This window comes from Leucoraja erinacea, chromosome 4 (genome assembly GCF_028641065.1).
Source record: "Leucoraja erinacea ecotype New England chromosome 4, Leri_hhj_1, whole genome shotgun sequence".
Lineage (NCBI taxonomy): Eukaryota > Metazoa > Chordata > Chondrichthyes > Rajiformes > Rajidae > Leucoraja > Leucoraja erinaceus.
The window spans coordinates 93,336,001-93,624,358 of record NC_073380.1 but is presented as its reverse complement, the minus strand read 5'-3'; the positions used below and the strand labels follow the sequence as shown (position 1 = coordinate 93,624,358).

The 288,358-nt window shown below is 43.9% G+C and overlaps 4 protein-coding genes across 5 annotated transcripts in view; 2 read left to right on the top strand and 2 right to left on the bottom strand.

The window, feature by feature from the left end:
* Positions 1-59,084, top strand: part of LOC129696066 (transient receptor potential cation channel subfamily A member 1-like) — a 135,326-nt gene extending 76,242 nt beyond the window's left edge. Inside the window, exons 11-21 of the mRNA XM_055633474.1 lie at positions 6,756-6,864; positions 8,671-8,841; positions 17,650-17,717; positions 20,522-20,692; positions 20,848-20,966; positions 23,963-24,167; positions 37,378-37,585; positions 39,846-39,964; positions 47,908-48,068; positions 50,370-50,442; positions 59,057-59,084. Of these exons, the coding sequence (XP_055489449.1) occupies positions 6,756-6,864; positions 8,671-8,841; positions 17,650-17,717; positions 20,522-20,692; positions 20,848-20,966; positions 23,963-24,167; positions 37,378-37,585; positions 39,846-39,964; positions 47,908-48,068; positions 50,370-50,442; positions 59,057-59,084 (1,432 nt within the window). The remainder of the gene's footprint in view (positions 1-6,755; positions 6,865-8,670; positions 8,842-17,649; positions 17,718-20,521; positions 20,693-20,847; positions 20,967-23,962; positions 24,168-37,377; positions 37,586-39,845; positions 39,965-47,907; positions 48,069-50,369; positions 50,443-59,056) is intronic.
* Positions 59,085-62,919: 3,835 nt separating this feature from the next.
* Positions 62,920-90,217, bottom strand: LOC129696691 (uncharacterized). Of its 2 annotated transcripts, XM_055634810.1 has the most exons (8): positions 90,018-90,217; positions 85,433-85,487; positions 83,995-84,068; positions 77,063-77,170; positions 74,596-74,691; positions 67,346-67,416; positions 65,981-66,049; positions 62,920-63,709 (listed from the first exon to the last, which is right to left on the bottom strand). In XM_055634810.1, the coding sequence occupies exons 1-8, from the start codon at positions 90,198-90,200 to the stop codon at positions 63,676-63,678; spliced, it is 690 nt and encodes a 229-aa protein (XP_055490785.1). In that variant the 5' UTR covers positions 90,201-90,217; the 3' UTR covers positions 62,920-63,675. The 2 variants fall into 2 exon arrangements, with proteins under 2 accessions (XP_055490785.1, XP_055490786.1); XM_055634811.1 differs by lacking the exon at positions 67,346-67,416.
* A 4,755-nt stretch (positions 90,218-94,972) lies between these two features.
* Positions 94,973-156,694, bottom strand: LOC129696065 (uncharacterized). The gene is made up of 16 exons (XM_055633473.1): positions 155,600-156,694; positions 152,108-152,193; positions 141,195-141,397; positions 137,519-137,654; positions 132,549-132,628; positions 125,483-125,692; positions 119,393-120,202; positions 115,944-116,222; positions 114,225-114,347; positions 111,449-111,598; positions 107,238-107,357; positions 105,661-105,732; positions 104,346-104,450; positions 102,648-102,718; positions 100,844-100,915; positions 94,973-95,234 (listed from the first exon to the last, which is right to left on the bottom strand). The coding sequence occupies exons 1-16, from the start codon at positions 155,638-155,640 to the stop codon at positions 94,973-94,975; spliced, it is 2,820 nt and encodes a 939-aa protein (XP_055489448.1). The 5' UTR covers positions 155,641-156,694.
* Positions 156,695-157,659: 965 nt separating this feature from the next.
* On the top strand, positions 157,660-202,608 carry riok1 (RIO kinase 1 (yeast)). The gene is given in 18 exon segments (XM_055634809.1): positions 157,660-157,814; positions 167,934-168,111; positions 171,440-171,527; positions 173,511-173,580; positions 174,373-174,415; positions 178,795-178,887; positions 180,174-180,286; positions 181,047-181,127; positions 182,703-182,789; positions 184,714-184,851; positions 186,768-186,871; positions 188,972-189,078; positions 196,038-196,103; positions 197,027-197,143; positions 200,843-200,896; positions 201,342-201,485; positions 202,350-202,385; positions 202,388-202,608. Coding segments are annotated over 18 exon segments (1,668 nt in total). The 5' UTR covers positions 157,660-157,743; the 3' UTR covers positions 202,466-202,608.
* Positions 202,609-288,358: the final 85,750 nt, after the last annotated feature.

Sequence of the window (288,358 nt, the reverse complement as noted above, 5' to 3'; positions counted from 1 at the left end):
CAGATTATTATATAAATGGCGTCAAGTTGGGAAAATAAAGTACAACGGGATCTGGGGGTCCTTGTACATCAGTCCATGAAAGTAAGCATGCAGGTATAACAGGCAGTGAAGAAAGCGAATGGCATGTTGGCCTTTATAACAAGAGGAATCGAATATAGGAGAAAATAGGTCCTTCTGCAGTTGTACAGAGCCCTACTGAGACCACACCTGGAGTATTGTGTGTAGTTTTGGTCCCCTAATTTGAGGAAGGACATTCTTGCTATTGAGGGAGTGCGGCGTAGGTTTACAAGGTTAATTCCCGCGATGGCGGGACTGTCATATGCTGAGAGAATGGAGCAGCTGGGCTTGTACACTGGAGTTTAGAAGGATGAGAGGGTATCTCATTGAAATTTATAAGATTATAAGGGGCTTGGACACGCTAGAGGCAGGAAACATGTTCCCGATGTTGGGGGAGTCCAGAACCAGGGGCCAAAGTTTAAGAATAAGGAGTAAGCCATTTAGAACAGAGACGAGGAAACACTTTTTCTCACGGAGATTGGTGAGTCTGTGGAATTCTCTGCCTCAGAGGGCGGTGGAGACAGGTTCTCTGAATGCTTTCAAGAGAGAGCTAGATATGGCTCTTAAAAATAGTGGAGTCAGGGGATATGGGGAGAAGGCAGGAACGGGGTACTGATTGGGAATGATCAGCCATGATCACATTGAATGGCAGTGCTGGCTCGAAGGGCCAAATGGCCTACTCCTGCATCTATTGTCTATAGTCTATTGTCTAATTTTTCGACTTAATCACCCTTCAATCGCGCGCTCAACTTTCTTATCAGTTCAATCACAATCACCTTATTCAACTTTCAGCTTGGAAACAAAGAATCTCCAGTCTCCCAAACTAAAGCTCTTAATATTTAAATCTTAGCAGCATTCTGTCCCACTCAGAACACTATAAGTTCACAAAGGCAAATAAACCTGAACCATGCAAGTATAACTAGAATCAAACAAGAAACTATTCCCCCAATTACAAGTAGACCAAGACATGCCCCAATATAAACGGCATGCATCCACTTATTATGACAATGAATCGCAGACTCTAATAAATCCTCCTCGTGGCGTACTCAGTCAACGGAACGATTCCTCCCCGACACAGCAATCTAAAGTATACGAACCCTGATCGAACCACCATGAATCGGATTCTAACAATACTAACAATCCCGATTTAAACAGATCCCATATATTCAATTCAAACGCACTTTTACCCCAATTATCTAACACCCAAAATCCTTAAGCACACACGCAGACAATACAAGTAGCGGTTCGCAATCTTAACACACTCTAAATATATTTTACATACAAAAAATATTTATACAGTTCAGATCCGATAATTATATTAAAAAAACGATGCAGGAAATTTACAATAATAATTTAACACGTTAGCGCACAATTCAATTTCAATTCCGCGTCGTGCTGTTATCAATCAATGAACCTCTCCCTCCGATACCAAAGATTTTCCCCTTCCTAGGATACTCTTTGCTGAGGGGTACTTCTTCTTAAGTGACTACTTTTCCTCCTAAATGATACTTTCCTCCTGCTAAGACTGGACATCTATTGTGGAACCTCTATCCCTCCATTCTAAATTCTCAGAATAAGGGGTACCTCTCACATCCGGGTACTTTTCACCAAGTAAACCAGGTTCCTGTCTCTCAGTTACTCTTCGCTATCAAATACTAATCAACAATCGATCGGAGGGTTACTATTCACTGTTGATCAGCCACTATTCGAAATCAATCTCAAACACGCTATACACACTTCGAAGTTCTAGATACACAGAATTCAAATTCTACCGTACGGGCAGAACCTCACTATAAAGTCACGCATTTAGGTCTTTGATTCTGCAAATTTAAGTGCACTCTATTCAATCAGTTTTGGTGCGTACCACTTAACGTACGCGGGCTCGTATTCAAATTTACTCGCCCAATAAAATCTCGAATGGACTAGAGTATTCCCAGCCAATCTATACTCTAGCCACCGAGCCCAGTGCCTTTACGAGAGTCCTCCGTCACTCCAGGGGGGGATTTGGATATCTTCACACAGGCGTGGCCTCTAACCAACTTAGGTTTTACCTGCTCAAAAGGATTTCCATCTCACCTGCTTGGCACCAGGTGCCAGCGCCTAGCCTCTTCGTGCTGGCAGTGAATGCCAAGTTTCAGAACGCACCTTTCCAATCAGCGCTCCCAGCAATGACGGGTTAAATGCTTCACCGCTTAGCACGTAAACCAGACTTGTTTTCAATATCCCGCCAATTGGATACCAAATCTAGGTAGGGCTTTTAATCCAAGTCTGAATTTATGGTTTTAGCCAGCAGCTTCAGCTAACAACTACAACTAAGTTTTGGGCCTCTAGCCCAGGAAAGGGCCTCTAACCCAACCCCAGCAGGGTCTCTAACCCCACCCAGGTTTTATGGGCCCCTAACCCCTATGCCCCCCCCCCCCCCCCCCCCGTGCTTGCTAGACTCTGTTCTACGATCTCGTTGGGACCCTTTCCCAAGCCCGTGAATGATCGATCTGCTCCGACTAGCGAAATGCTGAAAATCAATGCGAAAACTGCACCATGGCACAGATTTCTGCACTTGCGATCGGGACAGCTCAACACCCTTAATCGCAAACTTGTGTTTAGGGGTCCGTTGAGATCCCAGATGGGCCCTCAATGTAAATAGCTCATCTCTAGTCTAGTTGCAGTCAATAAAATACTGAATCAAGCACTTGAGCAACTAAACTTTGTTTTGGATTACACAACACAAATTCCCCTATACAATACATAACCACTGCAGGTTCGATCCTTGTATCTGCTTGGCCAAGCCCTTCTAGCCTCGTGCAAGCAGAGACACTCCATAAAGGTCACGCAGTCCCAAGCGTTCTTCCAGAAGATCGACATCGGACCTCGTGGGAGCTACCTTTTATAGGTCCCCGAACCTTGAGGGACTGAACCACATGGGGGTGGTCTCTATACAGTCCAATAACACATATCGATTAACACAGTACATGATCATATCATAAATGGCATATCGATAGACAGTTCCCTAGCCCAATAACACAGTAACTAATACAATGTGTCTAACGAAGCTTCTAGATGGAAGTTAACAGAGATGAATTATGCAACATGTGTCTTGGGATTCAGACAACCCAGACAAAGGTCAACGTCATAACCGATCAACAACTGTCCAAATAAGGCTTCGCAACATTATTTACACTATGTATATCTGGTTTGCATTGACCAATGCAATTTACACCTTATTGTAAGAACCTGCAGGTGTCCCATTCTTTCCCTGCAGCTCTTATCAATGTCACAGACAAACTGGCACCATTCAGCAGCTTGTCCCAGTTCTGCAAAAGACACATTTAACTTGACCAAAATAGCCGAGCAGCACACAAGCCTTTACTCAATTTTAATGTCCTGGCTGCTCCAATTTGGCCAGGATTAACAGGGGGTTCAAGACAAAGCCAGGCAAGTGATAGGTGGCTATAGGCGAGTAGGAGTTTTAATTGACAGATGGGTGGGGAAAGGCCAGAGATGGGCAGAACTTTAAGTAATTAACCAACAACCACTTCCATCCCTTTTAATTTCCCACTCTCTTCTCTGTGCCCACTTAGACCCATACCCATTTCTATGACTATCCTGCCTCTTTACCTCCCCTACCACCCTTCCCCTTCCAACTATATTCCTTCCACTGGCTTCACATTTTACACTTCATATCTTTTTCTTACCACCTTTTGGCTTCATTCCGTCTTTGTCCACCATCTGCCAATAAAACACCCCCATCTATATCCACCTTTCATACTAGAACATCCGAGATGTTCTCATTCTTTAGGGAACGGGGGTTCCCCACTCCCATTATAGATGAGGCCCCAACTTGTGTCTCCTCAGTACCCTGCATCAGTGCCCTTGCTCCTCCTCCCCTAGTCGCAACAGTGACAGAGTCCCCATAATCCTTACCTTCCACCCCATCAGCCGTGGCATACACACATAATCCTCCAAAATGTACATCACCTCCAACAGGATCCCACTGCGAGCCACATTTTCCCATCTCCACCCCTTTCCGCTTTCCGCAGAGACTGTTCCCTCTGGAACTCCCTGGTTAACTCATCCCTTCCCACCCAGACCACCCCCTTCCCAGGTACCTTCTCCTGTAACCGCATAAGATGCAACACCTGTCGCTATATCTCCTCCCTCTGCCAAAGACCCCGACAATCTTTTCAGGTTAGGCAGGTTAGGCAGAGGTTCACTTGCACCTCCTTCAACCTCATCAGGTGAACCAACCTGATCTCCCGGTTGCTGGACACTTTAATTCTCCTTCCCATTCCTACACAGACCTTTCTGTCCTCAGTTTCCTCCATTGTCAGTGTGAGGCTAAACAAAAATTGGAGAAACAGCATCTCATATTTTGCTTGGGCAGTTTACAGCCCAGTGGTATGAATATTGATTTATCACACTTCAGGTAGCCCCTACATTCCCTCTCTTTATCCCTCCCTCACCCAAGTCGCGCTAGCTTCACATTTTCACCCGCCAAACAGCTGACAGTGGCCTGTTTCTTTTATCATCGTTACTTTTTTTGCATATCTTTCATTCATTGTTCTTTATCTCTCCATATCACCGTCTATATCTCTCATTTCCCTTATCCATAACCAGTCTGAAGAAGGGTCTTGACCCAAAATGTCAGTTTCCTTCTCTCCAGAGATGCTACCTGTCCCACTGAGTTACTGCAGCTTTTTGCGTCTAACCACCTTGCTTTGCCTTGCACCTTGCTGCCCCCAGCACTCTTCTGGCTTTTTTCTCCCTACTATAATTAATCTGAAGAAGAGTCCTGACCTCCTTTCCATGTTCTCCAGAAATGATGCCTGACCAACTGAATGACTTCAGTACTGTGTTTTTGAAAATCTATTTTCAACTTGCATTTCATAACACATGCACAGATGGTGTGGCTTTGTAAAACAGAAAATCACAATAACTTAGAGAGCAAAATCCCACCCCACCTAATCAGTTGCAACAAGGTGTAATGACACAAGCTTAATGAACTTGCTAGCCTTTTTCTTCTGTCATCTCTTGTACGATCCAACTGTCACAAACGAGCACGTGGCTTATTTATTGGCTTTGAGCTTGATTTGTAATGACAAGTCTTCCAGGAGTGTGTCTAGTCACTGGAAACATAGAGATAGGCCACATGTCATTTTTTGAACTGTTTGAATTATTCCAACAGCTAATAATTATTGAACCATTAATTGCAAAGTATTTTGGAGCAGTTCAATTTTAAGTGGTTCCCGTACAGCAATTTAACACTTGTATTCTAATACTTATTAAAAGGTGAGAGTAACTTAAGCCAAAGGTAATTTCAATATACTATTTAGCAGGTGTTTATGGAAGTGCCTTTAACCAAAATTATTTGCCACTTTGGTTTGAGCATATAATTAGCTAAAAATACTCCTGCATAGTTAGAAATTATATTTTTACTTATCAGCAGGTGTTGCTGTCCCATTATTTTCATTCAGTTTGTCTTTTATGCCAAGGTGAACTACAAATTCCATACTAGACTAAGTGGGACCCGTTTGGGGGGGCTTTCTGGAGCGCTAGTATGGGTGTTGTGAGCTGAAGGGGCTGGTTGTCAGAGGGCTAGTATGGACATTGTGGGCCGAATGGATACTTGGGCTGGCAGCTCACTCACTCACTCACGGCTATTCCTTGAAAATCCATTTCAAGCAAGGTGCAAGGCCACCAAATTCAAGTGCAGTTTCATACCTCTTCAAGCAGGGTGCAAGGCCAACAAATTCAAGTGCAGTTTCATACCATTTCAAGCAGGGTGCAAGGCTACCAAAGTCAAGTGCCATTTGATACCATTTCAAGCAGGGTGCAAGGCCACCAAAATTCAAGTGCAGTTTCATACCATCTGAAGCAGGGTGCAAGGCCACCACATTCAAGTGCAGTTTCATATCATTTCAAGCAGGGTGCAAGGCCACCAAATTCAAGTGCAGTTTCATACCATTTCAAGCAGGGTGCAAGGCCACCAAATTCAAGTGCAGTTTCATACCATTTCATGCAGGGTGCAAGATTCCACCAAAGACAGAGAGTCGTGACCTCTCCCTCCCCCATCTTGCAGAGACGGAGCCACGCCCACACTTCTGGGTTTTATAGTCCCTCCCCCCCACCGGAAGGGGCGTGGCCGTGGCATGATTGACATGAGGGCATCTCAAAAAGTTTGAACACTAATAACTCTTTTATTTTTCATCTATGGGAAAAATCCTCGTGGTAGCGTTTTTTCTAAAATCAATATACAGTGCAAACAGGAAGTGGTCAAGTTTAGACTTTTAATTATATAGATTACCCATGTTCAGTTCTATGAAGTTACCAATGTCAATGCCATCTTCTGAATATTGAAACCCATGCTCTTATCAACCTCATACTTCATAGAACTGAACGTGAGTAGCATTGATTGTGTCTGGAGTAGAACAGGTATAATAAAGAAGAATTGGGATGACACTTCAGACATTAAACTGTTTACAGGAATTTAAATATAAAAAACAAATCAGTGGCTCCTTACTACAATAGAATATCACCTTGACAGGTAAATTAACTATGCTTTGTATAAGCTTACTAGAATAAACATAATCACATTTTATATAAAAATCAAGTGCAATATCAGTGGTGATACTGCAATGGCAATATTTATTATCCTAATTTGAAAATGCAGAAGTTTAATCGTGTTCTAAATTAATTTTCAGTATTGGAGCCTTCGTCATATTGCTGTCAAAATTTTTCTTTATCATTACTTGGACGATCCTCGTGGCTATTAGCCAGTGGAAGAATAAAGCATACTACACATTCCCACAGGTATAATATATATTAACAAATATCACAGAATCACCAGTTGAAAGTATAGGCTCACAATGATTGTTAAGACCATTCTTCAAATGTATTGATCAAAAATGAATTGGCATTAATAAATCTAAAAAAAATGTATTTATTTGGGAAATAAACTATGGCATATTTTTTCACAAATTGATTTTTGTTTTTGTTTAGCAATTAGAGCAACTCTTACACATGTGGCCAGCAATGGAGCAAATACTCTCATGAATTGTCATTGAATTTCTGTGAAACATCTTAATGATATGTTATAACATTATAAAACACTTAACTGGTTACCTTGGACTATTATGTACATTTGTTGGCAACGAACACTTGGAAAAATGATAAGGCCTTAAAGGAGGTGAAAAATAGTTTTACTAGAATGGGGCAGATCATCGAAACATAGAAAATAGTTGCAGGAGGAGGCCATTGGGCCCTTTGAGCCAGCACCGCCATTCATTGTGATCATGCCTGACCGTCCCCAATCAATAACCCGTGCCTGCCTTCTCCCCATATCCCTTGATTCCACCAGCCCCTAGAGCTCTATCTAACTCTCTCTTAAAACCATCCGGTGATTTGGCTTCCACTGCCCTCCACAAATTCACAACTCTCTAGGTGAAAAAGTTTTTTCTCACCTCAGTTCTAAATGGCCTCCCCTTTATTCTAAGTCTGTGGCCCCTGGTTCTGGACTCGCCCAACATTGGGAACATTTTTCCTGCATCTAGCCTGTCCAGTCATGTTGCAGGAAGGAAGGTTGAGAGATATTTTAATAGCATTGTCCAAAATCGTGAATGGTCTGGACAGAGTAAATTCAAAATCCATTGTTATGTCTTGAACGTACTCGATGACAATCTGCATAGCTATATTGGGTTGAGAATGCTAAAGATACACAATTCTATGGGGTAGAGAAATGTCTTCTCTTTTCAGTCACAGATGGTAGTCCTGTATGTTTTAAATGTAGTGTATAATGCTAAAACCCATTGAGAATCTTCCACCCATATAACATGAAACTGGTCAAATATATATTAAATATTGTGCTCTTCTCATTTTTACCCAGAATAATGTGCAAAAAAGGGACACGTGCAATTCCTAAAGGGGACTGCGTGAAATGCTTCCAACTGCGACGCTTCTGTAACACAATTGGGTGTTAGACCGTGTAGGAATTCTTTGTGACAACCACAGCTCAGCTGCAGGAAAGGTCATCAGGAAGCTGCGAGGGTATACGGCAAACCTAAACTTATATTGGCACCCACAAACCCTGACTAGATCCCCCCCACATCTCAAAAGGCCCCAAACCATTGCACAGTGCATGATATTGGAAAAGCAGAGCTCATGGCCTATGGCTCCTTGGTGGGTAATATAAAACTGCAGCTGTCTGTAACGGGGACAGGATATCCGGTATCCTAAGCATTGAAAAACTATTGATCCCTTGAAACTTACTCCACAACAATATTTATTTGTCTCTTGAATATTTTTAAAATATCCAATAAATCTCCGTAGTCTACGTTGCCGATTACACTCCAACCAGCATGTCTTTGGGACGTGGGAAATAAGAGCACTTGAAAGGAATTCCATGATTTCAGAGAGGACTTGCAAATTCCTCACGGACAACTCTGGAGGTCAGCACTGAAGACAATTTGCTGCAGTTGTGAGAGAGTAACTTTAGTAGCTTACCACTGTGGCATTACATAGATCTTAGAAAGTTATTCTTCGTCAATGATTTTAGGATAGAGGGGCCAAGTGTTTTCATTTGCAATTGGATCTAATTGTTATTTCTTATTTGGATTTTAGGATTGGTGGAGATTAGCATTTGGTTTGGGCTGTTTCATTCAACTTGCCTTGTTTGTTGGAATAGAAGTGACAAATTACGTGAAAGCTAAAAGGAGGTTAGAAAGGTGGAAAAGGAATGAAAAGACGAAAATCCTTCAAAGCAAAAAATTTTGTCACCCTTGTTGGCCTTTGGTAATTATTATTTTAGTATATTCCACTATATTACATTTGTTAAATATTTTATGAAAAGATTTTAACTTTAACTATAATTATTAATAAAGGCACTCTTTCATGAATGATTCCCCAAACATCTATCCTTTACTGCTCAAAAAACACTTTGACTCTCCTCTGTTCAAAAGCCTGTTAAAGTTGGTATGTCTACCTTTGGAAGCATTTGCATGCAGCCATTTTTTAGAATGATGTTTGTATTTTAAAACATAATGAAAAAAAATACAACACCTGTTTCTGAATTGAAAAGTTGAAATGTGATGTCATGATGGCGGAGATCTGAATAAAATGTTTCAATTGGTCTCAATTGATTGAAATAGATGATTCTGGACACCAACAGGTGCACTGATACTCATGAGACTGCAGAAGCTGGATCTGAAATAAAACAAAAAATGTAGGTCAGGCAGCATCTTTGGAGGCAGAGAGATGTTTGATGTTTTTGCTTGAGACCATGCATTACCACACCCCGCGGGCCTGCACCAGTGGACCGGCACTTCCAGTGCTTTGCCCACTGACCCGGACTCCAATCCCTGCGGGCCTCCACCACTGTCTCTGCCGACCCTAGCCACTCCACCGTCCACCAGCGGGCCGCATCCGTCGCCTTACCTGAGTCCTGGGCTCAAATTATGTTACAGACTCTCACACCACATGGTTTGACTGCGCTGGGTCCTAACACTTCCCAAGCCCACCCACCCCACACAGGGAACCTCAATGTGTGTGGGGGGGGGGGGGGGGGGGGGGGCATTAGGACCTAGCTAGGTCTTCACCTTCCCCCTTGAAGCAGGTGACCCCAGCTCCTCCCCATCCACACTATAGTCCTCATAACACTCTCCTTCCTGACCACCCACCACACCCCCACCAGACATCACCTCGGCCTCCGTCGACTCAACTGCCTTCCCCTGGCCCTAACCCCCACCCTTGCCATGTGTTCACCATCCACCCTACCCTCCCCTCCCCCTTTCCAAAACCGAACGATCTTAGAAACATAGAAAAAAGGTGCAGGAGGATGCCATTCGGCCCTTCGAGCCAGCACTGCCATTCATTGTGATCATGGCTGATCATCCCCTATCAATAACCCGTGCCTGCCTTCTCTCCATATCCCTTGATTCCACTAGCCCCTAGAGATCTATCTAACTCTCTCTTAAATCCATCCAGTGATTTGGCCTTCACTGCCCTCTGTGGCAGGAAATTCCACTAATTCACAACAAAAAGTTTTTTCTCACCTCAGTCTTAAATGGCCTCCCCTTTATTCTAAGACTGTGGCCCCTGGTTCTGGACTCGCCCAACATTGGGAACATTTTTCCTGCATCTTGCTTGTCCAGTCCTTTTATAATTTTATATGTTTCTATAAAATTTTCCCCTCATCCTTCTAAACCCCGGTGAATTACTAGCCTAGTCTTTTCCATCTTTCCACATATGACAGTCCCGCCATCCCAGGGATAAATCTTGTGAACCAACGCTGCACTGCCTCAATCACAAGGATGTCTTTCCTTAAATTAGGAGACCAAAACTGTACATAATGCTCCAGATGTGGTCTTACCAGAGCCCGATACAACTGCAGAAGAAGTTGTCCTGCAGAAGAATACCTGTCCTCAGCAGAGGCCTCAGCTTTGTTCCCCTCTGTCCCCACCTCAAAGAGTTCCGTGTGCGCCACGATGTGGAGCTCTTCTTCCATCACCTCCGCATCCGCCTCCGCATCCGTGCTTTATACCACCCAGTGATGACCCCTTTTCACGTCTCCAACTTGGACTCCCTCCTCTTGGACTCCCCCCTCATGCCACCTACCTTCTTTAGACCTTTTCATTTTAAACTGCCGGCAGGACATCAACCGCCTCAACTTTTCCACTCCCCTTACTCACTCTAACCTCTCCCCCCTGAAATGCAGCCCTTCGCTCACTCTGCAACAACCCCGAATGGGTGATCAAACCTGCCGACAAGGGAGGTGCCGTGGTATTCAAGAAGGAACTACAGATGCTGGAAAATCAAAGGTACACAAAAATGTTGGAGAAACTCAGCAGGTGCAGCAGCATCTATGGAGCGAAGGAAATAGGCAACGTTTCAGGCCGAAACCCTTCTTCAGTGGTAGTCTGGTAGTTTGATCTCTACCAGTCTGAGGCCAGGTGCCAACTCTCAGACACCTCCTCCTACTTATCATTGGTCCATGACCCCACAGATGAGCACCAGGCCATTATCTCAAGCACCATCACTGGCTTCATCGCCTCCGGCTCCCTGTCCTCCCAAGCCTCCAACCTCATCGTTCCCCATCCCCCACACGGCCCCATTTTTATCTTCCCCCCACCGAACTTATTTCCACATACCTCGACCCCCCCCCCCCCCCCCCCCCCCCCCCCCCCCCCAGTCAAATCCCTCCCTACCTATGCCCAAGACACCTCACACACTCTTTGTCTCCTTCATGACTTCTGTTTTCCAGGCCCCCACACCCTCATCTTCACTATGAAAGTCCAGTCACACTAAATCTCCATCCCCCACCAGGGTCTTAAACCCTCCGTTTCTTCCTCAACCGCAGAACCAACCAATCTCCTACTAATTCTCTCCTCCACCTAGCAGAGCTGGTCCTTATCCTCAACAACTTTTCCTTTGACTCCTTCCATTTCCTCTAAATTCAAGACGTAGCTATGGGCACGCGCATGGGCCCCAGCTATGCCTGCCTCTTTGTAGGGTACGTCGAACAATCCCTGTACCAAGGCCATATCCCCGAACTCTACCTCCATTACATTGACCACTGCAGTGAAACATAGAAACGGAAAATAGGTGCAGGAGTAGGCCATTCGGCCCTTCGAGCCTGCACCGCCATTCAATATGATCATGGCTGATCATCCAACTCAGTATCCTGTACCTGCCTTCTCTCCATACCCTCTGATCTCTTTAGCCACAAGGGCCACATCCAACTCCCTATTAAATATAGCCAATGAACTGGCCTCAACTACCTTCTGTGGCAGAGAATTCCAGAGATTAATCACTCTCTGTGTAAAAAAATGTTTTTCTCATCTCGGTCCTAAAAGATTTCCCCCTTATCCTTAAACTGTGACCCCTTGTTCTGGACTTCCCCAACATCGGGAACAATCTTCCTGCATCTAGCCTGTCCAACCCCTTAAGAATTTTGTAAGTTTCTATAAGATCGCCCCCCTCAATCTTCTAAATTCTAGCGAGTACAAGCCGAGTCTATCCAGTCTTTCTTCATATGAAAGTCCTGACATCCCAGGAATCAGTCTGGTGAACCTTCTCTGTACTCCCTCCATGGCAAGAATGTCTTTCCTCAGATTAAGAGACCAAAACTGTACGCAATACTCCAGGTGTGGTCTCACCAAGACCCTGTACAATTGCAGTAGAACCTCCCTGCTCCTTTGGCGGTACCTCCTGCACCCATGCAGAACTCACTGACTTCATCCATTTCACCACTAATTTCCATTCGGCCCTCAAATTCACCGGTACCATTTCCGACATCACCCTACCGTTTCTAGATCTCACCATCTCCATCACAGGCAACAGACTACTGACTACATCAACTACAAACCCACTGACTCCCAGCATTATCTGGACTACACTTCTTCCCACCCTGTTTCCTGTAAGGACTCTATCCCCTACTCCCAATTCCTCTGTCTACACCACACTGCACCCAGGATGAAGTGTTCCAAACCAGGGCATCGGAGATGTCCTCATTCTTTAGGGAACGGGTTTTCCCCTCTTCTATTACAGATGACGCTCTCACCAGGGTCTCTTCTATATCCCACAGCTGCACTCTTACTCCCCATCCCCCTACTCGTAACAAGGACAGAGGCCCCCTTGTCATCACCTTCCACCCCATCAGCTTTCCGATGCAACCGCAGGAAATGCTACACTTGTCGCTTTACCTCCCCCCTCAACTCCATCCAAGGACCCAAGTAGTCTTTTTAGGTGAGACAGAGGTTCACTTGCACCTCCTCCAACCTCATCTACTGCATCCGCTGTTACAGGTGTCAACTTCTCTACATCGGCGAGACCAAGCCAAGTTCGGCGATCGCATCGCTCAACACCTATGCTCATTTCGCACTAACCAACCTGATTTCCCGGTGGCTCAGCACTTCAACTCCCCCTCCCATTCTGAATCTGACCTTTCTGTCCTGGGCCTCCTGCATTGCCAGAGTGAGGCCCAGCGCAAATTGGTGGAACAGCACCTCATATTTTGCACCTCATAGTTTACACCCCAACGGTATGAATATTGACCTCCAATTTCAGATAGTCCTTGTTTTTCCCTCCTTCTCCTCCCCAGCTCTCCCACAAGCCTACTGTCTCTGCCTCTTCCTTTCTTTCCCCCCCCCCCCCCCCCCCCGACATCAGTGAAGAAGGGTCTCGACCCGAAACGTCGTCTATTGCTTCTCTTCATAGATGCTGCATTACCCGCTGAGTTCCATCAGCACTTTTGTATACCTTTGATTTTTCCAGCATTTGTAGTTCTTTCTTAAACATGCATCAGGACTGGCTCGCTGAGTTCCTCTACTAATTTGCTTTTTGTTTTAGGTACAGCAATAGTCAGTTCCATGCCAGCCCTAAATAGATTCAGGGAATCAGGCTGGGTAGGTTTTGGGAAATTAATTTGTGGGTGTGGTGTGCAGATCTATCGTCATATGGCAGTTATTACTTTTTTTCGTGAATCGCACACTGATTTGAAACTTCTAGTATTTCTGATACAAACTGTATTTCCATAATCCAAATATGATTGATGAATTGGGGAACACTGTGTATTTTGTAGGCCTAATGGTTATAGTGCAATTCATAGGGACTTGTTCTTCTTATCGATTCCGTACTCAAGATGAGAAGTTGTTCAGCCAGAGATTTTTCGGCATTTCGACACTTCTCGGCATTTGCATACAATGGCGTCTGTCTTGTGCTTCTTGTGCATGGTGATGAAAAGATTAGTGGAAACAGGGCTGCGACGTGAACGCTCTAACCTTGACCCCATCGGAACTAACACTGCATTAATCAAAGTTACTTTGGAAATCAACACGGGTGGGGGGGGGGGGGGGGGATATACATAATTACATGGAATCTCCCTGCAGTAATCATGCACCAATCGTCTCTTAAGAACATGGGCTGCTTGATTGATCAAAGAAGGCTATCTAAGAAAGTTACTTTGGAAATTGGCAAGGAAAAACTCCGAACGATACTTGTGCAACCTACAGCCTTTAGTATTTTTAGCTATGCCTGACGTTTTATTTTTGAAAATCAAGAGGCGAAAACTAACTTTGTTATTGTGAGTCTGAAACACTCTATCCCCTTTTCCCATTAATGCTATTTATTTTATAACACTATTTTCTATAGAATGAAGTTTCTTGGAAATGCAACCATTGAATTATAGCAAAACTACGTATTTCTGAAGACGGGTCTCAACCCGAAACGTCGCCTATTCCTTCACTCCATAGATGCTGCCTCACCCGCTGTATTTCTCCAGCATTTTTGTTTACCTTGTATTAAAATGTTGATCACCATTTTTTGATGATACTGCAATGGTCCTTTTAGGTTTTCCTGTTTCACCATTCTAAACGTGGATTTCACCAGCACATCTCTTAATTAGTGATCTCCAACTAGCAAGATAGATATACCATATGTATAGCAGGGGTCGGCAACCTCGTTCTGCATAGGAGCCAGGACCCATGTCTGTTAGTCGATGGCGGGCCACATCTATCGCCATAGTTAATAAATAATTAATAATAGTTTAAAAAATCACAACAAAAATGTAACAAGGGGGGTGAATTAGGGTTAGAAACATAGAAACATAGAAATTAGGTGCAGGAGTAGGCCATTCGGCCCTTCGAGCCTGCACCGCCATTCAATATGATCATGGCTGCTCATCCAACTCAGTATCCCGTACCTGCCTTCTCTCCATACCCCCTGATCCCCTTAGCCACAAGGGCCACATCTAACTCCCTCTTAAATATAGCCAATGAACTGACCTCAACTACCCTCTGTGGCAGAGAGTTCCAGAGATTCACCACTCTCTGTGTGAAAAAAGTTCTCCTCATCTTGGTTTTAAAGGATTTCCCCCTTATCCTTAAGCTGTGACCCCTTGTCCTGGACTTCCCTAACATCGGGAACAATCTTCCTGCATCTAGCCTGTCCAACCCCTTAAGAATTTTGTAAGTTTCTATAAGATCCCCTCTCAATCTCCTAAATTCTAGAGAGTATAAACCAAGTCTATCCAGTCTTTCTTCATAAGACAGTCCTGACATCCCAGGAATCAGTCTGGTGAACCGTCTCTGCACTCCCTCTATGGCAATAATGTCCCTTCCTCAGATTTGGAGACCAAAACTGTACGCAATACTCCAGGTGTGTGGTCTCACCAAGACCCTGTTACAACTGCAGTAGAACCTCCCTGCTCCTATACTCAAATCCTTTCGCAATGAAAGCTAACATACCATTCGCTTTCTTTACTGCCTGCTGCACCTGCATGCCTACCTTCAATGACTGGTGTACCATGACAGGTTAGGCATTTTTCTCTCAGTGGAAGATGCCTTAGCCTTCCACTGCCTGGCACTGCCACAGTGTCACTATGGCAGTGACCCCCACTCTGCCCACTGGCAGTCAGTGGCGTTCAGTAAATGGGGGAACACACAGGATCTGCCCTCATCCATTAATTAGGCGGGTTCGGGAGCCGGTGAAACTCGGGACATCTCTGCGGTAGTCTATCTCAACATACACATTCATAATTATATTAATGATATTATTTTTATATCATATATTTATATATAACTCCTGCCATATTCACGTCATATATATATATATATATATTATAATAATATATGGTTTAAATAGACCACAGCATGGAATTAGGCTCCCCATGGAGTAATATGAGCATTGAGCACAAGATGGTGCTTACTTTTTCTATCTAATTTTTGATAATTAGCTTAATTAATTAATGTGCAACTGTTGACACTGACGAGTTATGAATTCCTTCTCAATTATATTTTATCTAAATCTGTGCCAAATTTCATGTAGATACCTGGGTCACAAAAGTTAAATTCTGGACACATTTTCGATGCTCGGCCCACAGCCTAACAGCACTTGAGGTCAGGACAGAACCTTGTTTGTTGGAATTATGAGGCAAATCTTTAAAAACATAACCTGTAAAAAGTCTAATAACCAATTTATAGCTATCTACTTTGGCTGAATTAGTTCCAAATTAGCAAATATGACAATCTGTTCAATTGAATCAATTTCTTGTGAAATTTATGATGATCAATGATATAAAGAAGAGAGAAACCAGGAACTGCAGATACTGGTTTACAAAAAAAAACCACAAAATGCTGCAGTAACTCAGCGAGTCAAGCAGTATCTCTGGAGGACTTGAATAAACGGCAATTTGGATCGGGTCCCTTCTTCAGTCTGATTGGAGTAGGGGAGGAGAAAGCTGGAAAAGCAAGGTGGCCCAAAGCTTGACAAGTGATAGGTAGATACTGTGAGAGGGATTGTTATTGGAAGATGGGTGGACAAAGGCTAGAGACGAAAAGGACACAAAAGGGTGAAAGAAGAGAAGAAGAGTGAAATGTGAAGCCAGAGGAAGGGGTGTAAGTGGAAGGGGAAAGTGGGGTATTGGAGAAATGGGTATGCATATAATACTTCTGATTTAACACTTCAAGGTATTATGGTTGTCTAAATTGTGCCACTCAAATTGGTTGAGTTATTCTGTTATTCAAGGCTGTAGATCAATCATATAAAAGTTACTGGAGTTTGGTATTTGTAAGTTCACTCATTTTGGCTGAGGGATAAGGTGTACTCTTTATCAGGCAAGGAGGCTTATTTGTGTTCAAGAAGGAACTGCAGATGCTGGAAGATCGAAGGTACACACCACCTCCAACGTGACCCCACCACTCGCCACATCTTCCCTTCTCCCCCTATGTCTGCCTTCCGCAAAGACCGCTCCCTCCGCAACTCCCTTGTCAATTCTTCCCTTACCTCCCATACCACCCCCTCCCTGGGCACTTTCCGCTGCAACTGCAAGAAATGCAACACCTGTCCCTTCACCTGCCCCCTCGACTCCATTCAAGGACCCAAGCAGTCGTTCCAAGTGCGACAAAGGTTCACCTGTATCTCCTCCAACCTCATCTACTGCATCCGCTGCTCTAGATGTCAGCTGATTTACATCGGGGAGACTAAGCGGAGGTTGAGCGATCATTTCGCCGAACACCTCAGCTCAGTCCGCAATAATCTACCTGAACTCCTGGTGGCTCAGCACTTCAACTCCCCCTCCCATTCCCAATCCGACCTCTCTGTCCTGGGTCTCCTCCATTGCCAGAGTGAGCAACACCGGAAATTGGAGGAACAGCACCTCATATTCCGCCTGGGTTGCTTGCGTCCGATGGCATGAACATTGAATTCTCCCAATTTTGCTAGCCTTTGCTGTCTCCTCCCCTTCCTTAACCCTCGAGCTGTCTCCTCCCATCCCCCTGCCCCTGGGCTCCTCCTCCTCCCTTTTTCCTTCCTTCTCCCCCCCCCCCACCCCCCATCAGTCTGAAGATGGGTTTCAGCCTGAAACGTCGCCTATTTCCTTTGCTCCATAGATGCTGCTGCACCCGCTGAGTTTCTCCAGCATTTTTGTGTACCAAGGAGGCTTATTTATTTGGATAACCTTGAATTTTGCTTATAACATTCTTAAGAATAGTCATGGGTTTCTGTGAATACAAAAGGCAGAACCGACTAGTAGGAATAAATGCTTAATGATGACTTAATCAGCAGAATTAACCTGCATATAAATAATAATTTCCATTGTTATTTTAGGAGGCAACAATTTTAAAGAAGAAACTGAGTGATACAGCATCAATAAAATTATATCGCCTGGATATATGGTGAGTTTGATGGTTAAGAGCATCCTTTGTTAATATCTTAGATCAATAATTTAATGTTGAAAGCTCTTCATTGGCTCAGATATCAGAGCTTCCAATTTAAAACAACCATAATGAAGCCGACCAGAGAAAAGGCAATTCTGGATTTAGTGTTGTCTAATGAACCAGATTTGATAAGAGAACAATACCGCTTGGAGGTAGTGATTATAATATGATTAGTTTTAATCTGCAATTTGAGAAGGAGAAGGTTAAATCGGAAATGGCAGTTATGCAGTTGAACAAAGGGGACTATGAAGGCATGAGGGAGGAGCTGGCCAAGGTAGACTGGAAAAGGATCCTAGCAGGAATGATGGTGTAACAGCAATGGCAGGAATTTCTGGGCATAATCCAGAAGAAGCACGATCATTTCATTCCAAAAAGGAAGAAAGATTCTTGGGGGAGTAGGAGGCAACTGTGGCTTACAAGAGAAGTTAGGGATAGAATAAAACTAAAAGAAAAGATGTATAACACAGCAAAGAGTAGCCGGAAGCCAGAGGATTGGGAAACTTTCATAGGACAACAGAAGGAAACAAAACGGGCAATACGGGCTGAAAAGATGAAGTACGAGGGGAAGCTGGCCAGGAATATAAAGAAGGACAGTAAAAGCTTATTTAGATATGTTAAGGGAAAAAGAGTAGCAAAGTCATATGTGGGTCCTTTGAAGGTAGACACGGGTGAAATAATTATGGGTAACAAGGAAATGGCAGATACTTCGGATCTGTCTTCACTAAGGAAGACACAAATAATCTCCCAGATGTACTGGAGGACAGAGGATCTAAGGGGGTAGAGGAACTGAAAGAAATTTTCATTAGGCGAGAAATAGTATTGGGTAAGCTAATGGGACTGAAGGATGATAAATCCCCTGGACCTGATGGTCTGCATCCCAAGGTCCTCAGGGCGGTGACTCTAGAAATAGTGGATGCATTGGTGATCGTTTTCCAATGTTCAATATATTCAGGATCAGTTCCTGTGGATTGGAGGATAGTTAATGTTATCCCACCTTTCAAGAAAGAAGCGAGAGAGGAAACGAGGAATTACAGACCAGTTAGCCTGATTTCGGTGGTGGGAAAGATGCTGGAGTCAATTATTAAAGAGGTAATAATGGGGCATTGGGATAGCAGTAGAAGGATTAGTCCAAGAACATGGATTTATGAAAGGGAAATCATGCTTGACTAATCTTCTGGAATTTTTTGAAGATGTCACCAGTAAAATGGATGAAGGGGAGCCAGTGAATGTAGTGTATCTAGACTGTCAGAAAACCTTTGATAAGGTCCCGCACGGGAGACTGGTGACTAAAATTAGAGCACATAGTATTGGGGGTAGGGTGTTGACATGGATAGAAAATTGGTTGGCAGACCGGAAGCAAAGAGTAGGAGTGAAAGGGTCCTAACCACCCATGGCTGGTGAAGTGTGAGGTGGATGCTATGAGAATGCAGGGTGACTTGGACAGGTTGGGGGAGTGGGCAGGTGCATGGCAGATTAAGTATAATGCGGATAAATGTGAGGTTATCCACTTTGGTGGTAAAAACAGGAAGGCAGATTACTATATAAATGGCATCAAGTTGGGAAAAGGGGAAGTACAATGGTATCTGGGGGTACACAAATGGGGGGCATTGGAGGCCAGATCATTGGATGGATTTAAATGAGAGTTAGATAGAGATCTAGGGGCTAGTGGAATCAAGGGATATGGGGAGAAGGCAGGCACGGGTTATTGATTTGGGACTATATCAGCCATGATCACAATGAATGGCGGTGCTGGCTCGAAGGGCCGAATGGCCTCCTCCTGCACCTATTTTCTATGTTTCTATCTTTCTATGATTGTCCAATTAGATCAATTTCAAAGAGGTTCCCAGATGACTGTGTTGTTGAAAACACAGAGGTTTAGTACGAACCAATACAACTGAAATGATTCCAAATCCTTTGCCATGTTATTAGATTTCAGTTAGATGGCAGTGGGCTATTGCAATTGAGATACACTTTCTGAAATAGGAAGGGGGAAATCAGTTGGGACTCCTGCTCATAATCACATGTGCATAGATGTCAAATGGAACGGTGGCGGATCGGAACAGTTGCTGCCTTACAGTGCCAGAGACCCGGGTTCGATCCTGACAATGGGCACTTGTCTGCTTGACGATCCCCCTGTGATCTGCGTGGGTTTTCTTCAAGAACTTCGGTTTTCTGCCACACTCCAAAGATGTACAGGTTTATAGGTTAATTGGCTTGGTATAAATGTAAATTATCCCTAGTGTATGTAGGACAGTATTAATATGTGGGGATCGCTGGTCGGTCGGACTCGTTGGGCCCAAGGGTCTGTTTCTGCACTGTATCTCTAAACTAAACTAAACTAAACTGATATTCTCCACAGTCAATTGATTCTTCTTGTTTTGGCTGCTGCCTGAAAAATGACCACCGGGAGAGCAATGTATGCGAATGTACACCCAAGTTGGTAACATACAGTAGATAAGAAATCAAAGAAAATTTGGGAGGCATAACTAATTTGCACGATAGATTTGCAAGATATTTGGATTATAACTATTATATCTCCCCTTCCCTCCCCTTTCCCCCACTCTCCCTCCCTCTCTCTCCCCCCCCCCTCTAAACACCCCTCTCACCCCCCATCACACCCCCCTCTCACCCCATGTGTGTGTGTGTGTGAGGGGTGGTTAGTGTGAGTGTGACGCCGCAGGCCCCCTCCCCGCAACCGCGCGTTGAGGGGACGGGTCCCAACGGTCTAGTAACTATTATATTTCAGTTGTATTTTTATTTAGGTACCTTCATGGCTGGTTAGTAGTTATTATGCTACTGGCTGTCTTACTTACACATGTGATTGATATGATATGGCAGAAGAATATGATAATAGAGTGGCTTCATGTGCAGCTGGTAGTTGTAACACTTCCTCCGTTGTGGCTTTGGAATATGAAGAACTTCAGACCTTTCAAGTGAGTATTTTTTAGTGTTCAATTAAGATGCTGTGGAAGTTGATAACATATTTATTGGTTTATTTTAAGGCCTTTAATATAAAAAAACGGATGTGTTATATTTTGTTATATATGTGGTTAATTTTAGGAATGGTGTACTTGTTGTTTTTCTGTAGGTTTATTGGGCCATTTGTAATCATGATTGGAAAAATTTTACCAGTCATCCTTAAGTTCCTTTTCCTCTATGTACAGATCTTTCTACCGTTTGGATTTGCCTTCTACCTGACCTTTGGAGGTATGATGTATCTAATTAACTATAACTATGTGTTAAACATAATTTCATTTTTTGTTGTTTAAATGCTGCTGCATATGACATGAGAGTTTTATCATTTGAGATAGAAAATGATCATTCTTCCGAATATTTGTAAGGCACGCTTTTTCTAAACCACTATGTGGCATTGCCTATTTATATACAAAATATACTGATGCAAAGAACCGGAAATTTGTTCATTCTTGAAAATGGTACTAAAAAGATTCTTCAGGAAGACCCCCACCAGTTTGTCCCTGTTCCAGGATTGCACTTCAGTATAAACATCTTACGCAAGTACTTGCACTTTCACAATGTCTTCCCTTTTCCCTTCCAATAAGTCCAAATTATTTCAGTATCCCAGGCACCAACTTAAATTATCTTCATTTAATTGGTATCTTGCTGATATCTCTGGTTGCAACTTCTGGTATACTGACTCCAAAAATGTCAATATCGGCAAGGAACTGTGTACATATTTCACTGAGAGTGGCACTAAGATCCTAATAATGGATGAGGTGAAAGCTGGACACTGAAAAAAATCCAGACTGGCAGGGAACATAGGGAGTTCTTAAGAGCCAGAATGACGCACCAATGAGAGGAAATGGGAATGCACATAAACGCACACTTAACTTTGATACACATACCTTATTGCATTGTTGGGGAAGGTTACATGAAACTGCAGACTTCAGATATGGTGGATGAAGGTCTCTACCTTGCCCTCAGGTACAGTCATTTGGAGGCGAAGGTGCTGTCGATCAAGGGCTCGGTGACCACAGTCAACAGCTAATTGGTAGTTTGGAAATCACAGAGAATGATGAAATGCGAGTTTCTCATCCTATTTTTCAGCCCATTCAACCAATTGATCAAGATTTCACTGTAATTCTTGATAATCATCTTCACTATTTATGATACCATGTACTTTAGTGTCTACAAACTTACCAATCATGCCTGTACATTCTCATCCAAGTCATTGGTATAGATGACAAGTACCCCTGGATGACTCTCAGCAGTTGTGCCCTCTCATCCAGAGTCTTCCTGCCTTCTATGGCTAACTCTATAAAGGACTTTGCTCTTCTCCTCTTGATTATATTGGAATCGCAAAATGACCATTACCAAAACTCCAATTTACAAAAGGCAACTTTCACTTCAAGCCGTGGAAAAATATAATACATGTTATCCAGCAATATTCTTCAGACACCTTCAACACAAGCCTGAAATGACTTCCAATAATCTTGGAAGTAAATCCCATTATCCCATTAAATAGTGCAGGAGCAGGATGAGTCCCTGTTGTGCAGATTTGCATTTCTGTGCATAATCCATGCTGAGTATTAATTATGTACTAGACTATGTGGGCACCATTTGGGGTCTCTCAGCTCATCAGCTTCCGGCTGTTCGTGCTGGTCTTCGCAGAAGCAGCCCTTGCACTGCTGACTCTCCGCGAGCCACTGACTCTCTGCGAGGTATCATTCAAGGACTAAAAAGGATATCCTATTTCTCCTGCATGCTCAATAATGCTAAAAGCATGTCGAAATTACACGCCTGATTCATGTAATTGACAGTCTTAATAATTATTCTTTTATATTATGTCTGTTATAAAGAGGAATCAATTTGTGTAACCTTGAAAAAACATGCACTTTGACTGCAAAGAATAATAAAATTGTTATTCTATATGAAAATGTTTGAAAATGGTCCTTGTACTCAATTACAATAAATCCTTGTTTTAACAGACCCCTTTACAACAGATTTTGGTAATAGTGGACAGACCTGCCGACCCACCCAATATGACGTATTCGGCACCACGTGGCTCCCTCCCCTCTTACCCGCTGCCGCTTCTTCCTGTCGGTCGTCACTTTGTCCCCTCGGCCTCTTCCGCCTTCCACCAGTGCCTCCTCCTCCTTCTCCCACCGCATTATCTGCTTGCCACTCCGCTGCCACCTATTCCTTTTCCCTGTGATTTGTCTCAGTCACTTTCCCAACACCCCACCACCTACTCCTCCTACTCCTGAGTCATCGATATGTTCCACCTTGAAAGATGCTAGCAACTGTAGTGGAGAAGGAGTTTGCAGTGGTTGTGGAGGAAGTGGAAGAGTGGATAAAGTGATGGGAGTAGGAGGAGAAAGAGGTGGCAATGGAGCAAGGAGTGGATCAAAGCCATTAGCAATGTCCTGAAGACAGAGTTGTCACCAAGGGGCTACAAATGAGCTGCATCAACAACTGCGTTAACTACACAGTAAGGCAGCTGGTGAAGAAGGACTCTAGTGCAGACCAGCAGCATCGGCGCCTAGCTTTAAGATGAAACATCACAAAGTGCTGGAGTAATTCATCAGACTGAATCAGTCTGAAGAAGGGTCCCGACCCAAAACATCACCAATCAATGTTCACCAGAGATATGGCCTGACCTGCTGAGTTCCTCCTGCACTTTGTGTCCTTTTGTATATTAACCAGTATCTGCAGTTCTTTGTTTCTAATACATACAATGATAATACCTTACATGGTTATAGTGAACAATCGGCGATAAGGGACACCATCGCCCTCCTATGATCCATTATAACGAGGGCTTACAATACTCAAATATGACAGGTGAAGCTGGAATGTTGTGCGTTGCTTCCAACCTGTGGTTTCCCCAGTTCCATTTGCATTTAAGTGTACAGGCTTGTTATAGTGCATTGTACAATTTCAAACTCTTCTATTGTACTTTAGGATTTCATTATTTTCTTTCCTCAATCCAGTGTCTGTCTGTAACTCGATCATTAGAATTGTTTTAGCTGTCACTCTTGCAGTCCAACAGCAACTCCAATGTTCATTCAATCACCTCTGCCTATAATTAGAACGTAACCATCTGTTGAATTATCAGAATTTCATTTTGTTTTTTAAATAGTCTGTGCTTCATTAAATACTTTCATTGATCCATTTATTGAATTTAATTAAATTTACTCTTGTTCACAAGAATTCTAATTTCGTTCTATTGTTTTTTTTAATTGTAGGTTACAAAGAGCTCCCAGAGTTCAGTACCTTGTCAAATTGTCTATTCACCATGTTTCGTATAAGTATCGTTGATAGTTACAATTACCGAGGAATGTATGAAGAAGATAAAGTTATGACATACATACTTTTGGGATCATTCATTGGATTAGAAGTAATTCTAGCTGTAAACCTTTTTATAGCAATGCTAAATTATGCTTTAAAAATGTAAGTTACAATAACCTATCACCTTGTTTTTATAGAATGAATAATGGAGAGTATGTTAAATATTATTTCTGATTTAAGGAACCAAGACATACAGACAGAAGTTAATCAAATAGCCCATCAAGTTCTAGAAAAGAGGCTTTGCTAGATGAATGGTGGCGATGGGGGATGGGATCATTTTGCCTTTGTTTTGTAAGTCTCTCTGCCACCCCTGTTGGAGGGAGGGGGAGGGACTATAAACCAGGAAGTGGTGTGCCTCACCCAGTCTCTGCAAGATGGATGAAGCCAAGGGTCACGTATCTCTGAGCTATGAAAAACACTGAACAAATGTCTACACAACTGTGAGTACCATTAATGTGGTTTGAAAATGAAAATATGATTTGTTTGAAGTAGAAAGGCACTGCCTGCAAATGGTTGTTTGGGTGCTTTAGCTTGAAGTTGAAAGGCACTACTTACTGCAAATGGTGGCTTGGGTTCTTTGGCTTGAAGTTGAAAGGCACTACTTACTGCAAATGGTGGCTTGGGTGCTTTGGCTTGAGGTTGATAGGCACTACTTACTGCAAATGGTGGTTTGGGTGCTTTGCTTGAAATTCAAAAGCACAACTTACTGCAAATGGTGGCTTGGGTGCTTTGGCTTGAAGTTGAAAGGCACTACTTACTGCAAATGGTGGCATGAAGTTGAAAGGCGCTACTTACTGCAAATGGTGGCTTGGGAGCTTTGACTTGCAGTTTAAAAAAATCACCATTCTCTCTGCTGCACCTGCTGGAGGGACGGTGAGGGACTATAAAACGAGAAAGTGGTGTGCCTCACTCAGTCTCTGCAAGATGGATGAAGCCATGGGTCACGTCTCTCAGAGCTCTGAATAACACTGAACGAATGTCCACACAATTGTGCGTACCCTTAATTTGGTTTGCACAAGGTAGTGATTGTGGGAGATTTCAACTTTCCACACATAGACTGGGAAACACATTCTGTAAATGGGCTGGATGGTTTGGAGTTTGTAAAATGTGTGCAGGATAGTTTTTTGCAGCAATACATAGAGGTACCTACTAGAGGAGGGGCAGTGCTGGACCTCCTGTTAGGAAATGAGATGGGACAGGTGCCGGAGGTATGCGTTGGGGAGCACTTTGGGTTCAGTGATCACAATACCATTAGTTTCAATATAATTATGGAGAGGGTCAGAACTGGACCTAGGGTTGAGATTTTTGATTGGAGAAAGGCTAACTTTGATGAGATGTGAAATGATTTAAAAGGAGTGAACTGGGACATTTTGTTTTTATGGGAAGGATGCAGAAGAGAAATGGAGGACATTTAAAGGGGAAAATTTAAGAGTACAGTATTTTTATGTTCCTGTTCGGTTGAAAGGAAACAGTAAAAAATGGAAAGAGCCCTGGTTTTCAAGGGAAATTGGACATCTTGTTTGGAAAAAGAGGGAGATCTACAATAATAATAGGCAGCATGAAGTAAACGAGGTGCTTGTGGAGTATAAGGAATGTAAAAAGAATCTTAAGAAATAAATTAGAAAAGCTAAAAGAAGATATGAGGTTGCTTTGGCAAGTAAGGTGAAAGTAAATCCAAAGGGTTTCTACAGCTATATTAATTGCAAAAGGATAACGAGGGATAAAATTGGTCCATTGGAGAGACAGAGTGGACAGCTATCTGCAGAGCCAAAAGAGATGGGGGAAATATTGAACAATTTCTTTTCTTCAGTATTCACCAAGGAGAAGGATATTGAATTATGTGAGGTAAGGGAAACTAGTAGAGTAGCTATGCATACTATGAGGTTCAAAGTAAAAGAAGTACTGACACTTTTGAAAAATATAAAAGTGGATAAGTCTCCAGGTCCTGACAAAATATTCCCTAGGACATTGAGGGAAGTAAGTGTAGAAATAGCCGGGGCTATGACAGAAATATTTCAAATGTCATTAGAAACGGGAATAGTCGCCGAGGATTGGCGTACTGCGCATGTTGTTCCATTGTTTAAAAAGGGTTCTAAGAGTAAACCTAGCAATTATAGACCTGTTAGTTTGACTTCAGTGGTGGGCAAATTAATGGAAAAGATACTTAGAGATAATATATATATAAGCATCTGGATAAACAGGGTCTGATTAGGAACAGTCAGCATGGATTTGTGCCTGGAAGGTCGTGTTTGACTAATCTTCTTGAATTCTTTGAAGAGGTTACTAGGGAAATTGACGAGGGTAAAGCAGTGGATGATGTCTATATGGACTTTAGTAAGGCCTTTGACAAGGTTCCTCGTGGAAGGTTGGTTAAGAAGGTTCAACTGTTGGGTATAAATGCAGGAGTAGCAAGATGGATTCAACAGTGGCTGAATGGGAGAAGCCAGAGGGTAATGGTGGATGGTTGTTTGTCGGGTTGGAGGCAGGTGACTAGTCGGGTGCCTCAGGGATCTGTGTTGGGTCCTTTGTTGTTTGTCATGTACATCAATGATCTGGATGAAGGTGTGGTAAATTGGATTAGTAAGTATGCAGATGATACCAAGATAGGGGATGTTGTGGATAATGAAGAGGATTTCCAAAGTCTACAGAGTGATTTAGGCCATTTGGAAGAATGGGCTGAAAGATGGCAGATGGAGTTTAATGCTGATAAATGTGCGGTGCTACACCTTGGCAGGACAAATCAAAATAGGACGTACATGGTAAATGGTAGGGAATTGAAGAATACAGTTGAACATAGGGATCTGGGAATAACCGTGCATAGTTCCTTGAAGGTGGAATCTCATATAGGGCGGTAAAGAAAGCTTTTGGTATGCTAGCCTTTATAAATCAGAGCTTTGAGTATAGAAGGTGGTATGTAATGTTAGAATTGTACAAGGCATTGGTGAGACCAAACTGGAGTATGGTGTACAATTTTGGTCGCCCAATTAAAGGAAGGATGTCAACAAAATAGAGAGAGTACAGAGGAGATTTACTAGAATGTTGCCTGGGTTTCAACCACTAAGTTACAGAGAAAAGTTGAATAAGTTAGGTCTTTATTCTCTGGAGCGCAGAAGGTTAAGGGGGACTTGATAGAGGTCTTTAAAATGATGAGAGGGATAGACAGAGTTGATGTGGACAAGCTTTTCCCTTTGAGAATAGGGAAGATTCAAACAAGAGGACATGACTTGAGAATTAAGGGACAGAAGTTTGGGGGTAACATGAGGGGGAACTTCTTTACTCAGAGAGTGGTAGCGGTGTGGAATGAGCTTCCAGTGAAGGTGGTGGAGGCAGGTTTGATTTTATCATTTAAAAATAAATTGGATAGTTATATGGATGGGAAGGGAATGGAGGGTTATGGTATGGGTGCAGGCAGGTGGGACTAAGGGAAAAAAGTTGTTCGGCACGGACTTGTAGGGCCGAGATGGCCTGTTTCCGTGCTGTAATTGTTATATGGTTATATGGTTTGAAAATGAAAATATGGTTTGTTTTAAGTAAAAAGGCACTTCCTGCAAATGGTTGTTTGGGTGCTTTGGCTTGAAGTTGAAAGGCACTACTTACTGCAAATGGTGGCTTGGGTGCTTTGGCTTGAAGTTGAAAGGCACTACTTACTACAAATGGTGGCCAGGGTGCTTTGGCTAGAGGTTGAAAGGCACTACTTACTGCAAATGGTGGTTTGGGTGCTTTGCTTGAAGTTGAAAGACACTACTTACTGCAAATGGTGGCGGGTGATTTAGCTTGAAGTTGAAAGGCACATCTTACTGCAAATGGTGGCTTGGGTGCTTTGGCTTGAAGTTGAAATGCACCATTTACTGCAAACGGTGGCTTGGGAGCTTTGGGTTGAAGTTTTAAAAAATCACCATTCTCTCTGCTGCACCTGCTGGATGGAGGGGGAGGGACTATAAAACCAGGAAGTGGTGTGCCTCGCTCAGTCTCTGCAAGATTGATGAAGCCAAGGGTCACGTCTCTCAGAGCTCTGAATAACACTGAACAAATGTCTACACAACTGTGAGTACCCTTAGTGTGGTTTGAAAATGAAAATATGGTTTGTTTAAAGTAAAAATGCACTGCCTGCAAATGGTGGCTTGGGATCTTTGGTTTAAAGTTGAAAGGCACTACTTAATGAAAATGGTCGCTTTGGCGCTTTGGCTTGAAGTTGAAAGGCACTACTTACTGCAAACGGTGGTGGGTGATTTGGCTTGAAGTTAAAAGGACTTCTACTGCAAATGGTGGCTTGGGTGCTTTGACTTGAAGTTGAAAGGCACTACTTATGCAAATGGTGGTGGGTGATTTGGCTTGCAGTTGAAAGGCACATCTTACTGCAAATGGTGGCTTGGGTGCTTTGGCTTGAAATTGAAAGGCACCACTTACTGCAAATTGTGGCATGAAGTTGAAAGGCACTACTTACTGCAAATGGTGGGTGTTTTGGCTTGAAGTTGAAAGGCACTACTTGCTGCAAATGGTGGCTTGGGTGCTTTGGGTAGAGGTTGAAAGGCACTACTTACTGCAAATGGTGGTTTGGGTTCTTTGCTTGAAATTGAAAGGCACTACTTACTGCAAATGGTGGCTTGGGAGCTTTGGTTTAAAGTTGAAAGGCACTACTTACTGCACATGATGACTTCTGAGCTTTGACTTGCAGTTTAAAAAAATCACCATTCTCTCTGCTGCACCTGCTGGAGGAAGGGGGGAGGGACTATAAAACCAGGAAGTGGTGTGCCTCACTCAGTCTCTGCAAGATGGATGAAGCCAAGGATCACGTCTCTCGGAGCTCTGAATAACACTGATCAAATGTCTACACAATTGTGAGTACCCTTAATGTGGTTTGAAAATGAAAATATGGTTTGTTTTAAGTAAAAAGGTACTGACTGCAAATGTTTGTTTGGGTGCTTTGACGAAGTTGAAAGGCACTACTTACTGCAAATGGTGGCTTGGGAGCTTTGGTTTAAAGTTGAAAGGCACTACTTACTGCAAATGGTGGCTTGGGAGCTTTGGCTTGAAGTTGAAAGGCACTACTTACTGCAAATGGTGGCTTGGCTGCTTTGGCTTGAAGTTAAAATGTACTATTTACTGCAAATGGTGGCTTGGAAGCTTTGGTTTAAAGTTGAAAGGTGCTACTTACTCCAAATGGTGGCTTGGGATCTTTGGCTCGAAGTTTAAAAAAATCACCATTCTCTCTGCTGCACCTTCAGGAGGGAGGGGGAGGGACTATAAAACCAGGAAGTGATGTGCCTCACTCAGTCTCTGCTAGATTGATGAAGCCAAGGGTCACTTCTCTCTGAGCTCTGAATAACACTGAACAAACGTCTACACAACTGTGAGTACCCTTAATGTTGTTTGAAAATGAAAATATGGTTTGTTTGAAGTAAAAAGACACTGTCTGCAAAATGACTTCTACTGCAAATGGTGGCTTGGGTGCTTTGGCTTGAAATTGAAAGGCACCACTTACTGCAAATGGTGGCTTAGGTTCTTTGGCTTGAAGTTGAAAGGCACTACTTACTGCAAATGGTGGCTTGGGTGCTTTGGCTTGAAGTTGAAAGGCACTACTTACTGCAAATGGTGGCTTGGGTGCTTTGGCTTGAAGTTGAATGGCACTACTTATTGCAAATGGTGGCATGAAGTTGAAAGCATTACTTACTGCAAATGATGGCTTGGGTGCTTTAGCTTGAAGTTGCACTACTTACTGCAAATGGTGACGGGTGATTTGGCTTGAAGTTGAAAGGCACTACTTACTGCATGTGGCTTTGGTGCTTTGGCTAGAATTTGAAAGGCACTAACTGCAAATGGCGGCTTGGGTGCTTTGGCTTGAAGTTAAAAGGCACTACTGCAAATGCACTTACTTCCTGTTTGCACTGTATATTGATTTTAGATAAAACGCTACCGCTTGCGGCTGTGATTTTTGGCCACCTTACTCCGTCCCCCCTCCGCTGAGCAGGTGCAGAGAATTCTTCCCATCATTGAAAAATAAAAGTGTTATTATTGTTTAAAAAATATTGAGAATCTCTCTCCCGTCAATCACACCCTGAAAGCCACACCTTTTCTGGTGGGAGAGGGAGGGGTTATAAAACCCAGAAGTGTGGGTGTGGCTCAGTCTCTGCATAATCTGCATGAGGGGGGGGGGGGGGAGGGGGGAGAGGTCATGACTCTGTCTGAGCTGTGAATCAACTGAACACATTAAATGTCTACTGAACTGTGAGTTTGGTGTTTTGTGTGGTTTCATGGTGGTTTCACCCTGCATGAAATGGTATGAAGCACATTTGAATTTGGTGGACTTGCACCCTGCTTGAAGTGGAATGAAACTGCACTTGAATTTGGCGGCCTTGTACCCTGCTTGAAGTGGTATGAAACTGCACTGAATTTGGTGGCCTTGCACCCTGCTGAAAGTGGTATGAAACTGCACTTGATTTGGTGGCCTTGCACCCTGCTTGAAATGGTAGGAACATGGATTTGAATTTGGTGGCCTTGCACCCTGCTTGAAATGGAATTTCAAGGAATAGTCATGTCAATTGCCAGCCCACCAGCCGTGAGTGAGCTGCCAGCAGATCAGGCTTGAGGGACTGAGCTGCCACCCCAAGAACCCATACCAGCATTCCAGAAAGCCCCCCCACTGGCCACCAATATTGGAATTGGTGGAGAGGTGGAATATTGCTTCGGGGGACCAGCCCTCCCGTGTGAACATGGGACCCAACAGGTCCCACTTTGTCTAGTATAAAATACAAGCATTCAATTACAATACACTTCTAAGGTAAATCACACTATTTGAAATTACACTGGATCACACAATTTTAAATTACAGCCACGATTCAAATTGCGATTACCACAGCAACCTAAAGTACACAATTTTAAGCAAGTCGCTGTATTACAATTACGGAGTAAATCGCTATATTATAATATCAGAAATGAACAACTATACAATAACCAGATGCATTCAATAGGAACACCCTGAATTTGTAACATTTTGATCAAAGAATTTAGATTACAGATCTAGATTTATCAACTCAGTGTTCCTTTTTAAAGTATTCCAGCCAATTTACCTTAACATTGATAATACCCAGGACTGTTTGAGACTTGAACCCCCACAGGCACAGCCTCAAACCCCCTAGGCCTCGAACCCTCCTACCTGCTAAATACTGGTCCTCAGAACCTACCGTCTTGTGATGTCTCTCGGTACCGATCTTTAAAGTGTCATCTTTCCAATTGCTCTCTCAGCACCAAATCAGTACTTGCCCCTCTTAGTACTGACTTAACTCAGTCTTGTCTTTGAAGGTATCTCGCCAATCAATACCCCAACACAGAGTGGGGCCTCAAACCCCACGGTCCACAAATCCTCAGGTACCAATCCAATGATCCTGTCCTGCAACAGCTGTTGACTTCCCTGGGTGGGGATTTTAATCCAATAGAGACGAACCTTGTGAGCATGAACCTTCAGGACCTTGGGCCTCGAACCCACCTAGGCGGGGTCTTTAACTCTCCAGGAACCCAAACCCTCGCCCTCAGCGCTCGTCAGACCACTAACCTTTGATCAATCTCGTCAGGAATCCAAGCACAAGTAAGCGAATGACCGATTCGTTGTCAGATTAACAGAGTGGGAAAACCGATGTGAAAAGTCACACTGTCGCACCGATCCGACACGACTCGATTCCTTCGACCGCAAACTTATGTTGACAACCCGTTGAGATCCTGGATGAGCCCCCAATGTGAATTCCGGATCTAAACTTACCCCCTAGTCTGCTTCAGTCAAGCACCGAATTTGAGCACTGGAATTCCAACTCTATTTTGTTGTATACAATACTGTGGGACTGATCCTCATTACCACTTACTCGAGCCCAACACAGCCTCGCGCAAATAGAACAGACCCAAGACAATCGGCACCGCCCAATGTGCTCCCCATCCCTTTATACGCTCCGAACTAACGGCGCGAAAGTGCTTGGGGGTGGCAACCCCTATGTCAATTGCTGATACAGGCTGCGAAATACAGAGAATGACAACTCTTTGGCCCAATCATACAATAGTACATAACATAGTTTCAACACATAGCACTTAGGGGGAAACACTTCCATTAAGTAAAGAAACATTATCACTCGATAAAGAAACATCTTTGATGAAGCCACTCTTCTGGATCAATCATAAGTAACGGCAGTAAGGTACTGCAACATAATCGAGACATAACATTTCCCCAACCAATCCCAAGCATGCCTTAGCATCTGGGCATAGCTTCATCTGCAGAATCCTAGATATATTGGCAACTTGCAGGCCATCTGGACAGAAACCTCTCTGCGACCCTTTCCCAGGCTTCAGACTTCCCGGAGCCATCTATGTCACATGGTTCTGCAACTCCCTGCAAATGTTGTCTCTGTACTGTACACTGTGCAATGACAATAAAGTTGAATCTGAATCTGATCTGAATCTGAATGATGTCTTTTTACAGACATCTTCCATTTTCCCAACTACCCAAATTTCTGATATTGACAAAAGGACTCCCAGTTCCACGCCTCATTGGTCGTGATGTCCAGGGTTTCAAGACCTATTCGCCAACCAAGGTCTGAGCCCCAAATCCTTGAAGAAGACTCAAGGAACCCCGAGAGCCTCAATCGCATCCAGTGTACCTGGCTGAAGATGACCTACAGGCCATAGATGAGCAGAATGAAGAGATCAGAATGTTAGATAGGTCAGAACTGTTAGCCAGAATGTTAGTTATGCAAAGTAATGCAAGAATGGTAGTCAGAGCTGGCCGATGAATGGAAGTAGCGTGCCCAAGTGGTCGCCACATGGAAGAAGCTGAGAGCTTCTGGCAGAGAAATGTAGCCTGGGGGCTTGTACTATTCAATTAGAGGAAGAGCTTGAGGGAGAACAGAGCAACGTGGAGTTCCTCAGTGATCGGCTCCAAAACAGTCTGATGAAACTATGAATTAAGAGCTTACTAGAGAGCAGTGTTGGACAGAAGAGTGAAAATGCATGTCAACGGCCGAAATGCAACATGAGATTATGCCCTTGGGGGGCGGGGGTTACAATTGTGATGACATGTCCCCTTTAAGGTCAGCCCTGTTCCCGACAACAGGCAAACAATCCACAGATGGATCAGATTAATGGTTATTGGACCAATTAATCTCATCCTTGACCTTATAAACCTAGGATTCCAGACAGAGGAAGCTACTGGGATGATTCTCAATGCTCGTATTTGCCATTGGCAATAAAGCCCATTGGGTGAGTTTACCTTGTGTGGGCTGGTATGTTCATTGCTGATCTGGTGTCATGATGGATGCCACAAGACAGTAACAGGAGGTAACATGAGAGGAGCCAAACCCTGGTGCTGTGTTGTGAAAAGTTCAATGACTGCTACATGTAAATCCATTAGTTCATCTCACCTACTAGCTGACCAATAACCTCACATTCTGATATATGTAGTACATTTTCATCACTTAAATACCACTATTTTGGTCAATCAGCACATTAACTTGCACTCATTCTTTTCACCACACCAATCACACCAATATCTTATAACTTCAAAACACTGCCAACTACTCAGAAATATGTGACGAAGATGTTGGCCATTTGATCCATTATAACCATGCAGCCAAAAATAGGTCAGGCTAATCCCCCTTTCCAACAATTGTTTCAAAGCCATGCAGGTTTTGCCTGTACATGTGATCCATGGCATCATCTGTTTACAGACTCTCACTATCACACTTCATGAGTGATAGGAGTAAAATTATGCCATTTGGTCCATCAAGTCTACTCTGCCATTCAATCATGGCTGATCTATCTCTCCCTCCGAACCCCATTCTCCTGCCTTCTCCCATAACCTGTACTAATCACTTCATCCTCTACTGCAGAGGAAAATGGCACTTAATCAGAGCCAAGGCTTTCAAGAGATGTGCACCCAAACCGGGCAATAGTAGATTATTGGTGAGTTATGTGCTACTTACTGGCAATATCAAGAACAGCTTCCATCACTTTGATGATTGAGAATAGACAGATTGGGCAATAATTAGTGAGATTTGGCACAAACCAGTATCTGTAGTTCTTTGTTTCTACATGGATTTATCCTGCTTTTTGCGAACAAGGGCATACTTGCAGGGTCGACGACATTGTTGTAACTGTAATTGAACATTTGGCTTGAGGTACATAGAAATATGGCACTGCACAACCTTTTTTCTGAGACCATGAGGGTGGAATTTGAATTCATGGTGCACAAATAATTATGCCTTCATAACTACATGAGAATTCAGGAGTAGCATGAAAAGTAATAACTGACTTGTATGGTATCTTGCCATGGCACAATCTCTTAAGGTGGCATTTTGCAAAGGGAATCATGCTACGAGTAGTGGGCTATATCTCAGTTAAGACTGCCAGGTACTTAACCAAAGGTGGAGGTATACAACTTCTCTGATATATAATTGTTTATTTAAGCTGCAGGGCAAATGTTGAAGTGCTCAGAGCCCTCCCAAAATGAGAAGTGGCTGTCTTTTATGGTGCAGCGTCAAGTGTTGTCACAGCAAGTGCCGTTTCATTAATGCCTAAGTAAGGTTTCATTCCACTGTTCAGGCCTGCCTTCTTGGGTGCGACTTATGCTCTTTCTTCTGTGTACATACTTGCTTCACTTTTTTCATCAGCAGGATCAAACATGCTTTTACATGCTGATTAACATCATAGCTGCATGTTCACTGAACTCTGAAATAGTAAACCACAACCATGATAGCCATCAATTCAGTTTTGCCAGTGTGTTACATGTGTTCAAAAGTACCAGTCATCTTTCAAGCTTGTTTTTCAGCACAAATTAATTTTTAAACTGATTTGTCATTGATTTATTTGGACCAGCAATATTGGTGCCTAACACTAATGAGATCATTTTCAATAATTTCTCCAGTTCTTTCACAATCTGAGTTTCTTTATCCAAATCCAACTACTACTTCAGATCATGTAGAAAACACAAAGATTAATTGTTTGTAGACAAAAATACTGGAGAAACTCAGTGGGTGAAAAGTTTCTCCAACATTTTTGTCTACCTTCGATTTTTCCAGCATCTGCAGTTCTTTCTTAAAGATTAATTATTTGTTAGTTCCCATTTTGAGCATTACCAATTCCATTAGGTTTCAAATTTGTGGGGTGAATGGTTTCAAATTTTCTATGTGAATAGTCAATATCATGATTTCAATTAATCCTGTTTTTGACTCCTCTTCCTGCCATTTTAAAGCTCCCTGTTTGAGTTGCCACGGTTTTCTACATGCTAACTTAACACGAGGCCTAATATAACACTATTTAAATGAATCACTAACCAACATGGTGGCTGCTTGTTAGATTCTTCTGGATACTAAGAACTGCAGATACTCGTTCACATTGCTGGAGTAAGCCAGTGGGTCAGGCAGCATATCTGCTGAGCGTGGATAGGTGACATTTTTGGCTGGGTGTCTTCTTTGGGGGGGCAGCTGGAAGTGAGATGAGGCAGGGCAAAGCCTTGCAGGCAATAGGTTGATGCAGGTGAGGGGAATTTTGATAGGCAAATGGGTGGATGAAGGTCAGAGATCAAAAGACAGAAGGTGTGAGACAAATGGGTTGAAGAATTGTCAATTATGAAGATAGAGGAAGGAATGCAGGTGGAAGGGGAGAGGAACAATAGGTGTGAGTCTGGTTGGGATACCGTGAAAAGAGTGGGGGGAGGGAGGGGGGGGGGGGGGGGAGAGGGAGCGGTGTTTTATATAGTTACCTAAAATTGGAGAATTTGATGTTCACTCTGTTGGGTTTTAAGATACCCAAGCAGAATATTAGTGTAATCCTCCAGGTTGCTTGTGGCCTCACTACAGCAATGGAAGAAGTCCAGGACAGAAAGGTCAATATGGGAATGGGAATAGGAGTTAAAATGGTTAGCAACCGGGAAATCTTACAGGCCTTTGTGGACTAAGCGCAAGTATTCGGTGAAATGGTCGCTAAGTCTATGTTTGGCCTCGCCAATGCACAGGAGGCCAGATCCGAAACACTGGATGCTGTCGATGAAATTAGAGGAGGTGCATGAGAATCTCTGTCTCACCTGGAAAGGGGTGAAGATGGGAAAATGTGACTGGTGGTGGAATCAAGTTGGAGGTGAAGAAAATGTCGGAGAATGATGTGTATGACGTGGATGCTGATGGGGTGAAAACTGTGGAACTCTATACTTGTGCCGTCTGTAGGAGGGGGACCGAGAGCAGAACTACGGGATATAGAGGAGATGGGGTTGAGGGATCCATCCATGACAGGCAGTGTGGAAACCACGGTTACTAAAGTAAGAGGACATCTCGGATGCCCTAAAATGGAAAGCCTCTGATTGGTTACAGATGTGAAGGAGATGCATGTCAACTAACTGTGGGACCTTACAACCCAACAGTATGAACATTGAATTGTCCAATTTAGGGTAACTTCCAAAACCATCAAATGTTCCAAAACCCCCCCCCCCCGCACACTTTCCCTGTGCCCCATGGATTCACACCTATCTTTCCCCTCCCCCTCCCTTTCCACCTACCTTCTTAAGACTTTAGATATACAGCACAGAAACAGGCCCTTTTTGGCCCACCATGTCTACGCTGACCAGCTATCACCCCGTACACTAACCTACACACACTAGGGACAATTTTACGACTTGCCAAATCCAATTAACTTATACACCTTTGTTGCGTGCTTGGAATGAGGAGCATCTGGAGAAAACGTATGCTGTCACAGGGAGAACGTTCAAACTCCGTACAGATATCAGCCGCAGTCAGGATCAAACCCGGGTTTCTGGCGCTACAAGGCAGCAACCGTATTATTGTGCCGTTGTGCCACCCTTTCTCCAGCTTTACAATTTGCAACTCTTCAATCCTTTTGTCTTGCACCTTCTGTCTTTTCATTGCTGACTTTTGTCCAACCATCTGCCTATCAAAAACTCCCCTCAGTCATACCCAGCTTTTAATTGCCAGGTTTTGTCCTGCTCCATCTCTCTTCCAGCTTTCTTTCCACACCCCACACCCACCCTCCTTAAAAAAATCATTCAGAAGAGGGTCCCAGCCATAAATAGAAACATAGAAACATAGAAATTAGGTGCAGGAGTAAGTAGGCCATTCGGGTTGAATAAATCGTGTTAATTAAACGTGTTTAATGCAAATTAAAATTGTTTGAAAAATATTATGTAGATATTGAAAAAATGTCATCGCAAAATTACCTATTGCAAAAAGCGTTATTTCCCAGTAAATTTGTATTATAAAGAAATATGTTTCCATTCTTCAATAATTGAATGCACAGCTTAACAGAAGTTTTTTTTTAATCTATCCAGTAATTCATATGATTTGGAAGAGAATACCTATATGCAAAAAGCAATAACCCTGATATACTTAGAGAAGCTGCCATATTTTTCAACATGTGCTGATGAATTCCACAATTATCTCCATGATATAACTGGCCCAGTTGTGGAAACTTTCTATACTGAGGAAAAAACATTTGAAGAAGAGAATTACTTAAAAATTACCATATTTGAAATTAAAGTAAGTAGTGCAATTAATGTATGTCATAAAATAATGCAATGTAAATTTGTATAGTACTCCCACTTCTCTTTTTCAGTTCTCTTCCCTCTTCCTCCAATCAGTCAGAACAGTCCTGACCCTCACCTGCTGAGTTCCTCCAGCACTTTGTGTCATGCTCAAGATTCCAGCATCTGCAGATTTTTGTGTCCCTACAATATTTATCTTATTTTCCCAATGTTCATTGGATCATTACAGCTGGCATTTCATTGAATTCAGCTTCCAGCGAATGAAAATGTAGCTCGAATTAATGTTATGCCTATGTGATGAATTTCTAATACCTTTGCAATTGCAACAAGATGGTGTAAAATGTTGTGCACTTTATTGGATAAAGAGAATATTAACATCAAATACTCTTCCCCACAGTTCCAACATAGGATCCCTTTTCATTTTTTTAATTGTTACTTACTATAATATTATTATTATTATTTCACCTGGCCCATTTCCGACATGTCCCTACCGTTTCTAGACCTCACCATCTCCATCGCAGGTAACAAACAACTGACCAACATCTTTACGAACTCACTGACTCCCATGGTTATCTGGACTACACTTCTTCCCACTCTGTTTCCTGTAAGGACTCTATCCCTTACTCTCAATTCCTCCATCTACACCGCATCTGCACCCAGGATGAGGTGTTCCAGACCGGGGCATCGGAGATGTCCTCATTCTTTAGGGAACGGGGGTTCCCCTCTTCTATTATAGATGAGGCTCTCACCAGGGTCTCCCATAGCTCCACTCTTACTCCCCATCCCCCTACTCGTAACAAGGACAGAGTCCCCCTTGTCCTCACCTTTTAGCCCATCAGCCGTCGCATACAACATATAATCCTCCAACATTTTAGTCACTTCCAACGGGATCCCACCACTGGCCACATCTTCCCATCTCCTCCCCTTTCGGCTTTCCGCAGAGACCGTTCGCTCCGTAACTCCCTCGTCAATTCGTCCCTTCCCACCCAAACCATCCTCTCTCCTGGTACTTTCCCTTGCAACTGCGGGAAATGCATCACTTGTCGCTTTACATCCTCCCTCGATTCCATCCGAGGACCCAAGCAGCTTTTCCAGGTGAGGCAGAGGTTCACCTGCACCTCCTCCAACCTTATCTACTACATCCGCTGTTCCAGGTGTCAACTTCTCTACATTGGTGAGACCAAGCACAGGCTTGGAGATCGTTTCGCCCAACAACTCTACTCAATTCGCAACAACTGACCTGATCTCCCGATGGCTCAGCACTTCAACTCCTCCTCCTATTCCAAATCTGACCTTTCTGTCCTGGGCCTCCTGCGTTGCCAGAGTGAGGCCCAGTACAAATTGGAGGAACAGCACCTCATATTTTGTTTACGTAGTTTACACCCCAGCGGTATGAACATTGACTTCTACAATTCCAGTCAGTCCTTACTTTCTCCCTCCTTCCCCTCCCTTTCCCAGCTCTCCCACAAGCCAAAACAAAGTGATCTTTAATATGTTATACAAGAACAGCTCGCACACGACTGGGGAGGGTTCTCCCAGAGTCATATATATATTAGACCAAGTGGGACCTGTTGGGTCCCAGCATCACATGGGAGGGCTGGTCACCATCACAATATTCCACCTCTCCACCAATTCCATTATTGCTCGTAAGTGGGGGGGGGGGGGGGGGGCTTTCTGTCGCGCTAGTATAGGTGTTGCGTGCTGAAGGTGCTGGTTTCCAGAGGGCTAGTTATAGACATTGTGGGCCAAATGGATTCTTGGGCTGGCAGCCAACTGTTGCAAGATTTTAAAAGCCAAGCCAAGGCAACCAATTTGGCTGCAGCCACCCGACAACCAAAATTCATTTTGTGAACACAAACTTGTTAAAAAGGCGAGGCAAACTATTGGGCAGCAATATAAATCATATAAGTTCAATATAAAATCATATAAATTCATGCCAAATTTCCAAAATAGCTCTCATTTCATTTCTGTGAACATGATTTTGTAAAATTACTTTTCTATTTGTAAATAGAAATACGTGAAAGTATCTGATATCATGATGTCAAATGTAGCTATACCATTGCAATTTCTCATTTGCAATTTCGATTCTGGATGTTTGTGAATGAAGAACAATGGGCATGTGAAAGAGATTCCACTTTAAGTGTTTTGAGACAATAGATATTCTTTGAAGGAAAGAATGTCCATGAATATTTTGCACTGCGATTCATGTTAATTTGTTATATCATGCATGTGCTTTATTACAATTTTTCTTGTAGACAGAATTAGACCAACTCATGCAGAAAATTGAAAAAGATGAACACCACTACTTTTTGCAAGGATTGATAAAGTTGTATGGAGATGAGGAAGTAATGGGAAGAATGTCAACAACACTTAGGTAATGTATAGTACAGTAATACACTTCAAATTACCTTAGACACTCGCCATTTTCTCCATAAATTTCAAAAACATATCCCAACAACAGGCAACAATGTTAATACACTGATATTGATAGTTGCATTGATATACAACAGACTATTATGTTCTCCTTCTTGATATTATAGTGTATCTTCAACTATTAAAAACAAATTAATTAACTTTGCATTAAAAGAGCAGTGAAATTGCACAACTGCATTATGTTTATTCATTAATATCACTTTCACAAATAATTTTTGTCCCTTTAGATTATTTAATTCAGAACTACGTGACGTCTGCAAGAAAAGCATTGATGTACAGAAGGAATGTGGAAACAGTGAACTGCAGATGCTGTTTTATAACAAAATGCGCAAAATGCTGGAGTAACTCAGCGGGTTAGGCAGCATCCCTAGAGAACAAGGTTAGGTAATGTTTTGGGTCAGGACCCTTCAGTCCCAACCGAAATATTACCTATCCATGTTCTCCAGAGATGCTGCATGACCCGCTGAATTATTCCAGCATTTTGTCTTTTGATGTACAAAGGGATCTTGGGGTCCATGACAATAGCTCCCTGAAAGTGGCAACGCAAGCAGAGTGAGTGATGATAAAGAATTTATCTTATGCTTGCCTTCACCGATTGAGGCTTTGAGTACAAGATTCAAAAAGGCATATTGCAACTTCCCAAAATGTTGGTTAGGCCGCATTTGGAGTATTGTGTGCAGTACTGCTCACTGCATTACAGGAAAGATGTACAGGGTTTGAAGAGGGTGCAGAAGTGGTTTAGATTAGAGGGTATTTGAGCATGAGAGAAAACGTGAGGCTGAATGAACTTGGATTGTTTTATCTGGCATGTTGGAGGCTGAGAAGACACTTGATCAAACTTTATAAAATATGAGAGACATAGATAGGGTAGATGGTCAGAATCTTTCCCAAGGTGGAAATATCAAATACAAGAAGTCACAAGGTCTGAGGGGGAAAGTATTTTTTACACAGAGTGGTGGCAAAAGCAGATATAATAGTAGCAATGTTACCAAATTTTGAGATTTTAAAAATCAAGTCTGCAATTTATCCCATCAGATAAAGCATAAAAAGAAGTTTAATTTGACACCCAATTCACTTTCATATCTTCAGTATTAAATAAGTTATGGCCATTTACATACTCGGAAATTAGCATCTTGATCCCTATTGCTTTTCATTGACTTAACTCAAAAGCTGTGATCAAGGACAGTCAAAAACCCATCACTTTCTTAAAAATTAAGAGAACTGAATGAAATTTTCAGTTATTATAGATTGAAGCATTCTGAAACAAATATGAAGCAATCTTACTTGGATGATCTGAAATTAAAGCATAAAATTAGTTAGTTACCTAATTGTAGCTAATTACAAAATTCAATTACTAGATCTAAACATCTATCCGTTTCTTAAGAAAAGGTTAACATTTTTTGCAACATCATTTGGAACGTTGCGGTTTGCGGTGAATTTGTACCCCATATCGGCAGGAAAAACACTGTTGGTTCATATGTGGCCTAAATCACCTTATTGCAACATAAAAATTGGATTAAAGTAATCCTAAGAAGCAAGTTTATATCTATCTATCTATCTATCTATCTATCTATCTATCTATCTATCTATCTATCTATCTATCTATCTATCTATCTATCTATAATCTATCTATCTATCTATAAAACTCAAATCAGTCCGCCTGCCGTCCGATTGCCGCCCGGCTGCATTTCTTCCTTTGATTAATTGCCACGCCCAATCCAGACGCTCAATCTCCGAGATATTTTCCATTTCGGTAGAGATTTCGCTTTTCTTTCTAAGTATCCGCTCCTCATTTCATTTCGTCGTGTTGAAGTACATGTTTTTGATCAAATCCTTCTCCCCCCCCCCCACCCACCCCCAAGTATTTCAAAAATAAACAGGCTTCTCCATTTACATGTCAGCTTCCAACACACTTCGAAACAAAGTTGCAAGAGAGGAACACTGAACTTTTCACTGCTGCAGCAGGCAGGGGAGGGCTGCAATCTTACATTTGGGAACGGGCTCAGTTCCAATGGAGGAGACGGGTGCATGGTGGAATATTGGGTTGGGGGATCACACCATTGGGGGAGCAGACCCAACGGGTCTGCACTTGGTCTAGTATATATATAAAAGTCTGTGGCTGCCGCCTGCCGTCCGGCTGCCAGCTGCCTTTCTTCCTTTTGATTCGCTGCTCCTTCCTGTCAGCTTCCAACACACTTCAAAACAAAGTTGCAAGACAGGAACACTGAACTTTTCACTGCTGCAGCAGGCAGGGGAGGTGCAATTGAGGGAGGCAGGGGAGTGCTGGAAACTTACATTTGGCAACGGCTTCAGTTCCATTGGAGGAGACGGGTGCATGGTGGAATATTGGGTTGGGGGAATCACACCATTGGGGGAGCAGACCCAACGGGTCTGCACTTGGTCTAGTATATCTATAAAACTCTGGGGCTATCCGTCCGGCTGCCGTCTGGATCCCTTTCTGCCTTTTGATTCGTTCCTGATGCTCGCAGATGTCCAATCGGAATGGCCGATGCTCGCAGATGTCCAATCGGAATGGATCCATTTGCATGTACGGCTGCCGGCTGCATTTCTTCCTTTGATTCATTGCCACGCGCAATCCAGACACTCAATCTCTGAGATCTTTTCCATTTCGGTAGAGATTTCGCTTTTCTTTCTAAGTATCTGCTCATTATTACATTTCGTCGTGTTGAAGTACACGTTTTTTAATCAAATCCTTCTCCCCCCCCCCCCCCCCACCCCCAAGTATTTCAAAAAGAAACTGGCTTCTCCATTTACATGTCAGCTTCCAACACACTTCGAAACAAAGTTGCAAGAGAGGAACACTGAACTTTTCACTGCTGCAGCAGGCAGGGGAGGGCTGCAATCTTACATTTGGGAACGGGCTCAGTTCCAATGGAGGAGACGGGTGCATGGTGGAATATTGGGTTGGGGGATCACACCATTGGGGGAGCAGATCCAACGGGTCTGCACTTGGTCTAGTATATATATAAAAGTCTGTGGCTGCCGCCTGCCGTCCGGCTGCCAGCTGCCTTTCTTCCTTTTGATTCGCTGCTCCTTCCTGTCAGCTTCCAACACACTTCAAAACAAAGTTGCAAGACAGGAACACTGAACTTTTCACTGCTGCAGCAGGCAGGGGAGGTGCAATTGAGGGAGGCAGGGGAGTGCTGGAAACTTACATTTGGCAACGGCTTCAGTTCCATTGGAGGAGACGGGTGCATGGTGGAATATTGGGTTGGGGAATCACACCATTGGGGGAGCAGACCCAACGGGTCTGCACTTGGTCTAGTATATCTATAAAACTCTGGGGCTATCCGTCCGGCTGCCGTCCGGATCCCTTTCTGCCTTTTGATTCGTTCCTGATGCTCGCAGATGTCCAATTGGAATGGCCGATGCTCGCAGATGTCCAATCGGAATGGATCCATTTGCATGTACGGCTGCCGGCTGCATTTCTTCCTTTGATTCATTGCCACGCGCAATCCAGACACTCAATCTCTGAGATCTTTTCCATTTCGGTAGAGATTTCGCTTTTCTTTCTAAGTATCTGCTCATTATTACATTTCGTCGTGTTGAAGTACACGTTTTTAATCAAATCCTTCGCTCCCCCCACCTCCAAGTATTTCAAAAATAAACTGGCTTCTCCATTTACATGTCAGCTTCCAACACACTTCGAAACAAATTTGCAAGACAGGAACACTCTGAACTTTTCACTGCTGCAGCAGGCAGGGGAGATGCAATTGGATTTTTTTTTTAATCCACTGCTGAGGGAGGCAGGGCAGTGCTGGAATCTTACTTTTGAGAACGGCTTCAGTTCCATTGGAGGAGATGGGTGCATGGTGGAATATTGGGTTGGGGGAATCACACCATTGGGGGAGCAGACCCAACGGGTCTGCACTTGGTCTAGTATATATATAAAACTCAAATCAGTCCGCCTGCCATCCGGCTGCCGTCCGGCTGCATTTCTTCCTTTGATTCATTGCCACGCCCAATCCAGACGCTCAATCTCCGAGATATTTTCCATTTCGGTAGAGATTTCGCTTTTCTTTCTAAGTATCCGCTCCTCATTTCATTTCGTCGTGTTGAAGTACATGTTTTTGATCAAATCCTTCTCCCCCCCCCCCACCCACCCCCAAGTATTTCAAAAATAAACAGGCTTCTCCATTTACATGTCAGCTTCCAACACACTTCGAAACAAAGTTGCAAGAGAGGAACACTGAACTTTTCACTGCTGCAGCAGGCAGGGGAGGGCTGCAATCTTACATTTGGGAACGGGCTCAGTTCCAATGGAGGAGACGGGTGCATGGTGGAATATTGGGTTGAGGGATCACACCATTGCGGGAGCAGACCCAACGGGTCTGCACTTGGTCTAGTATATCTATAAAACTCTGGGGCTATCCGTCCGGCTGCCGTCCGGATCCCTTTCTGCCTTTTGATTCGTGCCTGATACTCGCAGATGTCCAATCGGAATGGCCGATGCTCGCAGATGTCCAATCGGAATGGATCCATTTGCATGTACGGCTGCCGGCTGCATTTCTTCCTTTGATTCATTGCCACGCCCAATCCAGACGCTCAATCTCCGAGATCTTTTCCATTTCGGTAGAGATTTCGCTTTTCTTTCTAAGTATCCACTCCTCATTACATTTCGTCGTGTTGAAGTACACGTTTTTAATCAAATCCTTCTCCCCCACCCCCAAGTATTTCAAAAATAAACTGGCTTCTCCATTTACATGTCAGCTTCCAACACACTTCGAAACAAAGTTGCAAGACAGGAACACTCTGAACTTTTCACTGCTGCAGCAGGCAGGGGAGATGCCATTGGATTTTTTTTAAATCCACTGCTGAGGGAGGCAGGGCAGTGCTGGAATCTTACTTTTGAGAACGGCTTCAGTTCCATTGGAGGAGATGGGTGCATGGTGGAATATTGGGTTGGGGGATTACACCATTGGGGGAGCAGACCCAACGGGTCTGCACTTGGTCTAGTATAAAATAAACGGCTTACCTTGCTTTGTCCCGTACGTGAGATCCGTCCCGTTGTCGGCGTTGACGGCGCTAGAAGTCAAGTTTTATTTTACTCCTGCTATTAAATTATCCAGCGATGTTTATAAAAAGCTCAGAGAATGCAAGTCGGATCGATTATTCTTCAGGAGCTTAACAGCCTGAGAAAATCGACTCCCGACAGGCAGGAGAAAACAGCATTTTAATTCCGACCCCCTCTCAAAGGCGATAAGTCGCGCACACGGCCCGTGGCAGAACTGCAGCGCCGCTGATGGTAAGTTTTGTAACATACCTAATATTAGGGATCCTGTATTTTGTAATTAAGACAAATCTGGCCAATTTTCCACATTGTGTAGTTGTGCTAACACAATCCTTCATCATCCCAACTAGGGTGTTGTCAAAGCCCATAACATTTGCCCTATCTAATGTTTTTAGTCATTTCTTAATATCCCATGTAGTGATTTAAATTGTTTTAAGAACCTCTTGAGGGAGTAAAATGGATTATTAAAGGGCCTGCCCCACTTAGGCGACTTTTCAGTGAACTTCCTGCGACCTTCAGTCTCGACGCACTCACCTGAAAAACCGCGAACTAGAATGGCGACCGTCAGAGCGACCACACAGACACAGCGGGGGGGGGGGGGGGGGGGGGGTGGTGGCATGGAAGGCGGGGGGAGTGCTGTCTGAAATTCACACGAGGTAAAGCCAAGGTGATACAGACACACACCGCGATGAGCAGGAAGGTTGAAGACGGCTAGCACAGTGTACGATGTCCTTTAAAAGGGCAGGGAGGAGAAGGAGTGGAGACACTTTTAAGAAGCCAGCCAACTTTTAATAAGTCCGAGATACACAGCAGTGAAGTTTAGCGGGCATTTAACATTACCAGTCGGTTTTCCTTGGTTCTGAAAACTCATGCTTACATTTTTTTTCCCCCAATGAGCCAATTTGACTTGATTTGATTTAATTTATTGTCAGTGTCTTCAATGAAGAGACAACTAAATTCTTTTTCCCTTACAGTCATACAAAATATAAAAAATAAACAAAACACAGAACACAGTAGTCGACAACATAAACATCCCCACAGCAGCACCAAAGTACCCCACTGTGAGGGAAGGAACCAACGTCCAGTCAACCTCCTTGCTGATGTTACCCAATGTTCACCTGTGGTCGGGGCCTCCTGAGCCCTCCGCAGTTGCTGCTACGGGTGGCCCGATGTTCAGGCCCTCTCGTCAGGAACCTCTCATCGGCCACCTTCCACTGGAGTCCGCGGCTCCCGAAGTCCACAGGCCGCACTGGGCGGAGATTCGTGCTGACGACCCCCGGCAAAGGGTCCCAGGACTCCTCGATGTTAAAGTCAGCACCGCCCGATTTGGGAGCTCCGCACCCCCAGCTCCACGATGTTGGAGCAACGCCCCGGCACTCCGAAGCTCCAAGCGGCGATCCCAGGAAGGCCACGCCCGCTCCGCTACTGAAGCTCTGGTCTGCTCCCGGCAGGAAAGGTCACGCCAATCCAGTTGGTAGGCCGTGGGGGGGGGGGGGGGGGGGGGGCGCGAGGATGCGACTCAGATAATAGCCGCATACTCACCAGGAAGCGACTGAAGGACGGTTTCCCCCTTACCCTACCTGCTCCCCCCACATAAAATACCGAGAAAAATACCTGGTCAGCAAAGGAGATGAACTAAAACTACCTACGGCTGCCTCCAATACCTACAACGACATGGCGACCCCACGACCACTGCACCTCCGACTACAAAAGTATCGATTTTCTCCTTGGCGACCAATTTGCTGCAAAGATACTGAGACTGCAACTTGTTCCCAGAATGCGGGAACTCCTCTCGACCATGAAGGAGACTCAACAGCGACCACCATCGAACATGCAGCGACCATGTGACGATCATGAGTCGCCGAAAAAGTCACCTAAGTGGAACAAGCCCTTAAGTTGGCTGAAGTTAAAGCAATTGTTTCAGCCTTAGACAGCTCACAGACAATCTTCCTAGATAGTTATTTCTCAGATCTCGGAACAACTTTCACATTTCACTTGAAATGAGTAGATGCTACCTTTTATGATTTATTTATTTATAGCTTTATGATTTATCCTCTATTGTTCAATATTTTTACTTTCACAATTGCTTCCGATTGCAAATGGAACTCCAACATAACTATTTGTCTTGTAAAGTTCAATTTCATTTAAGATATGAATACAGCCCTCAAAGTTGGGCAGGTCCTGTGCCCTGCTGTCTCATACCTGAACAGATTAAAAAGATGCTTATATTTGATATGTAATTTCACCTTTTGTTTCTCAAACATTCTTATTCCCCGACTTCAAATTATTTTCTATCCAAACATATTCTTTGCTACTCGCTCAAAGTGATGGATGTATTTATCCCTCCCAAATCCATTCCCTCATTAAATTCCAGGCTTTCAAAACCCAGGCTTGATGACACTCATGTAATATTGATGGGTTTAATTCATCTTTTATTGTTTGATCCATAACAATGCTCTTACTCTTGGAACTTGTTTATTCAGATTGGTTTTCTGATTAAAAAATAAATCAGCTTTGTAATCCAAGTGTTTTGACGTTCAGGTAGGACTAGTCCGTTGGTGGGCAAAACAATGAATACAATTGCAATAATCATAAATGAGCAGAACTATTAAAAAATATATATATATACATATATAAAGAAAACTGGGTTCGTTAGGATGGGATTCATAGCCTCTTACATTTTGTTGTGATCACATTCAAGAAAATTAGTGACATTGTTTTAAGTAAATCCTAACGTAGCATGCACCAAATTTAATAACACGAAGGGAAAGTAGTTTTACTGGGTCATAGAACATTAAACCCAGTCATTGGTTATTATGCAAATGTACTTGAATTGTTTTGCTTTCTTTCAGTGAGAACAAGGTTTCAACAATCATGCAAACAGTTACAAACTTGCAGAAAAGTGTCACAATGCTTCACAGACAACAGGATGACAGTTACATGCACCTGAAGAATAATATCGAAAAACTGAGTGATCTTCTAGAAATTGAAATAAATGACAAACCGAGGATGGGTACATAAAATATTTAAATCATTGCTTTCATTACTGTAGAACTGTTGTACAGGTACTAATATACAAAGCAAAATACTATTTTATGAATCTAAATATATCTCTGTATAAAAATGGATTGCATCTATTTTATGATGTGCTAAAATTCTCAAATTGAATCCCACTCAAACCAAATTGTGAAATAGGTCAAAAGCAAGTGTGCAATTACGTCCCTGCAGCATTGATTTACAGTAGGCATCTTCACTACCATGCGTCATGCTGCATCATCGTGAAGATGTTCTGGGTGCAATTAATAGTTACAGCTCTTGACGCTGAAGTGTCTTGCTGTTTTCTCCCCTCTGGAATGGCATGATTCAACACAGGGGGAACAGAAGGAGCATTAAAATAAATAGATGCTGGAGGGTTGGGTAGGTCGTGATGAAAATAATCATGAATACCACAGGGTGTCATTGTACTTGACAACCTGCTGCATCACCTCCAGACATTGGCAATGCAGGGAATGATAGAAGTAGGTTAGAGAAGTGGGTGACAGGGAGAGGTATATGGGCACCAGCAGCCTGTCCCACCCTCCATTGACGTGCTGAGCTGGAACATTTTCTTGATGACCTTCATCCTCCTCCTTGCTTTGCATCCACCAGTTTTCAGATTTTGCCTCATGGTCCAAATGCTCCACCTACACAGGTTTGCAAGTCTGTAGCATTTGCAAAGTTGTGCTGCCTAGGAATTCAGCACACTACAATTAAATCTTCACATGTGCTCGGTGTATGCTGCATGTTGACCCTGGCCTGATGTAGGCACATGAATCCCATCTTGAGAAGGCGAAGGGAGTTCTCAACTATGATTCAGGTACTTTGAAGACTCTTGGTTTATCTGTGCTCAGCTTGTATGGTTTGAACAAGTTGACGTGAGCAGCTAAGGAAAGATATGATAACCCTTTTTCTCCAGATCCACCCCTCGACACAATACTGACTGCTAAAAACTTCAGGCAGTGTGGCCAACATCAGATGGTGGAGTCTGGAGCTGCAAGAAAACATGGCATTCATTCATCAACTACATTTTTTCTCCTAATCCACAATCACCTGTATATTTTGGGAGTGGAAACCCTTTCTGTTGATGAAAAGGTCCAGATTATTAAACTGATCCCATATGGACAGGGGTGCACTCAATAATGTCCAGGTCTTATTTATTTATTTCTGTGATCTAGACATCACAGTCATGGCCATAATTTAATTTTATCTATTCCTAATTATCCACGAGAAGCTGATTGTGAGTCACCTTCTTGAATTACTGCAATTGTTCTGGGGAAACTCCCCCCATCCCCTAGATGGTCGGGGGTACACACACTGTACATATATGTGGATGATATGGTGGCAATATTCTCCACTTGGCTGGATTACTAGATATTGTCAAGCTTCTTGATAGTTGTCGCTATACTCATTTGTGCAACAACAGAGTATATCACACTCCTGACTTGTGACTTGCAGATGCTGAAAAGCCTCTAAATAATTATGCTAACATAATCTTGTGCAAGTCAAATCATTTTTTTCTCATAAGGTGTTTAAAAAGATTATTCTCCATTTCATTCATTGCTGTATGTGCTGGATACCCTTACTGGAAATACTGGAAAATCACAGGGAAATATGGGGTCAAGGAAAGAGCGTTCACGTCGCAGCCATGTTTTCACCAATCTTTCCACCACTACCCACAAGTAGCACAAGAAGCATAAGACAGACACCATTGTATGCAGATGCCAAGAAGTGTGTTCTAATCTTCCAATCTTGTGTGTGGACTCGATAAGAAGAAGATGGGGAATATGCATTCAATTTTTTGATTGGGATGACTCCATGATCCACACTGTCAAAGAAATACAGAATTTTCTGTCGGTCTATAATGTCCCGTCCATTAAATTACAATTAGTAGATTTATAGTTTATTTAAGTGTAATATTCCAAGCCCCCACCCTCCCCCCCACACACACACCCATAAGAACAGCTTTCTACACAGTATAATAGGTCATGATATGCAGTCTAGAAGATAATACAAATGCCAGAAGTATAAATATTTCATTTCGTTATTTTGGCTGTGTTTCAAATGTATACTCAGCAAGTATGACTTTACCCATACATGTCCTTTTGCCATTTGAAGACTTCAGGATCAAAGGCCTGAAGAATAGGTGGCTGCAAAGTCTGTCTATTCTTATGATCAAGAAATGCTATGTATCCTGATAATCTAAATTGTTAAGAAAATGTACATTAAATGGATAATCAATACTACAAAGTAATACATGAAAGCAAATGTATTTCAGATGATGTCAATGTACCTGATGTTGAACATCGACCAATGGCATTCTTGAAGTTTATAAAGAAGTGGACTCACAGGTACTTGAGATGAAATAAGTTGTAAACAAAAACTGATACTTTTTTCTTGGTTGCATGAACAAACGCGTTAGCATATTGTGTAAACCTATAAGAAGTAAAGTCCTGGCTGGGCATTAAGATACCACAGTAACCTAGAGAATTATTTTTAATTTTACCCTTTGGCCATAGAATTAGTGTGATGGAGCCTGTTCTGTGGAGAACCACTGAATATATTCTCCTCACTGGTAGGCTCATCTTTGACTGCTACACCTACCATTGATTTGCATTAATCAAAGATGTGGAGATCGGATTTGGAAATGGAGAGTCAACCTAGCCATCCCTAAGTAATTTATTTCAGCTGGAATGGCTGAGCAGATATTATGGGTGATAAATTCAGGCAGCAGACGGGATCTAGTCAATCCAAGCCTTTAGACTTTGGAGATGCATCATGAAAACAGGCCGTTCAGCCCACTGAAATAGAGACATAGAAAATAGATGCAGGAATAGGCGATTCGGCCCTTCGAGCCAGCACTGCCATTCAATATGATCATGGCTAATCATCCAAAATCAGTACCCCGTTTCTGCTTTTCCCCCCCACATGCCTTGATTTCATTAGGCCCAAGAGCTATATCAAACTCTTTCTTGAAAACATCCAGTGAATTGTCCTCCACTGTCTTCTGTGGCAGATAGTTCCACAGATTCATAACTATGGGTGAAAAAGTTTTTCCTCCCCCAATATCGGGAACATTTTTCCTGCATCTAGCCTGTCCAATCCCTCAAGAATTTTAAATGTTTCTATAAGATATCCTTTCATCCCTCCAAATTCCCAAAACGTTGCCTATTTCCTTCACTCCATAGATGCTGCCTCACCCGCTGAGTTTCTCCAGATTTTTGTCTACCTTCCAGTGAAGGGCTTAATTAGGAAAGGGAAAATAGATTATGAAAGAAAACTGGCAGGGAACATAAAAAACTGACTGCAAAAGCTTTTATAGATATGTGAAGAGAAAAAGATTAGTTAAAACAAATGTGGGTCCCTTGCAGTCAGAAACGGGTGAATTGATCATGGGGAACAAGGACATGGCAGACCAATTGAATAACTACTTTGGTTCTGTCTTCACTAAGGAAGACATAAAAAATCTGCCGGAAATAGCAGGGGACCGGGGGTCAAATGAAATGGAGGAACTGAGTGAAATCCAGATTAGCCGGGAAGTGGTGTTAGGTAAATTGAATGGATTAAAGGCTGATAAATCCCCAGGGCCAGATAGGCTGCATCCCAGAGTACTTAAGGAAGTAGCCCCAGAAATAGTGGATGCATTAGTGATAATTTTTCAAAGCTCTTTAGATTCTGAAGTAGTTCCTGAGGATTGGAGGGTAGCTAATGTAACACCACTTTTTAAAAAGGGAGGGAGAGAGAAAATGGGGAATTACAGACCAGTTAGTCTAACGTCGGTAGTGGGGAAACTGCTAGAATCAGTTATTAAAGATGGGATAGCAGCACATTTGGAAAGTGGTGAAATCATTGGACAAAGTCAGCATAGATTTATGAAGGGTAAATCATGTCTGACGAATCTTATAGAATTTTTCGAGGATGTGGGACGACAGATGGCGCAATGGGCTAAGTGTTCGGCTGGCGACCGGAAGGTAGCCGGTTCGAATCCCGCTTGGAGTGCATACTGTCGTTGTGACCTTGGGGCAAGACACTTCACCCACCTTTACCTGTGTGTAAATGTAATGTAATTATGTGAAGCACTTTGGGATCAATGCAAGTTGACTAAAAATGTGCTATATAAATAAGATTATTATTATTATTATTATTATTATTATTATTATTATGTAACTAGCAGAGTGGATAAGGGAGAACCAGTGGATGTGTTATATCTGGACTTTCAGAAGGCTTTCGACAAGGTCCCACATAAGAGATTAGTATACAAACTTAAAACACACGATATTGGGGGTTCAGTATTGATGTGGATAGAGAACTGGTTGGCAGACAGGAAGCAAAGAGTAGGAGTAAACGGGTCCTTTTCACAAAGGCAGGCAGTGACTAGTGGGGTACCGCAAGGCTCAGTTCTGGGACCCCAGTTATTTTCGATATGTATTAATGATTTAGACGAGGGAATTGAATGCAACACCTCCAAGTTTGCGGATGATACGAAGCTGGGGGGCAGTGTTAGCTGTGAGGAGGATTCTAGGAGGCTGCAAGGTGACTTGGATAGGCTGGGTGAGTGGGCAAATGCATGGCAGATGCAGTATAATGTGGATAAATGTGAGGTTATCCACTTTGGTGGCAAAAACAGGAAAGTAGATTATTATCTGAATGGTGGCCGATTAGGAAAGGGGGAGATGCAACGAGACCTGGGTGTCATGGTACACCAGTCATTAAAAGTAGGCATGCAGGTGCAGCAGGCAGTGAAGAAGGCGAATGGTATGTTAGCATTCATAGCAAAAGGATTTGAGTATAGGAGCAGGGAGGTTCTACTGCAGTTGCACAGGGTCTTGGTGAGACCACACATGGAGTATTGCGTACATATTTGGTCACCTAATCTGAGGAAAGACATTCTTGCCATAGAGGGAGTACAGAGGAGGTTCACGAGACTGATTCCTGGGATGTCAGGACTTTCATATGAAGAAAGACTGGATAGACTTGGTTTGTACTCGCTAGAATTTAGAAGATTGAGGGGGGATCTTATAGAAACTTACAAAATTCTTATTGGACAGGCTAGATGCAGGAAGATTGTTCCCAATGTTGGGGAAGTCCAGAACAAGGGGTCACAGTTTAAGGATAAGGGGGAAATCCTTTAGTACCGAGATGAGGAAAAACTTTTTCACACAGAGAGTGGTGAATCTCTGGAATTCTCTGCCGCAGAAGGTAGGTGAGGCCAGTTCATTGGCTATATTTAAGAGGGAGTTAGATGTGGCCCTTGTGGCTAAAGGGATCAGGGGGTATGGAGAGAAGGCTGGTACAGGATACTGAGTTGGATGATCAGCCATGATCATATTGAATGGCGGTGCAGGCTCGAAGGGCCAAATGGCCTACTCCTACACCTATTTTTATGTATATGTCTATGGGAATTAACCTGGTGAACCTAGGCTGCATTCCCTCAAAAGCAAGAATGTCCTTCCTCAAGTTAGGAGACCAAAACTGCACACTATACTCCAGGTGTGGTCTCACCAGGACCGTGTATAACTGCAGTAGGACCTCCTTGCTCCCATACTGAAATCCTCTTGCTATGAAGGCAAAGGTAATACTACGGCTGTTATGGGAGATTTCATCATGCAGGTAGACTGGGAGAATCAGGTTGGTGTTGGACCCCAAGAAAGGGAGTTTCTTGGAGTGCCTCCGTGATGGATTCTTGGAGCAGCTTGTACTGGAGTCAACCAGGGAGAAGGCAATTCTGATTTTGGTGTTGTGTAATGAACCAAATTTGATAAAGGAACTTGAGGTAAAGGAGCCATTAGGAGGACGTGGCTATAATATGATAGTTTTAATCTACAATTTGAGAGGGAAAAGGGAAAATCGGAAGTGTCAGTATTACAATTGAACAAAGGGGCCTATGCCATGAGGGAGGAGCTGACCAAAGTTGACTGGAAAGATACCCTAGCAGGGATGACAGAGGAACAACAATGGCATGTATTTCTGAGAATAATACAGAAGGTGCAGGATCAGTTCATTCCAAAGAGGAAGAAATATCCCAAGGGAAGTAAGGGGCGACCGTGGCTGACAAAGAAGTCAAGGATAGTATAAAAATAAAAGAGAAGAGGTACAACGTAGCAAAGATGAGTGGGAAGCCAGAGGATTGCGTAACTTTTAAAGAGCAACAGAAGATAACTAAAAAGACAATACGGGGAGAAAAGATGAGGTTCGAAGGTAAGCTAGCCAAGAATATAAAGGAGGATAGAAGCTTCTTTAGGTATATGAAGAGGGAAAAATTAGTTAAGACCAAATTTGGACCCTTGAAGACTGAAACAGATGAATTTATTATGGGGAACAAGGAAATGGCAGACGTTGAACAGGTACTTTGGATCCATCTTCATGAAGGAAGACACAAACAATTTCCCTGATGTACTAGTGGCCAGAGGATCTAGGGTGATAGAGGAACTGAAGGTCTTAACTTGCTGTCAACCAACATGCATTTAGGAGGCATAGATCATGTGAGTCACAGCTTATCCTGACGACAAATGACCTGGCCAAGCACCTTGATGGTTACGTAATCACGGATTCAGTAGTGCTGGACTTTTCTGAAGCATTTGATGTCATCCCACACCAGAGACTGCTTTGGAAGCTTGACTTTTATGGTATTCGTTCCAACACGAAACAATGGATTTCCAGTTTCCTGACAAAACTTCTCCAGCGTGTGTGTGTGAACGGAAAGAGCTCCAATTAGCGTCCAGTGTTGAGTGGTACACCTCAGGGCACAGTACTTGGCCCACATCTGTTTTTGCTTTACATAAATGACATCCATGAAAAAGTCGCAAGTACGACCAGACTATTCGCTGATGATTGTTTGCTGGACCGTCCAATTAAGTCAGCTGATGATGAAGATGCTCTCCAAAAGGATCTCGATACAATGGTTGAGTGGTCACAACAATGGGGCGTGCAGTTCAACCCTTCCAAATGTGAAACCATGCGTGTCACCAGAAAGAGGAATTCAGGCGAAACATCTTACAATATACTTGGTGCCACCCTTGAAGAATCCAAACAAACCAAGTATCTTGGGATCAAATTGCAGAATGGTCTGCGTTGGATTGGTCAGATTCATCATGCAACGGTGAAAGCAACAGGTGTCCTAAACTTCCTGAGGCGCAACTTTCATCGTTGTTCAGCTTCTGTCAAGGAGAAGCTGTATTTCATCCTCGTTAGACCTCATTTAGACTACGCAGTTGCAGCTTGGGACCCATACACAAATATAAACATTTCTTCCATCGAACGGGTCCAAAGACAGGCAGCTCGATTTGTTACTAACACCTATGAGAGAGAAGTGAGTGTTACCAAACTTCTGAATTCACTGGGGTGGAACCCTCTCCAAGACAGACGTGAAGCTCACCGTTTGACCTGTTTTTACAAAATGTTAAATGGTCAGCTAGACATAAATTACAAAACCTATACCAAACCCAAACCAATTAGGAGCAGGTGAGGGCATTCGATACCAGCTACCAAGACAGATGTGTACAGCAATTCGTTCTTCCCCCGCACAAAGCATGGAATAATCTTCACCCTACCATAGTTACCCAACCAGATGCAACTAAATTTAAGGTAGCTCTTTCTTCCCAAAATCCCTTTCTGACTTAAGTCCTCCCTCCACTACCTCCAGTTTAAATTCCATTTGGAATATTTTGGAGGACCAAGAAACCAAGAACCAACCAAGAACCAAGGAAATTTGCATTAGACAGGAAATGGTGTTGCATAGACTGATGGGACTGAAGGCTGATAAATCCCCAGGGCCTGATGATCTGCATTCCATGGTACTTAAGGAAGTAGCTCAAGAAATCATAGATTCATTGGTGATCAATGTTCTATAGATTCAGGATCAGTTCCTGTGGACTGGAGGGTAGCTAATGTTATCCCACTTTCAAGAAAGGCGGGAGAGAGAAACCAGGGAATTATAGACGTTAGCCTGACATTGGTGGTGGGGAAGATGCTGGAGTCCGTAATAAAATATGAAATAGTAGTACATTTGGAAAGCAATAACAGGATCGGTCTGAGTCAGCATGGATTTACAAACGGGAAATCATGCTTGACTAATCTTCTGGAATTTTTTGAGGATGTAACTAGAAAATGGACAAGGGAGAGCCAGTGGATGTAGTGTACCAGGACTTTCAGAAAGCATTTGATAAGGTCCCACATAGGAGATTAGTGGGCACAATTAGAGCACATGGGCTTGGGGGGTAGGGTACTGACATGGATAGGATGCTTGTTGGAAGACAGGAAACAAAGAGTAGGGATTAACGGGTCCTTTTCAGAATGGCAGGCAGTGACTAGTGGGGTACCGCAAGGTTCGGTGCTGGGATTGCAGGTATTTACAATACACATCAATGATTTAGATGAAGGGATTCAAAGTAACCAGCAAATTTGCAGATGACACAAAGCTCGGTGGCAGTGTGAACTGTGAGGAGAATGCTATGAGGATGCAGGGTGACTTGGACAGTTGGGTGAGTGGGTGGATGCATGGCAGATGCAGTTTAATGTGGATAATTGTGAGATTATCCACTTTGGTGGCAAAAACAGGAAGGCAGGTTATTATCTGAATGATATCAAGTTGGGAAAAGGGGAAGCACAACAGGATCTGGGGGTCCTTGTTCAACAGTCACTGAAAGTAAGCATGTGGGTACAGCAGGCAGTGAAGAAAGCTAATGGCGTGTTGGCCTTCATAACAAGAGGAGTTGAGTATAGGAGCAAAGAGGTCCTTGTACAGGGCCCTAGTGAGACACCCTTGGAGTAGTGTGTGTAGTTTTGGTCACCAAATTTGAGGAAGGGCATTCTTGCTATTGAGGGAGTGCAGCGTAGGTTCACGAGGTTAATTCCCGGGATGTCGGGACTGTCATATGTTGATAGAATGGAGCATCGGGGCTTGTATACTCTGGAATTTAGGATGAGAGGGAATCTTTTTGAAGCATATAAGATTATAAGAGATTGGACAAGCTAGAGGCAGGAAACATATTCCTGATGTTGGGGGTCCAGAACCATGGGCCACAGTTTAAGAATAAGGGGTAGGCAATTTAGAACAGAGATGAGGAAAAACGTTTTTACCCAAAGAGTTGTGAATCTGTGGAATTCTCTGCCTCAGGAGGCAGTGGAGGCCAATTCTCTGAATGCTTTCAAGAGATAGTTTAGACAGAGCTCTTAAAGATAGCTGAGGCAAGGGATATTGTGAGAAGGCAGGAACGGGCTACTGAATGTGAATGATCAGCCATGATCACAGTGAATGGCGGTGCTGGCTCGTAGGGCCAAATGGGCTAATCCTGCACCTATTGTCTATTGACTAAAATGCCATTTGCTTTCTTCACTGCCTGCTGTACCTGCAAGCTTACTTTCAGTGACTGGTGTACAAGGACACCCAGTTCTCGTTGCACCTCCCCTTTTCTAATCTGACACCATTCAGATAATAATCTGCCATGTTGTTCTTGCCACCTAAGTGGATAAGATCACATTTAACCACATAATACTGCATTTGTCATGCATCTGCCACTCACCCAAACTATCCAAGTCACACTGCAGCCTCAGCATCCACTTCGCAGCTTACACTACCTCCCAGCTTTGTGTTATCTACAAACATGGAGATGTTTCATGAATCATGCAGACATGCAATTACCCTGTGCATTATCACTGTGCTACACATTTGATAGTGGCGACATATCCAGTCTCTGGGCAGCAAACCCAAATTAGGCACCCTTTATTAGTTGTGTGGAACTCTTTCCGGGCTCAGAAGGATTTTGCGATGTCTGAATCCAGTACCTTGGATAATCTCACTGACAGAACATGCATAAGCTTCTGTTGGAGAATTCCAAAGATCTACAACCTCTAGTATAAACAAATTTCTGCTCATCTCTGTCCTCTCACAGCCTCACACACCAAGGCTCCCAAGCAAAATAAAATGTTAAATCATAAAGTGATTATCTGAGTGCAAATTTATCACCACAAATTTAATAATGGATTTTAACATTCCACTCTACAAAACTCCCAGCACCCTACTGTTCTCTGTGAAGGTCCTGCCCCTATTAATAGCTGGTAAATCAGAACAGATCTGCCAACTTTAAGTGTAAGTCTTAGTGTAAATCTGCCTACAGACAGGAAGTTACACAATTGGCGCCCTGGTGCCATCGCAATAACCTGGAGCTCAATGCTCTTAAGATTGGAATTGACTGTAGATCTTAGGTGAGCTCTACCTCCCCTCACCCCACTCACCGTCAACAACACCACAGTCACATCTGTGGAGCCTGTTAAGATCCTGGGAGCCATCATCTCCAAGGACCTTAAATGGGGGGCCACCATCGACTCCACAGTCAAAAAGGCACAACAGAGGATGTACTTCCTGCGGCAGCTGAGGAAGCTCAATCTGCCACAGGCAACAATGGTCCAATTCTATACGGCCATCGTATAATCTGTCCTCACCTTCTCCATCATGGGCTGGTTTGGCTCAGCCACCAAGCATGACTTCCGGAGGCTGCAACAAATCGTCCGATCAGCTGAGAAGGTTATTGGCTGCAACCTTCCCTCCATTGACGAACTGTACACTGCAAGGGTCAGGAAGCGAGCGGGTAAGATCATCTCTGACCCCTCTCACCCTGGCCACAAACTCTTTGAATCACTTCCCTCTGGAAGGCGACTCCGGACTGTCAAAGCTGCCACAGCCAGACATAATAACAGCTTTTTTCCACGAGTAGTAGCTCTACTCAATAACAAAAAATTCTGCAGCCTCCTTTTGCTCTGGTATTTTATTTAATTCCAGTTGAGACCTTGCATAGATTTGGATTAGACTTTTGGGTCTCGCACATCTTAGCCTGTGTTTTATTGTCTTATCACCATGTGTAAAATAAATATTGTATTGGCATGTGCAGCTTAGGTAACAATGTGAGATCTCGTAAAACTTCAAATTCTCAGTTAATCTCTTACCTACACATGTGCTTTTATTTTCAGGTCCAGCCAAGATAATGAGGACGTATAATATTTAAAGCAAAGAAATGCAAATCAATTCAATAGTTTTTCTTGGTATTATTACCTATGTAATATTAAAATAGTAGTTCTGCCTTTTTACCATTTTCAGCATTTAGATGAGAGTTATGCCAAAAATGTAGTTTCCCACATGGTCTGTTTTAAAGATAGGGCGCGTTTCCCAATTTTAGATGTAATATTTGGCATCTTCAGCTTTGATCATTCCATTCAGCAGATTCATTCCATTCCATTCTTGAGTTTGCAGTGTTGGGGAATGGGTCAAGCAGAAAGGCAGCGAGAACATAAGGGTCTTTCTCCATGCGTCAATATTAACACAGAGAATTAAATTATCTTAACAATAGATCATGTGGGAAAGTAGACATGTTAGTCTGAGTAAAATTATTTATCGTACCATTTTTAGTTAAAAGATTCTCCAATGTATTTTTTTGCATGAAAATACTATAGTAAAGTAACTGTGAAACCTGTTATGTTTATCAATTAATCAAATTGCACTGTTCATCATTGGTTAGATACTTGGTTTGCTGATTGTTAGCATTGATTTCATTTTTATACATTTATTAACGTGAAATTTTTCAACCTGCTACTTTTCAAATTTTGATTATTGGAAGTTTGAACATTGTTGTTACTTTAGAGAACTTCATTGTTATTGCAGAGCCAGTTGGTGATTGGAATGATAACCTTTATGACGCAACTATACACAAGCCATCTATCAGTTTACTCCACAGTACTCTCAAAGTTTGCATTCGTCTTTCATTTGATATCATATGCAACATCCAAATTACTAATATTACTTTTTCCCATTCTGCTATTTAGGAATACAAATAAACAGGGTACAGATGCTAGCAAAATATCCTTTAATGAGGGCTAACAATACTCAAATACCAGTAGCTGATATGATGCAGCAGAAGTCATACCGCACACTACACACAGTTCTTAAAGGTATACACACACTCAATATATACTACATTCTTGCCTCTAAAGTAACCAGCCCACAATTTGGTTACATTTTAAATTATTAATTAACAGTTTACATAATATATAAAAGTTATGTAACTAACAATAATCCTCTCAACTGTAACACAACAGTATGAGCTAATCAACAATATGAACCCGATACTATAAAAACACAATGAATGACCTCTCCATTAGGCTCCACATATGGCAAATGTAATTTCTTCAACCTAATGAACTGCATTAGCTATACATAATGAATACAGTATATTCTATGCAATTTTCAGCATCAGTAGTAACTCCTAAATGTAAAATATTCCTGTTGTCAATGAACTATTTCAGTAATTACCAGCACCATGTCCAAAATTTCCCCAAGTATCAAATATTTGTTTGTAGTTATTTATTAACTTTTTCATAATGCTTGCTATTTTACATTTGCACATTCTGCTTGATATTACAGTTCTCAGCAAAATACTGGTCTTGCCCTTCTTTTCTCCTCTCCAGGAAACCTTGCATTCATTTTTTTCCTTGATCCAAAACATGTACCTCTTTTAAAATTAGTTCACCTCCTTTTCCATCTGTACTGATGCTGGTGTGTCACAGTTTATTCTGTGGTCACCAAATCACTTTGACAGTGAGCGCCATCTACTTTCACCGGACTACCTCCCCAAGCATAACTTAATTTCCCATTCCAGATAATCGAACATGGCTGAATCTCTGATATGCCAAATATATTTGTGCCATAAGCCCAATTGACAGAGCTTTGGAGCTATACTTCGCAATCTTACAGATAATAAACAAAGGCCTCCCTTTTGGATGTGAAAGATCGTATATATTTTTCTCATAGAAACCAGAGGGGAAATCATTCTTGATGTTAGACCAAAGTAATAATATGAATGGTCATTATAGCAATATTATTTGGCGGGAGCTTATGCGCAAATTGGCAGTTGTGTTTCCTATATTTAGAACAATGGTGACCCTCCAGCAAAAGACTGGTTGTAGAATGCTTTGAAATGTCATGTAGTTATATTTCTAAATCAACTCTCACCCAAGTTTCTTCAAATACTCAACAAAGTAGAACAAAACAAGAATGAGGTCATATGTGTCGAGATATTTCTTGCTCATTGGCTTTTCAATACATGCTACCTTATAATTTTCATGGTAAACTTTTAAAAAGCTTGAAATTAAAGGACTTTTTATTTTTTGCAAACATATTCCAGGAAGGCATGCCGTAATAATTTGGAGCAAAACATTTGAAGCAACTCCGCAGGTCAGGTAGTACAGTGGTGTGAATGGAGAGACAACATTTCTGGTCGGGACCCTTCTTCAGACTGATAGAAGGGATGGGGGAGATAGATGGAAGAGAGGGTTGGATGGGATAAAGCCCGCCAAGTGGCTACAGGTGATGAGGGTTTGAGTGGCAGATGGATGGAGCAAGTGACAAAGGCTCAGGATGAAAAGGAGACATTCCTCGCCATACATTGTCAGATAAGGAGAGGTGAAATGTAAAGCTGTATGGAAAGGGATGGTGACAGGGGATAGAGGGGGTATAAATAGGGAATGAGGGAAGAGAATGAGAGATGAATACAAACGGGGAAAAGGAGGAGGGTGGCTGCGGCTGTTGGAAGAAATGGGTGCGAACAGGCATGGGGAGCATGGGAAAGACAGACTGGTGGGGGGGTATTGAAATTGTAGAATTCAATGTTCATACTATTAAGTTGTAATCTACTAAAGCGGCGTACTGTATGTGCAGTCCTGCCAGATGTGGCCCAGGCAATGGAGGAGGCCAAGGACAGAAATGTCAGTATGGAAGTGGGATGGGAGATAAAAAGATTAGTAACTGGGGGATCCAGCAGGCCTTGGTGGATAGAGCACGTGTTTGGCAAAAGTTGCCTTGTCTACTCTTAGTCTTTTCAATTTAGAGGCCACATCTGGGGCATTGCATGCAATGACGAGGTTTAAACAAATGCACGCAAACCTCTGTCTCACCTGGAAGGGCTACTGGGGTCCCTAGATGGAAGTGGTAAAGGAGGGCCAGGTCTTGCATCTCCTGTAGTTGCACTAGAAGGAACCTATGGAAGGGTCTGCAGGGGAGCAGGGTTGAGTGAATTCAGGAGTTGTGGTGGAAGTGGTCTCTACAGAACGTAGAAAGGGGTTGGTACAGGCAGATGTGACTGGGGGTGGGATCACTGATGATGATGGAAATGCCAGAGTGATGTGTTGGTGAAACATGGATCATACAGTTTCATCATACTAATTTGGATTAGGCTATTATCAAAGTTCTAAAATTAAATATCATTTAATTAATTGTAAATAAGCCTGGAACTGAAAATAACTGAGCTGGCAATCAAACTGGTACATTGCCTGCCTGGTATTTACATCAATATCTTATCATTAGTAGGGTTATAGTAATATTGCAGCAATATTGAAGATAACTGGGAGAAAGAGTGGGGTGGAATGGGGGGGGGGGGGGGTGGGGAAGAATGGGGGGGGGGGGGGGGGGGGGGGGGCTGGTGGAGAAGGAAGGGAGGGGAAGGAAAGAGAGAGAGAGAGAAAGAGAGAGACAGAGAGAGAGAGTTAGTTAGTTAGTTGCATTATGCCCGACCCCCTCCTTCTCAACGCTCCTGCCCTCCCCGCAACTTTACCCCTGCCAGCCCAGCCAAGTTTACTACTTTGTTCAGCCCAGGCCGTGCTGACCCGGGCCAGACTCCTCACACGCTGTGGAAAGGAACTCTTTCCCCCCCCCCCCAGCGGAGCTCCTTTTACAGCCGTTTCCCACTTCACACAGTTCCATGGTCGAAAGCGTGGCAGGTTCCACGGAGATTTCGCTACGAGAGTGGTATTGCTCGGCCTAACCTTCGGCCTCCAAGAAGCAGGTTAATTTTGGACCTTATTTTAGGGTAAAAAAATAGCGTCTTCATTGCCGGGAAATAAGGTAACTGCGTAATGGAGACAAGGGAAGTGGAAAGAAAAGTGTGTAAGGGGGAGGTGGGGGTAGGTAGAGAGGAAGAAACAAAGGTGGGGAATTTTTGTTCTTCCCGAGCATTAAAAGCTTAACTTCCATGCACTTGAGCATGGTTTCTATGCAGTGTATCTGGCAATATAGCATTTCCATTTATGCTGCTGTTCCACTTCACTCGAGGTAGTTGCAAATGTAGAAACTCTCCCTGTCTAACAGCTGATAGTCAAATAACAGAGACTTTATTTCATTCTATAAATTACAAATCTGGTTTATTAAAAGGTATACAATGTGAAGAGCAAATTCAACATATTTTATGAGGTTATAAACCTTATAGTTTATATGTCAAAATAAAAAGTCTTTCATTTCTAACCCCTATTATTACATTTCACCAAATATCTGTGTAGTGAGCATATGCAAAATTGATTACTCAATGAATTATTTATTATGGAGAATACATTTAAATGATGCAACTTGAGAAAGATATTCTTAAGCAACTTGCACTTCAAACCCTAGATTTCTAGATTATCTCATTCACCACATTAATATATTTTAAAGTACACTAATACATCCAATTCTTGTAAATAGAATTATTTATACAATTGAAATGAATACTATGACGATTCATTCCGTTCACTGACAGCTTTGTGTTTCACTCATTATGCAAAGAACTTTAGCTGTTCTCTGTAGTCTTGTGTTTGTCAGGTCTGCAAAAAAAACAAACTTTAGTTCATCAAATGAGAATGTATCTAATTTTCTTAATACAATAATTGCAAAAAATATTGTAAAAACATGCATCGAAAATTTGTGCATCAATTAAAGGGTCTGGCTATCTTTAGCATAATGATGATCCATAGCTTCTCCGTGCTATGTATTTCTCGTTCATCAGGGCCTGCAGTTGCTGTGATTGCAGCTCACAGCATCAGCTTTGGGGCAGGGGATCTTGTGAAGGCATCACCAGGAGTTGCATCTTTACCAAATACTAGTACAGGAATTAGCATTCTGGCAGAGTTAGAAGTGTCTGCTCATGGTGATACAGAAATAATGTGCACGCAGTGCAAATACCAATTGAAGGAAAAGGCCATGGGCAAGCCCATCTCCTATTTCTGTTGAAGAAAACAAAGATTACGAACTTCAGCAGCCCAATTACAGGAAGAAAACTGCTAGCTTCACTCAGGTAGTTATATCAGCAATTCAAACCCCTGTCAAGAGACGTTCACCAATAGATACAAGGGAGTCCTCTTCTCGTGTAATCATTTTGCATTGTATCACCATATTACAGTCTAGTTTAGTTTAAAGACACAGTGCGGAAACAGGCCTTTCGGCCCACTGAGTCCACGCCGATCAGAGATCCCCACACACTAGCACTTTCCTACACACACTAGAGACAATTTTACCAAGCCAATTAGTCTACAAGTGTGGGAGTCTTTGGAGTTTGGGTGGAAACCAGAGCACCCGGAGAAAACTCGGGGGAGAACGTACAAACTCTGTAAGACAGCACCCGTAGTCAGGATTGAACCCGGGTCTCTGGCGCAGTAAGGCAGCAACTCCACCTCTGTGCCACTGTACTTTAAAGAGATACAAGAAACTTCAGATGTTGGTTTACCAATAAACGACACAAAGTGCTGGAGTAATTGCCACCTATCCATCTCCTCCAGAGATGCTGCCTGACCCGCTGAGTTTCTCCAGCGCTCTGTCTTTTTAAAAATATTGAAAGAGATAGCTGCTTCTAGGAAAACTGTAACTTAATCCTCAATCTTTGTAGCAATGTTGCAGGTTCAAGTGATTCCATGTAGGCTCAGAACAGAAACATTTTGCCCAATTGTGGACAAACAGGCAGGCACATGGTTTGGAGTTTGGCACACCTAATCTCTTGCCATCTGTTGTTCTTCAGTGCCACCCCAAGGCATGAACATGACATGAATAAAAGGATTTTCTGCCCTCCGCCAGTATATCTATTTTGTCAGATAAGACAATTTTGGACTACAGGGGGAAAATCTTTGCTGGAATATGTAAAAATGCACTCCGACCTCACCTGCTGCTTCGCACAAGCCTGCTCAGGCTTGGACAGTTTCTTCGAGCACTACGGACTCGAGCCCGAGGTGATCGAGAACCTGGCATGGGAGAAGTTTGCCGCCGATGCCGCTTTCGAAAGCCTTGCCCTCAGGTTTTGCAGCGTGAGCTGCCCAGACTTGGAGAGCGAGCCGTCTCGGCACGACAGCAGCGATAGCATCAATGAGCCGCTCCGGGGGAAGAACAAGCCTCTGCCCTCTTGGTCATCGAGCACAACGCCAGGGTCATCCAGTGGCTGTAAGGAGCCCAAAAGCAAGGCTCGCTCTGTCCTGGTGTAGAATAAAAAAATATTGCGCCCCAATTTTTAAATTTTTCTTTCACTGGATTTTTTTTTACTCTGGGGGAAAAAAGGGGGGTGAGACCGCACCCATTGCACCCCCCCCCCCCCCCCCCCTCGGACGGCCATGCTAAAGATTAATAAAATGGTGAAAAGATGTCTAACACTGTAAAGCTGAGTGATGATTTCCTCCCTGGTGTTACTGAGATCATAAAATATTATGATCTCAGTAACACCAGCTTATTAATTGATTATTGGAATCTAGCTGCAATATCCTGCTATGGTTCTGGTGCAACAGCCAAAAAGCATTCACCAGTTCCTTATTACTGGGCTAAATGTTTCCTTATAGCTACATGTTAATAGCAATCAATCGCTTAAACTACTAATCACCTTGCATACCAATAGACTGATTAAAATAACTCAATTATAAGCCCGAGTATTCAGACTGGAAAATATGTGTGATGGTGGCCATGACTTGTGGTGTAACACATCATTGTTTGGTCTAAAACAGATCTCCATTACCTTGACATAAAGTACAACGTATGATATTATCAAAAATAAAAATCATTTGTGATCAGAAAAATTTCTGACAATTTATAATCTTCAACTCCAAACTACAATAACATACCTCTGACGATGTTCTTCTTTCGATTTCTTGTTTAAAACAGCAATTAAAGCTGAATTTTTCTTCTCTAACCTTGAAATTAAACAGATTTTTTGGCATGATTTTATAAAAATCTGAATTCTAATTAATCACAGCTCCCAACTAGATACATTATAATTTCTTTAGCAAATCTGTTCAAAACTTATCAGAACATTTTTCAGATCTCTTTCACACTGCAGACACAAAAACGTCAAACTTTCGTGAGAAGGAAAAGGAGAAGCAATGAAAGAATGTGTATTGCCCACTTGTTACCCACCCTAAAGAAATGGATCTGGTGGTTATATCCTTTGCTACTTCAGGAATTAATAGCTAATGTAACCCCACTTTTTAAGAAAGGAGGAGGGAGAAAACGAGGAATTATGGATCAGTTAACCTTATATTGGTAGTGGGGAAGATGCTTGAGTCGATTATTAAACATGTATTAGCAGCGCATTTGGAAAACAGTAACAGATCGGTCAAAGTCAGCATGGATTTATGAAGGGGAAATCATACTTGACTAATCTTCTGGATTTTTTTTGAGGATGTCACAAGTAGAACGGATAAGGGAGAGCCAGTGGATGTGGTGTAACTGGACTTTCAAAAAGCCTTTGATAAAATCCCGCACAAGAGATTAGTGTGCAAAATTAGAGCACATGGTATTGGGGGTAGGGCATTGACATGGACAGAGAACTGGTTGGCAGACAGGAAGCAAAGAGTAGGAATTAAAGGGTCCTTTTCAGAATGGCAGGCTGTGACTAGTGGGGTGCCGTAAAAAATATTTTTTTCACCCAGAGAGTTGTAAATATGTGGAATTCTCTGCGACAGAAGGCAGTGGAGTCCAATTCAAGCAAGAGTTAAATATAGCTCTTAGGGTTAACAGAATCAAGGGATATGGGGAGAGAGCTGGAACGGGGTACTAATTTTGGATGATCAGCCACAATCATTTTGAATGGCGGTGCTGGCTCGAAGGGCCGAATTGCCTATTCCTGCACCTATTTTCTATGTTTCTATAAATTATGCCAAGTATACTTTTATAAAAGCTTGTCAGAATTCATCCACATATGGAATGTGCTCATATGTGTGTGCTCCGTTTGATAGACATTGTGGTGCAATACTACCTCTAAAGAAGAGCAAATCCTTTTCCAAAAAGAGCACTATGAATATATTTTTAAATAAAAAATACGGTTAATAGTTGATGATTTCCTAATTACGGGGATAGAAGTACAGAATTATTGAAAAAAACAGCTCAGTTCAGTAACCATTGACCCACAACGTGAATCTCAAAACTAAAAGGGGATAACGTTATTTTTAATTATCTGTATGCTTAGTTAAACACGAGATTGGAGTTACCCCATAATCTGCATATTAAACATCCAGAGCCTTTGATCTGCAATCTGAACAATTTCACTCAAGCCATCGATCTGTTTAAAAAACACATATGTTCAGTGTTAAGGGTTGTCAGATAATGAAATTCTCAACTGTTATTCAAAATTGGAGCATGGAGCATTCTCATTTATTGAGCAAGTCATGCATTCTGCTCAAGTTTTAAACATTACCACACTTTTTTGGTGGAAGCCATGCCTATCAGGAAATTGGATTGGGCACCTCCAGGTATTATTCACCTTAATGTGGTTTAACCCTTTCCAGCATCATTTGCACACATGACAGTTGTTTGAGCATGAGACTCAAGAGCCTGTCCTACTTAGGCGACTTTTAAGGCGAGTGCAGGAGACTCTGCGCTCGCCTCATGATCGTCATATGGTTGCCACATGTTCGCTGGTGGTCTCTGGTGAGTCTCCTTCATGATCGAGAGGAGTTCCCGTATTCTGCGAACTAGTTGCGGCCTCAGTATAGTCGCAGCAAATTTTTTAACATGTTGAAAATTTTTCTGTGACCAAAAATTGGACGCCATGGAGAAAATCGATACTGTCGTAGGTGCAGTAGTAGTGTGGTCGCCATATCGTTGTAGGTAGTTGAGGTAGCCGTACGTAGTTTTAGATCGTCTCCTTTGCTGACCGGGCATTTTCATTGGCTCATTGAGTGAAAAAAAACATAAGCAAGAGTTTTCAGAACCAAGGAAAACTGACCGGTTGCGCGTGTGTTCTCCACTCTGGCGGTCGCCTTTCCAGTTCATGTTTTTTCGTGCTTGAAGGGCCTGTCCCACGAGCATGCAATTCCATGCAGCAAGCGTGACCTAAAGGGCCTGTCCCACCAGCATGCGCCTGCATGCGGCAAGCGCGACCTAACGTGGGCGCTTGAGCCGTACGGCCTCGTGGGGCCGGTCCCACTTCGATCGCCGGAGCCGTATGGAGTTGTGCGTAGCTGGTCCCAGCATTGCGTGGGGCTCCGAAAAACTGACCGTGTTCAAAAATTCCGCGGGGCAACGGCCTGCCGGCCCGCAGCCGCCTCGACGCCATACATCACGCGTGAACTTCGCTGGAACTTCATGTCACTCACTCGACATCCGCGCGGCTCCTGCTTCTGGTTTGGTCGCGCTTGCCGCATGCAGGCGCATGCTGGTGGGACCGGCCCTTTAGGTCGTGCTTGCCGCATGGAGTCGCCTGCTCGTGGGACAGGCCCTTGAAGGTCGCAGGCAGTCTGCTGAAAAGTCACCTAAGTGGGACAGGCCCTTCACTTCCAACACCCTACAGTAGTAAAAATATGGAAGCTTTGACCTCTACAGGCAACTGCTGTTAAAATCCATTCTGACTGTGTTTTAACACAGCATTCGTGGTGAAAATCATCCCAATTCTTTGATTTTTTTCTTTCGTGGATACCCGATCTGGGTACCAATAAGGAATACAGTACCTATTTTGCAGCTAAGATCAAATTCGATCAGCAATATTATCTAGAAACAAGGAACTGCAGATGCAAAAGGGCACAAAGTGCTGGAGTAACTCAGCAGATTATAGACCTGTTAGCCTGACATTGGTGGTGGGGAATATGCTGGAGTCAATCATATAAAAGGTGAAATAGCAGCACATTTGCATAGCAGTAACAGGATCAGTCAGCATGGATTTACGAAGGGGAAATCATGATTGACTAATCTTCTGGAATTTTTTGAGGATGTAACTAGGAGAATGGACAAGGGAGAGCCAGTGGATGTAGTGTACCTGGACTTTCAGAAAGCATTTGATAAGGTCCTACATAGGAGATTAGTGGGCAAAATTAGGGCACATGGGATTGGGGGTAGAGTGCTGACATGGATAGAAAATTGGTTGGCAGACAGGAAACACAGAGTAGGGATTAACAGGTCCCTTTCAGAATGGCAGGTAGTGACTCGGTGCTGGGACTGCAGCTATTTACAATATACATCAATGATTTGGATGAAGGGATTCAAAGTAACATTAGCAAATTTGCAGATGACACAATGCTGGGTGGCAGTGTGAACTGTGAGGAGGATGCTATGAGAATGCAGGGTGACTTGGACAGGTTGGGTGAGTGGGCAGATGCATGGCAGATGAAGTTTAATGTGGATAAATGTGAGGTTATCCACTTTGGTAGCAAAAACAGGAAGGCAGATTGTTGTCAAGATGGGAAAAGGGGACGTAGAATGGGATCTGGGGGTACAGCAGGCAGTGAAGAAAGCGAATGGCATGTTGATGGCCTTCATAACAAGAGGAGTTGAGTATAGGAGAAAAGAGGTTCTTCTGCAGTTGTACAGGGCCCTAGTGAGACCACACCTGGAGTATTGTGTGCAGTTTTGGTCCCCTAATTTGAGGAAGGACATTCTTGCTATTGAGGGAGTGCAGCATAGGTTTACAAGTTTAATTCCCGGGATGGCTGGACTGTCTTTTGCTGAGAGAATGGAGCGGCTGGGCTTGTATACTCCAGAATTTAGAAGGATGCGAGGGGAACTTATTGAAACATATAAGATTATAAAGGATTTGGACACGCAAGAGACAGGAAACATGTTCCCGATGTTGAGGAAGTTCAGAACCAGGGCCCACAGTTTAAGAATAAGGGGTAAGCCATTTAGAACAAAGATGAGGAAACACTTTTTCACACAGAGTTGAGAGTCTGAGGAATTTTCTGCCTCAGAGGGCGGTGGAGACTGGTTCTCTGGATACTTTCAAGAGAGAGCTAGATAGGGCTCTTAAAGATAGCGGAGTCTGGGGATATGGGGAGAAGGCAGGAACGGGGTACTGATTGGGGATGATCAGCCATGATCACATTGAATGGCGGTGCTGGCTCGAAGGGCCTGATAGCCTATTTCTGCACCTATTGTCTGTCAGGCAGCATCCCTGAAGAACATGGATAGATTACTTTTCAGGTCTGAAAGAAGGTCTCAACCTGAAACGTCACCTATCCATGTTCACCAGAGATGCTGCCTGACCTGCTGAGTTACTCCAGCATGTTGTGTCCTTTTGAGCAATGTTATTTATTTTAGTGGGTCAACTCAATATTCTCACAATAATTCCATAACACAATAGAATTAGCCTTTCCTTTAGAGTTGTACTTGAAGGATGGAAGTAAGAAGAATCATAAGGAACAATGCCCATTCTATGATGTTTTATGCTTGATGAAATCCTTCTCTGTTAAGCATTCTATTGAGTTATCTGCAATATTACCCTACCTAAGATGGCGCCTGCCAGCGGCGACTTTTTGCTAACAGCCAAACAGAAGAAGATTACTTACAGCAACAAGAAACTTACCTGGATCGGAAAAACGACAGAAATCGGTGCTGTAACGGACAAGCTGCTAGTGCACCTGAAAGCACCAGCGATTTTGCGATCTCCCGCAGCTGTGGGAGCCTCCGACTGCAAGCATTCCCTGGACCGCTGGAGAGAACCCGACCTGACTGGGAATCAAAGAGAATGTACCTGGAAACACCTCCGGAGCCGACGAGCAGGATCTCCCGGGAGCAACGGAGCTGGAGCTGCCGTCCGGGAGGGAATCCCCTATCGGAACGGAGCTGGAGCTGCCGTCTGCGAGGGAATCCCCGTTCCAGCGTAGGTTCGCAGAAACAGCAGGTACAGCAAGTACAGTACCTGGTAACAAAGGGGAAGCCTCCATTGTGTCCGGAAATGTGGCCGACGGGCAGGACTCCAGGTCAGACTGAAGCGCAGGGGCCTTCGGCCCCCTCTGCCTACTATCCTACTGGCCAACGTACAGTCCCTTGAAAATAACGTGGAGGACTTAAGGGCAAGGCTGCTTTATCAAAGGGAGATGAGGGAATGCTCTGTGTTCTGTTTCACAGAGACATAGCTCACCCCCAGCTCCCCAGACTCAGCGGTCCAGCCTGAAGGGTTCTCCATCCACCGTATGGACCGTACGCAGGCATCTGAGAAAGGGAGATGAGGGGACATCTGCCTCATGGTCAACTCTGCGTGGTGCTCAGACGTGGCAGTCCTGTCCAACTCCTGCTCTCCACACGTCGAACATCTGGCGGTGAAGTGCCGTCCCTTCTACCTTCTGAGGGAATTCACCTCCGTTATCCTGACTGCGGTCTACATCCCACCCCACCAGACGTCCGTCTGGCACTGGAGGAGCTGCACGCCGTGGTCAACAAACACCAAGGCTGTCTTACCACGAGGCGTTTACTACAATAGCTGGGGATTTCAATAAAGCAAACTTTACAAAATCGCTCCCTAACTTCCACCAACATGTCTCCTGCTGCACCAGAGGACCAAACACCCTCGACCACTGCTACACCACCATCAAGAAAGCCTAGAGCTCCATTCCTCGCCCTCACTTCGGTAAATCCGACCATACCGCGGTGCTGCTTCTTCCTGCCTACAGGCAGCAATTGAAGAGGTGAGGACAGTACAGAGCTGGTCAGGGGGGGGCAGAGGAACAACTCCAGGACTGTTTGGAGTCTGTAGACTGGGCAATGTTCAAGGACTCGGCAACGGACCTGAACGAATACGCCACAGTCGTTACAGACTTCATTAAGAAATGTGTGGAGGACTGCATCCCGATAAAAACCTTCCGAATGTTTCCCAATCAGAAGCCTTGGATGAACTTTGAGATCTGCACTCTTCTGAAGACCAGACACCGGTCATTCATGTCTGATGATACAGTGGCCTACAAGAAGTCCAGATACAACCTTGGTAAGGCCATCAAAAAGGCCAATAGGGACTTCTGCTCCAAGCTGGAGGATGAGACAGATGTTCGGCAGCTGTGGCGAGGCCTGAATGCAATCACCTCCTACAAGGCAAAATCATGAAGTAGCTCGAATGTCGGCGTAGCATCACTCCCTGACAAGCTCAATGCTTTAATAGGGAGAATACTGATGTGCCTTCTCAAGCCCCCATTTGCTGTGATGGTATTTCAGTCACAGTCACAGAGCCTGGCGTCAGAAAATCCTTCAGAGGGGTGAACCCTCGGAAAGCGCCTGGACCTGATGGTATACCCGGTCGTGTTCTAAAAATCCTGTGTAGACCAACTGGCTGGAGTTTTTACGGACATTTTCAACCTCTCACTTCTGAGGTCTGAGGTTCCCACCTGCTTTAAAAGGACATCAATAATACCGTTGCCCAAGAAAAGCAAGGTGACGTGCCTCAATGACTATCGACCAGTGGCACTAACGTCAATGGTGATGAAGTGCTTTGAGAGGTTGATCATGGCGCAAATCAACTACCTCGACAAAATCCTGGACCCACTGCAGTTCGCTTACCGCCACAACAGATCAACGGTGGATGCGATCTCGCTGGCTCTCTACTCCGCACTGGACCACTTGGACAACAAAAACTCATATGTCAGGCTGTTATTCATTGACTACAGCTCGACATTTAATACAATCATCCCCTCCAAGCTGGTTACCAAACTCGCAGAACTGGGTCTCTGCGCATCCCTCTGCAATTGGATCCTCGACTTCCTCATTCACAGGCCACAAACTGTTTGAATTGGTGGAAATGTGTCAGCCTTGATAACAATCAGCACGGGAGCACCTCAAGGCTGCGTGCTCACTAAATAAATGCAAAAGCAAGTAATTTGTTTGAAACATTGTGAGAGATTAGCTAAAAAGTGAAAATGCGCTGTGGTGGTTAGATGTGATGGTGAAAATGGGATGGAGCATGAACATATGCAAGAAAGAATCCACAGATTTTCTGAAACTACCTCTTGCAGCTAATAATTTGTATAATGCCCCTTAAGGAGCTTAAAAGTGATTCTTTACATTTATGCATCAGCTATGTTGCAAAGTAACTGCAAGAAGCTGTTAGATGAGTGGGATGCCCACAAACAACATTCTAGTTATGTTTGTTTGGTGCACTGTATTTCAACCCAATTCCAGCAGGTATCTAAGATTGACTAATACTCCCATCAGAACCTCTCATTTAAAATAAGTTTTTTCCTTTATTTCTAAATGTGGATCAGAAACAGAGGTCTAGGGGTCTTAAGAATTTCAAACCCTTAGATCTTCACTTTTATATGTTGAAATAGGTCCCGTCTTGAAAATGCCATGAAGTTTAAGCTGCATCTTATCTGACGGATGCATTGTCATTACTTATGTTTCTCTAGAATTAAATCAAGGGCAAATTTATTTAAACCTCTGCAGAAACGAAGCAGCATGTGTACTGAGCCTCTGCCAAATATACAGATGTACACAGTAGAATGACCAAAGAAATTCACTTCATGGTTAATGGTCTGGAAATTGACTAATTCACTGACGGAGGTCTTCATGGGAATTTCAATATATTTCCCACAACTTTTATGCTTTCAGAAGTATTACATCTAAAAATTAGTCTCAGTGGTATCACATACCAAAGTATCATATGTCCACAGAGCAAAATATTGATTGGTTCAAACAGAATCATTGTTAATCAATCTAACATGGTTGCTACATGAAAAATGTTTCTTATTCAATGTTGAATTAGCAATTGAATTTAACAAATGATCCCTGAATATGTTTTTTCAAAGCAACTATCAATGTCACGGGTTCAACTGATCGAAAGCGGATCCAAAATTTTGATTCTTTGCTCATCTGGAAATAAAATGTATAACAATTACTTAAAATGAACACACAGGATCTGTAGAAGCTCTACTGAACGTACCCGATAAAAGTGGTCAGACAATGTTAGGACTAATTGCAAAAGCTTTTGTCCCATTGGCCTTTGTTTGTCTTTGTCTGGAACCCAGGACTTGAGTTGATCTCAGCTCAACTATGGAGAAAAATGGCCGCTCTAAACCACAACTGATTTCTGGGTAAATTGAAAGCTTTCATAGTTGAATTTCATAGAAAGCTCTCAGAGTCCTTGATGCCTAAACTGTCAGAATTATATATTCAAGTCACCAGATATCTCAAATTATGAAATCATGGTAAGTAACACATTATTTGCCAATCTTATTAATTAATTAATTAAACTGTCTATCACCGGGGGCCTGAAGTTTGTTAACATTCCACATTTACCCAAATATATACTACACCTGCAAATTCTTTACAATTTCAATAACAGCAATCCATGGCAATCATCAATCGTAAAGTAGAATCTGGTAAATTTTCAGAATTATAATGGCTCGATGCAGGACAATAATTGATTCTATAGGGGTTGCGTTTGACACAAGCCGGAATAATTTCATTAGCTGTCAACTCAGACTAAAAACAAAAGCATGAGCAGTGAGGTTAATATTCAGCTAGTGGGCTCAGTACTTCCTACCTTGCTTTGAAGTTCACACACACATGTGTGGAGCCTAACGTTTTCTGCCGCAAGCAATTGAAACTCATCAGATGACTTTCCTTTATGATTTACTGCCTGAAAATTAAATACAATGGATTCCAATTGCAAACTTCACTTGATTTCTTCACGATACTTACTCTACATTGTTACGGTGATTACATTTTATTGGTGCTGTAATACACAGAAATAGGATTCCAAGAATTATGCAGTTACATCGTTTGTGTAGTTCTGCAGTTGTATAGGGCTCTGGTGAGACCACATCTGGAGTATTGTGTACAGTTTTGGTCTCCTAATTTGAGGAAGGACATCCTTGTGATTGAGGCAGTGCAGCGTAGGTTCACGAGATTGATCCCTGGGATGGCGGGACTGTCATATGAGGAAAGATTGAAAAGACTCGGTTTCTATTCACTGGAGTTTAGAAGGAAGAGGGGGATCTTATAGAAACATATAAAATTATAAAAGGACTGGACAAGCTAGATGCAGGAAAAATGTTCCCAATGTTGGGTGAGTCCAGAACCAGGGGCCACAGTCTTAGAATAAAGGGGAGGTCATTTAAGACTGAGATGAGAAAAAACTTTTTCACCCAGAGATTTGTGAATTTATGGAATTCCCTGCCACAGAGGGCAGTGGAGGCCAAGTCACTGGATGGATTTAAGAGAGAGTTATATAGAGCTCTGGGGGCTAGTGGAGTCAAGGGATATGGGGAGAAGGCAGGCACGGGTTATTGATAGGGGACGATCAGCCATGATCACAATGAATGACGGTGCTGGCTAGAATGTGTTTCTGAAATTCCATGATTATGTTCACAATCTGTTGCAGATGTAAACACTGCAGAAATGTAAATTTCATTGAGAAGACAACTAACTGGGGGTTACATGTTCATCTGTTCCATAAATAAAAGCAAAAACACACATACACCACTATCTTTTTGATATGCCCAATTTTTCCAAATTAAATACATTCTCTTATTTCTCATCCATCTTTAACACTGTACAACTCAGAACGGTCTCTACATATTGATGAATGGGACCTTAGCTTTCTTGTATAAATTAGCTACTGAGAACACTAAGCAGAACTATTTATACATGATCCTATATCCGGAAGATGAGGCGCAAAGAAACCAGGGGCACGGAGAAATCACAAAAGTCAGAGCAGAAATTAATGAAGCAGAAGACAAGAATGAAAACAAAAGTGTTTTCTGAAACATTCTAAACATTATAAATAAACATTTTATAAGCTTGACAAATCCAAAAACTTTTCAAAAATCACAATTAAAGACTCATAATATATTGGCATAATTATATTAATATTATAAATCTGAAAGCGAAAAGCTAGTTGTGTTGAATCTATTGTGATGGAAGGAACTGCAGCTGCTGGTTTAAACCGAAGATCATAATAATCATACTTTATTAGCCAAGTATGTTTTGCAACACGAGAAATTTGATTTGCCATACAGTCATACCAATAAAAAGCAACAGAACGCACAAAATACATTTTAATATTAACCATCCACCACATTCCTCGCTGTGATGGAAGACAAAAAAAAGTTAAATCTCTTCCCTTCTTTGTCCTCCCGCAATCGGGGGCCTCGAGCCTTCCGTTGACAGGGCGATCTTGGCTCCCGTAGCCGGTGGTCGGACCCTGCGCATCGGGGGGATTTCAGCTCCCCCGCGTCGGGCGATCGGACCCCGGGTCGGGGCTGGTCGAACCACCTGCAATTTTGAGGCTTCCCGACATCAGTCTCTACCCGAGACTGTGAGCTCCTTGATGTTGAAGTCCGCAGTCCACGGTTGGAGCGTCGATCCCAGGTAAGGGATCGCGCAGGCTCCGATGGTAAGTCCACTACCCCACGGTGGAGCTCAAAATCAGACTCGAGCAAGGCCGCCAGCTCCATGATGTCAGGCCGCAAAACGACTGGAGATACGATCCGGCAAAAAAATCGCATCTCCGGCAAGGTAAAAGATTGGAAAAGGTTTCCCACGACCCCCTCCTCCACATAAAACAAATAAGTGAACATTAACATACACTTTTTAAAACACACCAAAAAGAACAAAAAAGACGAAAAGACACAGATCGAGGCTGCCATCGCTGACGGCGCCACCTGGTGGATGGGTACAAAATGCTGGAGTTACTCAGCGGGTCGGACAGCATCTCTGGAGAAAAGGAAATGGGTGACTTTTTGGGTCGAGACCTATCTTCAGACTGAAGGAAGGTCTCGACCCTAAACATCACCTATTCCTTTCCTCCAGAGATGCCATCTGATTCGCCGAGTTAATCCATCTTTTTGTGTCTATCTTGTGTTGAAACTATTAACGTCCTTATATCCATTCTAACTTTCCAATAGTGTATACTACTTTTCACATAAACTCTTCTTGTTTAGAGGCAGAGAGGCCTGGGAGAATTTGTTTTATTTCAGTAATTGTTTCTTTTTAAAATGTTATTTCACCTGGTTGTGTTTCTGCTTACACGATAAAGCAGCTTCCCTCTGATGGTCCGCGTCAGTGTACTCATTGCCCTCTGCTGGAATGGGACTGCATGTACAGATATCAGCATCCTTTAAAAAAAAAAATCAATTATCTATTTTAATTGAAGAAAAAATGTGTTACCAAAACATTGTTAGGAAACATATGCACGGCAATGCATGATATTTAGCTCACTTTGTTTAACTTCAATGTAAATGGAGCAGCATTTTGTTCAACTAGTTTCACAATTAACATTTGTTTCTGCTATCATGCCCACCCATTATGACAACACAAGCATCAATCTGAAGTCTGAAGAAGGTACTCGACCCGAAACATCACCCATTCCTTCCCTTCAGAGATGCTGCCTGTCCCACTGAGTTACTCCAACTTTTTGTGTCTATCTTCAGTTTAAACCAGCATCTGCAGTTCCTTCTTACACAAGCATCAATCTGTTCGGCAATAACAATGCCATGTTCCAGTTACAGACCTATATTCTCAGACCTAGGCGGTTATAACATCTCTCAGAATCCCAAACTATGGGTTTGACAAAAGACAAATTAACATTGAGGTGGGTTCCTTAGGAACTTGGTTCTGCAAAACAGAACATCTCTGGCTTTTCGTTCATGCCAAACATGACATTAGAGCATTCCATTTCCCCTTTGATTCTCACTGGGTTCAGTTCTGCTGGACTTCTTGAAGTCAGGCACATTCAAATGCTGCCTTATTATCGAGGCAGTCACTCTCACCTTTCCTGTGCAATTCAGTTCCTTTGCCTATTTGGCCTAAGGTTGTGAAATCTAAACCATATCAGTCCTGGCAAAAGCAAAAGTGAGCAGGTTATTGTTAAGTACAGTTTGATAAATCTATAAATGACAACTTTCATCACTGCTGAAGAAGTGGTTTATAATTAGCTTGGATGGATTTGACCTACATTTTGTGGACAGGGCACGCCTGGGCTAATTTCCACATTGTTGGAAGAAACACTGGAAGAACTGGCTAGAGGTGCAGCTATTTCATATTTCAATAGCCTTTCTGTATCCAGTGTTCTCAGCCACTTAATATCACACTGAGAGAACTGACTGTATTGGGTGAAGGTGCCTTAGAAAGAGCTTATGTGTACAGGTTTAAGTTGAATGGATTGCTATTTGGGAGGAAAAATAGCTATCAACACCTTGCTCCACGCCTTGAGTCGCAAATAGGCCAGATCAGGTTAGAGCTGGAGATTTCCTTGTCCATTACGGAGATTAATCCATTCTGAATCTTTCCTGAAATTCGGGCGTTTATTTTACTGCATTCCCTGGCAGTAACGGTCAGATGCCGCTGCTCTCTCTTCACATTGTGTTTTTTGATTTTTTGATTTTGTGTCTTTGGAACGATTTCTATCTTTAATTTGTGTATTGATGATGTCCTTATTATTTATTTTTCTCCGACTATATGTTTTTTTTCTCTTCTGTTAACTTTTGTAAGATGTCCTTGAGACTTTGAAAGGCGCCCGAAAATAAAATTTATTATTATTATTATTATTCCAGTTCCTCTCCAGATCATTAATCTAGGCTACTGAAGCACTAGCTAAAGTAACCAATTCACCTCATTTCTATGCTTGAGTAACTTCTCTTTACGTCCAATCCTTAAATATTGTTTTACAGTAATGAGTTGCATATGCTAAGTTCAGTACTCGGTAGATAATGAAGACGCCCGGAGGTATTTGTTACTTAAACATTTACAGCCACTAATTCAGGTCTTACCATTTTTGAAAAATACATTATATCTATCCTGACAAACAATGTCCTAATTCCTTCATAATGTTTTTTTCCATTGCCACTTAGTCTTCTGTAGCATTAATATTTTGCCAATTCATTTGGTTTGTGTTCCTGCATTGTCTTCCCTTGGCTAAAAGTGGTTTCTAAAAGTTCTTTCTTAATTCCAGCAAAGTCTTCCGCGGAGTAAAGACAAGATTTTTTTCCTTCCAGCTTGTATTTTATATGATTTGCTTTTAATTGACAAATGGGGCAATGTTCCTCCTTCCAAGGTTCTCAAAGTGTGTTAAACTGTAGCTGCAATACTACCCTTCCTTTGTTGTAATAATGATTTATGGCAAGACAAATGTGGGTCCCTTGAAGGCAGAAACAGATGAAATTATTATGGGGAACAAGGAAATGGCAGACGTTGAACAAGTACTTTGGTTCTGTCTTCACTAAGAAAGCCACAAACAATCTCCCAGATGTACTAAAGGACTAATCTAAAGGAGAACGTGACAAGTAAAATGGATGAAGGAGAGCCAATGGACGTATTTCTTTTCTTCGGTATTCACCAAGGAGAAGGATATTGAATTATGTGAGGTAAGGGAAACAAGTAGGGTAGCTATGGAAACTATGAGGATCAAAGAAGAGGAAGTACTGACATATTTGAAAAATATAAAAGTGGATAAGTCTCCAGGTCCTGACAGGATATTCCCTAGGACATTGAGGGAAGTTAGTGTAGAAATAGCAGGGGCTATGACAGAAATATTTCAAATGTCATTAGAAACGGGAATGGTGTCGGAGGATTGGTGTATTTCGCATGTTGTTCCGTTGTTTATAAAGGGGTCTAAGAGTAAACCTAGCAATTATAGACCTGTTAGTTTGACGTCAGTGGTGGGCAAATTAATGGAAAGGATACTTAGAGATAATATATATAATCATCTGGATAAACAGGGTCTGATTAGGAACAGTCAACATGGATTTGTGCCTGAAAGGTCATGTTTGACTAATCTTCTTGAATTGTTTGAAGAGATTACTAGGGAAATTGATGAGGGTAAAGCGGTGGATGTTGTCTATATGGACTTCAGTAAGGCTTTTGACAAGGTTCCACATGGAAGGTTGGTTAAGAAGGTTCAATTGTTGGGTATTAATGGTGGAGTTAATGTACCTCGGTGACTGCCACTCCTTCCACAGGAAAAACACTATGTCTATATACATGTAAAAAGATTTATTTATTGAAATCATATTCTATGTCGCTCTTCCAGGGAGATGCTAACTGCATTTTGTTGTCTCTGTACTGTACACTGACAATGACAATTAAAGTTGAATCTGAATCTGAATCTGAGTAGCAAGATGGATTCAACAGTGTCTGAATGGGAGATGCCAGAGAGTAATGGTGGATGGCTGTTTGTCAGGTTGGAGGCTGGTGACTAGTGGGGTGCCTCAGGGATCTGTGTTGGGTCCACTGTTGTTTGGCATATACATCAATGACCCGGATGATGGTATGGTAAATTGGATAAGTAAGTATGCAGATGATACTAAGATAGGTGGTGTTGTGGATAATGAAGTAGATTTCCAAAGTCTACAGAGAGATTTAGGCCATTTGGAAGAGTGGGCTGAAAGATGGCAGATGGAGTTTAATGCTGATAAGTGTGAGGTGCTACATCTTGGCAGGACAAATCAAAATAGGACATACATGGTGAATGGTAGCGAATTGAGGAATGCAGTTGAACAAAGGGATCTAGGAATAACTGTGCATAGTTCCCTGAGGGTGGAATCTCATGTAGATAGGGTGGTAAAGAAAGCTTTTGGTGTGCTAGCCTTTATAAATCAGAACATTGAGTATAGAAGTTGAGATGTAATGTTAAAATTGTACAAGGCATTGGTGAGGCCAATTCTGGAGTGTGGTGTACAATTTTGGTCGCCAAATTATAGGAAGGATGTCAACAAAATAGAGAGTACAGAGGAGATTTACTAGAATGTTGCCTGGGTTTCAGCAACTAAGTTACAGAGAATGGTTGAACAAGATAGGTCTTTATTCTTTGGAGCGCAGAAGATTAAGGGGGGACTTGATAGAAGTCTTTAAAATTATGAGAGGGATAGACAGAGCTGACGTGGATAAGCTTTTCCCATTGAGAGTGGGGAAGATTCAAACAAGAGGACATGACTTGAGAATTAAGGGACAGAAGTTTAGGGGTAACATGAGGGGGAACATCTTTACTCAGAGAGTGGTGGCTGTGTGGAATGAGCTTCCAGTGAAGGTGGTGGAGGCAGGTTTGTTTTTACCATTTATAAATAAATTGGATAGGTATATGGACGGGAAAGGAATGGAGGGTTATGGTCTGAGTGCAGGTAGATGGGACTAGGTGAGAGTAAGTGTTCGGCACAGACTAGAAGGGCCGAGATGGCCTGTTTCCATGCTGTAATTGTTATATGGTTATATGGTAGTGTATCTGGACTCAGAAAGCCTTTGATAAGGTCCCACACAGGAGATCAGTGGGCAAAATTAGAGCACATAGTATTGGGGGTAGGGTATTGACATGGATAGAGAATTGGTTGGCAGACAGGAAGCAAAGAGTAGAAATAAACTGGTCCCTGTCAGAATGGCAGGCAGTGGCGAGTGGAGTGTCGCAAGGTTCGGTGCTGGGGCCGCAGTTATTTACAATATATATTAATGATTTAGATGATAGGATTAAAAGTAACATTAGCAAATTTGCAGATGACACATAATTGGGTGGCAGTGTGAACTGCGAATAGGATGCTAGGAGGTTGTAGTGTGACTTGGACAGGTTGAGTGAGTGGGCAGATACATGGCAGATGCAGAATAATGTAGATAAATGTGAGTTTATCCACTTTGGCGGCAAGAACAAGGAGGCAGATTATTATCTCAATGGTTACACAGAAAAGCTGGAGAAACTCAGCGGGTGTAGCAGCATCTATGGAGCGAAGGAAATAGGCAACGTTTCGGGCCGAAACCCTTCTTCAGACTGATCAGGGGTGGGGGTGGGTGGGGACAAGAAAGGGAAAAGGAGGAGTAGCCGGAAGGCTGGAGGGTGGGAGGAGATAGTTAGTCCTTTTCTGTTAGTCCTACTGTCTCCTCCCCTTCCTCAGCTCCCCTGCTGTCTCCTCCCACCCTCCAGCCTTCCGGCTACTCCTCCTTTTCCCTTTCTTGTCCCCACCCACCCCCACCCCTGATCAGTCTGAAGAAGGGTTTCGGCCCGAAACGTTGCCTATTTCCTTCGCTCCATAGATGCTGCTGCACCCGCTGAGTTTCTCCAGCTTTTCTGTGTAACCTTCGATTCTCCAGCATCTGCAGTTCCCTCTTTAACATTATCTCAATGGTGTCAGATTAGGTAAAAGGGAAGTGCAACGAGACCTGGGTGTCTTTGTACACCAGTCACTGAAAGTAAACATGCAGGTACAGCAGGCAGTGAAGAAAGCTAATGGCACATTGGCCTTCATAACGAGAGGATTTGAGTATAGGAGTAAAGAGGTCCTTCTGCGGTTGTACAGGGCCTTGGTGACACCAAATCTGGAGTATTGTGTGCAGTTTTAGTCTCCTAATTTGAGGAAAGATATCCTTGCTATTGAGACAGTGCAGCGTAGGTTTACGAGGTTAATCCCCGGGATGGCAGGACTGTCATATGGGGAAAGATTGGAAAGACTGGGCTTGTATTCACTGGAATTTAGGATGAGAGGCGATCTTATAGAAACATATAAAATTATAAAAGGACTGAACAAGTTAGATGCAGGAAAAATGTTCCCAATGTTGGGGGAGTCCAGAACCAGGGGCCACAGTCTAACAATAATGGGGAGGCTATTTAAAAGAGATGAGAAAAAACGTTCTCACCCAGTGAGTTGTGAATTTGTGGAATTCTCTGCCACAGAAGGCAGTGGAGGCCAATTCACTGGATGCATTTAAAAGAGAGTAAAGGGCCTGTCCCACTTAGGCTATTTTTTAGGCGACTAAAGGGGACCAGACTGTCGCCACATGGTCGCTGGGGTGTCGCCTGTATGTTCATGAGTAGTCTCCTCTGTCGCCCAAAGAGTCGTAACGTCTTTCTGGTCGCTGCTGGATTTTCAACGTTGAAAAGTTTTCGGAGACAGTCGACAACAGTGGGTTTGACGCCAATGAGCGTAGCTTAACTTCTCCTGACGTAGGTGCTGTCTTGGTGTCGCCAGGTGACGTAGGTTGTCACTGGTGTTGACTTTGGCTTTTTTTTGTTGTTAAAGTAATGATTCTATTTCAAATTTAGGTCGAAGGAACATAGAAACATAGAAAATAGGTGCAGGAGTAGGCCATTCGGCCCTTCGAGCCTGCACCGCCATTCAATATGATCATGGCTGAACACCCAACTCAGAAGGCAGGTACAGGATACTGAGTTGGATGATCAGCCATGATCATATTGAATGGCGGTGCAGGCTCGAAGGGCCGAATGGCCTACTCCTGCACCTATTTTCTATGTTTCTATGATGGGGAGTCCAATTGCCGGTTTGTCGGCAACCTGCTACGATTATAACAATCGCCGGCAGTCACCTAAAAGTAGCCTAAGTGGGACAGGCCCTTTAAATAGAGCTCTTGGGGCTAGCAGAATCAAGGGATATGGGGAGAAGGCTGGCACGAGTTACTGATTGTGGATGATCAGCCTTGGTCACAATGAATGGCAGTGCTGGCTCGAAGGGCCAAATGGCCTACTCCTGCACCTATTTTCTATATTTCTATGTTTCTATGGCTTTGTCACATTATAAAGTTCCAAATGCAAGCAGATTTAATCCCAAAGAGTGAACTTCCAGTCAGTGGATTAGAAGTTCACTGCTCATGTCAAACCAGATGCAGACGCACAGCATTCTGCTAGGAACTCGGCCCACTGGAAATCATTACTTTCGTCCCACAAAAATCACTCTGAATTAGCGCAGATATTGAAAAAATGAGACAAATTCTAAATCATGCTTTTAAGTACACTAAAAAAGGAACATGTTCATGTTATACAATAATGACAGGCTCTCTGTATGCAAGTAAAACTGTCACCGATTCTTTATTGATAATGGCCCTTTAGCAAAATAAATTAGATTGTGTTCTTGTTCATGAATTCTCTAAGAAATGGACGATTACATTGTAATGGAAATCTTTAAAAAAACTAATTTGTACTTATTAGAGATGGTACGTTTTTTCTGACCTCTGTTTCAACAACATTAGCTGTCGTCTTATCCAAGATATCTTCCTTGAGTACAGACTTGTCAATATTAGTGCCTAAGGATCAGTACAAAGAAAATAGATTTGGAGAAATCATATATTGGATTTTACAATGTTGTCAGTAAGGAGAGGCAGCATTCTATCTACAGATCCCCATCCTAAGAGTGTGAGCAGTAGACATGTGAAATGTCAACATTTGTGGGATCAAGCGATCAAATTGCAAACCAGAAACCGCTCTTTATTTAAATATATCAATGAGTGAGTCTGCCTCAAATTTTATCAACCTTTTGGATTTAACATTTCACATTTGTTCAGGAAGGCTGGAGTGCAGCTGCCAAGAACCACAGCAGCCAGGAATCTCTCAGGGTGCAGGGCTGGCAGCTTTCTGTAGACCTGGTGAAACAGCTGAAGTTCCCACACCACCCTGAGGCCGGACATCCTGCTGGTCTCAGAGGCGACCAATAACATCGTCTTGTTGGAACTGATAGTATCATGGGAGGACCTTCTGGAGGGGGCCCATGAGAGGAAGAAGACCAAGTCCGAAGAGCTAGTCATAGATTGCTGTAAGCAGGGCTGGTGTATGCCCATCGGGGTTGGCTGCAGAGGTTTTGCAGGGCAATCGCTCTACAAAGCCTTGAGTGCACTGGGCATAAATGGAATGGAGAAAAGAGCTATCAAGAACAGCACAGAGGTAGCGGAGAAAGCCTCGAGATGGCTCTGGATCGGGAGAAGAGGTCCATGGGGAGGGGTGAATGTCACCTGAACACAGGTCGTGGTCTGATCAACCAATGCTGGGTGGCCTGGGTGAGGGTGCCTGACGTTGATAGACCCGAAACACCCAATGACCCCAGGTTACATCACTGATGATGTGTTCAGGAGCATCAAGTGATGTATTTTATCAATCACATCTGTTGGAGCAGCTGAAGGTGTTAGACTGAAGCAAGATCAGCAGGTAATGTGTTTGTTCAGCATTGGTTATGAAGGAGCAGAACTGCCTGTTAGCTCCAGTTCTGGCAGTTCAACCTATTCCCATAAACATCAAGACCTCTGCCATTCTGTGACATCTTCACTAATTCAATACAGACCTTATCACCCACAAACTCTCTTTTCAAACACCAATTAAATAATTAAAGTTATTTATCATAGGGGGAACCAAATAACATTTTGAGCATTTTCATGAATCCTATTTGCTTTGATTACTTTTTTGCTGGCACATACTCATCACAGTGAAATAATTCCTCCTAAATTCTTTAACTGGTCAGTCAATGGGTGCCTAGTGCTTAACTGCTGCAGAACCCACCCACAATAAATTCTCCATGTTTACTAACAAATCCTTCTGCAGTGTTTAAGACTGCTGCATATATAAATCTCCGACACACACAAACTGCTGCTATTTAAAAAATCCATCAATCCGTTCTTACCCCAATAACTGGCTTTCCAATCTGCGCCATTCTTCTCTTCATTGGTGCTATGGTCCTGAATTGAAAGTTGAACAGTATGAGCAATATGTTAACAACCAAGGAAATGAAGCCAAACTTTGGTACCGAATTTCGCAACTGACAATCCCAGAATTAACTTGTCTATGGCACTGATCTTAATTTTATTAGCAGTCACCAGCCAGATGTTGCAAAGCACTGTGTAGTGTGAATACAAGTCTCACTGGCCGGCCACCTGTATTTGCTCTTCATGGCTGCAATCAGGCAAATGTTTCAATAATGAAATGTGGGACAGGTAACTCGTGTATGCAAACATAAATTCATGTGAATAAGCAGGGAATCAAGTACAAGCTATGCTCAGGTATAGAGGCTTGCAAGGGATTAGATAGCTAATTTTAAAGGAAACAAGCCTGAATTATACATGTATTTTTGGCAGTTTTCTGGCACACTCCAAGATCATCTTCCAATCCAGTCTGCTGTGACCAGTTCGCATTTCTTCCTAAATGAGGTGGAACTGCTCAGCAGCATTAAAGATGAGGGTTTCTCAACAACGTTCTTTCTCTTCTCACATTAAGGATATAGAAACATAGAAAATAGATGCAGGAGTAGGCCATTCGGCCCTTCGAACCTGCACCACCATTCAATATGATCATGGCTGATCATCCAACTCAATATCCTGTACCTGCCTTCTCTCCATACCCCCTGATCCCTTTAGCCACAAGGGCCACATCTAACTCCCTCTTAAATATAGCCAATGAACTGGCCTCAACTACCTTCTGTGGCAGAGAATTCCAGAGATTCACCACTCTGTGTAAAAAATGTTTTTCTCATCTCAGTCCTAAAAAGACTTCCCCTTTATCCTTTATGCACCAGGCTGTGTTATTTGAATGACAGCTCTTTACCTTGGAGATTTATAATGAGGCCAAAGTGTTTGCCTGGACCTCTGTTAGCTCTGGAACCCTGACAGGGACTGTTTATTCCTTGAAACAAGGATGACAGGAAGCTAAGGGTTGCCAACTGACTTGTACTTGGCTTTGGGTCCAGACCCGCTGAATGTATACAGCACTTTGCTTTTGGCTGACAGTGTATCAGAACTCATGGGGAGGGGCATCATCACATTCATCTATGAATAAACCAAAAAAGTTCAGAAATTGGGGCCATTCATGCTGCTTCCTGCAGATGATAGGATTGTAACCAAGGTTATCACTGGATGTGTCAAGTCTGCTCTGGAGCTGGTGATTCACCGCGACACAACCTGCACAGGCAGGAATATCTTAGGCCTTGAGCTACTCAGCAATATGGTCACCTACAAACAGGTAGTGGTGTGGACATTTGTTCAGACCAAAAGAAGACATTTAACAGAATATTGCACACATACTTTCAAAAATGTAGACTAAAATACGTTCTAATTGGCCTGATCTAGAACATCGCCTGACCATTTCCCCCCACAGATACAGCCTGACTTCATTGACCAATGAACATGGGCAATGAATTTCATTGTTTCGTTTCGAGACATATAACAATAAAACACTCCTGACTTGAAATCAAGGCTCTGCATTTGAACATGGCTGCACTACACAGATATGAGAACAGACCAAATAAATGCATGAGAAACAGAAAACTAGGGAAGGTGGACTCGTTTCTCTGTCACGTTTGCATTGAGTCCTTTACAGGCATTAGAGGGAGAGATAAGAAACTGCAGTTGCTGGAATGTTGACTTAAGCAGGCTCATGATCCCGGGCAGCAGAGATAATCCAGTTAATACCTCTCCGCTCATGCTCAAGGTTTTTACCATCCTGGAACTGGGTTGATCATACTGCCAAGGTGATGCAGTGAGTGGGATTGTGGCAACAGCACTCTCCCTAAACTGTGGAAAAGGACCTGGTCATCAGGAGTGAGGTTTCTCCGTGAGTTGTGTGCATGGCCCTGAAGTGCAGCAAGTGCCACAGCCATTGTCCTGCTTATCGGGGACGTCAAAAATGGATGAATGTTTGCAAAAAGATAAACCTCCAGAGAAGCAGGGGAAAGAACCTACAGAAAGTAACCCTCAACGTTGTTGCAACATAGGGGAATGGTTAGCCATAGAATACCACACCACCTGTCTTCCTTTGCACAGCGGTGCAGAGAAAGACCTTTGACCTTAAAGTGATCAGTCGGTGGTCTGTACAGAATATTTGACGGAACAGATTTTTTAAAGATGCACCAAGACTTTGGCTGGTGTTGAAACTATTCTCTATCTCATCCTTCAGGCATATCCAAAATCCCATTGTCACCATCGAATGCAGCTGTGGCGAGCAACAACAATGTAATTCCATCTACTGGAATGTGCATTTGCAATGAAAGTTTGGCGGGAGATGCAATGTTCTTTGTTGAGTGTTCTGAACAGCTGGGTAACACAGGGCTTGGTAGTTTACAGGCTACCCCCAGGAATGCCAGACAACACTAACTGATGGGGATGGAACATGTGATAAAAAATAACTCGTGGCCTGTTTACTGAAGGAATGTAGGGAATGGAAAATTGATGACATGCTAATGTCATATAAATGGGATATTATGGTATATCCTGGTGCCATTTCAACAAGTATATTTATTTTCAAAATTTATTAAGGTAATGTAAAGATAAGGTTTTAAATGTTTTTGTTTGACCTTATTTCATGTTAAGTATGTTGATGTGCTATGTGGAGAGTTTGCTGCCACTGGGAATAATTATTCATAGTGGTATTTACTGTCAAAGCATTTTATCTTTACGATAGAAAATTTGCACCAGTTCTATGCTTTTTCACTGATTGTACCTCCAGATACAATCTGGAAGTATAATTATTTTTCAAGCAAGATCCGGTCTAATAAATCTATATATATTACTAAATCTCTCATCTTGTTTGTTTGTTTGTTTGTTTGTATGTGGGGGAGTTCTGGAAACTCTGCCAAAATGGTACACAATAGCGCTCCAATTTTTGGCCCGCCTTACTCACCATTATCTTGGGGTGTGCAATCGCCAATTTTTGGCCAGAATTATGTTATATTTTACAAGTCATTGACATTTTAAACTTTACAAACCCACTTTACAAAACCACTTTTCCACTGGCCCTGCCCGTCAGCTGCGTTCAATGTCACAATTACGTCACAATGGGATCCCAAATTTCATTTACATTAAAAAAACGCGATTTTCATTGACATTGATTTTATTCTAAAAAAAAATGTTTTAATTAAGTTCTTCTGTTTTCATTAACAGCTAGCATTGTGTTTAGGTTATTTTAAAGAAAAAACGCTATTTTCATTGATAATTTCATGTTAACAAAATCATCGCAATTTTCATTGTGGGGGGGGGGGGGGGGAGGGTGGGATAGGGGGAGGTGAGGAGCAGGGGAGCAGGGGGATAGAGGGAGAGGAGGGGGTTAGGGAGAGGGGAAGTGGGGGAGGTGAGGATGGAGAGTGGGGGAGAAGGGGGGGATAGAGGGAGAGGGTGGAGTGGGGGATAGAGGGAGAGGAGGGCAGTGGGGTTGAGGAGGGAGAGTGGGGAGTGGGATAGGGGGGAGGTGAGGAGTGGGGGAACAGGGGGATAGAGGGAGGGGAGAGGGGTTATGGTGGGAGGGAGTGACTGAGGGTAAGAGAAAGGAGAGGGAGGGAGAGGTGAGAGAGGGAGAGGGGAGGGGAGGAGGAGAGGGGAAAGGAGAGGGAGAGTGAAGAGGAGGGGAGGAGTGCTGGGGGATGAGGGGGAATGGAGGAGGATTGGTGTAGGAAGAGGGATGGCGAGGTAATGGAGGAGGGGAAGGGGCAGAGGGAGGAGGGGAGGGAGGGGGTGAGGGGAGGAAGCAGAGGAGGGTTGGTGGAGGGTGGGGAGAGGGAGGATAATGGAGGGGAATAAGGGACTGAAGAGGGCGAGCGAGTGAGATGCGTGCTCATTGATCTTATATTTTACAGGTCATTGCCATTTTGAACTTTAAAAATGTCACAGCCGCGCTTCTACTTGGAGCCCGCGCCTGCGCAGTCGGGAGCGTTGCCGTAACTCGCATCATAACGGGGATCTCTGGCGTCACAACGGCAACCCATTAGCCATAGCACCTGCGCAGTTGGGGGCTATGGGTCAGTGGTGGAATATTGCCTTGTTGGACGGCCCCAACGGGTCTGCACCCGGTCTAGTAACCTAATAAAAGGGACTGAAACTTCGTCTGATTGTCTGGTTATACAGTGAAGTAGCTCTGACTGAATAGTTTATTGGGACTGTCCTTCTCACATTCAAAGAAGCCCAGTACAATATGATTGATAGCATCCTCAACCTTCCCAGATTTCTTACAAGCTGATGGATTCCACCAGACCTTTCCCAATGTTCCCGTCAGGAAGCAGAGCCTACATGTTGTATTTTCTACAAGACTGCAGCATTGATCCATGTCGTATGACTTTATGATGACGTCTTAAAACATTACTCATTTTATTCTGAGCTACTATACACCATGAAAATGTGAAGTACTACATACTGAGTTATTTCACACAGACATTTTATGCTTAACATAGAAATGTTTTATTTGGTACCCAAAAGCTGAACTTTCTATTAAACTGTACAGTATCCTACCTGTGATATCTCTGAAAGTGTGCTACTGGTTTCAGTTTCAAAGGACAGCTCATCTTTCCTGTTGTAAATTGAATAAATATGTGGCTGAGAAGAACTGTCAAAAGGGTTTGGGCTGCAGATACCCTCTGCAGATTCTGGATTATCTAGTCTTAGACTCCCTTTCTGATTCCGATCGCCACACATTTTCAAACTCGAAGTGGTCGATCCTGCAAAAGTAACATTTTGTAAAGCACATTCAGCAGAAAGCAATGCTCTCTTCCCACAAAGTGACAGCGACTGATGCTCACAGCCTGAGGGGTTGGGATCAAAAATCAGGGGTGGGGCAGGAAAGAGGGAAATTGGTCCAGTGTGGGGCAAGGACACAGCTGCAAGTATGGAGCTTAATTGACAAATATCCCAGTTCAGTGTTGCACTCTTGGCCAAAATCCTTGCCCAAATACTCCAAAAGCAGTGCTGCATGCATCATGACTGTATGGGTGGCCTGCATCTGCAAGACCCTGGTTGAACCTTCAGATACGACCTGCAAATGCCAAGCAACATTTTACCCTGGGGAACAAAGAACGATTTCCAATTGTATGAAGATGAAAATTTGCAATTGAATTCTAGACAAGTCTGCAGAGAAATCAAAAACCGATCCATCCACAGAGATCAATTATTTTACCAGAGCCATATCTGGGCATTCAGAGCTACGAGATATTGCCTTACAAATTGAGCTTAATGTAGATATGGACAATGTAATTTCACATAATGCGGGGTCTTCTGAGAAAGACAGTTGAAAACATTGTACTTGATACCATTATCTGATACCACTTTACAAACTAATGCCCCTGTCCCACTTAGGAAACCTGAACGGAAACCTCTGGAGACTTTGCGCCCCACCCAAGGTTTCCGTGCAGTTCCCGGAGGTTGCAGGTGGTTGCCGGAGGTTGCAGGTAGTGGAAGCAGGTAGGGAGACTGACAAAAACCTCCGGGAACCGCACGGAAACCTTGGGTGGGGCGCAAAGTCTCCAGAGGTTTCCGTTCAGGTTTCCTAAGTGGGACAGGGGCATAACAAGCGGGGTAATTTCGGGAAATATTTTAGATAGAAACATAGAAACATAGAAATTAGGTGCAGGAGTAGGCCATTCGGCCCTTCGAGCCTGCACCGCCATTCAATATGATCATGGCTGATCATCCAACTCAGTATCCCGTACCTGCCTTCTCTCCATACCCCTGATCCCCTTAGCCACAAGGGCCACATCTAACTCCCTCTTAAATCTAGCCAATGAACTGGCCTCAACTACCCTCTGTGGCAGAGAGTTCCAGAGATTCACCACTCTCTGCGTGAAAAAAGTTCTTCTCATCTCGGTTTTAAAGGATTTCCCCTTTATCCTTAAGCTGTGACCCCTTGTCCTGGACTTCCCTAACATCGGGAACTATCTTCCTGCATCTAGCCTGTCCAACCCCTTAAGAATTTTGTAAGTTTCTATAAGATCCCCTCTCAATCTTCTAAATTCTAGAGAGTATAAACCAAGTCTATCCAGTCTTTCTTCATAAGACAGTCCTGACATCCCAGGAATCAGTCTGGTGAACCGTCTCTGCACTCCCTCTATGGCAATAATGTCCTTCCTCAGATTTGGAGACCAAAACTGTACGCAATACTCCAGGTGTGGTCTCACCAAGACCCTGTACAACTGCAGTAGAACCTCTCTGCTCCTATACTCAAATCATTTTGCAATGAAAGCTAACATACCATTCGCTTTCTTTACTGCCTGCTGCACCTGCATGCCTACCTTCAATGACTGGTGTACCATGACACCCAGGTCTCGCTGCATCTCCCCCTTTCCCAATCGGCCACCATTTAGATAATAGTCTGCTTTCCTATTTTTGCCACCAAAATGGATAACCTCACATTTATCCACATTATACTGCATCTGCCAAACATTTGCCCACTCACCCAGCCTATCCAAGTCACCCTGCAGTGTCCTAGCATCCTCCTCACAGCTAACACTGCCCCCCAGCTTAGTGTCATCCGCAAACTTGGAGATATTGCCTTCAATTCCCTCATCCAGATCATTAATATATATTGTAAATAGCTGGGGTCCCAGTACTGAGCCTTGGGGTACCCCACTAGTCACTGCCTGCCATTGTGAAAAGGACCCGTTTACTCCTACTCTTTGCTTCCTGTTTGCCAGCCAGTTCTCTATCCACATCAATACTGAACCCCCAATGCCTTGTGCTTTAAGTTTGTATACTAATTTCTTATGTGGGACCTTGTCGAAAGCCTTCTGGAAGTCCAGATACACCACATCCACTGGTTCTCCCCTATCCACGCTACTAGTTACATCCTCGAAAAATTCTATAAGATTCGTCAGACATGATTTACCTTTCGTAAATCCATGCTGACTTTGGCCAATGACTTTGGCCAAGATGGTATCTTTTTAGTTATCCATGACAAAGTAGTAACATGAGACCAATTCATTTATTTCCTGAGAAACATTCAGTAAATGTTCTCCATTTGTTTTCTTTCCACTCAAGAAGAACCATTGGAAAAAAAAAAGAAACTTGGCATGATGGCTTATAAGGTACTAAAACTGGAGCCCCCATCTTTTGACATCCATGAGGTTGTCTTGGAGTTTCCCAATGGATTTCATGTTTTGTCTAATGGAAACACAAGGAACTGCAGATGGCAGAATCTTGAGAAAAACCCAAAGTGCTGGAGGAACTCAGCGGGTCAGGCAGCATCTGTGGGTGACGTCTCAGGTTGGGACCATTCTTCAATTGCACCCACCTCTCTTTTCCAACTTTCTCCCCCCTACTTGGAGTTTAATACTGATAAGTGTGAGGTGCTACATCTTGGCAGGACAAATCAAAATAGGACGTACATGGTAAATGGCAGGGAATTGAAGAATGTAGGTGAACAGAGGGATCTGGGAATAACTGTGCACAGTTCCCTGAAAGTGGAATCTCATGTAGATAGGGTGGTAAAGAAAGCTTTTGGTGTGCTGGCCTTTATAAATCAGAGCATTGAGTATAGATGTTGGGATGTAATGTTACAATTGTACAAGGCATTGGTGAGGCCAATTCTGGAGTATGGTGTACAATTTTGGTCGCCTAATTATAGGAAGGATGTCAACAAAATAGAGAGAGTACAGAGGAGATTTACTAGAATGTTGCCTGGGTTTCAGTAACTAAGTTACAGAGAAAGGTTGAACAAGTTAGGGCTTTATTCTTTGGAGCGCAGAAGGATAAGGGGGGACTTGATAGAGGTTTTTAAAATGATGAGAGGGATAGACAGAGTTGACGTGGGAAAGCTTTTCCCACTGAGAGTAGGGAAGATTCAAACAAGGGGACATGACTTGAGAATTAAGGGACTGAAGTTTAGGGGTAACATGAGGGGGAACTTCTTTACTCAGAGAGTGGTAGCTGTGTGGAATGAGCTTCCAGTGAAGGTGGTGGAGGCAGGTTCGTTTTTATCATTTAAAAATAAATTGGATAGTTATATGGACGGGAAGGGAATGGAGGGTTATGGTCTGAGCGCAGGTATATGGGACTAGGGGAGATTATGTGTTCGGCACGGACTAGAAGGGTCGAGATGGCCTGTTTCCGTGCTGTAATTGTTATATGGTTATATGGTTACTGGAATCAGTCTGCAGAAGGTCCAACCCCGAAACATCGGCTGACCGTTTCCTCCACAGATGCTGCTTGACCCGCTGAGTTCCTAAAGCATTTTGTGTTTTGCTCATGCATTATCTTCAAAGCTGTCTTCAAAATTACGATAAAAATAGCATGTCATCGTGTCTATAACACACTAACAGGACTTATATTGTGCAACAAAGGCAATATACTTTCCAGGTGATTAAATGTCATCATTTAGATATATGAAACAATAACTCCAGGGGAATGTGCCAGTAATATCACCTGATGAAGTGTTTTGTAATTTCATAACATTATCATGGGATGTTAAGAATGTAGGAATCTGCCATTTGGTCTATTGTGATTCCTACACTGTACCTTACTCTACCTGAGCCTTTCAAATTTTTTCCACCATATATTTATTCAATTCCCACTTGAAAGTCACATTGGAACCTGCCTCCACCACATCTATAGCCAGGATGCTCTCGATTTCAAACACACGCTGCGTCTGAGGAAGGACATTCTTGCCATAGAGGGAGTGCAGAGAAGGTTCACCAGACTGATTCCTGGGATGTCATGACTTTCATATGAAGAAAGACTGGATAGACTCGGCTTGTACTCGCTAGAAGATTGGAGATTGAGGGGGGATCTTATAGAAGGAGATTGAGGGGGGATCTTATAGAAACTTACAAAATTCTTAAGGGGTTGGACAGGCTAGATGCAGGAAGATTGTTCCCGATGTTGGGGAAGTCCAGGACAAGGGGTCACAGCTTAAGGATAGAGGGGAAATCCTTTAGGACCGAGATGAGAAAAACATTTTTCACACAGAGAGTGGTGAATCTCTGGAACTCTCTGCCACAGAAGGTAGTTGAGGCCAGTTAATTGGCTATATTTAAGAGGGAGTTAGATGTGGCCCTTGTGGCTAAAGGGATCAGGGGGTATGGAGAGAAGGCAGGTACGGGATGAAGGCAGGTACGGGATCAGCCATGATCATATTGAATGGCGGTGCAGGCTCGAAGGGCCGAATGGCCTACTCCTGCACCTTTTTTCTATGTTTCTATGTTAAAAAAAAATCCCCACTGCGATCTTAACTCTCCTCCATTTATTCATTTATACCTTGACTTGACCAAAGATAACAGCCACTGTCCACCTTGACCATGTTATATGCACAGCAGTGTCTGCTCACTTTCTATTCTCCAAAGAACAGTCCCAGGCTCTTTGATCCGTTTTTGTAACAACTGTCCCACATCCCAGAGAACGTAAATGTCCTCCATACTCTCTCCAATGCCTTTTCTTCTTTAAACCACAATGAAGACAGTGTGAGTCTATGGAAAGGTCATCTAGGGCATGATAATACTTCCACGAATGAAAACCCCTTCCGATCCATGAAAGAAAATAGGCTGCTGTGGAATGTTATTCCATTTATCTGGCCATGAACAGATTTTGAAAACAATTCTTACATCAGTATAATTGTGAAAATTAAATAGGAAATATTCACCTTTAGCAGAGAAAATACCCTTATCACTGATGTGGTTTCCTTCTGTCCTTGAACAATGAGCTCTTTCACTTGTTTTACTGCTGTCACTTGTAGATCCTGGTGAACTGGTTTAGGGAGAGGGGAACATTAAAGTGTGACAGCAAGGGATTGAGTAAGCCATTTTATTCCATGGAAATATTTTACCATTCAATTAGATTAAGGTTCATCTATACTTCTAATTTCATTTACTCTCCTTATACTGGTGCACAACCTTTTATCCGAAATTCCAAATAACGAAAAGCTCCGAATAGCGGACATTTTTTCGGTCCTTGAAGAAAGGTCCTTGAAGACATTCACCGAGGGCGGCCTGCAGAGGTGACAGCGGAACCTCCGGTCGGTCCTCGAAGAAAGGGGAACTAAATCCCCATTCATAAAAGAGAAGGTGAGGGTATATTGTGTGGGAGGGTTAATAATTGACAATCTGCTGCTGCCTGCCGAGTTAAAAAGTTCCCACGGTAGACTCGCGATACACAGTACATCGTGAGTCTTGCGTGGGAACTTTTCAACTCAGCGGGCAGGCAGCAGCAGATTGTCGCTCCCTTCAGTTTCACCCCACCTACACCCCTCTGCTTCCCGGCCATGTGTGTGACCCCTTCCCTCCCCTCTCCAGCTCCCCGCCCATTGCACCGGCGCGGGGGCTTTGTACTGTCTTCACGTCGGCGATGCCAGCAGGTCAGTGCCAGTCACCGGAGACGTCAGGACCAATGGGACACCGACCCCCAGGCCCACTGCAAGCACGGAGATCCCAGAGACCCACAGCCAGCAGCAGCCCAGCCCCGTTCCAACTCCAGAGGAACACGCTCCCCGTAGGGACAGAAGCTGATGGTGTGCAAGGTACGTCTTGTTCTTGGGGTTGCAGATGAGGGGGCGCAGCTCGGGCTGTGACGTCTCCGGCCACCCCCCTGTATAGGAGCTGAGACTGGGAACTATACCGCCCTTGCAGGTGAGCAGGAGAGTGGGGTTGTTTGCAGTTGCAGAGGGAGGGGGCAAGGGCGGTACAGTTTACATCTCAGCTCCTGCCCAGGGGGTGGCCGGAGACGTCAGGACCAACGGGACACCGACTGCAAGCACGGAGATCCCAGAGACTCACAGCCAGCAGCAACTCCAGCCCAGCCCCGCTCCAACTCCAGAGGAACCCGGGTTGCGGATGAGGGGGCGCAGCTCGGGCTGTGGGCGAACTGCCACTTGTCGCTGTAGCGGCCCATCAGGGAGCGGGTTCCAGTTGGTCCTGACGTCTCCGGCCACCCCCCTGGACAGGAGCTGAGAGACGTCAGGACCAACAGAAGCCGCTCCTCGATGGGCCGCTACGGCGACAAGTGGCAGTTCGCCCACAGCCCGAGCTGCGCCCCCTCATCGGGACATCGACCCCCAGGCCCACTGCAAGCACAGAGATCCCAGATCAGCAACTCCAGCCCAGCCTCGCTCCAACCACCAAGGCCCACGCTCCCCGTAGAGGCAGAAGCTGATGGTGTGCAAGGTACGTCTTGCTCTTGGGGTGGCGCAGCTCGGGCTGTGGGCGAACTGCCACTTGTCGCCGTAGCGGCGCATCAGGGAGCGGATTCCTCTGGAGTTGGAGGGACAGGGAGACACAGCGGCTTTTGAGAATGGTGGGCAATGGTGGGCAATCACTTCCAAAGTTCTGCCCACACAGACAGTACTCCTCTCCTCCTGAAGAAGGGTTTTGGCCCGAAACGTTGCCTATTTCCTTCGCTCCATAGATGCTGCTGCACCTGCTGAGTTTCTCCAGCTTTTTTGTGTAACCTCCTCTCCTACACTTGTCTCCCGCACTAAGATCATCTCGCAGAGAATTATCCCAGCCTAACCCTCCCTATTCTCTCCTATTCTGCAAGAAAAAACTACATTGAAGACTCAAACTCGCGATCGAGTACCTGCCGGGATCGCGGCGCAAACTCGCGACCTTGCGGATATGAGCCGAGCACTCTACCACTGAGCCAGCCGTTAAAATCTACGCTAAAAATCTTCCATTCTGAAAGCCGAAAAATTCTGAATTACGAAAAGTGTCTGGTCCCAAGGCTTTCGGATAAAAGGTTGTGCACCTGTATAGTTATTATTACAGAGAAAGCATTCCACCTAAACACACAAGTATAATTGTGCTTCAGTAAGAAATTAATGTAAATGGGCTCTGGTGACACACCACCAGGACCTGGAGACAATAGCAACATAATAAACATGGCATTGTTAAAGAGGCAGATTAGTGACGGGAAAATAAAATAATGCAAACTATAAAACAAGCATTTTGCCCAATAGGGCGGGCTAGTATCAGCTTTTGAGCAGAATTTCGTAGAATGTCGAGCAGATAAACACACTACATGACTCAAATGAGCATTGATGCTCCATTCAAACTTTCTCCCACATCTCTCATTCAGGCAATGAATCCTCTTGCACGCGATCCTCTCCATCTGCTCCACACTTCTCTGTACAAGGGAATCGCTCCCACTATTTCCGATAGGGCTTTTACCCCAAAGGTGCATAAATGCTGATCCTGTAATGCTATGAATTTGCTTCATTTTCCAATCTATGCACCATCCAAGGATTAGTTGATAGCCAATCACAAAACAGCAACCTCAGCTTTACAGTAGAAACAAGGAAATACAGATGCCGGTTTACACAAAAGAACACAAAGTGCTGGAGTAACTCAGCGGGCTAAGCAGCATCTCTGGAGAACATGGATGGTTGATGTTTCGGGTCGGGACCATTTTTCAGACTGGCCTTGCATTGCCAGGTACAAGATGACCCGAGTTATGAAAGCCCAACTTATGGACACCTGGACATGATTGAGTTCCTGTAACATGAAATCCATTCGAAAGTTCGATACAGTGCGTACAAATCTTCCTACAAACACCAACAAAAACATTTCACTGTACCTTGGAACACATGACCATAAACTAAACTAGAACTAGTTTGCTCTCTCTCTCTCTCTCTCTCTCTCTCTCTCTCTCTCTCTCTCTCTCTCTCTCTCTCTCTCTCTCTCTCTCTCTGTTGCCTATTTCCTTCGCTCCATAGATGCTGCCGTTTCTTCAGCAATTTTGTCTACCATTAAAGATATCTGACAGTTTTGCCCTTTTTAAAGATTATTTAAAATATTATTATAACATAAACAGGCAAATGTCAAGCAATAAAACAGAGTAAATGAGAGCAAATCTCACAAATATATAAAGGGTGGCATGGTGGCGCAGCAGTAGAGCTACTGCCTTACAGTGCTGGAGACGCAGGTTCGATCCTGACTATGGGTGCTTTCTGTATGGAGTTTGTACGTTCTCCCCGTGACCTACAGTATGTGCGTTTTCTCCGAGATCTTCCTCCCATACTCGAATGACTACAAGTTTGCAGGTTAATTGGCTTTGTATAAATGTAAAATTGTCCCAAGTGTGTGTAGGACATTATTAGTGTTAGTAGGATAGGGGATTGCTGGTTGGTGCAGACAGTGGCTGAAGGACCTGTTTCCGTGCTGTATCTCTAAAGCAGTGGTTCCCAACCTTTTTTAGCTCATGGCCCCCTTGGGATCTTTTAATTTTTCTATGGACCCCCTGACATTATTAGCAGGAAAAAGGTACTTCAATATTATAATACCTTCCATAAAAATATCAGTGTCTATTAATTGCACATATATTCTCTTTTATTCTATTCCACAAACATCAAAAATATTTCAACTACATAGATTTAAATTTATTGGAACTGAAATTTAATAGGCAACAGGGCGGTAGCTCTGTGGCCCCCTTCATTGAAGCTGTGGTCCCCTAAATCCCAAAATGTTTCTGTGGCCCCCCTGAAATTTGCCATGGCCCCAGGTTGGGAATCACTGCTCTAAAGTAAACTAAACTAAACTAAGGAAGACGCCAATATCATTTCAGTATTCCCCTTTACTTTTCTAACTCTTTTCAAGTTTTGGGTCTTATTCCAGGTCCACTCATTACTCTGGACTATGTGGCAGTAGTTGTTGGTATATGCAGCTTCCACAAGTAAACTTCTCTCCTTAATTGTCCTGTTGCAGCTGTATAAAACATTGGTCAGGCCACGCTTGGAGTATTGTGTGCAGTTTTGGTCACCCCATTACTGGAAAGATTTGGAAGCTTTGGAGAGGAAGTTCACCAGGACGTTGTCTGCATTAAGGAGTATTTGTTATGAGGAGAGGTTGGACAAACTTGGATTGTTTTCTATGGAAAGCTGGAATCTGAGTGGGTGAACAAATAGAAGCACATCAAATGATGAGAGGCATAGATAGACAGTCAGAACTTTTTCCCCTGCGTATAAATGTTACATACTAGAGGGCATAGCTCGAACATGAGAAGGGGAAAATTTACAAGAGAAGTTTTTATTCTCCACCCAGAGATTGATGGTGCCTGGAACAACGTGCCTGGGGTGGTGGTGAAAGCAGATATGAAAGTGACATTTAAGAGAGATTTAGATAGGCACATGAACAGGCAAGGAATGGGGGATGAAGACTATATGTTAGACAGGATTTGTTTAATTTGGCATCATGGTCAGCACAGACATCACGGGCCAAAGGGCCTGTTCCTGTGCTGTACTGTTCGATGTCCGAGCACCCACATCCTCAAAAATACACAGTTCAACATTGAGTCATTGTTCTTTCATTTCTCTCAGCACTGGCTTTAGTTAACTGTGAAATGTGGTTGCTGATATTGCACAACACTAATAAAGTGCTGGCCAGCTTATTATCTTTATTTATGGTTGGGTCAGTTGCATTGTCCAGTTCTAGTAATTTTATTTTCTGTTCTATCCGCTGAAGTTCTCTTTTATTTTCCTTATTTTGAAAACTTTGGTAAGAGATTATGACACCGCGAATATATGCCTTGAAGGTTTCCCATAATAGCGGTGCAGAAATACCCGGTGGGTCATTTATTTCGAAAAAAAGTTTTGTTTGTTCTTTTATATACTCATAACCCTGCGGGTTATTTAATATGTGTGCATTGAACCTCCAAAAAGGCTTTATACTCGGCATTCCCTCAATTTTAAGTATAAAAGTCAATGGTGAGTGGTCAGAAATAATACTATTATGATATGATGGTTTATTCGTATATGGGATCAATTTTGTGTCCAATAAGAAATAGTCAATTCGCGAATAAGTTTTGTGAACTTAAACCTAATCATTACTCACTCGCCACCGATGGAAGCCTTTTAAACCGCTGTTTTGCAGCTGACAAGGAGAGAGCTCTTTAAGGGATGACTGAGCTCCCAGTGGTCTGAACTACAATGAAGAGGCAGCATTTCTGATCTCTGGAAGCAACTTCACAGTTAAAATTGTAATCACATGATTCGGAATGAAACCCCACCTTTTTATTAAATTTCCCAATTCTTTGAAGAAAGTAAAAATAAGAAATTTAACCTAATGTCACGGCTATCTTGAGCCGCATCACAATACTGTGCAATGCTCACAAGTACGTTAATACGACTAAAAACAGGAACAGTATAATATTCTCAAACAAATAATGTTAATAAAAATTGGGTCAAGAGAAGATTGCAAACATATAGAGTACCCATTAGGACACCAAAAATAGGGTGAAGTTCAATTTCTAGGCAACATTGCAATGCAACGTAAAAAGAAAGTTACTTGCTGCATCACACAAAGATGTATTGATCTATTTTTCCATGAAAATATGAAATACGCCAAAACACTGTCGACTGAAACAAATACCTGTCTCTCATCTCTTTCTTTCTGGCCATCTTATTCAAAGCAACAAACAAAATGGAGTTCTTCTTTTCCAGCCTATAAAACCAACAGGAGAATCAAGTTAATATTTCCATGGCAGTGTTTCAGGTGTAGCCTCCAATCCACTGCAATGTAACGCAATGAAATGCCAAAGTTATCAGAGACAGCAGATCTGGTTTCTCTGTTCCGGAAGAAGACAATAAGTGTGCAAGAGTGTTGAGGAAAACTGGGTCAGCAAGATCGGTCATGCAGCCGATTTTCCATTAATTTAAATATATAATCTGAAGATTTAGTACACCAACCTTCCTCTGTGTACTCCTGTTGAGTGACACGCACCATTCCCTGACCTGTGTAAAGCAAAATCTACTTAACATTTTCTCAATCTTTCTATTGTACATAGCAGGAAAAAATGCCTGGCAAGTTATGCCCCTGTCCCACTTAGGAAACCTGAATGGAAACCACTGGAGACTTTGCGCCCCGCCCAAGGTTTCCGTGCGGTTCCTGGAGGTTGCAGGTGGTTGCCGGAGGTTGCAGGTGGTGGAAGCAGGTAGGGAGACTGACAAAAACCTCCGGGAACCTCTGGGAACTGCAGGGAAACCTTGGGTGGGGCGCAAAGTCTCCAGAGGTTTCCGTTCAGGTTTCCTAAGTGGGACAGGGGCATTAGGCTTAGCTAATATCACCACAGATAGATGACTAATGCAGACAAGACGGGTTAACTGAAGAATCTTTCTCTCCTTTTTATTTCTCTCTGGGAGTGAAGGACAGATCTAGCATGACCCGCCAGGCATGTCTTCCCACTCTGCCTTTTGCAACTTCTTCAGTTGTTGGTCTACGTTCTCACTGCTCCAACTCTCTCATTGATCAGATAAGCTTGTTTACAGCTTATCCCCATGGCCACCCTGGTTTTACCAACTCCCCTCCCCACCCTCGCTGCAGATTAACAAGCTGCTTTTGTGTCTCCTTCCCAGTTCTGACAAAGAGTCTTCAACCTGAACCATTAGTTCTGCTTCTTTCCCCAAATATGTGGGCTGCTTGGTATTTGGATAGACAAGACGTGGAGTAACATGGACAAGGCGCAGGCAAATGGCACTAACTCGGTTAGGCAACTGGGTTAGCATGGATGGGCCGAATTACCTATTTCTATGCTGTGTTGCTGTATGACTCTTTATCCAGAGTTTTCTGACTCAGATTTCTAACATGTGCAGTTTTTGTTTGATTTTCATCTATAGAGGTTATTTAGTTCTACTTCATAATTATAAAAACAAATGTTAGCCCAGCTGAAACAATTTTTGGCATTGCACAATTTCTGAAGGTACAAAGAGCATTTGCAAGAACAAACAAAACCTCAGTGTTGAAACTTGTAGAAGAAATATGGACATGTTGCTGCTTATTTAGTTTAGTTGTATTTAGAGATACAGCATGGAAACAGGCCCTTTGGTTCACCAAACCCACACCAACGTCAATCACCCATTCACATTCATTTGATGTTATCTCATTTTCTCATCCACTGCCAACACACTAGAGACAATTTAGAGAGGCCAATTAGCCTACAAACCTGCACATCTTTAGGATGTGGGAGGAAACCAGACCACACAGAAAACCCATGCAAACACTGCATGTGGCAGGTCTTTATGCTTTGGTAGCAACCAAGATTAAGATCAAACCCGGGTCTCTGGCAGGTGTAAGGCAGCAGGTTTACTGCTGTGTCACCATGCCGCTCTCTGTCCCATTTTGAATATGTACCCGATTGCCTTTTGTAGTCGCAGAGATCTGCTGAAATATGTATTACCTCACAATGTGCGAATTATTCATTTGAAGCCTTTGGTCAGCGTATTGGATTATTTTGTTGAAACCATTCACCTGTTGGAAAAAAGTGTATACTTTAGACCAGGAAAGGTGGTCAACCAATTTAAGAATACACTCACCACCCAACAAGGAAAACATGATTGGTGTGGATCTTGTTGATGGATGCGTACAGCTTCTAATGGAAAGACTGACATTTACCCTCTCAAAGGGGAACAAGTTTAGGATATTGACGCAAATTGGCAAATTCAAACTTCCCAAACTCTCAGACAGATTTGGTATTGCGTATTCTATCGTTGTGGGGCTCCAGAAGGTAGGGCGCCAATTGGCTGAGATTTCACAGTATTGCACTGGTGAAAATTGTCACTTGCATCGATGGATGACTTGGAACAAGTATGATTTAGACAGGGATTGGCTAAAAACTGGGCATTGCCCCAATGCAAATTGTCAGTCCACCAATAATAAAACAAAAAAACGATAGGTTCCCTTCCAAAACCATTTTTACTTTTTTTAAATGTAATTTTTGCAATTATTTACTTCATGTTATCAGACAACTGAAACATTCCTCTCATCAACTAGAGAGTGATCCTGACCTCCCATCAACCTCATTGGAGACCTTTGAATTATCTTTAATTGGACTTGCAGTAAATGTTACACCCTTCACCCTGCATCTATACCCTGTGGATGGCTGGACTTTAACCATGTATAGTCTTTTTGCTGGCTGGTTCGCACCCGATAAAAAACTATTCACTTGTACATGTGACAATAAACTATTTTTTTGTTATTTCTCTGACATCTCTAACTGTATGAGATATTCAGAGACATTTAAAATCGATAACTAGCTCCTTTGTCTTGCTGACATTGAGGGAAAGTTTGGAGCTGGTGAGTGCTGTGAAGTTTTCTCTTCCTAAAGGGCCTGTCCCACCCGGCAGCTTGCGTCTTTCGCGACCAAACGTGTTTGCTCGAGGGGTGCGGCCTCGCGGGGTCGGTCCCACTTCGATCGGCGGAGGCGTATGGAGTTGTACGGGGCTGGTCCCGACATCGCGCGGATCTCCAAAAATCTTACACTGTTCGAAAATTCGGCGCAACAACAGCCTGTCGACCCGCAGCCACATTGAGGCCGTACGCAGCGTCTTGACGTCGTACGCAGCGTCTTGACGTCGTACGCAGCGTCTTGACGTCATATGCCGGGTCTTGACGGCGTATGCCTAGCAAGTGGCGTTGCGCAATGACGTCACCACCTGGCGTGCCGTTGCGTGATGACGTCACCGCCCGACGCCATGCGATGTCCAAATTCAGTCGGCCCGCCTCCTGCCCAGCTGATTGGTGAGTATGATGTCGGGACCAGCCCCGCAAACTCCATACGCCTCCGCGGTTCGAAGTGGAACCGGCCCCACGCGGCCATACGTCTCAAGCGACCACGTTTGGTCGTGCTAGACGCATGCAATCGCAAGCTGGTGGGACAGGCCCTTTAATGTGCTAACAAATCCATTGCACAGTATAACAGCAGAACAATCTCCAAGTGTGTGAATTTAAGGATGCTAATTTAGAACTTGCTAATTACGATCTGTGACAAGTTGTCCTGCACTGAGCTAAAGATAAGAGTTCAAATAAAGGTTGCTCACTTTGATTTTGAGGAAGTATTTTTACTGCCAGTTGCTAAATGTAGCAAACTATTTAATACCTTGCACACCAATTCTTTAACACAGTTGTGAAGTTTTACATTCTCTGCAGCGAGCATTTGACATTCTTCGATCCTTTTGATGATACGTTTTTGAATTGACTCCTTCTGAAATATAAATCACACTTCAATAACTAAAGAGATCATTCCCAGTAACATTTTACATGAAGATTACATCTAAATAGATGGCAGAAACAGGAACACAATGCTTTAATAAAAATACAGAGCTGATTTCGAAGAAATTGGATGAGCAAGACCAAATAAAAAAGATAATAATTAAAGAAAAAAAAAGAAAACCAAATATGTACAGGGATTGATATACTGTAGATACTGTCTATGAAAGAGATAATGGGGGGAAATATCTACAGGAAAGGAAACTACAAAATTCTACCAATTATCTATCAAAATTCTACCATGCCTCAGCAAAAGCAGAAAGGAGATGGACTAGAATAGGCATATTAATAGAATAGAATATTTAAGGAAGTGGAAACAGGAGTAGGATACGTAACCTCTTAGAGTCCATTCTGCAGTTCAATTTCATCACCGATCTTTTATCCCCATCCCTAAATCTTAAACGTTATCAACTGAAATGTTGATAGTTCTCTCCATCTTGAATACACCCAACAACAGAGCAACCACATCCCATGTGGGATAGAAAACACCAAAAGCTTTGCAGAGAGAAATGACCTCTCATCTCAGTCTGTCACAAGCTCAGTCATAGCCCATATCCTGACTGTATGCTGCTGACTTCTAATGGTCCCATCAAAGGAAGAAGTTCCTCAACTAGGCCAACTAGACTCAATCACTTTTTATAGGACAACCTGTTCATCTCAAGAACATCAAGAAGTGATAGTTCCTCAGATTAAAAAGGGGGGCGTGGTGTAGCACCAACGGAGGAGAAAGTAGTCAGAAAGGCCATAAGAAGGTACAAGACGGAATGATGCCAAAGTATAAAGACCTGCCACGTGCAAACAGAAGCAACTTGCAAGCAGGACGTGCATCAATTATCTGGAAGGTAAACAATTTTTCAAATCAGCAAGGCAGTTCCTTGGACAAGTTTCTTCAAAACTACACAATCTGTCGAACCTAGGCAAGGCAACCAAATGGTTTGACATTGGGGATCGCAAAATATGCTTTTGAGGTGTTACCGAGTAAATATCTTTGCTTTGATATTTCTGGGCACCTCCACAGATGAGAAAATAAAGTCCACATTTGTTATGAGTTGACGTCTGTAGAACAAGGAAATGAAAAACGAGGATGCATCGAGAGTGCCCGTGAGGAAAATACATGCAGACATGACAAATTCCCCAGCACTAACCTTGCTAGTTTTGTGGGACGATGCAGACCTGCCCAATGATTCCCTCACTTTCAAATCAATTGCTGCACATTCCTGCAACCAAAAGTTACTGTATGAAAAATGTATTAATGAAATGCTTCATTCATCATAATGCATGGAGCTTGACAAAGATTTACTGTGTGCAATTGCATAAAGACCAATCTTTCATCTTTAGAGCAGCTAGCTTGCTTGTATTAAATGGCAAAGGGATGAACTTGGTACGACTGGGTTAAATATTTATGTAATATCAGATTTTCTCCAGTGAAGCCGAGTAAAGGATGGTCACAATTGGTACTAATATGTTGCACCATTTAAACAAAGAACATAATGCACGAACCAGCAAAGCTCTGCCACTTTTACTAAATTTGCCTTGTGTCTCTGGAATAGCGAAATATAGAACCGGTTGGCACATGTGCCTGTCCATCATTTTGTGACTTCAGAAGGACACAAAGTGCTGGAGTAACTCAGTGAGTTACTAACAGCATATCTGGAGAATATGGATAGGTGATATTTTGCATCTCCACCTGAAAAGTCATGTATCCATGTTCTCCCGAGATGCTGCCTGATCCATTGAGTTACTCCAGCATTTTGTGTCCTTTTGTGTATTTTGTGTTCTTGTTCTACATTTTGTGACATCATACCCTTTCGTGGAGCTTTGGGAACTGGGTCATATACTCCACGTAGGAGTGGAGATTCCAGACTTGCAGCTTCTGACGAATCAGTGGAGTCATCTCCAACCAACACGGACATAGCTGGATCGTGGAATGAGCCAGCCCGCTCCGCTGTCAATCAGGTTGTGCTGCAGTCTTGCAGGCTGGGGCTCGTGAGGTATGAACTTCAAACACCTTCTACCAACGACCAACTGCAGAACTGCCCAGATGACAGGTGGCCAAGATTCCTGAATTAGCATCAGAGACTGGTCCAGGCCGCTCAAGAATAAGGGATAAACCATTTAGAATGGAGACGGGGGAAACACTTTTTCTCACAGAGAGTTGTGAGTCTGTGGAATTCTCTGCCTCAGAGGGTAGTGGAGGCCAGTTCTCTGGATACTTTCAAGAGAGAGTGCTCTTAAAGATAGCGGAGTCAGGGGATATGGGGAGAAGGCAGGAATGCGGTACTGATTGTGGATGATCAGCCATGATCACATTGAATGGCGGTGCTGGCCCAAAGGGCCGAATGGCCTCCTCCTGCACCTATTGTCAAACCCAAGCGGCCGGGGGCCAGGCAGGTATAGTCACTATGCACTAGCTGTGACCCGCCAGTGGACCAGCAAGCAGAGTGTCATTATGTGGTGTGTGAAACTGTAGGCATTATGGCAAGATTTGTTTCTCAAGTATCAGGCTCTTTACCCACTGACCAACTGGCTTTCTTGTGCCTGTCCCTCCCTCCCCTCAACTATCAAGATGCTGGCTGGCTCTCTCTTGCCACTCTACATCCCTCATGTACCCAAGTATCAATAAATCCAATGCAGACAATCTGTAAAACGGCAAGAGTTACAAGCTAAACTCAAATTTGTTTTGATGAATATGCTCCGCGTTGTAGGACAAAGGTCACTTCACCTCATGTTTTGAGTGTTTGCGTCCATTGATCGTTGCAGGAACCATTTCCTTCGTGTCTCTAACTCCTTTGCTGCCTGTGTCTCCACCTGGTAGCCAACCACTAGAACAATTGTTGGATTCCTGGAACAGAATTTGCATGCTTTTAGCTGGTCATGTTTGTGGATGAGTAACTTGAAGAGACTTTAAGATTTAATTCAGCCAAAAGCTCAGTTGTTAGTTTTATTCCAACCATCTTTTATCTTTCTTTCTTTAAATTCTGCTAAGATTACCACTAATTGTTCTCTGGAAACCAGGATGGCAACTAAACAAGTTCGAACAAGGAGTGGAATCACCAACTTTGTGCTTCTTGTCTACACATTTTGATCTTCAGGTGAGCTTTGATCCTGTAAAAATGCATAAGGGCCACGACAAGGGAGAATTGGACATCAGGGATACATCCTTAGCTTATGAAAGTTTGTTCAAGAGTCTGAGAACATGTTCCTGCTGCTATCCACTGAATGCGAGCAGGAAGATTTTGGGAAGTAGTTGGCTTAGAAAAAGGTCCTTAGCCACTGTGAGGAAAAGATGGAAGGACACTTTGCATTTTTGTTTATGCAATTTGTTGTGGGTTTTGACCTTAATCACTTCCAAAATGAAAAATAGGGAATACTGGAAACACTCAGCAGGTCAGGCAGCATCTATGGAAAGAGAAATAGAATCAACATTCAGGTTGTAGACCTTTCTGACAAAACCAATCCCCTGAGTGTTTTCATCATTTTAAAAAACATTATTTAAGATTTTTGGCATCTGCAGCTTATATGATTTTCACTGTCGCCCAACCATTCACCCCCTTGTTCCTGCAAAAGGAGAATCTTTTCCCTGATATTATTCATATCATCCTAATGGCAACTTCTCACCTCAGTTGATCGCTAGTTTTTTAATTAATAGTGGTGTGTACATTGACTTTGGCAGCAGAGGTATAACAACAAACACTTCAGGATCCAGACACTCTTTACTATTCACTGTAACCTGCAATAACCAAATCAGAGTACATCTCAGGAGTCAAGAGTCAAGTGTTTTATTGTCATATGTCCCGGATGGGACAATAAAATTCTTACTTGCTGCAGCACAACAGAATATGTTAATATGTAAACATGGTACATAACGAGGAAGAGGAATAAAAAAGTTCAATAAATTACAAATATAGTGCAATAATAATATAGTCTTTTGCAGTTCAGAGCTCAGAGCTTATCGTTGTTGTGTTTCAAAGCCTGATGGCTGTGGGGAAGAAGCTGTTCCTGAACCTGGATGTTACAGTTTTCAGGTTCCTGTACCTTCTTCCGAATGCAATGGTGGAACAAGTGTGTGGCCAGGTTGGTGTGGGTCCTGGATGATGTTGGCTGCCTTTTTGAGACAGCGACGCCGATAAATCCCTTCGATGTTGGGGAGGTCAAAGCCGGTGATGGACTGGGCAGTGGTCACAACTTTTTGTAGTCTTTTTCACTCCTGGACGTTTAAGTTGCCGAACCAGGCCACGATGCAACCAGTCTGAATGCTCTCTACTGTGCAACTGCAGAAGTGTAGGAGAATCCTCTTTGACATGCCGAATCTCCGTAATCTTCTCAGGAAATAGAGTAATCCGTAATCTTCTCAGGAATCGCTGATGTGCCTTCTTTATAATTGCATCGGTATGCTGGGTCCAGAAAAGATCTTCGGAAATATACACGCCCAGGAATTTGAAGTTATTGACCCTTTCCACCATCGTCCCATTGATGTGAACAGGATTTTGGGTCCTAATCCTTCCCCTACCAAAGTCTTACTGATGTTGAGAGCCAGGTTGTTGTGCTGGCACCATTTGGTCAGTCACTTCTATACTCTGCCTCATCCCCATCTGTGTTTCGTCCAACAACAGTGGTGTCGTCGGCGAACTTGATGATGGAGTTCGCACTATGTCCGGCTACGCCGTCATGGGTATAGAATGAGGAAAGCAGGGGGCTGAGCACACAGCTTTGAGGTGCTCCCATACTAAGTGTTACTGAGGATTAAGTGTTTCCGCCAATTCGAAAAGACTGTGGTCTGTGGATGAGGAAGTCGAGGATCCAATTGCAGAGGGATGCGCGGAGACCCAGTTCCGTGAGCTTGGTATCCTGCTTGTTAACCAGCTTGCAAGGGATGATGGAATTAAACGCCAAGCTGTAGTCTATAAACAACAGCTTCAATTAAAATCAGTAAATGTTTTTATTGTCCAAGTGCTCCAATGCGGAGTGGAGATCCAGTGAAATTGCATCCTCCATTGACTTGTTGTGGCGGTAAGTGAACTGTAATGGGTCGAGGTTTTTGTCAAGGTAGGAGTTAATTTGCACCATAACCAACCTCTCAAAGCACTTCATCACCACAGACGTTAGTGCCACTGGTCGATAGTCATTGAGGCACGTCACCTTGCTCTTCTTGGGCACCGGTATTATTGATGCCCTCTTAAAGCAGGTGGGAACCTCAGACCTCAGAAGTGAGAGGTTGAAAATGTCCACAGAAACTCCCGCCAGTTGGTCTGCACAGGTCTTGAGAACTCGACCGGGTACTCGATCTGAAATCTCAACTTGAGCAATAAATTTAATTATTGGTTTTGTCCCATACTGCAAAGTTTTTAGTTGGTTTCAATGAGTCTTGTAGCATGCAACCAGGTCCTTGAGCCCACCGTATCTGCACCGACTGTCAAGCAAGCACCCAATGACACTAACTCTACACCGGTCACCATGTGTGGGAGGCTGAAAACTGTCATGTCCAGTTTCAGGAGAAGCGTTTTCCCTGCAAACATCAGGCTATTAAACACCACAATAAACTCCAAATAAGCTCCATGGCATTGTTTATAATGGCAATTTCAAACTATTCCAAGCTTCAGCTTTTCATTGCCGTTACTACACAAGCAGGGAGGGGTGATCGTACGCAGTCGATAGCAACAACAAATCCTCCAGTCATTATTTCCAGTTTCATTGAAGTTGTTGAAAATACAAAGAAGTGAACATACCAGATCCTCTTTATTCTTACAACAAATTGTAGCTTTCCGTTCTTACTATCTGAACTGGTAAAAACTATATTCCTTCTCTGCAGCCGTCTCCAGTCGATCCAGTGGTTTCGCTAGCCTCGTCCGATGTATGTCACGCCCATCTACGTATATCAAAATCCCTCCCCCAAGCATTCAAAAAAAGATACAGCTAGAATTATCTATACAAAATACTATAATATACTAACAGTAACTAATTTACGCATTAATGGCTCCGACAGCACTACTATTGTTTTTTTTAATATCTCACACACAAACACTGAGTCTTTTTGTTGTTTATTGTGGTGTTTTCAGAGTAATATGTTTACATATCTGTTGTGCTGCTGCTAGTAAGAATTTCATTTATCTGTTTTGGGACATATGACAATAATATCCTCTTGATTTCCATTAACTCTCTCCCCACTTTGAAAGTTCTATAACTCATCCAATACATTATACTCAATTTTCACATCAACCTGCATGTCTTAGGAATGTGACAGGAAGCCAGAGTAATTGGAAGGGCTGAACCCAAGCCTATCTGCAGCACCACATTGCCACGCTAATGTTCTTCCTACCAATTTCTCCAAATGTATTAAAGTAACATAGAAAACATAGAAATTAGGTGCAGGAGTAGGCCATTCGGCCCTTCGAGCCTGCACCGCCATTCAATATGATCATGGCTGATCATCCAACTCAGTATCCTGTACCTGCCTTCTCTCCATACCCCCTGATCCCTTTAGCCACAAGGGCCACATCTAACTCCCTCTTAAATATAGCCAATGAACTGGCCTCAACTACCTTCTGTGGCAGAGAATTCCAGAGATTCACCACTCTGTGTGAAAAAAAGTTCTTCTCATCTCGGTCCTAAAATATTTCCCCCTTATCCTTAAACTGTGACCCCTTGTTCTGGACTTCCCCAACATCGGGAACAATCTTCCTGCATCTAGCCTGTCCAACCCCTTAAGAATTTTGTAAGTTTCTATAAGCCCCTATAAGAGTAGGACCATGACTCCGTGCTCGTGTAAAAGAAGAAAGTGTTATGTAAGTTCAATTATTCTTGTCTTTCTCATTACTTACATCCATTCTTTTTGTGACTGATTGGGGAAGATGTATCTTCCCATCTTTCCCTTGACTAAAAGCTTTAGCTAGACGACGATTTGGAAATAATATTTTACATTCTTTATTTACCTACCCGGCAAACGAATATTCCTTCCATGGACGAGAGAATGCCATCTATCTTGGACAATATTTGGCTGGTTTTCTTTACGCATGTGGAATTGGCACAATCCCCTTTGTCTGACGGCCATTTGACAGACAAATCCGAGTGTACCAGTTTCATATCCTACATGAATAATAAGGAATTAAACAAATGCAGTTGTACCGCAAAGCAAATAAATTATTTAAAATATATTTTGCACCAGAGACAGGAAGGAAAACTAGTTATGCTTCGCCCATTCCCCTGATGTTGGTAAACTAGTAAGTTGTCCCACATAAAATATCCCTGGGTTGAGATCATTGTGCTCCATGCAAGCAACTGTTTGAGTGATTGGATGCCCCACACGGTTAACTGCATTGAAGGACAAGATTCGCTTGCTGATGTGTTTAGGAAAGGATGATGATCCCAAGTTGAAATTTTAAAGTCATCCTATCATTTTATTTCATGGTCATGGCCAAATCTACAAAATTTGATTCCACAGTCTACCCATGAGCTGACAGATAAATTCACAACCTGTACAGGTTTGTTGTAACTATAGGGTGGCACAGTAGTGCAGTGGTAGAGTTGTTGCCTTACAGCGCTTGCAGCGCCGGAGACCGCAGTTTGATCCCAACTACATGTGCTGTCTGTACGGAGTTTGTACATTCTCCCCGTGACCAGCGTGGGTTTTCTCCGAGATCTTTTGTTTCCTCCCACACTCCAAAGACGTACAGGTATGTAGGTACATTGGCTTGGTATAAGTGTAATTTGTCCCTAGTGTCTGTAGGGTAGTGTTAATGTACGGGGATCACTGGTCAGTGCGGACTGCGTGGGCCGAAGGGACTGTTTCCGCACTGTATATCTAAACTAAATTATAACCACAAAATAACTCGGTCATCATTTAAAAACAAGGCCATCATTATTTCCTCTGTACCTGAAAAGGTAAGGCATTGGACAAGGCAATGATCCAGAGTTAGTGATCGAGTTCTGGGAATGCCATTGTAATCTATTTCCATCCTGATGTGAAAGCATCAAATGAATTATATTTTGCCAGTTAAGCAATGAGTAGCGGAGATTCATTGCTGAAGTGATTTATAAGACCTCGGAACGTAAGTAGCCCATTTGGCCCATCAAGTCTACTCTGCCATTCAATCAAGGCTGATCTATTTTTCCCTCTCAACCCCAATCTCCTGCCTTCTCCCCGTAACCTTTGGCATCCTTACCAATCAAAAAATCGATCAACGCCTGCTTTAAAAATACCTATGATTTAGTCTCCACAGCCATCTGTGGCAATGAATTCCACAGATTCATTATGCTGTCTAAATAAATTCCTCCTCATCTCCATTCTAAAGGTCCATCCTTTTATTCTGAGCCTGTGCCCTCTGGCCCTAGTTTTTTCCCACTACTAGAAACATCCTCGTCAATTCTCATTATCAACCTGGATATCTAATTTTCACTGTTAACCGGATTCAAATTCATACTTAAAAAATAATAATAACACCAGATTCTGGCCTTAGTGTCCATCCATCAATAAGCACTAACATTTACATTTCAACTGCCTACACTTTTTATTCCATGTTAAGCCACCATTAAACCCTATCAGCTGGCTCAGTGCCACCCATTGTACAAAATACAACAGTATTTCCCTAGTTTTTAAATCTGTCTTACATCTGAATATTACTAAAACTCTCATCTTGTTTGTTAGTATGTTCGTGAATTGTCTGTGAGTCTGAACCTGACACTATGCCAAAACAGGTCAAGATCGCGCTAGCGTTTTTGGTCCACCTTACTCACCATTATCCTGTGGTGTGTTGTATCAAGTTTCATTCAGATTGATAGTATATTTTACAAGTTATTCACATGTTAAATGTTACAAAAACGACTTTGACAAAAATCTCTTCCATGTGCACTGGCCGTTAGCAGCGTATGATGTCATAATGGGATCTCATTTACATAAACTGTCCGTCAGCAGTGTTCCACCCCACAATGACATTACAATGGGATCTCATTTACATTTAAAAAAAATATTTTACTAAACACAGCAGCTTCCACCTCACAATGACGTCAAGGGGGGTAGGGAGGGGAGAGGGGTTATGGAGTTATGGGGTTAGGGAATGACTGAGGGCAGGGGAAAGGAGAGGGAGGGAGAAGTGAGGGAGGGAGTGGGGTAGGGGAGGAGGAGAGGGGAAAGAAGAGGGAGGGTGAAGAGGAGGGTGGAGGGAGTGCTGGGGGATGAGGCGCACTTGAGGAGGGTTGCTGTGACTCGCGTCACAACGGGGATCTCTGGCGTCACAATGGAACCCCGTCAGCCGCGCCTGCACAGTTGGGGGCTATTGGTGAGTGGTGGAATATTGCATTCGGAGACCAGCCCTCCTGTGTGACAGGGACCCAATGGGTCCCACTTGGTCTAGTAACTCTATAAAATGTTCACGTTTATCATTCAATCATTCTCCTAAATCCTTTGGTCCTCCAATCTTTTCTGTGCCTTCTCCCATACCCCTAGCACACCTCAACCCCCACCTTGTTCAACATTACCTGTATTCTTGCTGCTCCCTGAAGCTCCCTCACTAAATGCACCTTTACTTTCTTCAATTCGAAAGCCCACTTTCCCCACTGGTTACTGTCCCACATTAGTTCAGGCATATGCTCATTTGAAGAGTTTTCCCCTTAGTGAAGGGACGTAGCGCATGTGTTTAATGTTCCTCATCATGCCATGCAACTTTTTGCTGATTTTCTCTCACGTAGCAAAACAAAACAGCTTTTAGCATCTCACCAGGATAACATTAGCCAGCATTTGCATGTTCTGCTTCATTTCTTTTTCTTTCTTTTCAGAAGCGTCTTTCAATGCCTCCATTTCTGTTTTCAACATTTGGATCACAATATTAGTTTGTCTTTCCTAACCAAACAAAAAAACAGTGCAAAGGAGGGATGGGTTCGGAGGGGGAGGGAAGAGAAGAAAACATTTAAAAGTCGTTCATACTCATTGCGTGACTGAAATGATTGACGGCAATCTGCTACAAAGCACCTACATAGGTTTTAGGCTCCTGTGTGGCACTTTTAGCATTAAATTGTGATACTATCTCACTGCATTATAAGAACAACCCCATTTTATATATTTTTTAAATCCCAGGGATGGCTCAATGGCCTTATTTTAGATTCTATTTATTCATTTGAAGGATGTAGGTTATTGCCAGCAAACCAGCAGTCATTACCAATCATTAATTAGCCTCTTTAAGCCACCTTCTTGAACCCGTGCAGTCCTTCTGGTGAAGGTGATCTCACGATGATGTTGGGGAAAGAGTCAAGATTTAGACCCGATGATAATGAACAATTGGCACCATGTTTCCAAGTCTGGATAATGTGAGACTTTAGACTTTACAGCACGGAAACAGGCAATTCAGCCCACTGATTCCATGCCAACCAGTGATCACCCCATACACTAAAACTATCCTACACACTGGGGACAATTTAACACATTTTTTTCCAAAGCCAATGAACCTACAAGCCTGTTCATTATCGGAGCGTGGGAGGAAACGGAACACCTGGATAAACCTATGCGGCAACAGGGGAACGTACAAACCCCGTACAGACAAGTACCCGGGTCTCTGGCACTGTAAAGGGCCTGTCCCTCTGTACGAGCTAATTCAAGAGCTCCCCCGAGTTTAAAAAAAAATCAAACTCGTGGTAAGCACGTAGAATGTACGTAGCGGGTACGTCGGAGCTCGGGACGTCTCTTGGCGGCTCGTAACCCTAACGGCAGGTACTCGGGAAACACGGTAAGCTCGTGGAGATTTTTCAACATGTTGAATAATGTCCATGAGCCCCGAGTACCTACGAGTGGCTATTACCGTAATTCTCCGAGTTCGAATCAGGGCAAACTCGGGAGAGCTCTTGAATTAGCTCATACAGTGGGGCAGCCCCTTAAGGCAGCAACTATACTGGCATTCCACTATGCCGCTCCCGAGGGGAACTTGGAGGGAAACCTATGGGTGTGATGTTCCAGTGCGCCTGCTCCCCTCGTCTTAAGAGGTAGAGTTCATGGTTTTGGGAGGTGTAAATTTAGGAGGTTTCCAACACTTAAATAAAAGGACCCAACCTGATTGATTATGCATTGGTTATATTGAAATTCAATAACCTAAACTGTACACTCCCAATAGTGGAAGAAGAGCAAAAAGTTCTTAATTATAGCTGATTATAACAGATTTGTCCGGGTGCTCCGGTTTCCTGCCACATTCCAAAGATGTGACAATTAAGCACTTAAGAACTTATCATGAAAATAAATACAAAAAAAAAAATTATGACTTTAAAGTGGGAGGTCAAACAATGTCAGCTTGACCAGGTTCAATTATCTCTCATCCTCTTTCATCACTTCACCCAAAGATTCTGTTTTGAATAGTAGCATATAACGCACCAAAACTGTTGTGCTGTTTTTCTATAAAATGATCTAATAAAACAGCTATCCGCAAACAACAGAATGATAGTGAGAGCGTACTTTCTCCTGATGCTCCGTTGTGAGTTTGTGACATTCTTTCTTCCACCTCTTGACGTCTGCCATGACCAGTTTACTTTTCCTAATCTCCTCCTCAGTGACCCGTTGAAGTCGGTGGTTCTCACTTCTCACCGCGGCTATATCCTTCGTCAGGTTCTGCGTGCGGAAGTGGTCCCTGTCGGGACGTGCCCGCAAGACTTGACCCTCGCTGAGGGCTTTACCACAGTCTTTGAACTGCTCCTTCTCTGCGATTCTTCCTCCTCTCTGGCTGTTGTACACATCCTCGTGGGGAAAAAATTAAATAACTTTTTTATTTTGCTCTTGCATTTTATTCTTAACTTAACAGACAAAAATCTGATACTGATTAATGCAACACGAAGAAGTGGTCCAGAAATTTGTCAAATACTCATGTTTAAGTGAGTGAATGCAGAGAAGTCTAAGGCTGAGGCAACTCTAATTGGAATAGTTCATGCTGTAGGAGTAGAATTGGCCCATCAAGTTTACTCCGCCATTCAATCATGGCTGATCTCTGCCTCCTAATCCCATTTTCCTGCATTCTCCCCATAACCCTTGACACCCGTTTTCAAGATCCAGGTTGTGTAGGAAGGCAAAGATGATCAAAGATGGAAAGGCCAAAAGTGTGTAAGGCTGGATGCAGACAGAGTTGGGGAGTGCGAGGGATTAGAATGCAAGGGTGGCTCAGTGGCATGTAGAGATGCATCCTTACAGCGCCAGAGACCCAGGTTCAATCCTGACTATTGGTGCTGTCTATATGGAGTTTGTCCACCCTATCTATGCCTCTCATCATTTTATATGTCCGAGTGACGTTAAAATGTTTGAGTTGAAGTCACAGAAGAGAAAACAAAAAAAAAATTAAAGTTCTTCAAAACTCTAAAATTGACCAAAGAGAAATGGGTAGGTAGAGTGACAAGTATGAAAATCTGGAATTGAATGGCAGGGATCAATTGGTCAGGAGCCTGGTAGAAACAAAATGGAGACTGATACCGAGGGTATAAGCTAAATCTCCAGAATGGTTTTTCAGGGGGGTTCAATGGGTTAAATGACCCTACCCCCAGCATCAACCTGTCATCCCCATAAACATACCCCTTAACAAAGTAGCAACTCTGACAGCACATTGAAAATAGGGAGTCTGGGTGTGAAGGGTACTAAGGGTGGAGAATAATAAAATGGTAAACAAAATCAGTGACCAAGGTCACCTCTCCAATATCTTTGGAGTGCAGAAGGTTAAGGGGGGACTTGATAGAGGTCTTTAAAATGATATGGATAGACAGAGTTGACATGGATAAGCTTTTCACACTGAGAGTAGGGAAGATTCAAACAAGAGGACATGACGAGAATTAAGGGACAGAAGTTTAGGGGTAACATGAGGGGGAACTTCTTTACTCAGAGAGTGGTGGCTGTGTGGAATGAGCTTCCAGTGAAGGTGGTGGAGTCAGGTTCGATTTTATCATTTAAAAATAAATTGGATAGTTATATGGACCGGAAAATAATGGAGGGTTATGGTCTGAGTGCAGGTAGATGGGGCTAGGGGAGAATACGTTTTCGGCACGGACTAGAAGGGCCGAGATGGCCTGTTTCTGTGCTGTAATTGTTATATGGTTATATTATATGGTTATTGTAAATAGTAAGTGTTAGCGTGGAGAGCACAGGCAAACGTGGAAAAGTTGTGAAATGCAGAGAAATGACCAGATTACCTGGTTTATGACCTTTCTCCCGCCGTTTTACGCTAATCAGGGATATCCCGCCTTGCCCATGCTCCCTGCAGTTGAACGAGCTCCATTTGTCTCCTTCCCAGTTCTGAGGAAACATTAGCTGTGTTCCGCTTCCCACCGGATGCAGCGCCACCTGCTGAGTATTTCCAACGCGTTCGGTTTTTAATCCACTATAGTGTGGAGTGAACGGGATCCAGCCAAAACCAGGTGACGTCTGAACAAATCCCACCCTCCCACCTGCACAATTTTAAGGACTTTGTAATAAATATATGTGAGGCAGGTTTTGATAATACACTGAAAAGCAAAATATTAGCAGTTTATCCTACAACATAAGATTAGACTTCAGAGTGGGACTATCCAGCGATTATCCAAAAATAGGGGAACCTTAATGGGCCTGTCCCACTGAGGCGACTTTTTAGGCAACTGCAGGAGACTATGCAGTCCTCACATGGCCGCCACATGTTCGCGGGTGGTTGCCGGGGAGTCGCCTTCATGGTCTTGAGTTCCTGCATTCTGGGAACTAGTCGCAGCCTCATTATGGTCGTCGCAAATCTTTCAACATGTTGAAAAATGAGCAGCGACTAGAATGAAGCCGCCATGAAGAGTAGCGAGAATTCTCGTGCCGTAGGTGGGTCCCCAGGAGGTCCTAGTGGGTCGCCAGGAGGTTGAAGGTTCTCGAAGGTTCTCGTAGGTTATAGCCGGTGCTGACTGGTGAATTTCATTGGCTCATTGGGAAAATAAAGTAAGCAGTAGTTTTCAGAACCAAGGATAACCGACCGGTAATGTTAAATGTCCGCCGAGCTTCACAGCCGTGTATCTCTGGCTTCTTAAAAGTTGTCTCCACTCCTTCCCCCTTCTCCCCCCTCTCCCTCCCCTCTTTTAAAGGACTTACCGTACACTGTGCTTAAAGGGCTTGTCCCATTTTCACGACCTAATTCACGACCTTTTTTACTCGTGGACATTTTTCATCTGGCTACAAAAACGCCCCGACCTACTTGATGCCACGAGTACCTACGACGAGCATCACGATCTACCTACGACCTCCTACGACCTCGTGACGACCATGCTGCGAGTATGAGTCAAGGGCAAGCTCGGCAGAGGTCGTGAATTAGGTCGTGAAAGTGGGACAGGCCCTTTTAGCCGTTACAGTGCCAATCTTCCTGTTCATCGTGGCGTGACATTGGCTTTGCACCATGTGAAAGTGCTCCCCCCGCTTGCCCTGTCCCCCGCCTGCATAACGGGCTGGTGAAGGAAACAATGTGTATGTGTGTGTGTGTGTTCCACTCTGACAGTTGCCGTTCCAGTTGCCGGTTTTTCAGTCGACTGCCGGCAACTTGATAATCGTCGGCAGTCGCCCGAAAAATCGCCTAAGTGGGCTGGGCCCATTACTTAGACTTTTCTTGCAGAAATTAGCCATCCATCAGCAAAGAATGGTACCGACCCAAAACTTTACCTATCCATATTCTCCAGAGATGCTGCTTGACCCGCTGAGTTACTCCAGCACTTTGTGGGTTTTTTTCTTAACGAAAAAATACTATTACATAAAAATACTACTTTATGATAAATATAATTTTTCCAAAAGCATTATATAGCATAAAAAGCATTGTAATTATTGATAATTATGTTTCTTCTATCTTGGGTTGGTGCATTGTGCTTGTGTGCAGCATTCTGTAACAAAGATGCATTAAGGTTAAAAAAACAAATATAACCTCTGCTTACTTTTAAGGACCGGAATTGCCGTTCCAAGCAATTCTTTTCCATTTTGATCTCAGATAAGTTTAAAAGTGTTGCTTCTATTCTCGTCTCCAGTTTGGTTATTACTTGCAGCATTTGCTCGTTCTCTTCTGCCGTATTGTTGTAATTTGCTTGCAAATCAACACGCTGGTTTGCTGAGGTTTTGTTGTCACCAGTCATAAATTGGTGAAATTCCTGGATTTGACTGTAATCGGTATTCAGTTTTATGATTTGAAAGTGAAGATTTCTGTTGGCCTCCTCGATTTCTGACAGCTGCCACTGAACTTTTTGCAACCTACCCTTCACCGTCTCTGCAGTATCTTCGATTGTGCCTTTTGCAGGCATGATCTTCTGGTTATATTCTTGCATTTTGTTCGTGGTACTTTCCAAGTGAGTAACCAGCTGTTCTTTATGTGATGTTCGGTCCACAGTTTCTGTTTTGGAACTAGCATACTTAGGACGTGCAATCTGCTCTTTAGGAACCACACAGTGTTGCTCAAAGTCCTTTTCTAGAGCTGCCACTTCTCCTTCTAAGCACCTAGTCCCAACCTGCAGTTGTGTGATTGGAATATGGTCAGTGAAGCAATTCACATTGTGCTCTAAGTGGCTTATTTCAGTGTGGCCATTCGCTCCTTCAGTCTGTCCATTGTCCCTGGGTAACTTTATCACACTGGTTTGTTGCTTGTTCAATAAATCCCCAACACGTCCACTGGCCACAGATGATTTCTCCCCGGAAAATGCGTCAAGGCTCTCTGTGCCATCGTCACTCATCTCATCATCCAGAGATTCTCCTGCCTTTTTGCCAAAAGGGATCAACACTATTAGAACCATATCCTTCACTCCTTGTTGTATTATTAACCTTTATTCATTTTACTTGCTATAATGGATTCAGTTTCCTTCACTATGTTTGTTTGATTAAATACTTTTCCATTATTTGATCAGTACTGGTGTCAGCGGTTAGGGGGAGAAAGCAGGGAAGGGATTGAGAGGGAAAGATAAGTCAGCCATGATTGAATGGCAGAGCAGACTTGATGGCCGAATGGTGTAATTCTGCTTCCATAACTAGAGAAACGTATTTTCTTTCATAGAAACATAGAAAATAGGTGCAGGAGTTGGCCAATCGGCCCTTCGAGCCTGCACCACCATTCAACATGATCATGGCTGATTATCCAACTCAGTATCCTGTTCCTGCCTTCTCTCCATACCCCCTGATCCCTTTAGCCACAAGGGCCACATCTAACTCCCTCTTAAATATAGCAAATGAACTGGCCTCAACTACCTTCTGTGGTAGAGAGTTCCAGAGATTCACCACTCTCTGAGTGAAAAATGTTTGTCTCATCTCGGTCCTAAAGGATTTCCCCATTATCTTTAAACTATGACCCCTTGTCCTGGACTTCCCCAACATCGGAAACAATCTTCCTGCATCTAGCCTGTCCAACTCTTAAGAATTGTACACAATACTCCAGGTGTGGTCTCACCAAGACCATGTACAACTGCAGTAGAACCTCCCTGCTCCTATACTCAAATCCTTTTGCTATGAATGCTAACATACCATTCGATTTCTTCACTGCCTGCTGCACCTGCATGCCTACTTTCAATGACTGGTGTACCATGACACCCAGGTCTCATTGCATCGCCCCTTTTCCTAATCGGCCACCATTTAGATAATAGTTTACTTTCCTGTTTTTGCCACCAAAGTGGATAACCTCACATTTATCCACATTATACTGCATCTGCCATGCATTTGCCCACTCACCCAGCCTATCCAAGTTACCTTGCAGCCTCCTAGCATCGTCCTCACAGCTAACACTGCCCCCCAGCTTTGTGTCATCTGCAAACTTGGAGATGTTGCATTCAATTCCCTCGTCCAAATCATGAATGTATATTGTAAATAGCTGGGGTCCCAGCACTGAGCCTTGCGGTACCCCACTAGTCACTGCCTGCCATTCTGAAAAGGACCCGTTTACTCCTACTCTTTGCTTCCTGTTTGCCAGCCAGTTCTCTATCCACATCAATACTAAACCCCCAATACCGTGTGCTTTAAGTTTGTATACTAATTTCTTATGTGGGACCTTGTCGAAAGCCTTCTGAAAGTCCAGATATAACACATCCATTGGGTCTCCATTATCCACTCTACTAGTTACATCCTCGAAAAATTCTATAAGATTCGTCAGACATGATTTACCTTTCGTAAATCCATGCGGACTTTGTCCAATGATTTCACCACTTTCCAAATGTGCTGCTATCCCATCTTTAATAACTGACTCTAGCAGTTTCCCCACTACTGATGTTAGACTAACTGGTCTGTAATTCCCTGTTTTCTCGCTCCCTCCCTTTTTAAAAAGTGGGGTTACATTAGCTACCCTCCAATCCTCAGGAACTACTCCAGAAGACGGAACCAAAGTAGTTATTCAATTGGTCTGCCATGTCCTTGTTCCCCATGATAAATTCACCTGTTTCTGACTGCAAGGGATCTACATTTGTTTTAACTAGTCTCTTTCTCTTCACATATCTATAAAATCTTTTGCTGTCAGTTTTTATGTTCCCTGACAGTTTTCTTTCATAATCTATTTTCCCTTTCCTAATTAAGCCCTTTGTCCTCCTGTGCTGGATTCTGAATTTCTCCCAGTCCTCTGGTAGGCTGCTATTTCTGGCTAATTTGTACGCTTCATCTTTTGTTTTGATACTATCCCTGATTTCCATTGTTATCCATGGATGCACTACCTTCCCGGAATGCACGACCTTTCATCTTATTCTCTAAAATAATTCTTTAGAAACAGTTTCCCCAACTTTTCAGTGGTGTTCAAGAGTCAAGTGAAGGAAGTTTTTTTGTCATTTGCATTAGGAACTGGACAAATGAAGTCCTGTATCATGAATACTTTTATCCACAATCTTGATCTTTTTTGTTCTGATATAGGGTGGGTCTAGTTCCACCATCTCATAAGTTCATAGGTAATAGGAGCAGAATTACGTTATTCAGCAAATCAAGTCAACTCCGCCATCCAATTATAGCTGAACTATCTTTCCCTCTTAACTCTATTCTCATGCCTTCTCCTTATAACCCCTGACACCTGTATTAACATTTTCAGAACTATAGACCAACAGATGTAGTATCATCAAAGCAAATTTCCTCTGGGCTAAGATCATGATCTTGAGATCCTGCCTCAAGGATTCTTAGTTTAGAAAACTAACTAAGCTTCAAGAGAGCAATCTAACCAGACAATCGGAAATACCCAAGAATCCATGCAGCATCCATGCAGACATAAACTGAGCCAAGGCTTCAGGCTGATGTCTCATCTTCAGATCATTGTCGTTCATTTTCTCTCCACAGATCTGCCTGCACTAATGGGTATTATTATAAAATATATTTTTTTATTTTGAATTTACAACATCAGTAATGCTTCAGTTTTGAATCATTGATGTGAAAGTATCTTGCATTACCTTTAACCATATAACCATATAACAATTACAGTACGGAAACAGGCCATCTCGACCCTTCTAGTCCGTGCCGAACACATATTCTCCCCTAGTCCCATATACCTGCGCTCAGACCATAACCCTCCATTCCCTTCCCATCCATATAACTATCCAATTTATTTTTAAATGATAAAAACGAACCTGCCTCCACCACCTTCACTGGAAACTTATTCCACACAGCTACCACTCTCTGAGTAAAGAAGTTCCCCCTCATGTTACCCCTAAACTTCAGTCCCTTAATTTTCATGTCATGTCCCCTTGTTTGAATCTTCCCTACTCTCAGTGGGAAAAGCTTTTCCACGTCAACTCTGTCTATCCCTCTCATCATTTTAAAAACCTCTATCAAGTCCCCCCTTAACCTTCTGCGCTCCAAAGAATAAAGCCCTAACTTGTTCAACTTTAAATACAGGATCCCACTACATTTTAGTTTTCAAATTTCTGACCACTTTTTCCAATGTAAAAAACTGAAGCCTGTGGAATACTTTTATTATTTTACCGTTTAATGATAATCTCCCATTTTAGGGGAAGTCCAAAGTTAATACACTTACTAATAATCCTTGAGGAATTCAGGAAAATGTGTTACTTATAGAGCAGAGTATTCTACATTCATTCCATAAAGAATGGTTGAGGCAAACAGCATTTATACCTGTCACAGGAAACTATAGTTGCGAGAGGAAAGCATAGATGGATATGGTGAAGGTAGACAAAAATGCTGGAGAAACTCAGCATCTATGGAGCGAAGGAAATAGGCAACGTTTTGGGTCGAGACCCTTCTTCAGACTGATGTGAGGGGAGGGGGCGGGAAGAAGAAAGGAAGAGGCGGAGACAGTGGGCTGAGGGTGAGCTGGGAAGAGGAGGAGAAAGCAAGGACTACCTGAAATTGGAGAAGTCAATGTTCATACCGCTGGGGTGCAAATTGCTCAAACGAAATACGAGTTGCTGCTCCTCCAATTTACGGTGGTCCTCACTCTGGCCATGGAGGAGGCTCAGAACCGAAAGGTCGGATTCGGAATGGGAGGGGTAGTTGAAGTGCTGAGCCACCGGCATATCAGGTTGGTTAGTGGAGGTGTTGGGCAAAGCGATCGCCAAGCCTGCGCTTGGTCTCACCGATGTAGAGCAACTGACAACTAGAGCAACAGATGCAATAGATGAGGTGCAGGTGAACCTCTGCCGCACCTGGAAAGACTGCTTGGGTCCTTGAAAGTCAAGGGGGGAGGTAAAGGGACAAGTGTAGCATTTCTTGTGGTTGCAAGGGGAAGTGCCAGGGGAGGGGGTGGTTTGGGTGGGAAGGGACGAATTGACCAGGGAGTTACGGAGGGAGCGGTCTCCGTGGAAAGCAGACATGGGAGAAGATGGGAAGATGTGGCCGGTGGTGGGATCCCGTTGGAGGTGGCGAAAATGTTGGAGGATTATTTGTTGTATGTGACGGCAGGTAGGGTGGAAGGTGAGGACAAGGGGGACTCTGCCCTTGTTACGAGTGGGGGGGATGGGGAGTGAGAGCAGAGTTATGGGGTATAGAAGAGACCCTGGTGAGAGCCTCATCTATAGTAGAAGAGGAACCCCCGTTCCCTGAAGAATGAGGACATCTCCGTTGACCTGGTTTGGAGCACATCATCCTGGGTGCAGATCCGGCATAGATGGAGGAATTGGGAGTAGGGGATAGAAACATAGAAAATAGGTGCAGGAGGTGGCCATTCGGCCCTTCGAGCCTGCACCGCCATTCAATATGATCATGGCTGATCATCCAACTCGGTATCCTGTACCTGCCTTCTCTCCATACCCCTTGATCCCTTTAGCCACAAGGGCCACATCTAACTCCCTCTTAAATATAGCCAATGAACCGGCCTCAACTACCCTCTGTGGCAGAGAATTCCACAGATTCACCACTCTCTGTGTGAAACAAAAGTCTCATCTCGGTCCTAAAAGACTTCCCCCTTATCCTCAAACTGTGACCCCTTGTTCTGGAATTCCCCAACATCGGGAACAATCTTCCTGCATCTAGCCTGTCAAACCCCTTAAGAATTTTGTAAGTTTCTATAAGATCCCCCCTCAATCTTCTAAATTCTAGCGAGTACAAGCCGAGTCTATCCATTCTCTCTTCATATGAAAGTCCTGGATGGAGTCCTTACAGGGGGCAGGGTGGGAAGAAGTGTAGTCCAGATAGCCATGGGAGTCATTGGGTTTATAGTAGATGCCAGTCAGTAATCTATCACCTGCGATGGAGATAGTGAGGTCTAGAAATGGTAAGGAAAAGTCGGAAATGGTCCAGGTGTATTTGAGTGCCGGATGGAAGATAGTCGTGAAAATATGGTGAAAAGATGGATATGGTAAGATACCGCAGCAGAAGAGGATTGTAAGGGACAGAAAATCAAGCATAAACTGTTTGAGCTACAGTAAATTCCTATTTTCTATGCACACTTATATCATAAGAGATTGGATACATTTATATTTCATACTGCAACAAAACATACGGTGGTATGGCATTTCATCGTAGAAGAGAGATTTACAAACCAAATGTTGCCTTTTGGTTCTTTTTTTGCAAAATTGCTTTGATAAATGGGGATTAAGGGAATAGAAAAATGTGAATGATTCTCTTACTTGATTTTTACGTACATTGCACCATATCTGAAGCAATTTTGTTCGAAGCCCTTCTGTCAATAATTGATTTGCCTGCAGTAAAGCTTTAACATGGTCAAACTGTTTTTCCACGACATCATGTTGCTGTTGTATCTGTGAACTTTCAGTGACTTGTGCATCATCTTCCCATTGTTCCTTCTTCAGCTTGTCTTTTTTGGGGATGTTGATCATCTAAAAGGGAAATCAAGTTTTATTTAAATGATTGGAACCACTCTGCCAGCTTCATGTAATTCCAGAGGCAAAATACCATTGGTTCTGAAAATATTCAGTGGGTCAGGCGGCATCTGTGGAGAGAAAAAAACAGTTCAGGTCACAGCATGAGGTCCTCCAATCAGAAGATATCTCATGAAGCGACAATGACCTGAAAGACGGACTTTCTTTCTTCAGATGCTGCCCAAGTATTGCTAATATTTTCTGTCTTATTTTATAATTCCAGAGAGTTGCTTCAGTGAAACTTGAAGTTACAATGCCCCTTAATAATGGTCCCCTTTTATGCATGGGTTCATATAATTTGTTTTAATCTCTTCTTATTGAACTGATCCTGTTCTCACAGGGTTACAAGCTCATAACTAGAGCCAGGATGTTTAGGCACACAACAAACCCTGAAATAGGCAGGCAAAAAGGCATAATAAAATTACAAAAAAGGCAGGGAAAAGGCATTTATTAACAACAAAAGGCATAAAAACATTTATTTCCACCACCAAAATATGGTTAAAAATGATAATATAAAGGTATACTACATTAAATTACCAAAGTTGCCTGGTTGCACATAATTATCAGCATTTTATTCAAATTATCTGGTGTCAAATTATGCCGTCTATCAGACAGAATATGCTTCAGTTGTGGAAAAACGTATTTCTACCTCAGCTGAGGTCACTGGTGCATACCCGAAATAAGCTACAGACTCTATATTCATGTTGATGTCTTGTGCATTACAACTACCTTTGAAAACTTTAGCTATGTCTTCTATTTCTTCAAGATTGTTGTTAGCTAAAATCACTCTCTCACATTTCCGTGTATGTCTTTACCTACATCGCCAGGAATTTTACTAATATCGTCAGGAAACAAGCTACGTATGTGCTTGGCAATTCTATGAAGTCCTTGAGCTAAGCATGTCAAATGCAACATTTTGGGGAATAAAACTTTAAGTCACAAACAGAAGAACATTCTCGTGTTTTATTCCTTCTGGCCAAAGTACAGCAAGTGAAGATGTAAACAACTGAGCAATAGTTGAGCTGTTTGACTTCTCCAATACTTCCGATGTCAACAAATACTCCTTTGATGATTGACCTGCCTCCATTGTACCGATGACCACATTGGCAACATATCTCCCCACAGCATTGTCTCCTCTTATGAGACGCATATTTTGCTGCATGCAACTTCATCTCTAATTTTCTGCACAACAATGTTGAAGTTGCTGTCAACATCATTTTTCCATAACGATAACTCGCTAGGTATACGTTCCTCTGTGTCTTTCTCTAAAAAACCTCTCAGACATTTGTTTCCAATTTCCACAGTGGAATTCCAGCATCAATGAATGCCTTGCACAGATCACTCTAAAACTCAGATTTGCGACTGGATCCAGCAGTAAATGTAGGAGACAAGCTTGGGTATTTCGCTTGGGAAGTCTACACCCCAGCGTCATCAACATTGACTTCTCTAATTTTAGATAGCCCTTGTCTTTTCCCTCGTCCAACGCCCCTTTCCCAGCTCTCCTTCTAGTCCTACTGTACCCGCCTCTTCCTTTCTTTATTCTGCCACCCCCCCACATCAGTCTGAAGAAGAGTCTCGACCCGAAACAACGTCTATTCCTTCTCTCCATAGATGCTGCCTCACCCGCAGAGTTTCTTCAGCATTTTCTGTCCACCTTTGATTTTTCCAACATCTGCAGTTCTTTCTTAAGTAGATCCTGGATAAGACTGAACCAGCGGGCAGCGGCATGAACGAATGAATGAATGACCGATGGTGGCGCCCCCGGTTTCACCCCAATGGTGGCAGTTTTCTTGTAAGTTATACTATGTTAATACGTTAAGAATAACATTAATATTAACGTGTTAACATAGAAAACATCATTGTAATCACGGTACAACTAGAGAAAATAGCACGACCTTTTAGCAAAACGGCAAAAAAGGCTGATTTTGGCATTCGATCATGAAAAAGGCATTATCCTGGTGAAATCATCAAAAAAGTCATGAAAAGGCATTTATGGCAAAATCCTGGCTCTACTCATAACTGTCTGTAAGTTAATTCTTAATTAACAATAAAGTGACTGTCTCACTCTTCTTTCAAAAAATAACTTTGCACAATTGGAATAAACTTGTCAACGAGCAGCTACATAACCCCAGGTCTTCTAATTAAATGCTGATGTATTGATCTCTGTAGGCAGATTAAGAGTAGTACAGGTGCACAACCTTTTATCCGAAAGCCTTGGGACCAGACACTTGTCGGATTTCGGACATTTTCGGATTTCCGAATGGAAGATTTTTAGCGTAGATTAGGTAGGTAGCGCGGGCGGCTTGAAAAGTCTGGAGCGACTGCCTCCTCCCCGGAGACCGGGGAATCATTGTAAATCATTGCATAAATGTTAGTCAGTTAGTTTGGAGGGATTTTATGTGGTGGTGGTGGGGTGGGTGGGTGAAGGGGGAAACTTTAATTCTTAGTCCCCTACCTGGTCGGCGACTCCCAACATCGCGGAGCTGGGGGCTCTGTCCGGCCGCGGGCGGCGCCGGTTGGAGCTCCGACCCCGGCAACTCTACCCCTGGCTGCGAGGCGCTCCAAATCCAGCGCCGCCCGCGGTCGGACGTCCCCCACCCCAGCTCCGCGAATGTTGGGAGAAGGCGGCCTCCGCGGCCTGGAGCTTACCGCACGGCGACCCGGTAAGGCATTGCCCGCTTCCCGCTGGTATCCCAGCGCTGTGACGCCACCGCCTCCCAACATTTGCGGGGGTGGGGGGCGTCCGGCTGCGGGCGGCGCTGGATTTGGAGCACCTCGCAGCCAGGGATAGAGTTGCCGGGGTCGGAGCTACAACCGGCGCCGCCCGCAGCCCCACCGGCCACAGCGCTGCAGAGCTTACTGCACGGCGACCCGGTAAGGCATTGACCGCTCCCCGTCTCTCCGACCAGGTAGGGGACTAAGAATTAAAGTTTACCCCTTCAACCCCCCCTTCACATAAAAGCCCTCCAAACTAACTGACTAACATTTAAGCAATGATTTACAGATGTTTAAGTGTCTCCCCGGTCTCCGGGGAGGAGACAGCCGCTACAGTAGTACAGACCTGGGTTGACCGTGGGTCGTTTCGGGTCAAGTTTGGCGCCAAATGCGAGCTTTGGTGCGCAGACGACATCCTGGAAAAAATGGCCGGTTTTCGGAGTTTTTCGGTTTCCGGAACACCGGATAAAAGGTTGTGCACCTGTATTGTCAATATTGTTCATTATATGCCAATAAATCTCAGCTTGTTTATTGACAGCATCAAAGGAATTTTAACTTGGTAGGTCTATCAACTATTTCTGACGATGTTCCTTCCTAAGTAACAAATATTGCATTGCACTTGTTGGTTTAGTATTAAACCACTTTTAGACAATAGACAATAGGCAATAGACAATAGTGCAGTTGTAGGCCATTCGGCCCTTTGAGCCAGCACCGCCATTCAATGTGATCATGGCTGATCATCCCCAATCGGAATCCTGTTCCTGCCTTCTCCCCATAACCCCTGACTCCGCTATCTTTAAGAGCCCTATCTAGCTCTCTCTTGAAAGCATCCAGAGAAGTGGCCTCCACCGCCCTCTGAGGCAGAGAATTCCACACTCATAACTTTCTGTGTGAAAAAGTGTTTCCTCATCTCTGTTCTAAATGGCTTAACCCTTATTTTTACGGGGTAAGCCATTTTTAGATGGGAAATCAATCCATCCTTACACTCTTGGGCAATAATTAAGTAACCAAAAGTACTCATTTGCGATCTGTAATACAAACCACTGGCATGATTACAGCTGACAAAACAAAAATACCAAGCACTGTATCCACAGTGGTCTAGTGGATTCAGCCCTTTTCAACCTTAAATAACACAGTACCAATTAGCAATTTAAATGCTCAGCTGTTTTCTTTCCAAATAATATATTTTTTATCTTATCGACACCCTTTGCAATATAGAATAGCTGACATTTGCTGCAGTGGGAAAGACATTTAATGGAATTGAGAAAATGGGATTCTTTGGAGGAAAGTGTTGTATGCATTTTGCACAGCTATAAAAATTACCATGCAAAGTTCAGAATGTAACCATATGCTTGCCGTCATTAAATCATATCTCCCATCCCAATACAGATCTTCCCCTTCAATAGCAAAACACCACAGATGCAAGAAAGTTGAAATGCCACCAGGGGCGCTGGGGCGATGGCTGCCCTGCCGGCATTCTGTTCGTCTTTTCACTCTTTTTGTCATTTTTTAATTTGTTAAAAGTTTTTATTTTTATGTTCTTCGGTTTGTTTTATGTGGGGGGAGGAATTCGGGGGAAAGGTTTTTTCAGGTTCTTACCTTCCCGGAGATGTGATCAATTTTCGGATCACATTCTCCGGGCTCTGGGGCCTACCATCGATGGAGCTGGATGCCTCCTCGGACTGTTGTGAGCCCTACCACGGGGCGTGGACTTAACATTGGAGCTGATCCCTTGCCTGGGATCGCTCCCACCACGACCAACACAGAATCAACATCAAGGGCTCATAGTCTCGGGTGAGGCCGAGTTGGGAGCTCCAATGTTGCGGAAGGTTCGACCAGCCCCGACGCGAGGTTCGATCGTCCGGCACGGGGGAGCTGACATCCCCCGTGATGTAGGAGCAGATCGCCTCGACGCGGAGGGCCAAAACATCGTCGGCTCCGGGAGTCAAGATCGTTCCATCAACGGGCCTCGAGGCCCACGACCGAGGAAGAACTAAGGGAAGGAATTGAACTTTATTTCACCTTCCATCATAGTGAATGTGTAGGAGTCACTGCGGTGGATGTTCATGGTAAAATGTGTTTTTGAGTGATCTGTTAATTTTAATTGTATGACTGACCTGTCCAATGAAATTCCTCGTATGTTGCAATACATACTTGGCGAATAAAGTATGATTCTGATTCTGATTAAGATAAAAACAGAAAACGTTGGAAATGCTCACCATATCAGGCGGCATTCGTAGAAGGACAGTCACATTTTCTAATTTATTACAGACTGTTCTGCATTATTTTCTGGTGCAGCAGTAGAATTGCTGCCATACAGTGAATGCAGTGCCGGAGACCCAGGTTTGATCCCGACTACGGGTGCTGTCTGTACGGAGTTTGTACGTTTTCCCCGTGACCTGCATGGGTATTCTCCGAGATCTTTGGTTTCCTCCCACACTCCAAAGACGTACAGGTTTGTAGGCTAATTGGCTTGGTAAATGTAAAAACTGTCCCTAGTGGGTGGAGGAGAGTGTGAATATGCTGGGGTTGTTGGTCGGCGCGGACCCGGTGGGCCGAAGGGCCTGTTTCAGCACTGTATCTCTAAACTACTCACCTTTCCCTGTCACAATATTTACCTATAAATTTTCTATTCTGAAACAAAGTCACCTTAAAGATTAACTCTTTTTATGCCCACAGGGCTGTTAAACGATTTCCAGATTCTAGTTTATTTAAATCCAAAGTGTCCAGTCATTTGCTGCCATTCTCCTAGTTATGTCTCCTACTTCATGCACATTGCTTGGCCAAATCTAAATGTCCACACACACAAAACATAGGGCTTCGGGGGAGGGGGTTGAGGGGTGGGTGCAGTTGAATAGAACTTTGTCGGGAGTGCACACAACTCAATGGTAGGGAATGGTGGATTCTCCCCCAACTCTGATTGAAACAAGCCTGAATATCTTTTATGAAATTATGATTCATTATGCTTCCAGAAAAAGTACATTTTTCCGGAAGTGGTGGTGCTGTTGACAGCTGCGGCTCGCCTGCAGTCCGTCTGTTTTTACTTGTTTTGTTGTTTTCTTTTGTCTTGTTTTAGTTCAATTTTAGTTTATTGGGTTGTGTTTATGTGTGGGGGGGGGGGGATGAAACATGTTTTTTTGTCTCTTCCTTCGGGGGAATGCTGCTCTTCTTGTCGTATCCCCCTTCTCTGCCTCCGTCTGCGCTGAGGCCTAATGGCGGAGCTGGCGGCCTCCAACTGCAACCGACCTCGAGGCTCCGGAGGCAGAGCCAGCCAGGACTTCCCAACGCGAGGCTGGCCGAATTCGGAGCTGAGGCGGCATTCCGGCGTCGGTGGCCCGGCTTCGGCGCTGAGGCGGCGTTCTGGCGTTCCGGCGACAGCGACCTAAATTCGGGGCTCGGCCGCGAGTCAGTGGACGACATCGTCGGGAGCTCGCAGGTCACAGGTTGGTGGCCTGTTTTTCCAGAGCTCCCGCAACTACAGCTGCGTCCGCTGGACTGGAGGGTGGCAGCATCGATCGCCCCGGGTCACGGAGCTTGAACCGGCCCGTTCGCGGAGCTCAGTTGAGCTGCGGGACTTACTCACCATCATCCGGCGGGATCACAACAACGGAAGCCTGGATCGCCTCAGCGCAGACGGAGAACAAGGAGGGAAGACACAGAGACTTTAAGACTTTTGCCTCCATCACAGTGAGGAGGTGCCTGGTGAACTCACTGTGGTGGATGTTAATTTGTGTTTATTGTATGTTTTGTTATTTATTATTATATGTATGACTGCAGACAACAAAATTTCGTTCAGAATGACAATAAAGGAATCCAATCCAGTCCAATCTAATCCAAACATTTACACTTTTCTTATATCCACATAATTCCATTAGGTTCTGCCATGAGCTATCACCTGGTAAATCAGTGGGCTACCATCAAGTTATTGAAGTGCTGTTTATCAATGAAGTTGATACATATATTGAACTCTGGAACTCTATTCCCAATGAGCTCTGATTGGATATTGGTAAAAGTTAATTTAATTTTGCAATCTCCCTTTAATTGACGTACTCCTGCTATATGCAATTCTTTTTGTAATAAGTGGAGTATAAATACTGACCTCATCTCCTGTGCTGTCACTAGACCTCTTATCTAGGCTCAAGTTCTTATCCTTCATTAAGGATCCTTCTGCATCACTATCTAAGAATAAAAACAGAAATAAAACTAATGTTTTGCATTCTCAGCATTAAAGGTGTTTCACACAACACTCTGTCTTGTTTCACAATAGTCACAGCAGTCATTGCATTTATAAAAATGTTCGTCTTATTTTTCATCAATTTTAACGGCGACTATAAAAATGGAGCAAGAGAGCATTTTGCTCTGACGTCCAAAGTTTAGCAGCTTTGCGATTGAGAGCATGCTCAAGTTCACATTAAGTTGAAATTGGACAGTGTCATTCTAAAGTTTGGAAACAGACTCTTTTTTTTGTGCTTGTCAAATATTCTTTCTGCTTTCTGTTTCCGAAGTAAGGTCAAACATTTGGTGTCAGGTCAGGTCAACTCACAACACAGGACCAACTTTGAATTAGAGCAAAGTGAACAGGCAAAACCCGGTAAACCAGTGACCTGCCAGACTTCCAGAAATGTCCCATTTCCTGATGTCTGATTTTGAATCAGTCCAATATTGGACATCAGATCTATAATTGATTTTGCAAAATGCAGTTTTGTTTGTGACAAATTCAAACAGATCGTCTGGCCTTTTCCTGACCACATTTGGTGCCGCTACACCAGCAGTATGAATATTGATTTCTCTAACTTCAAGAAACCCCTGCTTTCCCTCTCTCTCTCTCTGTCCTTCCCCCATCCTAGTTCTCCAAGTCGTTCACTGTTCTCCTGATTAATTTTACTGATTGTCTGCCTCCTTGTCACCTTCCCCTCAGCTAACAATGACCCATTCTACATTTCCTTGATCATCGTCAGCTTTAATATGTCATTTTCACATCTTACCATATCTCTAGTCTGAGTCAGTCTGAGTCAGTCTGAAGAAGGGTCTCGACCCAAAATATCATCCATTCCCTCACTCTAGAGATGATGCCTGTCCTGCTGAATTATTCCAGAACTTTGGCTCTATCTGAGATCAGTTTAACTTGGCACCATGTTCAGCACAAACAATGTGGTCCTGTTCCTATGCTGTACTGTTTTGTGGAGCCAGATTAATACACCACAATCACAAACATTGGACGAGGGAAGAGGATTTCTTGGAATGTATGCGGGATGGTTTTCTAAACCAACATGTAGGGGAACCAACGAGAGAGCAGGGTATTCTAGACTGGGTATTGAGTAATGAGGAAGGGTTAGTTAGCAATCTTGTTGTACGTGCCCCCTTGGGCAAGAGTGACCATAATATGGTTGAGTTCTTCATTAGGATGGAGAGTGACATTGTTAATTCAGAAACAATGGTTCTGAACTTAAAGAAAGGTAACTTTGAGGGTATGAGACGTGAATTGGCCAAGATTAACTGGCAATTAATTCTAAAAGGGTTGACGGTGGATATGCAATGGAAGCCATTTAAAGACTGCATGGATAAACTACAAAAATTGTTCATCCCAGTTTGGCAAAAGAATAAATCAGGGAAGTCAGTACATCCATGGATAACAAGGGAAATCAGGGATAGTATCAAAGCGAAGGATGATGCGTACAAATTAGCCAGAAAAAGCAGCATACCGGAGGACTGGGAGAAATTCAAAGACCAGCAGAGGAGGACAAAGGGCTTAATTAGGAAAGGAAAAATAGATTATGAAAGAAAACTGGCAGAGAACATAAAAACTGACTGCAAAAGTTTTTATAGATATGTGAAAAGAAAGAGATTAGTTAAAACAAATGTAGGTCCCTTGCAGTCAGAAACAGGTGAGTTGATCATGGGGAACAAGGATATGGCGGACCAATTGAATAACTACTTTGGTTCCGTCTTCACTAAGGAAGACATAAATAATTTGCCGGAAATAGCAGGGGACCGCGGGTCAAAGGAGTTGGAGGAATTGAGTGAAATCCAGGTTAGTCAGGAAGTGGTGTTGGGTAAATTGAATGGATTAAAGGCCGATAAATCTCCAGGGCCAGATAGGCTGCATCCCAGAGTACTTAAGAAAGTAGCTCCAGAAATAGTGGATGCATTAGTAATAATCTTTCAAAACTCTTTAGATTTTGGAGTAGTTCCTGAAGATTGGCGGGTAGCAAACGTAACCCCACTTTTTAAGAAGGGAGGGAGAGAGAAAATGGGGAATTACAGACCAGTTAGTCTAACATCAGTAGTGGGGAAACTGCTAGAGTCAGTTATTAAAGATGGGATAGCAGCACATTTGGAAAGTGGTGAAATCATTGGACAAAGTCAGCATGGATTTACGAAAGGTAAATCATGTCTGACGAATCTTATAGAATTTTTCGAGGATGTAACTAGTAGCGTGGATAGGGGAGAACCAGTGGATGTGGTGTATCTGGACTTCCAGAAGGCTTTCGACAAGGTCCCACATAAGAGATTAGTATACAAACTTAAAGCACAAGGCATTGGGGGTTCAGTATTGATGTGGATAGAGAACTGGCTGGCAAACAGGAAGCAAAGAGTAGGAGTAAACGGGTCCTTTTCACAATGGCAGGCAGTGACTAGTGGGGTACCCCAAGGCTCAGTACTGGGACCCCAGCTATTTACAATATATATTAATGATCTGGATGAGGGAATTGAAGGCAATATCTCCAAGTTTGCGGATGACACTAAGCTGGGGGGCAGTGTTAGCTGTGAGGAGGATGCTAGGAGACTGCAAGGTGACTCGGATAGGCTGGGTGAGTGGGCAAATGTTTGGCAGATGCAGTATAATGTGGATAAATGTGAGGTTATCCATTTTGGTGGCAAAAACGGGAAAGCAGACTATTATCTAACTGGTGGCCGATTGGGAAAGGGGGAGATGCAGCGAGACCTGGGTGTCATGGTACACCAGTCATTGAAGGTAGGCATGCAGGTGCAGCAGGCAGTAAAGAAAGCAAATGGTATGTTAGCTTTCATTGCAAAAGGATTTGAGTATAAGAGCAGGGAGGTTCTACTGCAGTTGTACAGGGTCTTGGTGAGACCACACCTGGAGTATTGCGTACAGTTTTGGTCTCCAAATCTGAGGAAGGACATTATTGCCATAGAGGGAGTGCAGAGACGGTTCACCAGACTGATTCCTGGGATGTCAGGACTGGCTTATGAAGAAAGACTGGATAGACTTGGTTTCTACTCTCTAGAATTTAGAAGATTGAGAGGGGATCTTATAGAAACTTACAAAATTCTTAAGGGGTTGGACAGGCTAGATGCAGGAAGATTGTTCCCGATGTTGGGGAAGTCCAGGACAAGGGGTCACAGCTTAAGGATGAGGGGGAAATCCTTTAAAACCGAGATGAGAAGAACTTTTTTCACACAGAGAGTGGTGAATCTCTGGAACTCTCTGCCACAGACGGTAGTTGAGGCCAGTTCATTGGCTATATTTAAGAGGGAGTTAGATGTGGCCCTTGTGGCTAAGCGGACCAGGGGGTATGGAGAGAAGGCAGGTACGGGATACTGAGTTGGATGATCAGCCATGATCATATTGAATGGCGGTGCAGGCTCGAAGGGCCGAATGGCCTACTCCTGCACCTAATTTCTATGTTTCTATGTTTCTATGTCTGACGAATCTTATAGAATTTTTCGAGGATGTAACTAGTAGAGTGGATAGGGGAGAACCAGTGGATGTGTTGTATCTGCACTTTCAGAAGGCTTTCAACAAGGTCCCACATAAGAGATTAGTATACAACCTTAAAGCACACGGTATTGGCGGTTCAGTATTGATGTGGATAGAGAACTGGCTGGCAAACAGGAAGCAAAGAGTAGGAGTAAACGGGTCCTTTTCACAATGGCAGGCAGTGACTAGTGGGGTACCGCAAGACTCAGTGCTGGGACCCCAGCTATTTACAATATATATTAATGATTTGGACGAGGGAATTGAATGCAACATCTCCAAGTTTGCTGATGACACGAAGCTGGGGGGCAGTGTTAGCTGTGAGGAGGATGCTAGGAGGCTGCACGGTGACTTGGATAGGCTGAGCAAATGTATGGCAGATGCAGTATAATGTGGATAAATGTGAGGTTATCCACTTTGGTGGCAAAAATAGGAAAGCAGACTATTATCTAAATGGTGGTAGGAAAAGGGGAGATTCAACAAGACCTGGGTGTCATGGTATACCAGTCATTGAAAGTAGGCATGCAGGTGCAGCAGGCAGTGAAGAAAGTGAATGGTATGTTAGCATTCATAGCAAAAGGATTTGAGTATAGGAACAGGGAGGTTCTACTGCAGTTGTACAGGGTCGTGGTGAGACCACACCTGGAGTATTGTGTACAGTTTTGGTCTCCAAATCTGAGGAAGGACATTATTGCCATAGAGGGAGTGCAGAGAAGGTTCACCAGACTGATTCCTGGGATGTCAGGACTTCCATATGAAAAAAGACTGGATAGACTCGGCTTATACTCGCTATAATTTAGGCGATTGAGGGGGGATCTTATAGAAACTTACAAAATTCTTATGGAGATGGACAGGCTAGATGCAGGAAGATTTTTCCCAATGTTGGGGAAGTCCAGGACAAGGGGTCACAGCTTAAGGATAAGGGAGAAATCCTTTAAGACCGAGATGAGAAAAACATTTTTCACACAGAGAGTGGTGAATCTCTGGAACTCTCTGCCACAGAGGGTAGTTGAGGCCAGTTCATTGGCTATATTTAAGAGGGAGTTAGATGTGGCCCTTGTGGCTAAAGGGATCAGGGGGTATGGAGAGAAAGCAGGTACGGGATACTGAGTTGGATGATCAGCTATGATCATATTGAATGGCGGTGCAGGCTCGAAGGGCCGAATGGCCTACTCCTGCACCTATTTTCTATGTATCTATCTATCTATGTACCAGGGATCAAACCCCATGACCTACAAAGTCCAGTTCTATATATGCTAAGAAATCAGCTATGCAGGTGTATTACATTTCATGAAAAAGGAGTGCTTTCTCATACTGGGAAACTATAATTGGATTAGTAAACTTACCACCGGAGGAGGTCTCTGAAAAAGATGATAAATCCAGGGAACGCAAGTCTTCTTCCAAGTTGTTCAGGTAAAGAAGCCTGCTCATAAAATCTACATGCGTCTTCTCCTCCTTGCAATCGTTAGAGTTTACTTCATCCTGGTTTGAAGGGCAACCATAAATTAAGAAAGGTATACAAAAGTGCTGGTGAAACTCAGCAGGTACAGCAGCATCTATGGAGCGAAGGAAATAGGCACAGTTTCGGGCTGAAACCTTTCTTCAGCCCCCGCTGAGTTTCAGCTGCACCCGCTGAGGTTCTCCAGCACTTTTGTCTACCTTCGATTTTCCAGCATCTGCAGTTCCTTCTTAAACATAAATTGAGAAATATTACCATGTTCCCAGCTACGTAAACCACTTGAACAAAAGAACAAATATTAAACAAAAATTCCAACAAACTCCACTAGTGGAATTGTAGTGCCAGAAAAATATGGAGATTTAGTTCTCTATCTGGTTTTGTTCATTACAGTATTCATTTTGATCATTGGCGCACTGGTAGAGTTGCCTTACAACGCTAGTGACCCTTGTACGATCCTGACAATGGGAGCTGTCTGCATGGAGTTTGTTCGTTCTCCCTGTGACTGACTGTGTGGGTTTTCTCTGGGTGCTCCGGTTTCCTCCCACACTCCAAAGATATGCAGGTTTGTAGGTTACTTGACTTCTGTAAATTGCCCATAGTGTGTAGAGTGTGAAACTGGGATAACATAAAACTTGATCACTGGTCGGCACAGTGATTCAGTGGGCCAAAGGGCCTGTTTTCACGCTGTATCTCTAAACTAAACTAAGTTGGAATAGATAATGCTCATAACAATAGCTAACAAAAAGATGTGGTCCCAGTTGCACGTCATCTGGCCATATAGTAAACCCGGAAAGTATTGCTTAACTAAATTGTAGGGCCAGGGCGTAGATGTCAACTCATTTCATAGGCTGGGGATAGGCGGGTTGGGCAGTGAGGGATAGGAATATGACATAATCCAAATGGCTTTGTAAATCAGACACCCCAGGTCTGTGAGGCTTTGAATGTGCACCAACCCAGGGACATGAAGCTATGGATTTGGACTAGGGCCAGAAATGGTACAGGGGACAGATAGATCGTTGGGGGGACAATTTCAGTCTGAGATTGAAGGCATGACACCTCACATATACAAAGGAGTCCAGAGTCTGTTTCAGACATGACAGCTGGACTCATTCTTATGGTGGTCTGGGGACTGCACACTGAAATGTGTTCACATTTCCACCATCCATGCCATTACTGGTCCAAATAATAGCAAATAAAATGGAGCCATACACAGACCAATTTTTAGGTCAATGTCTTCAAAACAGGGGGAGGAGGGGAGGGGTTAAAGAAACAAAGAAGCAAATAGATCATTGTTCCTGATTTCATTGTGAATAATTGACAGGAATGTTTGCAATGAGGGTATGGATTCTGCTTTCTTTCAGTCTGCATGTCAACGTGTTTGTGAAAACAATCCTTTGATATAATAAAGATGGCAGATGGAGTTTAATGTTGATAAGTGTGAGGTGCTACATCTTGGCAGGACAAATCAAAATAGGACGTACATGGTAAATGTTAGTGAATTGAGGAATGCAGGTGAACAGAGGGATCTGGGAATAACTGTGCACAGTTCCCTGAAGGTGGAATCTCATGTAGACGGGGTGGTAAAGAAAGCTTTTGGTGTGCTGACCTTTATAAATCAGAGCATTGAGTATAGAAGTTGGGATGTAATGTTAAAATTGTACAAGGCATTGGTGAGGCCAATTCTGGAGTATGGTGTACAATTTTGGTAGCCTAATTATAGGAAGGATGTCAACAAAATAGAAAGAGTACAGAGGAGATTTACTAGAATGTTGCCTGGGTTTCAGCAACTAAGTTACAGAGAAAGGTTGAACAAGTTAGGTCTTTATTCTTTGGAGCGCAGAAGGTTAAGGGTGGACTTGATAGAGGTTTTTAAAATGATGAGAGGGATAGACAGAGTTGATGTGGAAAAGCTTTTCCCACCGAGAGTAGGGAAGATTCAAACAAGGGGACATGACGAGAATTAAGGGACTGAAGTTTAGAGGTAACATGAGGGGGAACTTCTTTACTCAGAGAGTGGTGGCCGTGTGGAATGAGCTTCCAGTGGAGGTGGTGGAGGCAGGTTCGATTTTATAATTAAAAAATAAATTGGATAGTTATATGGACGGGAAAGGAATGGAGGGTTATGGTCTAAGTGCAGGTAGATGGGACTAGGGGAGAATAAGTGTTCGCAAGGACTATAAGGGCCGAGATGGCCTGTTTCCATGCTGTAATTGTTATATGGTCATATGGTTATATAAGTCATACATATTAATTAACCAAATCCATTCATCCAAATTAGAGTTGATTACATTCTCTGCAATCGTAAACCAAATAAATTAAGCACAAAAAGGAAATTACTGCATTTTCTGTAAATTAGTTGCACCTTGCATCACATCAAATGCAGGTACCAATTACTAATGTTACACAGAAAAGCTGGAGAAACTCAGCGGGTGCAGCAGCATCTATGGAGCGAAGGAAATAGGCAACGTTTCGGGCCGAAACCCTTCTTCAGACTGATCAGGGGTGGGGGTGGGTGGGGACAAGAAAGGGAAAAGGAGGAGTAGCCGGAAGGCTAGAGGGTGGGAGGAGACAGCAAGGGAGCTGAGGAAGGGGAGGAGACAGCAAGGACTAACAGAATTGGGAGAAGTCGATGTTCATGCCCCCGGGGTGCAGACTCCCCAAACGGAATATGAGGTGCTGTTCCTCCAATTTCCGGTGATTGGCAAGGACTATAAGGGCCGAGATGGCCTGTTTCCATGCTGTAATTGTTATATGGTCATATGGTTATATAAGTCATACATATTAATTAACCAAATCCATTCATCTAAATGGAAATTGGAGGAACAGCACCTCATATTCCGTTTGGGGAGTCTGCACCCCGGGGGCATGAACATCGACTTCTCCCAATTCTGTTAGTCCTTGCTGTCTCCTCCCCTTCCTCAGCTCCCCTGCTGTCTCCTCCCACCCTCTAGCCTTCCGGCTACTCCTCCTTTTCCATTTCTTGTCCCCACCCACCCCCACCCCTGATCAGTCTGAAGAAGGGTTTCGGCCCGAAACGTTGCCTATTTCCTTCGCTCCATAGATGCTGCTGCACCCGCTGAGTTTCTCCAGCTTTTCTGTGTAACCTTCGATTCTCCAGCATCTGCAGTTCCCTCTTAAACACCAATTACTAATTGAAGTTTAGTACACAGCAATTCAAACCAAATTCAATAGTAGGGAATGCAAGTCACTATATGTTAATTAGAATGGCAAAGAATGAGTGAGAAGCAGCTTTGCTTCAAACTGTATACTTCTCCACAAAGACAGAGCTAAACATCAGGTCCAGCCAAAGGCCAGATCAGATCTTGATTTTAGCCCATTCAGACTGCAGAAAATGAACAAAATATTAAAGATACAATGCACAACATCTTACTGTACATTCGGTAAATCAGAATCCATGCTCTACGTGTTAACATTCCGATAAAGTTTATACGTTATCAGTGATAAATGCATTCTGTTTGACCTGTGAAATGGAAATACATCCTCTTATTGGCAAAAAAAGTGACAAATTTATGTTTGTTCCCTGCAATTCTAATTGGTCTTACCTGGGCTAGTTCCGAAGATAGACTGATAGTTTCAGTGGCAAGTGACATTTCCTCTTTTGTGATGCTTAATGAACTGGTGTCTAAAGGAGAATTACTGTCAAATCGAAATTGACTGCAGTTAGCTTCTTTTCTTTCTAAGTTATCCATTTTGCGATTCCACGTTAGAAACTTCTCATCGCTCATTCCCAAATGCAGAAAAATTTCTATAAAAGATCAAATTTATTATTAACAAATTTTATTTCTGCAAATATTCTTTCAAAATATTTTACACGTCCATCAAAATTTTTACACATATATCCAACAATATGGCCTTCTTCCAACTGCCCGCCTAAAACCGCCCCAAAGTTTAAAGACCGAAGTACATCTTTCAGATCCACTTATTTTCTTGAGGTTCATATTTATTGTTCCCTCCGCTCTAATGCAGTCATTATTTTAGAAAGTCATGGTTGGGCTTTTGCGCTGAAATTGTACCAGCTCAATGTAATTTAAATGGATTTGGGCAAGTATTTTATAAGACACAACCATCATGGCATCTCCGTGACATCTCTCCTGGAAATAATGGGGATGTAATGTGTTTACCTTTATACACGACCAATGGCATTGACAATGACAACCCATTGTAACTGTGTATAGTTTGAACGTATTATGTACAGTTTGAGCCTTGTTTAAGATGGGGTGCATCGTGGACTCGCCACCCTGATTCAAGGGGTGAAAGGACAACCTTTCATGAAGAAGTGAAGTGGGCCAATTTCATGAAGCTTAAATGAAGTGGAGATATCACTGAAGCGTACAAAATTTCTTTTTTAGCTATGCAGCAAAAAGACTGTTTAGTCCAGCTCTTCAGGGGTCATAATCTCAGGATAAGGGGAGTCATTTCTGAGAGATGAGAAGAAACGTCTTCACTTGGATGTTTATGAATCTTTGGAACTATCTCAGGCTGTGAATGTACAGACACAGAGTATCTATATGGTTTTGAATAATGGACATTGGGCATTATGGCATCATAAGATATCGAGACTTGGTAAGAAAGTAGAATTGATGGAGACATTTTACGAAATGGCAGTGACGGTTTGGCACAGAAGCCTTCAACTGCTGTTATTTCCAGGGGTAACATATCTGACCATTTGTGGAAAGTCATATACCCTGTAATATTCCATAAACTGTTAAATAAAACATCACTCATTAAGTACTCCAAAGCAGCACTCGGTAGAAGGGCTGTCTGTTCATATCAAGCATCTATTGCTACAAGAACCATTTTAATTGAACTGCGCAGATTACCGATGTTATCAATTGCAAAGCCACTTGGATTATATTGGTGTTCAAGAAGGAACTGCAGATGCTGGAAAAGCGAAGGTACACAAAAATGCTGGAGGAACTCAGCGGGTGCAGCAGCATCCATGTGGGCGCACATCTCCAGACAATGGGCATCTCATGAAGCTGAAATTGAGTCTGAAGAAGGGTTTCGGCCCAAAACGTTGCCTATTTCCTTTGCTCCATAGATGCTGCTGCACTCGCTGAGTTTCTCCAGCATTTTTGTCTACCTTGGATTATATTGGTATTGGTCTATCATCATGTTCACTGAGATACAGTAAAAATCTTTGTTTTGTTTATATGCTATCCAGGTAAATCATACTATAGTGGTGTATCAGGTAATGCAAAAGAGAAAATAAACAGAATGCAGAATATAGTGTTAAAAATGTGTTAGTGCCACAGCGAGGTAGATTGCAAGTTCATCCATCGCATTTTTAAGATCTGTTCAAGAGTCGGGTAGAAGCTGTTCTTTAATCTGATTTCAAGCCTATGTATCTTCTACCTGATGGGAGAAGAGGGAATGACTGCATATGAATAGTCATTGTTTATGTTGCCCGCTTTCCTGAGGCAGTGTAAAGTGTAAATCACTGGGAATAATTGAGGGTAGGAAGGGGTTAGTTTGTATGATGGACTGGACTGCTTCAACAACTCTCTGTAACTTCTGGCAGGCTTGGGCAGAGCAGTTGCTCAACCAAGCTGTGAAATGTACCGATAGACTGCTTTCTACAGGGCATTTATAGACATTGCTAAGAGTTATTGCAGATATGACGATCTTCTTTAGCCTTCTGAAGTAGAATCACAGAACATGGAAACAGGCCTTTCGTCCCAACTTATCCATGCCAATCAATATTCACATTTACACTATTCCCATTTGCCTGCATTTGACATGTTTCCTGTTGGTGTGCTTGCTTCGATGTAGCAAGCAAGGTATACAGTGCCCTCCATAATGTTTGGGACAAAGACCCATCGTTTATTTATTTGCCTCTGTCTCCATAATTTGAGATTTGTAATAGAAAAACCACATGTGGTTAAAGTGCACATTGTCAGATTTTATTAAAGGGTATTTTTATACAACTTTGTTTCACCAAGTAGAAATTACAGATGTGCTTATACATTTCAGGCAACCATAATGTTTGGGACACATGGCTTCACAGGTGTTTGGAATTGTTCAGGTGTGTTTAAATGCCTCCTTAATGCAGGTATAAGAGAGCTCTCAGAACCTAGTCTTTCCTCCAGTCATTCCATCACCTTTGGAAACTTCTTTATTGTTTATCAACATGAGGACCAAAGTTGTGCCAATGGAAGTCAAAGAAGAAACCATTATGAGTGAGAAACAAGAATAAAACTGTTAGATACATCAGCCAAACCTTCGGTTTACCAAAATCAACTGTTTGGAACATCATTAAAAAGAAAAAGCACTGGTGAGCTTACTAATCGCAAAGGGACTGGCAGACCAAGGAAGACCTCCACAGCTGATGACAGAATAATTCTCCCTATAAAGAAAAATCCCCAAACATCTGAATGACAGATACGGAACACTCTTCAGGAGTCAGGTGTGGACTTGTCTATGATCACTGTGTGCAGAAGACTTCATGAACAGAAATACAGAGGCTACACTGCAAGATGCAAACCACTGGTTAGCCGCAAACATAGGGTGGCCGGGTTACAGTTTGACAAAAAGAAGTACTTAAAAGAGCAACCACAGTTCTGGAAAAAGGTCTTGCGGACAGATGAGATGAAGAGTAACATATCAGAGTAATGGCCAGAGCAAAGTATGGAGAAAGGAAGGAACCGCTTAAGATCCAAAGCATACCACCTCATCTGTGAAACACGGTGATGGGGTTGTTATGGCCTGGGCATGTATGGCGGCAGAAGGTATTGGCTCACATCTTCATTGATGATACAACTGCTGATGGTGGTAGCATAATGGATTCTGAAATGTATAGACACATCCTATCTGGTCAAGTTCAAACAATCTCAGTGCAATTTTCGCAGGCTCTTTGCCTCATCTCCTTCTGATAGAACATTCCATATTCTTGCTGTTTTTTGGATAAAGACGTTTTTCCCCAAATTCCCAGTAGTATACCGCTGGCTGTTATAACATTCTTGGTTTTGGTTTTAATTATTTTAACTTAAATAATTTGTTTCATGGTTATACCATCAAATCTTTTTGCAACCTCATGGATCTCCTCCATTACCTTTTAGTCTTTTCTCAAGAGGGAAACGAGGGATACGAGCTCCACAATTTAGTGATTGATAATTGGTGCATTCCCTTCATTTGGGTAACATCCCTGCGAGATTTTTTTAGCTGTGAGAAAGGGAAAACTAGTGGTGTAATGGGATTGCTTTCTGAGCTGACATACTCAATAGGCCAAATGGCCGCTATATAAGAATACAAAGATGATAGAATTGACCTTCCTTTTATTCCCTTGTAGCCTTCAAATTATTCTCAGTGGGGAGAACAAAATGGAATTAGAATAGGGTTAGTGTAAGTGGGTGCTTGAAGGCTGATGCAGTCTCAGCGGGCTGAAGGACCAATTTTCTTCTCTGCATGACTCATCAATCTTAAAATAAAGTACTAACTACCATTGCAGCTAAATCTGTTTACTGTGAACTTCATGTGAACAAGGAATTTCATCAAACCCTGCAGTATATGACAATAAAGTAATCTAATCTGAAAGTTGCAATGTGGCACTCACTTAAATAGGTTCAAACTATAACAACATAAAATGCTTCAATGTTCTCTTCTCAAGAAAGTCGTCAAGTCAAAATGGAACAATAAAATTCTTACTTGCAATAGCATGAGAGGCCTGTAAACATTGTACTCAATAGATAACATAATAAAACAAACAAAAAAGTTCATTAAATACAAAAAGCTCCAAAAAAATACAATACTAGTAGAAAGCAAAACAAAAGCCCGTCTCTGGTGCAACTAAGACAGTTTCTAGTTTAGATGGTGTTTATAGTGTTCAATAACCCGAGGGCTGTTGGGAAGAAGCTGCTCCTGAACCTGGATGTTACAGTTTTCAGATTCCTATATCCTCTTTCCGATGGCTGAAATGAAACAAGAGTGCGGCGAGGGTTTTGTGGGTCCTTGATGATGCTGGCTGCCTTGTTGAGGCAGCGCCTCCTTTAGATCCCTTCCATGGTGGTGGGGGTGGGGGGGGGGGGGGGGGGTGAGGGGGAATGCCAGACTGGGCAGCGTCCATCACATTTTGTAAGCTCCTTCATTCCTGGGTGTTCAAGTTACCGAACCAGGCCGTGATGCAACTGGTCATTATGCTCTCTACCATACACCTTTAGAATTCAAGAGAGTTTTCATGGACATAACACATCTCCTCAATCTTCGAAGGAAGTAAAGGCATTGGTGGGCTTTCTTTATGATTGCATCAATGTGCTGGAAGCAGGACAGATCTTCAGAGATTTGCCCACTCAGGGACTTGTTGTGGTTGACCCTCTCTCCCACCAACCTACCAATGAAGACAGGTTTGTTGTTCTTCAGCCTTCCTCTACTAAAGTCAACAATCAGCTCCCTTAGTTTTTCTAATGTTGAAAGCAAAGTTGTTGTTCTGGCACCCATTCAATCAGATGATCGATCTCTCTTCTATCCTGTGACTCATCATTACCCATAATTTGTGGATCCAGTGGTAAAGGGATGTGTAAAGACTCAGTTTCCTGAGCTTGTTAACAACAAGCTTGGAAGGGATGAACTCCGAGCTGTAGTCTATGACCAACAATAGTCTGAGATCTATGTTTTTATTGTACAAGTAGTCTTTTTAGAAATACAGCGTGGACACAGGTCCTTTGGCCCACCGGGTCCAAGCCGACCAACGATCCCAGCACATCAACACTATCCAACACCAACTAGGGACAATTTTTACATTTACCAAGCCAATTAACCTACAAACCTGTACGCCTTTGGAGTGTGTGAGGAAACCGAAGATCTCGGAGAAAACCCACGCAAATCACGGGGAGAATGTACAAACTCCGTACAGACAGCACCCATAGTCAGGATTGATACCGGATCTCCGGCGCTGCATTCTCTGTAAGGCAGCAACTCTACCGCTACTCCACTGTCAATGTGTGTACCGCTGGGGTGTAGAGTGGAGAGTCTGAGATTACATCGCCTGTTCATCTATTATGGTGGTAGGCAAATTGTAGAGGATCTCTCTATAAAAGTACAGGTACACAACCTTTTATCCGAAAGCCTTGGGACCAGACACTTATTGGATTTCGGAATTTTTCGGATTTCGGAATGGAAGATTTTTAGCGTAGATTAGGTAGGTAGCGCGGGCGGCTTGAAAAGTCTGGAGCGGCTGCCTCCTCCCCGGAGACCGGGAATCATTGTAAATCATTGCTTAAATGTTAGTTTGGAGGGATTTTATGTGGTGGGGGGGGGGGGGGGGGGGGCAAACGAGGAAACTTTAATTCTTAGTCCCCTACCTGGTCGGAGAGGCGGGGAGCGGGCAATGCCTTACCGGGTCGCCGTGCAGTAAGCTCCGGAGCGCTGTGGCCGCGACTCCCAACATCGTGGAGCTGGGGGCAACTCTACCCCTGGCTGCGCGGCGCTCCAAATCCCACAGCCCCAGCTCCGCGATGTTGGGAGTTGGCGGCCACAGCGCTCCGGAGCTTACTGCATGGCGACCCAGTAAGGCATTGCCCGCTCCCCGCCTCTCCGACCAGGTAGGGGACTAAGAATTACATTTTCCCCCTTCACCCCTCCCCCCCCCCTCCTTTCACATAAAAGCCCTCCAAACTAACTGACTGACATTTAAGCAATGATTTACAGATGTTTAAGTGTCTCCCCGGTCTCCGGGGAGGAGGCAGCCGCTACAGTAGTACAGACCTGGGTTGACCGTGGGTCTTTTCGGGTCAAGTTTGGCGCCAATTGCGAGCTTTGGTGTACAGACGACATCCTTATAACCATATAACAATTACAGCACGGAAACAGGCCATCTCGGCCCTACAAGTCCGTGCCGAACACATTTTTTTTTACCCTTAGTCCCACCTGCCTGCACTCATACCATAACCCTCCATTCCCTTCTCATCCATATGCCTATCCAATTTATTTTTAAATGATACCAATGAACCTGCCTCCACCACTTCCACTGGAAACTCATTCCACACAGCTACCACTCTCTGAGTAAAGAAATTCCCCCTCATATTACCTCTAAACTTCTGTCCCTTAATTCTGAAGTCATGTCCTCTTGTTTGAATCTTCCCTATTCTCAAAGGGAAAAGCTTGTCCACATCAACTCTGTCTATCTCTCTCATCATTTTAAAGACCTCTATCAAGTCCCCCCTTACCCTTCTGCGCTCCAGAGAATAAAGACCTAACTTCCTGGAAAAAATCCTGGAAAAAATGTCTGGTTTTCGGAGCTTTTCGGTTTCCGGAACTCCGAATAAAAGGTTGTGAACATGTACTGAGTATCTTCAAGTTGTTTAATGAAGAACTGCAGATGCTAGAAAAATCAATGGTAGACAAAAATGCTGGAGCAATTCAGCGGGTGAGGCAGCATCTATGGAGAGAAGGAATAGGCGACGTTTCGGATCATGACCCTTCTTCAGACTGATGTCGGAGGGGTGTGGAAAAGAAAGGAAGAGGCGGAGACAGTAGGCTTTGTGGGAGAGCTGGGAAGGAGGAGGGGAAGGAAAGAGAAAGCATGGGCTATCTAAAATTAGAGAAGGCAATGTTCATAACCACTGGGGTGTAAACTACCTAAGCGAAATATGAGGTGGTAGACAGAGTTTAACCCGAGCAAGTGTGGTGTTGCATTTTAGGAGGTTAAATGTAAAGACTGAGCATACAGTTAATGGCATGACCCTTAACAGCATTGAAGTGCAGAGGGATCTTGGAGTCCAAGTTCATAGCTCACTGAAGGTGGCAGTACAAGTAGGTAGGGTGGGAAAGAAGGCAAACCACATGCTTGCCTTCATTGCCACGGACAATGAGACATGATTGATGTATGATTTCAAATAGGCTGTATTTGGAAGATTGCGTTTAGTTCTGGTCGCTCCATTCCAGGAAAGATGGGGAAGCTTTGGAGAGGGTGCAGAGGAAATTTACTAGAATGCTCTGGACTAGACGGTTTCCACTACAGGGAGAGGTTGGATAGACTTGGATTGTTTGCTCTGGATCGTCGAAGGTTAGGGGGTGATTGATAGAGGTATATAAAATGACGAGAGGCATAGACATGGTAGATAGTCAGAAAACGTTTTTCCTGGATAGAAATGTTCAACACTAGAGGAAATAGCAATAAGGTGAGAGGGGAAAGGTTTAATGGAGATGAGCGGGGCACGTTCCTTTTACACAGGGTGCAGTGGGGCCTGCAGTGCATTTCCAGGTTGTGGAGGCAGATGTGGTAGTGGCTTTAAAAGGTTTTGTGATAGCCCCATAAAAATGCAGAGAATGGAGGGATTTTGTTCATGTACAGAGAGAAGAGATCATGTCCGGCACAAACATTGTGGGTCAAAGGGCACGTTCCTGTGCTATTTCTTATGTTCTATGTTCGATATGCAAAGGGCAATAGAGAAGACTTTTCTTCGCATCATTATCAGGGCTCTCACTTAATATTTTTTCTCTGTTGCCAGCCGGGCAACCTAAGGCAGCTTTTTAGGTTGCCAAATGACAGTTTAGGTGGTCATTTAAGACGGCCTGCATGACGTGTGCGATAATGTGCTCGGACAAAGTGCGTAGTTACCAGTCGGAATTATGCTCAATGAAGCATTCAAATATTATTTCTGCTTCAAATAAAGTCACAAACAAAACATATTCACCAATCAAGACATGATATATCCCACAATGACAAGCAGCAAAATTATAATACAGTATCCTTTTACACGTTGCAATGAATGCAATTTCTATTATTTCTTTCCACTTCCAAACCAAAATGTGGTTGGATTATTCAGCGTATGATCAACCTATGTCAATAAATCCTGGACCATGGTAACATATATGCTTAACCATGCACACTACAAGCATGTTTTCGGTGAAGGACCGAAAATTATCATGACATGGCCACAGCATGGGTCGCTATTGCTATTGGTACATAAACAGTCTTGCTTCCTCCATAATTTATACACAACAAAATATACAGGTTGCAAGGAAATTTCTAAAGGCATTTTATGACAATAGCTGTTAAAACCGACTATACCTATCTGACAAGTTAATCATTACACTCAAGGGCCTGTCCCACTTCGCAAATTACGCGACCTCGTGGACGCGTTGAGGCGCGACAGTCCCGCGGAGGTTGCGTGCGATTTCATGCGCCCGTACAGCCGTCTGGAGAGCGTGACGTCATTTGAAGATGGTCACAAAATGCCGGAATAACTCAGCGGGCCCAGCAGCATCTCTGGAGAGAAGGAATGGGTAATATTTCGGGTCGAGACTCTTCTTCAGTCTGAAAGAAGGGTCTGGACCCGAAACGTCACCCATTCCTTCTCTCCAGAGATGCTGCCGGTCCCGCTGAGTTACTCCAGCATTTTGTGTCTATCTTCAATTTTATTGGCCCCGCTCTGGGAGTAGAAGTGTGGGCGGATCTGGACCGCAACGGCCGTGAGCCCCAGGCCGAGTTCGGCGATCGTTTCGCCTGCTTCTGTTGCGGTTGGAGGTGAGACGTTGCATCGCGCCAGGGTCTTGGGCCTTTCGGCCCATTTTGGCCGTCAGTTGGCGACAGGTCGTTGGCGCGTGAAGATTTTGTACGCCCGCGCAATGTCGCGCACACTACTACATACCCCTCCGCACTTCTCAGTGGGACCGGCCTCACGTGGCCATACGATGCCCGTGCGCCACAACGCGACGACGAGGTCGCGTAATTTGCGTGCCAAGGACACGCAAGTGGGACAGTCCCTTTACTGACAAGAGATGGCCAAATGACATAACTGCAGCAAATGTTCTTTTGGCAATATGTTTAAAGGTGTCAAAACGCCACATTACCGGATATTCAGATTAGATGTACGTGTTGTGAACAGCAATGAAGATACCCAGTTTATATGCACCAGATTTAAAAACAATTATTGATAAATGCTGTTTCCATCGTTCCCACATCAGAATTAACGTTGAAATTTCGACTGAAATATCTCCTGACCAAATTTGTGATGTATATGACCGACTGTGGAAGTAAAACCTGGATAAATCCAATGTATAGTTGTGAATGTTGCTCATTAAATAACTACAGTACTGATCATAATTAAGAGCATTGATTTGCCGTTAAAATGAATTCTGTAATAACGTCACAACGGTAGCAGCGACAATCGAACACTGCTGTTTTAATGTTTCATGTGTTCACTATTTAATTAATCCATCTTTACATTGGGAATTAAAACACAATGGATTGCATTCCGTTATCAAACCTAGTCAATGTTTGCTCTGAAGACATTTCCAGCGCAGTACTACGGGGGGGGGGAGGGTGTCGAATCAGTGCGGGATGGATAGATGAGGGGAGGAGGGGGGGGGGGGATTGAGATGGCAGTCGGTGCGGGATGGATGGATTGAGGCAGGGGAATTAGTGTGTGTTGGTTGGAGTAGGTAAAATTGTGTGTGAGGAGGAGAGCACGGGGGATGTCAGTGGGGATTGAGGGGATCAGTACGGGATGTATGGGGGGGATCAATGCAAAATGAATGGGTGGTTCAATGTAGGATGAATGAGGGGGGGGGTTCAGTACAGTGTGGAACGGGGGGGGGGAGGGGGGGGTCTGTGCAGGAAGAATGGGGGTGTGGCAGGAGAATCAATGCGAGGTGGATAAGGAGATCAATGCAGGATGAACAGATGGGGGGGGGGGGGGTAGATGGAGAGGGGAGCACAGGGGATGTCAGTGAGGACATTAGAGGTGGGAATGGGGATCAGTGCGGGATGGAGAGGAGGGGGTCCCAGGATAAGGGAGGTGGTGGAGAGGGGGGGAGGAGAGAGGGTGGAGGGGAGAGAGAGAGTGGGAGGAAGAGAGGGGGGGGGGGAGAGAGAGGGGGGGGAGAGAGAGAGGGGGGGAGAGAGGGAGAGAGGGAGGGGGAGAGAGAGGGGGGGAGAGAGAGGGGGGGGAGAGAGGGGAGGGGGGGGGGAGGAGGGGGGGGGGAGGGAGAGAGGGGGGGAGAGGGGGGGGGGGGGAGAGAGAGAGGGGGGGGGGGAGAGAGAGGGGGGGGGAGAGAGAGAGAGGGGGGGGAGAGAGAGAGAGAGGGGGGAGAGAGAGGGGGAGAGGGGGGGGGGGGGGGGGGGGGGGAAGAGAGGGGGGGGAGAGAGGGAGAGGAGCGGTGAAGACAAGCGGCCATAGAGCAGTGTGTCCTCCCCACAGTGAGGGGGGGAGTGGGAGAGAGGGTGAGAGGGGGGGGGAGAGGAGGGGGGGGGAGAGGGGGGGGGAGAGGGGGGGGGGGAGAGGGGGGGGGAGAGGGGGGAGAGGGAGAGGGAGAGAGAGGGAGAGAGATGGAGAGAGAGAGGGGGGGGGAGAGAGGGGGGGAGAGAGAGGGGGGGGGGGTAGTAGAGAGAGGGGGGGGGGGAGAGAGGGGGGGGGGAGGGAGAGAGGGGGGAGGGGGGTGCGAGAGAGGGAGGAAGGAAGGTCAGCGCTCTAGACAACACTGTATCCTGGTCAATTGAATCGCAAGGAAGTCTTACCTTCAGCAAATCCAATATTCAACTCGTGTAGCTTATTTTGTTCTAAAAAGTTAATGTGGGTTCCTCCAGTCTGCATTTCATTGACACTGGAAAAGTAAAGGTCACTTTTCAAAATGGTTACACTGGCAAGAAGGGGTGATTCGTGAAGGAAGAGGAAATACTCGAATGAAAATTGAACAAGTAAGGAAGACTTAAGCTGTATTTTAATATGTGCTTTAACATAAGACAGCATTAATTTTTGAAATTGATTATACTATAATATAATAATGTTAATATATTTGCCAATTAATCTTAGTCGGATGTTCTGTTTTTGAGTTAAAATATTGTGAGTCCTGATTCACATTTCCTGAACACAATTATGGCTGCCAGATCAGTGTCATTATATTGTCATTACAATAAATTATATTGTCAGAGATTGGACCACTTTGATGAGAATTTTAAACTCTGGCCTCATTTATAAACCCAGCTGACCGTAAAATAGCATCCAATTTGAAAGAGATAGGAAAATTTGGACTGATGAAAGTTACTTGTCAACCAACGTTCTATAACTCATTTGCTGTTTGTGAGATGCTGTTGTGTGCAAATCTGGCATCCAATTATAGAAACATAGAAAAATAGGGAGTGGGCCATTCGTGCCAGCACCGCCATTCAATGTAATCGTGGCTGATCATCTAAAATTAGTACCCCGTTTATGCTTTTTCCCCATATCTCCTAATTCGTTTAGCCCCAAGAGCTAATTCTAACTCATATCCAGTGAATTGGCCTCCACTGTCTTCTGTGGCAGAGAATTCCACAGATTCAGAACTCTCTGGGTGAAAACATGTTTCATCATCTCAGTCCTAAATGGTCTACCCATTATTCATAAACTGTGATCCCTGGTTCTGGACTCCCCCAACATCTGGAACATGTTTCCTGCATCTAGCCTGTCCAAACCTTTCAGAATTTTATATGTTTCTATAAGATCTCCTCTCATCCTAAATTCCAGTGAATGCAAGCCCTGAGGACCCATTCTATCATCATGTCGGTCCAGCCATCCTGAGAATTAACCTGGTGAACCTATGCTGCACTCCCTCAATAGCAATGAATGAATGAATGAATACGTTTATTGGCCAGGTATTCACATACAAGGAATTTGCCTTGGTGCTCCGCTCGCAAGTGACAACGACATAGGAATGACACATAAAACATTAAACATTAATAATAAAACATTATTGATTAAACATGTGAATTAAATAAAATACCAGAGTAAAAGGAGGCTACAGATAATTGGTTATTGAGTAGAGCTACTACTCGTGGATAGAAGCTGTTTTGATGTCTGGCTGTGGCAGCTTTGACAGTCCGAAGTCGCCTTCCAGAGGGAAGTGATTCAAAGAGTTTGTGGCCAGGGTATGAGGGGTCGGAGATTATCTTACCCGCTTGTGTCCTGGCCCTTGCAGTGTACAGTTCGTCAATGGAGGGAAGGTTGCAGCCAATAACCTTCTCAGCTGATCGGACGATTCGCTGCAGCCTCCGGGTGTCGTGCTTGGTGGCTGAGCCAAACCAGACCATGATGGAGAAGGTGAGGACAGACTCTACGATGGCCATAGAGAATTGGACCATCATTGCTTGTGGCAGATTGTGCTTCCTCAGCTGCCGCAGGAAGTACATCCTCTGTTGGGCCTTTTTGACTGTGAAGTCCATGGCAGCCCCCCATTTAAGGTCCTTGGAGATGGTGGTTCCCAGGAATAATAATGTCCTTTCTCAAATTAGGAGACCAAAATTGCACACAATACTCAAAGTGTAGTCTCACCAAGGCCCTGTACAACTGCAGAAGGGCCTCTTTGCTCCTAAACTCAAATCCTCTCGCAATGAAGGCCAACATGCCATTAGCTTTCTTCACTGCCTGCTGTGCCTGCATGCTTACTTTCAGTGACTGATGTACAAACACACCCAGGTCTTGTTGCACCTCCCCTTTTTCCTAATCTGACACCATTCAGATAATAATCCGTTTTCCTGTTCTTGCCACCAAAGTGGATAACCTCACATTTATCCACATTATACTGCATCTGCCATGCATCTGCTAACCCACCCAACCGATCCAAGTCACCCTGCAGCCTCATAGCATCCTCCTCGCAGCTCATACTGCCAGCCAGCTTTATGTCATCCGCAAACTTGGAGGTCACATTTTATTCCCTCGTCTAAATCGTTAATATATATTGTTAATAACTGGGGTCCCAGCACCGAGCCTTGTGGCACCCCACTAGTCACTGCATGCCATTCTGAAACTGACCCATTAATTCTTACTCTTTGCTTCCTGCCTGCCAACCAGTTCTCTATTCATATCAACACCCTACCCCTAATATCATGTGTTTTAATTTTGCACACTAATCCATTGCGTGAGACCTTGTCGAAAGCTTTTTGAAAGTCCAGATACACCACATCCACTGGCTCTCCCTTATCCATTCTACTTGTTACATCCTCAAAAAATTCCAGAAGATTAGCATGATTTCTCCTTAATAAATCCATGCTGACTTTCACTGATCCTGTAACTATTTTCCAAATGCACGGCTATTACATCTTTAATATTCAACTCAAGCATCTTCCCCACTACCGATGTATATTACTGGTCTATAATTCCCTGTTTTTCGCTCTCCCTCCTTTTCTTAAAAAGTGTAGTTACATTAGCTACACTCCAGTCCACAGGAACTGATCCAGAGTAGAAAGAACATTGAAAATGATCACCAATGCATCCATAATTTCTAGGGCCAACTTTTTGAGTACTATGGGATGCAGACCATCAGGCCCTGGGGATTTATCTGCCTTCTGTCCCAACAGTTTACCTAACACCATTTCCTGACTAATGTGGATTCCCTTCCGTTCCTCCCTCCCACTAGATCCTCAGTCCCCTAGTCTTTCTGGGAGATTGGTTCTGTCTTCAGTGAGAAAGACACAAACAAAGTACTAATTTAACTGTTCTGCCATTTATTTGTTTCCCATTATAAATTCACCTGTCTCTGATTGTAAAGGACCTACATTATTCTTCCTTTTTACATATCCAAATAAGTTTTTAGAGTCAGCTTTTATATTCCCTGCAAGCTTTCTTTCATATTCTTTTGTCCCCTTCTTAAACATTGAAAATTGTGATTTAAAAGCAGAAAAAAGTGCAGACACTGATTTACACAATAGGACAGAAAGTGCTGGAATAACATTTTTGAATCATAAAAGGAAACAGATTGCTGCAGTAACTCAGCGTGTCAGGCAGCATCTCTGGGAAGCTTGGATAGGTGACGTTTTGTGTCGGGACCCTTCTACACTTATCCATGTTCTCCAGATATGCTGCCTGACACGCTGAGTCACTGCAGCAATCTGTTTCCTTTTATGATTCAAAAATGTTGCCTAAGGAGCGCTGCATAGACAGGGAGAATGAAGACAGGCGAAAGATAGGGGATAAAGCATGGCAGTGTAAATCGACAGTATGCATATGATTTATTGACATAGCAGTGAAATGCTCACCACTTATAACCGTTCTCCGTTTGTCTGCCAGTGGATTCCATGAGACATCAGGAATTCAGTTGATCGTCGTGCAGCTCAAGAGCAGACGCGCTTGGCTCCATCGCCCTCCCCAGTGCAGCGTTCACACCTGGGGGCCGGCCGGGGCATGCAGCGCGGCTTTCCGTGACGTCATTCGCACCCGCCTTTATGACGCCACACAGGGCTGATTTAGTTACAGCTTGATCATTCTCTGACGCCATCCAATAGCAGTGTGTGCAACACTGTGGCGGCTCCGGGCTCCGGGTTGCGAGTTCACATCACATTTAGCACTTCAAGATGCATTAGCTACTCAAAACCAATCTTTGCTCAAAATATGGCACAAGGGAGTTTATTGGACAATCAAGGGAGGAATACTTTTTTTTTCAAATGGTTCATACTTCTAGTTTAATATAACATTTCGTAGTTTAATATACATTCCCAGATTCAGGAATAGTTTCTTCACAGCTGTTATACACTGAGCCATCCCACCACAGCGAGAAAGCAGACGAAATGTGTCGGAAGATACTGCAGATGCTGGTTTACTCCGAAGATAGACACACAATGCTGGTGTACAATCTCCATCATTGGAGACCTTCGGACTATCAGATCGGACTTTGCTGGCTTTATATTGCATTAAACGTTATTCCCTAGTGTATCTGTACACCATGATTGTAATCGTGTATTGTCTTTCCGCTAACTGGTTAGCACGCAACAAACGCTTTTCACTAGACATCGGTACAATTGGCAATAAACTAAACTAAACATCGTTTAGTATATTTGCCAATTCAGCTTCATCCGTTGTATTTGTGTCTGTTAAAAAGTGTGAGGCAATCGATGCAATCGTGAGACAAATTACACTGTCGGAGATGGATAACATTGTCCCTCACTCCTTTTGATGGTTCACAACTCACGAACGACAAACATAAAATAATCCTTTTCACTAATTTCATTTAACGTTACCCACTCTGAACTATTGCTCAAGATTCCGGCGATTGCAAACTCTTGGGTCTCGCGAGATTTTTGTGTAATTTGACATTAAAAGTGAGTCGAATTCGTGGATTCATGCGGAAGTATAGACATTTCAATATACACATTTTCTGGGAGAAGTAATTTTTGATTATTTTTATTTTTACTTGAGATTGTATCTTTTCTAAACCGGCAATAAATGCATCCTGCTTAGCAGCACTTATTTTTATGGTCAGTATTTGGGACAGGGTGATCTACTTGTTCTCTCTGTTGGGGAACCAAAGTTTATTTTCTATCGAGGAGTGGCTCGACCCGAAATGTTTCCAATTTCTTACTCACACGAGATGCTGCCGGTCCCGCTGTGCTACACCAGCCTTTTGTGCAAAGATTATAGAGGATTATGGTGTTTATGATTATGATTTTGTGTCAATCTTCGGTGAAAACCGGCAACTGCAGTTCCTTCCTCCACGTGCTTATTTTCTTGTAACCAAAGATCATCCGCTCCATGATCTTTGTTGGTACACAAAAAAGCTGGAGAAACTCAGCGCCGAAACGTTACCTATCTCCTTCGCTCCATAAATGCTGCTGCACCCGCTGAGTTTCTCCAGCATTTTTGTGTGCCTTCGATTTTCCAGCATCTGCAGTTCCTTCTTAAACACCATGATCTTTGTTGTTAACTATCTCGGTAAGGGAAGTGTTCAAGAAGGAACTGCAGATGCGGAAAATCGAAGGTACACAAAAATGCTGGAGAAACTCAGCGGGTGCAGCAGCATCTATGGAGCGAAGGAGCCGAAACCCTTCTTCAGACTGTTTAAGAGGGAACTGCAGATGCTGGAGAATCGAAGGTTACACAGAAAAGCTGGAGAAACTCAGCGGGTGCAGCAGCATCTATGGAGCGAAGGAAATAGGCAACGTTTCGGGCCGAAACGTCTGAAGAAGGGTTTCGGCCCGAAACGTTGCCTATTTCCTTCGCTCCATAGATGCTGCTGCACCCCCTTCTTCAGACTGATAGGGGGTGGCGGGGAGAAGGAAGGGAAGTGGCTGATCCATTTCGAAAACGCGTTTGGCGTGTGGTGTTGGTGAGCGGCGCGGCTGCCGTTGCCGTGGCCGTGGCCGTTGCCGAGCACGGGGCGTTGAGGGCCGGCGGTTGGCAGTTGGCGATGATCGCGCGCGGTTGCCGGGGAGATGCGCTGGTCCCGGGACAGTTCGACGACGCCGAGTCGGGCGAGAGGTGAGTGAGTGGCGGCTCCGGCCCTGGGGACGCGGGGGTCATGGCCGCTGCTTTCATACCCGTCTGTCTCTGTGTACACTCGGTGGCCCTCGGCCCGGGCCGCTCTCCATGCCGGGCAACGCTATAGAAACATAGAAATTAGGTGCAGGAGTAGAGGCCATTCGGCCCTTCGAGCCTGCACCGCCATTCAATATGATCATGGCTGATCATCCAACTCAGTATCCCGTACCTGCCTTCTCTCCATACCCCCTGATCCCCTTGGCCACAAGGGCCACATCTAACTCCCTCTTAAATATAGCCAATGAACTGTGGCCTCAACTACCCTCTGAGGCAGAGAGTTCCAGAGATTCACCACTCTCTGTGTGAAAAAAGTTCTTCTCATCTCGGTTTTAAAGGATTTCCCCTTTATCACTCTATCAAGTCCCCCTCATCCTCCCTGATCACAGGTTAGCGGGGCCATCCGGCCCATTAAGTCTACACCGTCATTCAAACATAGAAAATAGATGCAGGAGGAGGCCATTCGGCCCTTCGAGCCAGCACCACAATTCATCATAATAATAATAATAATACATTTTATTTGTGGGCGCCTTTCAAAAGTCTCAAGGACACCTTAACCATATAATATAACCATATAACAATTACAGCACGGAAACAGGCCATCTCGACCCTTCTAGTCCGTGCCGAACACATAATCTCCCCTAGTCCCATCTACCTGCGCTCAGACCATAACCCTCCATTCCCTTCCCATCCATATAACTATCCAATTTATTTTTAAATGATAAAAACGAACCTGCCTCCACCACCTTCACTGGAAGCTCATTCCACACAGCTACCACTCTCTGAGTAAAGAAGTTCCCCCTCATGTTACCCCTAAACTTCTGTCCCTTAATTCTCAAGTCATGTCCCCTTGTTTGAATCTTCCCTACTCTCAGTGGGAAAAGCTTTTCTACGTCAACTCTGTCTATCCCTCTCATCATTTTAAAAACCTCTATCAAGTCCCCCCTTAACCTTCTGCGCTCCAAAGAATAAAGCCCTAACTTGTTCAACCTTTCTCTGTAACTTAGTTGCTGAAACCCAGGCAACATTCTAGTAAATCTCCTCTGTACTCTCTCTATTTTGTTGACATCCTTCCTATAATTAGGCGACCAAAATTGTACACCATACTCCAGAATTGGCCTCACCAATGCCTTGTACAATTTTAACAATACATCCCAACTTCTATACTCAATGCTCTGATTTATAAAGGCCAGCACACCAAAAGCTTTCTTTACCACCCTATCTACATGAGATTCCACTTTCAGGGAACTGTGCACAGTTATTCCCAGATCCCTCTGTTCACCTACATTCTTCAATTCCCTACCCTTTACCATGTACGTCCTATTTTGATTTGTCCTGCCAAGATGTAGCACCTCACACTTACCTTACAGAAATTAACAAGAGTAATAAAACATATAATCGGAATAAATTAAATAATAAAGACATCACCAATACACAAATTAAAGACAGGATTCGATCTAAAGACAAAAAATCAAAAACACAATGTGATCATCCCCAATCAATAACCCGTGCATGCCTTCTCCCCATAACCCCTGACTCCGCTAACCCCCGGAGTATCTAACTTTCTTTTAAACCCATCCAGTGACTTCGCCTCCACTGCCCTCTGTGGCAGGGAATTCCACAAATTCACAACTCTCTGGGTGAAATAGTTTTTTCTCATCTCAGTTTTAAATGACTTCCCCTTTATTCTTAAGACTGTGGCCCCTGGTTCTGGACTCCTCCAACTTAGGGAACATTTTTCAAGATTCAATTTAATTTAATTGTCATTGGACCCCTTGAGGTCCAAACGAAATGCCGTTTCTGCAGCCATACATTACAAACAAATAGACTCAAGACATAAACATCCATCACATCGCTGTGATGGAAGGCCAAAAAAAACTTATCTCTCTACTACTGCCTCCCCCCCCCCCCCCCCCCCCCCCCCCCCGATGTCGGAGTCAAAGTCAAAGCCCCCGGCTGGCGATGGCGATTGTCCCGCGGCCATTAAAGCCACGCCGGGTGGTGCAAGGTTGCACACCGGGTCTTGGTGTTAAAACCCCTGGCGTGCGCTCGCAGAATCCCGCGGCCATTCCAAGCCGCGCGGGGTGGTAATGTCAGGCCCCGCTCCAGGAGCTCTTTGACCCCGCAACTCGGGCGGGGAGAAGTCGCCGTTGCGAGAGCCCTGAAAAGCGGTCTCCCTCCAGGGACCCGCGGGCTCCCGGTGCCGCCGTCCGCCAGACCCGCAGTTGCAGCCTCCGAATCTCCGGAGGTCGGGCCGCAGCAGCAGCAGTGCTCCACCACCTGCATCTAGCTTGTCCAGTCCTTTTATAATTTTATATGTTTCTATAAGATTCCCCCTCATCCTTCTAAACTCCAGTGAATACAAGCCCAGTCTTTCCAATCTTTTCTCATGACAGTACCGCCATCCGGGGGATTAACCTCGTGAACCTACGCTGCACTGTCTCAATAGCAAGGATGTCCTTCCTCAAATTATGAGACCAAAACTGAACACAATACTCCAGGTGTGGTCTCGCCAGCACCTTGACCAACTGCAGGAGGACCTCTTTACTCCTATACTCAAATCCCCTCGTTATGAAGGCCAACATGCCAATAACTTTCTTCACTGCCTGCTGTACCTGTATGTTTACTTTCACCGACTGGTGTACAAGGACACACAGGTCTTGTTGCACTTCCCTTTTTCCTAACCTGACACCATTGAGATAATCTGCCTCCTTCTTGCTGCCAAAGTGGATAAAGTGGATAACCTCACATTTATCTACATTATACTGCATCTGCCCACTCACTCAATCTGTCCCAAGTCACACTGCAACTTCCTAGACCCGTTTATCCTACTCTTTGTTTCCTGTCTGCCAACCAATTCTCTATCCATGTCAATACCCTACCACCAATACCATGTGCTCTAATTTTGCCCACTAATCTGTGGGACCTTATCAAAGGCTTTCTGAAAGTCCAGATACACTACATCCACTGGCTCTCCTTCATCCATTTTACTTGTCACATCCTCAAAAAATTCCAGAAGATTAGTCAAGCAGGATTTACTCTTCATAAATCCATGCTGACGGGCCAATCCTTTTACTCCTATCCCAATGAGCCATTATTACTTCTTTAATAATTGACTCTAGCATCATCCCTACCACTGAGGCTAACTTGTCTATAATTCCCCTTTTTCTCTCTCGCTCCTTTCTTGAAAAGTGGGATAACATTAGCTACCTTTCAATCCATAGGAACTGATCCCGGTTTTATAGAACATTGGAAATTGATCACCAATGTCCACAATTTGTAGAGCTACCTCCTTGAGTACCCTGGGATACAGACCATCAGGCCCTGGGGATTTATCAGCCTTCAGTCCCATTCGTCCACGCAATACTGTTTCTCGCCTAATGCAAATTTATTTCAGTTCCTCTATCTCCCTAGATCCTCTGTCCTTTAGCACATCCTGGAGATTGTGTCTTCCTTGGTGAAGACAGAACCAAATTACCTGTTCAACTCTTCTGCCATTTCCTTACTCCCCATAATAATTTCTTCTGTTTCTGCCTTCAAGGGACCCACATTTACTAATATTTTTCTCTTAACATACCTAAAGAAGCTTTTACTATCCTTTTTTATATTCTTGACCAGCTTACCCTCGTACTTCATCGTTTCACCCCGTATTGCCCTTTTTGCTACCTTCTGTTGTCCTTTGAAAGTTTTCCAATCCTCTGGCCTTCCGCTACTCTTTGCTGTGTTATACACCTTTTCCTTATTTATTCCATCCCTAACTTCCCTTGCCAGCCACAGTTGCCTCTTACTCCCCTTAAAATCTTTAAGAAAGACTGCAGATGCTGGAAAAAAAAGTTTTTCTCCAACATTTTTGTCCCCCTTAGAATCATTCTTCCTCTTTGGAATACAATGATCCTGCATCTTCTGGATTATGCCCAGAAATTTCTGCAATTGCTGTTCCACCGTCATTCCTGTTAGTATCCTTTTCCAGTCGGCCAAGGTCCTCTCATAGAAACATAGAAACATAGAAATTAGGTGCAGGAGTAGGCCATTCGGCCCTTCGAGCCTGCACCGCCATTCAATATGATCATGGCTGATCATCCAACTCAGTATCCCGTACCTGCCTTCTCTCCATACCCTCTGATCCCCTTAGCCACAAGGGCCACATCTAACTCCCTCTTAAATATAGCCAATGAACTGGCCTCGACCACCCTCTGTGGCAGAGTTCCAGAGATTCACCACTCTCTGTTTGAAAAAAGTTCTTCTCATCTCGGTCCTAAAGGATTTCCCCCTTATCCTTAAGCTGTGACCCCTTGTCCTGGACTTCCCCAACATCGGGAACAATCTTCCTGCATCTAGCCTGTTCAACCCCTTAAGAATTTTGTACGTTTCTATAAGATCCCCTCTCAGTCTCCTAAATTCTAGAGAGTATAAACCAAGTCTATCCAGTCTTTCTTCATAAGACAGTCCTGACATCCCAGGAATCAGCCTGGTGAACCTTCTCTGCACTCCCTCTATGGCAAGAATGTCCTTCCTCAGATTTGGAGACCAAAACTGTACGCAATACTCCAGGTGTGGTCTCACCAAGACCCTGTACAACTGCAGCAGAACCTCCCTGCTCCTATACTCAAATCCTTTTGCTTTGAAAGCTAACATACCATTCGCTTTCTTCACTGCCTGCTGCACCTGCATGCCTACTTTCAATGACTGGTGTACCATGACACCCAGGTCTCGCTGCATCTCCCCTTTTCCTAGTCGGCCACCATTTAGATAATAGTCTGCTTTCCTGTTTTTGCCACCAAAATGCATAACCTCACACTTATCCACATTATACTGCATCTGCCAAACATTTGCCCACTCACTCAGCCCATCCAAGTCACCTTGCAGTCTCCTAGCATCCTCCTCACAGCTAACACTGCCCCCCACCCCCACTGTCCAGCTCCTCTCTCATGCCTTCATAGTCCCCTTTGTTCAACTGCAACAATGACACTTCTGATTTAACTTTCTCCCTCTCAAATTGCAGATTAAAACTTATCATATTATGGTCATTACCGCCTTGTGGTTCCTTTACATGGAGTTCCCTTATTAAATCTGGTTCCTTGGACAACACTAAACCCAGTATTGTCTTCTCTCTGGTAGGCTCCAGTACGAGCTGCTCTAAGAATCCATCTCGGAGGCACTCTGCAAACTCCTTTTCTTGGGGTCCAGAACCAACCTGATCTTCCCAATCTACCTGCATATTGAAATCTCGCATAACCACAGGGGCGATACCTTTGGTACAGGCCAATTTTAATTCCTGCTTGCAACTTGCACCCTATCTCCAGGCTACTGTTTGGGGGCCTGTAGATAACTCCCATTAGTGTCTTCTTACCTTTCCAATTCCTCAATTCTATCCACAGCGATTCTATGTCCCTATGTCACCCCTTGCAAGGGGCTGAATTTCTTCCCTCGCCAACAGAGCTACCCCACCTCCTCTGCTCACCTGTCTGTCCTTTCTATAGGACGTATAACCCTGAATATTCAGTTTCCAGTACCGATCCTCCTGTCTCTGTAATCCCCACAATGTCATATCTACCAATCTCTGACAGCCTCAAGCTCATCCAGTTTACTTCTTATACTTCGCGCATTCATATATAATACTTTTAATCCATTACTCACCTCACCTTTCACATCGATTCTTATTTCACTTGACCATACTCTCCTATCCCTTCGTGAGCTTTCTGTCCCGCTAATTCTGGTATCTTTCTTAACTTTTCCTATACTCTCTTTCCCTTTAACTCCATCCTTGTATTTCCAATTTGTCTCCCCCCCCTTCCCTATTTAGTTTAAACCCACCCGTGTAGCAGTGGCAAACCTGTCTGCCAGAATGCTGGTCCCCCGCTTGTTAAGGTGCAACCTGTCCTTTTGTACAATTCACCCTTACCCCAAAACAGATCACAGTAGTCCTAAGAATCTAAATCCCTGCCCCCTGCACCAGCTCCTCAGCCACACATTCAGATCCCCTATCTCCCTGTTCCTGCCCGCACCAGCACGAGGAACTGGACAAACCGGAGATAACCACCCCGGAGGTCCTGCTTTTCAGCCTTCTTCTGAGTTCTCTGAAGTCACACTGTAGAATCTCTTTCCTCTTCTTCCCGACGTCATTTGTGCCGACATGCACTACCGATTCCGGCTGCTCACCTTCACCCTTGAGGATGCCCTGCAATCGGTTTTGTGACGTCCTGAATCCTGGCACCAGGGAGGCAACACACCATCCTTGAATCCCGTCTGTACCTCTCACTATGGAGTTCCCTACTATCACGGCTCTGCCTGACGTCTGTCTCTTCGGCTTTGCTTCAGCGCCACGTTTTGACTCGCAGACATGTCCGCCGCTCAGACTGGCAGTGTCTTCTGTCCCGACAGTTTCCAAGAGGGTGAACCTGTTTTCAAGGGGTACATCCCCCGGGGTGTACCTGTATTCAAAGCTTCCTTCCCTTCCTCATTGTCACCCACCTTCTCTTTTCCGGTATCATCGGTGTAACGATCTCGCTGTAGGTCCTGTCCAGGAAAATCGTCTTACAATAGACAACATACAATAGGTGCAGGAGTAGGCCATTTGGCCCTTCGAGCCAGCACCGCCATTCAATGTGATCATGGCTGATCATCCACAATCAGTATCCCGTTCCTGCCTTCTCCCCATATCCCCTGACTCCGCTATCTTTAAGAGCCCTATCAAGCTCTCTCTTGAAAGTATCCAGAGAACCCTGGATGATCCTGAGGTCATCCAGTCTTTCAGGAGCTGAACCTAGACACACTTTCCACATTGCAGCAGCCAGAGGCACTATCAGTGTCCCTGACCTCCCACATCCTGCAAGCATCACACTGAATCGGCTTATCTGTCATTTCTTCACGGCGTCTCACCCTCTCCAACTTTTGCCTTAGCCTCCTCGCCGAAGACTCTCGAGCCAAAGACTCGCACTTTTCTCACAAGAAACTTCCCCCAACAAGGCCGCTCCCCGACAGGCCCCTCCCCTAGAGCAAACCTTGTTTATATTACCTGATAAATTGACTAATTCGCTCTTACCGATTTGCTAATTAAATTCCTCAGTCTATCCCCGCACCCACTCCTTCACCTGCCGCTCCTCTGCCGATCTTGCAGGTATGTGTTGCAGGCTGGCCCCGACCGTTTTTTAAATCACCCGCTCCTGAGAAACCGAAAAACTCCCCAAGAGATTATCTTTTCAGCCAATCCCTGCACTCACTCCTTCCCCTGCCGCTCCTCTGCCATCCTTGAAGGTAAGGCTTGAAGACATCAATCGTGGCTGATCAATCTCTCCCTCTCAACCCTATTCCCTTGTCTTCCCTCCATAACCCCTGACATTAGTACTAATCAAGAATCTGTCAAACTCTGCCTTTAAAATATCCATTGACGGCCTCCACAGCCTTCTGTGGCAATGAATTCCACAGATTCGCCACCTGACTGGTCTGGGACACCACCCCGGTATGTTTGATTGGGGATTGAGGTGGTGGGGTCCTGTCCAGAACCCCCTCTACCTCGCTCCACGGTAGAAGGACCGATCCCCCACTCCCTACTTTGGGGAAGATCCCCCACTGTATGTCTGTAATTTGGGGAATGGGTGAAGTTTTGCCCCGAACGGGGTTGATGGGGAACCCATCCTTCCCAGAAACCCCCTCACCCAATCCCTAAACCACAAACCAGGGCTCGAAATTAGCGGTTGCCCGGGTGCCAATGACCACCCAAAGTGCCGCCGGGCAACCTAAACGCCAAGTCATTTTGCCCGTCTTGGCATTGCAGATACTGGTTTATACTGAAGATAGACACAAAAAACTGGAGTAACTCAGTGGGTCAGGCAGCATCTCTGGAGAAAAGGAACGTGACGTTTCGTGTCGGCGACGGCTGTATTGGTGCGGGGTGACGAAGGGTCGGAGCGAATGCCGGGCCCCGCACAGCAGCAGCAGCGGCCGCGACAGCGGCCACCACCTCTCCTCTCTCCTCCCGCACCCTGTCCGCCCTGATAGCGGCCGCTGCTTGCAAATCCGCTAACGGCGGTAACCACTTTCAAAACAAACCCTCTCGCACGCCGAGAGGGAGGGAGGGGGAGGCCTCCTTCCGTCGTCTGAAGCAGCTGCACCAAAGATCCTATAGCTATAGGATCTTTGATCTGCACCGCTCGGCCGCGCACCGTGCTGTTGGCTGGCGGAGGGGAGGCGGTGGCGAGGAGATCCCAACCGCCTCCCCCTTTGGCAGCGGCACTTGGAGGTGGACAGGGACGGCCAAGGCAGCGGGGCTGTTGTCCGAGGAGCGCTGACCATCCTTCCTCCCCACATCGCCCACCCTCTCTCTCTCTCTCTCTTGTACACCCCCCTCCACCCCTCTTATCCTGAGACCCCCTCCTCTCCATCCCGCACTGATCCCCACACCCGCCTTTATTCAGTCCTCACTGACATCCCCTGTGCTCCCCTCCCCATCTACCCCACCCCCCCCCCCCCCCCAATCTATTCATCCTGCGCTGATCACCTCACATTGATTCTCCTGCCGCCACCCCCCATCCATCCTACGCTGGTCCCCCAATTCATCCTGTACTGAACCCCCCTTCCCCTCCATCCTGCACTGCCCCCCCGCCATTCATCCTGCTCCGCTCCCCTATACATCCAGTACTGATCCCCCCCCCCCATTCATCCTGTACTGACCAACCCTCCATTTATCCTGCACCAATCCCCCCATCCATCCTGTAGTGATCTTCCCATTCATCTTTTACTTGTCGCCCCATTCATCCTGTACTGATCCCTCCCATTCATCCTATACTGATCCACTCATTCATTCTGCCCTGATCCCCCATTCACCTTTTACTGATCTCCCCCATTCATCCTGTACTGATCCCCTCATTCATCTTTTAGTGGTTTCCCCTTCATCCTGCACCGACCCTCCGATCCACACTGTACTGACCCCCCCATTAATCCTGTACTGATCCCCTCCCATTCATCCTGCGCTGATCCCCCCCCCCCTCCATCCATCTTGTACTGATCCCCCAAATCAAGAAGAATGAGGGAAACAATCTGAAGAAGGGTTTCGACCCAAAACGTTGTCTATTTCCTTCGCTCCGGAGATGCTGCCTCACCCGCTGAGTTTATCCAGCATTTTTGTCTACCCCATTCATCCTGTACTGATCCCCCATTCATCCTGTACTGATCTCCCCCATTCATCCTGTACTGATCCCGTCATTCATCCTGTAGTGATCCCCCCCCCCCATCCATCCTGTACCAATTCCCCCATTCAAGAAGAATGGGGGGAACAGTCTGAAGAAGGCTCTCGACCCGAAACGTTGCATATTCCTTCTTTCCATGGATGCTGCTGCCTCACCTGCTGAGTTTCTCCAGCATTTTTGTCTACCCCCATTCATCCTGTACTGATCCCCCTATTAATCCTGAACTGTTCCTCCCATTCATCCTGCACTGATCCCCTCCCCCATCCATCCACCCGCACTGATCTCCCCCATTCAACCTGACATCCCCCGTGCTCTCCCCTCACAATTTTACATACGCCAACCAACACGTACTAATTCACTTGCCTAATCCATCCTTGCCTCAATCCATTGCCTTTTCCAACCCCCCCCCCCCCCCCCCCCCCCCCCCCCCCCCCCCCGCGCCATCTATCCACCCGCACTGATTCACACACACACACCCCCTCCTCCCCCCTCCCTGAGCAACATTCAGAACTGTACGTTGGATTTATCCAGGTTCTACTTCCACAGTCGGCCATATACATCACAAATTTGGTCAGGAGATATTTCAGTTGAAATTTTAACGTTAGTTCTGAAGTGGGAATGATGGAAACAGTGTTTATTAATAATTTTTTTGAAAATCTGGTGCTTACAAACTGGGTAACTTCATTGCTGTTCACAAAACGTACATTTAATCTGAATGTTCGGTAATGTGGCGTTTTGACACTTTTAAATATATTACCAAAAGAACATTTGCTGCAGTTATTTCCTTTGGCCATCTCTTGTCAGTTAGTGCTCTGGTGCTGTTCTTTGAAAAAAACATTATTTTAAAGACATTAAATGCAATTTGTTTTTTTTTTAGTGATGAGAAAACACAAGAGGAAGTTGGAAAGACAGAGAAGAAGATTGCGATTCCGCAACTGAATAACTCAGATGAAGAGGAATTTCATGAGAGTGATGATGGTGAAGATTGGGACTGGGAGTCTTATGATGGAGACCTCACCAAACGTTATACTGCCTCGAAGAACAAAAGCCAACAGGTGATGCAAAACAATAAAGATGCTATAGCAGGACACGTGTTGTCAAACAAAGAGATCTTTATTAGGTTAACACAGAACAGCTCTCAGAACCACAACAAGGGGCAAAGTTACCAGCAGTATACATACCCAAGAGAAGACCCATGACCCGCTCCTCCCGTCAAACCAAGTGACATGACCCAACCCCCAGAGCCGAGGGTTCGCACTAAGAGTGGCTAACCACCAGGAGCCGCCACAGGATCCCCCCCCCCCAGAACCGGAGGCACGGAACCGAAAGGGAAGATGAATGAGGCGGCCGGACCTCGTGCACACATCCCCACGCACAGGGAACCAGCCCGGTACAGACGAACCCGGGAGCACCCGGGACAACAGACGCTCCCGACGATGAGGCTGGGCCACCTGTACTGGCTCGCTAAAGTCCAAATGGGCCGGCTTCAAACGAGTCATAGACACAGTCGCACGTCGACCCCCCCATGTCCAAAACAAAAAGTAGTAGTCCCATGCTGCAGCACCCGAAAGGGACCCTCATACTTATTGGCAGCTGGCGGCTCGCGTTGGTAAGGGACCAAGCGACTGGCCGTCTCCTGATCGAGCGCGCCAACCACGTAATAGTAGCAGTGTCATCGGCTGTGATTCGAAGCAATGATCCTGTAGCAAGCAAGATAGCCCACTCGACGAAAAAGACGTAGGAGGGTCATGGGCAGATTCATGGGTAATCTTCGGCCCCATTTCCGTAACCGGCTTCCATCTCCGACATCTTTGTCCGTCATAGCTGAGCAAAGATACTAGTACGGAGACGGAAGCCGGTTACGGAAACATCCTCGTAAAAATCAAAGATCTTTGGTAAAAATCTTCTTCTCATTTTCTCTCTGCCTCTCTGCCCCGTTAAAGAGACTCACTGATGGGGGGAAAGAGGGCGGGCATGCGATCCGAAGCTGAGAACAGACAGCCCTTCAGTTTCTTCCCCCATCACACTCGATGCCCGGCTCCCAAACTCCGGACCGGTCTGCTCTTCACTACTCCTCTGCCTCGCTGACTGTCGGACATTTATTCCTCTTTCTTGCAAAATGGCTGAGTGCTGGAACGGCTCTTTTGTTCGGCCCGTCCCAGTGCTGCAGCAGTTTGGTGGGGGTCGGGCTCGTACCCTAGTTCTTACCTTGGTATTGAGCATCGATTTCCCTCATCAGAGAAACGTTCCTCTGGAGATCGAAAGGCAGAGACTCGATTGAATCCAGATAGTCCTCCACATAGTTCACAGCGTGCAGCTACTCCACGTTCGCAGGTCTCAGCATCTTGCAAGCTACATTTGTTAGTTGTTGGGGCAGAAGGGGTGGGGAGCAGGCGGACTCTCGCTCGGTCAGCCCCTCACACACGCTCACTTAGAAAAGGCATGGCGGAGACAGAAAGAGGGAAGTATGGATTGGAAAGGTCTCCCCTTTTACACTGCCGCATGGGCACAGCCTCTTTGCCCTCAGTGCCCCCTCCACCCTCCACAGTCTGATCCCAATCCCGGGGCTTTGAATCCAAAACATTAAAAAAGAAAATTAACAGAATTATAATTTATGAACATATTAATCATTAACAAAAAATAACAGAATTATGAATCATGAATCTAACACTATATCACACACACAAACTGTTCCCCCGCAACGCTGATTACACTGCAAGAGGGATATACAACGTCGGGTCGGGTTTACTGAAATGGCTGACGTTCCGCTCCATTGCGTCTTTGTTACGTACTACACTTCAGCCCATTGGTTTTAGAAAGAGTGCACTATCTTGCTTGCTATAGGATCTTGCTAGTGGAACTGGGCCTCGGTCTGCTGGAACTGCACCTGGGGCTGCGAGGTCCAGAAAACCGGCAGCTTAAGTGCAACATTGTTTTGTTGGGCTGGATCGGGGGCAACGCGGGTTGAGCGTTGGCAGTGTTCATCTTTGAAATCCAAAATGACTATTTTGGACCGTCGGGGTCACCAATATAGCGAGACACGTGTTGTCAAACAAAGTGATCTTTATTAGGTTAACACAGAACAGCTATCAGAACCACAACAAGAGGCTAAGGAATTACCAGCAGTATATATATCCCAGGGGAGACCCGTGACCTGCTCTTCCTGCCAAACCAAGTCACTTGACCCAACCCCCAGAGCCAAGGGTTCGCACTACGATCAGTTAGCCACCAGGGGCCACCACAATGCTCTTTTGGTGGTAAATCAGGCTATTATGTTGTTTATAGTGAGAAACAGAATAAATTAGACGTGAACTTTATATTTAAAAAGAACTAACACCTGCCCTGTGATGTATCTGCGGTGTATTAAAGATAGTGTAAAAATAGAAGATACATATTTGATTAAAGTTTTGCTTGAAGCAAGTAAGAAGGCCATTACCAGGCAGTGGCTTAATGAAAAAAGTCCAAAACAGGAACTGTGGTTAGAAATTGTGCAAGACATCTTTAATATGGAGAAATTGACATGTTCCTTGAGAGTCAAGGAGAATTCATTTGAGAAGATCTGGGAAAAATGGACTGTTTATTTGAGCCATGACGCCAATTAGATAAATGCCGAGCTAGATATGGGAAGATTGCGTTATATAGAACTAGATGGTATGTTTGTATGAATGTTGAATTATCTCCAGATAACTAATCAATGTAATGTTTTTCCTTTTTTTCATTTGGTAAGTGAACCACACGGTCTTATTCCAATTTTTTTATTTATTTACTTCTACTTTTTTCCCCCCCGATCTACTTATTTTTTTATTTTGATTGCTGTTTTTCTTACTTTGTTTTATTTATGGTGATGGTGTTGCACTGTATCTCTTAAAAATCGATAAAAATTTAAGTGAAAAAAAAAGAACTAACACAAGTCACTTACAATTTAAAAAAAAAAAATTTGTGAGTGGTTCAATTTTGCAATATAAATAGAGATTTTGCTAGTAACTGTGTTCAAATATTATAGAATGCTTGCAGTTACATCCTAAATGTATAAATCTTAAATAACAATTTTGGATCATGATTTACAAATATCTTTAGGATATCAAGTTGATCATCATGTTAATAAAGAATGCATTTTCTAGCTACTTAGGATTAGTCAACATGTATTCTAACCTTGGCTGTCTTTGCAGCCATTTATTTCATTTTTATATTTGTTGGAAATATTCTTGTGGATTAATACTTTGCTTTAATAGAACATTTCCATAGACTGTATTAATATTATACATTTATGGTCCAAATATTAGATTGGACATCTATTACTAATGATCTGTACATCTTTTGATTACTTGTAATTTGTGACAAAAATCGTGACTCTTAGTTTCTGCTGCAATTTATTTCATTCAGGCAAATAGACAAGTTTCCTTTAATTCAGTAAAGATGTACGCACCTCCAGACAAGGCTTTGAGAAAATTTGAACATAAAATTAATCTTGGTGAGTTTTAATTTGAAATATTATTTAGAATTGTGTAAACTGAAGTATGGGAGGCCATTTGGCTAATTGTTTCTTTGCCATGCACAACAAAGATAGACTTTGTGTTCCCAACCCCAAATTCTTTGTCATTGCTCCTGTAGATTATGACTTAAATTGCTTTATTCAGGTTTAAAAAAAATTCAGAAACATTTTTACATGTTTAAGCAAGTAATAAATATATTGTCTTTTTTTAATGTATAAATTTGTATTATCTTATCTCCCAAACTAACATTGGGAGTAAGCCACAGACATTTTAGCAAGTCCCACGTTTAGTGCTAAGTGAGCTAGTGAATTCCAGACCCCTACTACACTCTGAACTAATATTTTGCTCCTCCTCTTTGAGCTTTCAAACAATTGACTTAGAAACATAGAAAATAGGTGCAGGAGGCCATTTGGCCCTCCGAGCCAGCACCGCCATTCATTGTGATCATGGCTGATCGTCCCCTATCAATAACCCGTGCCTGTCTTCTCCCCATATCCCTTGACTCCACTAGCCCCTAGAGCTCTATCTAACTCTCTCTTAAATCCATCCAGTGATTTGCCTCCACTGCCCTCTGTGGCAGGGAATTTACTCCCTGAACTTGAATCTACTCCCTGCACCAACTCCCTATAGATCTTTCTGTTAGCATGAGTAAATCTTTCTGTAAAGCTCCTTCATTTAAAATACCTCAATTAAAACTCCTCTCAGTCTTTGATAGGGAACAATTTCCGACTATCTTAAACCCTTGTTATATGGTGGGCTTGCAAATTCTATTAACATTATAAGCAGTAAGCTGTTTGATTTGCTTCATATATACCGTATTTCCCGGCAATAAAGACGCACCTGCGTCGAAGACGCACCCCCATTTTGAGTCGCGAAATTTTGAAAAATAAAAAACAGACATTTCACCGTGGCGGTCATTTCCAAGAGCTGTGGTGGTGGCCATTTCCAGTGCAAAACACAGATAATGTATACACCAGTGCAGTAATAAAATAAATACAGCGTTCGGAATAAAATAGCATTTAATTGTGCACGGAACAAAGATTACAGAGATTACAAAAAAGGAAAGCATTCTAATCTTCAAATCCGAAAAATTCACTACTATCACTGGAATCTTCAAAGCATAATACCGGTAATTCATCAGGGTCATCACTGCGGTTCAACAATTAACAGTTAAACAACTTAAACAGAATTTACACAGCTCCTACCTAGACTAGGTGTTTGAAGTGTTTGAAATGGCAAAAATCTCCGTGCGAATGCATGTCGCTTCAGATTGGATTGCCGTTTTGTACTGAAATGCTTCCTATAGGCCAGGGGTGTCAAACTCACGGACCGATCCGCGAAGGAGTCTGTTCCGGCCCACGGGATGATTTCCCCGGTCAGAGCGGGCATGAAGTTGTATTTTGCCCGTGACCTAAAATGAAGTAAAATGAGTTTCACACACCTGCTTCGGCCTCCAAGACGCAAGTAATTTTTCGGGCCTTATTTTAGGGTAAAAAATAGCGTCTTCATTGCTGGAAAATACGGTACTTGGTTTGTCATTAATGAATATTTGAAATTAGGTTTCCACTTTAAGCTAACGTTCCAAAAATCAAACATCTCACTAAATTTGTTTGTTTATGTAGTTGAATCTATTGTGCATTAAAAATTTAACAAGCGTAAATTGGTCAGATACTACTGTGTTTCTAAAAGAGAAACTGAACATCTAATCAAAAAATGATGTGTTTTTGTCACGGGAATGGAGAGAAATAGGCTGAATTAACTTGAGCTGCTATATTGTGAATACTGATCAAATGCAGAGTAGTTTTGTCAAAGGTCAATAAAGCGGAGAGATCATTGCTTTTTCAGTCTGGGATTGTTGAGTGAGAATGAAATGTTTAAAAGATATAATGTTCCATCATCAAAATAATAGTTTTTAGGGAATGGCTTTCCATTACATGTGGCTTTTCCTTTTCTTTTGACAGATAAACTAAATTTTCCTGATTCTGTGATAAACAGAGTAACTGAGAAGTCGAGGCAGAAACAGACAAATATGTAAGTAAAATTCACATTGATAGAACAAAACTAAGCATTGCTACAATTTGTGCAGCTTTTATCGATGCAATTAATGAACATCATTTAACAGTACCTAGGATCCTCGTACTTAAAGGATATTGGATTCACCCAGCATTTGAATTGGTTTATATAGGGAGCAGATTCATGGTGTTGTTTGTGTTGGCTTAACCTCACTGGTAGTTGGGTTTCCTTCTCCTACATGCTGTTTATTCACTTCTTTCAGAGGTGCAAATATATAGCTGTTGGAGAGACTTTGATGAACTTGACTGTAAAGGTCATGGAACTGAATACACAAAGAACTTTTTGAAGGAAGAGAGATTACAGAACATAGAAAAGTGACAGCAAGACAGGTCCATGTCAATTCAGTTTTCATGACATACAGCCATTCCTGTTACCTTTTACCCGCCAAGTAGATAATGAATGACCTTTCTCTGGAATGTTTTGGTCCTGGTGGTTGTGCCTTAGGCTTGCAATGCCACCATTCCTTTCAGCATTTTATTTTTATTTTTTATTGAGATAGGATAAAAGCTGATATTGTGCTGAATATAAAAACCTACTATTTATAAAGTACAAATTGCCAGCGAAATATAGCAAGGGTCACGTACCCAGTGAATTGTGAAACACTAATATTTAAAAAAATCATTATTCCATCTGTAATTTTGGGTTCCATGCAGTTTTTTAATTGTTATTGTACTTTAAATATATATTTGAACCATGTAATCTGAAAGATATAAACTACATTAGTATTCTTTATCGGCCATGTTTTTTTAGGTATCGAGTTAAAGATAAATCTGACCGAGCTACAGTGGAACAGGTAATAGTTATATTAATTAATAATACAAATAAAGTATTTGTGAAGCTCAAGAAATATTATGCATTGCAATGTTGCTTTTAATTAGGATATTGTTTGGTTTCAATAACTTAGAGAAAATGTAAACTTATGTCAAACATATACAGTTTATATTTATAATTTTTTACATTGCCTTTTAAAATATTGCGCACAATCTATACTGTGTGCAGGCTCCTATTGGAAATGTTAATGTAATGGAATGTCTTACTCTTTATCCTTTATCTGTACACTGTGGATTGCTTGATTGTAATCATGTATAGTCTTTGACTGGATAACACGCAACAAAAACTTTTCACAGTACCAAGATATATGTGACAATAATAAAAACGAAACCAACAATGATCAAATAAAACCTATCCACTTTGCGATTTGTTCATAATCTGCTACATACAATTTTTCTATCTGTTGAAAAAAGTATGTTAATTTTAAAGGACAAAGCAGCAAAATGAAGAAATCTTTTCTCAATGTGATCAACCAAATTCCATGTAGCCTGAATTTTGTTTTTTTACATTTTATAATTAGATTACTCTTTGTTTTGTAATAGATAAACCAAAGTATCGCTGAAGTAGACTACATATTCTTCTTGGTATATTTTAACTGTTATGACATGCAGTGCTGCAGGGACTTGCTTTGTAGTTTCTGAAACGCTTCATGATGGATGTAATGGATTATGTCTTTGGAGGCCTCCAACCCATAAATTATTCGGCCCTTTGAGCCAGCACCACTAAGCTTTGATAAGATCATGGCTGATCATCCAAAATCAGTACCCCATTCCTGCTTTCTCCCCATATCCCTTGACTCCGTTAGCCCGAAGAACTATAGTACATCTAACTCTCTCTTGAATACATCCAGTGAATTGGCCTCCACTGCCTTTTGTGACAGAGAATTCCATAGATTAACAACTCTCTGGGTGAAAAGGTTTTTCCTCATCTCTGTCCTCATCTTGCCCCTCTTTCTTAAACTGAGACCCCTGGTTCTGGACACCTCTCCCCCACCCCAACATCGCGAATATTTTACCTGCATCTAGTCTGTCTAATCCCTTAAGAATTGTATATGTTTCTAAATGACTTTTGAGCATTGGCACAGTTTCATTCTGCACTTTGCTTTTTGAATGAATTCTTTTCAGCTCCCAGACTTATCTCCATTGTATTTATATACTCTCCGCATAATACATATTGTAGAGAGAATATGGTTTGCAGAAATCAGTTAATAGTGGCAATCGATGAGGTAAAAATATTAATCAAGCTACATTTTATTTAAAATATCAAATGGAATAATGATCGCACCAATGCATTAATCTAATCTCTTCGGCAAAGATGCAAATTTATTTGTGAAGGGTATATGATTCAGTTGAAATTGTGATAATAAGGGCATTTCATTTTGCAATCAAGGCCTAGGTCTGCATATCACATTGCCCAAACATGCTGATCAATCTTTGATTAATCCAACCGCATTGAACGGTTGGAGCTGCGGTTGGATTCATACTGGAGCATCCACGATGCTGAGAAAGGTGTGAATAGCACTACAGTCAGTTGGCCACACCGTAGGTAAAAGTTAAGTGGACAGAAAGGGAACGGGTGGCCAGTAGCCAGCGTAGCAGTAGGCAGGTAGTGCAGGGGTCCACTGCAGTCATCTCCCTCCTAAACAGATATACCATTTTGGATACAGTTGGGGGAGATGGCTCATCGGGGGAAGGCAGCAGCAGCCAGGTTCATTGCACCGTGGGTGGCTCTGCGGCACAGGAGGGGAGGAAAAAGAGTGGAAGGGCTATAGTAATAGGGGATTCAATTGTAAAGGGAATAGATAGGCGTTTTTGCGGCCGCAAACGAGACTCCCTGTTGCAAGGGTCAGGGATGTCACTGAGCGGCTGCAAAACATTCTGGAGGGGGAGGGTGAACAGCCAGTTGTCGTGGTGCACATTCGCACCAATGATATAAGTAAAAAAAATGGGATGAGGTCCTACAAGGTGAATTTAGGGAACTAGGAGATAAAATTAAATGTAGGACCTCAAAGGTAATAATCTGGATTACTACCAGTGCCACGTGCTAGTCAGAGGAGGATATTGCAGATGAATACGTGGCTTGAAAAATGGTGCAAGGTGGAGGGATTCAAATTTTGAGGGCATTGGAACCAGTTCTGCGGGAGGTGGGACCAGTACAAACAGGACGGTCTGCACCTGGGCTTGAATGGAACCAATGTCCTTGGGGAAGTGCTTGCTCGTGCTGTTGGGGAGGATTTAAACTAATGTGGCAGGGGGGTGGGAGCATGAGCAGGAAGACAGAGGGGTGTAAAATGAGGGTAGAAGGAATAGGTACAAGTTGAAAAGTAAAAGTGGCAGGCAGACAAATCCAGGGCAAAAATCAAAAAGGGCCACTTTTCAACATAATTGTATAAGGGGTAAGAGTGTTGTAAAAACAAGCTTTGTGTCTCAATGCAAGGAGCATTCGTAATAAGGTGGATGAGTTGAATGTGCAGGTAGTTATTAATGAATATAATATAGTTGGGATCACGGAGACATGGCTCCAGGGTGACCAAGGCTGGGAGCTGAACATCCAGGGATATTCAATATTCAGGAGGAATAGAGAGAAAGGAAAAGGGGGTGGGGTAGCATTGCTGGTTAGAGAGGAGATTAATGCAATAGAAAGGAAGGACATTAGCTTGGACGATGTGGAATCGATATGGGTAGAGCTGCTAAACACTAAGGGGCAGAAAACAGTAGTGGGAGTTGTGTACAGGCCATCTAACAGTAGTACAGGTGCACAACCTTTTATCCGGTGTTCCGGAAACTGAAAAACTCCGAAAACCGGCCATTTTTTCCAGGATGTCGTCTGCACACCAAAGCTCGCGTTTGGCGCCAAACTTGACCCGTAACGACCCACGGTCAACCCAGGTCTGTACTACTGTAGCGGCTGCCTCCTCCCCGGAGACCGGGAGACGCTTAAACATCTGTAAATCATTGCTTAAATGTTAGTCAGTTAGTTTGGAGGGCTTTTATGTGAAGGGGGAGAGAAGGGGTAAACTTTAATTCTTAGTCCCCTACCTGGTGGGAGAGGCGGGGAGCGGTCAATGCCTTATCGGGTCGCCGTGCAGTAAGCTCCGCAGCGCTGTGGCCGGTGGGGCTGCGGGCGGCGCCGGTTGTAGCTCCGACCCCGGCAACTCTACCCCTGGCTGCGAGGCGCTCCAAATCCAGCGCGGCCCGCGGCCGGACGCCACAGCTCCGAGAATATTGGGAGTCGGCGGCGTCGCAGCGCTGGGACACCAGCGGGGAGCGGGCAATGCCTTACCGGGTCGCCGTGCGGCAAGCTCCGGAGCGCTGTGGCCGCCGACTCCCCAACGTTCGCGGAGCGTCGCTGGATTTGGAGCCGCGCAGCCAGGGGTAGGGTTGCCGGGGTCGGAGCTCCAACCGGCGCCGCCCGCGGCCGGACGGAGCCCCCAGCTCCGCGAGGTTGGGAGTCGCCGACCAGGTAGGGGACTAAGAATTAAAGTTTCCCCCTTCACCCCTACTACACCACATAAAACCCCTCCAAACTAACATTTATGCAATTGATTCTCCCGGTCTCCGGGGAGGAGGCAGCTGCTCCAGACTTTTCAAGCCGCCCGCGCTACCTACCTAATCTACGCTAAAAATCTTCCATTCGGAAATCCGAAAATGTCCGAAATCCGACAAGTGTCTTGTCCCAAGGCTTTCGGATAAAAGGTTGTGCACCTGTAGTGGAGTTGGGGATGGCATCAAACAGGAAATTAGAAATGCGTGCAACAAAGGTAAAACAGTTATAATGGGTGACTTCAATCTACATATAGATTGGGTGAATCAAATTGGCAGGGGTGCTGACAAAGAGGATTTCTTGGAATGTATGCGGGATAGTTTTCTGAACCAACATGTAGAGGAACCAACGAGAGAGCAGGCTATTCTAGACTGGGTATTGAGTAATGAGGAAGGGTTAGTTAGCAGGGTTAGGAAGGGAGTTAGATGTGGCTTTTGTGGCTAAAGGGATCAGGGGGTATGGAGAGAAGGCAGGTACAGGATACTGAGTTGGATGATCAGCCATGATCATATTGAATGGCAGTGCAGGCTCGAAGGGCTGAATGGGCTGCTCGTAGAAAATAGGTGCAGGGGGAGGCCATTCGGCCCTTCGAGCCAGCGCCACCATTCATTGTGATTATGGCTGATCGCTCCTGCAACTATTTTCTGTTTCTGTGTTTACAAGGTAGACAAAAATGTTGGGGAAGCTCAGCGGGTGAGGCAGCATCTATGGAGCAAAGGAATAGTTGACGTTTCTTCAGACTGATCACTTTACATATTGTTTTATGAAACTTGGTTTCACAGTCATGTCATTCTCTAGGTTTTGGATCCAAGAACTCGAATGATTCTGTTTAAAATGCTGAGCAGAGGAGTGATCTCTCAAATCCATGGATGTATCAGCACAGGCAAAGAGGTAATTTTCATTAAGGATGTTTTGATTCACTTCAAGATGATAAATGTGAATGAGATGAATTTAAGCACGACATGCTTGGTAGATGCCAGTAAACGGCGGTGATTTCAAAAGAATGTGACAATTGTTGGTACTGTCATCAGCTTTTTGATTTGTGTATTGTGATTGCTAAAAATCTTAAGTAAATTCTTGAAATGCTTAGCAAGACATTTGCAGAAAGAAGTGGTTAATGTTCAAACTTCATTTTTTAACCAAATGTACACTTCTTAAAATGTGGCAGGTTTAGACAGCTAAATAGATTATTTTTACAATTTGATTCCCTTACACAAGATAGCACATCATAATGCTCACAAAAGCTAACATGAGAAATACAAAAAGTAATCCTCCGTCAGTTTCGCCACCTCCAACGTGACCCCACCACTCGCCACATCTTCCCATCTCCCCCCATATCTGCCTTCCGCAAAGACCGCTCCCTCCATAACTCCCTTGTCAATTCTTCCCTTCCCTCTCGTACCACCCCCTCCCCGGGCACTTTCCCTTGCAGCCGCAAGAGGTGCAATACCTGTCCCTTTACCTCCCCCCTCGACTCCGTACAAGGACCCAAGCAATCGTTCCAGGTGCGACAGAGGTTTACCTGCATCTCTTCCAACCTCATCTATTGCGTCCGCTGCTCTAGATGTCAGCAGATCTATATCGGTGAGACCAAGCGGAGGTTGGGCGATCGTTTCGCCGAACACCTCCGCTCGGTCCGCAATAACCAAGCTGACCTCCCGGTGGCTCAGCACTTCAATTCCCCCTCCCACTCCGTCTCCGACCTCTCTGTCCTGGGTCTCCTCCATGGCCACAGCGAGCAGCACTGGAAATTGGAGGAATAGCACCCCATATTCCGTTTGGGGAGTCTGCATCCTGGGGGCATGAACATCGAATTCTCCCAATTTTGTTAGTCCTTGCTGTCTCCTCCCCTTCCTCGGTCCCCCTGCTGTCGCCTCCCATCCCCCCGCCTTCGGGCTCCTCCTCCTTTTTCCTTTCTTGTCCCCGCCCACCCCCGCCCCCGATCAGTCTGAAGAAGGGTTTCGGCCCGAAACGTTGCCTATTTCCTTCGCTCCATAGATGCTGCTGCACCCGCTGAGTTTCTCCAGCTTTTTTGTGTACCTATGAGAAATCATTATCCCTCTGCATGTATTTTTTTTTTAATCTGATTTTTTTAAATTACATTTAACTTATTTGTTTTTTGCATGATTGCTTCAAGCCTCCTTCATTGATCTAATTTTCACCCTTTTAACCCACAGGCAAATGTATATCATGCAACTGCAAACAGTGGAGAAAGCAGAGCTATAAAGATCTACAAAACGTCAATCCTAATATTTAAAGATCGTGATAAATATGTTAGTGGTGAATTCAGGTATGATTTATGAAATGTGCTTTATATTTTTTTTAATAATTCACCTGTTTTATATTAAATTTATAAGCAATATAAAGGATGCATTCTGTACCTCACTCATATTGATTTTTTCTTTTGTATATCTTGTTACTATTTAATCTTGTAGCCCCCCCCCCCCGCTCCCCCATAACTTGTATTTATCTATGTGTTTGACATGCATCCAAAGAATTCCTAAAATGAAGGAATCAACAGTCAAGAGTTTTATTGTCATATGTCCCAGATAGGACAATCAACGATCATTGCACAACTTCGTATGGACTGTGAATTAAGACAGCGGATATGCATAAAGTAATGGAAATTATCTGTGAAATCATATTTGGGAAACATTGCAGATAATCATTACATTTTTCAATAATGTTTGTGGATTGGCATTAATGTGGTAATTGTCATGTGATCGAGGCAAATATCCTCTCACTGCCAGGATAACTTAAATGTCATCCAATAATCTGAAGCATTTCTTGAAGCTACTTACAATAACCTGTATATGAAAAACATATTCAGTATTCAAGGTACTGATATTACAGATATGTAATGTTTATTTCCTTTGATTCTGTAATAATGCTATTAAATACTCGTTTTCATGATGTAGCAACTACAACAGACTTGTTATTTAAAGAAAAATGTTAAAGGGCATTAAGTAGTATAGAATATAAATATATGTGCATTTAAAGTTGTACTTTATAAACCAAGCACATTTGACAGGAGCAAATCTATTTTTTAGATTTCGCCATGGCTACTGCAAAGGAAATCCAAGAAAAATGGTGAGGACCTGGGCAGAAAAGGAAATGAGGAATTTGATCAGGTACTGAAAACAATAATTTGTTGAAGCTGGAGGCAGTCTTGCTATATTTATATACTGTCTCAATTGTAGATGCATAGTTTGTAACTATCTGTAATTAATGGCAACTTTGGAAATGTTCTACACCATTAATTTTGTTTCCTCTGAACATTAGGCAGCTCACTATTGACATCTCCCATACCAGGTCACTATTGTGTAAGGAAAGTAATACAATGCACACAACTTTTTTTCACTTCACTCTTCATGTTGCACAATGCATTTCTTGTTTTTGCATTTTTAAATCCACATCAAGACATTTACAATTGTAGTCAACATATTTCCATGGGTTGCATAGGATAAATCTGATTGGGTGGTAAACATCTATAGGATCCCTAGTTTTCTAAATGGTATACAGAAATCTCAATGATAAACAGAAAATTGTCCCGACTTGTTATTCCTGCTGATAGTTTATTCCCATTGTTTTTCTTTCTTGATATGAGATTTAATCTTCATGAATCATTTATCCTCCTGAAATAGTTTAAAGCGGACATGCTTGCAACCATTATTTGAATTTGATCCTTTAATTTATTTTAAATCATGTTTATTTTTTAAGTTTTAATGTCTCATTTCATACGTTCCAGATGTAGAGGTGAACGTTTGGCGATGAATAAAACTGAATATATGAATATATATTTTGCCCATTAGTTTTTTCATATCCCCCTTTGTGATCTTCTGTGACATCAGAAAGCAAAATTGTAATCCAAGTACTTACTTAAAAGTACTTTTACTATAACCTAAATTATAGAAATTTAGCGGCTTGATTAACACCTCAGATACAAAGTTCTTGATATTGGAAAGAATCTGATAAACATCTTAAAATAGCTGTAATCAACCATAAATCTTCAAAAACTTCAAGAAAGTGTCATAGTGTCAGAGAGGGCAGAAACACCCTTCTGCCCAACTCGTCAATGCCAACCAAGATGCCCATCTAAACTAAAAGGTGTCTGAATTTCCTGATTTGACTTCTTTGGATACTGCGTTCAATTAGACCAACTAATTGTTTCAATTGCAAATCAAAAGAAAAATCTGCAGATGTTGGACATCTGAAATATAAACAGAAAATAGTGGAAATATTCAGAGGTTCAGCCCACATTTGTGGGGAGAGAAACAGATAAAGATTCGAGTTGAATAATTGTTTTGGATCTCATCATGTGTTTTTGGTTGTTTCATTTGGACGTAGTCAATAATTTTCTGTTATTTGCTCTAAAAAAATTAATGCATCTCTTAATGCCTCATAAAAACTAATTATTTGAGGCATAAATATTCTGTTGGGCATCAATAAAATTGATGGTAAATCTGTATGATTATGCACATTATTGGCACAATAAATATTCTATTGGCCATGTAATTAAATAATGATAACACCTGGACATGAACATACAAGATATCCATTTTATTAATGAACTCTTTGAAACAGCAACATTTAATGGCTGTTAATTAAGCAGCAGAGAGTATTCCATGTAACTTACTGAATGTTTGTATTCAGCGCATTACTGTGTATTTAACTGTATAAATTAATGCTGTTCATTTCTAACCTAGGTTGCAGACAGCAAAAATACCTTGCCCAGAGCCAATTATGCTCAGGAGTCATGTGCTTGTTATGGGTTTTATTGGTAAAGATGACATGTGAGTCTTGTAGAATTCAAACTCTTATTTTATTGTAAAAAGATCAGATATTTAAGAGCCTCATTGCAGCATTCATCAGACAACCTGTCATTGTGATTTTTTTTTTGTATGTCAGGAATACTAAGGATAAAGCATAAGTATTACTGGATAAAGCATAAATGATACAGGTCAAGCAAAATCCCAACCGGAACACTAAAGATTTATGCTCAAGAACTAGCTGTGCCTCTGACCAAGCTGTTTCAGTGCAATTATACACCGGCATCTACCTGACAATGTGGAAAATTCTTCATTTCTTATGGGCCTGTTGCTTTTGTCCTTTGTGTGAGAGGTAGACTGCATTCATCAGACATGCAGTGTACTTCATCGCGCTCCAGGTTTGTGCTTGGTAGAAAGGCATCCGGTCTACCATTGTAGTAATGGTGCTTGTGGCTTGGCCATTTGAGTTTCCGATTGCTGGCGACCCTCAATGTGTTGATGATAGATTTGTCATCGGTAGTGCCATTGAATATCAGAGGCAGGTATTTCTCGCTTTGAATATTGTCACCTGGCACATTTATGACGTGAATTTTGTGTGCTCCTTGTCAGCCATTGCCTGAATTTTGTCACAGTTTTGCTGCATGCAAACGAGAGATTGCTTCAATTGCTGAGGAATTGCCAATAAAATCGAACATTGTGCAACCATCACTAACTATCCTGAGGAACCTCTTGAGATATGTCTAGGCTGAGATTACTGTATGCCAATAAGCACAACAGTCCTCCTTTGTTTGAGGTATCACTCCACTCACTTGAATGTTTGGGAATTATTAGCTTTACGTTTGCTAAGGCATCTTGATGGTACACTTAGTCAAATATTACCTTGTTGTCATTGTCAAGGACAGACAATCTGGCCTGCTTCTGGAAGACACCTAGCTTCTAGAATTCAGCTATTTTGTCCATGTTGGATCAAGGCTGTGGTGAGGTCTGGAGCTGAATGGTCAAGGCAAAACCCAAACCAGGCATCAGTGAATAGAGTATTGGTAAATAAGTGCCACTGGATAGCACCGTTGATGACAATCTCCCATTAGGACATCGGTGACGAGGGGAAAATGATTGGGTAGTAATTAGCCAGAATAAATTGTCCTATACTTTGTAAAGGCAATGTTCATGTGCACTTCTCCACAATAATAATGCAATAGTTTGTCATGAGGCACACCTAGTTATGGTGTGCACATCTTCAATACTAATATTGGGATGTTGTCTGGTCACATTGCTTTTGCTGTATCCAATGATCTCACCTATTATTTGATAATTAATTTATTACTTTTACTGCATATGAGGAAAATTATTAGGTGTAGGAAGGAACTGCAGATGCTGGTTTAAATCGAAGATAGACACAAAATGCTGGAGTAGCTCAGCGTGTCAGGCAACCTCTCTGGAGAGAAGGAATGGGTGACGTTTTGGGTTGAGACTTCAGTCTGAAGAAGGGTCTCAACCCGAAATGTCACCCATTCCTTCTCTCCAGAGATGCTGCCGGTCCCGCTGAGTTACTCAAACATTTTGTGTCTATCTTTGAGGTAAATTATTGCTTAATTATTTCATTAAAAAATGTTAGAAACTGTGATATTTTGGAAAATGCTGGTCTAGATGAGTACTTTTATTTAGTTAAATCAGGGTCACAAGGCTGCCAATGTTCAAGTGGGTTCATTGGAATCAACCTTGTTTTAAAACTTTAAAATTCCTGTATCTTAAAAATAAATTGCTGAAGCTCTGTATTTTCACAGCTCTATTTCTGTTATAAGCTTCTGTTATATCTGTTTCAATATAAAGGAATTAACAAACTACTAATTTATCGTAGAAACAAGAAACTGCAGATGCTGATTTACAAAATACTTGTAATTTATCTTTATCAAAAAGTCGTACTTATTTATCATCTTTTATTCTCTAGGCCAGCACCCCTGTTGAAGAATGCTCATTTGTCTGAATCCAAGGCCAGGGAGCTTTATTTTATTATCATTCAATATATGCGAAGAATGTACAAGGACGCCAGGCTGGTTCATGCTGACCTCAGTGAATTTAATCTGTTGTGAGTTATTTTTCTAATATTTTCTGTCTGACTTATCTGTATTTAGGGTTTACAATGAATCTATTCATCATACCTTTTGTTGTTCGTATGAAGTTTTGAAGTTGTATGGTATGATGGCCATTGGTCAGATCATTGATGATGCAGCTCCATAAGAGTTTGATGAGGCTGTATTTGGAATACTGTGTGCAGTTGCTGGTGGCTCATTACAAGAAGGCTTTGAAAGAGGATGCAGAAGAGGTTTATCAGAATGCTAGGTAGACACAAAATGCTGGAGTAACTCAGCGGGACAGGCAGCATCTCTATAGAGAAGGAATTGGTGATCTTTCGGTTCGAGACCCTTTTTCAGACTGATCAGATTTATCAGAATGCTGCCTGGATTAGGTGGTATTAGCCACAAGGAGAGGTTGGGCAAACTTGGATTGTTTTCTCTAGAACACTGGCAGATGAGGTGAAATCAATGAATTCATTCTCCTAAACTTGAGCCTGACTAAACCTGTCATCATATGACAAACCGATCATCCCTGGAACCAATCTCGTAAACCCAATCTCGTATGTTTTTCCTTGGGAGAGAGAGATCAAACCTGAACTGCACCCCAGGTGTGGTGACCAGGATTTGTGCAATTGGAATCACTTGTCTCTACTTTTCTATTCAAATCCTCTTGCAATAAATCCAACAAACCCTTTGAACTCAGCAAAAAAAAGCCATTTGTTCTATTTTCTGCCAATTCAGTTAATATCTAGACTGGTATCTTCCTAAAAACTCTTTTGAAAGGTCAAATTCACATCGACTGGTTCGTGTTTATCTATTCTACTAAGTACATTCAAAACTTTACAAAAGGTTTGTCAAATATGCTCTTTCATAAACCATGTTGACTCTGGCCAATTCTGTTATTTTCTTATTGCCCCTTTACCAGTTCCTTAATAATAGATTGTAATACTTTCATTAGTTGCATCCATCTTTATCTATTTTTTTACCGCATACCCTTTTCTTTTTTCAACCTGGCTTTCCTTTTCCTGTGTCATTGCTGTTTGCCTTGCATACTGTATCCAACAAAGTTCGAACCATTATCTGGATGAGAACATTTTTGCAGAAAAGAGAGTTTGTTTGTTACTATCTTAATTATGGCTCCTGGTTTTTGAGTTTAACCCACTCAGCTATTTAAGAAAAACATCTATCCTGGGTTATTTCTCATATTCCTTAAAGACCTCCATCAGACCATTCCTCAACCTTTATCTTTACTGAAATGATTCGGCCTCTTCTGTTTTCCCTGAAATTACTGTTAAATCTTTTGGTTACTTTCATCAGAACCTCTATAGCTATTTACAATAAGGAAACTGAATCTGTACACAATTCTTAAAAGCTGGTAGGCCATGGATTTCACATTATCAAGCAATTATTAAGTATAATTATTTCTATATTTTGTTATTTGTACCAAATGATTATATTAAAGCGCACATTTGCCTAATTTTGCTGAAAATGGGAAATTCATTTTTGAATTGTGTTTGTCCTTTGACTTTCATTTGAAAATATGTTTTTAAAATTTAATTGTAGGTAATGCTCAGGCTTTTTTAATTAATGGAATTCATAGTCATTAAGCGATTCAGCGTGTAAACGAGCCCTTAGGCCCAATTCGTCTATGCCAACCAAGTTGCTCAACCTTGTGTTAAAGAGGGAACTGCAGATGCTGGAGAATCGAAGGTTACACAGAAAAGCTGGAGAAACTCAGCGGGTGCAGCAGCATCTATGGAGCGAAGGAAATAGGCAACGTTTCGGGCCGAAACCCTTCTTCAGACCTAGCTCAACCTAGCTAGTTCTACCTGACTGCATCTGGCCCATATCCCTACAAACCTTTCCTATCTATTCACGAATGAGCAACGAGGTAATTTATGTATATATTGTTTTTGTCATTACGTAGGTACCACGATGGGGGAATTTATATCATTGATGTATCCCAGTCAGTGGAACACGATCATCCATGTGCTTTGGAGTTTCTCCGAAAAGACTGTCTCAATATTAATGGTGGGTCAAAACCACAAATATTTTTGTTCCTGTTCAGATTTTTCCTTTTGATTTGTTGGAGACTATGATTAATTGTTATATAATAACTCTGTTAAATTTAATCTTAAGTATTGAATATGCAGAAAGATGCTACGTTAATCTCCTCGAGTCTTCATTGAATGGACAGGTCGCCTCCATTAATAGAATCATAGAGTGATACTGTGGAAACAGGCCCTTTGGCCCAACTTGCCCGCACTAGCCAACATGTCCCAGCTACACTAGCCCCACCTGCCTGCACTTGGTCCATATCCCACAAAATCTGTCCTATCCATGTACCTGTCTAACTGTTTCTTAAACGTTGGGATTATCCCAGCCTCAACTACACCCTCTGGCAGCTTGTTCCATACACCCACCCAACCCTTTGTGTGAAAATGTTACCCCTCAGATTCCTATTAAATATTTTCCCCTTCACCTTTAACTTATTTCCTCTGGTCCTCAATTCCCCTACTCTGGGCAAGAGACTGTGCATCTACCCTATCTATTCATCTCATGATTTTGTACTCCTCTATAAGATCATCCCTCATCCTCCTGCACTCCAAGGGATAGAGACCCAGTTAACTCAACCTCCCTATAGCTCACACCCTCTAGTCCTGGCAACTTCTTGTAAATCTTCACTGAACCCTTTCAAGCTTGACAATATCTTTCCTATAACATGGTGCCCAGAGCTGAACACAATATTCTAAATGCGGTCTCACCAACGTCTTATACAACTGCAACATGACCTCCCAACTTCTATACTTAATACTATGACATGAAGGGCAATGTGCCAAAAGCCTTTTTGACCACCTTATCTTCCTGCGACTCGACCTTCAAGGAACGGTGCACTTGCACTCCGAGATCCCACTGCTCTACAACATTCCCCAGAGGCCTAAGATTCATTGTGTAGGTCATGCCCTTGTTAGACGTCCCACAATGCAATACCTCACACTTCTCTGTATTAAATTCCATCGACCATTCCTCAGCCCATCTGGCCAATCCATCCAGATCCTGCTGCAATCTTTCACAACTATCTGCACTATCTGCAAAACCACCCACTTTTGTATCATCAGCAAACTTGCTAATCTTGTCCTGTATGTTCTCATCCAAATCATTGATGTCGATGACAAACAGTAACGGGCTCAGCACCGAACCTTGAGGCACACCACTAATCAAAGGCCTCCAGTCTGAGAAGCAACCTTCCACCATCACCCTCTGCTTCCTTCCATGAAGCCAATTTGCTATCCATTCAGCTATCCATGGATCCCAATTTTGTTAGTCCTTGCTGTCTCCTCCCCTTCCTCAGCCCTCCTGCCGTCTCCTCCCATCTCCCAGCCTTCGAGCTCCTCCTCCTTTTTCCTTTCTTCTCCCCATCCCCCCACCCCCGATCAGTCTGAAGAAGGATTTTGGCCCAAAACTTTGCCTTTTTCCTTCGTTCCATAGATGCTGCTGCACCCGCTGAGTTTCTCCAGCTTTTTTATGTACCTGCTAAATTATTAATCTTGTTTATAACAGTATCTATAAAATTAAACATATTGTCTCTGGTACATTCTTAATCTCATATTCGGTGGTTTAATGTAGAAAGTTACGTTTTCCGAGGATTATTTATGGAATGGGATTCTTTCAAAATAATCAATTTAAGCAGACTATTTAATGAATTTGTGTTTTTATTTGTTCATAACCAGGATAGTCTCTTATTATGCACGGCTGCTCATTATTGTTAAATTATTGGTATTTTTACTTGTTCTTCTAGGCTATAATTAGGCATATTCTTTAATTCATTTCAGTTTTACTTTTGCTATTTATATATTTCATACGTATTCAATGAACACTTATCTTCAAATTTTTACTGCTTGGTAATTTCTTATATAATTGTTTTTAATATATTATTACTGTTATGGATGAGTTTCCAACTTATTGCCAGAGCGGCACAGAATGAATACATGATATTTCATATGCATCTATGTTTGTACATTTTTGAAAATTATATGCTTGACTTTCAAATTGCATAAGGTTTAGAGAATGTTTGCATTATTTCCATTATTTTGATTTAAATCACAAACTGATGCTATATTTTTGTGGTAGAATTTTTCCGTAAACACGACGTTGCTGTGATGACTGTTCGAGAGCTCTTTGAATTTGTCACAGATCCTTCAATTGCAGAAGATAACCTTGATGCTTACCTAGAAAAGGTAAGACTTTACAGTACATTCCTGAAATAAAATTCTAGTTTTCTTAAAGCAGCAAGATGCAGAAAGATATATTGAATTTTAATTATGTTATATTTAGGTTTAATCAGTGGTGGCCTTGCAATAAAATAGTGTACATGTCCTCCCCTGCATATGAACAGTTGACTTATGGACACCCCAAATATATGAGTGTTTGGAAGACTGGTGGAATTGATTTGCTGGCTCCTGCAAGGCTGCAGGCAGGCATCGTCTGCCAGTGGGAGTGGGGCTTTTTTGCATGCCTTTTCTTTATCCACCTGAGCTACCATAATTGGGAGCTGGGTTGTGTCAAGCAGAGCTGGGAGCTCTGAGCAGACTCGCCGTGTCAGTGAGGCTGGCTGATGGCTGCTCTTCCCCATACCTGCTCACTCTCCCATCATGGCTGTTTCTGTGAGCTTCTACCTCGCAATATTTTTGTTCATTTCTGACATGGACAATTCTCATCTAATCCTATCATATCTGGGGACTTCATATATATCCCACCTCTCTGATATTGTACCGTTAATTTGTATAGTAGCTTCAATCAGCAAGTAGTAATTTGATGTGATTTTTCATTCACTGCTTGGAATTAATTATTACATTACCTGACCAAGATGACTTCTTCATATGCTACAAAAATACTGCACATTTTGATTTTTTTCTCATATAGATACTGAGATATAGATTCCTATAGATACTGAGAATACAAATTGCAAGCATAAGTTTGTCGTATTGTAATTATGCATGCACACATCTGTTGGAGCTGTAGTATCCACCTTCAGTATTAGCCCATACAAAATTATTGTGTTCTTAGCAACGCAATTTTCTGAATCTCTGCATTTTACTGTTTGATTATAACATTATAAAAACGTGTGATAAATATAAAACAATCTTTGTCTCTTAGAATTGTGGCTTAATTTATGTCTATTCTGTTCCAATAATCCCCAGTACACTACACCTGAAGGCTACAATAGACCATGAGTCCTCATAATACATTTATTTATCCATTAATGTTTTGTCTTTTTATAGTTTAACTTAAATTTCAACCTTAATTTTCAAACAAGCTTGCAATTGGATGTTTTTAACTGAACAACGCAGATGAAGGCGCATCTCTATTTTAAATAAAGTGCAAGCATTTTTCTATGTGGTCTGATAATGGATATTTTCACCTTTTCCATTGTCATGTATGTAAGAGAAAGAGATTAAATCCAGTCTTTTCTTGCATTGATGGCCAAAATACCCCACTATATCATAAAGAATTTAAGATTTTTTTAAATGGAATTTGGTATGAAAGGAATGAGAATGGTTGTGGAACTATATCCAGAATTATATTTTTTAAATTGGCTTAAAAACCATAGTTCCGATTGTAGCAAAAGAGATTCTATAAATGCAGATTAGCTGACTGCTGATCAGAGCACCTGCATTCAGCCTGCAAGGACAACCAGTTATCTCTCTCTAATTACCGCATCACGCTCATCTATATTACTAAATCTCTGATCTTGACCGCTTTTGGCCCAGTGTGCTGCGATTTCCGACAGAACGCCGCCACCTATGGCCGTCATTTTTGGCCACCTCGCTCAGAGTCCCCCTCCGCCTTACGGGTACGGAGGGTTTTTCCCATCTATGACAAATCGGAGAGATATTAATGTTTTTTTAAAAATCACCATTCTCTCAGCTGCCCCTGCTGGAGGGAGGGGCAGGGACTATAAAGCCAGGAAGTGGTGTGCCTCACTCAGTCTCTGCAAGATGGATGAAGCCACAGGTCATGCACCTCTGAGCTCTGAATAACACTGAACAAATGTCTACACAACTGTGAGTACCCTTAATGTGGTTTGGAAATGAAAATATGGTTTGTTTGATGTAAAAAGGCACTGCCTGCAAATGGTTGTTTGGGTGCTTTGGCTTGGTTGAAAGGCACTACATAATGCAAATGGTGGCTTGGTTGAAAGGCACTACATAATGCAAATGGTGGCTTGGGTGCTTTGGCTTCAAGTTGAAAGGCACTACTTACTGCAAATGGTGGCTTGGGTGCTTTGGCTTGAGGTTGAAAGGCACTACTTACTGCTAATGGTGGCTTGGGTGCTTTGGCTTGAAGTTGAAAGGCACTACTTACTGCAAATGGTGGCTTGAAGTTGAATGGCACTACTTACTGCAAATGGTGGCTTGGGTTCTTTGGCTTGAAGTTGAAAGGCACTACTTACTGCAAATGGTGGCTTCTTTGGCTTGAAGTTGAAAGCCACTACTTACTGCAAATGGTGGCTTGGGTGCTTTGGCTTGAGGTTGAAAGGCACTGCTTACTGCAAATGGTGGCGGGTGCTTAGTCTTGAAGTTGAAAGGCACTACTTACTGCAAATGATGGCTTGGGTGATTTGGCTTGGTTGAAAGGCACTATTTACTGCAAATGGTGGCGGGTGATTTGGCCTGAAGTTGAAAGGCACTTCTTACTGCAAATGGTGGCTTGGGTGTTTTGCTTGAAGTTGAAAGGCACTACTTACTGCACATGGTGGCTTGGGTGCTTTGGCTTGAAGTTGAAAGGCACTACTTACTGCACATGGTGGCTTGGGTGCTTTGGCTTGAAGTTGAAAGGCACTACTTACTGCAAATGGTGGCATGAAGTTGAAAGGCACTACTTACTGCAAATGGTGGCTTGGGTGTTTTGCTTGGTTGAAAGGCACTACTTACTGCACATGGCTTCGGTGCTTTGGCTTGAAGTTGAAAGGCACTACTTACTGCAAATGGTGGCTTGGGTGCTTTGGCTTGAAGTTAAAAGGCACTACTGCAAATGCATTTACTTCCTATTTGCACCGTTTATTGATTTTAGATAAAACGCTACCACTTACGGCTGTGATTTTTGGCCATCTTACTCAGTTCCCCCCCCCCTCCGCTGAGCAGGTGCTGAGAATTCTTCCCATTAATGAAAAATAAAAGTGTTATTAATGTTTAAAAAATGTTGAGAATCTCTGTCCTGTCAATCACGCCATGAAAGCCACACCTTTTCCAGTGGGAGGGGGAGGGGTTTATAAAACCCTGAAGTGTGGGTGTGGCTCAGTCTCTGCATGATGGGGGAGGGAGAGGTCATGACTCTGCCTGAGCTGTGAATCAACTGAACACACTGAATGTCTACTGAACTGTGGGTTTTGTGTTTTGTGTGGTTTTATGGTGGTTTCACCCTGCATGAAATGGTATGAAGCTGCATTTGAATTTTTGAATTTGGTGGCCCTTGCACCCTGCTGAAAGTGGTATGAAACTGCACTTGAATTTGGTGGCCTTGGATCCAGCTTGAAGTGGTATGAAACTGCACTTGAATTCGGTGGCCTTGCACCCTGCTTGAAATGGTAGGAACATGGAATTGAATTTGGTGGCCTTGCACCCTGCTTGAAATGGAATTTCAAGGAATAGTCATGAGTCAACTGCCAGCCCACCAGCCGTGAGTGAGCTGCCAGCAGATCGGGCTTGAGGGACTGAGCTGCCACCCCAAGAACCCATACCAGCATTCCAGAAAGCCCCCTCCACTGGCCACCAATATTGGAATTGGTGGAGAGGTGGAATATTGAGTCGGGGGACCAGCCCTCCCATGTGAACATGGGACCCAACGGGTCCCTCTTAGTCTAGTTTTGACCTATATGTCAGTGGCCTTCTGTGCTATTTGAATGAAATGCAATGTAAACTTAAGGAACAGAACATCATCTTCCATCCAGGTGTTGTGGTCTCTGAATTCAACAACTTCAGATACATAGAAAACAGGTGCAGGAGTAGGCCATTCGGCCCTTCGAGCCTGCACCGCCATTCAATATGATCATGGCTGATCATCCAACTCAGTATCCTGTACCTGCCTTCTCTCTATACCCCCTGATCCTTTTTGCCACAAGAGTCACATCTAACTCCCTCTTAAATATAGCCAATGAACTGGCCTCAACTACCTTCTGTGGCAGAGAATTCCACAGATTCACCACTCTCTGTGTGAAATATGTTTTGTTCATCTCGGTCCTAAAAGACTTCCACCTTATCTTTAAACTGTGACCCCTTGTTCTGGACTTCCCCAACTTCGGGAACAATCTTCCTGCATCTCGCCTGTCCAACCCCTTAAGAAATTTGTATGTTTCTATACGATTCCCCCTCAATCTTCTAAATTCTAGCGAGTAGCCCCTCCAGAAGATATTACAGCAGTGCTTTGGCGGGATAGATTGGAGGGCTCGTCTAGGGAGGCTATTTGGGTGGAACTGAAAAGTGGGAAAGGTGTAGCAACACTTATAGGGGTGTATTATGGACCGCCAAATGGGGAACGAGAATTGGATGAGCAAATATGTAAGGAGATAGCAGATATTAGTAGTAAGCACAAGATAGTGATTGTGGGAGATTTCAACTTTCCACACATGACTGGGAAACACATTCTGTAAATGGGCTGGATGGTTTGGAGTTTGTAAAATGTGTGCAGGATAGTTTTTTGCAGCTATACATAGAGGTACCTACTAGAGATGGGGCAGTGCTGGACCTCCTGTTAGGAAATGAGACGGGACAGGTGGCGGAGGTATGCGTTGGGGAGCACTTCGGGTCCAGTGATCACAATACCATTAGTTTCAATATAATTATGGAGAAGGTCAGAACTGGACCTAGGGTTGAGATTTTTGATTGGAGAAAGGCTAACTTTGATGAGATGCAAGATGATTTAAAAGGAGTGAACTGGGACATTTTGTTTTATGGGAAAGATGTAGAAGAGAAATGGAGGACATTTAAAGGGGAAATTTTAAGAGTACAAAATCTTTATGTTCCTGTTCGGTTGAAAGGAAACAGTAAAAATTGGAAAGAGCCCTGGTTTTTCAAGGGAAATTGGACATCTTGTTCGGATAAAGAGGGAGATCTACAATAATTATAGGCAGCATGAAGTAAATGAGGTGCTTGAGGAGTATAAGGAATGTAAAAAGAATCTTAAGAAAGAAATTAGAAAAGCTAAAAGAAGATATGAGGTTGCTTTGGCAAGTAAGATGAAAGTAAATCCAAAGGGTTTCTACAGCTATATTAATAGCAAAAGGATAACAAGGGATAAAATTGGTCCATTGGAGAGACAGAGTGGGCAGCTATCTGCAGAGCCAAAAGAAATGGGGGAGATATCGAACAATTTATTTTCTTCGGTATTCACCAAGGAGAAGGATATTGAATTATGTGAGGTAAGGGAAACAAGTAGAGTAGCTATGAATACTATGAGTTTCAAAGTAAAAGAAGTACTGACACTTTTGAAAAATATAAAAGTGGATAAGTCTCCAGGTCCTGACAGGATATTCCCTAGGACATTGAGGGACGTTAGTGTAGAAATAGCCGGGGCTATGACAGAAATATATCAAATGTTATTAGAAACGGGAATAGTCCCCGAGGATTGGCGTACTGAGATTGGCGCATGTTGTTCCATGGTTTAAAAAGGGTTCTAAGAATAAATCTAGCAATTATAGACCTGTTAGTTTGACTTCAGTGGTGGGCAAATTAATGGAAAAGATACTTAGAGATAATATATATAAGCATCTAGATAAACAGGGTCTGATTAGAAACAGTCAACATGGATTTGTGCCTGGAACGTCATGTTTGAGTAATCTTCTTGAATTTTTTGAAGAGGTTACTAGGGAAATTGACGAGGGTAAAGCAGTGGATGTTGTCTTTATGGACTTTAGTAAGGCCTTTGACAAGGTTCCTCATGGAAGGTTGGTTAAGAAGGTTAAACTGTTGGGTATAAATGCCGGAATAGCAAGATGGATTCAACAGTGGCTGAATGGGAGAAGCCAGAGGGTAATGGTGGATGGCTGTTTGTCGGGTTGGAGGCAGGTGACTAGTGGGGTGCCTCAGGGATCTGTGTTGGGTCCTTTGATGTTTGTCATGTACATCAATGATCTGGATGAAGGGGTGGTAAATTGGATTAGTAAGTATGCAGATGATACCAAGATAGGGGGTGTTGTGGGTAATGAAGAGGATTTCCAAAGTCTACAGAGTGATTTAGGCCATTTGGAAAAATGGGCTGAAAGATGGCAGATGGAGTTTAATGCTGATAAATGTGAGGTGCTACACCTTGGCAGGACAAATCAAAATAGGACGTACATGGTAAATGGTAGGGAATTGAAGAATACAGTTGAACAGAGGGATCTGGGAATAACCGTGCATAGTTCCTTGAAGGTGGAATCTCATATAGATAGGGTGGTAAAGAAAGCTTTTGGTATGCTAGCCTTTATAAATCAGAGCATTGAGTATAGAAGCTGGGATGTAATGTTAAAATTGTACAAGGCATTGGTGAGACCAAATCTGGAGTATGGTGTACAATTTTGGTCGCCCAATTATAGGAAGGATGACAACAAAATAGAGAGAGTACAGAGGAGATTTACTAGAATGTTGCCTGGGTTTCAACAACTAGGTTACAGAGATAGGTTGAATAAGTTAGGTCTTTATTCTCTGGAGCGCAGAAGGTTAAGGGGGGACTTGATAGAGATCTTTAAAATGATGAGAGGGATAGACAGAGTTGATGTGGACAAGCTTTTCACTTTGAGAATAGGGAAGATTAAAACAAGAGGACATGACTTCAGAATTAAGGGACAGAAGTTTAGGGGTAACATGAGGGGGAACTTCTTTACTCAGAGAGTGGTAGCGGTGTGGAATGAGCTTCCAGTGGAGGTGGTGGCCGCAGGTTCGTTGGTATCATTTAAAAATAAATTGGATAGGCATATGGATGAGAAGGGAATGGAGGGTTATGGTATGAGTGCAGGCTGGTGGGACTAAGGGAAAAAAGTTGTTCGGCACGGACTTGTAGGGCCGAGATGGCCTGTTTCCGTGCTGTAATTGTTATATGGTTATATGGTTAACAAGAGTATTGCAAAATAATAATTTATCATCACAAACAAATATGCAATGAAGGAAATTGCTTGTTTGTTGTTTGTCTAACAGAACTGATACTTTACTTATGTTATTAGGCAATGGAATTATCTGCGAATAGAACAGAGGAGGAACGATCCAACCAAGACAAAGTAGATGAAGAGGTGTGTATCTTGTCAGGGAAATTGATTGTATTTTCATCTTCCTAAGCTCTCCAGATGTACTTCTGGTGCAGTTTTGCCTTGAGCATATTATCCACTTCTGTATATTTATGTTATACTTATTAGTGTGCTGTTCAGTGTTACTGATTATATATAAAAGTTAAAGGTAGACAAAAAAGCTGGAGAAACTCAGCAGGTGAGGCAGCATCTATGGAGCGAAGGAATAGGCGATGTTTCGGGTAGGGGTGGGAAAAAGAAAGGAAGAGTAGGCTGTGGGAGAGTTGGGAAGGGAAGGGGGAAGGAGGGAGAAAACAAGGACTACCTGAAATTGGAGAGGTCAATGTTCATATCGCTGGGGTGTAAACTACCCAAGCAAAATATGAGGTGCTGTTCCTCCAATTTGCGGTGGGACTCACTCTGGCCATGGAGGAGGCCCATGGGAGGGGGAGTTGAAGTGCTGAGCCACCGGGAGATCAGGTTGGTTATTGCGAACTGTGTGGAGGTATTGGGCGAAGCAATCGCTAAGCCTGCGCTTGGTCTCAACGATGTAGAGCAGTTGACACCTGGAACAGCGGATGCAATAGATGAGGTTGGAGGAAGTGCTGGTGAATCTCTGCCTCACCTGTAAAGACTGCTTGGGTCCTTGGATGGGGTTGAGAGGGGAGGTAAAGCGACAAGTGTAGCATTTCCTGCGGTTATAAGGGAAAGTACCAGGGGAGGGGGTGGTTTGGGTAGGAAGGGACAAATTGACAAGGTAGTTACAGCGGAAATGGTCTCTGCGGAAAGCAGAAAGGGGAGGAGATGGGAAGATATGGGATCCTGTTGGAGGTGGCGAAAATGTAGGAGGATTATATGTTGTATGCGACAGCTGATGTGGAAGGTGAGGAAAAAATGATTGTTGGTTTCATTTGTTTTTCTCTCTGTAGGTGTTCAAAAGGGCCTACATTCCCAGGACGCTAAATGAAGTGAAAGATTATGAACGAGATGTTGATATCATGACAAAGTTTAAGGAAGAGAATATTTTAGATAGACAGCATGACAATGTAAGTGGTTGTCTTTGTGATCTGCTTTAGAAAAATAAATCTATTGTATGAAGATATTGTTTTACTGCTTATGGAAAGGATAATCTCCAGCAAGACATTTGCCTCATTTTATAGAATTTCTGAAAATCTGTCCAATAATTTTTAATAATTCTGCAAGTATCCTTCCCAAAGCAGCAATTCTTTCAGTTAAAAATAATAATTCAGCTGAACACTTTGTTTAGCTGTGAATACCATTACACTAAACTTTATTTTGATATTAAAAATAACAAAGCAATTAGAAGTCACCACTGTTTATCAGATATGTCTAACAGGCTCTTCTGGTATCTGCATCTCTGGAAAGAGTCAATAGCTTCACGTTCCTGGGTGTGCATATCGCCGATGATCTCCTTAGCACACTGATGCAATAAAGCAACGCCTCTACTTTCCTAAAAGATTGAGGAGATCCGATATGTCACCGAATACTCTGTTGAACCTGTACAGTTGTGCAGTAGTAGAGATCATACTCATTGTATTACAGCCTGGCTCGGTAACTCGAATGCCGAAGAAAGGAGGCTGCAGAGTGGTTGACCTTGCTTGAACCATCATGAATATTCCCCCTCCACCATCACAGGGATTTATTGGAGATGCTGTCTCAAAGGACAGTCAATATAATTAATGACCCTCGCCACCCTGGTCTCGTTTTCATTTCATTACAACCATCAGGATGAAGGTACAGGAGTCTTAGAACTCTGACCTCAAGATTCAAAATGGCTTATTTCCAGAAACTATTAAGCCCTTGAACTACATTTCACAACACTAATAACAAGCCTACCTCTGCAACAATATACTGTAGACTTTGTTTTAGGTTACACAACGTATTTTGGTTATACACAATTCTGTAAATAATCCGGTCTGGTTAACTGGTATTACTGGCTGATTATTTATTTATTTATTTATGTATTGCTGATCATTGTATATCTGCGTGCTATTGAGCTAATAGGCTCGTAAAGCTGCAGCAAGTAATAATCGCTTTATTCTATTTCTGGTACATACGACAATTGACTCCAAAAGGCAGAAAACCATAAAGGGCCTGTCCCATCAGCATGCAATAGCATGCGTCCAGCGCGACCAAATGTGGTCGCTTGAGGCGTATGGCCTCGCGGGGCCGGTCCCAATTCAAACCGCGGAGGCGTATAGAGTTGTGCGGGGCTGGCCCCGACATCATCATCAGCTGGGCAGGAGGCGGGCCGACTGAATTTAGATGTCGCACGGCGTCAGGCGGTGACGTCATCACACAACGGCACGCCGGGTGGTGACGCCACGCGCTAGGTGTACGCTGTGAAGGCGCTGCGTACGCCCGTCGAGGCGCTGCGTACGGCCTCAATGCGGCTGCGGGCCGACAGGCCGTTGTCGCGCGGGATTTTCGGACGGTGCAAGATTTTTGGAGCCCCGCGGGATGTCGGGACCTGCCCCGCACAACTCCATGCGCCTTCGCCGATCGAAGTGGGACCAGCCCCGCGAGGCCGTATGCCTCAAGCGACCACGTTTGGTCGCGCTAGATGCATGCCATCGCATGCTGGTGGGACAGGCCCTTAAGTTGCTGTCACGATCTCCGGCTGCTTCACAATGGTGATAGTTGCAGATTTCACCAACAGATCTGGCTTTGTACTCACTTCAATGGTACAAATTTATCCACAAGTTTAATGCTAAAGACAGATGCAAATGTTAGGTTTAGTTTATGCAAATATGAGTGATTAACAGTATAATGAGCAAAAATTCAATTGAGCAACTTTCAGACCCAGTACAATTAACTGCAAATAAATGTTAACATTCCTTCAAAGGAAAATAAATGTTGTAATACAAACAATGCATTTAATTTCACTGATTGTCCTCCTTTACATTTCTCCTTCAATCCTATCAGCAGTCTTTATTTCATTTCTGGTATAATTTAAATATAATTTATCAGTGTTGCCAGTTTTAATACATTCATTTCATGGGTTAACAAATAAATTATTTAGAAAATAAATTTGGTTCCCTTTTCTAATCAGCGTTAACTATTCAAGCTTGATGTACCTATCTGTACATGTACCTTACCTAGAACCCCCTTCATTTCTTTTCCCATATTGTGTGAGCCACCTCTCATGAACATCAGTGCAAAGCTCACAGTCTACTGAGCAGCACTGATGTTATACTCAACTGTTTGTTTCAGAGACATCGACAGCCTATTGTGGATACTTCGGAGCGCTGGAGAGGTACATCTCTGCCTCCAAAATATCCATAAAATCCATTGTTAAGAGAGATTAAGTAATCGCAATGTCCTCTTTTGGGGCAATATCCCTGCCTCAAGGCTCAGTAGTTAGCAGGCTACATCATCTGCATGCCTGACTATCAGATTTCCAAAACAAGCATTCAACTCTGATATCAGTCACATACAATGTTTTCCCATGAGCACAAAGGAAGGATTTAAGTTTATTTTCCAAGCCTTTCTGTCTAAAAATTCACATCCTTCTGACCAATACGAATTCCTCACTCCCAAAGATTCAAAATGGAGAAACAGCAATTGGGAAGACAATGAGAATCTACTGTCTCTACAAAATGAGCCCAGAGGCTACGTGGAATGAACTAAAAGAGCACGCAATCCAAGTACCCACCCACATAGAAACATAGAAACGTAGAAATTAGGTGCAGGAGTAGGCCATTCGGCCCTTCGAGCCTGCACCGCCATTCAATATGATCATGGCTGATCATCCAACTCAGTATCCCGTACCTGCCTTCTCTCCATGCCCCCTGATCCCCTTAGCCACAAGGGCCACATCTAACTCCCTCTTAAATATAGCCAATGAACTGGCCTCAACTACCCTCTGTGGCAGAGAGTTCCAGATATTCACCACTCTCTGTGTGAAAAAAGTTCTTCTCATCTCGGTTTTAAAGGATTTCCCCCTTATCCTTAAGCTGTGACCCCTTGTCAAGGACTTCCCTAACATCGGGAACAATCTTCCTGCATCTAGCCTGTCCCAACCCCTTAAGAATTTTGTAAGTTTCTATAAGATCCCCCCTCAATCTCCTAAATTCTAGAGAGTATAAACCAAGTCTATCCAGTCTTTCTTCATAAGACAGTCCTGACATCCCAGGAATCAGTCTGGTGAACCGTCTCTGCACTCCCTCTATGGCAATAATGTCCTTCCTCAGATTTGGAGACCAAAACTGTACGCAATACTCCAGGTGTGGTCTCACCAAGACCCTGTACAACTCCAGTAGAACCTCCCTGCTCCTATACTCAAATCCTTTTGCAATGAAAGCTAACATACCATTCGCTTTCTTTACTGCCTGCTGCACCTGCATGCCTACCTTCAATGACTGGTGTACCATGACACCCAGGTCTCGCTGCATCTCCCCCTTTCCCATCTGCCCCACCTATTCCTCCTAGAAGGTGCATGGGGCTCATTCGACACCTTGGTGCCCACAGAAATGGAATAGAGGCAAGTTGTCCTTGACCCCCAAGGACTACCTGAGGGGGCGAATAAAAGAGCCAAATGCACTCATTATAAATGATTTAATGCATATCGAGTGAATCTAGTCTTTGAGTTACTTAACAATAAAAATGTTTATAACATAAAGCATCAAAAATATATTTCTGCCTTTTCTAAATATGCCATTGAATAGCAATTTTTGCATGTTATAAAATAACATTTCAACCAGTCTATTTGTGGCTTTGCTTAGATTCTGTACCAAACAGTAACAGGAATGACGAAGGACTTGACGGGTGTACAACGGGTAAGATTTGTGGTTCTGTTTTGGAAAATTAGTTCAAATGTGAAGAGTTCCGTATATCCAGTATTCCTTTCTTGAGGACCTGGAATCTGGTGTAAACTGAAAAACAAAAACATTAAGATGAAAACAATGATAAATAAAATGAACTTTTTTAGAAGATAAGTTGTGGGCCTACTTTTAACAAGGCCATTACATAAATCAAGGCAAATTGAGCAATTCAACACGAGTCCAGCCACTTGAGAATAAATGAAGTGGGTGGTTTGAGATTAAACAGGAAGTGATGGAAGGTAGACACAAAATGTTGGAGTAACTCAGTATTTGAATGATGCTTTAACACTTGATAACGAATCTCTCAGTGATTGTTGATCTACTTTTTAATTTATTTAATGCATTTTTGATGGCAGGTTATTGTTCATTAATCCATAATTTAATTAATTATTTGTATCAGGTACCTGCTCTTCTTGAGAATTCAGAAGAAAGTGATGAAACATCTAATTCTGAACAAGATGACTCTGATTCGGAGCTTAATTCTGAAGAAGGAGAAAAGACCCATCCTAAAAAACACGTTCAGGAAGATGAAACTGACAGAAAGGTTAGTTCACAAAGGTCAAACTTATTTTTTCTCGCAATTAATAATGCAATTCTTTATGATCATTTTAAAAGTTAAGCACCTAATAGTGCCTCTGTGTAAAATGAATTGCTACAATTTAATAAATTAGAAAACTTGAACATATATTCAGTTTTTATAATACTCTGACTGATGAGTGAAGATTAAATGCAGCTTTTAAATGTTTTTAAAGGCAGGATATGTTCAAGGAGACTAAATGCCAAATGGGAGAAAGTAGTGGGGGATTTTCACAGGAAACAAAAGTGACCAGAGTATAATGGATTGTGCCAAAACATTCCCTCTGTCTATCCAAGGACAAAAAAAACTTGTGATGTTGCATCAGGATCAGGCTGGAGGGTGTTGCATGCGTGTGTGCGTGCGTGTTAGGGATGGGTAGTAGAAATATGAGGTTGAATCGCTGACTGATGAACGTGATTACTTCTCTTTTTCTGCATTCAAAGTTTCTGAAAGGGTCTTCAACCACCTCTGAAGAATGGGACCCAAAACGTCACCCATTCCTTCTCTCCAGAGATGATGCTGGCTGTCCTACTGAGTTACTCCAGCATTTTGTGTCTATCTTTGGTATAAACCAGCATCTGCAGTTCCTTCCTACACGTCAGTTGTGATTAGTTTGATAGAGAGGAAAATGTATTTGGAGCTATGGTGTGCGCACACTATTTTTTGGCAGTGAACTTAAATTCTTGCATAAATTGTTTCCATAGATGTAATTACATTATTTGCACTGCGGACTGAATTAATGTAATTAATTGGCAAGCTACATAAAATGAAAAATAATATTGTCATTGATGCTTATTGGGTCTCTGAAAAATGCTCTTTGTTTGTCCTTAGGATAAAAAACGATTGGTTAAAGAAGCCCAGCGAGAAAAAAACGAAAAAACAAAGTGCGTAAACATGTCAAGAAAAGAAAAGAAAAGGTTGCTAAAAAGAAGAAAGGGAGGGCTTAGATATTTGAACGACTTTGTATTGAGTCAGCTGGTGTTTGTTCATTGACAGCCATCATAAGATTATGTAATGAGGAATTCCCCAACTTGGTTCATCTGTCCAAGGAGATTGTAAAGTTTAAAATAATAAATAATTTTGAATGAAAGAGCCAGTTCCTATGCTGTACAGTTCTAGGTTTAAAGGTTTATACTGATTGAAGAAGGAAAGGGAACATCTCGATAATTCCAGTATTTATATCCTTTAGTGTCGGTGAAAACACAGACTAGAATACTTTAAATTATCCTTTATTTCACCATGGTGACCAGGTGTTTCAGTACCGCCCTGGGAAGCTCTTCCAGTGGATCACGGAGAAACACATGTGCTCAAACAAAGAAGTTATCATATATATATGGTTGATACAGTGGGAGGTAACTTATAAAGGGTGGTGATTCTAGACCAATAACTACAGTATCACATGGTTATACAGGTGGGGACAATCTTTCGACCTAATTACAATCATAATACATCTTAGCCAATTACAATAGCATTAAACATCATATAAACATCACATGTTTTCCAAGTAAAATGATGTCACAGCAAGGGCAATGAAACCTTGCTGTAAATGATGTAAAAATTTACATGTAAAATGATGTGAAAATAAATAAATTAATACTTAACTCAGAATACTTAAACCTTAGTCCTAAAGTATCCCCAATTCTACATATTCTCATTCCTCCCTTTTATCATTCCATGATAACTCCCCATGTTCCTACCTATATCTATCCTTCCCAGTCATTTAAACTCTTCCTGCACCTTATCAACATACTTAGTCTGTGCTTCATCACATACTTCACCCCGTCTCACCAATAACATTCTTGGAGCACCTTTGCTTCCAGTGCTGTCTGCGTCCTCCCCAATACACATTTTACAACTGCTAATCCTACAAAAATACAAATAATCGCAATAGCTAGGTAATAGCCATGCTGATTAGCCAGTCTGACCAGCTTCTGAAGCCCCAATTACCCCAGTCACTTGCTTCCTTCATGTTATCCAACTGTTCTATTATTTGCACCTCCATTCAATGTTATCATAGCTAATCATCCACAATCAGTACCACGTTCCTGCTTCTACCGTGTCCAAACCCTTAACAATCCTATACGTTTCAATAAGATTCCCTCTCATCCTTCCAAACTCCATAGTATACAAGTCCAAAACTGCACACAATATTCCAGATGTGGTCTCACCAGGGCCCTGTAAAACTGCAGAAGGACCTAATTGTGGGATGTCAGGACTGTCTTATGAAGAAAGACTGGATAGACTTGGTTTATACTCTCTAGAATTTAGGAGATTGAGAGGGGATCTTATAGAAACTTACAAAATTCTTAAGGGGTTGGACAGGCTAGATGCCTGTCCAACCCCTAGATGCAGGAAGATTGTTCCCGATGTTAGGGAAGTCCAGGACAAGGGGTCACAGCTTAAGGATAAGGGGGAAATCCTTTAAAACCGAGATGAGAAGAACGTTTTTCACACAGAGAGTGGTGAATCTCTGGAACTCTCTGCCACAGAGGGTAGTTAAGGCCAGTTCATTGGCTATATTTAAGAGGGAGTTAGATGTGGCCCTTGTGGCTAAGGGGATCAGGGGGTATGGAGAGAAGGCAGGTACGGGATACTGAGTTGGATGATCAGCCATGATCATATTGAATGGCGGTGCAGGCTCGAAGGGCTGAATGGCCTACTCCTGCACCTAATTTCTATGTTTCTAATTGCTCCTAAATTCAAATCCTCTCACAATTAAGGCCAACATGCCACCAGCTTTCTTTACTGCCTGCTGTACCTGCATGCTTACTTTCAGTGACTGATGTACAAGCACGCACATGTCTCGTTGCACCACCCCTTTTCCTAATCTGACACCATTCAGATAATAATCTGCCTTCCTATTCTTGCCACCAAAGTGAATAAACTCACATTTATTGTTTTATGTCTTAGGCACCATACTGAGAATCTTACAGTGGCGAAAGTGGCTGCGGTAGCGGTTGTTAGAAGGACCTGGTAATGCCCTTCCCACTGAATGTCCAGTCTCTGCCTCATCCAATTCTTGATAATTACATAAGTACCAGGTTCAATTTTAGACAGGGTGGTTCTAGTGTAGATAGAAACATAGAAATTAGGTGCAGGAGTAGGCCATTCGGCCCTTCGAGCCTGCACCGCCATTCAATATGATCATGGCTGATCATCCAACTCAGTATCCCGTACCTGCCTTCTCTCCATACCCCCTGATTCCCTTAGCCACAAGGGCCACATCTAACTCCCACTTAAATATAGCCAATGAACTGGCCTCAACTACCCTCTGTGGCAGAGAGTTCCAGAGATTCACCACTCTCTGTGTGAAAAAAGTTCTTCTCATCTCGGTTTTAAAGGATTTCCCCCTTATCCTTAAGCTGTGACCCCTTCTCCTGGATGCTCTCAATGTGGGATGTCAGGACTGTCTAATGAAGAAAGATCTCTCAATGCCCTGGTTAATGATAAAATATAGTTAGTCATTTCCATTGTCATATGATGAAAGTGAACAGCCTTCGGAGTATTCTGGTTCCATGGTGTTCTTAGTGGATGGCCATATACAATCTCTGCTGGACTCAACCGAGCCTTCCCTGCTGGGGTGGTACACATCCGGAATAGCGCCACAGGGAGTAGTTTAAACCAATTGGTCCCTGTTTCAATCTGTACTTTGGCAAGTTTATTTTTCAATGTTTGATTGGCTCGTTCAACGAGTCCAGCAGCCTATGGCCGATAGGCACAATGTCATTACTGTTGGATGCCCATCTGAACACAGAATTCTTTGGTCACCTTTCCCACAAAATGAGGGCCATTATCCAAATTCAGCCCAGTTGGGATTCCATACCTGGATATAATTTATTTCATAAGTACTTTAACAACCGTAGAAGCTTTGTTGTGCACGGTAGGATAAGCTTCAATCCATTTACTAAAGACATCTACAATAACCAATACATATTTATAACACTGACATCTTTCCAAATCAATGTAGTCCATCTGGAGGGTCTGAGAGGGACCCATGGGTAAGGAGGTTCTCCCTTGTTCGCAGGTTATACCCTTCTCGTTTTTATATTGCTGCCAGGTCAGACAACGACTACTAATCCCCTGAGCCAGAGTCTGCAACTTTGGATGCCACCATGTATTTAAAAGCGTATCACCAGTTGCTCGGGCACCACAGTGAGTTGCAAAGTGTATACATTCAATATCCCACATTGCAAGTTCATCTGACATACACGTTTGCCCTGCTGGGGTAACCCATAATCCCGACATGCAATCAACTTTACAACCGAGCTGTTTCCACATTTCTATATCTTGGTCAGGAGCATCCTCCTGTAATCTAACGACATCTTGGATGGTTGGCATTGGTTTTTCTGAGGGAGACTTGTCTTTGTCTATGCTTTTAGTCTGGCTCATCATTTTAGGTACCACCACCCCACGCCCTTTGGACACTTCCTTATCTTCTTGGCAATTTGTTTTGGCAACATAAGGGCTTGTAACAGGTCTGATATCAATTTCTGGTGGGATGTCTGTGTTCCTGCTGAAGTCAAGAATCCCCAGTTTTTCCACAACTGACCAGTCATGGACCACTCCAAAAGCATGTCTGGAGTCAGTATAAATGTTGATTCCCAAGTCCTTCCCTAAGGTGCAGGCTCTTATCAGGGCAAACAGTTCCACTTGTTGGGTAGCGAATGGTGTTTCAAAGGCCGCCGCCTCCACATCATTGCCATCCTGATCTATAATTACGTATCCTGAAAGTCTTTCACCTAGAGATCCAATTGACGCACTCCCATCTACATACATAGTTAAGTCAGGGTTTGTCATGGGAATATCTGTCAAATCTTCCCGAACAGAGGTATCTTCTTTAATCACATATAGGCAGTCGTCCCCTGACTCAGCTTGTTCCTCCGGTGGTTTGGCAAGAAAGGATTGATGGTGGTACAATACTTAAATTGCAAGCTTGCCTGCTGCTTTAGCGGGTACTGTCATATAGAGGGCAGTGTAACATTTTCTGGGGAGCTACGAGAATGGGGTGAATCTGGACGCATCCTACCTGAGTAGCGTGATCTGCCCACACCTGTGGGTCCACATACTCTGTTACCTCACTCCCCAGATGATGTCGTAGCTTCGTAGTAACCGTCCTTGGTGGATGTTAATTTGTGTTTTTTGTGTGTTTTTGTCATTTTTCTTTACTATATCTAGGACTGCAAGGCAACGAAATTTTGTTCAGACCGCAAGGTCTGAATGACAATAAAGGCCACTTTGACTTTGATTAGACAGTTATTGTTCCTGGCTTGTGTTTGGATTCGCCAGACCAATCGCTTGCTTAACCATAGCTCCTAAATCCTTTGCATGAGATGGGAAATTCACTTTCTTTGTTATATGCGGGGCAACCTCATAGTCCTGCTTCCACAATTCCAAAGGCACCTCAGCATATTCTGTACCGGTTACTGATGCCAAAAGGTTTCCATCCCATCTAGTTCCTTCACTGGATTTAAAAAATGTTTCTAGCTCTTTATTCTTGCCACTCCGGTCATAGGCTAAGGTGACATGGAGCAGGGGCTCATCTTCCAGTGTTAGGGAGATTGTGGCTGCAGGGCAAGTCCCTCTAGTTCTAGCCTGCAGGGCTAGTTCCTATGCTGCACTGCATTAAACATTATTTAAAAAGTGAATGTTGGAAACTAAGATTAGGAACATTATTGCAGGATTCAAGGATGGTTCACATAACACTATATAGTAATCAATTCAGTATTTAATGGGAGTGTCGTGTCAAATGAATTTTCTAAAGTGGCACACGATGATAAACATGTCTAGAGAACTATAGGATGAAGTATTGTAATTGTTTTTGAAGTTGTGTTATTGGACGGAGTTATAGAGTCATAGTCATCGAGTGTGGAAACGGGCTCTTCAGCCCAACTCACCTATGGTGACAAACATACCCAATCTACACTAGTCATACCTGCCTGCATTTGGTCCATGTCCCTCTAAGCCTATCCTATCCATGTACCTGTCTAAATGTTTCTGGCAGCTCGTTCCATATACCTACCACCCTTTGTGTAAAAAAAAAGTTGCCCCTCAGGTTCCTATTAAATCGTTCCCTATTCGCCTTAAAACGATGTCGCCTAGTTCTCGATTCCCCTACTCAGGGTAAATGCAGAGTCTTTTACCCAATCTATTCCTCTCATGATCTTGTACACCAAGGTAAGATCACCCCTCATCTTCCTGTGCTCCAAGGAATAAAGTCCAAGCCTGTTCAACCTCTCCCTATGGCCCAGGCCCTTGAATCCTGCAACATCCTTGCAAATCTTTTCTGCGCCCTTTCCAGATTATCAACAGTTCTTTGCATATATTATCCTAGGAATGGTTCTGAAAGTAAAGTCTTTTCACCTCACTGGCATCATCTATCTTGGTGAGAATTTAAAAACATCGGCAACATATTGTATCTGCATATTTCACATTGTGCAAGAAGTGTGGAATCATTTGCCATTATCGAGTGTGGGCTTTCAACAAATCCTTGCTTTCTTTCATTCTCTTCAGCAAAATTTCCTGCCACTGCAATTATACTCAGCTTCTCAGCATGTTTTGGTAAATTGTATGCATGCATAGAAACGTTGTCTATTTAAATTCTAACATAAGATCTTACGACAGGAGCAGAATTAGGCCATGCAGCCCATCCAGTCTGCACCATTTGTTCATAGCTGATCTATTGTTTCTTTTCAACCCCATTCTCCTGATTTCTCCCGGTAACCTTTGACGCCCTTACTAAACAACCTATTTATTTATTTTATTTATTAGTTATTTATTTCGGACAGAATAAAAAGCAAATGTGAAACAGCATACAAAAAACAAAACACAAATATTTATAAAGTGTCATAAACAATATCTATAAATAAATGAAATCATATGTGTCTGAAAAGGAGCGGAAGAAGCCAAAGCGTATTAATTCCCACCCCTTATTCAACTGCTTGTAATTATCTCATACAGATTTAGCAGCTATATGTACACCATATGTACACCAGCCACACCAAAACCTATCAATGTCCACTTTAAAAATACCCAATAACCTGACCTCCACAGCTGTCTGTGGCAGTGAATTCCACAGATTCAGTATCCTCTGGCTACAGAAATTCTTCCTCGTATCCATTCTAAAGCTACATCCTTTTATCCTGAGGCTGTGCCCGCTGGTTCTAGACTCTTCCATGCAGCCGAGAGTTCCAACGGGTTTCTGGTGTATTTTGTATGAAGCATGTCGCAGTTATTTGACACGACAAATGTATTTCCAACTCCTTTTTGGTTTCTGTTCAGCAGTAAACCATATTATTATAAAATAAATCTATTTCAAAGATGAACACAAAATGCTGGAGTAACCCAGCGGGGCAGGCAGCATCTCTGAAGAGAAGGAGTGGGTGACGTTTTGGGTTGAGACTTTTCTTCAGACTGTCTCTTTAAATGTGAGATCACTTTTAAACTCTGACCCAGCTCAGATTTAGCTTGGAGTTGTGGAAATGACAGGCTGTGCAGTGATTCAGTCTTCATAATCTAGATAGCGTTCGTAAACTTTGATCTAGTGGTTTACGACATCCACCTAAACCTGCAATTGAGTATGTCTGGTGACTCACACTGCTGACAATCTTTTTCTAAATATTTCTAAAGGTAACTGGTGTTGGTCATCTTTGTTATGACTTTTACTATGGCAACATAACTGTGTGGGAGAATGTCGCAATAAAATTAAGATACAAACATCCCAACGATTAGTTTTATAGGTAGAAACAAAATGCTGGAGTAACTCAGCGGGACAGGCAGCATCTCTGGAGAGAAGGAATTGGTAACGTTTCGGGTCGAGTCCCTTTGTACTATAGAATGTATTTGAACCACATTCAATCAAAACTGAGCTTTGATAACGTTTGAAGCCATTATGAATGAGGATAGTTTGTCTTGCATAGCTAATGTAAGCAATTACAATAGTGATGGAGGAACTGAAGGAAATCCACATTAGGCAGGAAATGGTGTTGGGTAGACTGATGGGACTGATAAATCCCCAGGGCCTGATGGTCTGTATCCCAGGGTACTTAATGAAGTGGCTCTAGAAATCGTGGATGCATTAATGATCATTTTCCAATGTTCTATAGATTCAGGATTGGTTCCTGTGGAAAGGGGAAATCATGCTTGACTAATCTTCTGGAATTTTTTGAAGATGTAACTAGGAAAATGGACAAGGGAGAGCCAGTGGATGTAGTGCATCTAGACTTTTAGAAAGCATTTGATAAGGTCCCACATAGTAGATTAGTGGGCACCATTAGGGCACATGGTATTGGAGGTAGAGTGCTGACATGGATAGAAAATTGGTTGGCAGACAGGAAACAAAGAGTAGGGATTAACGGGTCCCTTTCAGAATAGCAGGCAGTGACTAGTGGGGTACCGCAAGGCTCGGTGCTGGGACTGCAGCTATTTACAATATACATCAATGATTTAGATGAAGGGATTCAAAGTAACATTAGCAAATTTGCAGATGACACAATCACAACCTTGTACATCAGTCAATGAACGTAAGCATGCAGGTACAGCAGGCAGTGAAGGAAGCGAATGGCATGTTGGCCTTTATAACAAGAGGAGTTGTATAGGAGCAAATAGGTCCTTATGCAGTTGTATAGGGCCCTAGTGAGACCATACCTTGAGTATTGTGTGCAGTTTTGGTCTCCAAATTTGAGGAAGGACATTCTTGCTATTGAGGGAGTGCAGCGTAGGTTCACAAGGTTAATTCCTGGGATGGCGGAACTGTCATATGCTGAGAGAATGGAGCGGCTGGGCTTGTATACTGGAATTTAGAAGGATGAGAGAGGATCTTATTGAAACATATAAGATTATTAAGTTTGAACACATTACAGGCAGGAAGCATGTTTCCAATGTTGGGGGAGTCCAGAACCAGGGCCCACAGTTTAAGAATAAGGGGTAAGCCATTTAGAATGGAAATGAGGAAACACTTTTTCACACAGAGAGTTGTGAGTCTGTGGAATTCTCTGCCTCAGTGGGCTGTGGAGGCCAGTTCTCTGGATACTTTCAAGAGAGAGCTAGATAGGGCTCTTAAAGATAGCGGAGTCAGGGGATGTGGGGAGAAGGCAGGAACGGGGTACTTAATGTGCCTGAGTGTGAACCTGACCTTGGGTGTTTTTTGTGTAGAGTTTGCACTTTCCTTCTGTGATTGCATGGATTGCTTCCAGTTTCCTCACAAATTCTGAAGGTGTGCTCATAGACTAATTACCTGTTAGTGTAGGTTAATGGCAAACGTAATTGAAAAGGGAACTGACAGGTATGAGTATGGAAATGAGGGGTGAATAAGATTCACTAATTGTTCTCCTATGAGCTAGCCCAGACCTAATGGCAACCTCCTGCATTGCCAATAATCCACCTAATTACTAGCCATTCAGTTTACGCACCATCGTCAGTAATGAGATATGAAGTGTAATTGACATTGCTAACACATTGCATTTGCAATACTCTGTTCAAGGCACACCTCCAAGGGAGTCCGAAGAAGAGTTACAATCTGAAGTGTGGTCTATCCATTCCGTCTGCATTGGCTGCCTGACCTGCTAAGTTCCTCCCGCCAACTATTGCCCACAAGTGTCTGACTACACACCATTGTCATTCAATGACATTTGTCATTGAGTCATTCACCAGCATCAGCTTGAGGATCGTTACTAAACCAGCCACATAAATATGTGGTTACAAAAGTAGGCCAGAGACTGAGGATTTTGGATGGGGCTGTCTTGTTTCCTGACGCCACAAGCTTCACCACTATCAACAAGGCCCAAGGCAGGAGTGCAATAAAATACTCTTCATTGACGTGGATGTGTGCAGCTCCAATAACAGTCAAGAGATTCAATACCATCCAGACTTTATTAGCGATATATCCATCAACCTAAAGAGTTATTTCCTCCACCATTGGTGTGCAGTGGCTGAAGTGCGTAATCTGCAAAAAACGCTGCAGATACTCACCCAGGCTATTCCATGTCCCATGTAAAAGGGCAGCTAGGCACAGGGGAACTTGCTCTCTAACTTGCTCTCTATGTCACAATTTCTCCATTGCTCGATTGAAATCCTGGAACTCCCACCTCTGTGCGACCACAAGGGCAGCTTCACCAGAAGGAGTGCAATGGTTCAATGGTGCCACCTTCTCCAGGACATTCAGGCAGGCACGGAAATCGCTATCAAAACATGGAGGGGACAGGGGGGACACAATTTCTTTGCGGCCGCGAGCGCGAGGCTTCGGAGGCTCAACCCAGCGCTAAATGCAGCTCAACTCTGCCTGTCTTGCTGGGTTAACCTACAGCCCTGCCTGGACTGACGGGACACCAGCGCTACTTCTCCGCGCTGGCTGTAAACCTGGGCCATATTTTCCGCAAGTCCAGGAAGGGCTGTAGGTTAACCTGGCGGGATAGGCTGAGTTGAGCTTTGTTTTGCGTTGCTTGTCTGCGCTGGCTGTGGGCCTGGGGGTACCGCTCCCGTCTGACTCCCGACCTCTCTGGTCTCCCGTGGGGGTGGGGCACTTGGGTGGGGACGGGACAGCGCCGGAGACTGGGATCAATCCTGGCTGTGGATAAGGAGCAGGTCTGTGCCGAGAGTGTTTTGGCACGTCTCCCTCCTCCAATCACTGCGCTGAATCATCATGTCCCGCCCCCATTGTCTCGCGGAAAGCGGAGATTTTGCCGGGTTTTAAATTCCGGATTACAAAAGCTTGGGGGGGATCGTCCCTCACCTCTCAAAATAGAGGGGGCACGTGTCCCCCCTTCCCCCCTCCCCCGGGAATTCAGCCCCTGTATTCAGGGATAGGCAATTAAAGCTGGCCTTGCCAATGATGCAGGAATCCCAAAAGTAAGTTTAAAATGAACTGTGGCGACTAGCTGTTCTGTTCCATCAAGGTGCACCAATCATTTCACTGGCCTTTACTATCATTGAGATAATTCTCTACTTTGTGCTAAATAGCTGATTTTACCTATCATAGAGTGATACAGTGTGGAAACAGGCCCTTCGGCCTAACTTGCCTACAACGGCCAACATGTCCCAGCTACACTAGTCCCACCTGCCAGCATTTGGTCCATATCCCTCCAAACGTCCTACCCATGTATCGGTCTAACTGTCTCTTAAATGTTAGGATAGTTCCTGCCTCAACTACCTCCTCTGGCAGTTTGTTCCATACACCACCACCCTTTCTGTGAAAAGGTTATCCCTCTGATTCCTATTATCTCTTTTCCCCTTCACCTTAAACCTATTTCTGGTCCCCGATTCATCTATTCTGGACAAGAGACTGTGCATCTACCCAATCTATTCCTCTCATGACCTTATACACCTCTATAAGATCACCCCTCATCCTCCAATGCTCCAAGGACTAGAGTCCCAGCTTACTCAACCTCTTTCTATAGCTCAGACCCTCTAGTCCTGGCAACATCCTTGTGAATCTTCTCTGTACCCTTTCCAGCTTGACAATATCTTTCCTATAACATGGTGCCCAGAACTGAACACAATACTTGTCTCACTAATGTCTTAGACAACTGCAACATGACCTCCCAACTTCTATGCTCAATACTCTGGCTGATGAAGGCCAATGTGCCAAAAGCCTTTTGACCACCCGAGCTACCTGCAACACCACCTGCAGGGATTTATGCATCTGAACTCCTAGATCCCTCTGCTCTACAATACTACCCAGAGCCCTACCATTCACAGTGTAGGTCCTGCCCATGTTAGACTTCCCAAAACAACAATCTTCACTATCTGCTTTTTCGGGTCAGCAATAAACTTCTGGGAGAAAATACCTCAAATCTCTTCATTTGTATAACTTTTCAACTATAGTGAATCTTCTTTGAACCTATTTCAATGATTTCCGAATGAGTTATATTACTGAAACCCAGAATTCTTCCTATTTGTCAATCATACATTAGTTTCTGGATTACAATAGCAACTATACTTCAAAATACTCCATTGACCGTAATGGCTTTAAGACATTCTGAGGCTGTGAAATGTACAATATAAATGGAAATCGCTCTTTTCCTCCAAGAATTATCTAACCAAATGTCTATACAGGTTGGATATAACTTATACACTTTTCAATTTTTGGAAAGGAACCCCGGATTATTTGATGGATTAACCTATGTAAAACTCTTCATTAACTTAAAGATCTTTCCTCTTCTCTTTCCCATTCAGAATCCAAGGCCTTCTGATTTTTCCCATAAAAAGCCAATATTGGACAGTAGATATTTAGTCTTTGGGCTTTTGTCTTTGGTCTTTAATTTAGCTGTCACCTTACCATTTTGTTTTCAAATGCAGGTGGCTTTGTTTTCTCTCCATTCTTCTTGTGTTCTGTCAATTACATTTTAATTTTGATAAATGTGGTTCAAATATATTCTGTAAAACTAGTCTAACAAGGTGGAACAATTTTAATGACACAGAACAGAAACAACAAGAGCAGCGCTGTATTACCTTTACGCGCCAAGTCTGTAGCGCTGTGCAAAGATCTTTGGCGCTGTGTGTATTGATTTGCGCGCCAAGTCTGTCATGTTGACTTTGTTCCCGTGTGTGTGTGTGGGGGGGGGGGGGGGGGGGAGCTTGGTGTAATGCAGTCCCCTGCCATTGGTTACAGTTTGAATTTGAGAGCAGCGCTATTGGCCAGGACTTACCGGCGGTTATTTCAACACCTGATTTCTTACCTGTATAAAGACAGGTGGCAGCAGGCCAGAAATATGTACGAGTGGGGTTCAAGTTTATGTACGAGTGGGGTTCACCGATGGGCTGTCACGTTCAGCATTGTGGACGGAGGCAGAGAGAGCGAGAGACGTGTGCTGCTGTAAAATGGACCCCGCGCACATAGAAACATAGAAAATAGTTGCAGGAGGAGGCCATTCGGCCCTTCGAGCCAGCACCGCCATTCATTATAATCATGGCTGATCGTTCCCAATCAATAACCCGTGCCTGCCTTCTCCCCATATCCCTTGGCTACACTAGCCCTTAGAGCTCTATCTAACTATCTTAAATCCATCCAGTGACTTGGCCTCCACTGCCCTCTGTGGCAGGGAATTCCACAAATTCACAACTCTCTGAGTGAAAAGGTTTTTTCTCACCTCAGTCTTAAATGGCCTCACTCTTAAATGTGGCCCCTGGTTCTGGACTCGCCCAACATTGGGAACATTTTTCCTGCATCTAGCTTGTCCAGTCCTTTTATAATTTTATATGTTTCTATAAGATCCCCCTCATCCTTCTAAACTCCAGTGAATACAAACCTAGTCTTTTCAATCTTTCCTCATATGACAGTCCCGCCATCCCAGGGATCAATCTCGTGAACCTACGCTGCACTGCCTCCTCCCTCACATCCATCCAAGGATGCCAGCATTCTTTCCAGGTCAGACAGAGGCTCATGTGCACCTCCTTTAAACTCATTTACTGCATTTGATGTTCCTAACGTAGTCTCTTTTACATCATCAAGATAAATGGTAGACTAGATGATCGTTTTGCAGAACAGTTGCACTCAGTCAGCCAAGACTTGATGGATCTCCTGGTAGCTAACCCTGTTAACACCCAGTCCTATACTGACTTTTCAGTCCTGGGCCTCCTCCATTGCCTGAGTGTGGCCACACACAAGCTGAAGAACAGTATATCATATTCCGTTTGAGTAGCTTACACCCCAACAGTATAAAAATTGAATTTTCCAATTTTAAATAACTGACATACAAATACATGCAATAGATGAGGTTGGAGGAGATGCAGGTGAACCTCTGTTGCACCTGGAAAGACTGCTTGGGTCCTTGAATGGAGTCGAGCGGGGAGGTAAAGCGACAAGTGTAGCATCTCTTGCGGTTGCAAGGGAAAGTGCCCGGGGAGGGGGTGGTGCAGGAGGGAAGGGAAGAATTGACCAGGGAGCTACGGAGGGAGCGGTCTTTGCGAAAAGCAGACGGGGAGCGGGAGATGGGAAGATGTGGCGAGTGGTGGGGTCACATTGAAGATGGTGAAAATGACGGAGGACTATTTGTTGTGTATGTGACGGCTAGTGGGGTAAAAGGTGAGGACTAGAGGGACTCTGCCCCTGTTACGAGTGGGGGGGATGGTGAGAGAGAGCAATGTTACAGGGTATGGAAGAGACCTTGGTGAGAGCGTCATTTATAGTGGGGGAGGGGAGCCCCCGTTCCCTGAAGAATGACATTTCCAATGCTGGCGAAAATACTGCTTGACCCACTGAATTGTTCCAGCACTTTGTGTCTTTTGACGTAAACCAGCATCTGCAGTTCCGTTTGCCTATTCTTAGGGAGGGGCCTGGAACTCAAAAAATACTGGCTAACTCATGACTTACTGAAACTAAAAACCTCATGCCTTTATGGGTGGTATCCAGTGCAAGCTGTAAGGGTGTGTCCTTTTCTGTTGCAATTCAAGTGTAAAATAAAGCCCTGTGGTGTAGCCCTAAATTTAAAGCTTGGCACAGCAAGTCTGTGGATGATCGACTTTTCCTTGTTCAAACTCTAATCATGTCTTGCACTAAATCGTGCTGCGGTCCCACCTATGAAGCAGTCAGGAAATGACACTCCTCGCTGTGTGAGCAGACATCTGATATTTTCTCAGCCCCACCCTGTGCTAATGTGGATCACACCAGGAACACAGCCAGGAGTTGTAACGAGAACTGCATGCCACAGGGTTAGCTGCTTGTATATTCATGTTCCGAAGCCCTGCTTTGTATTTGTGAATCATCCTGGAGTAGAAAATAAGCTGCAGCAATTTCCTTCAGTGAGACTGTGGTTAGACAGGCCAGGTCATAGCATTCAAGGTTTCGAGGTCAGTTTATTATCACATGTACCAATTAAGGTACAGTGAAATTTGAGTTTTCATACAGCTATACTAAGTGAAAAGCAACAAGATACACAACCACACAAAAGTTAACATAAACATCCACCACAGTGGATTCCACATTCCTCACTGTGATGGAAGGCAATAAAGTTCAATCTTCTTCCTCTTTGTTCTCCCGCGGGCGGGGCAGTCAAACCAGCCGCAGTCGGGGCGATTGAAGCAACCGCAGCTGATGATCGAAGCCCCCGTCGGGGTGATGGAAACTCCGACGTCGGGTCGGTTGAAACTCTCTCCGTGGCATGGAGCTCCCGAGTCGGCCTCTTCTTACCAGAGACCACGGGCTTCACGATGTTAAAGTCCACAGGCCCCGCGGTTGGAGCTTCGATCCCCGGCAAAGGGATCGCGAGTTCCGCGATGTTAAAGTCCCGCAGACTCCCACGGCTTGGAGCGCCCGTCGGTGTCCATCAAAGGCCGCCAACTCCACGTTGTTAGGTTGCAGTGGGGACGGATATATGATATGGAAAACAATCGCATCTCTGTCAAGTTTCCCCCAGCCCCATCCCCCACATAAAACAAACCAAGGAACACCAAGACATACTTTTTTAACACATACTAAAAAGAACAAAATGAAGAAAGGACAGACAGACAAACAAAAAAACCCCAAAAAAAACAAAATGGCGCGGCCCTGTCCAGTCGCCGTTGTGGCAGCTCCGTGAAAATTGTGTGTGTTTTTAACTTTTATGTTCCTTTTTAACTTATTTCTAAGTTCTAACTCCCTAGTACTAACAGAGTATGACAGGGGAACCCTCTTAAATCTAAACTCCAGGGCAAACGGAGACTTTTTAAACTCTGTACTTACTGATCCAGCATGGCCAGCAGAGATCAGCAGAAGCTGCTGCAACAACAATGGGAGCTCGGCTGCAAGGAAAACCCGGAGAAAACATCGAGGGAAGCGGGGGGGGGGGGGATTCGGAATAGGCTGAAAGCCCAAGCCTTTCGTCCCCCTCTGCCCAGCATTCTTCTGGCGAATGTCCAGTCCCTGGAAAACAAGCTGGATGACCTCAGGGCGAGGATCAGATTCCAGCGGGACATAAGGAACTGCACCATCCTCTGCCTGACTGAAACATGGCTGACCTCGCTGATTCCGGATCAGGTAATCTGCCCAACCGAGTCCTTCACTGTCCACCGTGCTGACAGAACAGAAGCATCTGGGAAATCCAAGGGTGGAGGAGTCTGCTTCATGACCAATAACAACTGGTGCAACCCTGGAAATATCAAGATGCTTTCCCGTTCCTGCTCGCCGGTCCTGGAGCACCTGACAATCTCATGCCGCCCATTCTACCTTCCCCGGGAGTTCGGCTCAGTGATCGTCACAGCCGTCTACATTCCACCGCAGGCGGACACCGACATGGCACTATCGGCCCTACACGATGTGCTATGTCGACATCAAAACAAGTACCCGGATGCGGCTATGGTGGTGGCTGGAGATTTTAATAAATCAAATCTCAAGAAGGTCATGCCGAACTTCTACCAACACATCACGTGTGCCACCAGGGGGGAGAGAACTTTGGACCACTGCTACACACCGTTCAGGAAAGGCTACAAGGCCGTTTCACTCCCTCCCCTAGGAAAATCTGACCACGCTGCTATTTTCCTGTTGCCGGAGTATAAACAGAGGATAGTTCGGGAAGCGGTAGAGACGAGGGACGTAAAGCGGTGGTCCGACCAGTCAGAGGCCATGCTGCAAGATGCACTGAGTGATGTCGACTGGAATATGTTCGAAGCAAGTTCCAGTGACGTCAGTGAGTTCGCGGAAGCAGTCACGGACTTCATCGCAACAGTAACCGACAACATCGTCCCCACGGTAAGGGTAAGCACCTTTCCGAACCAAAAACCCTGGGTAGACAGGTCTGTTCGTGTGGCCCTGAATGCTCGTACCGCTGCCTACAACTCGGGCCTGGCATCAGGAAACATGGACGTCTACAAGGCAGAGTCCTACCGACTGCGAAGGGCGGTGAAGGACGCAAAGAGAAGGTACAGGGACAAGATGGCATTACAGATGGAGCAGCAGGACACCAGAAGCCTGTGGCAGGGGCTACGGATTGTAACCATCTACCGAAGCACCCCTCCCTCATCCGCAAGTGCCAGCACCTCCCTCATCCGCAAGTGCCGGCACCTCCCTAGGACCTGAACTCCTTTTACGCTCGTTTCGAGACGGGCAACACCACCCCAGGTCTGCCGACTATCGACAACACCGCCAGCGGGCTGGCTACCGAAGCTGAAGGGAGGAATATGCACACATTCTTTCTGTCCGAGCACGACGTGAGGAGGGCTCTGACACGGGTGAGCACGAGAAAAGCTGCAGGCCCCGATGGCATCCCGGGGCGAGTACTCAAGTCCTGTGCTACGCAGCTAGCTCCAGTGCTCACTACATTATTCAACCTCTCCCTGGACAAGTCCGTGGTCCCTGCCTGCTTCAAAAAATCCATCATTGTACCGGTACCAAAAAATGTCTCCCCAGCCTGTCTGAATGACTACCGTCCGGTGGCCCTTCCCTCGGTAGTCATGAAATGCTTTGAGAGGCTGGTGAAGAATCACATCTGCGCCTTCCTCCCTCGGAACATGGACCCGTTGCAGTTCGCATACCGTCCGAACAGATCCACGGACGATGCGGTCTCCCAGGTCTTGCACACCGCTCTCTCCCATCTGGACAGCCAGAAGGGGGGCTACGTGAGGATGCTGTTCATAGACTACAGTTCAGCCTTCAACACGATAGTCCCCACTAGACTGGCTGGGAAGCTAATGGAATTGGGGCTCAACACCTCCCTGTGTGCCTGGGTCCTGGACTTTCTCACCGCCAGGCCCCAGGTAGTCAAGATGGGAGGGAATACATCGAAGTCCCTTACCCTCAGCACAGGATCGCCCCAGGGTTGCGTCCTCAGCCCCCTATTGTACTCCCTGTACACACATGACTGTGTGGCTAGGTTCAGCTCCAACTCAATAATTAAGTTTGCTGATGACACTGTGGTGGTGGGCCTGATCTCAGACAACGACGAGAAGGTCTACCGGGAGGAGGTGGCTGGTCAAAACCACTTCCTGTTTGCGCTGTATATTGATTTTAGAAAAAACGCGACCACTTATGGCTGTGATTTTGGGCCACCGTACTCAGAGTCCCCCTCCAGCTGTCAGGGCCAGAGGATTTCTCCCATCGATGAAAAATAAAAGACTTATTAATGTTTTAAAAATGTTGAGATTCTCTCTCCTGTTAATCACGCCATGAAGGCCACGCCCCTTCAAGTTCCATATCTGCCAGAGCACATCCTCCACGTTTGACCAACTCCTGTCTGAATGCAGTAGGGCCAGGGCCAGGGCCAGGTCCATGGGAACTGTATTTTTGAAGGAAAATGTGAAAATACCCTACGTTTAGTAAGATATTCAAACTGTAGGATTAAATACATTGTTAACACGTTTGAATAAAATATCACATAAAAATACCCCAAATTACAATCTTAAACAGAAAGTAAAAACTTTCCTTAATTTGTGATGAAATTATCTTTTTCAAATTGAGAGGGATTTTTATTTACTTATTAGAAATTAGAGAGTTAATTGAGGGAACAAAATTAGTTCATTCCTCATGGGGAATTCGATAACCTGGCCTACATTTTGACTAAAGGGAAACAAACAGTATTGCTTTTAGTTTTAGTTTTAGAGATACAGCATGGAAACATGCCCTTCATTGAGTCCATACCAACCATTGATCACCCGTTCACACTAGTATACTAGATATAATTTACAGAGATGTGGGAGGAAACTCACAATGTCACAGGGAGAACTTGCAAACTACACTCAGACAGCATCCAAGGTCAGGATCAAACCCAGGTCTCTGGCGCTGTAATAATAATAATATAATAATAATAACTTTATTTATAAAGCGCTTTTAGACAACATCAGTTACCACAAAGTGCTGTACATGGGAAGTCAACAAAAAGTTATTACAAACTACTAAAACCATTAAGACGACAGGACTATAAAAACAGTAAAAATTAAAAGACATTAAAAGCACTAAAACAGGAACAATGTCTCAGCCAGTGTCGAAAGCCAGTGAATAAAAGTGAGTTTTTAGGGAGGATTTAAAGATGGACAGTGAAGGGGCCTGTCTGATCTGCAGCGGCAAGGTGTTCCAGAGTGCCGGGGCAGCAACAGAAAAGGCTCTATCCCCTCTGAGCTTCCGCTTAGACCTTGGTACCTCAAGGAGCATCTGATCCGCTGACCTGAGGCACCGGGTAGGAGCATATAGGTGGAGCAGCTCAGAGAGGTAAGGCGGGGCGAGGCCATTCAATGATTTCAAAACAAATAAAAGAATTTTAAAATGAACTCGAAAGTGCACTGGAAGCCAGTGAAGGGAGGCCAAAATTGGCGTAATGTGCCCCCTCTTTCGAGTTCCGGTTAAAAGGCGAGCGGCAGCATTTTGGACCAACTGGAGACGAGCCAACGAAGCTCGTGAGACTCCAGAGTAGAGTGCGTTACAGTAATCCAGCCGAGATGAAATAAAGGCATGGATTACTGTTTCAAACTGCTGTAAGGCAGCAGTTCAAGGCAGCATTGCTTTATGAAGCTGGTTTTCTGGATTACAATGTTGAAATGTGTTTAAAGATCCTGTAAGGTTAATTTATGATATCAGCTCCCTTTTAGAGAGGGATAGTTTATTGGGGATAGTTTATATCAAATGTTTCCATTCATATACTCCCAGTAATAACCCAATAAACCACTTCATTGCCCTTACCAAATCCTTTATGGCTTGCCTGATATGTGGTGCCTTGAAATGGCCAATCTAACTCCAGCTGAGGCATCAGACATTGCACAGAACAACTTTCAAATGCCAGCACAAGGCAACATTAAAACAGAAATATTTAACAATATTTTTGTTGTCGTTTATTTTGCAGAAAAATTCTGCACGCCGAGTGGTGGGCAAATTAATGGAAAAGATACTTAGAGATAATATATATAAGCATCTGGATAAACAGGGTCTGATTAGGAACAGTCAACATGGATCTGTGCCTGGAAGATCGTGTTTGACTAATCTTCTTTAATTTTTTGAAGAGGTTACTAGGGAAATTGATGAGGGTGAAGTTGTCTATATGGACTTTAGTAAGGCCTTTGACAAGGTTCCTCATGGAAGGTTGGTTAAGAAGGTTCAATTGTTGGGTATAAATGCAGGAGTAGCAAGATGGATTCAACAGTGGCTGAATGGGAGACGCCAGAGAGTAATGGTGGATGGTTGTTTGTCAGGTTGGAGGCAGGTGACTAGTGGGGTGCCTCAGGGATCTGTGTTGGGTCCACTGTTGTTTGTCATGTACTGTACATCAATGATCTGGATGAAGGTATGGTAAATTGGATTAGTAAGTATGCAGATGATACTAAGATAGGTGGTGTTGTGGATAATGAAGTAGATTTCCAAAGTCTACAGAGAGATTTGGGTCATTTGGAAGAATGGGCTGAAAGATGGCAGGTGGAGTTTAATGCTGATAAGTATGAGGTGCTACATCTTGGCAGGACAAATCAAAATAGGACGTACATGGTAAATGGTAGCAAATTGAGGAATGCAGTTGAACAGAGGGATCTAGGAATAACTGTGCATAGTTCCCTGAAGGTGGAATCTCTGGTAAAGAAAGCTTTTGGTTTGCTAGCCTTTATAAATCAGAGCATTGAGTATAGAAGTTGGGATGTAATGTAAAAATTGTACAAGGCATTGGTGAGACCAATTCTGGAGTATGGTGTACAATTTTGGTCGCCCAATTATAGAAAGGATGTCAACAAATTAGAGAGAGTACAGAGGAGATTTACTAGAATGTTGCCTGGGTTTCAACAACTAAGTTACAGAGAAAGGTAAGTTTGGTCTTTATTCTCTGGAGTGCAGAAGGTTAAGGGGGGACTTGATAGAGGTCTTTAAAATGATGAGAGGGATAGACAGAGTTGACGAGGACAACCTTTTCCCATTGAGAGTTGGGAAGATTCAAACAAGAGGGCATAACTTCAGAATTAAGGGACAGAAGTTTAGGGGTAACATGAGGGGGAACTTCTTTACTCAGAGAGTGGTAGCGGTGTGGAATGAGCTTCCAATGGAAGTGGTGGAGGCAGGTTCGATTTTATCATTTAAAAATAAATTGGATAGGTATATGGATGGGAAAGGAATGAAGGGTTATGTTCTGAGTGCAGGTAGATGGGACTAGGGGAAAATAATTGTTCGGCACAGACTGATAGGGCCGAGATGGCCTGTTTCCGTGTTGCAATTGTTATATGGTTATATTATATGTTATATGGTTATATTATATGTTATATGGTTATATGTTATATGGTTATATTATATGGTTATATGATGTTCTACTCCTGGAGAGTTGGCTTTGTGGCATTTGAAATATGATGCTGAAAATAAAACAAAAGATGGAAATGTAGAATAAAATCAGAAAATGCTGGAAACACTCGGCTGGTCAGGCAGCATCTGTGTTGCGGCAGAAACAGAGTTGATGTTTCTGTTTGAAAACCTTCGTCAGGAATGGAAAAGAATGTTTGAGCCGTTTTTAAGGATGTCCAGAGTCAGCGAAGGAAGGTCATGGATTCGGGAGGAAGGAGAAGAAATAAGAAAATAGGAGTTTGGTGACAGGGTGGAAAGCAAAAGGTGAGAAATTGGATGGATGAAGTAAACAAATAAAAAATGTGTCAACAGTGACAGCAAAAAGGGTTGGAAGGAAGCATGGAAAATCTGCAGGGGACAATAGTGCCTTGCCCCAAACATTATCTCCATACACCACAGCTGGGGGCTTTTCAGCCCATCCAGTCCATGCCACCTCATGCAGAGCAATCCCTCCAGTTCAATGGGTGGCACGGTTGTGCAGATTGTGGACCTGCTACTTCATAGCACCCAGGATCTGGTTTATATCCCCCCAATGCTGTCTGGGTGAAGTTTGCACATTCCCTCCAAGTTTGGTTTTCCCAGATGCTCCAGTTTCCACCCACATCCATTCATGTCAGAGGGTTAATCACGCACTGTAAATGGACACTAATGTGCAAGTACGTCAAGTGAAAAAATCTAAGGACTTAGTAGAAAAGTAAAGAGTATGTTGCAGGGGAAATTAATGATGAGGGAATGGGATTACATTGTAAAAGGCATAGACTTGATAGGCTGAATGATTACATTTGTGTCGTGAGAGAATATCAAATATGAAATTCCCTTTCTTCTCCTCCTGTAGCCTCACAATTTGCTTCCAACAGGTCCATCAGATTTTGCTTCTGATATCTTTACTACTTCTTACACTGAGGGTTAATATACTGTGGACAAGTAACCTTTCAGCGTATTTTTGGGCTGTAGTTGGAAATCATGCTGTCATAGGAAGAACATGCAAACTCCACAAAGACGGCACCAGCTGAGGTTACGATTTAAACTAGAACCCAGGTGCTGCGAGGCACCAATGATAACTGCCGTGCAACCTTGGTGTCCAGCACTTCAAAATAACCCTTCGCAAGTCATTTGGGCAGGGGCATGGGAGCAAATCCTACAGGCCCTCATAGCTGATCTAACTTTGACTTCAATTTCCTGCCTGTTCCTATAGCCCTTGATTCTTCCGTAAACCAAATATCTGCCTGGCTCAACCTTGCATGCACTGAGAGCTGCACCTTCCACAGAACTTTGGAGGAGAGTTTTCCTGAAGGGATAAATAATTCTTGTGGAAGCTGGATGCAGATTGGAAAGTTGCTTTGCTGAAGAATTCTTCAACCCTTTTCAACAAATTGAGTACCATGCCATACTATACCCATGTTGAAGAACTTGTGCTTTCTGTCAGTTTGTCTGCCACATTGGTCGTCTCTCACCTCAGACTTCTATCCTGTTTCTCCAAAGCTCAACAAAAGTTTGAGCAACACATCACCTTATTCTTTGAGAGTACTTTACAACTTTCTGGATTTGGTGAGAAATGTGGCAATTTCAGATGACAATCATCTCTTCCATTTCAGATCCCGGTACTAATTCACAACTGTCATTCACACTTCTTTTGGGTTTTACTTATTCAGCACCTTACCATTTCCTTTCGCATTGCATCAATTATAGTCCCTCACCGCATGAGAATAGTATAATCACTTACTACTGCTTGTCCAGTCGTGCATCCCATTAAAAACAAACCATCCTCTTCTTTCACTACACCTCTCTCCAACTTTCCCTGTTTGCTAAGAAAACATTCAACGTGTAACTTCTTCCTGTTTGCTAAGAAAACATTCAACGTGTAACATCTTCCAATTCTCACAAAGATTACTGACCTGAGACATCTGACCTGGTCTGCTGAGTATTTCCAGTGTCTTGAGTCTTTATTTGAATGATTACACACAGATAGTACAAATGTAAATAATGTTAGCATAGCTTTATCTGCTTCAGGTCAGGAGTCTTACTTTGTTATCATTTCTCTACAGGCATGTAAACTAAGCAAATAAACCGCTGAAAGAACTCAGACGATGAAGCAGCATCCAAGGCCATTCATCATGACTTGTATCTCAAGATTCAAGATTCAAGAGAGTTTATTGTCAAGTGTCCCTGATAGGGCAATGAAATTCTTGCTTTGCTTCAGCACAACAGAACATAGTAGGCATGACTACAGAACAGATCAGTGTGTCCATTTACCATTGTATAAATATATACACACATGAATAAATAAACTGATAAAGTGCAAATAACAGATAATGGGTTATTAATGTTCAGAGTTTTGTCCGAGCCAAGTTTAATAGCCTGATGGCTGCGGGGAAGTAGCTATTCCTGAACCTGGTTGTTGCAGTCTTCAGGCTCCTGTACCTTCTACCTGAAGGTAGCAGGGAGATGAGTGTGTGGCCAGGATGATGTGGGTCCTTGATGATGCTGCCAGCCTTTTTGAGGCAGCGACTGCGATAGATCCCCTCGATGGAAGGGAGGTCAGAGCCAATGATGGACTGGGCAGTGTTTACTACTTTTTGTAGTATTTTCCTCTCCAGGGCGCTCAAGTTGCTGAACCAAGCCACGATGCAACCGGTCAGCATGCTCTCTACTGTGCACCTGTAGAAGTTAGAGAGAGTCCTCCTTGACAAACCGACTCTCCGTAATTTTCTCAGGAAGTAGAGGCGCTGATGTGCTTTCTTAATAATAGCATCAGTGTTCTCGGACCAGGAAAGATCTTCAGAGATGTGCACGCCCAGGAATTCGACCCGTTGATATAAACGGGACTGTGGGTCCCCATCCTACTCCTTCCAAAGTCCATAATCAGTTCCTTGGTTTTGCTGGTGTTGAGGGCCAGGTTATTGTGCTGGCACCATATGGACAATCGCTCAATCTCTCTTCTATACTCTGACTCATCCCCATCAGTGATACGTCCCACTACAGTGCTAAATGTTGGCGAGGGGTCTGATAGAGCCATGGTTTCATGGATGTACTTACTTACTTATTATGCCTATTATACCTCCTGGCATGTAGGGCATCAACGGAGGTCCTCCACTCCTGTCTGTTCTGGGCTAGCTTCTGGACACTACCCCAGGTCAGGTCCATTGTTTTCATTTTCTCCTCTACAGTTCGATGCCAGGTGGTTTTGGGTCTCCCTCTTTTCCTTTTCCCTTCTGGTGTCCAGTGCAGGGCTATTCTTGGGATGATGCCTGGTTCTCTTCTCAGTATATGGCCAATCCAGTTCCAGCGCATTTTTGGCATTTAGAACTTCTACCTTCCTGCCAGTGGCTTCCTTTCGGCTTTCATCATTGACATTCATCGTAGCATCTGTTGATAGCCCTGGAAGTCCATCACGCCCAGTAGTGTTGATTCCTTCAGTTGCTGTTTCCGTAACATATTTGTTTTACGAGACAGGGTTGTTAGCCCTGTGCTCAACCTCCAACCTGGAGGACCAGTGGATCACTCTTCGTCTCGCCTCTACCCTTCGACCTGTCCAGCATGGGAGACCCTAACAGGAGACGAATCTCCCACTGGCATAGATCCAGGGGTCACTGAGACGTAGCTCTAGGGGTCACAAGCTCCCCGACCATGATAAGGTTCTAACCCTTATCTACCCTAACCCTTATGTAGCTAGGCTCAGTCCTGATGCCATTTTAAAATTTGCTAATGTCACCACCATCGTTGGACAAATTATGGATGATGTTATTTGAGAGTATAAGAGGGAGATCGATCGTCTGACTGAATGGTGCCTGAGCAACAATCGTGCTCCAACTGCAGCAAAATTGAGGAACTGATTGTTCACTTTAGAAAAGGAAAGGAAAGCCAAGGATCGGCAAACCTGTCCTCATCGACGGGTTGGTGATGGAGAGTCAAAAACTTCAAAATCATGACCATGCATATCTCTGAGGCCCACTGCAAGTTGGAGGAGCAGCACCTCATATTTTGCTTGGGTAGGTTACACCCCAGCGGTATGAACATTGACTTTTCTAATGTCAAATAGCCCTTGCTTCCCCGCTCTCTCTTTCCTTGGTCTCCCACCAGTCTTACTGTCTCTGACATAGAAACATAGAAAATAGGTGCAGGAGTAGGCCTTTCGGCCCTTCGAGCCTGCACCGCCATTCAATATGATCATGGCTGATCATCCAACTCAGTATCCTGGACCTGCCTTCTCTCCATGCCCCCTGATCCCTTTAGCCACAAGAGGCCACATCTAACTCCCTCTTAAATATAGCCAATGAACTGGCCTCAACTACCTTCTGTGGCAGAGAATTCCAGAGATTCACCACTCTCTGTGTGAAAAATGTTTTCCTCATCTCGGTCCTAAAAGATTTCCCCCTTATCCTTAAACTGTGACCCCTTGTCCTGGACTTCCCCAACACTGGGAACAATCTTCCTGCATCTAGCCTGTCCAACCTCTTAAGAATTTTGTACGTTTCTATAAGATCCCCCCTCAATCTTCTAAATTCTAGCGAGTATAAGCCGAGTCTATCCAGTCTTTCTTCATATGAAAGTCCTGCCATCCCAGGAATCAGTATGGTGAACCTTCTCTGTACTCCCTCTATGGCAAGAATGTCTTTCCTCAGATTAGTAGACCAAAACTGTACACAATACTCCAGGTGTGGTCTCACCAAGACCCTGTACAACTGCAGTAGAACCTCCCTGCTCCTATACTCAAATCCTTTTGCTATGACTACATTCTATCTCTGTCCCGCCCACTCCCCTGACATCAGTCTCAAGATGGGTCTCGACCCGAAACGTCACCCATTCCTTCTGTTCAGACATGCTGTCTGTCCCGCTGAGTTACTCCAGCATTTTGTGTCCATCTTCAATTTAAACCAGCATCTGCAGTTCTTACCTACACATCAGGGTATTGAACACTACAGACACCAAATAAACTCCTATACCACAAACTACCTGGGTTTGATCTTTTCGAGGTTCCTTCCTCAGAAAGGCAGTCAAAATCATTAAAGACCACCCAGGCCATGCTCTCGTTTCGCTTCTACTGTCAAGAATAATGGAAGAATACCATCAGGATTTGGGCAGCACAATGGAACAGCTGTACAGCTGCTGCCTTACAGCGCCAGAGACCCGGATTTGATCCTGACTACAGGTGCTTGTCTGTACGGAGTTTGTACGTTCTCACCATTGTCAGCGCATTTGAGCTAGGCAAGTTGAAGGATGCAATTGAAAGATTAGATTTCTTTTTTTAAACTGCTGGAGGAACCGATTAGTTTAAGCAGCATCTCTGGGAGAAAAGGACGTCAGCGTTAAAGGACGTCAGCGTTTCAGGTCAAGTCTCTGCATCAGGAAAGATTGAACAAGTTTCCCCACCTCTGCTGAAGAGAGAATTAGGATTAGCGGTGATGTCCCTAATGCCCCTGTCCCACCTAGGAAACCTGAACGGAAACCTCTGCAGACTTTGCGCCCCACCCAAGGTTTCCGTGCAGTTCCCGGAGGTTGCAGGTGGTTGCTGGAGGTTGCAGGTAGGGAGACTGTCAAAAACCTCCGGGAACCGCACGGAAACCTTGGGCAGGGCGCAAAGTCTACAGAGGTTTCCATTCAGGTTTCCTAAGTGGGACAGGGGCATTACAAGGTAAAATAGCTTGCCAATATTCAACTTCTAGAATTGGACATGAAAAGTTACTGTGGACAAGAGGGACGGTAAAACAATTCTCTGTCATGAGTTACAAAATCAAGGGACACAGCAACCCAGATGATGCAAGGTTTGGTTTTACCATGAAGTAGTCAGTGGTAGCTGTTTTATTATGCTAAGAGTTTAACAGAACCAAATGATACTATAAGCTATATTTAAGAGGGAGTTAGATGTGGCCCTTGTGGCTAAGGGGATCAGAGGGTATGGAGAGAAGGCAGGTACGGGATACTGAGTTGGATGATCAGCCATGATCATATTGAATGGCGGTGCAGGCTCGAAGGGCCGAATGGCCTACTCCTGCACCTAATTTCTATGTTTCTATGATACGTCAAGCAATAATGAGAAGATATGTTGCTGTAATTTATCACTGGCGAGTTGACAAATTTGACTTGGCTTTGATCATACAATTGCTGTCTCAGCTATTAGAATGATGTATGGGTGTAACCAGGCCAACATAGGTGGGGTTGGGCAGTGACAGCATAAATTTTATCTACCCAAAGACCGATTAAAAAAACTGCACATAATGGGACACAAATGAGTCACTGTGAGAATGTTATTGCAGGCTCCAGTCACCATAGTTTGGAGCGGAATTAGGGATAAACAATAAATGCTCTCCTTGCTAGAATTACAAAATCTAATGAGTGAATGAAAAAAACCTCAAAGGTTTATTATTTTTTAATAACCTTTGGCAAATTTATTGATTAGAACAGGTGTCAAGGGTTCTGGGGAGGAGGCTGGAAAATGGGCTTAGCAGGCAGAGATCAGCCATGATTGAACGGGTAAGTAGACTTGATGGACCGAATGGCCTAATTTAACTCCTATAACTTGTGAACTTGTAATTGCATTAAATTGGCATCCCAATTGACAACACACCCAAACTATTACCTCTTTGGTAAAACACACTCATTCTTCTGAGTGTTCCACTCCAAAGTCTTATGTATTCTGTGAGTAGGATGTATGACAAGTGGAGCGATGCATTCTCTGTATTCCTAAAAGATAGGAGAAAAGAAAAGCAAACCTAAAGCTTTGTGCCTTAATGCGAGGAGCATCCGTAATAGGGTGGATGAATTAAATGTGCAGTTAGTTGTTAACGGATATGATGTAGTTGGGGTTACGGAGACATGGCTCCAGGGTGACCAAAGCTGGGAGCTCAATATGATGGGGTATTCAATATTCAGGAAGGGTAGAAAGAAAGAGGAGGTGGGGTGGCATTCCTGCTTAAAGAGGAGATTAATGCAATGGTAAGGAGAGATATTAGCTTGGATGCTGTAGAACCTTTATGGGTTAGAACTGCAACATAGCCAAGGGCAGTAAATGTTTGTTGGGGTTGTGTACAGGCCACTAAACAACAATGGTGAGGTTGGGCATCAAACAGGAAATTAAGGAGGCACAGCAGTTATCATGGGTGACTTTAATCAACATATAAACTGGGCTAACCACATTGGTAACAACAGTGAGGAGGATTTCCTGGAATGTATTTCCTCAGCCAATATGTAGAGGAACCAACTAGAGGACAGGCCATCCTCGACTGGGTATTGTGTAATGATTGTTGGCAATCTTGTTGTGCAATGCCTCTTGGGCAACAGTGGTCATAATATGGTGGAATTCTGCATTGAGATGGAGAGTGACACAGTTAATTCAGAGACGAGGGTCCTGAACTTATAGAAAGGTGACTTTGATGGTATGAGACAGGAATTGACTAGGATAGACTGGCAAACGATACTTAAAGGGTTGACGGCGGAGATGCAATGGCAAAGATTTAAAGATTGCATGAATGAATTACAACAATTGTTCGTCCCTGTCTGGCGTAAAAATAAAATGTGGAAGGCGGCTCAACTGTGGATAACGAGGGAAATTAGGGATTGTGTTAAATCCAAAGGAGACATATATATTGGCCAGAGGAAGCAGCAAACAGGACTGGGAGAAATTTAGAATTCAACAAAGGAGTTAATTAAGAGGGGGAAAATAGATCATAAAAGAAACTTGCGGGGAATATAAAAAACTGACTGTAGGCAGATAAATTCCCAGGACTTGGTGGTCTGCATCCCAGAGCACTCAAGGAGGTGGCCCTAGAAATCGGGGATGCTTTGGTGATCATTTTCCAATATTCTTTTGGCTCTGGATCAGTGCCTATGGATTGGAGGGTAGCTAAAGTAACCACCCTTTTTAAGAAAGGAGGGAGAGAGAAAACATGGAATTAAAGACCAGTTAGCCTTCCATCAGTAGTGGGGAAGGTGCTTGAGTCAATTATTAAAGATGTAATAGTAGCGCATTTGGAAAGCAGTGATAGGATCGGTCAAAGTCAGCATGAATTTATGAAGGGGAAATCATGCTTGACTAATCTTCTGGAATTTTTTGGGGATACAAACAAGTAGAATGGATAAGGGAGAGCCAGTGGATGCAGTGTATCTGGATTTTCAAAAAGCCTTTGACAAGATCCCACACAAGAGAACAGTGTACAAAAGTAGAACACATGGTATTTGGGATAGGGTATTGACATGGATAGAGAACTGGTTCTTCTTGGTTCTTGGTTACTTGGTCCTTCAAAATATTCCAACTGGAATTTAAACTGGAGGTGGTGAAGGGAGGGATTAAGCCAGAAAGCGTTATTGGGAAGAAAGTGCTACTTTAAATTTAGTTGCATCTGGTTGGGTAACTATAGTTGGGTGGAGATTATTCCATGCTTTAATTGTGCATGGGAAGAACAAATTGCTGTACACATCTGTCTTTGTAGCTGGGATCACAAATTGGATCGAATGCCCTCGTCTGCTCCTAATTGGTTTGGGGTTGGTGTAGGTCTTGTAATCTATGTCAAGATGACCATTTAACATTTTGTAAAAACAGGTCAAACGGTGAGCTTCACGTCTGTCTTGGAGAGGGTTCCACCCCAGAGAATTCAGAAGTTTGGTGACACTCGTTTCTCTCTCATAGGTGTTAGTAACAAATCGAGCTGCCTGTCTTTGGACACGTTCGATGGAAGAAAATGTTTTTATTTGTGTATGCATCCCAAGCTGCAACTGCGTAGTCTAAATGAGGTCTAACGAGGGTGAAATACAGCTTCTCTTGACAGAAGCTGAACAATGATGAAAGTTGCGCCTCAGGAAGGTTAGGACACCTGTTGCTTTCATTGTTGCATGATGAGTCTGACCATTCCAACGCAGATCATTCTGCAATTTGATGCCAAGATACTTGGTTTGTTTGGATTCTTCAAGGGTGACACCAAGAATGTTGTAGGATGTGGCGCCTGGATTCCTCTTTCTGGTGACACGCATGGTTTCACATTTGGAAGGGTTGGCAGACAGGAAGCAAACGGTAGGAATTTCAGAATAATGGATGGGATTTATATAGCGCCTTTCTAGATACTCATGGCGCTTTACATCGCATTATTCATTCACTCCTCAGTCACACTCGGTGGTGGTGAGCTACTTCTGTAGCCACAGCTGCCCAGGGGCAGACTGACGGAAGCGTGGCTGCTAATCTGTGCCTACGGCCCCTCCGACCACCACCAATCACTCACACACATTCACACACAGGCAAAGGTGGGTGAAGTGTCATGCCCAAGGACACAACGACAGTATGCACTTCAAGCGAATGGCAGGCAGTGACTAGTGTGGTGCCGGCTCAGTGCTAGGGCTGCATTTATTTATAATATATATTACCGATTTAGACAAAGGAATTAAATGTAACGTCTCCAATGGATGACAACGCTGGGTAGCAGTGAGAGTTGCGAGGAGGATCCAATGAGGCTGCAGGGTGACTTGGATAGGATGGGTGAGTGGGCAGATGAAGTATAATGTGGATAAATGTGAGGTTATCCACTTTGGTGGCAAAAACAAGAAGGCAGCTTATTATCTGAATGGTGTCAGATTAGGAAAAGGGGAGGTGCACGAGACCTGGGTATGCTTGTACTTCAGTCACTGAAAGTAAGCATGCAGGTACAGCAGGTAGTGAAGAAAGCTAATGGCATGTTGGCCTTCATAACAAAAGGATTTGAGTATAGGAGCAAGGAGGTCCTAGCGCAGTTGTGCAGGGTCCTGGTGAGACCACACCTGGAGTATTGTGTGCAGTTTGGGTCTCTTAATTTGAGGAAGGACATTCTAGCTATTAAGTGAGAGCAGCATAGTTTCATCAGGTTAATTCCCGGGATGGGGGACTAACATATGACAAAAGAATGGATCAACTGGGCTTATTTTCACTGGAATTTAGAAGGATGAGAGGAGGTCTTATAGAAATATATAAAATTCGTAAGGGATTGGACAGGCTAGATGCAGGAAAAATGCTCCCCGTGTTGGGGGAGTCCAGAACCAGGGGTCACAGTTTAAGAATAAGGGCTTTTTAGGACATTTAGGACTGAGATGAGGATTTTTTTTTTCACCCAGAGAGTTGTGAATCTGTGGAATTCTCTGGCACAGAAGACAGTGGAGGACAAATCACTGGATATTTTCAAGAGAGATTTAGATATACTGTAGCTCAGGGCTAACAGAATCAAGGGATTCTTGAAGAAGGAACGGGGTACTGATTTAGGATGATCATCCATGATTAAATTGAATGGCGGTGTTGGCTTGAAGGGCCGAATGGCCTACTCCTGCACCTATTTTCTATGTGTCTATGTCTATTTCATACCTGACATGCCTGACTCCCATCCTGTGATTTCCCTCCTCCCTATAATCAAAAACAGAATCCTTAAAAATAACATGGATCTGACCTGCTTTCCTTGTTAGTGCCTTCCCAAATCTATGTCTAGTCAAGCTGAATCTATTGATATATACACATATTATGAAGTGCAGGTACAATGCAAACAGCAAAAGCAAATTATACATTAATTTTACATAATGTACATGCAAAATCTCTGACAGAAAAATGACTTTGCAAAGAAAAAGGCATTAGTGCAAAACACATTTTGGAAAATTCCACGATAGTGCAAAAGGTGAACCATAGAATTCCATTGTCAATGTCGGACTAAGATTGTGCGGGTTGGTTTAAGAACCTGATAGTCGTAGGAAAGTCTCTGTCGCTGTCCTGCCAGGTGAATTAGAGGTTGTGGGTTTCGGAAGTGCTATCAACAAATCCTCAGCGAATTACTGTAGTGTACTTTGTAGGCGATAGATCTCGTGCCCATGAACAACTCATGATGTAGGGAATTAACATTTACAGCAGAGGGTCTAGACCGCTGCTCTTCAATCTTACTTGCTGGCCACCCCGACAACTACTTTTCCAGGCACAATGGAGGCACTCGCAGTTTCTGCAGGACACAGTCAGGGATTCTCCTGCTGTTGGAAACTGCATTGCTGACAGGAGAATGCAACAGCGCAAAATCATTAGCAGCCTCTTTGGTACACCCCTAAATTGTGCAGTTTCTTTTAACTTAAGAAGTTCAGAACGACTCAATTTAATCTTGAGTATGTGTAACAAAGAACTGCAGATGCTGGTAATATAGAAGGTAGACACAAAATGTGAAGAAGGGTCTCGACAACTCCATCTCTCCATTCCTGTTTTGCAGCTGGCAAAATGTTACCACACGCCAATACCATCATTTTTTTTTCCAATGGTGGGAATACCTTCAATTCAGAATTCTTCACTCTGAAAGTTCACTGTGTAGTTAGTGTAAGACTAAATCATTGGAAATCATGCAGAAATCCCCTGATTTTAAATACATAGCATTAATTGCGACCTTTAAAGGCACTCCTGAACAGTTTCTCTAATTCGGACAACACACTGCAGCTGTATTGAATATTCCACCTGGCTCATTGGAAGTTTGAGTCAAAACACTACATGTGTTTAGCTTTAATACATCACCTCAAGCTTCATATCATTGGAGAAACAAGGAACTGCAGATTATGGTTTTCAAAGAAAAAGACACAAAATCTGGAGTAACTCAGTGGGTCAGGCAGCATCCCCAGAGAACATGGATGGGTGACTTTCTTTTTTGGGACCATTCCTCAGTGATTGTGGTGGAGAGGGGAAGAAAGCTAGAAGAGAGGAGGGGGCAGGACAAAGCCTGGTAGGTGATAGGTGGGTACAGGTGAGCGGAGGTTTTGATAGACAGATGGTGTGACAGACACTAGAAAAGACAAAATACGTGAGATTAGGATAGAAGTGTGAATTCTGAAGCCAGAAAAATAAATATGTGGAAGAGGTGGCCTTTGCCGGATTACCTCTTAGAAACATAGTAAACAAAAAATAGGTGCAGGAGTAGGCCATTCGGCCCTTCGAGCCTGCATCGCCATTCAATATGATCATGGCTGATCATCCAACTCAGTATCCTGTACCTGCCTTCTCTGCTGTATTGCGTACAGTTTTGGTCTCCAAATCTGAGGAAGGACATTATTGCCATAGAGGGAGTGCAGAGACGGTTCACCAGACTGATTCCTGGGATGTCAGGACTGTCTTATGAAGAAAGACTGGATAGACTTGGTTTATACTCTCTAGAATTTAGGAGATTGAGAGGGGATCTTATAGAAACTTACAACATTCTTAAGGGGTTGGACAGGCTAGATGCAGGAAGATTGTTCCCGATGTTAGGGAAGTCCAGGACAAGGGGTCACAGCTTAAGGATAAAGGGGAAATCCTTTAAAACCGAGATGAGACAAACTTTTTTCACACAGAGAGTGGTGAATCTCTGGAACTCTCTGCCACAGAGGGTAGTTGAGGCCAGTTCATTGGCTATATTTAAGAGGGAGTTAGATGTGGCCCTTGTGGCTAAGGGGATCAGGGGGGTATGGAGAGAAGGCAGGTATGGGATACCGAGTTGGATGATCAGCCATGATCATATTGAATGGCGGTGCAGGCTCGAAGGGCCGAATGGCCTACTCCTGCACCTAATTTCTATGTTTCTATGTACCTGCCTTCTCTCCATACCCCCTGATCCCTTTAGCCACAAGGGCCACATCTAACTCCCTCTTAAATATAGCCAATGAACTGGCCTCAACTACATTCTGTGGCAGAGAATTACTTTATTTAGTAAATGTGGTTTCTTTCCCCCCCACCGCTGTAATAGATAGATCCCTCAACCGCATCTCCTCTATGTCCTGTAGTTCTGCTCTTGCACCCATTCCCTCCAGACAATGATAGAGTTCCCCATGTGATCACCTTTCACCCCACCAGCCTCTGCATCCAGCACATCAGTCACCAACATTTCCACCACCTTCAACGTTATCCAACCACTAGTCATATCTCCCCATCTCCAACTTCTGCAGCGACCACAACCCCTTTGGTGCACTCATCCCTTTCCACCCAAACCACCGCCTCCCAAGATACTTTCCTTTGCAACCACAGATGTAACACCTGTCCCTATACCTACTCCCTCACATCCATCCAGGGACCCCAGCAATCCTTCCAGGTGAGTCAGATGTTCACGCACCACCTCTGATCCTCATTTCTTGCATCCAGTGTTTCCAATCTGGCCTCCTTTACTCGATCAACCATAGACTCGGCGACCATTTCACTGAACACTTGCATGTGGACTGGCAAGGTCTACAGGATCTTCTAGTTGCTAACCATTTTAACTCCTTGCATTCCCATACTGACCTGTGCTTCCTCCATTGCCAGAGTGACACCACACATAAAATGGAGGAACATCACCTCATATTCCGCCTAACTAGCTAACAACCTAACAGTAAAAACATTGAATTATCCTATTTTAAGTACCTAACCTACAAACTCCACCCCCTCCCCTTTAGCTGTGCCCCAACTGGACGCGCATCCATTTTTTCTCTCTCTTTCCACCTATATTTCCTATAATTCGCATTTATACTATCCATAACTAACACCTTTTGTCTCTTCATCCCTGGGCTGTCCAACCAGCTGGCTATTAACCCCCCCCCCCCCCCTGCACCAGTACTACATATCACATCAGTCTTTGTCCTGCCCCTCTTCTTTTCAGCTTTTGCACCCCACCCCACCCACCACCATCAGTCGGAAGAAAGGTCCTGAACCGAAACATCACTTATCCATATTTTCTGGAGATGTTGCCTGACCCGCTTTGTTACTCCAGCACTTTGCATCTTTTTTCCGACAAAATTATTGTTGCCATCTCCCGTAAACACCTTGGTAAATAGTCAGTCAAGTCAAGTCAACTTTATTTGTCACATACACATACAAGGTGTGCAGTGAAATGAAAGTGGCAAATGCCTGCGGATTGTGCAAAAACACCAGACCCAGTATTTACATAATAGAAAAGCAAACAGCACTTTTAAAAAGACACAACACAACAGTAAATTAGTACGGTAAATTAGTCCCTGGTGAGGTAAGAGTTTACAGTCCTAATGGCCTGTGGGAAGAAACTCCGTCTCATCCTCTCTGTTTTCACAGCATGACAGCGGAGGTGTTTGCCTGACTGTAGCAGTTGGAACAGTCCGTTGCTGGGGTGGTAGGGGTCCCTCATTATGTTGCTGGCTCTGGATCTGCACCTTCTGGTGTATAGTTCCTGCAGGGGGGCGAGTGTAGTTCCCATAGTGCGTTCGGCCGAACGCATTACTCTGCAGAGACTTCCTGTCCTGGGCAGAGCTGTTCCCAAACCAGATTGTGATGTTGCCGGACAAAATACTTTCTACAGCCCCTGAGTAGAAGCACTGAAAGATCCTCAGAGAGAGACTCTGAATTTCCTCACTGCCTGAGGTGGTAAAGGCGCTGCCTTGCCTTACTCACCAGAGCGGCAGCATGTGATGTCCATGTCAGATCCTCTGTGATGTGGACGCCCAGATATTTAAAGCTGCCCACCCTATCCACAGTAGCCCAATTTATCTCCAGTGGCGTGTACGTCCTCGGATGTTGTGCCCTTCTAAACTCCACAATCAGCTCCTTAGTTTTTTTTGATATTCAAGAGGAGGCTGTTGTCCTGACACCAGAGTGCCGGATCAGCCACCTCGTCCCGGTAGGCCTTCTCATCGTTATCGGAGATCAGGCCCACCACCACAGTGTCATCAGCAAACTTGATTATGGAGTTGGAGCTGAACCTGCCAATACAGTCATGTGTGTACAGGGAGTACAGTAGGGGGCTGAGGACTTAACCCTGGGTGGATCCTGTGTTCAGGGTGCGGGTGCTCGATGTATGTCTCCCCTTCTTGACTACCTGGGGCCTGGAGGTGAGAAAGTCCAGGACCCAGGCACACAGGGGGGTGTTGAGCCCCAGTTCCAGCAGCTTCTCAGCAAGTCTAGTGGGGGCTATTGTATTGAAGGCTGAACTGCAGTCAATGAACAGCATCCTTACATAGTCCCCCTTCTGGCTGTCAAGGTGAGAGAGAGTGGTGTGCAGAACCTGGGAGACCGCATCGTCCGTGGATCTGTTCGGACAGTATGCAAACTAGGCACCCAGCAAAGAAGAAAACATTGAGGCATAAACTACTGGCATTCACCTGAGATTGTATTGTTGAAAACGCAAATGTACATCACTGAGTATGTCATGTTGACAGGCTTACAATGACTCACTGTGCTTTTTACTCCTTGCAAAGTGCAATCCCTTCATAAAAAATTGCTTCATCAGCAACTGATTTTTCTTTTGTTAACAGGCTGGGAAAAGACTTCGATATAACTCAACAAGTACAACCTGATCTTGCAGACTTAAATTACAATTGCCCAAAGGGTTTTTTTTTTTGCCTTCTGAAAGTATTTTACTGCAATTATAAAATGAGTCAAATTGAGTATAAATTGTTATATTATTGCCACTTTAACAATCCAGCTTGTTTTCCAAATATTGATTGGGACTCAGAACACAGAGCAAATCTTTAAAACAGATGGGAATTACTGCTCTCCAAGCGTTGCTGTCATTTTGCAGGCTGTCCTTCATCAGAAAGATCCTGTGGAAAAGCACCTTTGACTATAACTCCATCAAGAAATGCCTGCAGCAGAACAAAATGAATAGAGTTGGATAGTTCCCTTGTGTGTTGAAGCCATTTGACAGATTGCTTAATTACCAGCATACGCCAGCAAGCATCAAGATTGCTTGGCCAGGAGTGAGCAAGGCCCTCCACAAAAGATCTTGCCCACATAGTCAGAGTCTCCTTCTCTTTGCACACTGCCCATGAGGGGTGGATGAGATGATTGTCCACTTATTCGTGGGATAGTGGATTTGCTAAGTAATGTAACTCTGGAAAAGGATAGGTTTAGGTTTATTATGTCACGTCTACTGAAGCTTTGTTTTGCACGCTATCCAATCAAATCAGATAATACTATATATAGATACAATTAAAGCAAACACAACCACAATAGGTAGAGCAAAGGATAGATAGTGCAGAATATAGTTCTCAGCATTGTAGTGCAACCGTTCCAGTGACAGTCTAATGGCCACTATGGGGTAGAGATGAATTGGACAATATCCTGTCTTATGGAAGAACTATTCAGCAGCCTGATAATGGAGGAAAAGCTATTCTTGAGTCTCGTGGTGCACACTTTCAAGCTTCTGTATCTTTTGCCTGTGATGGAAGAATCCTGGATGATGCTGCCCCAGACAGCTCTGAAGTACGGACTGTTCCCAGGGAAGCAATCCCGGAAAAATATCCAGTGCTGCTGGAAGATCATCATCTCCATAAAAGATGCACTCAGTTGGTCTCAAATTATTTGCTTTTCCGTGACAACATGATGTTTTCAAGTGCCTGGCACTTTATGGTGCTAATCCCATTGGTCCATAACTAAACATTTTCAATGTCCCTGTCTAAATGTCTTTTAAATGTAATTGTACCTGCCTCGATAACTTCCTCAAGAAGCTTCTTCCATCTACCTACCATTCTGTGTCAAAATCTATCCCACAGGTACCTTTTAAATAATAATAGTAATAATAATAATAATAATAATAATAATAATAATAATAATAATAATATATTTTATTGTCATTGCACCTAGGTGCAACGAGATTTGGTATGCAGCTTCCATCCGATGTCATAACTTAAACAACTAATAAAATTTAGATACCCCGAGAAACGTGATTTATTAAAAAAAAAAAGAACAGTAAAACAGTCTAAAGTGTGACGTGACCATCCGAGGGAGACAGTTCATGGGGGTGGGGGGCACTCAGCAGGGCCGGTTCGGAGCAACGATAGCTCTGGGGATGAAGCTGTTCCTGAGTCTGGAGGTGCGGGCGTAGAAGGCCTTGTAACGTCTGCCGGAAGGTAGGAGTTCGAACAGATTATTACAAGGGTGTGAGGAGTCTTTGTCGATGCTGACGTCCTTCCTGAGGCACCGTGTGTGGTAGATGCCCTCCAAGGCTGGTAGCTGTGTCCCAATATTCTTCTGCGCTCTGTGGATGACGCGCTGAAGAGCTCTCCTCTCCGCCTCCGTGCAGCTGAGATACCACACAGAGATGCCGTGTGTTAGTATGCTCTCTGTGGTGCTGCGGTAGAAGGTTGTTAGCAGCTGTTGGGGCAGACCAGTCTTTTTCAATGTTCTTAGGAAGAACAGTCATTGCTGTGCCTTCTTGACTAGCGCAGCGGTGTTGGTGGACCATGTGAGGTCATCTGAAATGTGAGTGCCCAGAAACCTAAAACTCTCTCCACACTGCAGAGATGGAGATTGGAGCGTATTCCCCATTATGTGACCTCCTGAAGTCGATAATCAGCTCCTTGGTGTTGGAGGTGTTTAGGGACAAGTTGTTACTTGAGCACCAGTCTGCCAGGTTCTGCACCTCCGCTCTGTATTTTGTTTCATCCCCGTTGGTGATCGGCCCAATCACTGTTGTGTCGTCTGAAAACTTGACGATGGTGTTGGTGTCGAATGCAGGAACACAGTCATGTGTGAAGAAGTAGAGCATGGGGCTCAGTACACAGCCCTGTGGTGTTCCGGTGCTCAGGGTGATAGTGGAGGACAGGTGCGGGCCCAGTCTCACTGCCTGCGGTCACTCCGTTAGGAAATTCAGAATCCAGTCGCATATCAACGAGCTGAGGCCCAGCTGGTGGAGTTTGGTGGTGAGCTTGGTGGGGATGACCGTATTGAAGGCAGAGCTATAGTCAATGAAGAGCATCCTCACGTACGTGCCCTGTCTTTCCAGGTGAGTCAGGACAGTGTGAAGAGCCAGAGAGATGGCATCCTCTGTTGATCTATTTGCCCTATATGCAAATTGACGCGAGTCCAGTGAGGCAGGGATGCTGGATTTGACGTGTGAGAGAGGACTAGCCTTTCAAAGCACTTCATGGGTATTGGAGTTAAGGCAACCGGACGATAGTCGTTCAGGTTGGTGACTTTTGACACCGGCACTATGGTAGCTGTCTTCAGGCACTTGGGGACCGTTGCCAGAGATAGAGACAGGTTAAAGATCCTCGTGAATACCTCAGCCAGCTGCACAGCACAGTCCTTTAGTACCCTTCATTCATTCCCCTCTCACCTTAAACCTGTGCAGGCCAATTGTAGACTCCACTAATCAGGGGTAAAAGCTGATCATCTGCACTGTCGACGCCCCTTATAATTTTATAAGCCTCAATAAGCTTACGTCTTGCCTCCTGCTCCAGGGAGAATTGTCCCGCCTATCCAATATAATCCATATAACGCAAGCCTTCCAGTTCTGACAACATAGAAACACAGAAAATAGGTGCAGGAGTAGGCCATTCGGCCCTTCGAGCCTGCAACGCCATTCAATATGATCATGGCTGATCATCCAACTCAGTATCCCGTACCTGCCTTCTCTCCGTACCCCCTGATCCCTTTAGCCACAAGGGCCGCATCTAACTCCCTCTTAAATATAGCCAATGAACTGGCCTCAACTGCCTTCTGTGGCAGAGAGTTCCAGACATTCACCACTCTCTGTGTGAAAAATGTTTTTCTCATCTCAGTCCTAAAGGATTTCCCCTCTATCCTTAAGCTGTGACCCCTTGTCCTGGACTTCCCCAACATCGGGAACAATCATCCTGCATCTAGCCTGTCCAACCCCTTAAGAATTTTGTAGGTTTCTATAAGATCCCCCCTCAATCTCCTAAATTCTAGCGAGTACAAGCCTAGTCTATCCAGTCTTTCTTTATATGAAAGTCCTGACATCCCAGGAATCGGTCTGGTGAACCTTCTCTGTACTACCTCTATGGCAATAATGTCCTTCCTCAGATTTGGAGACCAAAACTGTACGCAATACTCCAGGTGTGGTCTCACCAAGACCCGGTACAACTGCAGTAGAACCTCCCTGCTCCTATACTCAAATCCTTTTGCTATGAATTCTTATGAATAATTTTCTGCTCTATAAAATGGTTTGGTTTGATGGCAGAATGAATGTATTGGTTTGATGATGCTGTAACTGTAAAGAAAGACCTAATGCTTGTATTGTATTTCCCATGTATATTTTCATTAAGTTCATTTTAGAAATAAAAGAGTAACTGTCAGTTAAGTAGAGTTTATTGTCACATGCTCAAATTTAGTGAGGTAGTGGTTCAATGGAAACTTGTTTGCAGCAGCATCAGAGGAATATAGAATAAAAAGCATAAATATACATAAATTATCCAAGAGCAAAAAGACTGCAAAAACAATACACAACATATTAGTGTAAAACAGCAATTGGAAAAAGGTCCGTGGTAATGCAAGAGGTGGTCCTTTGTGTGCCTTTGCTGAGGTAAGATCAGGGTTGTGTACATTGGTTCAAGAACCTGATGGTTAGAGGAAAGTAGTTGTTTCTGAACTTGGTTGCATTGGATTTCAGGCTTCTGAACCTCCTGCCTTCTTCTTCTTCTTCTTGCGAATGAAACATAAATAAACCAAAGGAATAGTTAGATCTCAAGCCGGGTGTTGATCAGCCAAGTTGTTGTCTCTGTGTCAATGTCTGCCAGGCCCTGAGCTTCAATTGGTGGGTGGTAGAGCGGGCACTCAGAGATGACATGATTGGCTGTCTGCTATTCTGCTCCGCATTCAGAGGCTGGGCTCTGGCAGAGCCCCCATCTCCACACGCTGGCATTGAAATGCCCAACTTCAGTACGTTCAGTCTGCTGAGCTTCACCCATGCTCCTCTGGGGAGGTCAGACCCTGTCCAGCTTTTATCTGGTGAAGAGATGTAGCTGTGTAATGGAGATAAGGTTGCCTTCCACTCCTGTGACCACTTGGTGGCTATCCAGTGTGCTTTTGTCTCAGTTGGCTGGATGGATGCTAGGAGTTGTTTTCCATGTGGAGCAAAGGGGTGACGGGACTTCAGTCGGGGTGGCCTCTGCTCTCTGCTCTCTGCTGATAGCTGATGGAGGTGATCTGGGTCCATGGCACAACAAGATAGTGCCAGAGTTGTTGCTTGCCTTCGGATCCCTGCAGGCAGAATGCCTGCAAGTATAGGGAGCTGCTCGACTGGAGTAGGTTGGGCACCCATTGATGGTTCGCGAGGTGCTGTTCAAGCTCGTGTCTACCAGGCTAGTATGTTTGCTTCTACTCCACAAGGGTGTGCAGTACTCAGCTGGAGCATACACAAGAGCTAAGGCAGAGATGCGAAGAATTGATGGACTGGCTCCCCAACTTGTTCCTGCCAGGCGTCGGATGAGGCCGCTACGTGCCATAACCTTGTCACGGAGACAAGTCAGGTGATGACGAAATGTAAGCGACCTGTCCAGCTTTACGCCGAGGTAAGTGGGTGTTTAGAAACATAGAAATTAGCTGCAGGAGTAGGCCATTCGGCCCTTCGAGCCTGCACCGCCATTCAATATGATCATGGCTGATCATCCAACTCAGTATCCCATACCTGCCTTCTCTCCATACCCTCTGATCCCCTTAGCCAGAGATACGAAGAATTGATGGACTGGCTCCCCAACATGTTCCTGCCAGGCGTCGGATGAGGCCGCTATGTGCCATAACCTTGTCGCGGAGACAAGTCAGGTGATGACGAAATGTAAGTGACCTGTCTTGTTGGAAGTCCAAGCGCCTGTTGTTAACAAAGACAGCTAGCTCTCGCTTAGCTTCCTTGTTATTTAGATGAAATGCTGTTGACACTGTTTTACCTCCTGCCCAATGTCAGCAACAAGAAGGCGGCTTGGTCTGGATGGCGAGTATCCATGACAATAGATGCCGCATTCTTGTAGGCTGTGGGACGAGGAGCTTTGTCGTCAGGTTTATGACCCAACTCATGGAACTACCTGAATTTTTAACATATTGTGTAAAAATATTATATAAATCGTACCTGAAACTAGTCAAGAAAAAAACCTGCACATTTTGTTGAATTATGACAAAAACTTCCAATTTTCCGAATAGTAATTGTCCAATCAATACACTTTTGACATTGAGGTCGGACGCAAATTGACCAATCCCGCGCTTTGTTTTATGGTCGCTAAGCAGCGAGGACCCTGGGATCATGGCTGCCTCCTCATTACATCAAGAGCAATAACAAGATTTCCAAAGAATAAAGGTAATGCTAACCTTGCTGATCTTTTTGTTTTTCAATTGATTTATCTTTATAGTTACGATGTGAACTGCTAAATAAAAAATGATAAATAACAAATTTATAGAGGAGCAAGATAGACCACTCCTACGAAATCCAATGGGCTGGTGTGTAGAACGGATCGGAATGTCACGGAACGTCACTTCCGCCATTTTAGGAATAAGATCCCGATCTCCGTTTAATCCACGTTTCACAGTTTAATCCACGTCAGTCCCAGCATCACAAGGGAGGGCTGGTTCCCCAGCGCAATATTCCACCTCTCCACCAATTCCAATATTGGTGGCCAGTGGGGAGGGCTTTCTGGAGCGCTAGTATGGGTATTGTGGGCTGAAAGGGACTGGTTTCCAGAGGGCTAGTATGGACAGTGTGGGCCGAATGGATTATTGGGCTGGCGGCTCAGTCACTCAAGCCTGTTGTGCTGGCAGCTCACTCACTCATGGCTGGTGGGCTGGCAATTGACTCATGGCTATTCCTTGAAATTCCATTTCAAGCAAGGTGCAAGGCCACCAAATTCAAGTGCAGTTTCATACCATTTCAAGCAGGGTGCAAGGCCACTAAAGACAGGGAGTCGTGACCTCTCCCTCCTCCATCTTACGGAGACTGAGCCACGCCCACACTTCTGGGTTTTATAGTCCCTCCCCCTCACAACAGAAGGGGCGTGGCCTTCACGGCGTGATTGACAGGAGAGAGAATCTCAACATATTTAAACACTAATAACTCTTTTAATTTTCATCGATGGGAAACATCCTCGGCACCTGATGAGCGGAGGGGGACTCTGAGTAAGATGGCCAAAAGTCACAACCGTACGTGGTAGCGTTCTTTCTAAAATCAAATATAAAGCACAAACAGGAAGTGGTCAAGATTGCAACTTTAATTCGGCAAGGCAACTTTAATTCGGCAAGGCAACTTTAATTCGGCAAGGCAACTTTAATTCGGCAAGGCAACTTTAATTCGGCAAGGCAACTTTAATTCGGCATGGCAACTTTAGTGGTGAATCTCTGGAATTCTCTGCCACAGAATGTAGTTGAGGCCAGTTCATTGGCTATATTTAAGAGGGAGTTAGATGTGGCCCTTGTGGCTAAAGGGATCGGGGGTATGGAGAGAAAGCAGGTACAGGATACCAAGTTGGATAATCAGCCATGATCATATTGAATTGCGGTGCAGGCTCGAAGGGCCGAATGGCCTACTGCTGCACCTATTTTCTATGTTTCTATGTTTAATTCGGCAAGGCAACTTTAATTCAAGGCAACTTTAATTCGGCAAGGCATCTTTAATTCGGCAAGGCAACTTTAATTCGGCAAGGCATCTTTAATTCGGCAAGGCAACTTTAATTCGGCAAGGCAACTTTAATTCGGCAAGTCAACTTCAATTCGGCAAGGCAACTTTAATTCGGCAAGGCAACTTTAATTCGGCAAAGTCAAAGTCAAAGTAGCCTTTATTGTCATTCAGACCTTTTGGTCTGAATGAAATTTCGTTGCCTTGCAGTTATACATATAATAAAAATGACAAAAACACACAATAAACACAAATTTAACATCCACCACAGTGAGTTCACCAGGCACCTCCTCACTGTGATGGAAGGCAATAATCTTAAAGTCCTTGCCTCTTCCCTCCTTGTTCTCCCTCTGCTCCGAGGCGACCTGTGAGCTCCCGACGCTCCGAGGTCGGGTCGCCGCTACCGCTGAAATGCCACAGCTCCGTTGTCGGGACGCCGCTGCCGCCGGAACGCCACAGCTCCGATGTCGAGTCGCCGCTGCCGCTGCCGCCGGAACACCACAGCTCCGATGTTGCCGCTGGAACGCTACAGCTCCAATGTTGCCGCTGGAACGCTGCCCCAGCTCCAAGGCCCCCAGCTCCGCCAAGAGAAGTCGCATCCCCCCGAAGGAAGAGACCAAAAAACACGTTCTCCCACCCCCCCCCCCCCCCCCACACCCATACACAACATAATAAAATAAAACCAAAAATTTACTAAAACAGGACAAAAGAACAAATCAAAAAAGAAAAAACAAATGGACTAAAGGCGAGCCGCAGCTGCTAAGGCAGCACCGCCATCTTGAAGGCAACTTTAATTCGGCAAGGCAACTTTAATTAGGCAATGCAACTTTAATTAGGCAAGACAACTTTAGCATTTCCAAACCAAAGGCAACACAGCTTTAGCATTTCCAAACCAAAGGCAACACTGCTTTAGCATTTCCAAACTATATTTTCAAACCACATTAAGGGCACTGACAGGTCAGTAAAACCACTCACAGTTCACATAGAACATAGGTGCAGGAGGATGCCATTCGGCCCTTCGAGCCAGCACCGCCGCTCATTGCAATCATGGCTGATCGTCCCCAATCAATAACCCGTGCCTGCCTTCTCCCCATATACCTTGATTCCACTAGCCCCTAGAGCTCTATCTAACTCTCTCTTAAATCCATCCAATGATTTGGCCTCCACTGCCCTCTGTGGTAGGGAGTTCCATAAATTCACAACCCTCTGGGTGAAAAAGTTTTTTCTCACCTCAGTCTTAAATGCCCTCCACTTTATTCTAAGACTGTAGCCCCTGGTTCTGGACTCGCCCAACATTGGGAACATTTTTCCTGCATCTAGCTTGTCCAGTCCTTTTATAATTTTATATGTTTCTATAAGACCACCCTCTCATCCTTCTAAACTCCAGTGAATACAAGCCTAGTCTTTTCAATCTTTCCTCATGACATCCCAGGGATCAATCTCGCGAACCTACGCTGCACTGCCTCAATCACAAGGATGTCCTTCCCTAAATTAGGAGACCAAAACTGTACGCAATACTCCAGATGTGGTCTTACCAGAGCCCTATACAACTGCAGAAGAACCTCTTTACTCCTATACTGAAATCTTCTTGTTATGAAGACCAACATTCCATTAGATTTCTTCACTGCCTGCTGTACCTGCACGCCAACTTTCAGTGACCGGTGTACAAGGACACCCAGGTCTCGCTGTACCTTCCATTTACCTAACCTAACCCAATTGAGATAATAATCTGTCCCCTTGTTTTTGCTACCAAAGGGGATAACCTCACATTTATCTATCTTATACTGCATCTGCCACGCATCTGCCCACTCACTCAACCTGTCCAGGCCACCCTGCAACCTCCTAACATCCTCTTCACAGTTCACACTGCCACCCAGCTTTGTCATCCGCAACTTGCTAGTGTTGCTCCTAATTCCCTCTTCCAAATCATTAATATATATGGTAAACAGTTGCGGCCCCAACACCGAGCCTTGCGGCACTCCACACGCCACTGCCTGCCATTCTGAAAAGTTTAGTGGACATGTGTTCAGTGTTATTCACAGATCAGACTGAGAGACGTGACCCTCTCGCTCCCCCATCTTGCAGAGATTGACTGAGGTACTCAACACTTCCGGGTTTTATAGTCCCTCTGGAAGGGGCGTGGCCTTCAGAAGAGAGAATCTCAACATTTTTTAAACACTAATAACTCTTTTATATTTCATCGATGGGAAAATCCTCTTGTCCTGCGCAGTGGAGGGAGACTGAGTAAGATGGCCAAAAATCACAGCCGTAAGTGGCAGCGTTTTTTCTAAAATCAATATACAGAACAACAGGAAGTGGTCAAGATCAGATTTTTAGTAATATAGATATTATTTTTATATAATATGTATACATAATTATATATGATTACAGTCATATTCATGTCATATAGATGGTATAATAATATATGGTTTAAATAGACTGCAACATGGAAATGGGCTCCCCATGGTGAGATATGGGCATTGGATGGCGCTTACTTTTTCGATCTCATTTTCTAATTAGTTTAATTAATTAATGTGCACCTTTTGGCACTGACGAGTTATGACTGCCCTCTCAATGGTATTTTATCTAAATCTGTGCAAAATTTCATGTAGATCCGAGACATGGGTCACGAAAGTTGATTTCTAGACAAATTTTTGATGCTCGGCCCACAGTCTATTGAGCCAGCGACTCATGTAGATGATCTTGATGGTGGGGATGACTGTGGCTGTAATAGATTGGAATAAAAAAATATTTGAATAAGGTTCCCGACCTGAAATGTAATGTATCAATTTTCTCCAGAGATGCTGCCTGACCCGACAAGTTGCTATAGCATTATATGCCTATCTTTGTAATAGACTGGGTCGAGTTCAACGCACTCTGCAGCCTCTTGTGTCCTGTGCATTGGAATTACTGTACCAGGCAATGATGCAGGACACTGCCCACAATACATCTGGAGAGGTTTGATAAAACTATTTGGTGACATGCTGAATCACTTTAAACTACTAAGAATGGAGAGGTGCTAGCGAGGCTTATTTACAGTTAGCCCAGGACAGGTCATCTGAAAGGAATTTGAAGCTGCTAATGCTCTCCACCGCTGACCCACCAAGGAAAACTGCCATGGAATCTCCTAACTTCCCTTTCTGAAGTCAATGATTAGTTCCATGGCTTTGTTTACAAATTGTTTACAAAGCCATGGCTTTGAGCAACAAGTTGTTGTTGAGGCACCACTTAACCAGTTGTTCTATTTCTTTCCTGTAGACTGACTCATCACCATCTATGATTTGGTCATCAACAGTGGTGCTGTCAGTGAATTTATAGATGGCATTGAAGCTGTACTTAACTACACAGTCAAAGTAGTAATGAGAGTAGAGCAGGAGCTAAGCATGTACTTGTTGATGGCTAATGCGGCAGATATGTTACTGATCCACAGTGATTGATATCTGCCAATGAAGAAATCTAGGATCCATTTGCAAAGGGAGCTGCAGAGACTCAGATCTTGGTGATGAGTTTGAAGGGAATGATTGTGTCGAGTGTAGTTTAAATTGATACAAAGCAGCCCTATATGTGCGTTTCTTTTATCCAGATGGTCTGGAGAGTGGTGATTCAGAGATAACAGGGCTAGATATTTTGAGAATTCCTCTTTATTGATTCTGCAAAAGTATGTGCAGTGCTTGCCCAGTAAAGTGGGTTCTCCAAAACAATACTCACTTGTACAGCAGATTTGTCAAGTAAATATTAGGCTGCATTTACTCAGTGCAATCTCCATGTTTAGTTTTTTTCTGGACTTTAGCCTACAATTAATTAACAGGATTACCCTTTAACTGTGTTCATGGGTGCACTGTATGAGCCATGGAGAGCCAGTAGACCAGCCAGAGCAGGAGGGCATGTCCACAGGTTAGGCTGAGCATGTCATCCAAGTCTGGGTATTGGGTATAAGAGTCAGGAAGTCATGCTGTAACTTCACAAGTCTTTAGTTAGGCTGCGGAGGTTACACAAAAAAGCTGGACAAAACTCAGCGGGTGCAGCAGCATCTATAGGCAACGTTTCGGGCCGAAACCCTTCTTCAGACTGATCGGGGGCGGGGGTGGGTGGGGACAAGAAAGGGAAAAGGAGGAGTAGCCCGAAGGCTGGGGGATGGGAGGAGACAGCAGGGGGGCTGAGGAAGGGGAGGAGACAGCAAAGACTGGGGGGGGGGGGGGAGAATTCGATGTTCATGCCCCCGGGATGCAGACTCCCCAAACGGAATATGAGGTGCTGTTCCTCCAGTTAGTTAGGCTGCATTTGGAGTATGACAAAAGTGCAGGAGAAACTCAGCGGGTGCAGCATCATCTATGGATGTAGGAAATAGGCAACGTTTCGGGCCGAAACCGTTCTTCAGACTGAAGACATTGCCTATTTCCTTCGCTCCATAGATGCTGCTGCATCCGCTGAGTTTCTCCAGCACTTTTGTCTACCTTCGATTTGCCAGCATCTGCAGTTCCTTCTTAAATGCATTTGGAGTATAGTGTGCAGTTATAGTTGCCCAAATACAGGAAGGATATAAAGGCTGGAGAGGGTGCCAAAAAAGTTAAGCAGAATACTGCGTGTGTTAGAGGAAATTAACTATAAGGAGAGGTTGGACAAACTTGGATCGTTTTCGCTGGAGCGTTGGGAGATTGAGGGGAGACCCGACTGAAGGGGAGGCATAGACAGTCAGTCAGAACATTTTTTTTTTTTCAAAGACTAAAAGGTATAGCTTTAGGGTGGAAGGTGCAAAGTTTAAAGGAAATGTGTGGTGCCTAGATCACAATGAATGCACTACACTAGATTTGAACATAGAGCATGTAAATTGCTATTTCAACAGGGAGGGCAGCTATTGAAGCCCCTGTAAGGTGGGAAGGGAAGATAAGAAAGGGCAAGTATTGCAATGCCTATGTTTGCAAGGGCAAGTGCGATAAATGGGGTGGTTGATGAAACACAAGGGTGGACTATAAATTTATGATGGGGTTAGCACCCTGCAAAATGCTGAATGGGGGTGGGCGGAGAAGAAAGTATATACTGTGGAAGTGTTTATTTCAAGTGATAGAAATTGTGGCGAATAAACAGTTAAATGTGGAGGAAGGTGGGGTGGAAGGCGAGGACCAGGGGAATTTTTAATGGTTGATCAGTCCTGAAGGAGAGGAGGTGACAACAAATTGACAAGAAATGAATGAGATGTAGCCAAGGGCATGGGCGGAAATCCCAAGGGGGACAGGGAGGACGCATCCCCCCATGTTTTCAGAGGTGGGGGACAATCCCCCCCCCATGTTTTGTGAAACATGTATTTTGCAATCAGTTCCCATCCGAGTCGCGGCCGCATGCATGGTCAACTGGCTCAGACTCTGGAAAGAATTAGACTGTGAAAAGAACTCAAAAAATGTCATCCTTTGTTAATGATAAACGGTCATCCTTTCCATATTCATTACAAGCTTTGTAAAGTATTGTGTTGGGTTTAATGAGTATTGTATTGCAGAATGATTCTCGTCGTTTATCACTTCATTCCTCTGAGACGAAAATTATGTGTAAACTGTCCCTGTTAACCAAAGATCCTATAGCAGAGCAAGATGGCCTACTCTCACGCAAACGTGTAGTACGGTCATGGGAAGATTCATGAGTGATTCATGAGTTAATTTTGTGAAATTCATTAATTAGATAACCCCGCAGGCAGATCTCATTCCATTCTCTGGCTCTTGGGAAGACCAGACCCCTTTTTATTTGTGGAGAAACAACTCCATAGAAAATAGAAAATAAGCACAAAAACATTAAGTAACATTCCAGGGCTAGAGCAACTGGAATCTTCATATTGCAATTATTTTCCCAAATACTGCAGATGTGAACAGTGTGATTACATTAATGTGATTAGATGAATGAATTACAGAGTGTAATACAAAATCAACTCAAACACAGCATATGAGCCATTTAAAAAGAAATTATTTAAAAAACATTAAAAATGAAAATTACCAGAGGCAAAATTTATAAACATTTTATTCTTTAACAAGAATTAACAGAATTATGAATCTAACCCTATATCACACACAAAACTGTTCCCCCGCAACGTTGATTACCCTGCGAGTTGGGTCGGGTCAGGTAGGTTCCAGTTAATACAAAATCAACTCAAACACAGCCTATGAACCATTTAAAAAGAAATTATTTAAAAAACATTAAAAATGACAATTACCAGAGTCAAATTTTATTCTTGACAAGAATGAACAGAAGTGTGAACTAACAGAAGTACACCAGAGATCCTAGAGCTCTGCTATAAGATCTTTGGATTACACTGCGAGTCGGGTTGGGTAGGTTCCGGTTACTAAAATGGGAGGGGAAAAATGCCCAGGATCCCCTCCGTAGCGTACTACACGGCAGCCCATTGCATTTCGCAGGAGTAGCCCATCTTGCTCCGCTATAGGATCTTTGCTGTTAACTGCTACATCGAAATGTATTCCTTAATCCTTCGTAAATATAATTGTGTCATCCAAGAATACAACGTTTTAGGTTGCCTATAATGCAGATCATTTATATATTGCTTGGTTTTAATAGCTTGGTTTCCATACTACAGCTTGAAAGTGTCCTGTCCTATATTATAGGTGGACAAAAATGCTGGAGAAACTCAGCGGGTGAGGCACCTCCCTTGTCGGTGGGTTTGATCACCCAGTCTGGGTTGTTGCAGAGCGAGTGGAGGCCTGTACGTTCGGGGGAGGGGGGGGGGGGAAGAGGTTAGAGTGAGACAGGGGAGTGAAGGTGGTTGATATGGTCCTCGGTGGTCCAGGCCTGAGGTCGGTCCGGGAGGCGGTGAGTGCTGGTGCTGCTCCTCGTGTCCAAGGTGGCGTTGCGGGACTCGGGCAGGTGGCGCGGGCCAGTGTTGGGGCCCGGGGCCTGCAGGCGGTCGAGCTGCAGTGACAGGAGCAGCCTGGAGGCGGGCGAGAGTTAAAGGTCCATGGTGGAATTCAGGCGAGCCAGGAATCATTTGTTGAAGTCGTGGATCTGCCGTAGGATGAAATATAGTTGGGGTCCGTTGCAGGTCTGGGTGAGTGACACCCGAAGTTTCGGGAGAGTCAAAGCGAGGTCCTGCTGGTGCCAGCGCATCACAGCCAGAGTAGATCATAGAGTACAGAAGGAGAATTGCCGTGTATGGCGGCAGGTAGCCAGTCGGTATCTATAGTCTGGGTTGGGTCCGAACTGGGAGGTAGGGAACTGGAGCTGGAACCCAAGAGATACAGGATGGAGGCGCAGGCAAGTCCCAAGAAAGCAAACTTGGCTGTGGTACCAGGTCTGGGTTAGGATGTGGTCGTAGAATTGGAGGGAAGGAGGATTCACAGGGGGGGGGGGGGGGGGGGGGGGGCTGTGAGAGAGGAGGTCGTTAAACTGTCCTTGGAGAGTGGAGGAGAACTGCTTCAAAGTAGGCATACCTTGAGGAGATTTTGCAGTGGAGTAGACAAAATGTCTAAGAAGGAACTGCAGATGCTGGAAAGGTAGACAAAAATGCTGGAGAAACTCAGTGGGTGAGGCAGCATCCATGGATTGAAGGAAATAGGCAATGTTTCGGGTCAAAACCCTTCTTCAGATCGAGGGTGGTGGGAGGAGTAAGTAAGTAAGTGGAGCTAGAGGAGCTGAGGGAGAGCTGAGAAGGGAAGGAGAAAGTAAGGACTACCTGAAATTAGGGAAGCCGTCAATTTTCATACCACTGGGGTGCAAACTGCCCAAGCAAAGTGTGTGTGTGTGTGTGTGTGTGTGTATGTGTGTGGTGGCAGAAGCCTCCAAAGCTGGCGGGGGGGGGGAGGGGGTGTGTGTGTGTCTGTGTCTGTGTGTGTGTGTCTGTGTCTAACAAGAAAGTGCATCCCCCCCCCATGTTTGATAGCGATTTGCGCCCCTGGTCAAGGGTGTAGCCTGCTGAGTTTCTCCAACATTTTATGCTTTGATTTTAAGATTTTCATCACCTGCAGTTCTTTCTTTGATTTTCAGTGAAGAATTAGAGGTGAGGTAACATCAGATAAGAGTATAGAGGCATCATCTGATACATAAGATGATCACCAGCAGAGTATAGAAGCTTTGGCATCATTGAGAAATAGAAAATATAACAAGCTCCAGCTACAATACAGATGAAATAAGTATGGCAAATGCCACTTAAATGGAGACATAAAAGTCCATAGGGGCTGGAATCGTGAACAAAAAACAGATTGGAGGACCTCAGATGGTTAGGAGGGAATGGACAGACAATATTTCAGACACTTTTGGAAAAGATAATTCAATGCGGGTCAAGAAGTGGAAGTTACTGAAGTGATGAGGGGGAAAGAGAGGTCTCTCAAGATGTAGGTCGAAGGGACTGGACAAGATAAAATCAGTCTGAAGAAGGGTCATGGTCTGAAAGTCATCTGTCCATTCTTTCTGCTGCCTGACCTGATCTTCAAAGTTACTCTAGCTGTTTGTTTTTTGTTCAACATTTACTTAAACCCGTTTGCCACCTGTAGATGGTTTATGCATGCAACCTATAATGTAGCTACCTCATCACCATTAAAATGCCCTCTCATATCAGTATAACTATGATCTCCTCCCCTCTCCTCCTCCCATTTTGTCCTGGTACGCCTGAAGGCTGGGTGCAGCCAGTGCTGGGACGTGTGTGCCATGTGCTATAATAAAGACTCTAGTAAAGGTTACAGTGTGTCAGACTAAGTCCCTTTACATGGTGTCAGATAGTTAGTTAGACTCGCGCCTCCCGTTTACCGGTTTTCTTTTATTTTTGCCCGGTATTCCCTGTCAGTTTTGATGGCCTCCTCGTGCAGGAAACCTTCTCCCCTTGTCTTTGATGCGGACATTGCGGAGCGATGGGCTACTTTTGTGATGGACTACACTCACTTCGTCAATATTGCGCACAGAAATGACCCAGCTGCGGTCCGTGCCTCCCTCCTGCTTAATCTAGCAGGTCCCGATGCCATGAAGAGAGCTCGGGCTTTCGTCTATGAACCAGCGGTCCTGGATGACAACGGCCAGCTCGTCGTGCCAGCTGAATCTGCCGCCGACCCGGTATGTCTTTTGCGTAAATTTGCCGAGATTTGCGACCTGCCCTCCAACCGCATATTGGAGCGGGCTAGGTTTTTCTCGCGGAAGCAACAGCCAGAGGAACCTGTCGAGTGTTTCATCGCTGACCTGCGCTATCTTGCTCAGCGGTGCCGTTTCGAAAATATGTGTGATCAGCTCACCAGGGACATTCTAGTTACTGGCATGTTAGACCAGAAGTTACGTGCTGATTTGCTGCAACGACCTGACCTGACCCTGACTCAGGCAATGCATGCGTGTCGCATCGCCGAGGTGGTAGCCCCTACGCATGGGGTGAGGGGATCTGACAGCCGCGCTGTCAATCTGACTGGTGTAACTGGTGTTACAGGGCCACGACGTTTGCAGGACAGCTCCCGCCCTCCACCGCGGCCCGCCCGTACGTCTCGGGACCCGCGGGCACCTAAGTGTCCTAATTGTAACTATGCCCACCCCGTGCAGTCTCCGTGCCCGGCTTTCGGAAAATCCTGCAATTTCTGTAAGAAAATGAATCATTTTGCTGCCGCATGCCGTTCCCGTGGGAAAGTTCCACCAGCTACTAGGCAAATCCTAAACAACCTTCAGCAACTTGATAGTGAGATGGACTCTCAGTCTACTGCCGACACTGCCCACGACTCTGTGATCGAATATTCCATGGGAGAGTCAAGTGTTTACACTCTCCTTCACAGCCACTCTAGCCTCCCCGATCCTTCTGTGCTCATTACGGTGAATAACAAGTCATTCTCTGCTAAACTCGATACTGGTGCAAAAGTGAATGTTATGTCAACATCACTGTTCAACAAGATAAGAAATAATGAGCTGTTGACTGCCGATCGCTCTGTTTTGCGTGCCTATGGGGGAGAGGAACTAACACCTGTGGGGAGGGCCACTTTCCACTGTGTGCTGCAGAAATCATCCTGTGACCTGTCGTTCTTTGTTCTGGATTGCGACTGTGTCACCTTGCTGAGCAACCAGACCTGCCAGGATCTCGGTCTGGTGTCTTTCGACCGGACAGTTCACGAGGTTCAAGCTGCGATGGATCCGCTATCCGAGTATCCAGACCTTTTTGACGGTAAGCTGGGGAAGCTGCCGCTAGTGTACAAGATTGCAACCGACCTCTCTGTGATGCCTGTAATTCGCCCGCCGCACAGAGTGTCATTCGCCATGAAGGACAAGGTGGAGGCTATGCTAAAGGACATGGTTGATATGGGTGTTCTGGCGTCAGTCAGCGAGCCCACCGAGTGGGTCTCCACCATGGTCGCTACAATGAAGAAAGGAAAGAATGAGATACGGGTGTGCATCAACCCCAAGGACTTGAACTTGGCTATAAAGCGGCCCCACTACCCAATGCGGACCGTTGAAGACGTCGCCGCCCAAGTCGGACAAGCAACGGTGTTTTCTGTCCTCGACGCCAGGAGTTCATTTTGGCAAATACCCCTGGACAAACGCTCCTCTGACTTAACAACCTTCGGTACACCCTTCGGCAGGTTTAAATTCTTGCGGATGCCGTTCGGCATCAACTCCGCTAGCGAGGTATTCCAGCGCTCCATGGAGCAACTGTTTGCAGGTCTGCCCTGTGCGATTATTGTGGACGACATTCTGGTCTACGGCAGAGATGTGGCTGAGCATGACCGCAACCTCCGCAGAATCCTTGACCGCGCCAGGCAGGTAAATCTCAAGTTGAACCCGTCAAAATGCCGTTTCCGTGTACCTGAGGTCCCGTACGTTGGCCACATTTTCACGGCCAAAGGGTTGAAGCCTGACCCGCAAAAGACGAGCGCCATCTCTGAACTGCCTGCCCCCACTGATATTGCCGGTCAACAGCGCTTCCTGGGCATGCTCAACTACCTGGGAAAGTTCATTCCTGACCTCAGCGAGCTCAACGCACCCCTGAGACAGCTTACTAAAAAAGACATTGCCTGGTCCTGGTTCCCACACCACCAGCAAGCTTTCGACCTGTTGAAGAAAAAGCTGATCAGCACACCCACTCTGAGGTTCTTCGATTTAAAGCGTCCGGTGGTGGTGACGTGTGACGCCTCACGTTTTGGTCTGGGTGCTGCTTGCCTGCAGCCGCACGATGATGGCTCTCTACAGCCGGTCTCCTATGCCTCTAGGACCATGACGGACACGGAGCAGCGCTACGCGCAGATTGAGAAGGAGCTGCTGGCAGTTGTGTTCGCTTGTTCAAAGTTTCGAGACTTCCTTTTTGGCAACAGTTTCACTGTCGAGACGGATCACCAACCTCTGGTGACGATCCTAAACAAACCTATCCACGTTGCTCCCGCAAGGCTGCAGCGGATGATGCTGCAGCTGCAGCGCTTTGACTTTAAAATCGTCTACAAAAGGGGCACCGAGATGCATGTGGCTGACGCGCTGTCCCGGGCCCCCCGGACCTCACACGATGTCCAGCACCCCTTCGAACAGGATGACCTACAGGTGCTGAACGTGAATTTCGTCCCTTCCAAGCAGCTCCAATGCCTGGCTGCACACACCGCCGACGACCCCGATCTACAGCAGCTTGCCGCTGTCATCAGGCGTGGATGGCCTGTCAAACGCACCTCTTTACCTGCTGGCGTTCACCCCTTCTTCCTGGTTCGTGATGAGCTGGTGCTCATCGATGGCATTATCATCAAGGGCCACAAAGTTGTCGTCCCTGCCTCACTATACGACCTGTACTTCAATGCTGCCCACATGGGGCATCCGGGGGCTGACGCCACCGTCTCGCATGCCCAGGAACAGTACTATTGGCCTGGCATGGCGAAGTACATCAAGGCCAGAGTGGCCTCCTGCCCGGACTGCAACTCTCTTGCCCCGCATCAGCAGCGTCAGCCGCTGCTACAACAGCCTGCCCCTGACATGCCATGGTCCTCGCTGGCTGCCGACATTTTTGAATGGCGTGGAAAGCAGTACCTCGTTTTGGTGGATTCTTACTCAAATTGGTTCGAGGTGGACCTTCTCCCTGCCATCACCTCGGAGATGGTCATCAGCAAGCTCCGTCGCCACTTCGCAACGTTTGGATCTCCTGTCCGGTTACAGACTGACAACGGCCGCCAGTTCACTAGCGCTGAGTTCAAAGCCTTCGCTACAAAGTGGAACTTCGATCATTACACCAGCAGTCCAGAGTACCCGCAGAGCAATGGCCTGGCTGAGCGCGCTGTGCGCAGTGCAAAGCACCTGCTTGAACAGTCCTATCTCTCTAATGGTGATTTCTACCAGGGGTTGTTGAACCTTCGGAATATATCCAGAGACTGTACCATGAAATCGCCTGCCCAACGGCTCATGTCCCGCGTTATTCGCCCTCCGATGCCGATTGCCCAGCAGTCTCTGGTGCCCAGGGTCCTGCAGCCTTCTGCCGTCCAGCAGCGAATTGCTCAGAAGCACGAAATCCAACGCCGCTCGCACGACAAGTCCAGCCGTCCTCTCTCCCCACTACTGCCAGGCCAGGTCGTCCGTTTGCAGACGTCTACCGGTTTCTCCAAGCTCGCTACCGTGGTGGGGGTCGACGATTCGCCGCGTTCCTACTTGGTGGACTATGAGGGCACCATCTACCGTCGCAGCCGCCAGCACCTGTTGGCGGTCAGAGAGCCGAAACCTCCTCCTGCTGTTCCTTATTCTCCTCCGCCTGCGGTGCCCCCCTCCAGTAACATGCCCTCTGCCCGTAACATGCCTCGGTCGGTTCGCGTCCCTCGCCTTCCTCCCTCTGCCCTTCCCGGTCTCCGCTCTCCGGTCCGCTCGCCTCCTGCCCGTCTCTCTCTCTCTCTCCACCTGCCGCTCGTTCCTCCCCTTCCCTCTCTCCTGGTTCCCCGGTGCCTGCCGGTTCCCCCTTGCAGCCGGGGTCCCCGCCGGCCTTCTCCTTCCCCCCTGTTCCTGTTCCCGTTCTGCCCTCTCTTCTTTCGGGTGGGGAGGGTGAGGGTGCTGTGCGCACTCGCTCGGGTCGGATTGTCAAAGCTCCGGATCGCTACGGAGACTTCGCTTAGTTTTGCAGGTCCTGTATAATTAACCTGCTATTCTTGCAACTTTGTTTAAATTGTATGGGAAATGATGTAGATGGTTTATGCATGCAACCTATAATGTAGCTACCTCATCACCATTAACACGCCCTCTCATATCAGTATAACTATGATCTCCTCCCCTCCCCTCCTCCCATTTTGTCCTGGTACGCCTGAAGGCTGGGTGCAGCCAGTGCTGGGACGTGTGTGCCATGTGCTATAATAAAGACTCTAGTAAAGGTTACAGTGTGTCAGACTAAGTCCCTTTACACCACCCAAATGATTTAAAGATATAAAGAGGGAGAAAGCAAGGACTACCCTATATCCCGCAGCTCCGCTCTCACTCCCCATCCCCGTTACCAGTCCCCCTTGTCCTCACCTTCCACTACCAGCCGTCGCATACAACATATAATCCTCCGACATTTTCGCAACCTCCAATGGGATCCCACCACTGGCCACATCTTCACATCTCATCCCCTTTCTGCTTTCCGCAGAGACCGTACCCTCCGTAACTCGCTGGTCAATTCATCCCTTCCCACCCCCTCCCCTGGTACTTTCCCTTGCAACCGCAGGAAATACTACACTTGTCGCTTTACCTCCCCCCTCAACTCCATCCAAGGACCCAAGCAGTCTTTCCAAGTGAGGCAGAGGTTTTCCTGCACCTCCTCCAAATTCAAGTACTGCATCCGCTGTTCCAGGTGTCAACTGCTCTACATCGGTGAGACCAAGCGCAGACTTGGCGAACGCTTCGCCCAACACATACGTTCAGTTCGCAATAATCAACCTGATCTCCCGGCAGCTCAGCACTTCAACATGCCCTCCCATTCCGTATCCGACCTTTCTGTCCTGGGGCTCCACCATGGCCAGAGTGAGGCCCACCGTAAATTGGAGGAGCAGCACCTCATATTTTGCTTGTAGTTTAAAATGCTGGAGCAACTCAGCAGGTGAGACAGCATCTATGGAGCAAAGGAATAGGTGATATTTCGGGTTGAGAGCCTTCTCAGACCCTTGGTTCTGAACCACCCATATTTCGCTTGGGTAGTTTATACCCCAGCAGTATGAACATTGACTTCTCCTATTTTAGGTAGTCCTTGCTTTTTCCCTCCTTCTCCTCCCTTTCCCAGCTCTCCCACAGCCTACTGTCTCCGCCTCTTCCTTTCTTTTTCCTGCCCCTCCCGACATCAGTCTGATGGGAAGGTCTTGACCAGAAACGTTGCCTATTCCTTCGCTCCATAGATGCTGCCTCACCCGCTGAGTTTCTCCAGCTTTTTTGTCTACCTTCGATTCTTCCGGCAACTGCAGTTATTTCTTAAATAAATAAAGAGATTTAGCAATAAATCAATATCTTACAGGAGACAATGAATGTTTATCTTACAAAATCTTTATTTAATTGACTGGAAAAATGCAAACAAGACACTTAGTGAAATCCATATTCTTTCTGCATTTCATACAAATAGAATTTTGGAATTTCATACTTGGTTCTTGCAATTGCTCATATTTTGTTCTTAATATTCTTAAGATTTATCTTTGGTCTATTTCAGATACACTTTTGGTATTTTAAAAAAAATCACAAAGCTCAGTAACCAAAGCATCCAACCGTCTGCAGTGTCAAGTTACTGATTTACTGTGCAATAAAATGCTGCCAAACAGGGTCCTATTTTTGAACCAGTCAGTCAGGTATTGTTGCTTTGTACGCAATTGTACAGTGAGAAAATAGGACCAACATTTAAGGTTTTTTCTACCAGAGCTTTAAATTATAGGGACTAGACAGCCTATTCAGACGGCATAGCTTTTACAACTTTTCTCCACTGAGGTCAGAACTTACCTTTTCCTTTGTGGTATAATTGCTTCATTGTTCGACATCATAACCCACAGATGTACCTCATTAAATCAACAACAATTTGAATAGTACCTTTGACATAGTAAAACGCCTGTAGGTGCTTCATGGAAGTATTAAAATAACCTTTGGCAGAGTCTGAAGGAGGGTACGAACCTGAAATATCGCATATCAATGTTCTCGAGGGATACTATCCTACCCACTCAAGTCCTCCAGCACTGTGTCATTTTTTGTAAACTGGCATCTGTAGTTCTTTGCTACTGCGGGCTAGTTACTGCCCAGTCTGTTCTCATTCAACGGGCACTGTGGTTGGACGAATCACAGATGGGGACGAATCAGAGTATAGAAGTGAGATCGACCATCTGACCAAATGGTGCCAGCACAACAACCTGGCTCTCAACATCAGTAAGACCAGGGAACTGATTGTGGACGGTACACAAAAATGCTGGATAAACTCAGCGGGTGCAGCAGCATCTATGGAGCGAAGGAAATAGGTAACGTGTCGGGCTGAAATCCTTCTTCAAACTGATAGGGGGTGGCGGGGAGAAGGAAGAAAAAAGGAGGAGCCCGAGGGCTGGGGGATGGGAGGAGACAGGCCGAGGGCTGAGGAAGGGGAGCAGACAGCAAGGGCTAACAAAATTGGGAGAATTCAATGTTCCGATTTAAATCGGAAGAATATTATGCCTGATCTTCAGCAAAGATACTAGTAACCACTCTAGTATCTTTGATCTACAGTTCCTTCCTATTGAAGAAGAACCCTGGCCTGAAACAACTCCTAATCAATTCCCTCCACAGATGCCGCCTAGCCCACTGAGTTCCTCCAGCACTCTGTTTTTTTATTTAACTCTGAAATTGAAGATAGACATAAAGCTGGATTACTCAGCAGGACAGGCAGCGACTCTGGAGAGAAGCCCCTTCTTCAGACTGAACTGAACTCTTGTCGGTGAGAATACTTGTGATTGTCTGAAGAAGGGTCTTGACCCGAAACGCCACCCACTCCCCAGAGCCGCCGCCCGTCCCGCTGAGCCACCCCAGCCCCCCGTGTCCATCTTCAACTCCAGAGCCAAACAAAAAACGCAGCGTGCTGGAGGAACTCAGGGGGCCAGGCAGCACCTGCGGAGGGAACGGACCAGGAGCCGCCGTGGGCCAGGGCCCCCCCAACCACCCAACCCATCCACGCAAAATGATTCCGGGAATGCCGAGGCGAGAGGGTGAGAGAGAGAGGGAATGAGAGAGAGACAAAATGGGGAGCGGGAGACAGCGCGCGCGAAAGAGGGAGGGAGGGAGAGAGTGAAAGACAGAGAGAAAAAGAAAGACATAATAATAATAATAATAATTTTATTTATAGAGCACTTTAAAAACAAACATAGCTGCAACAAAGTGCTGTACATCACTAATCATTGACAAAAAAGTTAATACACACCAAAAATAAAAAAACAAATAAATAGTAGGAAAAGACATGTAAAATAAAGAAACATCAAAAACACCACAAACTGAAGCAAAGCCTCAGGCATGGTCAAAAGCTAGGGAGTACAAATGTGTTTTAAGACTGGATTTGAAGATGGACAGAGAGGGGGCCTGTCTGATGTGCAACGGCAGGGTGTTCCAGAGTGCCGGAGCAGCAACAGAGAAGGCTCTATCCCCTCTGAGCCTCCGACTAGACCTCGGTACCTCCAGGAGCAGCTGACCAGCTGACCTGAGGGACCGGGCAGGAGCGCATGGGTGGAGCAGCTCAGAGAGGTAAGGCGGGGCGAGACCATTCAGAGATTTATAAACAAATAACAGTATCTTAAAATGAACTCGGAAGTGCACCGGGAGCCAGTGGAGGGAGGCCAGAATTGGCGATATGTGCTCCCTCTTTCGAGTCCCTGTTAAAAGGAATAATGCATAATAGTGAATGGGAATAACAGTATGTTCCATTCCAGGTGACACAACAGAAAATCATTGCTGTTTCTTTATCATTGCTGCTTAAATGTACTGGTATACAATTTCCAACCAAACTTTAGCTCATGTAACTTTTAACATATTTGTGCAAATTTCTTTAAAAATGAGACCCTTCAACATTGTCCCTGCAATATGAGTAATACTGAAAGTGTTGGGGGAATTGGTAAAGAGATCATACAGAGGGGCAGTTCAAGAGGCCCAAGGGTACTCTTAGTACAACCATTATCATGAGTGTAGGAAAGGTCTGAACCAAATTTGTTGTATGGCATGAAGTCATGTTAAGATGAAAATCAGGTACAGATGAAGATCTTTTATGAGGTAAAGGGCTTGAGGCAAGCAGCTGGGGAAAATAAAACAAAAACAATCCAGTGATTATGCAGGGGCATATACTTATGTTGACATATGCACAGGGCCTCAATGCAAGGGTGATCATGTCCACAGCCTCACATTGGAGCAGTACTTCTTGTTAAACAAATAATTTTGGTGGCCAGGGTGTGGAAGGGCTGTGCCTCTCTCCCTGCACAGTCTCTTATGCATGTATCAAGGATCACAAGGTTAGAGCAAGCAATACAGGAGGTGGGTCAGGTTTTACCAAGAAACGGGAAAACTTCAAACTTGAGAGATTTTCCCGAGCTTGTTTGAAGTGATGACTTGAATTGAAGGTGATGGTTTTTTTTCAAGAACAGGTGCCTGCTTAGATGTTGTTTCTCATTAGGATAATTAGAGAGATTGTGACCCCACATTGCTGAAGATGATTTTTTTTTAAGTTCTGGTAGTAAAGCCAACTCACTGGATGCCCTCAAACTTGTGATTTAAGCATGCAAGAGATTAACAATCTTGTCAATGAAGCTGTGGGAATGGAAAACTCTGAAAAGTTAATAGGACAAAGGCATCAGAGCTAACCGCAACCTTCACGTAATTTGAACATCACTGCCTGCGAGTGAGGTCACAGATACAAATCCCATTCTGGACATTTAAGCTCTCTCCCGGGCTGACCACTTGTGTATTATTGAGGATGCGCTGCACAACGAACATTAAAAGTGTTGAATTGAGTTCCATCTTCCCTCCATGTTGATGGATGGTGATGATGTGTGAACATTAGTGGAGTTCTTCCATTGGCTGGCTCTATCTCCAAATCAACACCAAAACAAATTATTTTGTTATTTACATTGTTATATGTGGATTCTAACAAGCGAAAATTGGCTACTGACCTAGACTTATTAATTTAGAGTATTTCATTGACCAAAAGTGTACTTCGTGCAGTTTGAAGGCAGTTGGAGAAGTATCTCCTGGAGGACATAGAAACATAGAAAATAGGTGCAGGAGTAGGTCATTCTGCCCTTCGAGCCTTCGGCCATTCAATATGATCATGGCTGATCATCCAACTCAACATGTTGCATTAGGGAGTGGTCTTTGAGAGCTTTACAAATGTTGAATAAGTTGCATGTTGCATCAGTGGGACCAGAAATTGCAGGTGCTATGATTTGGAGCAAAAACAACAAAGGTGCAAAAACACAAACATTGGCCATCCCTCTGCCTCCAGAGTCTGCCTGATCTTGAGCGAAGAGATGCAGTTGGTGGCAACATGTGTGGGATAAGACACGAGTTGTACAAGCTGATTTGCTAATTACATCACTAACAGAATGTGCTGGATGTGGGAACATACTGTGTGAAAAAGTATGTTGGGTTTTCTCTCTTCAACATTACATATGCTTCAAAGATATTTCATTTTCTATTAAGAACTTTGTTAGTCCTAAGGTCATTAAAAACACGATTTATCCTTATTTTCTGTTGTCCCGAGTGTTTTGGCAGCTCGGGGAAGAGGTATTCCTCCTCTAAATCTGCTAGTAAGACTTTAAGGGCCAGTTACCCTATATAACATGATCCAGCTCAATGACATTCATCAAAGATGTAATGAAGAACCTCCCCGCAACAATGGAACTATTGGCTCAGTAACAACCCTGGGGTGGCTCATAGCACTGCTCTCTTTAGGTGTCCGGGTTTCAGAGAGGGTCCATAAACCATGTCCAGAGATAGGTGGGGTGTGGGTGCTCATTATTTTGTCTAGCTGATACAATGGCCTGGTTGGAGTAGTGACAAAGATATCAATATTGCTACCAGACACAGACTAAAGACTTATCTTAGATATATAAGGTTATCTATATGGTCATCACCACTGCATCACGATGGAGGATTTTAGACAAATACAGTGCTCTCCATAATGTTTGGGACAAATACCCATCATTTATTTGTTTGCCTCTGTACTCCACAATTTGAGATTAATAATAGAAAAAAAAAATCACCTGTGGTTAAAGTGCACATTGTCAGATTTTATTTAATGCCATTTTTATACATTTTCGTATCACCAATGGATTCACAGGTGTTTGTAATTGCTCAGGTGTGTTTAATTGCCTCCTTAATGCCAGCATAAGAGAGCGCTGAGCACCTAGTCTTTCCTCCAGTCTTTCCATCATCTTCGGAAACTTTTTATTGCCGTTTATCAACATGAGGAACAATGTTGTGCCAATGACAGTCAAAGAAGCCATTATGCGACTGAGAAACAAGAATAAAACTGTTAGAGACATCAGCCAAACTTAGGCTTACCAAAATCAACTCTTTGGAACATCATTAAGAAGAAAGAGCTGGTGAGCTTATTAGTCGCAAAGAGACTGGCAGGCCAAGGAAGACCTCCTCAGCTGATGACGGCAGAATTCTCTCTATCATAAAGAAACCCGCCCAAACACCTGTCCGACAGATCAGAAACACTCTTCAAAAGTCAGGTATGGATTTGTCAATGACCACTGTCCGCAGAAGACTTCATGAACAGAAATAAACGAGGTTATACTGCAAGATGCAAACCACTGGTTAGCTGCAAAAATAGGATGGCCGGGTTACAGTTTGCCAAGAAGTACTTAAAAGAGCAACCACAGTTCTGATTAAAGGTCTTATATCAGAGTGATGGCAAGAGCAAAGTATGGAGGAGAGAAGGAACTGCCCAAGATCCAAAGCTTACCACCTCAGCTGTGAAACACAGTGGTGGGGGTGATATGGCCTAGGCATGTACGGCTGCTGAAGGTACTGGCTCACTTATCTTCATTGATGATACAACTGCTGATGGTAGTAGCATAATGAATTCTGAAGCATATAGACACATCTGATCTGCTCAAGTTCAAACAAATGCCTCAAAACCAATTGGCCAGCAGTTCATTCTACAGCAAGACAATGATCCCAAACATACTGCTAAAGCAACAAAGGAGTTTTTCAAAGCTAAAAAAGTCAATCACACGATCTAAACCCAATTGAGCATACCGTTTATATGCTGAAGAGAAAACTGAACGGGACTAGCCCCCAAAACAAGCATCAGCTAAAGATGGTTGTAATACAGGCCTGGCAGAGCATCACCAGAGAAGACACCCAACTGTCCATGAATCCCATACTTCAAGCGTTGCATGCAAAGGATATGCAACAAAATTCTAAACAGGACTACTTTCATTTACATGACATTGCTGTCCCAAATATTATGGTGCCCTGAAACAGGGGGACTATGTATAAACGCTGCTGTAATTTCTACAAGGTGAAACCAAAATGTATAAAAATACCCTTTAATAAAATCTGACAATGTGCACTTTAACCACATGAAATTTTTTTCTACTACAAATCTCAAATCATGGAGTACAGAGGCAAATAAATAAATGATGGATGTTTCTCCCAAACATTATGGAGGGCACTGTAGCACAGAAACAGGCCTTTGGCTACTGACCAGTAATCATCCCATACACTAGCACTATCCTACACACTAGGGACAATTTACAATTTTACTCAATCTGCAATTTAACCTTTTGGGAATCCTGCATCAGCACCCCCAAGTCCCTTTGCACCTCTGATTTCTGAATCCTTTCCCCATTTAGACATTAGTCTATGACTTTATTCGTTCTACCAAAGTGCATGACCATACACTTTACTACGCTGCATTCCATTTGCCACTTCACCCACTCTCCCAACCTGTCCAGGTCCTTCTGTAGACTCTCTGCTTCCTAAACACTATCTTCATCCCAACCTATCTCCATATCACCCGGAAACGTAGCCACAAAGCCATCATTTCCATCATCCAGAACATTAACATATAACATGAAAATTATTGGATCCAACACCAACCTCTGCAGAACACATTTAGTCACCAGCGACCAACGAGAAAAGGCCCCCTTTATTCCCAATCTTTACCTTCTGCCTGTCACCCAATCTTCTATCCATACCAGTACTTTGCCACTAATACCATAGGCTCCTATCTAGAAGGGTCATCAACTGTCCACTTCCCTGCACAGATGCTGCATGATTCACCAAGTTACTCCAGCAGCTAGTAATTTTGCTGCAATAAAAGGATTGTACATAAGTAATGAGAGGCATATGATGCGTGGCCATTGATCTGACTACGGTTTCAGAATCTTGTTAAAATTTACCATCTAAGTTTCCATTTTTAAAAACTCGAGTAACCTGAAGACTGCCATTGCCTGTAGAACTGCAGTTTTCTGTGAATAATTCCTGCTGAATAGCAATGCAGGCCTCGAAATTAGCGGTTGCCCGGGTGCCAATGACCATCCAAAGTGCCGCCGGGCAACCTAAAAGCCAGTCATTTTGCCCGGCTTGGCACGCAGATACCGGTTTTTACCGAAGATAGACACGAAAAACTGGAGTAACTCAGTGGGTCAGGCAGCATCTCTGGAGAAAAGGACGTGATGTTTCGTGTCGGCGGCAACGTCTTTAGTGCGGAGCAAAGATGCGGGTGTGGGGTGACGAAGGGTCGGAGCGAATGACGGGTCCTGCACAGTAGCGGCCAAAGATCCTATAGGATCGCAGCGATAATGGCTCCACCTTCTCCAGCACTCCGCCCGCCCTGATAGCGGCTGCTGCTTGCCAATCCGCTAACGGCAATAATGCTTTCAAAACAAACCCTCCCACACGCTGAGGCCGGGAGGAGGGAGGGGGGCCCTCATCCGCCATCAGAAGCAGCCCCACACCTTCTGTTGGCTGGTGGAGGAGGGGAGGCGGTGACAAGGAGATCCCAACGTCCTCCACCTTTGGCGGCGGCACATGGCGGTGGACAGGGACGGCTATGGCAGCGGGGCGATGATACTGTCCCTGTCCGATGAGCGCTGACCTTCCCTCCTCCCCTCCCCTCTCTCTTGTACGCCCCCCTTATCCTGGGACCCCTCCACTCCACTGATCCCCATTCCCACCTTTATTCAGTCCTCACTGGCAACCCCTGTGCCCCCCCCCCCCTCCCCATCTATTCATCCTGCACTGATCTCCCTATCCACCTCGCATTGATTCTCCTGACACCTCACACCCCCCCCCCCCCCCCCCCATCCATCCTACGCTGGTCCCCCAATTCATCCTGCACTGCCTCCTCCCATTCATCCTGTACTGATCCCCTCATTCATCATGTACTGATCCCCTCATTCATCCTGTACTGGCCCCTCATTCATCCTGTACTGATCCCCCGATCCATCCTGTACGGATTCCCTCATCCCACACCTTGGCTTCTCACCCCCGCCATCTATCCATCCCGCATTGTTTCACATGTGGGAAGCGAGAGTGTTTCTGTACCAATAGCAATACCCATGCTGTGGCCGTCGTGATAATTTTCGGTCCTTCACAGAAAACATGCTTGCATCAATCTGTAGTGTGCATGGTTAAGCATATATGTTACCGTGGTCCAGGATTTATTGACACAGGTTGATCATATGCTGAATAACCCAACTACATTTTTGTTGGGAAGTGGAAAGAAATAATAGAAATTGCATTAATTGCAATGTGTAAAAAGAGTTGAGATACTGTATTGTAACTTTGCTGCATGTCATTGTGGTATATATCATGTCTTGATTGGTGAATATGTTTAGTTTGTGATGTTATTTGAAGCAGAAATAACATGTGTGCATTGAGCATAATTCCGACTAGTGACTACGCACTTCGTTCGAGCACATTATCGCATGCGTCATGCACGCCGTCTTATATTGACCACCTAAACTGTCATTTGGCAAACTAAAAAGCTGCCTAAGTTGCCTCGCAGGCAACAGGGGGAAAAAAGTTAAGCGAGAGCCCTGCAATGGCGAAAGGGGAGGGAACTAGGAAAATAATCCACACCCAATTTAACATGTATACATGATTCCTCCCACATTTCAAGTTTTGATAGGTACCTGGGACTGTCTGAATGCTGTGAATGGCACATTAGAGAAATCTTTTTTGGATAGATCAAAACACTTTTAATGCCTTCCTGTAGCCAACTCAGAAGATGCTGCAATGATTTAAATTATTTTAATTCCATTGTTAGAATGTTCAAACATTTCAGATACTACCGAAACTGAACTGAAAGAGGGATGGGAGGAGGCCCCTGATGAACAATTAGGCGCTTACATTCACAAATGGGAAAAAGGTGATGTAACCAGATATCTTGCCCCAGGAGAAGGCGTAATTTGTAAGAGAGTCAAGCAAGCTCAGTGTGTGTGAAATAGCCAAACCATTTATTTCCTCTGTGTAAGAAAGAACTGCAGGTGCTGGTTAAAGTCAAAGGTAGACACAAAATGCTTGACCTACTCTTAGGAAATTAGGAAGGACAAATGACTGAAGTGTGTTGTGCAAACCTTTTGGGACCAGTGATTACAGTTCTATTAGTTTTAAAATAGTTACAAATAAGAACAATGTTCTGAATTTGGGCAAAGACAACTTTAGTGTTATTAGACAGCAATTTTAAAAAGTTGATTGGAGTATGATGGTGAGAGTTCAAAGCATGCTGTTAGAGTGAAGGGCAAGGCTGGTGGGAATAATGAGACAATGAGCGAAATCCGATCAGGAAAAAGGAGGTATGGACCGGCTATAGGCAACTGGGATCAAGTGTATCCCTGGAGTTCAGAAGACTGAGGAACGTAGTTAAGAAGGAAATCAGGAGGCCAAAAAAGGAGGCAAGAGATAGCCCTGGCAGGTAAGATTAAGAAGAATTCAAAGATATTTTATGTACATTAAAGAAAAGAGGGCAACTAGAGCGAGTGGGGCATCTTGGAAACAAATTGACTATGTGACGAGCCACAAGAGATGAGCAAGAACTTCAATGAGTATTTCTCCTGGTTTAACTGTGGAGTAAAATATGAAGATTGCAGAACCTGAGACAGTTAACTGAGATGTCCTGAGGATCGTCCTTATTATGGAGATACTGGATATCCCAAGGCGTATGAAGGTAGATAAATTTCCCGGTCCTGATCAGATAAAACCGAAGACACTGTGGGAAGCTAAAGAAGGGCAGGACCTTCACAATGAATGGTGGGGGCCAGAGGAGTGCACGAGAGCACAGATGTACAGATCCTGGAAAGTAACATAAACCAATTCATGCAGCCTCATAAACAAAACCCTCAAACTCAAAAATAAAAGGCATAAACAGTAAAATAGAATCTGGTACTATTGCTAAATATGCTTTGATATTATTGCCTTTTGCTCACCTTCTACAGGGTCCAACAAGCCTGCCTATTTCTGCCCTCACCATTTCCAGTAAACCAGTACAAAGGTATATTCCTATCTAAAGGTCGCAGTTGAAGATACAATTATGCTCTGGTAGATTACGTTGCACAGATCATTCATAAGAAACATGGCATGTGGACAGATTGAGCTGCAGTGCTTTATTATTGTGTATGTATGCTAGACATTGCAATCTAATACAGTCCATATACACTTAAGAGTGAAAAAAAAAATCAATTATATAAATCCTGTACCGTAGAGATATATGTTTTCTTTCTACTGTTCATGGATACCACTGATACCCATTTCATTTATTTTACTCACAGCCTTCTCAAGAATAGCATGTTCATTCATCTGTCAAAACGGAGATAAAAAACATGCCCTGATCAACTAACATTACACAACTCATGGTTTATGTTTACAATCCAATTAAATTGACATAGCCTATGTCTGTACTTTTTTCTTTTCTTTTTATAATGCAGTGAGCACTGGCCTGGCAAACAGAAACTAAACATTTAGCAAATGCCAGAAAATACTGGAGTAACTCAGCTGGTCAGGCAGCATCTCTGGAGAATATGGATTGGTGACATTTTGGGTCTGGACCCTTCTTCGCACGGATTGTGGTGGGGGGGGGGGGGGGGGGGGGGGGGCTGTTGGGAAGAACATCATTAGCAGATATGTGTGAGAGTGTGGGGGGATTGATAAGCAGATGGTTGGACAAAGACCAGGGATGAAAAGACAGAAGGTATGAAACAAAAGACTTGAAGAGTTGCAAATTGTGAAGCTAGAAGAAGAAATGTAGGTGGAAGGGGGAGAAATAGGTTGCAAGTCCAGGTTGAGCACAGGAGTGGGGTAAGAAGTGGGTGGGGATTTTGGTAGTCAACTAATTTGGAGAATTCAATGTTCATACTATTGAGTTGTAAGCTACCCAAGCGGAATACAAGGTGCTGTTCCTAGCAATGTTACAAAATTTTGAGATTTTAAAAATCAAGTCTGCAATTTATCCCATCAGATAAAACATAACAATAAGTTTAATTTGACACCAAATTCACTTTCATATCTCAAGTATTAAAAAAGTTATGGCCATTTTCATACTCGGAAATTAGCATCTTGTTCCCTATTGATTTTCAATGGACATTACAAAAAAGCTGTGATCTTGGATAGTCAAAAGCCCATTTCTTAAGGAAAGATTAACATTTTTAAATAGCCTAAGTGTCCAAAGATTATTCACAAATAATTCACAATATAACATGATTTTTATATCTAATTTACATTAATTTATAGGCCAAATGGAAGGAATTTAGTGTTCAATTGCTGTAAATGCCCATTTAAATCGGCTTTCTAGTGGGTTCATGTGAACGCGCTGGTTTAGAACGTTGACATCGCGCTGGATTAGTGCCCTCAAATGCCGAGAAAAATACTGCGGGATATAAAAAGCCCAAAATGAACTACTCGCTATAGATAACTTGATATATAGGGTTATATATATGCCCCATTTAATGTAAAAATAAGGTACATACCTTTAATTGTTTGCTTTATAAAACCCTGGGGCTGCGAGAGGTTGCGGAATGAGACAGTAATTTTAAAACTATTATAACTATATTATCGAGGCCTATAAAACTAATAATACCTTTTGCGACCGGGTCTTGCAGCGATTTTTCGTTAATGATTTACTAGGCTGAACATCTGCGATTAGTACAGCCTAGTAAAAATCGCGTTTTAAACCCGCCCCCTCCAAACAGCGCCAAAATCGCGGACCTGGCTGTGGGCAGATTACCAATGACGATTCAGGTAGGTTTTGTAACATACCTACTGTTCCTCCAGCAAGCATGTGGTCTCACTCTGGCAGTGGTGGCGGCCGAGGAGAATGATGGGTTGGATGTGGAATGAATGGTGATGACCAAGGGAAGTCTATCCTTGTCCCCTCTGGGGGCAGTGAGAGCGAGAGCACGAAACATAATTCTCCAAAATTTCAATCACCTCCATCACAATCTCACCACCAATCACTTCTCCCCTTACCACAGAGATTGCTCCCTCTGAAATCCCTTGCCACTAAAACCTCCCCTTCCCCAGGCACTTTCCACTACAACCATAAGAAATGCAACACGTGGAAGAACAGCACCTTATATTCAATAGACAATAGATAATAGGTGCAGGAGTAGGCCATTCGGCCTTTCGAGCCAGCACCGCCATTCAATGTGATCATGGCTGATCAACCACAATCAGTACCCCTCACATCCTTCTAAATTCCAGAGTATACAAGCCCAGTCGCTCCATTCTCTCAGCATATGACAGTCCAGCCATCCCAGGAATTAACCTTGTGAACCAACACTGCACTCCCTCGATAGCAAGAATGTCCTTCCTCAAATTTGGAGACCAAAATTGCACACCATACTCCAGGTTTGGTCTCACCAGAGCCCTGTACAACTGCAGAAGGACCTCTTTGCTCCTATACTCAATTCCAGTTTACTGTCCAGGTACACTCCAAGATACTTGTACTCCTTGGTAAACTGCACATCCACACCATTGATGGAGATGGGGGGGGGGGGGGGCAGGGATGTACCTCTCCTCCTAAAGTCCACACTAAAGTCCACCATTACCTTAATTATGGTCAGCATGATTATTCAATTGTTACAGGAATGTAGCAAGTGTATGCATGGTCTATGCAAGTCTTTCCACAGTTTTAGCACTTTTCAACTCGTTTCAAAATGCAAACTCTGGTGGCAAGAGCTTTGCTGCAATGTATATTTTCATAAGCCTGCAAACAAAACAATTTCTTAACATTTAAATTCACAATGTCCTGAAGTTGCAGTGCCAGAATAAACATTTCAGCATTGCAGTTACTTTTCCAGGCTTTTGACTGCAAGCAACTAACTGATAACCTTTGAAAATTTGAGGGCACAGATTGATAGTTCAACAATACATCAGCAGTTTCAATGAAAGGGACATTGAAAGACCTCCAGGTTGCAATTAAATAGAAAAAAAAGACACAATGTGCTGGAGTAACTCAGCAGATCAGGTAGCATCTCTAGGAGAACATGGATAGGTGACATTTCAGGTTGTTCCGACTGATAATAATAATAACTTTATTTGTTAAAAAACAACCAAAGCTGACCAAAGTGCTGAAAAAGAAAATAAGCAAGACATCATAAAACAGGCAGAACAGAACATACAGCTAACACGAGGCGCATAAATTACATACGAAAATCCAAACAATAAATTAAAAGACATAAAACACGAGTACGAACCACGCAGCAAAACCAAGCAAATAAAGTAAATAAATAATTCGACACCTTACTGGTCTACAAAGGCCACGGAGAATAGATATGTCTTCAGGAATGACTTAAAAACAGCTAGAGAAGGGGCCTGTAGTAAAAGGGAGTAAAGAAAATTGACAGGTCAATGAAGAATGAACAAATGCCAGACACGGAAAGACAGAAGGTGAGACAAAAGAATTGAAGAGTTGCATAATTGTGAAGCTAATTAGAAGGAATGTAGGTGGAAGGGGAAGGAGAGGGTTCAATCTTCATACCATTTGTTGTAAGCTACCCAAGCTGAACAAGGAGGTGTTAGTCCACCAGTTTATGTGTGGCCTCACTCTGGCAATTGAGGGAGCTCAGGACAGAAAGGTCAGTATGGGATTGGGATGGGGAGCTATAAAGGTTAGCATCCGGGAGATCATGTAGGCCTTAAAGACCGAGCACAAGTGTTCAGTAAATTAACCAGCATTGTTTTGGCATGCAACCCCTTTTACAATGCCAGGAAAGATTCCTTATATTTGTAAATGTAATTTGTTTCAATGCAAGTCCCCTTCAGTAGTTCTGTAATTTTATTAAAAGAAAAATAAATCTCTATATTAAATGCTTTTCAATGCATCTACTGGTCAGCTATTTTTTCTTACAGCACTGTCTGCGGTCTAATTCTCTGGCTGTTGAAATCAAAGTACACCCCAAGACGCGGCATGCTTTTCTTATATTCCAGCACGATTTCCATCCCACTGCTGACATCCATCCTCAACGTCAACATAACGTCTAGATTCCTTGTGTAACATCAATAAAGGTAATGAAACTCAAACAAGGAGCTCAGCACAGCAGATGTGTTTATTCCAAAATAGTCTGCAAGCTGGATTTGCAGGGTTTCACTGACAATTGTTGCTAGGTGTCGGAACAGGTTTAACAGACGATAGATGCTAATAAAAGTCCCGCTGTTACAAGTGTTTTATTGTCATATATCCCAAAACGGAACAATTAAATTCTTACTTGCAGCAGTACAAAAGATACAAAACATACTCAATAAACATCATTAACTATATAATTAAAAGCGTCATCTTGACCACTTCCTGTCTGCCCTGCATACTGATGTTAGAAAAAACGCTACCCTGTATTGCTGTGATTTCTGGCCATCTTACTCACAGTCCTCCTCCGCTGAGCCAGCCCTGAGGATTTTTCCCATCAATGAAAAGTAAAAAAGTTATGAGTGTTAGGGACCACAGATGGGTTGTAAAATATTCTTCCTTCAATGCATGGATTTTAAATATAAATATATTAAAATTAAAATACTAGATCAATTGTGCAAATGAAAAGATGTCTGAATCGTTCAGTTTTATTTTGTATTGGTCCGCTTCCAGATCCAATCACCATCTCTAACTTTTCACAGGGATGGATCCAGTGTAGACTGAACTCCCCTACCCTCTCCTCTCCTTCCCCCCTCCCACCCCATCCCTCCTTCTCTAATCCCCCCACCATTCTCCCTTCCCCTCTCCCCCGCCTTCTTCCCTTCCAACTCCTAGCTCTGCTCTTCTCCCCCTTCTTCACTACTTCCCTCCCCTCACATCCCCTTCACCCATTTTCCAACCCCCCCCCCCCCCCTCCCCCACCATTTGCGGACCCAGCCTGTGACAGCAAGATCCCACTAGTACTGCACAAAGTCTACTCCACATCATCTGGTTTAGTAACATTGACATGGGATAAATGCAGACTTTGGGAACAACACCCACCCCCACTCCCTCGCCTGGCTTCAAAATGGTGGTGGGTATTTAGGCTCAGTGGCCGGAGCAGGTGGGTGGCACTGGTATATTGACAACATTGCCTGTACCCAGTTGAAAAACCCGCTGCCTCTGGGGGTTTCAAGAGACCATTGGAAGAGAGGTCTGCCTCTGGGACAACTCGTGGCCAACAGTTTAGTTCCCATGCAGAATATTGGGGGTTCGAGTCCAACCCCTGGGGCCCCCGTGTCACATTTAGTTCAGAGATACAGTGCCCCTCGGTCCACCGAGTCCGCACTGACCAGTGATTCCCCGCATACTATCCCACACATGCTAGGGACAATTTACCAAACCTATCAAGCTAGAGTTATGGTTAGGGTTACCTCCCGCACTCCAAACGCGCACAGGTTTGTATAAATTGTCCCGAGCGTGTGTGGGATAGTGTGCAGGGGGTCGCTGGTCGCAGGCTGGGTCCACAAATGGGGGGCGTCGGGGAAAGTGGGGGGGGTGGAGAAGAGGTAGAAGAGTGGAGCGGGGTGAAGGGAAGAAGAAGGGAGAGGAGAGTTCAGTCTACACTCACTGAATCCATCCCTGTGAAAAGTTAGAGATGGTGATTGGATCTGGAAGTGGACCAATACATCTGTAAAACTCAATGACTCAGACATCTTTTCATTTGCCCAATTGATTTTATTGTATTAATTTTTAATATATTAACGTTTTAAATCCATGCATTGAAGGAAGAATATTTTCCAGCCCATCTATGGTCGCTAACCCTAACCCTAGCCCTGACCCTAACAAACCCCTAACTGGGCGTCACCCGCAGGAGAGCATGCGTCAGCGTGTATGTCGTGCAACTTGACGGTTTTACGGGCGTCAGTCACTGATGCTCCGCAGTCGTCGGGGAAAAAAAAGAAGGAAAAAAGGGGAAAAAAAAAAAAAAAATCGCAAAGAGGGACAGGCCCTTTAAGGGAACAACAGAATAATTTGCAGCGGTGAAAGAGCGCCAATCCGCTGCCTGAGACGCTGGTTCACAAACAAGCAGCAACCCCACAGGGCCAGACAGGGAACAAGGATAAGACAGCTCTTTGAGAAACGGCGGCACAGTTTGCATCAGGCCCTTCGCTGTCCACATCAGCCAAGCTTTCCTTCGCTTGCCAAGCCAGGCAAAATGACACGACTTTTAGATTGTCTGGCAGGTCTTTAGGTGGCCATTGGCAATCGGGCAACCGTTAATTTCGAGCCCTGCTATGCAGTGGTGAGCATAGAGTGAGTACAGCAGGGGGCTGAGCATGCAGCCTTGAGGAGCTCCTGTGATGATGGTGATCAGAAAGGAAGTGTTGCTGCTAATTCATACAGGTTGTGGTCTGCTGATGAGGAAGCAAAGGATCCAGTTACAGAGGGATGTGCAGAGAACCAGTTCCGTGAGCCTGGTAATGAGCTTGGAGGTGATGATAGGTTTGAAAGCCAAGCTGCAATCTATGAATAAACTCACATGTGTTTTTATTGTCCAAGTGGTCCAGTGCAGATTGGAGAGCCAGTAAGATTGCATTCTCTGTTGACCTGTTGTGGCGGTAGTCATATCGTAGTGGGTCCAGGTTACCCAGACTAACGCAGATTTAAGTTATTCATCACATTTCTCATTGGCTGAAACATATTCAGATTCAATTTTAATTGTCATTGTCAGTGTACAGTACAGAGACAACGAAATGCATTTAGCATCTCCCTGGAAGAGCGACATAGCAAACGATTTGAATAAAAAAATAATAAGTCCGGGGGGGGGGGGGGTGGTGATTGGCAGTCACCGAGGTACGTTGTTTAGTAGAGTGACAGCCGCCGGAAAGAAGCTGTTCCTCGACCTGCTGGTTCGGCAACGGAGAGACCTGTAGCGCCTCCCGGATGGTAGGAGGGTAAACAGTCCATGGTTGGGGTGAGAGCAGTCCTTGGCGATGCTGAGCGCCCTCCGCAGACAGCGCTTGCTTTGGACAGACTCAATGGAGGGGAGCGTGGAACCGGTGATGCGTTGGGCAATTGGTTTCCATGCCATCATTGGCTGCATCTTATTACTCACCCATGAGTTGGCCACTATCAAAATCACCACATGTACACACATAATTAGTTTAACTGCCAACTCTCAGCCCTTTTGGTCTGATTTGTCACTTCAATTCTCCAATTCTTCTTCCAACTGACTATTCATTGTACGTCAGTACACATGACAATAATAAACTAAACCATTGGGAAGTCCAAAGTTGCTGCCTTCTATCTAGAACCCATGCTCTGGGCCTTAAACACCAACCTTGTTGTGTTTAAGGCACAACTTTGAAGACTGCCACATTTTGTCCCGAATGCCTACTTCTTCAGTTTTAATCTCTTCTGCACCCAAATGTAACTGCTCAGCATAGGTGACTACAATTCCAGGTGCTGTGGGCTTGAAACTCTGGAACTTCCTCTCAAAACTTTGCGTTAACATTTTTTCCTCCTCCAATTCGTGATAGTCTTAAAAAACCGACCTCTGGATTCAAGTATTTAAAAATTTGCTCCGGCATTGAGATGATTTACTCCTATCAAATTGATACAAGGTGATCTCACCACCAAATACAAAAAAAGGAGAATGGCACACTCGTGTCACAAATTAAAATTTCCCTTTTGCAGTAATTAACAAAAGCAGTGTTATTTAAATTGAGATGCTAATGTGGACTCAGTCGTAAAATTTCAACTTTTTAAAATGGCCAGACAAGCTACTAATCCGCATAATATTGTAATTACTCCATTATGTTGCAGTTCCAGTCAAAGTGGTGTGAATAAATCCTGCCCGCAGAACAGGTGAAGAAAGCTGTTAGCTATCAAGCCCGTCAAAGGCGAAGAATATCACTGCCTTTAGGCTGTGGGCCGAGGAGCTTTATTCTGCAGTTTTGTGACCCGTCACCAAACTACATGACATTTTCACATATTGTGTAAAACTTTTTATATAAATCACCCCTGAAACTCGATATGAGGAAGACTTGTACATTTTTTATTAAATTAGAGAAAAACCTGAAAATTTTCGGGTAATTTTTAGTCCAATCTAGTTAAGCACGTTTAACATTGATTTGTCTGCCAGTTGGCCAATCACGCGCTTTGTTTCAGGCTAGCACACAAAATGGCTAAGGGGGCTTCACAGATGCCTGTTTTACTGGAGATTCCGATTTGTTATTCTGTGGATTAAATGTCGTGGAAACTTGCAGCAGGTTAATTGTATTTAGTGGGAAAAGCATTAAAAAGGCTGAAGAAAGTGCTGCGGTGGATTAAAGTGCAAGAAAGCCTTGAAAGCAAAGTCCCTGCTGAGGTCCTGGGACACAAAGATTTAGACAGCCAGGGACCAACTCTAACTAAAAGGTAAGATCTAAAGTCTGAATTTATGAAAATCTATCTGTATGGAGTTTAATTAATTTAATTTCACCATTTTATAATGTGAATAAATTCATTAATTCATTCAATTACTTAATTCATTCATGAAATCTTGAGGGCCTAAACTATATGTATCCATAAGACAGTCAATTAAACATTGTCACTAATGCCAGCCTGTTGTAAAGTAATAAGTCTTTAACAGCTAATCTCGGAGCTGCCTGCGAAAACTTACCAGGAAAAAGTGCACCGACCGCGGGACAAAGGTACTCGCGGTAAATTGAAGGCGCGGTCTACATTAATAAGCGGCCGCTTCGCGAATGCGGAGCCGCTGATCATCTCCGCGGGCGGGGGGGGGGGGGGGGGGGGGGGGGAAGAGGGGAGGCTGTACATAGTACCGTCCATAGCGGTCGTTTTCAGACCCCGACAACGGGAAAAAAACGGAGGGATATCGATCGCTATTTATAGGCTTCCATTGCAGTGAGAAATGGTCAGATATCCCTCCGTTTTTTTCCCGTTGTCAGCGGCCGCTTATTAATGGAGACCGCGGCTTCAATTTACCGCGAGTACCTATGTCCCGCGATCGGAGCACTTTTTTGTTAAACGTGCTTTGATTGGACTAAAAATTACCCGAAAATTTTCAGGTTTTTCTCTAATTTAATAAAAATGTACAAGTCTTCCTCATATCGAGTTTCAGGGGTGATTTATATAATTTTTTTTACACAATATGTGAAAATTTCATGTAGTTTGGTGACTTGGTGACATTTTTGATGCTCGGCCCACAGCCTACTTTTAAAAGCAACCAAAAACCTAAAAACAAATTTTAAATGACTGTCCAATTCTTAATTCAAAATCATGTCAATTAGTTAACACATGCCTTTGAACTTTCCTATATATTTCACTTCATTCAAATTAATGGACACACAGGTTTTGCAGGCAGATTCTCCAGTGCAAGTGTAAGACAAATTTGGTGCTCCGTTGTTGGACTTCAACACCAATGTATTGTTAGGAAATTGTCAGTGAACAGCAAGTTTAGGACTAATGTTTTAGTGACATCCCCTTACATTCTTTTCAATGCAATTATTTTTAATAATTTAAAATTCTGCCTCCTTTTAAATGGATATGAAGATAGCTACTTTCATACATAATTTCTGCAAGAAATATTGACTGCAAAACTGGAAATGGATGCAAGGATCGGCTTTCTGTTGGATTTCATCCAATTCTGGGCTAGGTTACTTTTGGGGTGTGGTTCTACATTCCTAACCTTATCACTTCACTAAATCAACACGCAGAATTCTGTATCTTTGATATATTTGCTATACGTTCAGTAGTGCACAGACATCAATTTGCAACACAGACTTTGTTTTAGCACTATTATGGTTACCTAATATTATTTACTATTAATTGTATTAATTGTTGTATATTTGTGTGTTGTTTTTTTTTAATTTACAGGCCTGCTAAGCTGCAACAAATTATAAATAATAATTGGTCTATTGCCAGTACTTACAGCGTGTCAACTAAACACACCTGACACTTGAAATTAAATACCCAAGGGTGGGTAATCAGCAACACTGGAAATTTAACCATTTAACCATAAATACTTTTGATTATTTTCCTCAATGTTCAGCAGACGATATTTGCAGTAAGCACATTAAGCTGACTTGCAAGAATTATTTCCAAGTCAAACTAATGTCAACTGATAAAAGCTGTGTTGGTGTAAAATGCATACATGTTGCCTCAATGTAGCTATCCCAACAAATTAACCCAAAAGTAGATTCAAAACAGCAGTTTTCGATGTTTCTGTATGGGTGGGGCAGGTGTTCTGTTCTGAAGTGGGAAGGAGTGGATAGCAAAGATCTTAGAGCTCCGCTCTACGATCTTTGGTGGATTGGGTGGTGAAAGGAGTCTTTCAGAATCTGAATGGGTGTTAGGATGAGAAGTGCTGATGCTTCAATATTTCTGCCTGAACACACACACCCACCCGAGTAATCCCCAGGGATCATCAGTATAAATCTATGAACATTTTGCACTAAGATTTGACCTCTAGGCTGTGGACCGAGGAGCTTTTTTGTGCAGTTTCGTGACCCAACTCACGGAACTACATGAAATGTTCACATATTATGTAAAAATATAAAAAGTCTACGGCAAAGACGCGATAGAGCACGACCAAAACCTGCGGTGCGTCCTTGAGCGGGCTCGCCAGATCAACCTCAAGCTCAACCCCAATAAGTGCAAGTTCCGGATCTCCGAGGTCACATACGTTGGTCACGTATTCACTCCCGCTGGACTCAAGCCCGACCCACAGAAAGCTGCTGCCATCACTGAGATGCAGGCCCCCACCGACGTGCTCAGCCTGCAGCGCTTCCTGGGTATGGTGAACTATCTTGGTAAATTCATACCAAACCTCAGCGAATTGAGCTTGCCCCTGCGACAACTGACTAGAAAGGACACCGTTTGGTCCTGGTTCCCGCAGCACCAACAGGCTTTCGATGCTTTAAAGTCCAAGCTGACCAGTGCTCCAACTCTGACATTTTTCGATTTGAAACGCCCTGTAACTGTCACCTGTGATGCCTCGCGATTCGGGCTTGGTGCAGCCTGCCTACAACCTTCTGGCGATGGTACCCTGCTTCCTGTTTCCTATGCCTCCCGTACCATGACCGACACGGAACAACGCTACGCGCAGATCTAGAAAGAGCTGCTCGCTGTCGTTTTCGCCTGCTCTAAGTTCAAGGACTTTGTCTTTGGGAACATTTTCACGGTCGAAACGGACCACCAGCCACTGGTGACGATCCTAAACAAACCCATCCACGCCGCACCTGCTCGACTGCATCGCATGATGGTGCAGCTCCAACGTTTTGCCTTCACCCTCGTTTATAAAAAAGGTACTGACATGCACGTTGCCGCCACCCTCTCCCGTGCACCTCGAGCGTCCTGTGACCGCCACCCCTATGAACGGGAAGACCTTCTAGTACTCGGCGTTGACTTCGTTCCCACTAAACAACTCCAGTGCCTAGCCGAACGTACTGCCGCCGACCCCACTCTCCAAAGACTGTCATCAGTGATTAAAGGGGGTTGGCCAGACAAGCGCGATAGCGCTCCAGCAGAGCCACAGTCATTCTTTCTAGTCCGCGACGAACTGGTCATACAGGACGGCGTTATAGTCAAGGGCCACAAAGTCGTGATCCATTCATCGTTGTACGACAAATACTACTGTGAGGCACACAGCGGTCACCCGGGAGTCGATGCTACACTCGCCCACGCAGAGCCGATTCTACTGGCCGGGGATGGCCAAATACATACGAGACCGTGTCTCGTCTTGCCCCATCTGCAACAGTCTCGAACCCCACCAGCAGAGGCAGCCCCTACTGCAACAACCTGCACCAGCCCTGGCCTGGACTTCGGTGACAGCTGACATTTTCGAGTGGCGCGGTAAGCACTACCTCATCCTTGCAGACTCGTTCTCAAACTGGTTTGAAGTAGACCTCCCGACCTCCCTCACGTCTGAAAATGTCATCCGCAAGCTGTGGAAACACATTTCCACATTCGGTTCACCTGTCCGTCTGCAGACCGACAACGGTAGACAGTTTACCAGCCACGAGTTTAAGCTCTTTGCCAACCGATGGAACTTCGACCACGTTACGAGCAGCCCTGAGTACCCGCAAAGTAACGGACTTGCTGAGCGGGCTGTCAGGAGCGCTAAACAACTGATGGAGCAAGCGCGCCTGGCTAATTCGGACTTTTACCTTGATCTGCTGAACCTCAGGACTATAGCCAGAGATGCAACCCTGGGATCACCAGCCCAGCTGCTTATGTCGAGAACGACACGACCACCGATTCCTATTGCTCAGCACAAGCTGATACCTCGTGTGCTGGAGCCCGCCTCCATCCAAACGCGCATTCAGGAGAAGCACGATATTCAGAAACGGTCACACGACAGGTTATGCAAACCCCTCATGCCTCTGCTGCCGGGTCAGGCCCCGAAGCTGTGGTGGAGGCAGCGGAGACCCGACTCGGCCTCTGAGCTGTGGTGAGGCAGCGACCACCCGCGGAGTTTGAACCGTCGCCTCGGCGCAGAGGGAGAACAAAGAGGGAAGAGGCAGGGACTTTAAGATTTTGCCTTCCACCACAGTGAGGATGTGTTTGGTGAACTCACTGTGGTGGATGTTAAATTTGTGTTGACTATGTGTTTTTGTCATTTTTTAAAATTATATGTATGACTGCAGGGAAACAAAATTTCGTTCAGACCGAAAGGTCTGAATGACAATAAACAAATCTAATCTAATCTAAGGTTGTTCGTCTACAAACTGCGAGTGGATATTCCCGCCTGGCCAGCGAGGTTGGCACAGCTGACGCGCCTCGATCTTACCTTGTGGACTATGAAGGGACAGTTTACCGGAGAAGTCGTCAACATCAGTTGGCTGTGCAGGAACCCTGTCCGCCGCCAGCTGGTCCCTACGCTCCACCACTTCTGTACCTGCCGTCTGCTGCAGATCCAGTTACCAGCCCCTGCACATCCCCCACCCCTCGCATGTTCCGCTCTCCTCTGCGTGGCGTGGCTGTTACTAACCGCAGATTCACCCCTCCTGTTTGTGTATCCACTCTGCCGCCTCCAGCCCCCTCCACGTCCTTCTCGCCTCCGGTCCTGTCGCCGGCCTCTAATCTTTCCGCTGAGGGGGGGGGGGGGGTTTGGTCCGTATGCGTTTGGGCCGCGTCAGTAAACCGCTTGTTAGATATGGTGATTTTGTTTAACTTTAATGGCACGGATACCCACCATACTCAATCTTCTAAGGGGAAGGATGTAGATTGGTTTATGAATGCAACCAATCATATATATCTTAGCATCACTAATCCCGCCTCACTGTATCATTTATACTAACACCCACTTCTCCCGCTATGCAGTTCAGTTGCAGACTGGAGCCAGTGACTACTAATATGTTGTTAAGTCTGAATGTATATTAAAGACCATCTTGAAGTTACACGTGTGTAATGTCTCATTTACATAAATCATCCCCGAAACTCGTCAAGATCAAAACTTGCACATTTTTATTAAATTAGAGAAAAAACTGAACATTTTTGAGTATTTGTAGTCCAATCAAAGCACGTTTGACATCGAGTCGGACGCCAGTTGGCCAATCACACACTTTGCTTCAGGCTAGCTAGGCAGGGAGCATACATCATGGCTGAGAGTACTCTACTGATGCCTGTTTTACTGGAGATTTCGATGAAGGTTCTTTGTTGTTCCCAACGCTAGTGGGAGTTGTGTACAGGCCATCCAACAGTAGTAGTGGAGTTGGGGATAGCATCAAACAGGAAATTAGAAATGCGTGCAACAAAGGTAAAACAGTTATAATGGGTGACTTCAATCTACATATAGATTGGGTGAATCAAATTAGTAAGGGTGCTGAGGAAGAGGATTTTGTGGAATGTATGCGGGATTGTTTTCTAAACCAACATGTAGAGGAACCAACGAGAGAGCAAGCTATTCTAGATTGGGTATAGAGGAATGAGGAAGGGTTAGTTAGCATTCAAGAAGGAACTGCAGATGCTGGAAGATCGAAGGTACACAAAATTGCTGGAGAAACTCAGCGGGTGCAGCAGCATCTATGGAGCAAAGGAAATAGGCGACGTTAGCTACGTTAGGGTTAGTTAGCAGTCTTGTTGTGCGTGACCCCTTGGGCAAGAGTGACCATAATATGTTGGAGTTCCTCATTAGGATCGAGAGCGACATTGTTAATTCAGAAACAAGGGTTCAAGAAAGGTAACTTTGAGGGTATGAGACGCGAATTGGCCAAGATAGACTGGCAATTGATTCTTAATGGGTTGACGGTGGATATGCAATGGAAGGCATTTAAAGACTGCATGGATGAACTACAACAATTGTTCATCCCAGTTTGGCAAAAAAATAAATCAGGGAAGGTAGTGCATTCGTGGATAACAAGGGAAATCAGGGATAGTATCAAAACAAAAGATGAAGCATACAAATTAGCCAGAAAAAGCAGCCTACCAGAGGACTGGGAGAAATTCAGTCCAGCAGAGGAGGACAAAAGGCTTAATTAGGAAAGGGAAAATAGATTATGAAAGAAAACTGGCAGGGAACATAAAAACTGACTGCAAAAGCTTTTATAGATATGTGAAGAGAAAAATATTAGTTAAAACAAATGTAGGTCCCTTGCATCAGAAACGGGTGAATTGATCATGGGGAACAAGGACATGGCAGACCAATTAAATAACTACTTTGGTTCTGTCTTCACTAAGGAAGACATAAATAATCTGCTTGAAATAGCAGGGGACCCGGGGGTCAAATGAGATGGAGGAACTGAGTGAAATCCAGGTTAGCCGGGAAGTGGTGTTAGGTAAATTGAATGGATTAAAGGCCGATAAATCCCCAGGGCCAGATAGGCTGCATCCCAGAGTACATAAGGAAGTAGCCCCAGAAATAGTGGATGCATTAGTGATAATTTTTCAAAACTCTTTAGATTCTGGAGTAGTTCCTGAGGATTGGAGGGTAGCTAATGTAACCCCACTTTTTAAAAAGGGAGGGAGAGAGAGAACGGGGAATTACAGACCAGTTAGTGTAACGTCGGTAGTGGGGAAACTGCTAGAATCAGTTATTAAAGATAGGATAGCAGCACATTTGGAAAGTGGCGAAATCATTGGACAAAGTCAGCATGGATTTATGAAAGGTAAATCATGTCTGACGAATCTTATAGAATTTTTCGAGGATGTAACTAGTAGAGTGGATAAGGGAGAACCAGTGGATGTGTTATATCTGGACTTTCAGAAGGCTTTCGACAAGGTCCCACATAAGAGATTAGTATGCATACAAAGCACACAGTATTGGGGGTTCAGTATTGATGTGGATAGAGAACTGGCTGGCAGACAGGAAGCAAAGAGTAGGAGTAAACGGGTCCTTTTCACAATGGCAGGCAGTGACTAATGGGGTACCGCAAGGCTCAGTGCTGGGACCCCAGCTATTTACGATATATATTAATAATTTGGACGAGGGAATTGAATGCAACATCTCCAAGTTTGCGAATGACACGAAGCTGGGGGGCAGTGTTAGCTGTGTGGAGGATGCTAGGAGGCTGCAAGGTGACTTGGATAGACTGGGTGAATGGGCAAATGCATGGCAGATGCAGTATAATGTGGATAAATGAGAGGTTATCCACTTTGGTGGCAAAAACAGAAAAGTAGACTATTATCTGAATGGTGGCCGATTAGGAAAGGGGGAGATGCAACGAGACCTGGGTGTCATGGTACACCAGTCATTAAAAGTAGGCATGCAGGTGCAGCAGGCAGTGAAGAAGGCGAATGGTATGTTAGCATTCATAGCAAAAGGATTTGAGTATAGGAGCAGGGAGGTTCTACTGCAGTTGTACAGGGTCTTGGTGAGACCACATCTGGAGTATTGCGTACAGTTTTGGTCTCCTAATCTGAGGAAAGACATTCTTGGCATAGAGGGAGTACAGAGAACGTTCACCAGAGATGAGGAAAACATTTTTCACACAGAGACTGGTGAATCTCTGGAATTCTCTGCCACAGAAGGTAGTTGAGGCCAGTTCATTGGCTATATTTAAGGGGGAGTTAGATGTGGCCCTTGTGGCTACAGGGATCAGGGGGTATGGAGAGAAGGCAGGTACAGGATACCGAGTTGGATGATCAGCCATGATCATATTGAATTGCGGTGCAGGCTCGAAGGGCCGAATGGCGTACTCCTGCACCTATTTTCTATGTTTCTATGTTCTATGTCGAGGCAACCTGCAGCAGGGTAATTGAATTTCGTGAGAAAAGCATTAAGACGTCTGAAGAATGTGCAGCTAAGTGGATAGAAGTGGAACAAAGCCTTGAAAGCAAAGTCCCTGCTGAGGTGCTGCAGTCAAACTTTGTGAATCAAATGAATTGTGAATGTGCACCCTTTTATAATGTTAAAAAATGAGATTTGGAGGCTGTACATTCATTCACTCACTCACTCATGAAGTTGAGGGCCTAAACTATGTGTATCCATAACAAAGTAAATTAAACATTTTCTCTAATGCCAGCTTGTTGAAGTCTAATAAGTTTTCTTTAACATCTATTCTCGGAGCTGCCTGTGATAACTTACCGGGAAAAAGAGCTCCAATCGCGGGGCCTATGTACTTAAAATAGTGAAGCCGCGGTCTCAATTAAGAAGTGGACGATTCGCGAACGGGGAGCCGCAGAGTGTGTTTAGGGGGGGGGGGGGGGGGGGGGGGGGGGGGGGGGGGGGGGGGGGGGGGGGGGGGGGGGGGGGGGGGGGGGGGGGGGGGGGGGGGGGGGGGGGGGGGGGGGGGGGGGGGGGGGGGGGGGGAGGCTGTACATAGTGTCGTCCGTAGCAGCCGTTTCCAGGCCCGGACTACGGGAGAAAAACTGAGGAATATTGATTGCACTTTATAAGCTTCCATTGGAGTGAGAAATGGTCAGAAATGGCTGATGTTTAAGTAGAAATGAATGGTGTATGTGAACTTGAACAAATTTATCTATGGTAGTAACAGTGTTATTCTCATTAACATTAAGAAGAGGTTGAAATTTTAAGAATTGAAGTCCATGCAGACAATGACTATGAGATGTTTTTTTTTTGTAGCCTCTGCCTGACCCTCCACTTAAACTTGAACTAACTTATCAATTGACATCAAAACTTATCAAAAGACTTGGAATCTGATGAAGAATATTCAGATGAAGAGCAGATGTAATGTAAACAAATAAATTGGGGAAATAAATGATTATATAAAGTTTTATTTTAATGTCTATCGTTTCACTGTTTATTTGGTCAAATTATTTAAACAATGAGTGAATTATTTATGATAATGGCGTGCTGGTGGATGACAGTGCGAAAGTCCACCCAACCATCCACACACACATCAATCCGTACGCACACTTCCTATTAAAGTGACTGGAAGATGCCTTGCAGGACTGTCCCCCAGCCTGGAACTGCCCCAGTCCCACTGTGGCGGTGACCCCCACTCTGCGCACTGGCAGTCAGTGGGGTTCAGTAAAGGGAGGAACCCACAAGAACTGCCCTCACCCATTAATTAGGCTGGTTCAGGAGCAGGACCTCTGCGACAGTGTCATTAAAAAAACCTCACAATTATATTCATATTATTTTTATAATATAATTATACTTATATATGATTAGTTATATGATATATATATATATATATGGAAAAGGGCTGCCCATGGTGTAATATGGGCAATGACCACTAGATGGCGCTGACTTTCCCGATCTCATTTTCTAATTAGTTAAATTAATTAATGAGCAACTTTTGGCATTGACGAGTTATGACATCCTTCTCAATTATATTTCATCTAAATCTGTGGAAAATGCCATGTAGTTCCGTGACGTGGGTCACGAAAATCGATTTCTAGACACATTTTTGATGCCACAGCCTACTTAAGTCAAGTCAAGTTTATTTGTCACATACACATACGAGATGTGCAGTGAAATGAAAGTGGCAATGCTCGCGGACTTTTGTGCAAAAGACAAACAACAAAACAAATTATAAACACAATCATAACACACATATTCTTTTACATAATAAATAATGGAAGAAAAACGTTCTGTAGAGTTAGTGCCTAGTGAGATAGGCGTTTACAGTCCGAATTGCTTCTGGGAAGAAACTCCTTCTCAACCTCTCCGTTCTCACCGCATGACAACGGAGGAGTTTGCCTGACCGTAGCAGCTGGAACAGTCCGTTGCAGGGGTGGAAGGGGTCTCCCATGATTTTATTTGCTCTGGAGTTGCACCTCGTGTTGTATAGTTCCTGCAGGGGGGCGAGTGAAGTTCCCATAGTGCGTTCAGCCAAATGCACTACTCTCTGCAGAGCCTTCTTGTCCTTGGCAGAGCAATTCCCAAACCAGATGGTAATGTTCCCGGACAAGATGCTTTCCACCGCCGCTGCGTAAAAGCACTGGAGGATCCTCGGAGACACTCTGAATTTCCTCAATTGCCTGAGGTGGTAAAGGCGCTGCCTTGCCTTACTCACGAGTGCTGAGGCGTGTGATGCCCATGTCATATCCTCGGAGATGTGGACTCCCAGATATTTAAAATAGTTCACCCTATCCACAGGATCCCCATTTATCCTCAATGGAGTGTATGTCCTTGGATGATGTGCCCTCCTAAAGTCCATGATCAGCTCCTCCTTCCAAGTGGAAAAACTTCCCTTACAACTACCCTATAAAATATGATGTGGATCCATTTCCCCTTTCCATTCCCTCCCTTCGTCCTCTTTCACCTATTTTCCTTCCTCTGGCTTCATGTTTCACACCTCTTTCCTTACCTCACACTTTTTGTCTTTTCATCTTTGGCCTTTGTCCAACCAGCTGCCAGTCAAAACCATTCTCACTTGTATATCCACATATCACTTGCCAGGCTTGGCCCTGCAAGTCAAGTCAAGTCAAGTTTATTCGTCACACACACACACACATACGAGATGTGCAGTGAAATGAAAAGTGGCAATGCTCACGGACTTTGTGCAAAAAAAACAAACAACCAAACAAACTACAAACAGAATGGACCAGTATCACATATTCTTTTACATTTTGTGAGCAGAAGGAAAAAGGGAAAAAACCACAGCAATTTACAAGAAAGCAGTAGAGTGGTACAGTAAAGTTAGTCCCTGGTGAGATAGGAGTTTACAGTCCTAATGGCCTCTGG

Excerpts from the sequence above, each read along its gene's own strand:
- LOC129696065 (XM_055633473.1), bottom strand. The coding sequence starts at position 155,640 with ATGGAATCCACTGGCAGACAAACGGAGAACGGTTATAAGTG. Across the intron at positions 141,398-152,107 it reads GAATATTGGATTTGCTGAAG|AAATTTTTCTGCATTTGGGA; the intron begins GTAAGACTTCCT and ends GATCTTTTATAG. Across the intron at positions 102,719-104,345 it reads TTAAAGAATTGGTGTGCAAG|GTGAATGGTTTCAACAAAAT; the intron begins GTATTAAATAGT and ends TTTTTCCAACAG.
- LOC129696691 (XM_055634810.1), bottom strand. The coding sequence starts at position 90,200 with ATGTGTGGCGATCGGAATCAGAAAGGGAGTCTAAGACTAGATAATCCA. Across the intron at positions 67,417-74,595 it reads TGTGTGAACTTCAAAGCAAG|ATCGATGGCTTGAGTGAAAT; the intron begins GTAGGAAGTACT and ends TTTTTTAAACAG. Across the intron at positions 63,710-65,980 it reads AAAGAAGAACATCGTCAGAG|ACCTGACAAACACAAGACTA; the intron begins GTATGTTATTGT and ends TTTTTTTTGCAG.